A 288,358-nucleotide genomic window follows, 5' to 3' on the forward strand; every position below is an offset into this window, starting at 1 on the left:
GAATTACTAACAACCAGTTGTTATAGTTATTAATGGAAATATCATAATTCATAGGTATACTGGAAAAGAAAAATGGTTGAGACCCACCGCCTGACACTGAACACTTGTTCTCCAAAATGTTAAAAATTGCAAAAAGATTTTAAGTAGTACTAAGGGTGTAGTTCAGTAATAGATGACTTGCCTAGCATGTCAGAGGCCCTGGGTTCAATCCCTAGTACTTAAAAAAAAAAAAGTAACTATTTCTCATTATCCCATTTATCTTCCCTTCCTTGGTTCTGGTTCTTTATTTTCTCTTTTCAGGTATACCCTGTCTTACAAGAATATTATTTCAACTATGATTGAATCCATAACATGAAGCCATTATCATATTTAGTGTTTGAGTATAAGTATTTATTCTGAATTTTAAAATTAATCTAAAGGATTAGGGGTGTAGCTTAGGGGTAGAGCACCTGTCTAGTATGCATGCAGTCCTACATTCAATCCCCAGCAGCACCAAAAAAAAAAAAAGATGGCCTTCTGATCCTTGGCCAAAAGAATATATTTTAAAAACCTGATAAACCTACTTACTTCCTTGCTAGTTATAAAAACATATATGAAATGCAAACTTAGTAAAGACCTGAAGTTGAGGTAAAACTCCTGGCTTTGGGAATAAATGCATACAAAAAAACACTTTACTTTCCTATTATGCACATATTAAATCCTGCTCATCTTCCAACTCAGCCTTAATACCACTATAAATCTCTTTATAGGTCTCCACAATGCTTTACATTTCAAAATATTCATCACATTTTTAATTACTTTTTCAATGTAAATGTCCCAGAAACAGATTGGAAACCACAGGAGGGCAAGACCCTCTGTACTTTGTTTCAAACGAAGGATCACCAAAAAGAGAGTAACTGATATTTAGGGGGACCTCTATAAATGTCTGTTGAATTAATGAATGAATAGGAATCATATTTTCAGACATTTTTCTTCAGCTCTGATAGAGCTAATGTGTGCCTAGAAAACAGAAATTATGGAGATAATTTCTCAGTTGTCTTCAACATTCTAAAGACTTAAATTCTCTTAATCATCAACCAGAAATCTACAAAGATGTTTCAACTAGGTATAATGGAATATTGATCAAAATGAGAGCTTTAGAAAAGCAAATTGTGTTTGTTTAAAAACTGTGCAAGGAAGAAGCACACACCTGTAATCCCAGCTACCTGGAAGGCTAAGGCAGGAGAATCTTGAGTTTGAGGCCACCTGGGCAACATGGGAAGACCATGTCTCAAAATAAAATATAGAAAAAGGTCTGGGGATGTACCTCAATGTTAGAGTCCCCCTGGGTTAAATTTCTATTACAGGGGTGAGGGTTTGGGTGGTCTGGCCTACAGCACACCAGGGATGCCCTAGTAATGATGCCAATTTATTATTTTTTCCACTTTCAGATATACAGATATAATTGAGAGAATAATTATGTTTTTAGTTTCCCATCTCTGCCCAAAACGCCAGGATACTGTGATACTGTGATGGTGATTTTGGTCATAAAAGCAGCTGACCCAAAAACTCTTTTGTTTTCCAGAAATAAAGAAACCAACTTTTACTATCTTTTTTCTTCTAAAAGTTACAATATATCTGTTCCCCTATTGCACTTTCAGGTTGCTATGCTGTTATGGTCATAAAAGTTGAATGTGACTGTCTGAATAATAATGCCCATAGCATTTATCAGTTTATATTGAAATGTTAGCCTCAGAGGAATTCAAATAAAAGATGAATCCTTTCCTTTTTACTTAATAGGTAAATTAATTCTAAAAGAAGGCAAAGGAATTATGCTTCCTTCAAAATCCTCACTGGATCCATCCTGAGGATCCAATGTGGACTTAAGATAAAACATAATTCCAGTGCAGCACAGAAAAAATTAAAGAGCTAAATTACAGAGTTACAAATTTGTACTACTCTTGGAGCCATCCCAAAGGAAAGGGATTAAGAATAGAGCCATAGGCACACCTGTGAATGTATGCCAAAAATAAACTACAGAACCATAATAAAAACTGACTTCCTTGGGTCTAAGGATTTATCTCCTTTCCTGAAATGTAGAAAAATGAATTTAACAATTTAGCCCCTATGGCCTTTAAGAGGATTTTGTACCTTCTGTACTTGAAAATTGTGCTCAGGCATAACATGCTCTCTTCTATTTATGTAGCTTATGTATGCCAGGGTTAAGGTTTGCCTCAGGCTGTTTGGTTTATGTTACTATTTTAATTACATTTGAATGCATTTATTTTTTAAAAGCATACTCAGAGATGAACATGAGATAAAATGTATCTATGTGTGCATATATAAAAACATATATGTGTGTGTATATATACATATACATATATATATATATAGAGAGAGAGAGAGAGAGAGAGAATATAGATACAGATAGATCCCTGAACTCAGAAAGCTTTCTCCGTTTTTTTGATCATTGGACATGATTCCCAAATCTACTCAACTAGACAAAATAAGGCCCTTACGATAGTCACAAACTTGTAAATCTGGAGGGGACCTTTTGGATTATTTCACACAACCCCCTCAATTTACATGCGAAAACTGAGATCCAAAGTGATAAGAAATAAGGAAGCCCACCCAAAGTCAGGCAGTTGGTTAAGAATACAGCTAGAACTGATGATTCACACTTTTCTGACTCTCAATCAAGCACTAAGATTTGAAAATAAAATTTTCAAAATGATTTCAAATGAAGATTGTTATATGTGCATTGGCTCTAACACCTAAATTTACCTCATGCATATCTACTTTACTTCTCAGTGCAGTATGAAAACTTTCAGAGGCATTTTCATTAAAAGAAAAAGCACACATTTAAATTTGTCAGTTTATCACTCAAGAACTCAAAGATAGACTTTATCAATCCTATTACTAAAAAGGATGCTTCCATACAAGAACCTAAAATAGAGAAAAACTTATCTGAAAAATTAAAATAGCATATCAAATATAAATTTTGACAGCTCCTGCTGTCAAAAAAGGGAGTAGTATTTATTCACTGGATTTTTAAAAACTACACAACTTAAGTTTATTTAAGCTTTCAGAATTTACTTACACAATCTTTAAAGCCAATGCTTCTATTCTAACAGTCTACCTGCTGGTCATTCCAAACATTTTGCTCTTATTTCCTTCCAAAGTGTTTTAGCTAAGATGTTCCTTCTTGATGACATAAGCATTCACCTCAGTCAGATTTAAATAAAATCTACAATTAACTTGCTTGCTTGCTTTTTGCAGGGCTGGGGATTGAACCCAGAGCCTTAAGCAGCTAGGCAAGCTCTCAACCACTGAACTACATCCCCAGCCCTACAGCTTGATTTTAAGTCCACAGTTTCCAATAGAAAAGTGATTTCTACATAGTTTATCTAAACTGAAAAATTCTGACTTAATCTTTAGTGCTGCCCTGAAAATAACAACTGGGGTTAAAATTCCTGTCCATTTTTCAAATGTGACACTTTAAATCAAATATGACTTAAAGATCTATATGTGTGAAACAATGGTCATAAAAAAGAGAAAGAGGGAACACAGTATCAAGACGAGAAAATTATGCTCAATTTGAGATAAATCTCAGCTGTTCTTGGAATATACAAAGGCTTTTTACAAGAACTAAACCCTATCTGAAAACACTTCCATCAGATTTCTCTCAACTCTTCTCCTTTTACCATAAAGCCTCTTACCCCTGTGAGCTGTCCAATAATCCCCATCCCATTCCCCCATGCCATTCCCTTGTTCAATTCCCACTTCCAAATCTTCCTCAATTCATTCCTCATCCTCAGATTCTCCAGATAATAGCAATAATACTAAACTGTCCCCAAAGCACAATACAGCCTTAAGTATACAATGTCGCTTATAAGTCTTTGCGACAGCCTAAGTACTCAAAACAAAGTCAGGAGCTTTGAAGGAACCTGAGTTATCATATAAACGCTTTGATTTTATACTTGGGAGAAACGATCTCAAGAGAAATATAAAGGCCCTAAAAGATTTTCTAATTCAATTTCTAATTCAATCCTTTAATCTGAAACAATCGTAAATTCAGCCTAAAGAAGAGATTTCTAGTCAGTGGTGGAACCATGGCTAGAACCCAGGCCTGCTGCCAGAGTTTTTCCGATGCACCAGAAGCTTTTCCCTAAAGTTTAAAGCAACTATTGACGAGCAAGATGCGGGGGATAAGAGGAATCTTTGGGAATATAATTCAAGTCTCCTTGTTTTACACGAGGGAAAGGTTTCAGCTCCCCCCAATTTTCTGGTCCCGTAGCTGCAGCTTCTGACAGTAGAGGCTAGAGTCAGCCCGGGATTGATCGGTCCTCAAAGGCCGCATTCGGCCTCGGCGCAGCAGGACCTGCGCGTTTAACTGACGGACCGGCTTCCCAGAACAGGGGAACCTTGTGGGGCGTCAGGTGAAATAGGCAGAAAAGCCACCCCTTCGCAGACCATCAACGCCCAGTTCTTGTTGAACCACGGCCTCAGGCCATGGAGGAGCAGGGAGTCGCGCACAACCCAGCCTGTTGGCCGAGCCGCCCGGAGCAGCACACGGATGAGAAGCCATGAACTGCGCCCTGACACGAGTGAAGAGGGACCCGGGTGCGGAGGCCGACGAGGGAGCACAAGCTAGTGCCACAGCCTGGCGGGCGAGGCGGAAGGCGGGCAAGGGTTCCCGGTCGCGGAAGACATGGGGTCCGTCACACACATACTCACTGCCGCGGCTGCGACCAGGAAGCACCAACCAGGAACCAAAACGCGTAGAGGGACGGGGAGGGGCGAGGACAAATGAGGTAAGGAAGCCGCGTCCGCGCGGACCCGGGAGGAGGGAAGGCACTTCCGGGAAAACAGAGCTCTCGACAGTCGTTCTTCCGTCCCCGCCCACCACCTGGACCTCTGTACGCATGCGTAACGACTGTTAACCCTTTCTCTTCCTCGCCGATAATTTTTTTGGTTTGCTTTATTTGCTTTGCTCCTTCCTCTTCACGCCTTCTTTTGAAACTACCTAGATCCATCTATTGTGGAGAATATTTTGTTTAGATGAGTTGCACGAGAGAGTTGTTACTTGAAGGGCAGGAGCTCCCGCCCTCTGTGCACACGAGAAAACTACGACTCCCATGGTGCCTTTGGGAGATTTAGAACAGTCTCCACCTCCTCCTCTCGAGCCGAGGGAACGCCCTCTCTGCGCCACGTGGCGCGGAGCAGATCCAAAGCCCGGCAGCGACGGGGCCTACCACCGCCGGCAACGTGCTCTGGCAGAGGACCCGAGGATCCTCAGCGAGGGAAAAGACTGTGGAGATTGCCTGGCTTCAAATTACTTCGCCCATTCTCTGAGGAACCCTGACTGGTTACCTGCCCCTTGTAGGTTGCAGTTGAACATAGTTCACACTGGGGGGCTTCCGCGTTTTAATGAAATACCAGGCAATAAATTAACCCATTGTGAACCTTGAGTGCTGGAAAAGATTGGAATTAATGCTGGTCTGTTGGAAGCCTCTGGAGACTTACAAGATTGTGCTAGGCGCGTTTAGCTCTAGTTCTGCTTCTCACACCCCTTTAAACACTTTAAACCCATCAGTGCACACTTACAAATAACACTTAACCAATTCCTTGGCCCCTAGCAACAGACCTCCAAGAAAAGCTTGACTTCTATTCTTTTGTCAACATCTATTGAACATCTGTTAAGAGCCAACCTGTGCTAGAAAGTAAGGATAAGTGGTAAAATTTTTTAAATCTCTGGTCTCATGGAGCCAAGAGTTAAGCTGGAAAAACAGAATATAGATAGTTTGACTATAATCTTAAAGAGTTTAACAAGGAAAATAATTAGAAGTTTTGATTAAAACGTTGGTAAAATGCTAGAAAGAAAAGGAAATACCATAAACAGGTGAAATTGGAAAGCCCATTTTGCAAACAAGCAAACAGGCATAGAAATGAGGTCACAGATTTCTGAATTGTTTGTGCTTAGGTAATAGGTAAAATAAATGCCATCTTTATGAATTTTTTTGAATTTTTGTCAAGTGCCAGGCCAGGCTTACTCCATCTAAAAGATAAAATACAACAATCTCTCTCTCTCTCTCTCTCCTTTTCCCTCCCTCCCTCCCTTCCTTCCTTCCTTCTTCCTTCTTCCTTCTTCCTTCCTTCCTTTCGATTGAATCCAAGGGCGCTTAATCATTCAGTCGCATCCCCAGCCTTATTTGTTTTTTATTTTTGAGACAGTTATCACTAGGTTGCTTACAGCCTTGCTAAATTGCTAAGGCTTGCTTTGAACTTGTGCTCCTTCACCTCAGCCTCCAAAGCCACTGGAATTACAGGGGTGTACCACCACACCCATGCACCACAACACCAGGCAGATATAATTTCTTTAAAATATGAACAACCTTTTGAGGTTGTTTTCTTTCTTTTTCTTTTTTAAAGCTCTCATTTCACAGAAGAAAAAAAAGGAAACAGACTTGAGAGGTTAAATAATTTGCTAACTGCCACAAATTTAGGAAATACATCCAATTACTATACTCCATTTTCTCATTATTCCTCATGCATTCAACAAAGATGTACTTCTCTCCCACCTCAAAACTTCCTTACATTATGAGTCAAAACAGATAGACTTTTAGATAGCATAAATGGCACTTCATAAGATGACATCTGCCTACCTGTTCACTGTCATGCTGAATCCTGAGCAGATGCCAGCATACTGATTCCCCACATCCATGCCTTTACAGACAACACTCCCATAGCCAGCAACCTTCTTTTTCCTGACTTTCTAAGGTACCCCTATTCACCCTACTCAGCTGAAGTCTTGGGTCTTAAGGGAAACCTTCCAATTCAGTCAGACAAGACAAACATTCCTTCCCTATGACCCCCCATACTTTGGACAAACCTCCGTCAAGGTAATGGTCTTAAAGTTGGGTCCCAGCTAAACTGTGGAACTCCTTAAAGGCAGAAGTTCTAATTTTGTTTTTGTTTGTTTACTAGCTGATACAGTGCCTAGAAGACACCAGGGCATTCAATAAAAGTATATAGGCTTTAAGAAACTAAGAACCAGAATTGGATCCACCACTGTCAGTTCAGTGGGAAAACTATGTCATGACCCCAAATAACTAGAATGCAAGTATGGTGCTCCATGACATTAAGATGGTTATAAAAAACTGCAGGAGTCCAAGGATACAGAGATTTCTGACTAAGGACAGTGGTGTATATTCACACATCCCATGTCTTTATATAGTGAACTCTCCATTTACAAGACTCTTTAGAAATTGAGATCTAATCTTTTATTGCAGAGTAAATGAAGCCAAGAAGGGAAAGACTGACTTGCCGTTAGTAACTTAAGAAAGGCAGAGTTGTGTCTTTAATCCTGGTCCGATTAGTGTAAGTCTCTCCCCAAGTACACATGGATGCGTACACACACACACACACACACACAGAGCATTTCTCTTTCCACTTCAAGTTGTCTCTGGTCTCCACTTTTTCAAATCATGAGCAGCATGTACTGTTACAGAAAATATTCTGAAGAGATTATTTGAGGAAGGAAGCACTTGTTTTCCTCTGGGGTAGTAATAGCCCTATGTCAACAATAGCGAGCTGAATTGGGATAATGGTCCAGGACAAAGCAGAAACCTGCTGAAGAGGACAGACAAGATGGAAGATAGACTGTAGTAGGATGGGGAGAGTAGGAGTGGGGCATATCACGACTCATTCTTATCCTTCCCAGTGCAAAGAGGAAAAACTACCTTTTTTCTGTTTTTCTTTTTTCCAGTTTCTTAATAGGTCCTAAAACTAATCCTTTCAATCTCTTAACAGTTGCCTTTCAATTATGATTAATTTACTTAGAGCCTACTATGGAACAGGCCCTTGCTAGCCACCTCAGATACCTTGCCTCTCACCTACCTTAAAAATAACGCTGTAAAAGAAGTATTAGCTTGTTTCTTCAGGGTGGAAATTGAAATTTAGAGAGGTCAAGTAACTTTTTCTGTCCCACAACTGAGAAGTGGTGGATCTGGGATTCAAATCCAAGTTTTGTCTGAATCCAAACTTATGTTCTTCTCTGTACTCTGACACGTTCATTTCAAACTCCTTGATGGAGAAAAGGAAAATTGGGGAACTGTGCCTTATTAAAGCAGATCAGAGAGATATGATACATAATAAACCCAATGCATGACCTGATCTCTACCTAGCACTTTGCCTAAGGCCAAAAACATAAGGTGAACACTTACAGAATAAGTGAATTTAATATGGAATGGTTGGTAACTGAAAGCCTGGTGCAATGTGAACAGTATTATGAGATAGCAAAGAAGAGAATAGTTGGCTGCCCAGAGGAAAGAGAAACCTTTCTATAGGATGTCAGCTGACAGGACCTGGACAATAAATAGTAAGACTGAAAAAAGACCAATAATCCAGAACTCTAACAACAAAGAACACTAACTGGCATTTTACAAAACAATATATTCAAAAGGCAATGAACTGGGTCTGGGGACATAGCTCAGTTGGTAGAGTGCTTGCCTCACATGCACAAGGCCCTGGGTTCAATCCCTAGCACCACAAACAAACAATAAAAGAATCAAAAGGCAATGAACTATGATAAGCGGTGCTCAATATCACCAATAATCAGAAAATAGAAAATTGTCTCACATGTGGTGGATGGAAACACAAGTTGTCGCAGTGTTTTAGGAAAGCTATTTGATAGTATCAAAATTGTAAGTTAGCTGTGTTCTTATATGTATGTTTGTGATTTATCACAAAAGATTGTGATAGAAAAATGGAAAATAAGTATTCATCAATAGGGGACAAAATAAACAAGGATATATACTATTTTAAAAAATGCTTCTTTTAAAGAATGAGATGAATCTGCACTGGATAGATCATGAAATGCTCTCTAAGACATACAGTTAAATGAAAAAAAGGCAAATTGCATAGCAGTAGGAAAATGAGCATTATGTACTCTTTTTGTTAGATTTTTTTAAAGGTTACTTGTGTGTGCCTGAATACAGATGTGAGTGTATGTAAATACATAGAGAGTACTGAATAGATGCTAATGGATGACAATGATTATTTTAAAACTTTTTAGAGGAGTAGGAGTGGAGAAGGATGAAGAGCTTTCAGTTTAAAAAAAAAAAAAAAGGTGTGATTCATTGAGAGTCTTACATCACTTCTATGATACTCCTACCAAAAGTGCATAATCTGAATAACAACGAGAAGATGATCTGACAAACATAAATTGAAAGGTATTCTACAAGATATCCAATTTACCTCTTCAAAAGTGTCAGTGTCACGAAGCAAAAAGGAAAATTGGGGAACTGTGTGTCATTAAAGCAGATCAAAGAGACATGATACATAATAAACCCAATGCATGATCTAGGATTTTCTCTTACCATACAAGTTACTGGAACAGTCTGTCTACTTCCTGGTTATCATGAACTGAACAGCTCTCCTCTTGCGTGCCCCCCCCCCACCATGATGTTTTGCCTCCCCTCAAGCCCAGAGCTTTGGAGTTGGCTGACCATGGATTGAACTTCCAGAACCACCTATCTTTGATCTCCTGAACTCAAAAACTACACAGAACTCTCTTTTGCACACTTCAAAGACACTCAAATGAATTCACCTGGTATAGGAAGACTTCATCTCCAGTCTTGAGTTTTTGGATACCACTCACAATGAAGAATGGAGTATCATGACATCTCTGAGTATTTGTGATTCACAGATTTAGTTTTTTTTATGTTGCCTATAATAATATCATTTCAGGTGATGAGCCAAAGGGAATAAAAGGTAAAAAGAAGAGCCACAGATTAAAAAAAAATCAGCATAGTGTGATGGTGAGTCCAGGTGATAGTTTGGAAATAAGGATATCTAGGGTGGGGTGGAGATCAAAATGAAGCATTTAGACAAACTGGAAAATAAGAAATCTGCCACAGATCAGGAAAGGTATACCTTTGGAAGAATCAGATACCTGCAAACAGTATCACCATATATGCTCATGAAATGCGTGCTATAGAAAGACAGAAGGACAGTCTGTTATTCTGTAGTAAATGTGAAGAACGTCTAAACTAAAAGCCCCCAGAAATTTTAATAAAGGCTATTTGTTAAAAAAAAAAATCACTGAAACAGTAAGATTCGAGTCTAGATTAGATGACAGTACTGAAACAATGTTACAGTACTAATGCTACCTAATATTGATAATTAAGATTTTATGCCTTCCTTATACCCAACCTCAAACCCTACAAAAAATAATTTGAATTATTTTAGTGACTCAGTTATTCCATTGGCTATTTTATCCAGGGACTCTATAATAAACAATAAGAAACCCTTTATTAGCTGAAAGGGACAGCTAATACAACTCGCTTATTTTGCAAAAAGATTAAGACCCAAAACAAAGAAAGGAATTGCAAACTCCTAGCTAGAGCTAATGTAAAAACGGTCTCCAGTTCATCATCCATCATTCTTTTTGCTGTATCAAAATCTGAAGGATAAGGCAGAAATAGAAGGCTAGCAAGTGGAATGACTGAATGTTACCCTTTAAAGTTTGGGTGTTTTTATTTGCCCAAAATACAGACTTACTGGTTGTATGGTTTTAAAAGTAAATGCAGGAACCAATGTGATTACAGAAACAGTTATCACAGCCAATACATGCAACTGGTAAGGGATATTCAATTTAGGCTCCTAGGTCTGAAGCAGCAATCAAGGTGATTCTCAGGAATTCTCAATGACATTGGTACCCATCTGGATTTGCTGAAAAGTTTAACGTCCTTTTTTATTATTCATGATTTTGCAGTTCTTCAAATTGCAAGGTGATGGAGAGAGCACGCAATTTCAAGCAGACTATGAAATCATTCTTGAAAATTTGGACATTCATATAGATGGCTTTTAATTTTTCTTGGAGACTGCCTTTCCTTATAAAATCATGAAATGTTTAAAAAAACACGTATACTATAAATTAAACTATATAAATGATAATATTCTCATTACAATAAAATCCTAGGGATAAGAAACTAGTATTTCAAGGACCCATTCCCATTTGTTATTATTCCTAGTTGGAATTGTATTGCTGGAAACTTAGATCTAAATGACTATAAAATGAACATTGACTAGGATAACTATTGACATTCTAATTTATGTAAAAATCATTAAGGCTGGGGATGTAGTTCAGTGGTGGCACATTTGTTTAGCATGCATGAGGGGGAAAAAAAAAGAAAAGAAAAAAAGGAAGAAACATCAGATTCCATACAAGAAACCTTGAAGCATGTCATCAGTAATGTCTTGTGAAGCTGTACACTCCAAAAGGTGTGTCTCTGTTTTAAATGTCCATGTGCCTTCGCTCTATAGATTCTAAGACGTAAAGAAAGATGCAGTAGCCAAGTATGGTGGTATGTGCCTGTAATCCCAGAAGCTTGGGAGACTGAGGCAGGAGGATCACAAGACCGAGGCCAGCCTCAGCAACTTAGTGAGGCCCTAAGCAACTTGGTGAGACCCTGTCTCAAAACAAAAAATAGAAAGATGCAGGCTCAGAGACACACCTTACTTATGTCTCATTCTGTATGGGACACTTTTCTTTACTGCCTATCCTGAACCACAGAATCATGCCTACAATTTTTAGTCCTAAAATGTTTTTATAATAATACTAGCATTATTTATTTCAGTCAGGACTTTAGATTGACAACAGAAAAAAGATAATTCAGAATAATGGAATTCACACTACCCAACAAGCCATATACATCTTAATGTGGTCAACTTGAGCATAATTTTATGGAGTAAACTATAGACTTTGTGTTTTGTGTTTCAACCATTAATATCTATTGCTGCTTCTTAACTTGGAGAAACCATTAGCAGTGTAGCACGTTAAATGGATTGTCTTTATTCTGTTATAGTCTATTTCTTCTTCCTCTGTCTCCATTCTGAATTGATTCTCTTCTATAACTGATACCAGTCTGCATTTGGAAGGGATACGATTTCCCCCCTTTATCCTTGGGGGATTCATTCCAAGATTCCCCCAAGGATGCTTGGTACCAAACTCTATATACTGTTTTTTAATTTGTAAATTAGGCTTAGTAAGAGAATAAGAATAACTAATAATAAAAGAACAATTATAATCATATGCTATAAGTTATTTAAAACTTATGAATTTTTACTTCCATAATTTCCCATTTAATATTTTCACACTGTGGTTGATTGTGCATTACTAAAACTGCAGCAAAGAAACTGCAGATAAAGGAGGACTACTGTAGTTCTTTTATCGAACTTACTAATTGCAGAAGATTCTGTCTCACTATCTGCAATATCTCATACTTCATACTTCCTGTTATGTCTTCATCAACCGTAATACCTGACTTCAGCTACCTCTGTTCTTGTTTTTTTACTTGATAAATCTGTTAAAATCCTGGAACTACCATACATTTTCTTCAGAATGCTCAACGTCTTTCAATAATGGCTTCTTTCTTTCTGTGTTGTGTTGTTGCTCTCAGAACTTACTTTCTCTCCTCTGTGCCTATGCTCAGTTGTGTAGGAAGAATGAGAGAGGTTTTGTCTATCTTGTTTTTTTGGCGCAGACAGGGGTCTACATATTTAAATGAATATTATCCAATGAAAGCTCAAGGCTTGCTTAGAGTATACTAATACTGATTCTGCTCATGTAGCATTAGGGCTACATGAGGGCTACATTAGGGCTTCCATTTGCTGTCTTCAAAGCACATCTGAGCAAACATTGACCAGATTAGAACAGGATAGAATTGTATGAAGTCAGTCCAGTAAAGCAATAGGTAGGCATCACTAGCAGTTGTACTGGGCAGTGAAAGGCAAATGGCCTGAATCTGTGAGAACAGGAAAGAGGCCATAGTGAGCATCACAATGGCATGACAATCAGCAGATATATATATATATATATATCTCATAGACATATATAGATATAGAGAGATACTTATTATAATGCATTAGTTAACACAATTCTGGAGACTGAGAATTACCAAAATCTAGAGTTGGCAAGTTGGAGACTCAGAAAAGCCAATGGTGTATTTCTTGTCCAAAAGCCTCTCAAGACCAAAGAAGAGCTAATGTTTCACTTTGTGTCCAAAGACTGGAATAGATGAATGTCCCATATCAAGCTATCAGTAAAAGGAATCCCTTCTTCTTTGCAGAATGGTCAGCATTTTTGTTTTATTCAGGCTTTCTTTCACCTGATTGGAAGAGCACCACTACATCAGGAAGTGTAATCTGGTTTACTTAGTCTTCCAATTTGAATGCTAACCTCATTCCAAAACACCCTGTCAGACATACCTAGAATAATGTTTGACCAAATATCTAGGCACCCCATAGCATGATTGTTGACATATAAAATTAACCATCACAGTGGGATGTTGAAGAACTATTGTTGTAGAACTACTTCTTCCTTCAAATCCGTCAGTTTGCTTCATTTATTTTGGGGCTCTGTTGTTTAATGCATATGTGTTTATAATTGCTGTATCTTCTGACTCCCTTAACAATGTATAAAGTTCTTTCTTATCTCTTATAACATTTTTAACTTGAAAATTTATTTTGTCTGATATTAGTACAGCTCTCTTTTGGTTACTCTTTGCAAAGAATATATTTTTCCATCCTTTCACTTTCAACTTCTGTCTATGAATAAAAAATGAGTCTCTTGTGAGCAGCATATATTTGTATCATGTATTTTCTTCTCCCTTCTGCCAGTCTTTCCTTTAATTGGTGCATTATTTAGAGTGATTGCTGATAATACAATACCTTTTCTGTCATTTTGCTGTTTATTTTCTGTATGACTGATATCTTTCTTGTTTCTCAATTCCTCCCAAACTGACCTCTTTTGTTTCTTTTTTTTCTAGTGTACTATTTTAATTCTCTGTTCATTTCATTTTCTCTATATAATTTAGTTATTTTCTTGGTGATTACTACAGGTATTACAGCAAATTTATACCAATCTAGTTGGACTTGATACCAATTTAACCCCCATAGTGTATCTTAATTCTGCTTCCATCCAGCTCTGTTCTCTTACCCCTATTTATGTTGTTATTGTCACAAATTACATCTTTTTGTTTTGTTTTATTTTTGCAGTATTAAGGATTAAACCTAGTTACACTCTACTATTAAGCTACATCTCCACTTCTTTTTATTTCTTGTTTTAAGTCAGGGTCTCACTAAGTTGCCCAGGCAGACCTTGAATTATAATTCTCCTGCCACAGCATTCCAAGTCACTAGGATTATAGGCATGCACCACCGTGCCAGCAACAAATTACATCTTTATACATTGTGTGCCCATTACCATAGATTTATAACTATTGTTTTATGAAATTTCTAAGTCATATATAAAACAAAAAGAGGAGTTATAAGCCAAAACTAAAGTGATACTAGCTTTTATATTTACTTACTTAGTTACTTTTGCCAGAAATATTTATTTCTTTTTTGGTTTTGAGTTACCATTTAGTGTCATTTCATATAGGCCAAAAGAATTTCCTTCATATTTCTTGAGGAACAATTCTACTAGGAACAAATTCTCTTACCTTTTATTTGTGTATGAATGTCTTAATTTCACCTTTATTTTTGAAGGATAGTTTTGCTGGGTATAGGATTCTTGGATAATTTTTTTTATTTATCACTTTATATTGTTTTCCTTTAAAATATATAATTCTCTTTAGGTTTCCAATGAGTAACTGGCTTTTTATCACACCAGGAATCCTTTATGTATAGGATCCTTTGTGTAAAGCACCCTCTTGTTGCTTCTCTTTGCTTCCAAGATTCTTTTTGGTTCTTGACAATGTTTTTACATTAAAAACTACCTTAGTGTAGATCTCTTTTAATTTACTTTGCTAAGTTCCTTGGATATGTAAGTTCATGTCTTTCAAAAGTTTAGGCAATTATTTCTACAAATATTCTTTCTGCCCCTCTTTCTCATCTCTTTTGAAACACTAGTAATGTAAACACTGATTGATATGCTTGATGATATCCCTTTTCCCTTTTGTCCCAGTGACTCTGGTTTTTTTTTTTTGTTTGTTTGTTTGTTTTTTTCTCTCATCAGACTGGATAATTTCAATCAACTGATCTCCAAGTTCACTAGTTCTTTCTTTTCTTGCTAAAATCTGCTCTTGGACCCCCTTTACTGAGTTTTTAATTTCAGCTCCATATTTTCATTTTGGCTTCTTTTTATAATTTCTGTCTATTGATAGTCCCTGATTGTCTTTAGTAAATTGTGATGATTTTGTGTAGCTTTTTGAGCATATTTAAGACAGTTAACATCTTCATCTAATGTTATATGTTTAATTGTGCTTTCCCATACATATATTGAAGTCCTAAACCCAGTACTCAAAATGTGACCTTATTAGGAAATAGGGTTTTGGGAAGTGTCATTAGTTCCTTAGGATAGGCCATAATCCAACATGACTAGTGTCCTTATAAGAGGAGGAAATTTGGACAAAGAAACACATACACAGAGAAAACACCTTGTAAAGATGAAGGCAGATATTGGGATGATGCTTCTATGCCACAGGTTTACAGCAACCACAGAAGCTAGGTGAAAGGCATGCAAGAGATTTCAAATTTTCTCTTATAGCCCTCAGAAGGAACCATCTTGCTGGCACTTGTATTTGATATGTACATTATAGTGACAGAAAATATCTAGAAGTGTACTTTATCTAGGAAGTTAGTTGAAGGAGAGAGAAAGGTTGGACTTTCATATTTTAATTAATACAATTTTGATTGCTAGACCTTGTTACAGGGGTAACTTTTTTAAAAAAGTAAATATTCTTTAATTTAAAAACATCCCTCTTTATACAGAGCAAAAAAAAAATCTACTTAACTTATTGACCCATTCGCTACTATTTCTGTGCTCAGGAGCCTCATAATGCATGTTAAGATACCAGAAAATTTCTATTTGAATCCTGGACTGTGTATCTTCTCTATCATTCTGAATCCACTCTTCTCTACTTTGCTCTAATACCCTAGAAGTACTTATCTCTACAGTCTACCTCAGGAACTTCCTTGTCCTTTGGCTTTTGATTGGAGTTAGACATTAGGAGGCATGAGCTGGATTTTGGAGAGAAAGAGGGACTTAGTTCACTGGCTCCCTCTCTGCTGGGTCACCATGAGTTGATTGTATTTTACAACCATAGCTTGCAGATACCCTTCTCCGTATAGCCACTCCTTCTCTTTTTATTTTAAGTGTACAGCATCCCTGTTGGATTCCCTAAACCCTACCCATCCCTTTAATCCTTTACTAAACTTTCCTCAATTACTCCTTTAAAACATGCCATCTCTTTCCTTCTGTGACTCTAGTTCAAATATCTAACAGTAAACATATCTCTCTAGACTGAAGTCAGCCTTCAGCAGGCAAGTAAGACTCCAGAATGAGGGAAGTTTTAGCAATAATTTCTCAGTCCTTTCTGGCCTTTGAACATGCATAAGTCCTTGATTGGCTGTAGGGGTTGGAGAAGTTTGGCAAGTGCAAAGAAGAGTTTTTAGCAACACACACCTGAGAGATGTAACTTGGCCAAACTATAAGGCTCTGTAGCCTTGTTGAATTGAAGATTTTTGACTGGAGTTTCTTCAAATAGGACAAAAATATCCTTCCTGCCTTCTTCTGATTCTGTTCATCATCTATTGCCAATTTCAGGATGTATTAATTTTTTATTACCAAAACAAAATATATGAGAGAGACTACTCATGAAGAACAGAGGTTTATTAGCTCACAGTTCTGGAAATTTAGGGGTTTGAATCTGGTGATGGCCTTCTTGCTGGCAGAATCTAACAGTGGCATACAGCATCACATGAAAAGAAACAGAGATCTTGTGCATATCTGTGTCTATGTGGTCTCTCTCTCTCTTTTTACAAAACTACCTGGATACAATCATGGGGGCTCCATCCTAATGATTTTATCGAATCCTCATCCCTTCCCAAAGACTTCACTTCCAAACACAATAGTCAGATTAAATTTCCACCCTCTTAATACTAGTAACATATGACTGTGGGAATTAAGTTTCCAACACGTGAATTTAGGAGGCACACTCAAAATATACCTAGCTTAGCCCCTGACCATAGCAAGCTAGATACTTGAACTTTGGGAATTAAGGCTACCAAGAGTTTGAGCCTGCCCAACTATTTGTTCATAACTACCTCCATTCCAAGACTTTAATGGAATCCATCTCTCTTGGCCCAGGGAAATATATGTGCTAGCAATATTTATGTATCTATTTCCAAGGACTGCTGAAATAAATTGCCAACAACTAGGTTCCTTTAAACAACATAAATTTATTTTCCACAGTTCTGGAGGCTAGTAGTCTAAGATCACATGTTGGCAGGTCCATGCTCTCTCTGATGGCTATAAGGAAGAATCTTTTCTTGCTTCTTCCTAGCTTCTGAAGGCTGTCAGTAATCCTGGGCATTCCTTGGCTAGTAAATGCATCACTCCAGTCTCTACTTGTATTCTTACATGGCTATCTTCTCCCTGTGTGTCTCTTTCCTATTCTTATAAGACTACCAGTCACAATGGATAAAGAGTCTATTGTATCATAAGTAATTTTATCTGTATTGTGCCTATTTTCAAATAAGGTCACGTTCTGAGATAGGGGGTTTGGATTTCAACATAGTTTTTGGGGAAACACAGTTTGACCCATAACAAAATTACTTATCATTTGCAAGGATATCTCTACCTTCCTGATTCTTGTAGTCCTGGAAGAAAAAAAATAATCTATAAAAAGACTTTAGAACATTTTTTCCAAGGAAAGCAATAGGTGAACAGAAATGAAAAGCTGTGAACCAGAATTCAAAAGATAGAACTCTGGTACCAGGTATGGCATAATTTTTCTGTGTTCACTTCCAACCCACCTTATCTCTTCAAACTTTAATTTCATCAACTATAAAATGAGAATTTATACTTAACAGTTGCCAAAGCAGGTCCCACTGAGCTCCCAAATTCTAAGATTCTTGAACATATGCATCCAGTGCTAATAAATATTTTGAAAGTGATACAATGCCTTGCTTAAACTGTGTCCTCAGACTGCTTATACTCAGGGTCTCTCTGGGCTTATTTCCAATTACTCTCCTATTGCCTATGAGATAGTTTGATTTATTTGAAAACATCAGGAGGATTCACTAGCCTTAATTTCAAGTGTCAAATGTAAAAGCTGCATTTAAAGCTCCATAATTGGTGCCAGATGTTTCTCCTAATGCTATTAAATGCTCATCTATCCTTGATTCAAGGAATATTGTGGGTTTTCCTCTCTGGGAAACTCAAATAGAAGCATGTCACAGAGGTCTGAGGGGGAAAGTGGAGACTGCAAAGATTTAGAGCCATGCTGTATGATCTCCCTCATCATCCTACCTGTGAACTTCACTCCTATGTCCCCCTAACCCAACTGATTTGTAGCAGTGACTCCCCTAGGGCAGTACTCTTCTTATGCATCTGAGTGCACATACATAGGTGTAGTAACCCTCAAAACAGAACCTGTCCCAGAGCCAATGTTGGAGGGAGGAATGAGGGGTAGGAAGATAGATCAATCATAAGACAAATTTCATCATTCTGACCCACCTCCTTTGACTCATAAATTCAGAACTAGGAATTGATTTGCCTTTACTAAACTGTGCTAAAATACACATAACCTAAAAATTTACCATTAACTCTTTTTTAAGTGTATAGTTCAGTGACAACATTCACATTACTTTGTAGCCATCACTACCATCCATCTCTAAAACTTTTTCATCTTTCCAAATTCAAACTCCGTGTCCATTAAACAACTCCCCATCCCCAACACCCTAGTTCTTGGCAACTCCCATTCTATTTTTGACTTCTATGAATCTGTTCTAGGTATCTCATATAAATAGCATTATACAATATGTAGTGCTGTGGTTTGGTAAGTGTTCTCCAAAGGTCCATGTGTTAAAGTTTTGGTCACCAGCCTGGAGTACTACTGGGAGATAGTATAATCTTTAGGAGGTGGGGCCTACTAGAAGAAAGTTAGGTAATTGGGAGTATGTCCTTGAAGGGAATATTGGTATCTGACCTTTCTTCTTTCTCTTGTTTCCTGGCCACCATGAGGTGAATAGGACTCCTCTACCACATGCTCCCACCATGATGTACTATGTTCCCACAGATCCAAAGCAACATGCACAAGTGACCATCAACTAGAATCTCTGAAACCATGAGCCAAAATAAACATTTCCCCTAACAAGTTAATTATCTCATGTATTTTGTTACAGTGACAGAAAGCTGACTAATATATATACAGCATTTTGTATCTGACCTGTTTCAATTGGCATATGTCTCAAGATTCATTCTTATTGTAGAATATGTCAGAATTAGAAACAGACTCTTCTTGAGACTGTAGAACTTTTCAGTTCCCTTCTAACACTGAGATCCTCTGCCTCTATAGGAAGACATCTCTTCTTTTGTTAACCAAGAGCAAGAACAGAATTTTCTAGCCCCTGGTCCTCACCACACTGTCTTTGCCACAGGATCCTAGGGACCTCAGCTGTAGAGCTTTCTTGGTCCTTATTCATTTACCTATTTGTCCTGCTCTGTCCTAATCCTATACTGTGTGTTCATAATCTTATAGGAAAAAAAACAGATTTATAAACAAATGTGAAATAAGATGCTCACAGAATTATGGAGCTCCCAGGAACACAAGAGTGAGTAGTTCATGTATAACCAAGAGAATGAAGAAAGTCTCCAAAAGAAGTAAATCTCTGAATTTAATAGAAAACTAAGTGTTCTCTGTGGTAAAAATAAAAGAATGTATTGATGAAAATGTATAAAGTAAGAAGAAAATCAAGGACAGAATCCTTAGGATTAATCCCAAGGTTTAAGAGACAGACCAAGGAGCTACAGCAAAGGATAAGAGACAAAAGTGACATAAAAGAAAACCAGAAGGGAGTATTAGAAGAGAGAATCTATTGTAGTGTCAAATAATACCAAGAAGTAAAGTCAAATGAAAACTAGAGTCCACTGGTCCACTGACTGACTGCCTGGGCATCCAGGGGCCCCCCAGAGCCTGTCATCAGAGCAGTCTGAGAGAAGTGGTGAGAAATAAGGAGTAAGTTGGAGATGAGATTATAGAGGAACATTTAGAAAGTTTTACAAAACACCATGCAATAGAAAAATATGCGCCAAGGGAGGTTTGTGGGAGTTTTTTAGTGGCGTGTTTAAGACGGGTGAGACTTATGCAAGTTTGTGGCTGTGGAAATGTAGAGAAGTTGGAAAAACAGGAAAGACTGGGATTTATCAATCAAGTTACCTACCAAGGTATACAGGAGGGGATTGGAATTGGCAGTTTCTCAAGTTTTCTTTTTTTTTTTTGTGCATGTGTGTGTGTGTGTGTATGTGTGTGTGTGTGAGATACTAAGGATTGAACATTTACCACTTTACACTTTACCACTGAACCACATCCCAGCCTTTTTTGTCTTTTATTTTGAGGTAGGATCTTGTTAAGTTACTTAGGGCCTAAATTGCTAAGCCTGTCTCTGGACTTGTGATCCTTCTGCCTCAGCCTCCCAAACTGCCAGGATTGCAGGCATGTACTACTGTGCATGATTCAAACTTATAATGTACATACAAATCACCTAGGGGTCTTGGATTCTGATTCAATAGGTCTAGCTGGGGATACAGCTCAGTTGATAGAGTGCTTGCCTCATATGAACAAGGCTCTGGGTTCAATCCCTAGCAACACACACACACACACACATACACACACACACACGCCAACATTGATTCAATAGGTCCAATAGGTCTAAAGTGGGGCCCACTATTCCTGATTCTAACAAGTGCCTGAGTGGTACTGATGCAGTACTTTGGGGAGCAAGGCAACAGACCTATGAATTGCAATGTGTGTTCATTTGTCTATCTCCTTGGACCCTGAAGCAAAATCCTTCTTGATAATCCCTATTGTCTGCAACAGTACCTGCCATATAAAAATTTTTTAAATGCATTGAGTATATGAAGATACTTATCATGTTTTATCTAGAACTATGGACAAGTAGGGAGGAACTCTAAAAGTACCATAACACAAGAATGGGTAAGTAAATTCTAGTACAAATATACCTGGGAATATTCTTAAGTAATTAGAATGGTCTTTAATGGTCCATGTGATGCTATAGGAAAATTTCTAGGATAAAATTTTAGAAAGGGCTGGGTGCAGTGGCTCATACCTGTAATTCCAGCAACTCAAGAGGCTGAGAGAGAAGGATCACAAGTTTGAGGCCAGCCTCGGCAAGCTAGCAAGGTCCTAAGTAACTTAGCAAGATCCTGTCTCAAAATAAAAATATAAAGGGCTGGGGATGTAGCTCAGTGGTAAAGTGTCCCTGGATTTAATCCCTAATACCAAAAAATATTTTTTTAGAAAGGATGTCAATTTTTACTTACAGTATGATAATCACTGTGTGATATTATACATTTAGACAAAAATAATAATATGGAACAGAAAAATTAAGCTACTTAGATTTCTGTTGATGTTGTAAAATTCAGACAAAATAGCACTGCTAGAAATATGAAAGAAAAGAAATCAAACATGGAGCTTCCAATGTGGAAAATGAAATAGGTAAATAACCCCCACACATGGTGGCTTAGACTTGGGATTTTATGTATTGTTTAAAAATATATACATTAACTTCTATACACAGTCACTCTCCTGTTCTGATTTGATAGCTTCTCTCCTATCCCTTCTTTCTTTCCTTCCTTTCTTTTCTTATGCGTTCCCTCTTCACTCCTCTTTTAAGACATCTCTCCTTTAAGGAATTCCCATTCCCAGAGATATCTCATCAAAGGAGCACATGAATAGCTGACATTATGTAATGCTTTGACATTTGGTGTTCCCAAGGCATTACCCCACCCCTGATGCAGAATAAGCTGTCAGAGCATGAAATTGGTATTTTTACATATTCTTAATGTACAGATGTCAGTCTGAAAACCATTCACTAGTGTTATGATTACATTCTTTGTCTCATTTTCTTTCTTTGCCAAGATCTGTTCTTGTGATTTCTTTTCTTTTGGGAGTTTCAAAGAAGGAAGACAAAACTTTAATGATCCAGTTTGCTGATTCTGCCAAAAGGCAAAAGTAAACTTTTAAGTCTCTGACCATTTTTGGCAATGATATCGCTTGGCACAAGAGCAAAGATGTAACAAGAAGGACCAGATGCAAGCTGGAAATACAATCAGTAGCCCACTTGATAGTGCCAGATTCCTCAGTGGGTTCCAAATCAAACATGCTTGCAGTTTACACATTTGTTATTCTGTGCTAATCACATAAATGAATAGCTTAGGCTTACAGGAAAAACAGCATGTCTGAAAAATAGAAACACTATAGAAAATCTACTAGGTAAAAGCAAGAAGGGATTTAAAGATATTGGTCCTTCCTCTCTGTACTCAGCAATATCCCTGTTGGATCCCTGACAGGTGGGTATTCAGTCTTTGTTGAGCTCCTCCAGTAATGGACATCTCTCTACCTTATGAAGTGACCTATTTCACATTAGGACAATTGGCATATACCGCCCAAGATCCTTACCCCTTGTAATAACAGCACCAACTTCCTTGGAGGAACTGCTATTTCTTCGTTGCTTGTGATTGTTCATTTCATGACAGGACAGCCAGTCACAGGGGTATTGCCTCTCCCTGGTCACAGAGGTACCAGGCTGCTCCCCAGCCTGTGTGCCCTCCTATCCATTATTTGTCTTTCCTCTTGTCTTCTCTGTACTGCAAGGAGTGGAGACTGACCCACTCAGCCTCTAAGTCTCAGGCTCCCTAATGGCTGGGTTTAGGTGGGTGTGACATATAGAAGGCATCAGCAGACTGGAGGGTGAGAAAGGGAGAAGCTTTCTTCCCCTTCTTTCTTACTGCAGCTGTGTTTCTTCTATGATTTGGCTCCAGCTCCTGCTGGACAGACCCACTATGGTTCCAACTTCTGCTAGGTAACCCCAGAAATACCACTTTCTCCCACTATTTCTCCAACCTATGGTCAGCAGTGGCATCTAGCTGTTGGTGATAATTGGTTTTTTTCACTATTTCCCCCATAGGCTTCTGAAGCTCTTCCATCACTTGTTTTAAAAAAAAATTTGTAGCTGTATATGGACAGAATGCCTTTATTTTATTTGTTTATTTTTATGTGGTGCTGAGGATAGAACCCAGGGCCTCATGCATACTAGCCTCAGCCCCCTGTCACTTGTTTTTAATCAATAAATTCCCTCTGCTAAATATTGTACTCAAAGTGACTTCTATTTCCCAGGTCACATGGATATATTTCAACATGTGACCCAGGTCTGACAATCATAGGGCCTATTTCTGGCCTCAGTAATTGGCTCAGGGATGAACATATGTCCCAAGCTGGATGTATCAAAGTGCTCAGGAACTATCTACTCTCTTGCTGATGGGGGTCACTGAGCCTGGGAGTGTATGGCCATGACTATAGTGTTCATCTGCAAAGTGAGAGAATGAAGCTAACACACACACACACACACACACACAGAGAGAGAGAGAGAGAGAGAGAGAGAGAGAGAGAGAGAGAGAGAGAGAGAGACCCCACAAGGGGATGGGGAGATAGCCAGTGACAGTTTTCAAGTTCTCAGTTTCTGAAACTCTACCCTGAAGTACCCACATACATGAACCAATTTAATCTTTTTTCCCCCTTAAACTCCCTTGATTTGGGTTTTTGTCAGTTCCAACTCCAAAATAAGGCTGACTAATAGAGATAGTAGAAAACTATCCTCAGGAGGAAGCCCAAATCTGCTTCTCTGTAATCTCCCCCAGTCAACTCTGGGGTCCACAGCAGTAGCAGCTGCTCCCCACCCTGCAACCCATCTCATTTTTAGCAGGGAACCAGGACATGCTCTTTGCCCTCCTTCTCCCCTCCCCTACTGTCCCTTGTATCCACTGGCTGTCTTGCTCCTTTCAGGGTCTCTTCAGACCTGACTCCTCTGTAACTCTCCCCTCCCAGATGTGATGTTGGCAACAGTGGTCCCAGGAACTGGCCAGAGGCATTCCCAACCCTCCCTGTCATAGAGATTTGGATGGCACTCTTTCCGTGATCCTTAATATGCTGAAGCCAGTCCTTGTGTTCTCCTCACTTTCCTGTTCTTTTCACGACCTTAGAACCCTATGGCCTTCAACCTTTCCTCACATTTTTTTTTGACAACTCACATCTATATTTTGTTATACTCTAAAATATACAGGAATGTTGAGGTACTAAAAAAATGCAAGTAAATACAGTATTCAAGTAGTCACTATTTCTATGTATATGCTCATTCATTTTTTTAAAAAAAACTACAAAATTATCAAATAGATCAAAATACTGTTCTGTGTTTTCACACTTTATATTCAGAAAACCAACTGATAATTTACAATGTCATAAATTTTCCAGTTTCACAATACAAAAGGATAAAATAAAATTGGATATCATTTTGCTACAATTTATGAACTTTACCCAGACCTCTAAGACCCCCTACATAGGTGAAATCATTTTTACTGGGAAAGTGACAGTTACAGTAAAATCAGAACCACATAAAGTATTAGCCCACATGTCAGCCTTTTCTCTCTCTCTCTCTTTTTTTTTTTTTTTGTTGTTGTTGTTACTTGAAAGGTAGCCTTCAATTTGGCAGGCAAGTGCTTCTCCCTCCAAAGAGTAACAAGTTACAAACATGCTACTCTAAATCTGAACCTTGCCTAATACAGAAATACCTTCCAAGAAACTTGGTGATGTTTAATTTATGAATAACAAGGGAATATTTTTTTCCTCACATTTTGAGGTCTCTGGTGCCAGACATCAGCCTGGTGCTGTTCACTGAATGATCTCCAGAGATTCTCTGTCTTCAAGTGTTGGGTTCTTACCATTTGGGATTCAGGGCAGAGGATATAGAGATGTTCCTCAAGGATGGAAGCCCAGGAGATCAAAAATTCACTAAAATATGGGCATTTTTATTTTTAATCTTCATAACATACCTGACAAAGTGAATATTGGTGGGGCATGGTGGCATATGCCTGTATTTCTTAAGGTGATGTAGAAGGGTATAGGTAGCCAGGGTAAGTTGGCGAGTGAGGAGGTCAGAGGCAGGATCAGATCAAAGGAGATGGAGCGGATCTTCCAATGAGGTCAACTTCCTGGTTGATGGAAGTGCTCGTGAACACAAGCAGCGTACTCAAACAGACACTTCCATACTTGTGCCCCAAGTGGGTATCCAATAGAAAAACTAAAATAGACATGGACATAGGGGGCACCAAAGAATAATAGTAGAGCATGGACAGGGGAGGAGATAAGGAAAGAAGGAAATTCCAGAGTCCATAAAAAGAACAAGCCAAATTTTCCCACCAGACCCTGGCTCTAGGGACCCTTCTCTTCAGAGAAGTCTGTTACTGTGACTTTTGCAATAAACTGCTGCTTGCTCTCTCTGTATCCTGTTCTTCAACTCTTTACTGAATGGAGACAATGAACCCAACACCCGTAGACTGTGGTGAGCCGCTTCTGCCGTTTCTGCAGACTATGGTCGCCATTACAAGATGGCACTGGCTCCGCTGTGGTCTGTGACAAACAACTCCTTATTTGGGAGAGTTGGCGCATGGTTTTTCACCACCCTATGAGAAAGCTCCACGTGGCAGCTTCGCATTGGGGCTTGAGATGCTTTATTAAGGCTGGGAGGGGCATCCGAGGGAGAGAAGAAGAAATATCAAGGGCCTGAATAAACTGCTGAAAGAAGATTCCTGAGTTGCGTCTTCCTTGCGGGCAAGGGGTCGCGACAAGTGGTGCTGAGACCCGGGAACCAGAACTTTCAGCAGTCAGGGGTGGTGCACCGGTTAGTCCCAGGTAAGTGGGATCCGCGACCAAAGCGGGGTTAGTCCCAATAAGTGGGATCCGCGACCAAAGAGGGGCAGCTCCTCTGTAAAGAAAGAGAGAGCATTACATTTTATTGCAGCTGCACTGTGTACTTTCGCTTTTGTTTTCTGTGTTTCTTTTGTTGTGTCATTTCGCTTTTGTTTTTTGTGCTTCTTTTGTTGTTGTGTCATGGGTGCCGCATCTTCAAGTCCGCTTCTCCTGGCCCTAGATGGCCTGTTACGTTCCAAGGGCCTGGAAGTGAAACATAGTACTTTACAGAGATTTTTACAGAAGATAGATATCGCTGCACTGTGGTTTGCATTTTCGGGCAGCCTTACTGTACCTAGTTGGGATAAATTAGGCAAAAATCTTGACTTTGCTTCTGAGCAGGGCATATTAGAGGGTGGGGTGATACCCCTTTGGAAAATGGTCCGTAGTTGCCTTACAGATGGCAGATGTCAGGAAGCACTTACTAAAGGACAGGAAGTTCTAGAGCAATTACATGAGGAGAAATCGGAGACGGCAGGAAGTGAGGTGCCTCAGGAGGATAGGAGTGTGTGGAGCGTGAAACAGGGGAGGAGACGATTGTATCCAGATCTCAGTACGCTGTGCACACCCCCATGTGAAAGTGGGTCAGAGGAAGAGGAGGATGAGGAGGAAGAGCTCCGGAGGCTGTCTCGTCAGCTAGAGAGTTTAGCTATAGGAGAAGGGAACAGAAATAAACAGGGGCTCAAGAAAAGCGATCCCCCGGATCCACCGCTGTATGGTGGGGGTGTTTCGGGGAGAGCTTTCCATGCCCAAACATGGAGGGCTGTTAACGCTGAGATGGGTCTTGCTTATCCAGTTTTTCAGGATGACAATAGGGGAAGATTCCATGAACCCTTAGATTTTAAAATTGTGAAGACCCTGGCGGAGTCTGTGCGCACTTATGGGGTGGATGCCGCCTTCACACTAACTCAGGTGGAGAGTCTGTCTAGATACTGCATGACTCCCTCTGATTGGGCTAGCCTTGTTCGGGCTTGTGTTTCCCCGGGTAAATATTTGGACTGGAGAGCATTTGTGCTAGAGGGCGCAATAGAGCAGGCCGCCCAAAAATGCGGTGGGACACCCCCATTGGGACAAGGATATGCTTTTGGGGCAGGGATTTTGGAATTACGGCAGCTATAGTGACAGCTGTGGCAGTGTCTGCTCCTGCAGCGGTTACGGCCGGAGTGGCCATGGCCAGTCAAGTACAAACTGCTGCCACCATTAATCAAGTTGTTCAACAAACTTCCACCATACTTGAATCCCAAAATACAATTAATCAACATATTTTGTCAGGGATTTTAGCTGCCAACCAAAGAATAGATTTACTCCAAGCTCAGGTAGAAGAATTGGCTGACTTGGTGCTTTTGGGTTGTGTTGACCAACGTGCACATTTATACATAACGTCTGTCAGATTTAATGATTCCAGGAATGCCTCCCGCATCATTGGTGAATATTTGGCTGGAAATTGGTCCATGGCAGCGGAAGACATGATCCAGTCTCAACTAACCCAGATAGCTGTCTTGAACAGTACCCGTGTCGATCCCGTGACTTTGGGTCAATTCACCGACTGGATATCTTCTGCTTTTTCCTTCTTCAAAGAGTGGGTGGGGGTAGGCATTTTTGGTGCAATGTGTTGCTTCGGTATGTTCCTCTGTTTGTGGTTTCTCTGTCGCCTTAAGGCCCGCAGTGCTCATGATAAGGCTATGATCATACAAGCTCTTGCAGCTTTAGAAAATGGCAACTCACCTCAAGTCTGGCTTGCGCATCTTAAACAGTAACATTGCACTGGGATCGACATGACTTTCCTTGTTATTCTCTTAGTGTTGGAAAGCCCTTGCACTCTGCCGGTCTTACTGCCATTGCACGCAGATGGGTTTCCACACTAGTGCTTTTCTATCACCTTAAAGTCCGTGCCTTTCTTTCAGGGTGCTGTCAAATTGTTTGTCGTTATAAACAGCCACAGTTCAGCCTCAGCTATCCCCCTTCGTCCACCATCGTCACCATACAGGATGCGAGGCAAGGCACTGCACTTGAGTGATCCTTGACGTGGACCTCAAGGAGAGCATGTCCTATTGCATGCGGGTTAGACGCGTCCACGCCCCGCCCCACGAAAAAAGGCGTCGGCTGATATGGCCTCAGATCTGGGGAAGGGCCCTCCTTGGGACTGAGCCATACTATGCAGCCACTTCTGCACAGTGGGATAGGACCTCTACTCTCGCCTGTATTGTTTTAAGAAAACAGAAAGGGGGAACTGTGGTGAGCCGCTTCTGCCGTTTCTGCAGACTATGGTCACCATTACAAGATGGCGCTGGCTCCACTGTGGTCTGTGACAAACAACTCCTTATTTGGGAGAGTTGGCGCATGGTTTTTCACCACCCTATGAGAAAGTTCCACGTGGCAGCTTCGCATTGGGGCTTGAGATGCTTTATTAAGGCTGGGAGGGGCATCCGAGGGAGAGAAGAAGAAATATCAAGGGCCTGAATAAACTGCTGAAAGAAGATTCCTGAGTTGCGTCTTCCTTGCGGGCAAGGGGTCGCGACAGTAGACAGTAACAATTCCAGAGACTTGGAAGTCTAAGGCAGGAGGATTGCAAGTTTAAAGCCAGCCTCAGCAACATAGGGAGGCCCTAAGCAATTTAGCAAGACCCTGTCTCTAAATAAAGTACAAAATAGGGCAGGGGCTGTGGCTCAGTGGTTGAGTGCCCAAGTTCAATCCCCGGTAACCCCCACCAAAAAAAAAAAAATACTGGGGATGTGGTTCAGTGATTACATACCCCTGGGTTCAATCCCCAATACAAAGAAAAAAAAGTTGATGTTTTTATTTTCATTTTTCAGGTGAAGAAATGGAGACTTGAGGAAGTTTAGCAACTTGCTTTAGATGCATAACCAGTAAGGGGTGAAGCTGAGACTTGAACAAGTCTTGAAGGGCCATCCCTGATCCCATTCTCTCCTACTGCCTATGCTTTTAAAAACCAATAGTTCAAAGAGAGAGGGAGTTTCCTTCCCTGCTACAGAGCTCTGATGTGTCCTTCTGGATGGAGATGTAGGGTGACTGAGGTGTTCATATTTGATTTCTGCAAAAAGCAAGGTTTTAAAAAATGGAGCAAGGCTGGGGATGTGACTCAAGCGGTAGCGCGCTCTCCTGGCATGCGTGCGGCCTGGGTTCGATCCTCAGCACCACATACAAACAAAGATGTTGTGTCCGCCGAAAACTAAAAAATAAATATTAAAAAAAAAAGTGTAAAACCCAAATCCATGGTCCACTTGATTTTAACCTTGACTTACACAGTGTACCTACCTCAGGGCATTTTGAGAAATCCTCTCAATCCATGAGTGAAGCCCAGAGGATAAAGTGTTTGCCCAAGTTCACACAACAAGGCACAGGACAAACAATGGTGTATCCACTGAGCTGAAAGGAGAAGGGCTGAAGCCAGGCATGGTGGCCCATACCTGGAATCCTAGCTACTCAAAAGAAAATAAAAAATGTTTAAAAAGGACTGGGCTTATAGCTCAGTGGGAGAGTGGTCGCCTAGCATGCATGAGGCCCTGGGTTCCATCTCTAATAATTAGGGATGTTTGGGCAGGGAGGAGAGGGACTGAGTCCTGTCCTGGGCATGCCAACAACTTCATCTAAGGTCAGTTTCAGATACTGATGTGACATTTCCAGTTTCCACTCCACCCCACTCTTACTCACATAACCAGGCTCCCTTAAAAACCTTGTCTCCAAACATGCTGATCTTGGAGTCTAAAAATCCTAGAAGCCCAGAGCTTGGACTCTTCAAATCTACTGATGGAGACCACAAGACCAGAGCGAGGATGAAGCATCACATAGTCAGATGGTGAATAGTTCATTTGTTTGATCAACAGGCACCTACAATCTCCTAGGCTGGGTGAAACCCATCTGCCTGCAGGGAGCTTTTAGTCTGGAGGAAGGAAAGAGGCAACAATTAAACGAGTCAACTAATCAATTCCAAATTATGTTGAGGGCTATGAATAAAACCACAAGCCCTTGTTCAGTATAACTGGGGTGGGGGAGAGCCTATTCTAGGTCAAGTCAAGGAAGCAATGTTTGAGAAGATGACATTTAACTGGAGAATTGCAGGATAAGAAGGTGTTAGATATAGAGATCAAAAAGCCAGAGTGAAGGGCTGGGGTTGGGGCTCAGTGGTAGAGCGCTTGTCTAGCATGTGTGAGGCACTGGGTTCTAACCTCAGCACCATATACAAATAAATAAATAAAATAAAGGTATTGTATTCATCAACAACTTAAAAAAAAAGCCAGAGTGAAGACTGTTCCAGGTAGAAGGACTGACATGAACTAAGGTTCTGAGATAAAAGTAATTCTAAATATTTAACACTTACTATGTGCCTGGCACTATTCTAAGCAAATTACATATATTACTTTCTTTATTCTTCACAAAAGCCCTAGGAGGCAGGCAATATTATTATCTCCATTTTACAGATGGGGAAATAAATGCATAAAGCTGAACAGGTAGTAAGCGATGGAGGTGATGCAGGATTCAAACCCAGTTGTATGATGCCAGAGCCCATATGCTTGACCATTCTCCTATGCTGACAAAGTTGGTACCTACACCAAGGTGCCTCACTTTTATTTCAATCCTTACTCCTTGAGCATATACACATAGATAGGTACTTACACAAAATTACTCCCAAATTTTCCTTTCAGGGATCTGTATACAAACAAGGGATGTCCAAAGATAACTTCTTCAATCAGGAGTTGCTAGAAATGAGGTACCCATAGTGAATTGGTGTTGACACCTAACAGTAAGGGGCTCTGTCACCTAGTCTAGGAGTCTGGCTTCAGGTCTCATGTGGCAGTTTCCTAGATGTGCCTCCTAGTGCAGGCAGCTCAGGGGAATTGGTGGCAGTTGGTGGCAGGAAAGGAAGTGACAGCTCACTGCAGGTCTATTTGGAGTCTGAGCAGAGAGTCCAAGGCTATGGTAGATTCATCCCAATGATATGTGCTCAGAAACGCACCCTCCCAAAGTGGAGGGTCATGGTAGCAACAGAAACTGTCTAGAAAAGGCAGACCCTAGTCCTCCACAAGGAGGGATAGGACCTAACATAGTCAAGTTGTCAAGAACTCAGTTGCTTAAAACAATGCTGCCTTCTACCCACCTCTGACTTCTTCATTCATTTATGTGTGCATTAATTGCTGGTTAATTTTTTCATCTGGTCATTTATTCATTTACTCTGGCCAGGCATGGTGGCACATGCCTATAATCCCAGTGACTCAGGAGGCTGAAGCAGGAGGATTCCAAGTTTGAGGCCAACCTCCAAAACTGAATGAGCCTCTAAGCAATTAGTGAGACCCTATCTCAAAAAGTTGGTGGGGAATCTGATGATGTAGCTCAGTGGTAAAGCACCCCTGAGTTCAATCCCTAATGCCCAAACAATAAAAAATAAATTAAAACAAACAAATCAACAAACAAAAAGTTTACAAATAAGAAGTGGTCCCTACACTAGCTTGCAGTCTAGTGGGGTTGGAGTGACCATGATTCAGAGAAGAATTCCTGGGGGAGGTGACACTGAGCAAAGTCCTTCTAGAAGGAGTAATGAGGGAAGAGCAATTTGGACAGGAAACAGCAATTACAAAGCTACACTGATTTAAGGGAGCCTAGCTCAGCTGGTTAAGGGCAAAACTTGCTCATGTGCCCACAAAACCTAAATATGGAGGGATGTAGGGCAAAACCTACATAAAGGGATGTCACTATAAAGGGATGTAGGGCAAAACCGAAATAAAATGACAATTAATTAATACTACTAATAATAATGTAACTGTTACCTCACCTTTGTTCCAAGGCAAAATAATGTAATTCGTGACAGAGTGGCAAGGACACAGGCCTGGAGATCGGGAGGGCTCCAATCTGAGCTCTGCCACTGTCAGTAGGTGACCTTGGGCACGTCCCTTCTACTCTCCAGACTTCAGTTTAACCCTGTGTAAAATGACGGGGGAGGATTATGATGATGTCTTAGGGCTCTCTTCCAGCTCTATCATTCTGTGATTCTAAATCCCTTTATAACAAACTCTAGGAGAGGAGCTTTACTCTTGCAAATGGAGTGTAAAGTTAATCCTGCCTGTGCCAAGGCTAACTAATGTGTGAGTGTGGTTTATCCTACTTCATTAGACCCTGACTCCCCACAGAGCAAGGCGGAAGGCAGCCTGGGCAGGTAATGCTCAAGTGTTGCTGAACTGGGTCTCCTAATGGAAAATGATTTTTCCCCACTTTTTCTCAGCTTTATCAACCCAAACCCTATAACCTCCATTTGCCATGCTGTCACCTTTCCACAGGTGCAGATTCAGATCCAAACAGATGTATAGTAATTTTGTCCTGATACCTTATTTATAAGTGTGCCCCACCCACCCACCCGCATTGTGCTGCAGGTGAAGTCATCATTTTATATGGGAGGAAACTGAGCCCAGAGAGGTTAGATCACTTGTTAGGGGAGGCACAGCCTTGTGTGCTGTATGAAGTGTGGACATGGCTGGGCAATGCTTACTAAGAGGAGGGGAAAAGGGAAGGTATTTGGGAAGCTCTGGGGTAATGTTCCCAGGTGAAAAACTTCCCCAAGGATCTTAACTTTGGTAAAAATTCTTGCAGCTTCCCAAGTCACTTTTTTTCCTTTTCATTTTTCAGAGTAACAGGCATGAGTTTATTAGAAGGGATACAGAAGAGGAAAAGGGGACATTCTCAAGGAAGGGAGTGGGTCCTTTCAGAAAGAAGGATCCCAAGTCACATTTTTAAGACTAAAGAAGAGCCCTCTTTGTAGGTTGTCTCCTTTGAAGACAAAATTGAACAGTCACCATCTTGGAGTCCCTCAGTTTTTCTTCTTTTATTGTGAGGTATTGCACAGATGCTAAAAAATGCATATTAAAAGGGAATACTGGTGACCCCCCCCCCATCTAATCAGGAAATAGAATACAATGTTGAGTGAAAGAAGCAAGACACAAAATACTTCCAGTATGATCCCATTCTTCAGAAGTTAGGAAAACTGACAAGCAGAAGAGGGGAAGAAAAGGGAAAATACTGGGGAATGATATTAGCTAAATTATATTGCTATATTGTGAAGAATATGTAACAACAAACCGTACCTCTATGTATAACTACAATGCACCAATAAAAAATATGAGATTACAAAAGAGTACATAAGAGCTGGAAATTATCTTAGTAGTAATCTAGTCCTGGCTAGAAGCAAATTACCTGATGAACTTGTTTTCAAAAGTACAAAAGATTCTGGAACCTCATGCCCTAGAAATGGGGTTTTGGAGTCTAGTAAGACTGGGATTTAGTAGGTCAACTTAACCATGTGTATTTCTTTTTCAGGAATGGGGACTGAACTCAGAGGTGCTCTACCACAAAACTACATCCCCCCGCCAGCCCTTTAAATTTTTTTGAAAATTATTTTTGAGACAAGGTGTTGCAAAGTTGCAGAGATTGTCCTCTAACTTGTGATACTCCTGTTTCAGTCTCCCAAGTGGCTGGGATTATAGCTATACTCCACCACACCTGGCCATGAATATTTCTTTTTTTTTAATATTTTATTTTTTATTTGTAGTTGGACACAATACCTTTATTTTATTTGTTTATTTATTTTTATGTAGTGCTGAGGATCGAACCCAGGACATATGCTAGACAAGTGCTCTACCACTGAGCTCCAGCCCCAGTCCCCATGAGTATTTCTTAAAGCCTTCACTTCCTGCTTTCTACCCCCAGCTGATTCTGATGATTGACAGGCAGGGCATTCACAGTCCTAGACAGCTCCGGTTGACAAAGGGAGAGACTGAGGCCAGATTAGGGGAGGTAGAGGGTCTGTGGAAAGCCACATCTCATTTCACTCCAAACTCTTCAGTTGCCCAGGATAGAACTGAACCAAGCTGCATATCTAAGAGTCTTGATCTATTAATAGTGTTTTCCCCCAATATTGTTTTTGTGGTTAACACGTTTCATTTTTTGAAGCAGCTTAAAAGATTCCCAGCCACGCTGCAAGGCTCTCAGATTTGTGCAGTGTTTACAATGACTTTGTTGTTCATTAAACAAATTTACCCAGACTAACCCAACATGAAAGAAATCATCTTGTTTACAATGAGATCCTGACAAAAATACGTGTAGCAAAGACAGACAAACACACATAAACCTGGATTGCCGGGTGGGACATGATTTACTGCCGTATTCAATTTTTCTCATTAGAACTTGTTTTATTTGAACATGACTCAGTACCCCGTGTAAATGTGAGGTTGTTAATCTTATTACTATATGGAAAACAAATTAATTAGTATGCATGCTATTGGAGATGAGTTGTTAGGTTGGTGTTGGAAAGATTAGGAAAACGCACTCATTACTCCAAATGATATCTGATATACACGTCTGACTTCCACTTTAAGATTGGTTCCAATATATGGGCAACAAATATAGCTAATAAAAATCAAATTGTTGTGCTCAGCATCTAGATGTTGGTGTTGGCCAGAGTCACATTTGCTGGTTTTCTTTGTTTTAAAACAAAGGTCATTTGTGGTGTGGTGAACAATTGCTTGTCACTTTTCACCTGCTGAAAACTCACCTGTGGCAAATGCCTTCTCAGATGCCAGCTCCCGGCCAATTCTCAGACCCAGCTAGCAGTGATCTCTTTCCTCTGCTTGGTTACCACATGTTATATGCCACCCCACCCAGAACTTTCTGCCTTCTTTAAATAGTCATAACGACACACTTCCTATTTCCAGGGAACTGTGTGGATTAAACAAATTTTTAAAAATAAACGTATAAAAGCCTCTTGCAAAGTGATTTGCCCATATATATTAAGAATCATGCAAAAATTCAGGCTCTTTGACCCAGCAAATCTTAAAGTGTTGGCTATATTCCAATGTTGCAGGAGGAAAACAACATAAAGATTGAGGAAGTTCTTCATGTACTAACGTAGACCACTCACCAAGATGGATTGCTGGATGTACATGTGCACTATCTCTATAAGTATTCTGGTGACACTGATTACCAGGTTACAGGAGGTAGACTGAAGAGACTCCTTCAGGTTCCTTCTGTATGTTCTGAATTTGAGCAATATGTATGCAGTTCCTAGTTTTAAAAAAGGAAAAAAAAATAGAACTCTAAATCAAAAAATAAAATCTAGTAGAAAGGAAATATTTGTTCAAGTAAAAATTCAATCAACAAAACCAAGAATCATTTGTGGTATTGGACTCCAGTGCTTCTCAAATATTTTTTGACTCTGATATTCTGATATTTTTTTTCCTTTTCTTTTCTCCCCCCCACCCCCCCACCTTTTTTTTTTTTTTTTTTTGGTGGTGGTGGTGGTACTGAAAATGGAATCCAGGGGGCACTCTACCACCACTGAGCTACCCCCCAACCCAAGCCTTATATTATTTTGAGACAAAGCCTCACTAAGTTGCTGAGGGTCTTCTAAATTTTCAGAGGCTGGTCTTGAACTTGTTATCCTCCTGCCTCAGTCTCTCAGGTAGCTGAAATTACAAGTATGCACTCTTACACCTGCTCTAAGTAACATTTCAAACCAGAGCATGGATGATGACTACCACCAACCCTTAAAAGAACCTGGGCAAGTCTTCTTTTTTCTGGACCTCAAGGTCTTCATCTCCAAAATCAGCCAATTGTATGAGATTTTCTCAATGTTCTCCCTGGCTCTGAAGGTCAAGGATTCTCTGATAAAAACATGTCAAATCTCCTCCAACGTGAGCCTGCACTTGGGGTAGCAATTGGAGGAAAGGAGGTCCATGATACTTGTAAAATAAGTTACAAATGTACCTGTGGACACATGCCTCAGCACCCCCCCCCCGCCTCCTTCCTTAAGAACTGTATGGGGTAGGGAATAGGAGATGTCCCTGAGTTCAATCCCCAGGACACACACAAAACAAACAAACAAACAAACAAAAAACATCCAGAAGATATTCTGGGAGGTTATAAGAAACCAATGCAATCATCTTTGATTCACAACTGTCACTTGTAATTTTGCCCAAGTCTTGGTACTTCAACTTTCTTACTGGATAACCTTGGGCAAAACCCTGAGTCAAGATTCAGTTTACTCAGCTATAAAGTGGGTATGATAATTGCTTTGCTGCTTCCACAAATTCTGGGTATAGGCATCTAATTCATGACAGAAATAGAGCTAAGGAAAGAGAGCCTACAATGAGTTTGTCAAACCGTTGTTTGGTTAGTTAAAAGCACTGCTTATCAAGTTACATTTCATTTGTTGATAGATGTCCTGGGTTGTGGCAAGAACATGGTGTGTAGTTATGATACTCATTCATCACTGGAAGCTAAATAAATTTATAAAAGCCTTTTGCAAGACGATCTGCCCATATATATTAAGAATCATGCAGGAATTCAGGCCCTTTGACCCAGCAAATCTAGATCTGGGGATTTTAAAGAAATGACAAAAATAGGAGAAAGTGATATGTATGAAGACATGCACTTTGGGATTATCTGTGATAGTGAAAAATTGGAGTCCTTCTAAACATGCAATACCAGGGAATGATATATCCACTTAAAAGGGTATTAAGCAGCCATTAAAATAATTATTAAAACATTTATTTTTAAATGGTAATTATGAAGACCATGTGGCATTGTAATGATAAACTGTTACACAAGAAAGCTGAATACAAATCTGTAACTACACTAATAAATCACCTATGTAAATTTTGCCTGCCTATAAGAAAGGACAGAAAAGGAACACTGTACAGTTCATTTGTTAGGATGGTAGGATTAGGGATAATATTCATTCCTTTTAATTTCCTTTATTGTTATAACATTATAAACTAAATAAAAATCTGGGGGAAAATACCATGAAAGCAACAGATAGATACATTCTGTTGTATCCTTCCTAAATCCTTTCACTGAAAAAGGGATTAAAAGTGGCTTACCATAGCAAATCATGAAATAAAACCCACATACTGCACTTGCTCCAGACCCTCCTACCCCTCTGAGAATAAATTAAAATACAAACACCAGAGCTGAGTTTTTAAAATCCAGGATTAGCAGCCGGGCGTGGTGGTGCATGCCTGTAATCCCAGCTACAGGGGAGGCTGAGGCAGGAGGATCAAAAGTTTGAGGCCAGAGTTGGGACGTAGCTCATTGGCAAAGCACTTGCCTCAAATATGCAAAGCCTTGGGTTTGATTCCCAATTCCAAAAAGAAAAAAGAAAAGAAAAATCCATCAACAAATAAGAAAAACTTCGAGGCCAGCCTCAGCAACTTAGTGAAACTCTGTCTCAAAAAATAAAAAAGGGCTGGGGATATAGCTCAATGATACAGTGTCCTGGGTTCAATCCCTTCAATCCCTAGTACTGAAAAAATTCCAGGGTTATCTCATTGTATTCCAAACATATAAAGGAAAAATAATTCCTTCCCCCCACCCTTCTCTCTCTTTAATTAAAAGTTATCTCAGCCAAGTCCCAATTCTTTTGTTGTAGTGGTGATGGTGGTGCTCAGGGACCAAAGCCCGGCTTCATGCATGCCAGGCAAGCACTCTACCATTGAGCCACATTCCTAGACCCCAGGCTAGTTCCATATGTCTGTTCTTCCCTATTGGCAGGGCCTGGCTCACCATTTTGACCACACACATTTCTCAACCTGTTAACTTCCACTCAGATTTGTAGATTTTGCTGGAGAAGGTCCAGTCAAGACCAAAGGGACCTCAATAGTCTTGCTTTATGAAATGAGTGTGCTAACTTCTGCCCAACTGCAACCTGGGTCTGGTGTCAGGATTCTCTGAGATAATGTGCAGGAAGACACAAAACTGCTTTGCGAATCCTCTAAGACTGTGTCCAATTGGATCTTATTTTCTATCAGAATCAGTGTGGATCGAGCCACAAAAAGACATGGAAGAAACAAATGAATATTGCTAAGTGAAAGAAGTCAGTCTTAAAAGACTGTCCATAGTGCATGATTTCAATAATATGGCATTCTAGAAAATGCAAAGCTATATAGAGATAGTAAGAGGATCAGGAATTGGCAGAGTTGATGGCTAAAGAAAGAAGGGGTAAATAAGTGGAGCACAGGGCATTTTTAGGACAATGAAACTACTGTGGATGGATGTAGTGGCACACACCTCTCATCCCAGTCACTTGAGAAGCTGAGGATCAGGAGTCCAAGGTTGACTTCAGCAACTTAGCAAACCTCTCAGCTATTTATTGAGAATCTGTCTCAAAATAGAAAATAAAAAGGCTGTGGTAAAGTGCCCCTGGGTTCAATAACCAGTACAAAACAAACAAACAAACAAACAAACAATGTAGGCTGAGTGGGCTGGGGGCTGGTAGAGTTGTCTAGTAGTAGAGTTGTCTGCCTATCATTCTCAAGGCCAAGGGTTTGATCTCCAGGATTGCCAAAAAGAAGAATTAGTGTGATATAATGAAGGACACACAGAGGTAGAAACAGGGTGGATGGGAAGAGGGGGTTATTAAGCTTTAAAGAAGCAATATAATGTTAATGGTTCAAACATTTGTCTGTGAAATCAGAACTGCCTTTCAAATTTGGCTCTGCCATCTCCTATGTGATCTTGAGCAACTTTTGTTATCTCTGAGCCTCAGTTGAAATTTTATCTGTGAAACAAGAGCTTTAGTAAAACCTGCTGCACACATTTGTTTTGAGGATGAAATTTAATAACATATGTGAAGTACAGTGCCCAGTGAATGTTCAAGAAATGTGAGCTAAAAAAAAAAAATGTGGTAGGTAATCCCAGCTACTCAGAAGGCTGAGGTGGGAGGATGATCTGAGTCTAGGAATTCAAGACCAGACCAGTCTGGGTGACATAGTGAGACCTCAGTCTTGTCTCCCCTCCAAAAAGCAGTCAGAACTGGTCATGCATACCTGTAATCCTAGCAACTTGGGAGGCTGAGGCAGGAGGATTCCAAGTTCAAAGCCAGCCTCAGCAACTTAGGGAGGCCCTAAACAATTTAGTGAGACACAGTCTCAAAAGAAAAAAATAAAATAAAGGCTGGGGATGCAGCTCAGTGGTATGGCACCCCTGGGTTCAATCCCCTTTACCAGAAAAAAAAAAAGTTTGAAAATAAGATTTAAAAAAGAAAGAAAAAATATAACAAACGAAAATGTCAGTTGCTCTCATTAGTTCTGCCCTTTCCTCTAAATTGCTATGGAAACTCTGGCAATTCTATTTCTCTCTCTGGGTTTCTTAGTGTCTCCATCTGTTAAATAAGAGAAGAGATGTGAGTGTGTGTATAGATTTGTGTATACACGGTAGAGGACCTCTCATTAATGCACTATTGACTGCCATTATTTCTTGCTGTTTTCTCTCCAGGATCTAAGATTTTCTTCCTCCTTTAACTCTGCCCAACTGTGTTTTAACCCAGCAACTCAACATCCAACACTGTCTTTTCAGAATTTTAGCAGCAGTATCATGACAGCTGTTAACCTTACAGCCCTCAGATGTGCTTGAGTTGAATTTCTTTGCTTTCTTTCTTTCAGTGCTAGAAAAGGATGCTGTAAAAAGAAACACACAATTTTTCGACACATGAGTTCTGCCAGCCTCTTTCTATACAAACCTTCACTCCTGTCAGAAATGTGGGGCCCTCAGCTCTTCTACCAAAAGATAAATATATTTAGTCAACCAAAAATGATTTTCTTTAAACAGCCTTGAGGAATCTAAACCCATCCTAACAATATTTTGTGGAGCAAGTAGCCAGCTGTTATATCATTTGGTTCTCACACCACCATGGGAAGAAAGTTGACGGGGCTGCAAACACACTCCCCATTATACAGGTGAGCAAACTGAGGGAGCAGAGAGGTGAAGTCATACTTACAGGATGTGGAAGCAGGAGCTAGAGACCAAAAGAGGGCTCAAGAGGCCCAGTCTAGGGAAGATTTTTCCCTTCAGTACATTTGTCCTTCTGACTCTCACATGAACATCTTTTATGTGCAAGTTCTGTGCTGATTCTGGAGTTGATGAAATGGATCACACATTGTGAAGACAAGAGGACAAGGAGATATGACAAAGTGACGAAGGCACCAACAGAAGTGTAGGCCCTAGAGGGAGCTGATAAACTCATTCATGGAGTGGCCCCAGGCACAAAAAATATAAAAAAGCAGTCAGCAGTGACTCCTACTCAGCAAGGGCTCAGTCAGAGAGGCTTGGCAAGGAGGTCTTGCAAAGCTCCCAAAGAATCCAGATGATCCCATGAATGCCACCGGGGAGTTGTGGGCAAGAGTGCTCTAATGCAGTTCTTCCTGTATCTTCTTGGGTACTTATTTCCTCAGCTGGTCCCAGTTTCAACACTATAAAGTTTTCTCTCTCCTCCTGTCTTGCCAGTTCTTAAACAGGCTATGATTTTCTACCTCCAAGTTATTGTTCACGCTGAACCCTTAGTCTATATCATCCTTGTCCCCATCTTTTCCAACTCAATTTTCCAAACCCAGATGAAATGCTGAAGATGAAGAAATCTTCATAGATGCCCCCTAGAAGGAAGGAAGGACTCCTCCTTCAATTCCCCAATTATATTTGATTAAAATCCTGATCAAGTTCTACCTTGTGTTATAGGTTTATTTCTCCAACCTGATTGCAAGCAACTTGAGGACAGAAAGCGTTCATCTCCCTTCAGGACTAAGAGCTATATCAAGTTCTCTTTGATGGATGGGATTGAATTCAGAAGTGTCTTTGGTACTTCTAAGGCAAATTGGGAATAGTTTGCAAATCTGGCTGCTGGAACTTTTGCAGTCTGGATGCTGCTACCCTGATAAGTTCCAAGTTCTCAACATCTGGACAGCTGCAGACTTGATGAGGAGGGTAGGGATTGGTGAATCACAGTGGTTTAGTCCTGGAAAAGTTTCTAAGTCACTGTTTCTCACAGATGATCAGATATTTCCTGCAGTGGACTGACATGGGGAAATTAAACATTCAGGTTCCAAGTGTCTCATAGCACTAAATCAAGCTCTCCAGGGCCAGCCCACGGGTCTATATGGGAGTCCCCTCACGCTGAAGTTTAGAAGCTCCAGTATAAGGGAGCAGAAAGACCCCAGGGAGAATTCCTGCTAAGGGAGTTCACAGACTGGAAGTGATGAGGACAGAGACACAAATACTTCATCCCAAACCCCCAGGGTAACAGGAAGGGCAAGCTCGGGACTGCAGGGCCTGAGTGGGGAATAGTAGTGTTCCCCCACAGCCTAGGATTTAGTAAGGTGTATTTAGTAAGGAGGAACTTTTCAGGCCAAGATCTGTTTGTTTTCCCAGGCTGAAGTTTTTGAGGAACTTTGTAAACTTCCCAAGGGAGAAGGTAGAAAATCATTGAAATTAAGCTTATTAAGAGTCTCTCCTTTGGTTCTAGTATCTTTCCCTTATCTTGTTTTACTCCACCTGGTGAGAGGAGCAGGTAGCTGCTGCTCTGGTGAGCTGGGCAGAGATGTGGCAGGGGCCTGCCCATCCCATCCATCCTCCTTTAGCTCCTTTTCCGGATCCCCCCAGACCACTGTCAATTCCTTCCCTCAGAAGCGCTTGCCATTCTTACCACCCTACAAGCCCTTGAATTTTATCTGTTCATAGAATTTTATCTGTACATTGATATCCAGTAGCCTCGTCTACAAAAATGGGATATTAACTATGCCTTCTGTGTCCTTATTTACAAAATCCTACTCATCATAGGTCACTCTTCCAGGAAGGTCTCCTCTATGACACTTTTCCCAAGTCTGACTTGTCCTTCTTGCCTGGTTCTCCCATCTTCATACTCTCCTACATGCATCCTCATACTTTTCTGACAGAACCTGCAGCTCAAGGGACATTGCATCCTGGTTTCTGACTCCAGGCTGTGCATTCCTTCCCAGGATGACTGTGAGGTTCAAAGGATGCTATTTGGAAGCTGAGGGCTTCTCACCAATGTTCCTTTGTCCTGGCTCTCCTGACAGTGGAGTGTGCCAGGCTGGCCTATTAGGCCAAGGGGACAGGGAACCCTAGTAAGCCACCCTCTCCTTCTAGGTCTGGAGAAAGAGTGGAGAGCTAGCCACTGGAGTATGGTCTTTTAGGGCTGAGAAACAAATCACCTTGGCCTGGGTGGCTAAAAGGACTTTATCTTGGGAGCTGTGCTGTCTGATCTGAACCAGGCATCCAGCCTACACAGAGGAACTCAGAAGAAATGAAGGAACCAGACACTCTTGCTAACCCGGGCTTTGGTGTAAACAGCCAGTACAAAACATAGCACTGAGCTTAATTAAAAAGAGTGCTTAATCCCTCCCCCAACAAATGCAGATTGCCCACAAAGGAGAACAGGAACCCCAGTGGCCAGGAAGACCCACAGCCTTAAAAACAAGCACTTCGGGCTGTGCAGGGCAGCTCCACTATGATCTGATACAATGACTATTGTCAGGGAGGGCTGTTTTTCCATGTTTTTGTATCCTTTTCTTCGAATTTTCTTTTGCTACCTAATTTCATGCATCAGAGGTCAAAAGACAAAAGGTCAGTCCCGGTTTAGAGGCAGCAACCTCCCCACCACCAGGAACGTGTGTCCAAGGGAGCGCTTTGAGGCACCGCCTGCAGATACCGGCAGGTTTTCATCCCCGCCTAATTCTCTTTTGTCACTTCATGGGGTACATGAGTCTATGTTCAAATTGTATGATAAATGAGACACCAACTGCTGTACCAAAGTAGAAAAAAATTGTTCCCCTTTCAGTTCACCAAACTGTTTCCATCTTATATCTTGTTTATAAGAATTTGTGCCTAACAAGGAAAACCCATCTGTGACCTCTCAGCCTGCCAGGGTTGATGTGTGAGTGTGTGTATGTATACAGACATAAATATATAAACACAAACATATACAGTAAATATAAAACCTGAATACACATTCTTTGTTTTTCTGGACAAATTTATAAAGATCTCTCCAGGAAATTCTTAATACTTATTGTAAAAATAAAAATTGTTTTAATTGAAAATTGTACAGCATTTTAGTTTGAGACTTTGATTTGGTTATTTTAGTATGAATTTAGTTTGAAAATTTTATCCTTGGACTTTAAATCTCTTCATTTCCCCCTTTTGGATTCTTCTTTAACAGTGGGTTGCTTCCTTCTGTGATATGTAGATATTATGTGTTTTTAAACAAGATAGAATGCCACCATTTCCCATTAAACATATTTTCGTGAATTGGGGGGAAACAACTTTCTTGTCCTGTGTTTGTAAGCTCCTCATACTAAACTGATATCCCCAAAGACTTTCATCTCACTGAAAGTATATGTATATATATATTAATTTTTCTCTTTGTAGGCACTTTTTAGATTTGCATCCACGCTGGAAGGTCTAGCCCATGCCTCCAGTACCAAATAAAGAAGTTAAGCACTTTGAGAAGTATCTCTGGTGATTGTTAGACACTGGGATTGGGTTCAGGGCTCATCTCAAAGGTTCTCTGGACACCAGCTTAGCTCTTTCTTTTCTTACTCTGGGCTGAGTTCTGGAAGAAGTTCCTAAAAATAGGTAGCCAGCAATAAATCTGAAAGACTTTTAGAGCAGTTTTATTTCAGGTATGTCCTTAAATCCAGACTTAACATATTGCAGTCTCCTGACCACCCTATAAGACTTCCTCCCCCAAAGAAAAAATAGCAATCAGCCCACAACCTCCCTGAGACTGTGGTATTCACTTGTCGATTTACAGGTTCACACTGTATGCTCCTAGAAAAGTGTCCCAATCCTGCTGTGATCCTCTGCCACAGCTCTGAAGTTATTACAGAAAAATGGAGAATACAGTAATTGAGAACATTAAGGGCCTACTTAGAGGCTTGCTTCACTTCGGTTCAGTATTCTGATCTGCATCAAAAACTAAAAGAATTGTTTAGCCTGTGCATTCACCCTCACTCAAAATCGTATATGAACTAGGTTTCTTTAGGTTCCAATACTTTGCGGAATCACATTAGCTCACATTAAAGTGTTATTAGTTTAAAACAAATTAAATAAATGTAAGTCCGGGCTTGCAAGAATATTTAAAGCTCAAATCACATGGAGAACCAGAAGAAAAAGAAATGGGGAGAGTTAACAGTTCATTGTATAAACACTGATAGGAAAAAAATCCTACATATCAACTTTCTTTAGCAAAATGTGATTTTATTACTTACGTTTTCTGGTATTATTAAATGTAAAAGAAAATATTTAAAAATAAACTAATTTACACTTGTTTTCATTCAGAATGCCAGTAACTCTTCAATGCCTCATTTTGGATTCTTGGGTAATAGTGAATTGCTGGAACATGTTTGGCAGATTTTAAATACAACCGACTGTCTGGTTTCCATATTCATGTATTTCGAGTGTGTAACTCCAGGAGAGTAAATTTTGTCTCAAAATTCTCTAAGAGTTGCCTTTAAATCACGTCTCTGTGCATATGTATACCGCATACACTTGACGTCTGCCATGTGTATCTGAGCACTGGAAACCAGTCGTGGAACTGAATTGAATTACTGGATTTGAGTTGAAATGAACCCATCTAAATGACCCAGGTCTGCGCTCTTTGAGGATTCTCTCAATAACACTTTTAATTAAAGCAAGAAAAGCAATAAAGTTAAAAAAAATAGCAAAAATCCAACATGAACATCAGGTTCCCCCAACACCCAGCCCCATTGTGTATCCCAGAACTACCCGAGTATTTCCGGGCGGCGAGTCGCTGGCACATGGTGCCCCAGCGAGCCAGCAGCCAGAGCTCGAAGCCCTGTTAGGCGTAGGAGACCTCACGGACAGCAAAGTATCTTTTCACCCAAACCAATCCACAGCCCCTTTCTGCTGAGGGCACCGCCTCAAACCTCGCGGCAGCAACAGACCAGAGCTGTGCGCTGTTTTTGCGCCCTGCGCTCGGGGAGTTGAGGGCGGAGAGGCGCCCCTGTCCACACCGGTACCGCCCCTGGGTAAACTCTAAACTCATATCGCCAAGGGACCTACTCGCCGCGACTCGGCGTCCACTCTCACACTGAGGTCCAGGCCGGGCAAACCAGGCAGGGCGGGGCTGAGAATTAGGGGCGCCGCCTGCTGAAGGTGCGGTACCACGTGCGCTCTGCGCGGACCCGGAATCCTGCGAGTCCATCTCGGGCTAGGCTACTGCAGAACTGGTGCCCCGGCTCTAGGGCGGGGCCTCTTTCTTGCCTCCTGCCAGGACGCCTGCTCCCACCCATCCCCTGCGCGGACTCCTGCGGGAAGCCCCAGGGCCAGACTTGTTCCCTTCGGCTCCTCCCGAGGCTAGCACAGACGAGGGCCCATCGGCGGACATTGATGGCCCAATCCTTTCTAGAATTCGGGCTGGGGGTCCGGGAAGGGGAATCGCCGGGCGGAACTGACCCCCAACCCCGCTCCTCTAGCTTTGGAACCCACTAGTGTTTCCTGGCCGAGTTGAAGAGCCAATGTTGGTCCTTGCTTCCCAACGTCGGCCTCCCCTCCCTTGAATGCAGCGCCTTAGCTGGAGGAAAGCTCGCAGCGTGCCTAGGCCAAACCCTTCTGCGTCTTTTTTCTTTTCCTGTCACTCTCTCACTCTCTGTTCGGGATTTCTGCTTTCTCTTACAGAATGCCAGAGCGCGGGGGGGGGGGGGGGCTGGAGGAGCCTCCACACTAGTCCCTTTCCTAGGTCCCAAATTTGCCTTTCCCCACAGTTTTGTCTCTGTCATTTCTTATTTCTCTTTAGATTGTCCTCGTTTTCCTTGCCGGCTTAGTTAACATGTCTCTCTGCCTCTAAATTATCTTTCGCTCTCTCTCTCTCTTTCTTTTTTTCTTTTTTCTCCCTGCTGTAGCATTAAACAATCCGAGGTGTGTTGAGGTTGGTATGTTGTCCCGGCAACGCAGACAGAAAGAATGCCTTATTGCGTCCCTGGAACATTTCCGGTCACTACAGTTTGGTTTCCCTTGAGGCAGTGCCATCACTGGTTTCGCCATGCAGGCCGCTGCTACCACGACTCCGGCTGGCGTGTGTTCTCTCTCTCTCTCTCTCTCTCTCTCTCTCTCTCTCTCTCTCTCTCTCTCTCTCTCTCTCTCTCTCTCGTTTTCTACCTATGTTCGGTGAGGATACCATTATCTATGATTGTAAACCAGGCGGGCTAACCAAACCGAAAGCTGAGCACGGTTGGATTTCTGGGCTGCGGGCAAGGGAGATGGGAAATTTTCAGGGATCCAGATGCCCATCTGTTCCTAGACTCCACGCGTCTGCCCCCTTGCCCCGTAACTGTAGGGCCGCAACATCAATTCCGTGTCCCCCGAAGTGGCTTGGTTTATCACCCTCTGCGGCGGGGAGTCGCCTCTCAGCCCTACACAGTGGGAATCGGAGAAGTTAGAAGCACGCTGATCAAGCTTAAGGAGGCACCGACCCACAGCTGACTGGATGGGCAAAAGGGTGGCGGCTAGGCCTGGGTACCGCGCGAAGGGGGCTCTGTGAAGTCTGAACCGAGCACCAGCACTGCAGGACCCGCGGGTCCCTAGCTAGCAGTGGGCGCCCCCTCGGGAACGCATGTTTATTTTGCGCTCGTTTAGAGCTCAGAGAGCAAAGCTGGTGTTCTGGGGTCAGGTATTCTGGAGCATGGCAAACCCACGGTTCATGATGTTTGGCCTAATCCTCTGCACTTCATGGGTGTTGGCAGGAACGAAGGAGAGGTCGGTGTCCCCTCCCTTAATCCACACCCCCAAAGCCAAAACACACACGCGAGATTCACCGAAGCATCCCACAAATACGAAAACTAAAATCAACTCTCCCACAAAAAAAAAAAAAAAAACAAAAAAAACAAAACCAACCCGAAGCATCCATCCAAAAGCGCAGCTCACAAAAACAAAATCAAAATCGAAGAAAACAAAATAAACACACAATTTACCCGTGTAACACCCACTAACGACACCCACTAACCCCCAATTAGAACACATCAAAACACCGCGAAGAAAAAAGCCTTGCAAAGGACAAACAAAAGGACAATCTGCAAGGAGAAAGTACAAAAAACACACGAAATCAAAATACACAAGACAGAAAATAAAGCCTAACAAAAAGACATAGACAAAACTAAAACCACTAAAATCAATTCCACGAAAAAACAACACACAAAACACCCGAATCAAAAGATTCTCATAGGTAATGAAAAGAAAACTCAACAGAAAATAAAAACAAAACAAAACCCTCTAAATGGGGAGGGGGGAAAACCCCAACAACCCCCGCCCCCATCCCGGGGTGAAATGTCAATTCCGGGAGGGCTTTTGATCTCCAGGCGCGGACAGGCCGCTCCTCCCTGACGCTGCCTCCCGGTGCGGGCGAGGCGGGAGAGCGGGAAGCCGGAGCTGGGGCCGGGCTTCGGAGGGAGAGTCCAACGCTCCAAGATGGTCAAAAATCAAACCGCTGAGTAGGGACCCCGGACCCGCAGGCTGCAGAGAGGAGGAGGCGCAGGGGGACTGCGCAGACCACTTGGTGGGGCGGTCGTTTGGGAATCCACCGCCACGTTTCCGATTGTGGAGAAATCTGTTTAGTGGATACGCGATGTCCGGTTCCCGCTGCCCGCCCCCCTCTCCTTGAACTCTAGGCTCGTCCCCCTAGGTTGCGGCCCAGCCTCGTGACCACCCCCTCCAAAAAACAAACACTCGCTGAGGACGATTCACTCTCCGAAACTGCCATTGTCCGGCGGGCCAAGAGTTCTCCTGCGGAGCACACCCCCGCCCTGGAGAACCTTTCCTCAGCGACCACCCCGCATCAGGGCCCCACAGGCTTCCAGTGACCAAGTTGAGCAGCTGGACTGGGGAGGGGGAATGGGGAGGGGATCCTCGAGCCTGGGCGGAAGAGAGCGGGCTGGACATGCCACACCTCTGCCCATCTGATTTCCCCCCTGGAATCAAGTCCCGGGGCCTCAGGGATGCCGCAACGTCTCCCGGCCTGCGGGCAGTGGGATTCCATTTATAAGCCGGGGTAAGGTGTCCAGAACTCCGCCAGTCTCCAGAGATGCTCTGCTCCGCCCGGGTGCTCCAAAGAGGGGACTCGGAATTTATCTCCAGCATTTCACAGATTAACCTCTGTACTCTGGGCCAGAACGGGACGTGCTGTGGGAAGGAGATCTGGGACCTGAAGACTGAGTGGGACCTGGAGGCTTTAGGAATCTGGCCCTGTCCTAGAGTTACGGGCCCAGCAATAGTATTGGTTCTGCAAATGGGGGTGGGGTGCGGTGATTGGGAACCCTGGGGGCGGGCGCCGCCCTAGGGGTGAATCTGAGGATGCTGAAACTTCCCATTAATACCTGGCAACACTGCTAGCCTTTGCACCCCCTTAAAAAGCACCTGCTTGGCAGAGTGGCTAATTTCTTTTAAAAACAAAAACACGGCCTGGGCCAACAAATACAGTAGGTTCTGCACATGGTGGGATCACCAGCTCCGACCATAGCACAGAGAGCCACGACCCCCAGACGCAGGTTTCATAGAGAGTTCGGGGTTCGGCTTCATTCTGCCGGTTCCCGAAGGCGCGCGGACCAGAGCCCCGCGCAGTCTGAAGCCTTCCTTCCCTCCCCCCCATCCCCTATAAAAGTCCGGGGCGGCGCGGCGGCAGTACTGCTGCTCTCCGGGTTTCTCGCTGCTCTGGCCCGGCCCCGTCCGCCCCGTCTGGCACGCTGAGCAGGCCCGGCTGCACAGCGCGGTCACCCTTTCCCGGCTCCGGGCCCGCAGTGCGGGGCGGCGCGCTGGGGGCGCGGCGTGTCTGGGGACATCTTGTGATGTTGGCGAGAACAGGACATGATCTCACATGGCGAGAAGCTCTTTAGTTCCTTAATCATTTCACGGTGCCTTCGGACGCTTTTTTTCCACCTAAAACGTTTAGTTTCAGCTCAGTGATCAGCTACCCCAGCTCGGCGGGGGAGCGGAAGGCTTGAATTATTCCAACCTGTGAGCGGCCCCGGGCATCAAAAAAAAAAAAAAAAAAAAAAAGTCACAAAAAAAAAAAAAAGTGGAAACTTTTTTCCCTGTCCATTCCATCAAGTCCTGAAATATCAAAATGGATTTAGAGAAAAATTACCCGACTCCTCGGACCGGCAGGACAGGTAGGACCGCGATATGGGCTCCAGACATGCTAGCTCTGGGACACCACCCGGCACTGGTCCTCATGCCTGGTGACCCTGGAGGAGGGTGGGGGGCGGTGCGCCGTATTTTCTCAGGGATTGTATGTCTATCTGCAGCGTGTTTGTATATCTTTTAACCAGTCTGTTCACACATTTCTGCATCAGTCCGAGTGTCTTTGAGTTTGCCTGTTTCTCTGTGTCTGAATGTTTGTATTGGTGTCTATTTGGAGGTTAGTAAGTTTGGGTCTGTGTGTTTACATAAGGAGCTCAGCGTGTGCATGAGTGACAATGCGTTCAGTGTGTCCCTGTACATGTATTTTTTAAATGCCTGAGTATGTGTCCAAGAGTTTGCATGTCTGTGCATCTTTATACCTTTGTATGGATTAGTGTGTGTTTATGAGTTGGTGTTTGTATATGTGTTCTTTTAAGTATTCAAAATGTGTGTCTGTGAGTGTTTTATATATAGTTTAGATAAGTGTCTGAGTGAACTTCTGTTGCTTTGAGGAGACTCTGTGTTCAGTTGTATATTCCATATTATTTTGAAAGTGAGAAAGGGGTAACTACTTTGACCCTTCCATTTTGGGATGTCTAACAACTGTCCAATGTGTACATCAATCCTGTAGAATGCCTGCCTGTAGGCACAGACATGGATCTGGGGCCTATGTGGGGTCTACTGTTCTAAGCATGTATAGTCAAGCCAAAGTCCCATATTGTTAGGGGATGGAATTGTATTGGAGGTGTAAATTCAGGGTCTGGGCCCTTGGTGTGCAGTGTGTACAACTGTACTCTTTGGGCACTGTGTTAAGCCTACCATTTGTACATGAGGGTCTCTTGTGGCAGGTACATACTTGGCAGGTGAGAGTGGGCTACTTTTGCCTGTCTTTACTTTCACCTAGACTAGCCTCAGGCTCTAGTTGCATGTGTGCATGCACGTGCACACATGCACTGTATGCTCAGGTTCTATCCTGTGGGTGCCGCTCCAATGGAGGAGAGCACAAGTGGGTGGATGTGTGTGCCTAGCTAAGGCATTTAGCTCTGGTGACTATACTCACACACGCTTTCTTGGCACAGGCTCATATGTCTCCTACAGGGCCAGGCACTGGGTAGCAGTGTGTGTTTATGTCTGAGAGGAGGTGGCAGGGGGAGTAGGCCTCTGTCTGTTCTGAGGCATATGCTGATGAAGGCCTCTTTTTTTTAGGTGGGGGTTATCATGCCAAATCCCACACAAACACACTCTCAGCCCTAGCAAGAAATTCCCTTCCCCCATCCTAGGGCATCTGTGAACCCTCACTTCTACTCCAGCTCCAACCAAAGGTCAAAGAACAGAAAGGGGTAAACTTAGACCCCAAACCCAGGACAACTTCTTGGGCATAGATGTGTTTCTGAAACAGCAACTGAAAAGAAGTGAAGGCAAAAATCTAAGAGGCAGGGGAACCAGAAGAGCCTTCCTGAGATGAGGGTGCAGAAAAGGGAAACTGGAAACCTCCTCTTCCTCACGTTCAATCCCCAGCCTTTCTTTCCCTAGGTGGTGAGGCCTTCTCTAGATGGGACACCTAGAGGTGCCTGCTCCTGGTACTAGAGGTTGTACATGCATTGGAAATGGGTTGGAGGTACACCAGGGTCAGGGAGAGGGTCTCTGTGCCCCACCAGCTGGGCTGCCTCTCCCAACAAGCTGTCTACAAAGAATGTAATTCATGGCGGTCGATGGGCTCTTTGATTAGTTCAATCGCCTGAATAATCGTTTAATCAATAAAGCATTTTATTCCTCTGTGGAGCTGGACTGGGTGGGGTTTGTATAAGAGGGAATCCTAGTAGGATTGGACCTTAAAATCCTGAGAACCACACCCTTTCCTCACCTGTTGGGTTGGGGTAAGGGCTGCTTTCCCTGGAAAGGGTGACAGCTAGATGATACTGCACTTCTGCCTGTCTGTATAGACCTTCCTCCTGTCTGGAAATATGGAGGGCCGGGCTAGCAGGGGTCCAGGCTGGTACTCAGGACATCCAGGTTTGGTTTCTGGAAAGGTTTCTCCTCTTTCCCAACCTCTACAACTTTCATAGACCACTAGGCTTCCCTTTCCTTCCTTCAGAACCTATTCATATTTTATTCCTTCCCCAACCTCAGTATCTCTACCTGTACAGTGGTGAGGAAGTATGTCCTTGTTCTAAGCCCAAGGTTTGGCAAGGTCATAGCTTAGCAGAAATTCCCTTAAGGATCTTCTTTTCTGGCCTTTTCATTGTAGTGTGGAAAAAAGAAAAGAAGAGGTACAGAGAGCAGGGACTTCTGGAGATCACAAAACAGGAGTTATGATGAGAATAGGAAGCAAAAACTCCTTGCCCTTAGACAATAAGATATTCCCACTAAGAGAAGAGATCGATTTCTACCCTCCCACCCCCCACACACCCTTGGAAAACTACTATTGGGTAAGCCACCTGCAGTGGGAGACCCTGAGTCCCTAGGCCAGGGAGACCTGTATAGATTGAACACTTCCACTGGGCACTGGCATTCAGTCTCAGAGCTCTGGAATGATCCCAGAATGGAATGATAATAATACTCTTCATCTATGGAACTTTATCTCACAGAGCCTCCAGAAGTGGCATTTCAGAGGTTGCTCTCTGCATTAGGTGCAGAGGAAGCTGAGGCTCTAGAAGAAAGGGCTGCCCCCAGTCTCAAGTCTTTGAGAAAGAGTTTGTTTTAGTGATCCTGGTCTCTCTGGGGTGCGGGGGCTGGGGGGGATCCAGGCTGATAAAGATAACTAGCTCCAATACAGGTGGTGTACTTGGTTCTTGAAAAACCTGGCTAAACTCTCCCTTCTCTCCCATATCCTTCAAGATTCCTGCAAACAGACTTGGGTCAAGTAGGGCAGACTTCTGATTCAGGTGTAGAAACGATGCAGGATTTTTTGTACCAGAGATTGCTTTGTAATTTCAAGCCACTTGCTTTCTTTCTTTTGATTTTTTTTTTTTTTTAAGGAAGGTTAGAGAGAACCTACCAGGTTAAGACACAGATGCCCATAGCATCTCTGATCTTCCTAAACTGAGAACTGGTCTGAGTCCCCTAAGTCCTCGCTTTCCCAGGCAAGAGCTGGGAAATGGGTTGGACTCCCGCTGAGGGAATAGATCTCAGCTTTACAGGGCTCTAAACAGCCCCAGCTTTCTGACCTACAGTTTTGCTGTGCGCTAGAGGGAGTCATTCAGAGGCGAAAAAGGGGAACCCGGAGGGGTGTGTGACCGAGTGAAGTGAGGTCTCTGGCTGCATACCGAGGTGGACGCTCTCTCCAAAGATGTTTTAGCTCTTCAAACATTATTCTCAATGGGCTTTCCTCCAATAGCAAAACTTTTGAAAGGCGATTCGATTTACATAAATTAAGTTTCTACCTGGATGATTTCCTTTCCCGGTCTCTGTCCCCTGCGCTTCTTATAGGGTGGATCCCAAAGCCCCGCTGCTGAAAGAAGCCATGAGAGACTTTAAAGCACAACCACGATCAGCGCGTTGGCGAGATTAGCTCGTTGCTAGTCTCTTTCTTTTGGACATAGCCTGCGGGTTTCTGGGAGCAGGGAGACAGGACTGAGGCGCAAAAGTTGGGTTCAGCATTGGAATCGCTGTGTAATCTCGGGCTAGGAATGTAACTTCTCTGAGCCGCCATTTGGTGGCCTGTAAGGCTGGGCTAAGTGGCCACGATACCAGTTCTGGTAGCGCCTTGGGTTCCGAAGTTCTTTTAGGCTGTCCAGCTCAGGTGGCGATGAATAATCCTCTCTCACATGGGAACTTCCTTTCCGAGGCGCATCACAACGTGGCTACTTTCTGCGCACAGGTTAGAGTGGTCCTATGTGAGCACACATCCAAACGCCCCAAAGAAGTGGAACACCTACTGTGTGAAAGGGAATCTGTGCTACTCCTGTTGGAATAATATCTCTGGTTTCATCCCATTCCCAAATGCCCCTGGGATTCTGTTCAAGCTTTACAAAGAAAGCCGGTTCTTTGATTTGGCAGCATCCCTCCTCCTCCATTGACACCCAGCTATGTCTAGCCAGAGGGGTCTGGAGAAGAAGTTTGAAGAAAAGTTTACAGCCTTTCTTCTGCCCCAGCTTGCTGTGTGTGTGACCTTGGACAAGTCACATCCACCTCCTGGCCTCAGGTTCCACATCTGTAAAATGGGGGAAGCATAGCCTCAGAGCACTTTAAGTTCTAAGATTCTAGATCTGGATTTGTAGGCCCAATCTCAAGGAGCAGAGCCACATGTAGGGTTGTCACTGGCTGCGACTCTTAGGGTGTCTCCACACTCCCTCAGAGGATTTTCAACCCATTGGGCACCATGGGATGAAGCCAACTCTATTCCATCCTAGTTCCTCTCCTGTGGTGACCTTCCTGCTCCAAGGTGGGGGTTGGGATTGGTAACTAAGATGTAGATCTGCAGAGTTCCAGGCAATGGGGAGATACATCACTTCCCCTGCACACCACCGCCTCCTGGGTCCCTAGAGGCCTGCGTGGGGGCTGTTTTCCACAGCTGTGCCCCGGCTGGGGTGGGGTTGGGTATCAGCACCGGAAACTTGTCTACCGGTCAGGGACAGCTGGGTCTGAGACAGATACAGAAAGTGGATCCAAGGGCAAACCCAGCTTAGAGGTATGAAAAGTGAAGCAGGGGTAGAGAGAGGGGAAAGGAGAGAAAACAGGCTGACAATGAAGCCAGGGATCCTCCCAGGATCAGCCTGTGCTCTGTTCTCTGGAACAGGCATCAGAATACTGTTTTGTTGGGTTTATGCTTAATATTAAAAAATCATCACTTATGAATTTGACCATTCCTAGAAGCTGCCAGGGCAGAAGAATGCTCAGTGTCTCTGTGGGGGGTGAGGCTGGCACACTGTAGGGCTCACAAAACTATAGCCTTCTAGGTGAAGAAGGGCTGACAAATGCTTCCTTTAAAAGGTCCAGTTATTTTGATTGTGTTCCTAGAGTCTTAAAACCCTGAGAAACTGAGACTTTCTGGCCAAAGACCACTTCTGTATCAAGAAAGTTCAGCTAGAAATCAATCCTTTTTTTTTTCTTCCCCACAAACACTACAGGAACTTTTGGCTAGGTGAGGTGAGGTTTTTCTGACAGCTGGAAGGTACAATATTGTTTGCTGGACCCTTGCAAATATAATGGGTGCTTAGCCGCTTGCTTCAGAGACTATCACTAGCACTGGAGAAGAGTGGGCTCACTCAGTTCCAAGATACCTTTTGGTGGTGGTGGTGAGGGAATTGCTCCTGCTGACAGAAGTATTCAGCTGAAGCATCACCAGCCCCCACAGCTGCTAGCAGCATCTAGTCTGAAGTTGGAAGGAGGTCCTACTGCTCTGTGCTTGGGCAATTTGGCCCACAGCCTCAGATGGCCTCTTTTCCCAGAAATGCTCTGGATATTAATTTTAAAGGATTATTACATATCTTTCTCCCCAATGTCTCTGTCTTTGGTTAATGCAGAACTGTAAGTTCTGCAGCTAGAGGAAGGGGTAAGACAAAGAGGAGGTAGTTGTGGCTTTGCAAATGCTTGATAAAATTCTGAAGTGTTTTTCCTGGAAGGAGCGTTAATCACAAAGGAGTTTACACAACTCTGCCCATTTTACAGATGAAGAAAACGAGGTCAGAACTGGCAGTTATGTGCATACTAGGTGTCCATCACCTAGATTGAAAGCAGGATCTTACTGCACTTCGTGGCTTCCTCTAACACTCTTGGGTGGGCTTTTTGTTTTGTTTGTTTTTCCCTTCTGGAGACTATTCCCTCATTTCCCCCCCTCACCCCGCTTCAGCCGGCCGCTAATGCCTCAGGGCGTTTCAGGATCCTAACAGCAGCGGGGAAGTGCGGGCCCGGGTAGGAGCAGCAACTAGACACTCTAGGCACTGCGTGGGCCCTCTTCTCCCTTTCCCCTCCCCCATCCACAATCCACTAGGCCTTGGCCCCGCGCGTTTGTCAATGAACGTGGCGCCGCCGCTCGGGCCCCGCCCCCCATTCTCTCCCATTGCCCAGGTATCGGCTAATCAGGCGGAGCTCGTGGGTTGCTTAGCCAATAGAGCGGTGTTTCGGACCAGGGCTGGATGCCTTCTTTCTGATTGGCTTGATGGAACATGATTGGCAGGTTAGCCCCCGCCCCGCCCCCGCCCGGAGGGAGGCTGAGCCCCGGGCGGCGCTGTCCACACGCAGCGGGTCCTGAAAGCGGCTCCGGGGCGGCGCGGTGGCGCACTGTGCGCGCCGAGCAGGCGAAAGGCTAGCGCCCGCGGCGGCAGCAGAAGCACCGGCAGTCAAAGCCGGCAGTGGCTTCATCTTAGCACCGACAGTCTTGGCGGCCTTGGTGGCGGGAACCCTCTGCTCTCTCTTCGGTCCCTCGCTCCACGCTTGGGGCAGGCGCGGCGGCTGTCCCGGAAGAGGCATCTGGAAGACAGTCCAAATAGAACCCCCAAAAGAGGGCAGCGGGGTTCGAAGAGTTGGTAGGCGTGAGGCAGATAGCCAGGCGAGAAGGAGCCGGTCGCTGTTGTCCCCCTTCCTGTTCCCAGCGATGGGGAAGCAGCTGAGGCCGCGGGAACTTTGAAGGCAGCGGGTCCCTGGGTTTGAGGGTTGCAAGCTCCTGGGGACTCCGAAGTCTCTCCGCCCCAACATCAGTGGCGGAAGCATCTCCGAACCCACCCGGGCCCCTGCGCAGCCAGAGAGGAAGTTCTCCGCAACTTCGTCTGAGACGTCGGAGAGGCAGTTGTAGAGAGGCGGAGGGGGCAAGTCCGAGCCCCAGAGACTCAGAGAAACAGAGAAAAAGGATCTGGCGGAGACCGAGGGGTCGAGGTGGGACCCTAGAGGCAGCGAGGCCGCGGAACCAGCCTGGCAGCCGGCGGGCCTCGCTGCTTCCTGAGTGAACCTAAGGGCCGTGTGTTCCGGCGGCCTCCTGAAAACTGCTCCTGCAGGGGACCGGGGGCTCCTAGCGGTGCTGGAGGTGGGCCCCTACGCTATGTCCCCGAAGTCGCGGGCGCCTTGGCCGCAGCTACCCCGGGGGGGGCCGGGAACCGCCGCCTGAACCAGCCGGGGAACGAAGCCAGTCAGAGTTGGGCGCCCGCTCCCAGACCGACTGCGCTAACGCCGTTTCCCGCCTCTCCGCGGAGCTTTCGACAATCTTCAGCAGGGAGGCTCTGGGAGAGACCCTAAGGTTCCAGCAGTGTTTTCTGAGCCTGGCTCGCAAGGTGCCCGGCCTGGTGGCACGGTTCCCTAGCCGCCCTGGGCAGCCCCTTGGCGCCGGGAGGCGGCGGCGTGGGCCGGCCTGCAGTCTGGAGCGCCCCGATGGAAATACACTGTAAGCACGACCCGTTTGCATCCATGCATAGTAAGTAGGCGGCGAACTCGCTTCTCTCACTCTCCGGCCGGGACCGGGTTGGGGGTGCCGGACCGCGGGGCAGGTCCTAAAGCTGGGAGGACCCTGGACCTCTGTAGCTGTGTAGCCAACTTTACAAAGTGCCAGGGCTTCCAGGCAGGGGACGTGGAACAACGCACTCGGCCGCCCAGGCCAGAGTACCTGGTCCTGGAATCCCGCCTCCAGCAACGCGTAGTGTAGGCAGCGAGCTGCAGCCTTTCTGGGGCTCCAGCAGGGACATTTCAGAGCATCCGGAGAACCCTGGCTGGGCCAGTTGGAGGGCACGAAGTTGTTGCGAAAGGTCAGTCTTAGTCTCAGACGGTGCCCCAACCCTGATGGCGCCTTTTTCAGCCTTGGTGGGTGATCAAGACTGCCGTTTGGAGGGAAAGCGGGGCCCTGACCAATCTCTGTATTTGTAGAGGAAGAGGTTGAGAGCTAAGAAAGGACACCGGGTCCAGGGCTCCAAGGGCGTCCTGGAGTTGAGGAGGGGGATTTGAAAAATCAACGAAGTCGTGCTCCCTGAGCTAAGCTTCTGCTTAGGAGACGGCCAGTCCATACAGAGACCCTTAAAGACCCCATTGGGTCCTTCCCTGCAGGACGCCTGCCTCGTGGTGGCTTCTCCCCTAAAAAGAAAGAAAGAAAAAAGAAATAAAGAAGCCAATTAGTCGTCATACAGGCGCCCCCACCTTCTGAAAGTCGCTTCGTGTGTAGGAGACGGGAAGGGTCGTTTTGGGCGCGGGTAAGGTCCGCCTGATTGATCCGGGATCCTGCCAGTTCACCCATTAGCACAGCCTCCTGTGAGATGAGCGCTCCTCTCACGGTGAGTTAACGCTGGATTAGATTCGGAGATTTCAAGGAAATTCCAAGTGGAACGAATCGCGTTTCCTTTCTGTTGGCTGTGGAGCCGGCGGAGGAGGCTTTGGCAACAACCAGTCTGGTGCCCAGCTCGGTCTCTGCAGGTTGCAGGTCAAGGAGTTACTCAGTGGCCAGGAGCCCTCTCCAACCTCTGTTAGCCCAGGATTCGGTTTCCCTAGCCGTGGGTCCCCCATTTAACAAAGGCAGCAGAGACCCGGCTGGAGAGAAGGCAAGCTTCCGGGGCGAGAATGTCCGTGGCTGCCAAGGAGTGACGAGTGGCCTGGCAAGCAGGGGAAGGCTTGTCTAGGCAGCTGGGCTGGCTGCAGGCAGGTCAGTTTCTCTTTGTGTGAAAATTCAGAGTCGAAGGTAATCCTCCAAAGCGGTGGGTTTGCACACAGAAGCCTCTTGTTCTGGTACCAGCCCAAACGATCCCTCACCATTTGGGGCCTGTGCTCAAACGGTTTCCAGTCCGTAGTGACCCTAATGCTCTCTGCAGTCTTTTTCCTGCACATACTTGAGCCTGGCTCTGGAAAAGCTGTGATCTTACAGAAGGAGCCTGAAAACAAATGAGTTGGGAGCAATACTCTGAGAGGTGAGCAAGCCCTTGGCTCAGCCAAGAAGTAAATGGGGGACAAGATAGGGAGAGCTACCCCCAGTGCTTCTCTCTTTGCTGGCTGGAATCCACAGGCCCCTGCTGCCTTCTTCTGCCCAGAGCTCGGCTGCTCTGAGGTCGTTCCCAGCCCTTGGGGAGATAGTATCAGACTAGGTGGTCTCTTGGCTGTGGATCAGCATGGAGAAAGCAGCTTCTTCCAGGTGCAGATTAGCCAACGGCTAATGTCTGCCTGTGCCTCCTTGCCCTGGCCTTTAGTCTGCCCCCTCCTCCCATTTTCAATCTCCCTGGCAGCACTGTGGGGGTTGGGCCCCAGCCAGCCTAGCTTCCAGAGCTGGTGCAAGCCCTTGGCTTTTTTGGAAGAACCTTTGGTTCTGGCATCCAAAGCTGTTTGCTTGAGCAATATAGGCCAGCTCTGGAGCCCAATTTGCAGGCAGTGGGGATTGGGGAGAAAAATTGATTCTGGGTGGTGGTTGTAATAAATAGGGGCTCAAAATCCCACTTCCTCATCTTCCTTGCTGGCCCTGGTTGATTTTTTCCTGCCCCAATTCTTCAACCACCACTTTTGAGCAAAACAGCTTCTAAAAGGAGGGGCAGGCACTGCTAGGAAATAGGCTTCATAGTTCAAAAGTGTCCCACTCCCCATTTCAGGCTAATCATTCACATCAACACAATGGACTCCCCTCTAAGACATTTTCTTCCCCAAGCATCTTTACCAGTTATAAGGCACTTTTATAGCCAGTGTCCTTCCTGAGTATCACCCAAAACTTCAGTTAGATCCATTTTATAGAATATGACACTAAGGTCCGAAAGACAGAAAGACTAACAGAAGTTCACATGAGCAAAGCTGAAGTAGCTTCTTGGGTATCTTTGACAGAAGCATAAACATGAAGCTTTGAAGGGGAGAGGGAGGGACTCAGATTCCAGATAGAGCCAGCAGACTGTGTGGGTGAATTCACATGTGCAAGACTCTCACTTTGTGTTGTTCAACCATATCTGTGTCCACAGCCCGACTGTTCATGTGTGTCACTGACTATCTACCTGTTGGAGAGTCCATTGGGGGGATTTCATGCCTAATCTTTCCATGTGCTCTTGTTCACATGTCTGTGTGCCCCTTCATTTTTCCTCTCTGGTATCTAGGAGAAATTTCAACGACCCTGTGTGTCCTGTAGTTCAATCCACAGCTGAATCAGCAAAGACCTTCCCAAGACCCTATGCCCAGCCATGGTCTTTGGGGTGTGGTCAGGGCCTCCAGTGGGTTGCATGTCCTAATCAGAACTTGAGGAGCATCTATGGAAGCCAGTGCCTTCCAGACCAGAGCCACAAAGGCCCCAGGGGCATCTATAATTCAACTTTTCTTTACCCACCCACCTCTAAACCCTGTTTACTCTGCCCTGTAGAGGCCGATCTGTTTCCCTTGTATCTGTGTCTGTTTCCCAGTCTTTACCTGATCTGCTCGCACCTGTCTCTGTTGCAGTCCCTCTGTAAATTCTACTTCCCCTGGAAAGTGAAGATTTTCTTGGCCCAGCACCCTTCCAGGGGATAAGCCCTCAACTACCTGGAGTCCACAGAATTAGAAGCGGGGACTTGGTTCTTCAAGGAGATGCTGTGCTTATGCGGAGGGCACCAGAAAACAAAAGTCTGACTCTATAGAAGTCTCCTGTTTTCCAGATACTTTCTCCTTGCACTTCTCCATTTTCTCTTCTCTTTCCTTTCTTGGTCTGTTCTGGCTTTTCCATTCCTTTCTTTCCTCCTTTTCTGCCTGCCTGATCTGCTGCTTCCTTTTCAGATTCTCTCTCTGCTTGCTATCTCTCTCATTTAGTTCTCACTCTGCTCCTTTCCCAAATACTTTCCTTTTTTTCTCTTTTCTTTCCCTGTCCCCCATTTCTTCTCTCAGACTTCCCTTTTTTTTCCAGTCTCAGGATAAATGGCTTTCCTTAGGCCACAGCTATGAATTTTTTTTCACTGCCATCCTTGAAGAACTCTGTTGGGTAAAACTGAGGCAAGAGGTCCAAGTGGGTTTGGGGCATTTCCAAGTTGCTGAGGGAAGTCAAAGTCTCTAGGTCTCTCTGGGTCTAGTCAGCTGTGGAGATGTACATCAGATTCTGCAAGATCCTTAGCAGCTTTGCCTTTGTGGTCAAGGGTATAGAGTATGGGGATTTGCTCTGTCCAAAACCAGATTATACATTCCTTGGTGCTTTTGTCTTTGTATTGTTTTTTCCATAATATAATACAACCCTCCAAACTCACAAATGACTATTCTTGGCATGAAAGTCCTTTGAAGGTGGTTGCTGTGTTTGGGGCAAAAAGTCTCAACTGGTTAGTAGTGTAGCGAACAGGCTTTTGCAGATGGGCCACGAGGCCAGGACTTCCAGGTCCTTCCAAAAGTGTGCTGGTGTTTTAGCTTCCTCGCCCCCCCTCGCAGTCCTTTGACCTCTCAGAGCTCATACCAATTTTGAATTTACTTTCTTTTACTTAAATTCATCCTGTCTTGAAAAATATATATAATCCATTTTTCTTAGATGTTCCCAGCCCCAGAACCAAGCGTTCCTAAGGCTGTTGGCCAGGGTGACTTCAGTCTTTCTGTTTAGGTAAACTGTACAATTGTGTTCCTAACTGCAAAATCCTGTTAGAGATGTTTTCCCTTTTATCTTATATCTGGAATGTTTCAGAACAATTAACATTGATTAAAGCTCATTTTGAAAATTCAGAAAAATTCAGCATAAAACTGGAACTAAGTACTGCAATTATCTATGGATCATCTTTTTCTTTGAAATAAGCCTGGACTTGGTCATTTTAGGAAATATTGATGGGAAACTTCAGTGGATTGCTTGGATAGTTTTAAGGATATAGGATATATTAAGAGTGTTTTTGTCCCCTCCATTGCAAATATTATTCATGAACCTAGGTAGTAGATGAAAATTGGGGAAATAACTGAGATGAGGTAGCTATTTTATAGAGTTTTAGATTTGGAGAATGTATATGTATGTGACCTCAGAGGTGCCTTGGCTTCCCTTGTACACTCCAGTCCCGGCCCAGCCAGTACCAGTTAAGGAGGTTCCCCTGCCTTTGCCTCTGAGCTGCCAAGCAACAGTATATGCTCTGGGCTTGGCTCTTTGCCCCAATCCTCAGCAATGTCAGTTAGTGGCTGATTAACAGCTACAAGGTCAATGATGTTGCTACATTGGATTGCTCTGTGTTTACTGGGTTAGCTCTTCAATTTACTTAGGTACTCCAGATGGACCTTGATGTAAGAGAAGGGAGCATATGGATAGCACTCCCCAACTGCTTTTACTTCAAATCCGCCTCAGAGCTCTTATAAAACCTGGGACTCAGAAGCTTTCTTTGGCTTCTTTATTTCCCCCTAACCAACTTAAAGCTGCTTGTCAATTGCAAACATATTCCAAAAATTCCAGGGAAATGCTTTTATAACAAATCATGATACAGTGAAGTGGAATGTGTTGTATATAGAAGATCCTATGACCCATTTCTTTTGTGTGCTCCGAGAGGGTGTAGTGGTCAAGTCCACATGCCAGGCTTACCTTTACAGAAGGGTTTAAAATTTAAAAAAAAAAAATTTCTTTATGAAGGCAGTGGTTGGATTTTGTCTCAGTACTCTGCAAATGTTGTTTATATATATATATATATATATATATATATATATATATATATATATATATATAATTTAAGTCCTTAGCCTTTAAATTAGATGGCTGATTTAAAAACATTTTCCCCCTGAGATTTAGGGTTTGTTGGAGTAGTCTTTTTCACTTTTAAAGACATTCGTTAGAAGGAAAAGAGTTCTGTTGTTTTTTCTTTCCTCTTTAAAATTGATGTATTTTAAAGCATAATTTTGTCCCCAGGATCTTCCTTAGACCTAAGTATCATGTAATAAGTCATGCCCCTATTGTTAGTATAGATTAAATATTTTTCAAAGTCCATTGTTTTAAAATTGCAAGGGAAATGCTAATAACTAAAGGAAACAGTATGGCAATCCTGACTGTCATTGGCCCAAATGACTGCTTGAAGATGGACAAAGGCTAAGCTTAATTTTAAAAAGCAACCCAGTGTGGTCTGTGGGATTGGACTCCAGGAGCAAGACATCCAGCCTCTGGGTGCTCACAATGGTGCTTCTACTATGTGACTGGTTCTAACCACCCTTCCCCTTGCCTTTTGTTTCTGATCTGTTTCAGGACATGGAGGAGTGAATCAGCTTGGGGGGGTTTTTGTGAACGGACGGCCACTTCCAGATGTAGTCCGCCAAAGGATAGTGGAACTTGCTCATCAAGGTGTCAGGCCCTGCGACATCTCCAGGCAGCTTCGGGTCAGCCATGGTTGTGTCAGCAAAATTCTTGGCAGGTAAAGGCAGGAGCTCCAGGCTTCCATGAACTTTCAAATAAAGATCTTAAAGACGATTCAGCAGCTGTCTAATGTACCAGTGTCATAGTGAGGACCATAGTGGCATTTCACTTTACATGCACAGCACTTTAGAGTTTGCAAAGCTCCTCTGAGGCCATCCAACTCAGAGTGACCCTGGGTAACTCCATCTCAAGTGATAAGTGGAATAGGAAGATTTAGGAGGGACATGTTTCTAGAAAGCCTGGTGAATTATCCTAAAGAACCCAGGAGTAAGAGGTTCTTAGGAAATTCCCCTATCCACTTAGGTGAGCTCACGGCCCTGGGCAGAGCTGGGTAGAGACTCTGTAAGGTATAATATAATACACCAGAGTTTAATCAACCTTCCTTCCTTCCTTTTTTTATTTATTTATTTTTTTGTGTGTATGTGTGTGTTGAACCCAAGGCCTTGCAAATGCTAAGCAGGTGTTCTACCACTGAGCTATATGCCTAGCCCTCAATGTTTCATTTTAATGTTTTCAAAAAGCATATTCCACTTTTAAAAGTTAGCCACCATTTTCAGTTTGGGTTATCATCAACCGCATTATGTTGGTCTGTTGTATTTTCCTTCTATGTGTTGTGTTTCCTTTGTAGTGACAGGCATCCTAAGTATATATTAAATGGGGGTGGGGGATAGACAGCAAAAGCTGACTCTCAAATCTGACATTTGAAAGTTGCCACTTGACCCGGCGATTTGCTGCAAGCAAAATACTAACAATGACGATTCTCCCAGAGGGCTGTATAGCCTTTTAGCGCTCCCGTTTATTTTCTCAGTAGCCTCAGCATGATCCAGTGAAGCATATTTTAAGACCAGGAAACAAACCTAGTGAGGCAAAGTGACTAACCCAGGTTTATACATCCAGTTAGCACTTGGGTTGGGATGGAGTCTAAAGGACTCCTGGGCCACCTGTGTCTCCCCACACCCGCAAACAAAGCTGTAGGCTTGTTTCTGGGCATGTGGTGGTGTTGTAGGTCTTTCCTGGCAGGCAGGAACGTTCTTGGGTTTAGCCGTTCACTGCTTTCCATTTCTTTTCCGTTGTCAGAAAACAACCTTTGTCTTGTAGCCTGCATTATGGTTTGAGAACAGATGCCTGAATAAAAAATAAATATTCTGAAGTATGTCAGTGACATCATGACTTTCTGCTTGCTCTTTTTCTTCCGTCTGCTGGAATTCAAGAAATTTCTCAGCTGGAGGAAGCAAATGTATCAAACAGCCTTGCAGTTTTGCTTGAGGCCAAAGGAAGATATTTCAGGGCCAAGGGCCTGGCAGCTCCTTTAGGGTCCTGGATTCCTGTATTTATGTCTCATCTACCTGCCCAGAGCAGGTACCTCAGCTATGGAGGTTGGGGGATCCACTCCCATTTAGTGATCTGCAAGCAAATAAGTCTCTGCCAGAGTTCAGAGATTTCAGGAAATCAGTCTTGTATTCTTGCTAGAGGGTGGTTTTAGACAGGAAGGTGAGAGTGAGAGTAGCAGAAGAAAGTAGCACAGAGGGAAGGAAAAGAGAAAGAGAAAAAGGGAACAAAGAGGAAATAGAATGGTTTTTAAAAGAGAAATAGAAAGAAACAACAAGACAAAAGGAGAGAGAAAAAGAAAGAGAGGAGAAATATTTTAGACAGTCTCAGAATTGGACTTTTAGAGTTGAATGAGTCTCAGATATCTTCTTGTGAAGCTTCTTTGTACCGAGGGAGAGAGAGAGAGAAAGAAGGCCCTTCCTTTGTTTTTGCTGAGACATCCTTGCTGAGCCGACATTTTGCTTGCTGTTTGAAATCTTTAAGATACTGAGCCTTTTCTCAGAGCAGACGTCCAAATGCTGGGTCCTCATGTTGTGCTGCCCTAGAGCCCTCCAAATCTCCCATGGAGACTAAGGCAGACAGGGATCCTTCCAAACCCAGCCGGCAGCCTCCCTCGGTCCGGAATAGATTTGTCACTAGGTAGAGTGGCAGTAGGAAGTTACGCGTCGCTCTGGTGCCTGGCCGTTTAAGTTGTCAACAATAAATTGGAATTTCATAGCTCATTATTTTCATAACTAAGAACCACAGTGGACAAAATGTCACTGTAATTAGAACTGCCTTTTAAGAAACAAGTTCAGCCCTAAAACAGTGTGACTGGGAATTTCTGAACTGGGGCTGTTCAATTGACAGTTGTTTTTTTTTCTTTCCTTTTTTTTGGGGGGGGTGGTGGTGGTGGTCACTGAAGAGCTGGACAGGCACTCCGAGGTGAAGGTTGTAGAGAGTGCCTGGTGTGTGGTAGCTGTGCTCTTCAGAGGTTGCATGGAAAAGTAGGCAAAGTAACTAGGGCAGGCAGAGACCCCTTTCCCCCCAGGAAGGCGGGCAGTCTTCCAGAAGTGTGGGCGGTCAGTCTAGATCTCAAGATTGCTAAAGGCTGGAGAGGCACAGCCCAGTGGCATGTGAGGCCAAGTTTAAATCTACCCTGAGCTCAGCTGTTGTCCTTTCCCACTGGAGCTTGGTTGGGAGGTTCAGGCTATTTGGAATTGGGTGATGTGTTGTTATACAGCAAAAAATAAACATTTTATACAGGACTTTAATCCTCAGCCCATGCTTTTTATTTTATTTTGCAAAGATGTCTTATAACCATTCTGTATTTCTATTTTCACAACAACCCTGCAAGTCAAGTAGGGTAAACATCCTCCATCTATTTTACAAAAGGGATAACTGAAGCCTAGAGAGGCTAAGTGAGTTGGCCAAGATCACACAGCGAGTTAGTGTCAGAGCAGCTGACAGGCACCTACACCTCTTGACTCCCAGAGTAACACTCTCTGCACGGAAGGACACTGTGTGTTGGTGACTGCCGTTCATCTTTTGTCTGTAAGCCAAAGGGCTGCACGGCTGTTTTGCTGAGATGAAAGGATGGTTATTAAGTCTGAATCCTCACTTGACACAGTTGCGAGTTGGGGTTTCAACAATGTCAGTGTTGCCTTCTAAGTGCCTGGCCCATGTGTCAGTCAAAAGGAAGACAGAGACCTCTTGTGTCAAGACCACAGCCTCCCACAGTTGGCACCGCTCAGGTGGGATGGCGGCGGAGTCCTGAGTGCTGCCACCCACCAGCCAAGTAAGTGGGGGACTTTATCCTGCTGCCTTCTGAGTTGCTATGTGAATGGTGTAGACCCATTCAACTAACATGTTTTGAAGATGCAGCACAGGGTTGGTAACCCTTGCCCTGAGACCATCCCTGTCCTAACAGATGCTAGACAAGCAGCGAGTGAATGAAAGATGTATGTGAAAATGCTTGGTAAATAGTAAAGCTGTCTACGATTGCAAAGAATCATTGTTATTATTATTTTAAAAAATTTTAACCAAAGCAGCAGTTTGCTCTAGCAGAAGAGCACTGGATTCAAAGTAAGGTTTGAAGGCTGCAGCTGCCTCTAACTTCCAGATGGATTTGGGCTGGTTGCTTAGTCTTCTGATCATTTATTTTCCCTTCTTTAAACCCCACTGGCTTCAAAGATTGGCATGATAAATTGAAGAAGAGCCCTGTAAACTTTAGAGTGTTGTGCCTAAATAATAAGTGTCATAAGTAAAAATTCACTTTTTATGGTGAAATTGAGGGGACAATTGGACATTTTAGGGTTGTTATGTGCCTAGATTTAGGTACTTTCCTAGACTCGTGGAAAAAAAGAAAAAAAAAACTAAGATTTTTAAAAACGCTGTTGTGAATAATAAAAATATTTTAGCAAATTATATAGAAAATTGCTTTCAGCAATTTCTCAGAAAGAGGGAGGATAGGTTGAGTTTTTCCTTATGGTCAAAATTTGTAAATACTCTTCTCAGTGAAAAATAGAGTTTGTACTTCTACATTATTGCTCTCAAATTATTTCTTCTAATATAGAATTATTCACTAACTTAGCCCTAAAGAGACTTACCCAGGCTGAGAATGTCAGCATCTCTATAAATGTTGCCTTTGTTCCTGGATAACATTTTTACCTATCCCAGAATCATCTGGTTCCCTTACCTCTTATAAATTCTGGTTAGGTTTAAAAATTAGTAGTTGTTTCTAAAATGTCTTTTGGTTAAAAAAAAAATTCAACTGCAAGATAATCTCCTTCAGAAGAGGAAGTCAAAAATTCCTCTGTAAATATTGAGAGAGACATCCAGTGACGGCTCAGATTCAGAAAAAGAATCAAGTCATTTTTTCCCTGAAATGATCTTTCATGGCACTCTTCTCCCTGGTCTCGGTTTTACTGTAAAACCCTGACATCCTATTTGCGTTAACGAGGAAAAGCTGATAGCATGGAAATGTCCTTAGAAACAGCCATTTACCTCAGCGGAGGCCCCTAGAAGAGCTGCCGTGACTCGTGGTTGGTTTTTCTGATTGCTTGGGTTTTGATTTCCAACACACATTTCCAGTTAATTCTGGAATCCAACACTCCTTTTAATTTTACACCAGGGCTATTGTTTTTCTCTTATGGAAAAATAGGTTGCATTTTAGGGGACAGTTTTACAGCATGCTGGAGATTCTGCTGGTGGATGGGAGAAATGGAAAATCAAAGGTATAAACCACTTTTCTGGGAAAATGTTTAGCTCAAGAGGCTTGGCCACTTGATCTTCAGTGGCCTCAAGGAAGCCATTTAAATTCTTTGAATTTCCATTTTATACCATAGAGGGCACCTTTTCATTTATTTATTCATTTACTCATTCATTCATTCAAAATGAATGATGTGCTTAGAACTGTTGAGAATCAATTGGGAAAACTGACTTGAAAGAATTTTTGAAAACTGTAAATTGAAAGATGAATGCCAAATGATTTTGTTAATCTTTAGCATCCTGCTAGCACTGTCCAATAGAATATCATGTGAGAAAGTTAAAAGTTTTAAATTGCAATTTAAAAATTTTCTAATAGCACATTAAGAGAAGTAAAAAGAAATGAGTATAACTAATTTTAATTACATATTTTATTTATCCTAACATTAAAATTATTGCTTCAATATATAACCAATATAAACGTTACTAGTAAGATAGTTTGCTTTTTTTTGGCACTAAATTTAAAAAAATCTGATTTGTAGTTTACATTCACAGCACATCTGGGGTTCAGAACATTTCCAGTGTTCATCCAGTTTACTGGTTCCTCATGACTAAGCTCCTTTCTCCTTGGGTCCTAGGTATTATGAGACAGGAAGCATCAAGCCTGGGGTGATTGGAGGATCCAAACCAAAGGTTGCCACGCCCAAAGTGGTAGAAAAAATCGCTGAGTACAAACGCCAAAATCCCACCATGTTTGCCTGGGAGATCAGGGACCGGCTGCTGGCGGAGCGAGTGTGTGACAATGACACGGTGCCCAGTGTCAGTTCCATCAACAGGTGAGGGGGCTGCTACTGGTGGGGGGCTGGGATCTGGACGCATGGGTCCTGGAGTTTCAATGTATATCTTCTCTGAAGATCTTGTCTCTCTTTTTATCAAGGACCCTTAGGGGTTAGTGGACAAGAGGTCCAAGTTGGGGGCTGCTGGTCTTTGTTCCTTCTCTTCAAAGTCGACAGGAATGCTTGGCCAATAGCTTGAGTGCTTGAGAATTTTCTGAGTCCAGAGTAACTTTTATAATTCTCTTTATCATTTATCTGTGTGGAGTACTTTGCAGTGAATTGTCCTGATGAGGGCTCCACAAGTGTCCCTGTCCTTGCCAGCAAAGGCCCAAGGTCTTTGCACTTGTCCATCTCGGAAGTTCCCAGAAAGAAAATCCTGCCTTCGGTAAGGGCAGAGGTTGGGCAAGTGAGTATGGGAAGCAGGGCTCTCACTTGGAGTTGGGAGACTTGGCTTGTCATTGCTTCTCTGCCAGCAACTCAAGTGGGATCTCAACAGACTCTTGCTCTCTCTGGAGCCCAGGGCCCTCATGGCTCTGAGGTATGTCTTTCATCTGCAAGGATGAGGTCCAGGATGCTAGGATGTTCTGGTGTGAGAGGACTGCCCTCTCCTAAACTCCCCCATCTCTCACCTGTGGAGACAGGGAACCACACACCAAGGTGCCAGACCCAACATTGTCCTGGGAACCACAATGGCTCCCTCATTTCCCTAGGCTGATCCAAACAATGTTGAATGATGCTGTCGGAACACCAGTTAAGAATAAAATTGCTTATTTATTTTGCATTTCTGGGAATCCAACCCGAGGCCTCGTGCATGCTAGGAAAGTGCTCCACTCTTGAGCTATATCCCCAGCCCTAAAAATTAATTTCTGGAAGAAAGTCTTCTATCATAGAGGGTGCAGTCTCAACTCCATATGAACCAATTAGCATTAGGGATGAAGTTGTGAGGTAAACATAAATGATTGTTCTCTAAGCTCCATGAAGAAAAAGGAAACCAGCAGACCGAACTTGAACAGTTTTCATTTCTCCAAGATCAGACTGTCTGGACATAGAGGACCCCCTCACCCCTTTCAGAAAGAGGTGGACTGGAATGTCTCTTGAGGTCCCCTCTGCTCCTGACAGCCATTCCTCTGTGATGACTCAAATGCACAGAATCACTGTGTTGACATTTCAAGTCCCACTGGTTCATAAACTCTTAGCCTCTTTTCCTTCTCTCTGCAAACCTTTGCCAAGACCCTGACATCCTGTATGGTGCGGAGAGAGAGGGGAGTGGGGCACTTAGCTTCTCTGTCTCTGTTCTAGAAGGCCACCTCATCCAGGCCAGAGTTCTGATGTCCTCTTACAAGTCTGGATGGCCTAGACAAAGTCACTATGGAAGTAGCAGTGACTGGGCGGGTTGTGGGTGGGGAGAACGCCTGTTCGTCTCCTGTATTATGAGGGGCTCAAATGTGTTTTGTGAGTTCCTTACTTCTGGCTTGTTGCAGGATTTCCATGACACAGAAAGCATCATTTTATTCTGGGCCTCCAAAAGCACAGATGTGGTGGCACATGCACTTAAAGCAATGTTGGAGCAGGTGGCCTGCTCTGGAAAGGGACATGAGCCACATCTGCCATCAGGTTCCAGAGGCCACAGGTTTCTCAGCACAGGGTATATGTATGATTAGGTGGTTCATGAGATGACTTTAGGTGGACCATGGGGGTCACAAACTCTAATGCTTTATGTGGGGTCAGGCAGATAGTGTATTGAGGGAAGCGGGTCAGACAGCAGGCTGTAGGGAGTAGTAGGGCCTGTGGCAATCAAGATAGCTCAAGCCTTATTAGAGGAGCAGTTGCTTCTCAGCTCCAGATAAATGCTGCCAGAAATGTTTGCCAGATTTTTTCCATTCTTCAAGAAAAGTCAGAAACTAGGACCTGCGTATATTTGTGTCCATGTATGTATTCCTGTGTGTGAAACCTCTGTTTTTAAACAGTAGCAACTCATTTCAAGCATAACCCACTTATAAGGCTCTGGTTTAGATCCTCTGTAATGCAAGGATAAAAACTGACTTGTGCCTGGCGCGGTGGCACATGCCTGTAATCGCAGCGGCTCGGGAGACTGAGACAGGAGGATGGCAGTTCAAAGCCAGTTTCAGCAATGGCGAGGTGCTTAGCAACTCAGTGAGACCCTGCCTAAATGAAATACAAAATAGGGCTGGGGATGTGGCTCAGTGGTTGAGTGCCCTTGAGTTCAATCCCCAGTACCAGGAAAAACAAAAACAAAAACAAAAAACCTGACTTGTGATGAATTTAGCTTTATGTATTTTAGAAAAATATAACTGGCCTACCAAACCAGTGATCTTGTGAACTTTGAACTTCTTCCGACCAATGGATGTATTAAAAGTTAAGTTAAAAAATAAGTTATTTGAAAGAAACTTGTGGAGCAAAGAGAGCAATGGTTATAGATGTGGCAGAGGAAAGGGGTACCTATCAGCTGATGCTTTGTGTCTGGAGCTGGGCTAGAAGAGGTCTAATGCTGGTTGCTGAAGCCATGCCACACCTTAGGGGCCTCCTGGTATTCTGGTCCATAGCTTTGGCCAGCTGGTGGTGCCTCTACGCTGCTGTTACATCTGCAGCAGGTAGAGAAACTGAGTCCTAGGTGTGGGTGGCAGGGAAAGGTGACCCTGAGATAGAGATGGATAGTAAAAGGAGGGCAGGTCTCTTTCTGTTACTGTCCTGTAGGACTCTGCAAGTGACAGAACTGAGGATCCATAAGAGGCAAGGAGGGGTCACAGTCACTCCTACTCCATTTCTAGCCTTGCAGCCAGCTGTTTGGCTGACTGTCTTCCAGATCCCTCCATTCATAACCTTTTCTGGTGCTCCCTTCGGAGAGCATTCTAGGTCCTTACTACACTCTTTAGTGGGAACTCACTAAATGTGGGACAATCTCATGCTGACGTACCCACACCCCCCTTCCCTCACAGGAAAACCTGTCAGCAGCATCACTTTTATTTTCCATACAAAGGAAAACTCCCTTTACATTCAAATGGGTGCAACTTCTAAATATCTGCTTCACAAATGTCACATGTCACCCTATAAGAGGGTCCCCAGTTCTTTCACTGCCCCTGCCTCCCTGGGGGCAACTTCTCATCATTGTCTCTTTCAAGCGGCTGGGGGAGAGAGTGGTGGCCTCATTTATAGCTACTTTGACGGCCAGAGGGTCCTCTCCACTGTAAACCCATTGAAGTGTGTGCCTTTCTGCTGTCTTTGGGACCAACTCCAGGAAACATGACTGACATGGGGTTCGGCAGCACTGAACAAATTCTGCTAGGCTTCTGGGAAATTTCCAGGGACACAAATCACCTTGTTCATTTGACTTCTTATGGATCATTGTGTGCTGGGATGCTGCACAGCCTGCCTGGAGATTCTTGGAATCCAGCCTGAGTTCATCTGAAGGTGGCTGTCCCAGAGCTGACCCGAATAGTGGGTGGAATGGGGTCTTCCTTCTTCTGTTTCAATCCCGTGGCTCTAAATCAGAGGCCAAGTAGTGAGAACAACTAGTGACATTCCCAGTTAAGAGGGATAACCAATGTGAGAATGGGGGAGGTTCCCATTGCCGGGTGCTCTAATTTTTCAAGAGAAACTTGAAATCAGGGATTTATGGCAAAGCTCACAACTTAGTCGTATCAGCAACTAATTAAAATAAAAACAAAAATACCATGTAAGGGGCGGAGGCAGCCCGGGGTGACACTTGGTTCATTCCACTTTTCATCCTACCTGTGGAAACAAGTCTTCTGAGATTGTTCTCCTAGTGTCCCTTTCTTCTTCACATCAGCTGCAGGCAAAGGTGCCACCAATGGGCCCCTTCCCGCTTGGCCAGCTGGACTGAGGTTTCTGGTTGCTCTACACAGCCGATGGCCCAGGCTTCTTTCTGTACTGAGGACAGTTCCATTAGGGCCATGGATGGGGGTGTTTCTGCAGCCCCATCTCCTTTCCAAGGCACCTTGATTTTTTTTCAGTGTAATTTTGTAAGCTTTTCAAAGTAAGGGGACCGATGTAGAAAGGGGATCCTAAAGTGCCTATAAGATGTAAGCTCTCTTGAAGTTTTAGTCTTCAAATTCTAAATCGATTTTGAATTCAAATAGGCTTTATGCCTCGTATAGGAGGTATTTGACAGTAGGACTACTTCCTTCAACTGTGGCTCAAAGAAAAGTGTTCAGGCCTGAGGGATGGAAGCCTGAGCTGACTTACTGTGTGACACTGGGCAAGTCACTTGAGCACTCTGGACTTTAGTTTCTTCATCTAGGAAGAGATTGATTGCTGAGCTGTCTTCTCTGTTGGACCAAAGGACATTCCTACAGATCCAGGGTCACAGTCACACAGTCGAATGCTCTGCAGCAGCATAAGGATATGCTCTCCTTTTTAACCAAGGGCCTTGTGCATGCTAGGCAAGTTCTCTGCCACTGAATCATACCCCAGTCCAAGGATATTCCTTTTAGTGTTGGCTGCCAATTAGTCCCAACTGTCTTGGGTTCAGAAAAAGTCCTAGTGAACTCCCATTGGGACAGGTCTTGATGACAGCATATAATTTTAAAAATTTTAATTATTTTTAGAATAGCTTGGATACATTTGGTATTTTTCTTCCCACTATCATTTCTTTCCAAGGGAAGAAGACGATCTTCACTTTTACTTGGTGGCTACTACAAGCAGATGGGCAAAATCTCTCATCCCTGGGAGCAGCTTTGGAGAGTGTCCTGTAATTGTAGAATTCCTTATAAAGCACCATTACAGCCTTAAAAATAGTATAGAAAGGCTCTTCTCCCTGCTCCTTCTCAAGGGGATCCCATGTGCTTTTTAAGGCAAGTGTGAAACATGGACATTTTAAGGTTAAACCTTCTTTTTAATCTTCATGAAGACACCACTGAGAATAATAACCCCTAATGTTTATTGAGCATTTGCTATGGAGCAGCCACTTCTAAGTAGTTAATTAATTCAATCCTAACCCTAACCCTAGGAGGTAGGAATGATTCTTAGTCCCATTTTGCGATGAAGAAACTGAGGCATAGAAGTGAAGTAATTTACCCAAAGTCATGTGGCTGGTAAATTGCAAGGCTGGGATTCAAACTCTAGTAATTTGGTTCTGGAGCTGGATACTTGATCACTATGCTGCAGCTGCCTATCAACAATTTATGAAAATTGATGAGGCATTACCAGTGATCTAGAACTATTTGAAAAGAAAAAGGAGGAAAATGTGATTTTTCTTTGTTTTACTTATGTGGAATTAGTTATGAAATATTTTACCACATATTTACTATGTAGACAGATTATATTCATATCTGGAGTATCCACATATTCACCAGTATAGCTGTATCTCTGTAGAAACATACACACAGAGAAGGTGACATACACAAAATGTAAAAATTAGATCAGATGCCAGCATAATTCCAGGTGGTCAAAAAGACTGCCTTCCTCCCCGGTCTTTGGACCAGTCACTCTGTTTGCTTAGAGTAAGTGATTTGAATATTATAGAAAAAAAAAAAAAAACAAACAAACAAGCACATACTCTGAATATATTTGAGGCAGAGCTTAAGCTGACCCATCAGAAAAGGGCAGAGGGAGCCATGGTGCATGCCTGAGATGCCAGCTGCTCAGGAGGCTGAGGTAGAAGGACCACAAGTTCAAGGGATAGCCTGGGTAACTTAGTGAGACTCTATCTCCAAATAAAATAAAAGGGAATGGGTGGGTAGCTTAGTGGTGGAGTGCTTGCCTACCATATGCAAGGCCTTTGGTTCCATCCATCCCTGGTGCCTACAAAAAAGAATTAAAAAAAAAAAAAAAAGCCCAGAAGGCTCTTTGCTGCACTCCCGTGGCCATGGTGGCAGAGGACCTGAGGCTAGGCTGTAGGCTGTAGGGTGAATGGAAAAGTCCAGTCCAGGTTACCACCTGAAGATAATGCATGCCCTGGTGACCCTGAAAGGCAGAGCCTACTGTGGGGGGTGTGGCTAAGGAGAGACAGGGGAGGCACCTGCTGTTCTTCAGTCCTTCATTTACATAAGCTGGGGACCCAGCACAGCATTGAAATGAATCCAGATATAATGGTCAGGCATGTGGGAGAACTTCTCATAGAATGTGGCTTAAAAAGAACAGGATATAAAACTGTGTATGTACGTGGTTTAAACCTGATAAAGATAAAATGGTTATTTTTAAATATGCACAGAAAAGTCGTCATAAAGGAAATACACCGAAATGTGATTTGGGATGTCTTCTTTACACTTTTCCAAGCTGACCAAATAGCCTGCAATGAACACATATGATTACTTTTATAACAAGGCAAACCTCTAATAAATGTCCTTTTTAAAGGGAATAGTTTACAGGGTGTGATGGTACATGTCTGGAATCCCAGCTAACTCAGGAGGCTGAGGCAGGAGGATCACATTGAAAAAAAAAAAAAAAAAAGACAGGAATAGCTTGAGGTGGAAATAGAACTTTTCCCAAGAAGTTGAACATTTTATTATGGTGCACCTTTCTGCCAAATGCCAGGAAGAAAGTTTCTTATAGATCCCAAAGGGACTTTTTGTTTGGCTCTGTTCTGTGCTCAAAGATGTTTTGGGCTTGTTTATCTTCTGGGGGCCCTATGTGTTGTCCCAGCGGGAGGCTTATCATCTAGGCTCCCTGGAGCCCAAGGTTCTGTAGAAGAACATCAGAACTTCCAGGGGGCAAAGGGCAGTCAGTACTGCTTTTGTACACTGGGTTTTGGGTAAATTTTATTTTACATTTCTTTCCAAAAAAGGATTTGACTACTTAAAATAAGCAAAGAATGGTCTGTTCCAATTCCTTCATCATATTGAGGCTCAAGATGGAATGGACTTGATCAAGGTCACCATCAAGTTCATATGAGAACTAGAGCAAGCTCTCTGGAAAGACAGGGCAGGACGCCCCTGACTCCCAGCCCTGTGGATCCTTTCAATGAGGCTTTGTACCAGGCTGCTTTCCTTGTAGCAAAACTAAACCCAAGTGCTGTCTCTTGGTAGCACTTTAACCTTCTTTCATTTCTGAGCAACACATATGTCTCCTCCCTTGGAAGTTTCCAGTTGGTAGGGGTATTAATCTTGCTTATGGGCTCTCTAGGGAAGAGAAACCAGCCAAGAGAGCTCCTTGAGGACAGTGAGGCTGCGTGGTTTGGTTCCTTCATTCCCTGGATAGAAGGCTGAGGTCCATGGGATGAAGAAAACTCCCTAAAGTCATTCGGGGAGTCCCTTATGGGGCTGGAGCAGGAGAGAGGAATGCCTACCTGTAATGTGAACACAGTGTCCCCATTCTTCAGAAGAAGTACTCAGGGCTCAGAGAGTGGGTGCAGGTTATCTAAAGACAACCAGTAATATAGGAGCTGAGTTAGGCATAGTCCATAATTCTTCCAACTCCTAACTCCCAACCTGGGTTCTTAATATCCCCCCACCTCTGTCCCTATGTCCCAGTTTGAGTCTGGGTTTTCTGTTTGTCTGTGCATAGATGGTTGAAGCCTTTTCCCTTCCTGATGGTAAATAGCCATTTGTTTTTTCCCAACTGCCACAGGATCATCCGGACAAAAGTTCAGCAGCCCCCCAACCAGCCTGTCCCGGCTTCCAGTCACAGCATAGGTAAGAACTTTAAAAAATTTTTTTTTTTTTTTTTTTTTTGAAAATCTAATGGGCTCCAAATATTCTAAAGAACTTTTAATCATTCTTATGGACAGATAATTCTGCATAAAACACTTCGGCACACGTACTAATGCGCCTTCTTTGTCATTCTCCAAGGGCTGAACCTGGTAAATGAATTTTATAAATACTGCTAAAAGGTTTTGAATTTTACTGATTATTATGATAAATAGCTTTCACCATGAGACAGAAAATTGAAATCTAAGCCAAAAAAAAAAAAATCCACTAATGGGGGTCTATAGAATGTCAGATAATTAAAGTAATAAATCAAGAAAGGGATACTTATTCATAACATTTTCTGCATCATTAGTCAGTAAGTAGTTTTGAATGTGTTTTTTTTCTTCTATCAACCAGCCCTTCTACAATTCTTTGTGCACTTGCAGTCTTGAGTGAAGATGTAGCAAAACTTCCCAAACTTTCTTTCTCTCGCTCTTGCTCTTGCTTCGATCTCATGTACTCTGTGAACTGTCCAGGCCTGAGGATGGGGCTTCGGGTGCTCACGGGTGAAGTCTGAGAGTGACCATGACCTTCTGAGGGCAGAGTTCTATTCCTACTACTCAAGAGTTCACACATTCCCTGGCTTTTGATTCACGGACAAGTTGAAAGTGACTTGTCCCTTTAAGGTATTATTTCTCCACTCGGGACAAAAGAAACACCTCTCTCTAGCTGGAGGAAGGTTGCTTTACTGTAAGAAAGTGGGTGACCATCCAGCAAGCCCTGAGAGTTCACAGTCCCTGTGAGTTCTGCATAGTCACATCCAAACTGAGCAACCTTTCTATGCCCTCATCACTGTCAGTCCTTCTTTACCTGAAAATCTGGACTTCCCCGTGGTGATGGGGAACCACAGAGTCCTGGCTTATAGTTCCAATTCTGTCATTAACTCACCCAGTGAGCTGTGAAAGTCCCTTCACCTCTCTGAGCCTCAGTTTCCTCACTGGAGGACATAAACCAGGTGTTCTCCAAAGTCTCTGATCCTCCTAGGTTGCCTTTTTGGATAAAGGTAAGAAAGAATTCCTCCCTGCCTTGAGATAATTCTTCTCTTAGTAATACCTCCAGAAAGTGTTTGTCACCACTAATGCTACACATGAGGCAGGATAAAACCCCCTATTTTTGAGGGCTTCTCAATGGGAGAATGTAATGGAGAGAAGTTTGCAAAACACTGAGATGAAGCCCAATAAAAAGGTATGGGTGTCAGGAGAGCAGAATTAAGGGAACTGCAACTCTTCTGGGCTATCCTGAGAGGGTTGAGGGAGGCTTCTGGGGTGGAGGGACGTTGGTGGCTGAGATTTCCCTTGTGGCTGGGTGTGATGGCACATGACTATAATCCCACTGGCTTGGGAGGCTGAGGCAGGAGGATCATGAGTTCAAAGTCAGCCTCAGCAACTTGGAGAGTCCCGAAGCAACTCAGAGACCCTGTCTCTAGTTAAATTATTTTTTAAAAGGCTGGGGATGTGGCTCAGTGATTAAGCATCCCTGGGTTCAATCCTCAGTACCACAAAAATAAAAAAAAAACAAGAAAAGGTTTCACTTGTGGCTTTAACGGTTTCAGGTTGCGAAGCAATGCAAATCAAACAAGTTGTAACTGATAATATTCTTTCAATAGGTTTAGAGGAATAATTTTGCTGTAGGTCAGCAGAATGGTTTGTCCCAGACATTTTTATAAAACTGCATCTCATGTGCATACAGCCCTTTATGGTTTAGAAAGTTACTGAGCAGGGAGGAAACTGAAGCTTAGAGAGATTGAATAATTAGCCAGAGATCTTGTTGCCAGGAAGGGGTGGAGGCAGAACTGGAATCTGGATCTTTTTTTTTTTTTTTTTCCGTAGTCACCTCTTTAATAATTTCATAACAGTTTGTAATTGTTTGGAATCTGGATCTTTTATACCTCCTGCAGTCACAAAATCCTGAATCAAATGTCATCTACTCTGTCACCTAGTGAGAGTGGCTTATAAGTATCAAGTGACCTGTGATCCTCTTTCCTTCTCTGTTCTTTGCACCTTAATACAGAAAAGGTTGTGAGATTTGCATAAATCTGTTTTGAGGAGTTTTTTTGGTGAAGGAAAAGAGAAGTTAACAATTTCTACTTCTGGGTCTCTTAAGGAAGATCTAAAATCAAACGCAAACATGGGAAGAAAGGCACTGTCCCTCTGGGTCTGAAGGAGCAAGGAGCTGGAGCCCCTCCAAAGAAAGGGACGGCTCTTTGTGGGGTCACCACTACTTCTGGTCATTTTCTACACTTCAGAGCCAGAGGCAGCTCCTCCTTCCTCCAGCTGGTTATAGCCCAACGAAATGCCTGAGATTGGTCTGTAGGTTGTAGGGAGCCAGGCGGAAATGGAAACTCAGCTGTGGAGTTGGAGAGGGCCCACGGGAGGACAGGTCTCTCCCTGGGCTCTGGGAGGGCCTGGAGTCCATGAGAAATTTGCACAGAAGTCTCCTCTCCCCTCATTCTCATCCTTTGGGTCTTTGAGACCTGGTCTCAGTCACAAATGACAGACCTCTGCCTCCCGTTTCTGGGCAGGAGAAATCTAGACTCTAAATGAATAGACCTGAGGCTATGATGGGGCCAGGGGCTGCAGCTTATCAGCTAGAGGACTTTGAATCCCTTCACTTTGTGAAGCCTTGGTGTCCTCATTGGATAATTGGGATAAACAGGGCTGTCACAGTCATCAAATGAAAAGCGTTGCATCAATGAGAGGCATATTGTTGGTTCTTCATTATTAATGACTGAGGAGCAGGGCTGGGGATGTGGCTCAAGCGATAGCATGCTCTCCTGACATGCGTGCGGCCTGGGTTCGATCCTCAGCACCACATACAAACAAAGATGTTATGTCCGCCGAAAAACTAAAAAATAAATATTAAAATTCTCTCTCTTTCACTCTCTCTCTCTCTCTCTCTCTTTTAAAAAAAATGACTGAGGAGCAGATTAGTTTCAGGGGTTAAGACTTTAGTCTCCAGGTTCCTGTCGACACTCTGGCTCTTGTTTTCTGTGTGACCTTGCATGAGTCACTTGTCTTCTCTGAGTCTTGGTTGCCTTACCTTTCCAATGGGGTAAATAACATCACTTAGCTTATAAGATTGTTCTCCAAATTAAATGTGATAATGCCTTCAGTTCTCAGAAGACATAAGTGATTGTTATTGTCATAATTATTGTTAAAAATAAGATCTAGGTAAACTGGAAGAAGGAAATGCCGCAGGGAACTATAAAAAGACCTAGAGGCCTGCTGTTCAGTTGGCTGTGTATGTGTGTGTGTTTATGTCACCGTGCATGGGTGGCTATGTGAACGGGGAGTTAACACACCCAAGAGGACTAGCTTGAGGTCTTTTTTTAGCACTGCCTGTGGTGGGCCCCACCTGCCCTCTTTCTCTTCTCCATCCTTAAACTTCCCTTTCTACTCTGTCCCTTTGTTCTTTTTTGTGTGGACAGTCCTCTTTGCTGCCCATATACCCCCTCAGCTCCCCAGCAGAGAGAATCTGGGCAAAACAGCCAAAGCCTGTATGGTGGTACCACGGGGCAAGTGTCCTCTGCCTAAAACTCTTGCTCCCCTGCCGTTGCACCCAGCCTAGTGTATGGTGAGTGCCTTTGTGACAGGCCAGCACTGGTGCCCTCTGCCCCTTAGCCTTCTGCTGGCCCTGACTACTCCTCTTCCTCTGTGCAGTGTCCACGGGCTCTGTGACACAAGTGTCCTCAGTGAGCACGGACTCAGCCGGCTCGTCGTACTCCATCAGTGGCATCCTGGGCATCACGTCCCCCAGCGCTGACACCAACAAGCGCAAGAGAGATGAAGGTAAGAGGCAGCAGCACAGCCCTGTCGGGGAGGGACGGAGGGGTCCGCTTGGTGTGCTCAGAGAGGGTGGGAGCAAAGGTGCCTGCTCAGCACCCCCTTAACTGCAGAGGGCTGTAGTTCCTAGGGCCCTGTCCTTAATGCAGGGACAAGGAGGGGCAGACAGGCACCCTGCTAGAACTGTGGGTTCCTTGCTGATCTCTTCCCATCTTCACACCTTGGGTGGAGTAAATGGGCCTGATAGAGCCCTGATGGCCTGAGCTTTGTGGCCTTTAGGAAGACCCTGCATGTGCAGACATGATACCTGAGGGACCCTGTGTGTGGAGGGTCTGAGCTTAATACCAGTGACCCCTGTGTGGGGGAGCCTTGGAGAGAGCAGGGGGCTGGGCAAAGCAGCCATCACTCTGTCTTACAGTGAGAAGGGGACTAGGGGTGGAGGGGGCAGGGGTAGGTCCTCTGAGGGCCTGGGCACACTTTTCAGAGGAGAAGGCCTTCAGCCTGGTGAAGATGGGGTGTGGAGGGAATAAATAACTATGTCGTCTTTGCCCTTGGGCCTGGAAGGAAGGAGTGCAGGGGCCTCACAGGGATTACAAAGATGACAATCTTCCCAGTTGGTTTTTCCTCAAACCCTCAGTGTTCTTGGGTCTCTGGAACCGGCCGTCTCCGTGCTGGACACAGGCCCACCTTAACCCTCATCTCCTTCCACTGGATGGGCTGCCAGCACTGGCTGACATTAATCGGTTTGAAACGACCCCCTGGGAATTTGTAAAACCTTAGTCAGGAAAGAAAAAAAAAAAAAAAAAAAAAAAAAGGCTATGGTGGTCTAGGGCCTGAGAGCAGCGTGACAGAAATCTTGATTCAATTATTCTGTTCCTCCACACAATTCCCCTTTCTCAGCGCCATGTAAGGGATGTATGTTCTCGGGAGCACATGCCTAAGTACTTAAGATCTGTAACTAGAAAATTGAGTCGGCCCAGCGGTGGATTGGCTTGTGGTCTGCGTGCCCCAGGCAGTGTAGAGCCGGGCCTGTGGCCTCTGTCTGCAGCTGTGGGGCATGTGGGGATGATTCATGGCCTGTGGCACCTGCCTCACCTCTTTCTCCTGCTCCAGACACTCCCAAGCAGATGTCAGAAGTCTTTAACTCGGCGGGTTGCTGTGCTGGCTGCTGCGGGAGGCAGTGGGGCTGCCATCTCTGTTGGTTTATGGGGTTGATGGTATCATCTTTTCTTCCACTGTCACCCAGACTCGCAGCAGCTGGGGCCTGGCTGTGTTTGATCATGGTGAAGGGTTGGAGGGTAGGAGACTTCCTTGAAGTTGGGGGTCCAGGCAGAGATTTTAGGAGAAGGAAAAAAATCCAGTTTACCAACAGACAGGTCCTGATTTGGGGAGATTGCTTTACTGAGTTTGTGGATTATGTTGGCTAACGGTCTCTAATCGGGTCTCTGTTTGGCCTCTCAAGCTGCTTAAAATAGTGTAGAGTGGTCAGAAAGTGGGTAGTATTAGTCTCGACTACTCTGTACTGGTCAGATTATTCTCAGAGGACTGTGGCCCATTTGTGACATTGATCTTTAGAGGGGTAATGACAGATGAGCATAGCCTGGGCGGAGAGGGATCTGGGTATGGCACCCAAGGAATACCTCAAGGCCCTAGAGATGTTTGGCACAAAAAAGAACAGAACAAGCAGGACTGGATTATTGCCTTGAAACATTTAAAGGGCTGATGTGGAAAGAGAGAGGAAAGAGACTTTGTTTTGTGGCCTCACAGGCCAGTGTGTGGCAGATGCAGAGGCAATTCCAGCTCAGTGTAAGAAAGAACTTTGTACATATGAAAGCGGTCTAGGGATTACAGGGAATAACAGGGAGCTAGTGAGTACTCGTATGCAAACAGACTTAGTGGTCCTTGCTGGCTGCTGTACAAGAATATCAAGAATCAGATTCAAGATTGGATGGTCTTTGTAGTCCTTACAGTTCTGAAATTTATTGTAGAGTCCTGATCCCCAGGAAGATTTTAAAGGAAGGCCAGCCTGTGGTCTATGAGCTAAGAGAGAATAACTTGAGGGTCCTGGAAGCTTAGAGAATTGGGAAAAGTGAGGAACCCAAGCAGTAACGAAAACCTTCCCTTCACTCTTGCTGTGCCTCACTGAGAAGGTAGATGGTTGAGCAGAGAGGTGGGCAGAAATGCTCTGCTTCACATCAGGAAAGTGTCTGGGGGGAGTGCTGTAGGGCATCTCCCCCTGTCCTTTCCCATCTTTCACTTGTACCTCCCAGGATCCCTGCATTGGTTCCAGGGGAGGATGAAAAGGCAGAAATCCCCCATTTTATTATAAGAGGTAACTAGGGCCCCAGGGAGCTCCCTCACAGAGTCAAAGCCACATAGCTGGTGTGGACTGGGGAGTTGGGTGGAGCCTGGGAGCTGTAGACATCCTCTGGAATTGTCTGGCAAAAAGTTGTTCCTTGGCCTGGGCCAGACAGAGCCTAGGAATGGTGTGTGTGTGTGTGTGGGGGGGTTAAAGCAGAAGCGGGAGGCCAGGTGCAGTGGTGCAATGATGCAGCCTGTAACCCTAGCTCCTCAGGAGGCTGAGGCAGAGGATTGCAAGTGTTAGGCCAGCCTGGGACTCTGTCTCAAAAAAAAAAAAAAAAAAAAGGCTGGGGATGTTGATGGTAGAGCACTCTTGGATTTAATCCCCAGTACCAAAAAAAAAAAAAAAAAAAAAAAAAGACAAAAGGATACCATTGGCAGGTTGAATGCCACCAAGAGTGTAGCAAGGTGAGACCCAGAGGTGGGGAGTTTGAAGAGAGCAGAGAAAGTAAGAACCAGCCACTGGGGAAACAGGGAAGTAGCCAGGCACCCCAGGTGCTGTCCTAGGTAGGGTGCAGGCTATGGCTTTGTGAGTATGGCTTCCAGGATGGGTCCATGTTTTCTCAGGAGCCCTCAGCAGCTTGAGAGAAGAGTGATAGGGGAGACAGAGAGGCAGTAGAGAGCCAGGAGGAAGATAGCACAGTGCTTCCCCATTTCTCAGACTGAGATGACTGAGGCTTTGCAAGGTGGAGTCACTTACTCAGCCCCTGGTGCATAGTCACCTCCAACCAGATTTGGGTTTTACTCTGTGGTCATATCCTGGGGCTGTGATCCTGCCCAGATCTCAGGGTTGGGGTGGGAGGGAATAGGGTTCAACCACAGAAGGTGAGCTGGCAGTCATGACTGAAAATCCAAAGTCTCTCTAATGGACAAACCACAGAAGGTGAGCTGGCAGTCATGACTGAAAATCCAAATTCTCTCTAATGTGTGTGAGGTGACACCAGAGAGGCAGAGCAAGGCAGAGAGGGGCCGATTTTGATCACAAGGATCTAGAAAGACTCCTCTTAGGAGGTGTCATCAGAGGGCTGGGTAGAGGGAGGAGAGAGTATTCCAATCTGTGCCAAGACGGGGACTCCAGTAAAAGGACCAGTGGGGCAGGACTTGGAAAGGGAGGGAGGGGGCAAGAGAGCTTGGGGCTCAGGTATGACCTCAGTCCCTGAACTTTTAGTCTGGAAGCAGTGGAGAGATTGTTTTGATGGTTTAGAGACTCAAGGAACATGCACTGTGCTGGATGTTTTGGATATCAGGGTAGAAATGAAAGTGATTAGCTCAGCATCAACTACTAGAAATAGAGAGCAAGCCATATATGTAATTTAAAAATATCTAGGGACCACATAAAAACAGTAAAAACAAATGAGTGGAATTAATTTTAATAATATATTTTATCTAGTCCAATATATCTCAAATATTATCATTTTAACTTGTAATGAGATTAAAAATAATACGACAGGGTTTCCCTTTTATTTTGTGCTAGGTCTTTGGAATAGGGTATGTATTTTACATTTAAAACACATCACGATTTAGATGCTAAACACTTGACAGTGAAAGTTAAATATAGTAAGTCCTTTCAAAACACTAAAGTTGTGTTCGGTGGGGAAAATATTTTACATGTCTTCTGTTTTCAATTGAAAAGTAATTAAAATTAAATAATATAAAAGAATTTAGTCCCTCAGTTGTACTGGACACATTTCAAGTGCTCAAATAGCTAATGGCTACTGTACTGGACAACACTGAACACATAATAGGTACTCAGTAAATGCTCCTTGGTGGAATGGAGTAGTCACATGCCTTTAGAGGGCTCAGAATTAGCGAGGAGGGTGAATGGGAGCTCCAGCCTCCTCAATCATGGGGAATCCACAGAGAGCCCTGCTTGAGTGAAGAGTTCTGTAGTGCAAACAAGTTAGAACATCATTAGGTTAGCAGATTGACAGGGGTCAGTTCAGACTAGAAGTTCTAGGTTTTTTTCCCAGGATGCCTCCAAGACCAGAGTTGGGGATGTGGCCCAGTATCTGTCTCATACAAATTGTTCGGTGACTGAGGAAACATATTATTAGGTCCCTGTGACTTCTGAAGGCAGAGCGGGATGGTTAGAGGAAACTAAGGGAGGTAGAAGACGGCTGAGAGCCACTTAGAGCTTTTGGACCACAGCCAGGCTGAGCCAAGGATGGGAGTGTTATCGTGGAAAGGTGGTGAGTTCCCTGTCACTGGTTGTGTGAGCAAGGGCTGGCCACATGAGAGGCCAAAGAGTCAAAGAAGGCCTCCTGGTTTGGACGCTGTGACATTTGGGGCCTGCGACAGCCTGCTTCTGCCAACTGTGCTTGTGTCTGAGTGGTTTTTCCCATTTGTTTCCCTTCTGACTCTGGCTTTGAGTCTTCTGTGCCTGTGGATGTGACTCAGCAGGGGCCCATGTCACGCATTTCTGTGCCCACCCCAGTCCCCAGGATAGGCCTGGCTCACAGAGATGCTCAGGAGGCGTGTAGGAAGTGCTGAGGGTCAGGCTGGTGTTCTACCCAGGGGAGAGGGGGTGTCCTCATCTCTTGGTTGGTCTGAGCTGAGAGCTTTCATGGAGGCGGTGGGGGCACTGGCCTCAGGAATCCTGCCTGGCTGGGGCTTAGGCCCGAGGAGGAGATCCCTCCCTCTCCGGAAGGCCAGAGAAGTGGTAGTGGGGCTGGGCTTGGCAGAGCAGGCAGGCCTGTGAATAGCGGCCAAGGGTGAAAGGGCAGCCTCAGACCCTCTGCTGCTTCCTGGGCCTTTGATCTCTGATGAGGCCTCCTTCCGCCTGTCTCAGGGCCCCCCTTCAGGTCCTCTGGACCTCCCTTCTCCTCCTCCCCCAGAACTTGAAAGGCTCTGAACACACCAAGGTCAGTGGAGTGAGAATCCCTTTCACCAGCTCAGAGAGCTGACCCATCCAGCACCAGCGTGGATCGTGGGGGCCAGAAGCTTCTGTGGGGTGGTAGGGGTATGTTGCAAGTGGGATTTCCAGCCTTCTGGACAGAGACTGGCCTCTGTCTCAGGAGGGCACAGAAGGGCAGCCAGAACTCAGAAGTAACCAATTCTCTAGAAAGAAGCCAAGTCCAATGAGATCACCATGGGGGAAGTTTGGGGGCATTTGGCTGGGGGCTCCCGTCAGTCCTTTCTACGTCCCTCTTTCTAGGGCTACCTGTCTCCTCTGTTCTTGTGTTTCTCCCATGACTTTTGTTGGGGTGCATCTCATTCTGTTATCTGACTGTATTCTGTTTATCGAACCCCACTGCCCACACCCTCACTGCCACCCCCCCCCACCATGTGCACATTCCTCCTCTTCTCTCTTATTCTCTCTCTTCATATTTCCTCTTGTTTTGTCTCTTTCTTACCAACTCCCTTCTCTCTGTCTTTCAGGCTGGGGGACCCCAGCTTAGCCCTGCCCAGCAGACCTCCAAGGGAGCCATCATGTGGAGGGACAGTGTTTGGGGTGCTCAGTCTGACCATGGGCAGGCTCTTGTCTTTTCTCCATCCTAAGACCCTTTCCCTCTCCTGGACATACAGACCTCGTTGGCTACCTCTGTGCTGGGGGTGAGAGTGGGGGAGGGGCGGAAGACTAGAGTTGATAGTGGCCAAACCCTTCTCAGATTTCCCAGAGGGAACGGGTGTGAGGCAAAGCTCCAGATTCTGGAGACAGGAGTTACAAGCAGCTTTTGTGTCCCCAAGATTCCACACCTCTGTCCTCTTCAGAGAGTCACCCAAAAGATGTTGAGATGAGGACACAGGCTCAGGGATGGAATGGCCTGAGGACTTCATCTCTCAGAGTTCCATTTTGGCATCTGGAAGAGAGAGGTGACACAAGCCTTGGGGATTATCTTGAGGATAAAAGCAAGTGGCTGCCACAGAGGGTTTAATTCAGGGCCTGGTGGCAATAAGGGCTTAGTAAATGGCTACTGGGGGCTTGAAGATGGGAGGGCATATTTGGCTGAGGATAGCAGGCTCTGGCCACAATTCTGTTTGGCAGCTGAAACTAACTGATTTGCCCGCCACCAACTTCCTGTTTATAACAGTCTGGACCTGGGCACTGAAGGAACTGGGTGTGCAGAAGCTGGGGAGCCCTGGGGACATCTAAGCTGAGCAACAGTGCCCCCAGGTGTCAGCTACAAAACCAAGGGCCCCATCACTTTCCTTTTGCTTCAGGCTTCCTAGTCTTCCAGCCCCCTTCCAGAGGAATAAAAGGGACAAGTCTCTGTTTTACATGAAAAGAGGCACTGGATGCACAAAATGGTGGAGGGCTCCAGGGTGCAGGGGGAAGGAGGGCCACTGGGCCTAGGCAGGCTGGGCATCTGGGCAGTTCTTGGGATCGCTGGCTTGGACCTTGGAGAGCGTGTAGGACATCTTCCTCCTGTTATTATTCAGATGGGAAAATACACTGGGAAAGAGGAGGGTCTCCGGGTCAGACAGTAAGGCCAAGAAAACCCAGAGGGAGAATCGCCTCCTCAGAGACTCCTTGGTATTTTCCGCCTTTCAATGTGACAAACCTCAGCTCTCTTCTTCCTTCCTTTTGTCTGTTCCTTTTGCCATCTGCCATCCCCACTTTTGAAAAACACCGTGCCCATCCCCATGAGTGTATCACCTTGGGTGGGGGCAGGGGGCCTGGCCCACTGATCCCAGGGCTCTTGGCCATGAGCCCTGACCTTGCCACTGTGGCCTCCCATTCCTCCTCTCATCCCTCTGTACTTGCAGTCCCTGTGTGTTCTTGGTGGCATTGCCCATGCAGGACCCTCCACCTGGAATGCCCTCCTTGAGGGTGGGCTGTTGGTTGTCCACTCCCCTGGGGAGATGGTCAGGGTCTGGCCTTCAGTCCTTCATACCCTGCTAGGCCCACTCATTCATCAAGCCAGTGAGTTCGGCAGACACAGGGGTATCCCCTTTTTTATAGTGGCTTTTGGGGGTAGGAAAGAGGTTATCACCGTTTTGTCTTTGTCTCTGTTGGGGCTTCCTAGGGTAGGTCCCCACTCTAGTCCTGTATGAAGAGTCTCCTGGATGTACCCTCATGTGGGGGGACCTTTCCCCAATTTCTCTGTCAAGGCTGGGGCCTGGACCAAGGTCTTTGCTAGGAGGGTATTGCTCAGAATCAGGTGGCAATGGCCAGGCTGGTTGTTAGACTTTAGTTGGCTTGCTCTAGATTTACAGTTTTGAATTTGTCACTGACATTTCAAAATCAGGAGGTTTCATGTGTGCATGTTGGCCGTTGGTAGGGGGATCAATCTGGCTCCACTGGGTGGCAACTGCCCTCTGGGGCTGGTGGGCCTGCAGCCCTCAGACTGCTCCATGCCACCTGCTCATAGCACTTGTGTTGCTTCTCTGTGCTGGAAGGCCGTTGAAATTCTGGAATCCTAGCACAGACCCTGAAGAAAAGGTTTCTAAGTGTGGTGTTGTGGGACATGCCTCTAATCCCAGCAGCTCAGGAGGCTGAGGCAGGAGAATGGCAAGTTCATAGCTTCATACTCTCTAGAGAGGATAGTTCAGGGGTAGAGGGCTTGGGCTTCACCTAAGGGCATGTAGGTAGCAGTTAGTGGCAAGGATGCAAAGGACCTGGGTTTCTGGCTCCCAGCCTAGCCGGCCACTCTCCCTTGTCTTGTCTTGAGCTGTGAGTACCTCAGCTGGGATCTAGGTAGACAAGTGCCAGAGGCCTCCTGGATGAAGGAAGAGTTTAGGGGGTTAATTGAGGGGCTTTGTGGGCCTTTCCCTAGTGCTCTAGGGCCTGTCCTATGGGTGAGGGACAGGTTTCGGTTCCTCCTAGCTCCTGGGTCCCTGAGTTTCACTTTGATTCAGTGAGTGAGAGTCTGCCGTGAGAGCCAAGGCCACTGAACCCCCTGCCCCCACCCCTGTTTACACACCTGCTTTGCCCTGGCCCCTCCCCCACCCTAGCCCAACAGGCATGGGTGTTCTGGACAGCCCTGGGGGCATGGGACCAGCAATTCTCAAACTTTTGGTCTTGGGACATCTTTAAACTTTTAAAAATTGAGGACTGAACCCAAGAAGCTATAGTGTATGTGGGTTCATTAAAATGGATACCATTTTGATATATTTACTTATTAATTTGTTAAAACAAGTATCTATTAATACAAGTAGCATAAATAGTATTCTTGAAATAAGAACTTTTTCAAACCAAATATTTAGTAAGAGTCATGCAGGTTTACAAGTGTGCAGATTTCTTTGCTGTCTGGCTTAACAGAAGGCAGCAGGATTCTCAAGCTGTATATATATAATAAAAGGTCTGTCAACAACTATATGTATGTATGTATGTATATATATATATATATATATATATATATATATATATATATATATATATATATATATAGTTGTTGACAGACCTTTTATTTTTAGGTGGTACCGAGAATCAAACTCAGTGCCTCGCACATGCTAGGCAAGCGCTCTACCATTGAGCCATAACCCCAGCCTCTCAAGCTGCTTTTATTTCCCCAGTCATAATGCCACACATCTTAGACTCAGGACAACACCACTTTGGATTTGTGAAATAACTAGAATGAAGGCAGATAACATGGTGTCATTATGATGAAAAGATCTGACCTCACAACCCTCCTGAAGGGTCTTGGCAACCTCCTGAGGGTCCCTGGATACACTTTGAGAACTTCTGCTCCAAGGTGCTGCAAACTCTGAACTTGCTGGTCATCACTGTACAGATAGGGAGAGCAGTTAAGTGGTTTCCATGATAAGAAAGGTGCCATCTACTCCTCCCATTCTGAGCTCCTGAGGCAGTGGGAACCATGGCAGATCTTTGATTTGTGGAGGGAGTGGAAAGACACATTGGGCTTTGGAAAACCCCTTCTAGCAGAGTGGGATATGTGATGTTTCTTGCTCCTGTCTCAGGTTGAGATCCTACAGGAAGGCACAACTGCTGAGGGTCCTTGCAGAATTCGAGGTCTGATCTCCCCCCAGCATGCTTTCTTCTGCATCAACAGCAGCTATCTAGTGCTCCCTCAGAGCTGGGCACTGGGTGCTTTTGAACCCAACCTCATCTCCCTACTCGTCTCTGCATTTACCTGCAGACCCCACTGGGGCATATTTTCAGTGGCACAGGCATGGCGGGGGGACAGCAATGATATTCATTGTGAATAAAATAAGATAAAACAAAAAATAAGTGGATTTGGTATTTATCTCCATGCCTGGCCTTTGAGGAAAAGCAGGTCTGAAGGGCAGACAAGAAGGGAAGATTTTGTTTTGATTGCACAGGGCTTCTGGGTATTTCTGGAACACTGGTGGTTGGTGACTCATATGCATGTGTGTGTAGGCTATGTGTGTGTGTGAGCATGTGTCTGAATTCACTTTGAAATTTCCAGTTTTCATTTACATTAGTCCTTTCTTGGGTCATTTTATCGTGGATGGAATAAAATGGGGGAGAGGGAGAAAAAGAGAATGTCCTGATGTAGTTGAGAAGAATTAAGAGGGAGAAGGATATAAGAAAGATAAAGGGGATGGTGTGTGTTAGAAAGAGTGCTGGCAGTGAAACCAGCTGAGCTGTGAGCAGACAAAGAGAAAGGCGGGCCCCTGGAGGGATGAGAAAGGATTAAAAGCAAGGCAGGGGTAAGGTACTTCCCAGAACCTGCCACCAGGTGGCACCATTGACCCAGGACAGCTTAGTTGCTGCCCAGGGTTAGGGACAAGAGGGGTAAGAGGGCAGTGTGAACTGGCCATTTGTGAGGTCTGAATTCTTTAACTGAGCTGGAGCCAGGATGCCCAGGCAGGCTGACCATTTGCCTGAGTCTCACTTCTCTACCAGCATTCAGTTGGGGAGGGGGAGGCTGGACCATCACTGTTGGGGATTAATCTGGTCCTTTACCTCCATGGCCCCCATGTCCTAACAAGAACTTCTGGGAGTCCTTGGTTCTACTGTAAGCCTTTACTTTGTAAAAGGTGTGACCTTGGGCAAGTCACTTCTCTTCGGGCCTTATTTTCTTCATGCTTAATCATGGAGATTTGAAGAAATGATTTGTAAGGGTCTCTTGGGCTCTGACATTCTGTGGTGTACCAGAGAGGGTCCTGGAGTTGGAGTTAGAGTCTGGATCTTTCTTTTTAGCTGTGTGACCTTGGGCAGGTCATTTCCCAGCTGTGTGGATTTTAGTAGTATCTCCTTCTCAGAATTTTATATAAAATCAAAATTGAAGTGTTTTTTTGGTGCCATAGGAGGGGAAGGAGTAGTTATTTCCCCTGTAATTTAAGGAAGTCAGAGGCAGGGGTTCCACCATCCTCACCACTTAGAAAGTTTGTGCCTCTGCCTGTGACCACAGAAAAAAGCCTTTTGGCAGGTGTCTGCTTGAGTCTGTCCTCCACGTGTACAGTGGCCTCAGTGGCTCTTCTTGTGTCCAGTACTGGGGATTGCACCCAGGGGCATTCTATCACTGAGCTACATTCCCAGTCCTTTAATTTTTTTTTTCTTTTTAGACAGGATTGCACTAAGTTGCCTAAGATGGCCTTGAACTTTCAAATCTCTTGTCCCAGCCTCCCTAGTAGCTTGGATTATAGTTGTGCACCAGCAGACGGAATAAGGTTCAGATCAATGACTTGCCTGAAGAATTTTAGCCCTTCGTATCTGCCCAGTGTTCTCAGAAGCCATCTTTTTAACAGGCCTTCTGTGATCAGGCATCTGCCGGTCTCCTGAGACCCACCTTCTCCACTCTCTTCTTTTCATGCTCACTCCTGTCAAGCTGAACTTCTTTCCTTCAGCACCACATGCTCCATCCTGCTTCCATCCCATGAGTTACATATGTGGGTTGTAGAGTCAGACAACCAGAGTTCTAGTTGATTCCACCAATCATCACGCCTGTGACTCTGGGCAAGTTATTTTCACCTCTGATCCTCAGTTTCTCCATATGTATAAAAAGGCACCAATTATGCCTATGATTGAATTGTTAGTGAAACTGAATGAAGTCGTGAACATAAAGTACTCAGAGAGTCCCCTGAGGTGTGAGAAGAGCCCAGAAAAGGTTGCCTTCTTCTTCTTCTTCTTCTTTTTTTTTTTTAAGGGTTGCCTTTTATTACAAAGCTGTTTGTATAGCCTGGAAAACTGTCCTCCCCATGCCCTGCTCCCCATGTACCCAGAAGACATTCCAGAACCTCAGGATCTAGCTTAAATGTCATTTCCAAAGTAAAGGCTTCCTGAAGTGCCTTCCTAACCATTGGTAGGTGCCCATCCCCCATCTGTTAGCCCTCACTGGGGAAAGGATGTTAGCTCCCCTGCCATCCTGTCCCAGTCACATGGGACCTGCTAATCAAAACATTGGTCACTCTTCCATTTCTCCTGAAGAATCTACAAGACCCTTGTCACCTTAGTGCCCAAATGAGGGCCTGGGGCAAGTTATAAAATATGTACTGAATGTGGGGAGGGGGGAGGGCAGATATCACAGAAACCATGTGCACATCTGGTTAGTGGGTGCAGCCTACAGAGCAATACCCAGAGTCCTACACAACAAGCATGCTCCCTCTCCTGCCTGACCCCAAATCCTCCATCTTCCAGTCATTGCTATCAGATCTCATAAGAAGGACCTTGTGATGTTCATTTTAGAGGGAGGGAGTTCTGTCAGGTCTAATGCACACATGTATGTACATGCACATACAGACATATGAATGTGCACAGGTAAAAATGTGGCACCTGTGGTCCTCTTCTGGCCTGCCTTACTTGAGCATATGCTCCATGTGTGTGTAATCATGGCACCGAAAAGGAACTGCAACACAATGTAACTATAATGACTAGTACTTACTGAGTGTTGAGTATATATATTTAAATTATTAACAGTTAATACAACCACTGTACCAAGTGGATACTCTATTATCCCCATTTTGTAGAGATTCACAGAGATCAAGGAAATTGCCCAACGTCAAACAGCTCAGCAGTGTCAGTGTTGGGATTGGTACCTGGATAGTTGGCTCCAGAGTATCCTTACCTGCCACTCTGGTCTGCCTTTCACAAGAGTGTCACACAGGATTGTGCTGCTGTGTTGCTGAGTGTCCCTGGGAGTGTCCTAAGCTCTCTCTAGCATGTGCCTTCAATTCCACTTTTTTCAGTTCTGTGCTGAGCGGTTGAACACAGGAGGACTTGGCTCAGATCTGTTTTATTATTCAGGTAGCCCATTTCTGAAGTTCCCTCAATGCTGCTGTGTACACTCCCCTGCCACACCCTCAAGCTGATGATAGCCTGGTAGGCACAGTGGGCAGCGGGTGTTCAAGCCCAGCTGGTCCTCTTAGGAGCTGTGTGCACTATGGCAGTGAAGTGCCTTAACTTCTATGACCTTTGTTTTCCTTACCTGTCAAAAAAGGATAATAATTTCTACTTTTTCTGATAACTAAAAAGTATTACCTATGATATTTTGACCAGCACAGCAAGTTTTGGAAATATCAACTAGTATTTTTTCTATTATCAGAGTAAAGTGTTTTTATACTGAATAAAGATTCTTCAAGACGACCTAGTCAAGAAACTTCTAAATCCTCAGCTTTTTCATTTTTTCTCTCTTTTTAAAAAAAATAGTTATTTTATTTATTTTGCTTTGTAACATAGCAATATTATATATAATTAGTAATAATTAATTAATAATTTATATAAAACCCAATGATAGGCTAGGATCAGAAGGGGAATAAAAAGTAACAACCAGATTTTCTACTGACAGAATTTTAGCCTTATGCCTCAGACACTCAAATAATTGAAGCTCAAGGAGGTAGGTAAGAAGTCTGGGTTTCTCCTCCCCTTTCAGTTTTGCTTTGCTGTGTGATCTCAGTTGAGTTTCTGCCTTTTCTGAGCCTTGGTTTGGATGCACTGAGCCTGGACAACCCTTCCAGCTCCCTGTCCTCTCTCCTCCCTCCCTGCTGCTGCTCCCCCGCCCTCCTCCTCCATCTTCTCTCTCTTTGCTTCCTTTCTGTCTGAGACACAAACGCCATTCTGCACTTTTGAATGGTACTTTTGTTCAGCGAACATCTCTTTTCTGAAAAGGACGATTGGTCAGGTTTGTATCTTTTAAAAGCTGGCACATTTTATCAGTTAAGAACCTGCGTACCTCTTTCTCCAGAGACAACCTTAAGGAGGCAGACAGAAGAGGCAGAGGGGAAGGTTTATGGGAGACAATGGAGGAAACCTCTCTGGAGTCCTAATGCATGATCCCTCTAGCAAATGCTCTTCCCCTCCGCTCTGAGCATCTTCCAGCTTGAATCCATTTATAACCTGTGTCTTCCTCTTAGCTTCCTGCAGAAGAGAGGCCTAAGAGCAGAGTCTGTGCCTGACTCTGTTCAAGGCCTCTTTGAGATGGGGCTTGGAGCACTGGACTTGGAGGGGCAAGGTCCTTCAGTCCTGGCCCACCTCTCCTTTGCTGGTGATCTTGGGCAACCCATTTTAGGCCTCAGCATTCTTACTGGCAAAAGAGAGCAGAATGACTTCCTCAAAGTCTTGTCTCAAACTGTAAAGCTCTGAGTGTCCAGGAGAATATCCCTGTAGTTCATCTCATGTACCTGCCCTGTGACCTTGGACAAATTCCCTAACTTTTCCAAGGGTCAGCTGTCAGGTGTGTGAAGCCAGCACGATGATCTTCCACATCAGATGTAATATACCTGGCTCAGCTCTATTCGGTGGCAAGTGTCTAAGTCTAGGTTGGGGACTTTTCCCTCCCCTGTTCTTATTTCCTCACAGCTGTTTTCCTGAGTATGCATAATTAAACCACAAGCTTCTGAAAAAGGGCTGCCCAGTCTGAAACCTAACTGGCCATCATCCTCTGTGAGCTCTTGGGCAACTCGCCTAACTTGTGCCCCAAGTCTCTGTAAATGCAGGTGGTCCTAGTCTGCTTCAGAGGGTCGTGGAGATCAGATCATGCCATACATGACTCTGCACCAGGAGAAAATTGTAAATTCTGCCAGTCCTTGCCCCCCAGTACACCCAGACTCGGGACTCGGGTGGACAGAGCCCCAGCCACCACCTTCTTTAAGTCCCTCCTTGGCAGGTGAGGAAAGCCCGGCGGAGCTGAGCGGGAAGGGAATCATTCAAGGTCACAAGGGTCACATCTCAAAACCTTTGAGGAATGTCGGGGATTCCGCAGTTCTGCTTTGCACGGAGAAGCGGCGGCCCGGGGGGAGATGAGATGCTCCTCCACGGCCCTCCGTCCGGGTGCTCTGGGGCGCCGCCTCCCCCGGGAAGAGGGCAAACGCCTCCTAGGAGGGATCTGGATTTTCCGGTGCGATGTGGAAGGAAAATCAATTCAACCGCTGCCGAACCGGGCGCAAAAGAAGGCAGCGCGCGGCGCCCTCGGGAAGGAGGCCGCCCGCCCGCGCCGGGCCTCCGCCGAGCATTTGCAATTTAATTGACATTTGGCGGCAGGAAGCCAATCAGTATAAGTCAATTGACGTTCCGAGATAAAACTAATCGGCGGCCGGGCGCTCCCCCCGCCAGCGCGGCCGCGGCTGGGCCTCGGGGCGCAGCGTGGCGGCCGCGGCGCCGCGGGCCGGCCCCGGCAGGTAATGGCGCTGGCGCGTGTCTCGGCCCGCGAGGGGGCAGCCCGCGGCCCGCTGATTGCCGCGCAGCCCACGGCGGCCGGGAGAGGCCCGTAATGAATGACTTTATTTGCCGGGGCCCTGCTGAGAACAATTGAGTTTGTTATGGTAACAACGGATGCCAGCTTTCCGGGGCCCCGGGGGGCGCGGGCGCGGCAGCAGCCAGGAGCTGGGCAGCCGAGCAGATGATACGCACCGAGGCCAGGGGCGCAGGGGGCGGGGGCTGGGACAGAGCAAGTGTCAGACCCGAGCCTGGCTGGCGAGAAGAGGGCCTGTTTGGCCGCCTTGGTCCGAGGTGCGGGATGAGTGATGGGCACACCGTGCAGAATTGCGATGGGAATTCGTTGAATTCCTTGCTTGCTGTTGGACTGGCCAGTGTGCGCCTGCCACCCCTTCTTTCCTCTGCTCTCCAGCCAGGGTTGATTTCTGATGTTGTTGAAGGATGACCTGACATCAGCTTTTTATCTTGCACCATGGAAAATTAGCAAAAAGTACAAAGCACCCCTTCTTTGAATGCTGTGGCTTGGGGAGTTGGGGACTGGACTTCAGCCCTGCCATATGTGCCCCTGTGCCCCGGAGAGATAGCCTTCCTTCCTCTATCCCATCCAAATCACCATGCTCTGTGCCGTGGCTCTTCCCTCCATACCCCCACAGAGAAGGCTGCCCTCAGAATGGCTGCCTCTGAGCCCCTACAAGCTCCTATTGAATCCTCCTCTATCAGACCATGGGTTCCTACCTCCCATTCATTCCAGCCTGGGTCTTGGAGCAGATGTGGAAGGAGCTAGTGTGGGTGTGGACTTCTTCTTTGTGGTCTTGTTTTCCCCTGGTTACAGATAGTTTTGTTTTGTTTTTTGGTGCTGGGGATTGAACTCAGGGGCGCTTAACCACTGAACCACATCCCCAGCCCTTTTTTGTATTTTATTTACAGATAGGGTCTTGCTGAGTTGTTTAGGGCCTGGCTAAATTCCTGAGGCTGGCTTTGAACTCATAAGCCTCCTGCCTCAGCCTCCAGAGCTACTGGGATTACAGGTGTGCACCTCCACACCCGACTCCTTTCCTCTTTTTTCTTTTTTCTTTTATCCTTTTCCAGTTCTGTTTTCAGGTTCATTATAACTCACTGCTAACTCCACAAACTTCAACTGAGAGCCAACCATATGTTAGGTACTTTGGCGTAACAGGTCCCTGCCCTTGCTGAACTTCCTGGCTCATGAGAGATGATAATGTGGTGTATGAGATAAATATGTCAGGCTCCACTATGGGCTGAGCATTGACCGAAATTCCCTGAGTTGGCAGACTTTAATACGGGTTTACTGAGATCTTTTACCTTTGTTGTTGTACTCAGTGATCCCTGGTGCCATCCAGTGACAGTCACCCCCATTTACAGTTATACAAACTGATGTACAGTAGCATGTTTAAGAAGCAGCAAGAAATTGTGGAAAGGGTCTATACTGGGAATCCAACACAAGTTTTCTGTGTGAACCTCGTCCATTTCCTTCCCCTCCTTGGGCCTCAGCATCCCTGTCTATAAGATAAGGGAGTTAGAATTGACAGTCTCCAAGGGCCAGTTGAGTGTGAGTGGTCAACAGCGAAGATGGAGCCAGGACTGAGGTCTCTGTGCCCAGCTCCCTGCTCTCTGGTCTTGCAGTGTGACCAATGGAAAAAATTGTCCCCCTTCTCAGCTTTCCAAGGCTGACAGTGAGATTGAAGTGCCCATGATGTGACAGGCACTGTGCTCACAGCAGCTTCAAAAAGTGTAAGTACTGTTACTGTTTCCCTTTTGCAGATGGGAAAGATGATGGGTTTAATATCCAGTCCAAGGTCACAGAGCCAGTAAGTTAAAGGCTGGGATTGAAACCCAAGCAGTCCGTTTGCAGAACCTCTGCACTGAACTGCTCTGCTAGTTGGCTGAAATAGGATAAACCCCAACACCCTCCCCTGTTCTCACACCTTAACCTGGGTCTTATCCCCCCATGCCCCACCCTTGCTCTGAGAGCTCCAAAACTCACTGTGTGCAGAGCAGCAGGTGCGTTGATTTTTTAAAGGTGTCTTTTCTTCCCTTGCCTTTTCCTCTTTGCCTTGGATGAGTGAATGCTCCAGCAGGAAGGGGAAGTTGCTGTGGAAATTGGGGTCCCTTCTTGGCTTAGTTCTAGATAATTCTAGTATTTGGGAAATGGTTTTCTAAAAAGGGTAGGGCGGGTGCTCCAGGTCTTTTAGGAACAAGTTCTTACCATCCATGGTCAAGGAAGTTTGTTTTACAGTTGCTTTTGGAGACTGTCCTCAAAAGGTAGTCTGGAAAACTCTCTCCCCAGAGATAGTCCTTTTTCAGACAGATTAGGAAGATGGTCTTAATCTGGGATGATTCTAAGTGGCAGCACTGGAGAGGGCTTGGAAATCATACACAGTGACCTTATGCTTTCCTTTTTCTCCTTCCTTTCTCGGTGCTGGGGCTTGAATTCCAGGCCTCTCACATGCCAGCTGAGTGCCCTACCACCAAGCTACATCCACCACTATAGTGATTTTAAATATTGTCAACCTAACAACTGGGGATGTTTATGTGTGAGGTCCTGGGTTTGATCCTAGCACCACCAAAAACCAAAACCACCACCACCAGCAAGAACAAACCCAATGAGCCCCCACCCCAAACCAAAAGATTCTTTTTAAAAAATCCTGTTAACCCAGTGTCCCTCCCCTCTTTAAAACAAATATTTTATAGTGCTTCCTTTGCTATCCTAAAATAAAATTTAGAGCAAATATAACCTACCTGCACACATAATCTTAAAAAATCAATATAACGCCCCAACTGCAACAAAAAGGGGAAAGAAAAATAAAATCATAATGAAACGATGTATTTCATTATGTAAACGCTCAGGCGTGACTACACCAGGAGACGTAATAAAGTAGTTAGTTGCTTGCACTTATGAGTTGAATCACCATGAGTTCAGCAGCTACAAATGTGGACAGCTGTGTTTTTTGGCAATATAAATACCTCTGGTGGTGTTGCCACCAGCAAACTGATTTTCTGAAATTGTGAACACGTCCTGATAAAATTCCAGCCAAAGCAAAGCATAATCTTCCCTCAAATGATGTGGTGGTTGTGTTCTGGGAAAGTCAATGTAAATAAAAACATGAAGTTTCCGTGGATATAAGTAAAACAGAATTAGGTTCATGGCTCCAATATGTATAAAGTTTTTGCCAATCTGAATTGACAAAGATGTGTGGGGTACAGGGTAGTTCTTGACCATGCTGGACTGTGCTGGGTAGCATCCCTTGTCCCTCCCTCTAAATGTTCTAACTCCCCTTGCTGGGGAGACACAGAGGATGGCTGATTTACATGTGGGGTCTGAAAGCTATAAGACCCTACAGCATGGGTTCTGGGCTCCCAGGCAGCCTCAGGCAGTGAGTGCAGCCCCACCTACATCTGATCCCTGTTTGGAATCCCTTCTGCCTGCTGCCTCATGCCCCTAAATTCAAATTCTGACCATTCGTCACACCATCTCCTTCCTCCAGGAAGCCTTCTCTAACCTCTTCCCTCCCATACTGGACAGGTCCTCTCAGACTCTTGGTTCTCACTGCAGGCTGCTGGGGGCTCTCTGAAGTACCTTCCCAAGCTTGGACTATACCTCCATCTCTAGGCCTTGTCTTTGGGCCACAGACTGAGGTCTCCGAGGCCCGAGACTGGCTTGCCTCACAGGGCTATGGCTTAGGTCACAGCACCTGCAAAAGACAAATGCATGCTTGAACCAAGGGATTCGGGTTAGCTGGGCATGTAGCTTCATACATCTTGTCCTTTATAATTAGGCAAATGTTTTTCTCTTGTCCTCAGCCACTGATGTGAGATGCCTGCTGTGCACTGGGTACTGCCTTGCTTGGAGCCCACCAGCTTGCTTGCTCTGACTAGTGCTGCAGATCTGGAGTGATTTATTGACCCCATTGCACAGATGAGATGAGGGAAGTGCAAGGCCACACAGCTGGCAAGTGGCAGAGCCAGAGCTTGCACCCTGGACTTTACCACCTTTGTCACTTAAATGCTTCCAGGGCAGAGCCTCATTTGCCTATCTACAGGCTCCCAACTTGGTGTCTAGCACTGTGATCTCAGTGGTGAGTAGGGCTTCCCAAGCCAGGCCAGGGAGGTGAGCATCAGGTGTCCCTAGGAAAGGATTGGTCATTGTTTCTTAGGAGGTTACCAAGGAGCAGCTGTTACCTGTGTTTCTGTTTTTTGTTTGTTTCAATAAAATTTCTACTTTTCCCTCCATTCATCTACAAGTATTTACAATGCCCCTGCTGGGTGCCAGGCATTGTTTTGGATACTGAGGATGAATAGGCAATGAATAAGACAGAAAAAAATGTCCACATGAGTGACATTCCAGTGAGTGACATTCCTTAGAGGGAAGAGAGGAGGGAAAAGAGAATAAATATATAAGGAAAAGGAAGAGCAGACCCTTAATGCTCTTAAAGATAACAAAGCTGGGAGGAGATGGGGAGTGCGCTGGGGTGGGGTTCATGGAGTGAACTGTGATGGGACAAGGGGCCAGCTGTTTGGAATAGAGACTGGGGAATCTGGGAGGTGGGAAGCAAGGCTGCTGGAAGGTGGGCTTTCACTTTGTGAGGAAAGGTAGGTTGGGTAGCCCAAAGCCCCCTCCCTGCCCTCCGGCTGGCTTCAGCACTGGCTCCTCCCAGAGGGCTTGGTTATTTATGGCTTCTCCCCAGCTCTCTGTGGCCAGAGGACAGTCTGTTAGCATGTTTGCAGACTCCACCAGCTCTGAGCAGAGCAAGGCTTATTTGCAAACTGTCATTGCTGCGTTCTTCTCCAGGGACCCTCATGCTGGGCTCAGCATTGCAACGCCAAGAGCCTCCTCCCCCAGGCAGCCAGCCGGGGGATTTCCCGAAGCATAGTCTTGGCTCGGAGTTGAGAAATTAAAATAAATGCCATAGCAGCGTGTTGGGCCTTGCTGACAGTGGGGAATGAAGTTCTCTCTGTTGACAGGAGCTCATTGGTTTGTCATAAATTAGGGAGGCTTCAAGAAAAAGGGGAAACATCCTGAGTTGAGGGCCCCAGATCCTGTTAGACTTGTTAGTGTTCAGGTGACTTTGAGCAACTGCTTGTTGCACTCTGGGCCTCAGTTTCCAAGCTACGCAAGAAGCCACAGATGCTTTCGGAATCTATCCCAAGAATACAGTGATATGAATTGCATTTCAGAGATGTTTCTTTCATCCAAGTATTCAGGGACAAAATGGTTTACCTAGAATGGCTCAGCAAATATGAAATTGCTTTAAAGTTTGGCTTCAGGTGGGGTAAGAGGTACTGAGTCGAGACTCCTGGGCTCTCAGTCCCTCCAGGCCTGATAACTGCCCTGTGACCTTGGGCAAGCTATTTCCACCTCTCTGAACCCTTTTTCTCATCTGTAAAATGGAAACTCTAATCTTTTGCCCATCACCTGAGGTTATCATGGGAATCAGAAGAACAGGTGAACCGCTTCATGTTCAGCGTGGATATGTATATCGGAGGGGTGGAGATTGTTCTTATGATTGTGGTTGTCATTTTCTGATGTGCCTTTTCCTATCTAGGCTTACAGTCTTGCCAGTAGAATACAAGAATATGCCCCTACCATGTACAGATACCCAAACAAGTCAACTTGACTATAGAAATGGGAACTAACGGTGCTTCCATGCAGAATGAAGAGCCACTATTGTCGTTTGTGCTAGCTCAATTCCTCTCCATCATAAATCCACCCCTCATGTGCGTATGTTTGTTGGAAAAATCACCGCGGATATACACAAAAGCCTCTTGAGTTCTTTTCAGCTGGGACAGGAGATGACATACGTTGGCAGGCAGAGGCTGATCTCTGTGTATCCAAGAGGAGTCGAGCCAGTCCGAGTATATCTAACAGGTCAAGCTCTGAAATGAAGAAGCAATAAGCCAGTGAAATGGTACTATCACCGAAACATGATTGATCAATTGAATTCTATCAGAGACAGTGGACAGTGAGATTAACTCAGGCCTGATAGGTTCAATGAGTTAAAGCATGATGTTCATTTCAGCTTCATTTCACCAGTCTTTGCTTGTGAAATTGGTCAATCAATAGAGGTTGAAGATCATATATATATATATATATATCGGGGACCATCTTATGGGGAATATAATCTTGGTAGTTGGCTCCTGGCTGGGGCTGCCTGCTGCAGGTAATGGAGACGGAGCAGGGACTCCATCAGCCCCATCGAAATGGCCTGATATCTTCTCCAAATGAAAAGTATTTTTGGATCTCTGATGATTTATCTTTTTTTCCTCTCTCTCACTTTGATCTATGACAAAACCCATACCCATCTTGGAGAAATATAGTGATTTCTCCTGAAAACATTTGTGCAGTGATCAGATAGATACACTTCAGAATATGAATCTTCTTAGTTATAATGTCCTTGGGAGTAGGGGGAGAAATGAAGACAGTCATTTCAAAACTCAAATGGGGGTAATGCAAAGATATCAGAGTAAATATGATTTTTAAACCCTTATTTATTTATTTATTTCAGTGCAGCGGGGGATGGGAGACACAGGGCTGTGTGCAGGAGAGCCGAGAAAGGGCTGCATGCGAAAGTCCTTCCAGGTATAATTAAAACGAAGCCTTTAGCATTCTTTGATCTCATTTAAAAGCACAATTCTCAGGGAAAAAAAATCACCCTTTTGCTCCTAGTAATATTTCATTTGCTTTGGAATATTTTCACTGTGGTGGTTAACATCCCTCCTAATTAGCGTGCACATCTCTCTGTAAGGTGGAGTAATTAGATGCTACAGGACGAGGTAATGGACTTGGACAGTATGGATTATAGAGAACAGACTTGTCCTGTGTCAAGGCACAAGGTACTGCTTCCTTTTTGCCTATTCTTTAAGGTCGTTTTGATTCTTTTTTTATTTTGGGGGGTACCAGGGTGCTGAGCCCCAGCCCGTTTTATATTTTATTTTGAGACAGGGTCTTTCTAAGTTGCTTAGAGCCTTGCTAAATTGCTAAGGCTGGCTTTGAACTTGAGATCCTCCTGCCTCAGCCTCCAAAGATGCTGGGATTATAGGTGGCACTGGGCTCGTTTTCATTCTTTTACACACGAGGAAATCCCATTGCTTCACACCAACACCCTGCGAGTTTCGATAATCTTTGTGCTGTTTGTACTTTGGAGTCTGTTAGGTTCTGGATACTGAGCAATGGTGCCAACCAGCTAAACATCGAGGCTTTCCCCAACTCCTGCATTCCTATCATGCCAAATAATGGCCATTCCCCAGCACCATGCTTTCCAGGGCCACCAGGCTTTGCATATGCTGTTCCCTCTGCTTGGAATGCACCTCTCTCTGCCCCTTTCTGGGGCTAACTTCTTCCTACTCATTCTTAAGATTCAGGCTGTATCTTTCCCAGGGTATCCTTTCTGGACCACCCTTGTCCCTGTCTGTATTAAGCAGAGTGGTTTAGTGTAAGAGTTAAAAGCAGATTTTGGAATCAGTCTGCCTGATGTAGGATCCCAGCTCCTCCCCTTCTTAGCTATGTAGTCTGGCAAATGACTTAACCTCTCTGTGCCTCAGTTTTATCATCTATAAAATGGGAAGGGGCAACAGTGGACCAGGCACCCTAGGGCTTTTGTAAGGATTCAGTAGGTCAGGTGCTCAGAGTAGTAGTACCTCACCTCATAAGCTCTGAATACCATTTCGCTACTACCATTTGGATTAGGGCCGTCTGTGCTTCTTAAGCTCCCAGCACTCACTCCTAGCACTATGCTGTGATTATTTTCTCTTCCCCGTCCTCCACCCCAGGGCAGGACGTGCTAAGCTCTAGTTCCAGGGCAGGGCCAGACACCCGGAACATTGCTCAGGAATGAATGGCTCTGTGAGTCTTGGAACAGGGTTCAGAGACCTCACCACGTAGGCCCAGCTGGGCTCGGATCTGCGGTCTCGTCCTGGACTGTCTGGCTGTCTGGCTTCATCTTTGATGTCCCTGAGTGTGGAGTCATCAGTCCCTGGGGGTCCTTCCTTCTCCCACAGCCTGTGACTCATTGGGTAACACGCAGCACAATCAGATTCCCTCGAGTTGAACCTGAACTTATCTGGCAATTCTGCAATTTCGCGTTATCCTTCTCCGAGAAGAAAGATTGAGTGAAACTAATGGCTGAATAATGGTAGCTCCACTAGAATTTTCCTCCATGCCACTTTGATTTTTCTCAGTCTGCCTCTAGTTTAGGACAGGACTTACAAAGTCACCAGGAGTGCTGATTTGGGGCTGCCATGGGACATTTCCAGCCTTGCCACCCTGGTCCCCAGCAAAGGGTACTGCTTATAGTGGGTGCCCTATAAAAGTCTGCCAACTGGATGCGGCTCCCCTTGGCCTTACCTCACTTGGCACCTTGTCGCTGTTCATCCATGCTTGGCTCAGCTGGCCTCTCTTCCAGGTCCCCTTCTTGCTTATCAGTCCTCTCTGGCATACCCTCAGCCCCCAAAACAGGACCATGCAGAGAACAGAAGCTCTGATCAGTTTCAGGAGAAGGATGAATGGCGTTTTTTTTGGTTGTCGTCATTAGTCTGAACAACATACGACTTGCTGAGGTTTGGTTTTGGTGTGAACTCCCGGAAGCTTGGAGCTCAGCTGAGCTCTGGTCATTTATCGTCCTCTCTGGTACAACATTTTACAAACTGCTTCAAATCTTAGAAGTAGGTAGAACATAAACCCTTGGTTGTTCCACTCTTTCCTCCTCTGAGATCACTGAAAGGGCAATTCATTCAGCCTTGGACTTGGATGCAGGTGGTTTTTAGGCTGAGACTTGATGGGCAGGGATGAAGGACACATCCAAAGAGGGAACAGAATGAATGGTGGCATTGGAGAGCATGATGAAGGGACACTCAAGGATTGACAAGTCACTTCCTGGGGTGGCACTGTGGGATGAATGGAGGGGTGACTCTGCCTAAGTGGGACAGATCATGGAGGCCTGGGGGACTTGGACTTTGTCCTAGGGGTCTTGGAACAGTTTTCCTCATGAGAATGATGATGATAGCAGCTAACATTGCTCCAGGAAGCACAATAAGCCTGTTACAGAAGATGATCTCATTTAGTCCTTACAGAAGTCCTTGCAAAATGCAGATGAGGACACTGAGGGCTTTGGTCCTGGTAGGAGGCATGAAGATCAAGAGGAGTATAATGAGCAATGGATCTGCAGACTAGAGGCCAAGGTACAAACCCCAGCCACGAGCTGAGTGGGCTCAGTGAATCAAACTCTTTTGAGCTTCAGTTTGCTCATCTGTAAAGGTGGTATCAGAGTCTGGGCGTGGTGGTACATGCCTGTAATCTCAGCAACTCAGGAGGCTGAGGCAGGAGGATCACAAACTCACAGCCAGCCTCAGCAACTGAGCAAGGTCCTAAGGAACTCAGTGAGACCCTGTCTCTAAATAAAATATAAAAAAGGGTGGGGATGTGGCTCAGTGGTTAAGCACACCTGGGCTCAATCCTGGTACCACCCCCACACACAAAAAAATGATGTTAGAATGCACACCTCACACAGATGCTCTGAGGATCTAAGAAATGAAAGGATACCAATAATAATAATAATAATAATAATAATAATAATAATAATAATAATAACTTAATACCTGGCACTTAATGGTGCTCCATCCAGGGGCCCAGAGACCTTTGTGTTCCCATTGTCTCTGTCAGCCGCCTTCATTATTTCTAGGGAAAGATGAAACTCTCCCAATCTTTTTTTTTCCCCCTGTGTGTGTGTGTGTGTGTGTGAGTGTGTTTGTGTGTGTTTTACTGGGAATTCAACCCAGTACCCTGCGTCTGCTAGCAAGGACTCTACCATGGAGCTACATCTCTAGTCCCACTCTCAATCTTAAATTTTGCTAATGTGGCCTCTGAACAAGTTCCCTGGCCCTTTCCCCTTTTGTCACCAATGGTCATACCTAGCCCCTCCCATGCAGATAGTCTACAGCTACTTGCCCTCAGCAAACTTCTTAAAAGTTGCATCTAAAATAATTTCTTGAAGTTGCAAATTAGCATGGTTCAATCTTGGTTGGATTTGCTTTTAGAATTAGCCACTGTAGTCACAGGAGGAGACTGACTCCAAGCTCCCTGGGCTTACTTGACCCAAGCTGGAAATGCCCTAGGTCTTAGCTGTGTACTCTTCCCGGTCACCATGGCTCTGAGCTGCTGGGGCAGATGCTCTGCCAGGATCTGGCTCTCTCTGTCATTCTCCCCATGGGCAGTAGGCCCGGGAGCCCAGTGAGTGCCAGAGCTGTGGTTGGAAGTGGCAAAATGGCCTAACCTGGGGAGGCCTTGGGACCCTGGGCTAAGCTGGGAGGATAGTATTGCCTAAAAACAGTAATGGGATTTGGGAGTTATCATCACAATTTCAAAAAATGTCAGGATGAATTATAACAGTGAAGAAAAAGAGATTTCCTCCTGTCTCCAACTTTTTGTGAGATGCCCCCACAACAAGCCTCTCCTTAAATACATATCCATTTCTAAACCAGGTATTGGCAAGGAGAATGGGATGCCTCAGTGGACTAAGGCAATCATTTAGGGGGTGTAATGGATCATTTAGGGGTGAGGTCACCTACAAAGACTGCACAATCAAAATGGGAAAAGAAGTTAATGTAATTCCAGCAGCTCGGGAGGCGGAGGCAGAAGGATCATGAGTTCAAAGCCAGCCTCAGCAATTTAGTGAGGCGCTAAGCAACTCAGTGAGACCCTGTCTCTAAATAAAATATACAATAGGGCTGTGGCTGTGGCTCAGTGGTAGAGTGCCCCTGAGTTAATCCCCAGTATCTATCCCCCACCAAAAAAAAAAAAAAAAAAAATATATATATATATATATATATATATATATATATATATATATATCTAGTAGGCAAAATCTAGGTTGATTTTGAAGGAGGAAAGGGTCAGAGATAACTCACTCAGCTTCCTTAGTTTACTGATGGGGCCTCTGAGGTCCAGAGAGGGAGAGTAACTTGCCAGGGCTCACACAGCAAATAAGAGCTGGGGCTAGAAGTCAGACTTGCTGGCTCCCAACACTTTTCCCCCTGAGCCCTGCCGCCGCCCTGCCATGCTGAGGAGAAGCTGTGAGGATGAAGGAGGCTCTGTGAGCACTCTGGATTTTGCCTGGGCCCTAAGGAGAAATGGGACTTGGAGTAAAGCTGGAGGCTGACCCAGGGGCTCTAGTCTCCTTTCTGGACTTCCAGTGAGGTTGCATCCCAAAGGCCATGATGCCAGAAGGGATTTTGGAGACTCCTGTTTGTTTTTATCTTTTTCCTCCCAGTGAGCATCTGCAGACATAAAGTGCATGATGATTTTTAAAGAAACAAACCAGAACCCTCCAAGAAAAATGCAAAACCCCCGAATCTGCTGCGCTCTGAAGAAAACGCAATGGGTTTATGATCTTTTAAGACACACAAGAGACAGCTTTCTCCTGACAGATGGGAATCTGAGGCTATTTTGCTTCCTCCCTCTTTGCGTGACCAGACCCGATTGTGTAAAGCTTTTAGCTTCAAAGCCGGGCTGTGAATAACATTGGTTTAACCTGAAATTTAAAGCCAGCATTTCTTTGCTCCCTGAGACGGGGCTTCCTGCCCCTTGCACCCCTGAAGCTAGCTTCCAGAATGTTAATTCTACGAGCCATGGTTGACTAAGCCCAGCACTGGGTCTATTACATATTATTTGATTTGGAGTAGGAAAAAAAAAAAGATTTAAAGATACCTTGCCCCTGTATACCTTTGTACTTTCGCCCGGGTCTATCCGTATATTTAAACATACCATTCACATTGTGAGTTTAGATTTTTCTCCCCGGAATAAAATGGGTCCGAGCATTTCTGTAGCGATTCTGCCTCCAAGACCACATTCTCCAATTAAATCAGACAGCATCTTTGCAGTGCAGCAGGAGAATGCAAGGGAAGCTTATATCAGGGTCCTGGAGGTTCAGACCTGCCTGGTGCAGGGGATGATTTTTGGTGTCCATTTCTGTAGCTGCCTCTGAGCATATAATCTATGTGATTCAGACTCACTGCACCTACTATGTGGGCATCCAGAAGCAGGTCATGTGTCCCTGCAATCTCAGACCCACGGACCTTTTCGTCAGAGAGCCTGTCTTGGTTGATACTTGCACCTGCACTTCCAATGATGTGATGATGTGATGATGATGATGATGATTTTTTTTTTAAACCAGGGATTGAACCCCGGGATACTTAACCACTGAGCCACATCCCCAGCCTTTGTTTATATTTTGTTTAGAGGCAGGGTTTTGTCGAGTTGCTTAGGGCTTCACTAAGTTGCTGAGTCTGGCCTCGAACTTGCATTCCTTCTGCCTCAGCCTCCTAAGTGGCTGGGATTACAGGCAAGCACCACTACACCTGGCTCCAGTTATTTTTCAGTTAACATTCCTTCTTCACGAGGACAAAGGCTGCATTGGCTTTTGCCTATTGCTGTGTCCCTCACATCAACATGTATTGAGCTTGGTTCAGGGAGGAGTGAATGAACAAGTGCGGTCAGGTGGAGGAGTCCTGACATTTGCAGACCAGACGTGCAGAGAGAAGGTGGTTGTCCCAGGTATTACAAGTCGTTCATTTATTTATTATCAAGTCATTCATGATTTTCTCCTGGAGGAGACACAGATGAATTGCCTGTAGTGTTTTCCCTGAAAGTAGCTAATAGCCCAACGTGGGCTTCAAGGATCAGGGGATTTGGCTTCTAAAATAAGGAAGAAATTGGTCAGAGCCCTAAGAAAGGGAGATGGAGAACAGGCTGGGGCAGGAAGGAGGGTGAGCTGGAAGAAGAGGCTGCCTGCAGGCTATGTCTGTCCTGGCAAACAGGACACAGGTCAGTGAAGAGTGGTTTATGTTCCTTCTGAGCATGTCACCTCTCCTGCAGGAGACGGGCTGACTCCAGCACCAAACACCCACAAAATGCAAAGCCTCGTCTTTGCTGGGTCCTGCTATCTACCAAAAGATGAGGCTTAGGAGCAAAGTTTGGAAAGGAGTGAGCAATTCAGTTCTGGGACTGAGAAATGAGAGTGTGGCTGTTTCTTCAGCCCCTAACCCCGTCCCCGGGCTCCCCATGGTTCTTTCAACAAGGCTCAGATCTTTGGTGCCCTCTGAGCTGTCCAGCTCCACCCTCCAGCCTCCCCACATTCTCCCTCAGTTCCTTTCCTGTCCTTATCTCAGGGCCTGTAGAGCAGTCTCCACCCCACCCTCGTCCTCTACTTCTAGTTGGAGCCTGACTTTCCTGGCTTCTGCCCAGGTGAGGCCATACCCCTCCTGGGTCGCAGGAGCACAGGAGTACATGCAGTATCCTCAGGGGAGGGTCCCCAAGGATTCCCTGTGCATACACTTAAGCCTGCCCTGTGTCCTGAACCTTTACTCTGTTGGCCCTACTCTGTGACCAGACAGGGACCCTGCCTGCAGGAATCCTGAGTGCCACCTTCCCTGAGCCTCCTCCATGGAGGTGAAGCTCTGCCCTTCTGGGCTCTAAACTAAGAGCCCAGCCTATGAAGCCACTGGAGAGAGACGGAGCCTGGCCTGCTGGGAGAGGCCTCCCTCCAGAGGCAGGTTTGGCAGATCTGGTGGGGAAGGACGAGTGGGAGGCAGGAGTGGGGCCTGGCCCACCTGGAGCAGAGTGAGGCCTTGGTGGCAGTTGGGTAGCAAGTTGACAGGAAGGAGGCTGCGTTAGGAGTTTGGGGTCTGGCTGGCAGGGTGCAGGCTGAGAGGTTAATTGAAGTAGGTGGACAGGGAAAAAGTCTCTTAAAAACACATGTGGGCTCTGGCGGAGAGAAAGTCAGCAGGGCTCTGGGGACTGACGTTGAGGTCAGACTGTGGCAGAAGTAACTGGGGCCAGGATGACTGGGTGGAGCAGTAGCTGTGTAGAAGCAGGCTGGTCCATCTTCCTGTGTATGTGTGTGTGTGTGTGTGTGCGTACATGTGCACATATGTGTACACATAGGTGCATAGGACTTTGAGAATACGGCCATTTGTTGAGTGCTGACCAACAGAAGAATACTTCTGGCCAGACAGCCTGGGCTGGAGCTCCCACATCCTGCTAATCTTGGTGAAATTGTGGGGGAGTGGTCCTCATGGGGATGGGCCATGATGGAAGAAGGACTCTGGAGATGGTATCCTGTGGCTGGAGCAGGCGCCAGTCTTGCAGAAGACCAGCGTCACAGGCTGCCAGAAGAGGCCTAGGTTTATGTTGGGGATTTTGATCAGAGAGACCAGCTTCTCCCTTGGCCCACATGTTGGGGTATTTGGTCATTCAGGCTGTGGCCCAGCCTATGACATCCTCTTGGGTCCAAATGGATGTGGGAGGCTGGGGAAACGGCTCAGTAGCAGAGCACTCACCTGTGTGCCTGAGGCTCTGGGTTTAATTCCCAATACTGAAAAAAAAAAAAATCCATATGGGATCTGTGTTCTCAGGGGGTTTGTGAGCCACTTCTGAAGACCCTTCTGTAGAGGGTCAGTATGCATAGAAAGGCCAGTATGCATAGGAACACCCCAAAATGGTGTCTTTGTTCAAATGTCAGACCCTGCACTGCAAATGGGCAGGGGAAGAAGCACCAGGTTCTGGCTGAGCCTGGGCCAGAGTGGAGTGACATCCTGCTGCCTTGGTTTGGCCTTATCCCCCACCTGGTGGGGATTTGAGAGGCTGGAGGAAGCAGAGGGCAGCACTGTGCTGGCAGGGGAGGGCTGGACAAGGCCTGCGGAAGGGCACCTTTCAGTAGCAGCCGAGCCATGCTGGTGCCCCTGCAGCTTCCCACCAGTGGAGGCGGATGCCCTGCCTCTGGGCCTGCGTTTCCATAGCCCTCTGGTCAGCTCTGCAGGGGCAGCATGGTCCCAGAGAGCCCAAGGGGATGATGTGGCCCCCTGAGGCCACGTCCTTGCAGGGCACCTTTGCCCTCCCTGCTTGCTTTCATTGTGAACAGGTCAAGTCCAAGATTCACAAAAGATATTTCATCCCATTTTTTAAAAAATGTAAAATAATTATTTCTGTAGACTAAAACAGGTAGATGGTAACTTTTAGGCTCACAGCAGTTTTAAACTTTGTTACTAGATCTTATTGAATACAAGGGACATGACTTGGCAACTTTGGTCCAGGACTTTTCTTTCTTTCTTTCTTAAATATTTATTTATGTTTTTTAGGTATAGATGGGCACAGTGCCTTTTTTATTTTATTTATTTATTTTTATGTGGTGCTGAGGATCGAACCCAGGGCCTTGCATGTGCTAGGCGAGTGCTGTACCACTGAGCCACAACCCCAGCCCACTGGACTTTTCTTTCTTGGTAGGCTTTTGATGGCATCTTCAATTTTATTACTTGAAATTGATCTGTTTAAATTTTCTATGTCCCGATTCCATTTGGGTAGGTCATATATCTCTGGAAATCTGTGGATGTCTTTGAGATTTTTCTATTAGAGTATAAATATTCAAAATAGTTTCTGATTATCATTTGTATTTCAGTAGCATCCATTGTGATATTTCCTTTTTTATCACAAATTTTAGTAATTTGAGTTTTCTCTCTCTTTCTCTTTGTTAGCTTGGCTAAAGGTTTATCAATTTTATTTATTTTTTCAAAGAACCAACTTTTTGTTCCATTGATTTTTTGAAATTTTTTTTTTTGTGGTTGTTTCAATTTCATTGATTTCAGCTCTGATTTTAATTATTTCCTGTCTTCTACTTCTTTGGGTGTTGATTTGTTCTTCTTTTTCTAGGGCTTTGAAATGTAATGTTAGGTTATTATTATTTTTTTTTTTTGGTGACTTTCTATTGTTTTAATGAACCATTTGCTTTTTAATTGATAACTTATAATATTTTCTTTGAAATGTAAGCATAATCACCAGAGACTTGCAGTGTGAACAGCTAACACAACAGGACCCAGGGAATTTAAACATATACTTTTAAAAATTACATTTTAGGCAATCCAGATTCACAAATTCAAGTAAAAAAGCAGCTGTGAACTCTCTCTCCACTCCACCTCCTCCGACCACTCAGTTCCAACCTCTGAATGGATAACCACTATATATGTTTCTTCCGCATCATTCATATCTGTATCTTTTATTTTATAAATATTTTTCATAAAATATCATATTTTGTATAATAGAAAATTAGACAATATAGCATAAGTATATATTAATAATATAAATATGATATGAAGTCATATGTTTTTCCTTTTTACATAAACATTGTGTACTTTACACACTGTGCTGTGCTTTGCTTTGCTTATTTGTTACATAGCAAAGTACATTAAAGATCTTTCTGTACCAGTTCCTAGAGGGAGTTCTTATTCATCTCGGCTTCTGTACCCTTTTTCTTTATGCAGGTATGCCACAGCTTATTTAACCAATCTCTTGTCAATAAAGTTTGGTTTATTGCTCCAAGTTTTTTGTTCCAAGAACCCTGTACATGTATCACTTGTTATATATGTAAGTCTAGCTATAATATAAATTCTCAGAAGTGCAGCCACTCCATCAAAGGGAACATGTACTTGTGATTTTGATAGCTTTTGTCAAATTGTCTAGCACAGGTGTGTGACCACCCCCACCAGAATTGTATGATTGCCCATTTCTCTACAGCCTTCGCAGCACAGGGTGAGGACATCAACTCCAAGGAGGGTCTTCAGTATAGGAGAGACATTAGCATCTGGTGTCTAAGCCACTAAGCAAACCTGAGCTCTAATCCTCAGGCAAAATCTCATTTGATCTCTCTAGGTCTTGATTTTCTTGTCATTTCAGTAGCATCCATCCCCAAAATGGAGAAAATAATAATTTAGTGGATGAGTCCATTTTTTGTTAGCACATAATGAAATACCTGAGGATGGGTAACTTTATAAAGAAAAGAGTTTTATTTAGCTTATAGTTTTTGAAGTTCAAGGACATTGTTCCAAGCCAATTGGCTTGGCTCTAGTAAAGGCCTCATGGCAGATGGTACCATAGATGAGAACACATCTGAGGGGAAGAGATCACATAACATCACCAGATGGGAAGCTAAAGAGGGGAGAGGCCCTCCCAATTAGGCCCCACCTCTTCTGTACCATCACACTGAGGACCAAGCTTCCAACACATGATCCCATAGGGGTCAAACTCAAGCCTCAGCCTAATCATAGAAATACGTTGGGGGTCACTGAGTGGATAGATGGGGTGACATATATATAAAGGGGGTTTGCATGGTGCCTGGCTTGTGCCTATGGGAGGTTGGCTCTGTGGTCACCAGCAGGTGACCTAGGACCAGGTGGCTCCTTTCTCGTTAGGGAGGGAGCTGGGCTCGAGGCTCTCTTGGGCCCTTTTCCCAGTCTCAGGGTCTGACCTGTCTTCCTTTAGCACCTTGTGTCACCTCTACTCACCTTTCCTCTTTCGTGCCATCCAAGGTATTCAGGACTCTCCGGTGCCGAATGGTCACTCACTTCCAGGCAGAGATTTCCTCCGGAAGCAGATGCGGGGAGACCTGTTCACGCAGCAGCAGCTGGAGGTCCTGGACCGCGTGTTTGAGCGGCAGCACTACTCAGACATCTTCACCACCACGGAGCCCATCAAGCCCGAGCAGGTATGCCCCTCGCTCAGCTGGCCAACCCTGCCACCGAAGTGCAGGTCACTCTCCCAGAAGCAGAGGCATCTGGCAGGGTGTGGAGAAGAGCCCGGTGGGTTCTACTGCGAGTACACTTTTCACTGTTTTGGCCAAGCTTGGCCAGTCACAACACCCCCACGAGGTCAGAGGGGCGTGTTTGGGGCTCTGAGGCTTCTTGCCCTGGTGCCAGTGTCTCTGACCAGCCAGGGGCACATGACTTGTCTGGCTGCTCTGCTGTTGCTGATGGGTGTCCTTTCCCAGGGCTCTTTGGATAGGAGTGTATGATGACCTTCTGGGCCAGTCGAGGTAATCTTGGGTCTTTATCCTCTCAATCATGGTGATGGTCAAAATATGTAACCACCCTAGGGCCTGGGGGCTCTCCAGTCAGTAGCACAGGTGGGCAGGTACTAGAGAGGACCCCACTGCCAGCCTCTCGTCAGGTCACCTGTCATGTTTTAGAGATGGAATCCAGGAGACTGGAAGGGAAGGAGTCTCTCACTGGACAAGCTCCCACCTGGATACTGGAGGAGAGGGAAGGAAGCAGGAGGACTTCCTGACTGGACAGCAGCCCGCTGTGCCTGGGCAGAAGGGCAGTCACTGCCTGTGGCTGCAGAGGAGGCGTTCAGGGCCTAAGTAAGGTCCCTGCAGGACCAGATTCAACTCAGGACAATATTTCCTGATGCCCCGTCTGAGCCAGGATCTCGACTGGTTCCTTGAGGCCTGGGCAACCCAGACTTGCTTCCAGCTGTTGAGAGGACCCCTTTAGTGGACCCCGTGGACCTAGTCAGGGAGACCCTGTGAGCAGTAACTTTCCTAGCTGGTTCTGGGGGTAGACATTGGTCTTGCTGAGCTTCCTCTAGATGCTATTGGATGCTGCTTCTGAAGTTTTCCCAAGGAGCCCTTCAAAACATGGCAGGCCATGTGTGCAAAGTCCCATGGAGAAGCAAGGTCCTAGAGATCTTGGGCACCCAGGAGAGAGCAAGGCCTACAGAGCTACCATTTTATGACACTCTGGCTTCCTCTGGGCAGTTCCTACAAGGGTTTTTATAGCCCATTTAGCCACCTAGTTTTCAGATGGGGAAACTGAGGCTCAGAGAGGCAAAGCGGCTTGCTCAAGGCCACCCTTATGAATTCACTTAAACACCGATGAGTGTCTATTATGTGCAAGGCACAGATTCAGGCACTAGGGGTCCATCAGGGAACAAAACAGGCCTGGGCCTGCCCTCTCAGAGCCTACAGACTTGTAGGAGAATCACAAAACATGAGAATTACTCAAAGGGCCATGGACCGTGGGTGGGCTTGGTGCTGAGGAGATATCTGAGGTTTTCCAAGAGCCTAAAGCAGAGGCCAAGCCAGCCTGGAGGCCACCGTGGGAAATGCCCTTACACTGAATCTTGAGACGTTTGGGCAGAACAAAGAGAAGAGATATGGGGTGGGGGGAACTGCCTGGCAGAGTGAATGGAAGTGCAAAGGCCCTGAGGTGAGAGGGAGTATGGCAGGGGTGGGAGATGGAAAGAGAGCAGTGTGTCTGGGACTCAGGGGACAGGGTAGCAGGTGATATTGGAGAGAGGGGCTGGGCTTGTAGACTACAGTGAGGATGTTAGCCTTTCTCCTGCAAGCCGAGCCACGCCTCCCTTGGGAATGATATGGACGTGTGTGGGGACAGAGCTGACCCCATGCTCTAGAGCCTGGGCTTTAGGGAGAAGAATCTGCTTCCATCACAGACAGCCTCGCTCCATTGCTCCAAGCCATTCTGAGAGGTGGTGGAAACCACATTTCACCTGTCACAGGAGGAGAGGGAGGGAGGACTTTATCAGGAAAACTTTCCAGATGAGACCACCTTTGCCTTCAGAGTCCAGGAGAGAATGATCTTCTAACCATTGACAGGATCACATAATTTTAGGGGTAGCAGGGACAAAGGAGGCAAGCTTTCAACTCCCTTATTTTTAGAGATCCAGAGAGAGAACAGAGCTTCCTGAAGTTGCCAAGCAAGTTCATGGTCAAGGGCAAGGGTCCAGAGCTCGGCACAGCCTGACCTTCCAGCATGCCGCTGCTGGCCCTTCAGTGAGGCCCGTATTTACTAACTGCAGACATTGAGTGTCAGAGTCTCCCTCTGCCTTTCCCATGATTCTCGTGGACACCCAGAATCTGTGTCCTATTTCATTTAGCTTAGGGTGTCCAGGAGGACTGGGCAGAGGCTGCAGGGCTCTGCAATCAGAGGAGCCCAGAAGCCACCCCAGTGCTCATTCACCTACTTGCACAGGTGTTCATTGACACCACCCATTTCTTACGTGAGGTCTGTTGGGACAGAGGTGACAGTCAGGCATCAGCTCTGTCCGGTCTCAGAGCTTCTGAGCCATAGACTCAGCTTCTGTGTCATGGACTGAGAAGCCACAGGACAAGGAAGAAGGTTCTGTGGGTCCTGAAGTGTTGAAAGAGAGGGAGAAGCCGCCTCAGTTGGGAGTGTCCAGGACAATGGCGTGGTGGAGGTGGCACCTTGTGGGGTTCCTGGAGGACAGGCCTGATGGGTTCATGCTGAGATGGGGGACATTACAGGGAGGAGACCTGAAGCACAAACTTCAGGACCTGAAGGACTTCACTTCTAGCAGTGTCCTTCAGAATGGCACAGGCACGTCTGCGGGCCTGTCTCTGTGCGGGCTTTGAGGCAGGGCCTGCGGGCAGACCCGGTGGCAGGATAATGACTGACTCAGTGTTTTCTAGTTAATCTGCTTCACCTCCCTGTAATGTGCTGTAATGAGGAGAGATGGAAGGTGAGGCCGCTGGGCTGCCCTCACACACAGGCACTGGACTATGAATGACATACCCTCGCGCCCGATTCTCAGTAGCTTTGGACAAATGACAGCTTGAGCAAGGGCTGCAGATGGGGAAGGGATGCTTGTCAAGGGTACAGGTTCCCTGAGCCCCCTCTTGCTCGCTCCACAGGCTTTGCCTTGTGGGGCCTGGAGTGGCACCAGAAGGGGGCCCTGAGCTGCTGCCCTTGGAGGCCGGTCACCTCTTCCATTTGCCAGCAGATCTAGCTGTCTCAGTCTGTGTCTCTGTGGCCTAGTGGCCTAGATGGTGGCTTGCTGTCACCTTCATTGAGCAGTGTGGCAAAGAAGAAAGAGTACCTACTAGCCGTGGAACTGGGGGAGATGATTCGAGTCTTGGCTCTGCTCTGTCGAGCAAATCACTCTTTTTCTGAGCCTCAGTTTCCTTATCTGTGCTGAGGTCATCACGATTTTGGTGAGGGATAGAGCAGCAGCAGCAATACCTTGCTACAGAGACCTTCCTCACACAGGCAGGAGAGCCTTCAGTCTTCCAAGGTCTTTCATTGGATCTTCAATTTAAATCCCTGCTGAACAGGTTGGGTAAGATTTGTGTGTCCCATGGTACAGATTAGAATTTTCCCCAGATTGTTCACCTCATTTTCAGGATTGTTGAGGCCACAGGGTTGGACTCTGACCTCAGAATCTTCTGACCTTATGTTGTGTAAGATGGTTCCTTGGGCCTCCATGCCCCTGGGGGGTGTCTAGGGATGGTTCTCTGACTGACCTGCTGCAGCCAGAGTCTACTTGCTATTCTGGGACCCCCAGAGACTTGCACTAGCTTGAAGAGGTCTCATCCTGCCAAATCACCCACCCCACCAGCTGGGAGGAACTGTTCCTGTTCAAGGCCGGGCTGGGGTCCTGCCTGTCACTGTCATGTGCTCAGGGCCCTCCATGCTATCTTGCTGCTTTTCCCACCGAGTTCTGCCCTAGGTGGGTGGACCAGGCTCAGGCTTTCATAGGGAAACTTGGTAAACCCTTTGCCCTGGCTGAGGGGTTAACAGAAACCAACTCCTGGGGCAATGAAATGCTTCCTTTTCAAAATGGTTATTGAAAAAGCAATTGTTTTCCCTACATGTGCAGTGAGTAAAATTCACCTTGGAGGAGAAGAGGGAAAAAAAGAGAGAGTGAAGCAGTTGTTGGTAGAGAGAGAGAGAAAGGGAGAGATGGAGATGTGTGGTGTGTGTGTGTGTGTGTGTGTGTGTGTGTGTCCAGCAGTGGAATCTGTCTCAGTAAAACTTGCACTGATGCTGTCGTGGTCACCCGCCGGCTCTGGCGGAGCAGGTCCCTCCTCCGGCCACCACAGGAAGGCGGCTGAGCGCACGCAGCCTGCCGTATTTACTCTCGGCAGACTATTAACCAACACCAGGCTATTAATCTGGCTTTTGAGCCTTCACTAAAGCCCATAAAAGCTCACAGTTGTCAAATGGAGTTCATTTTAATTTCCTTTCAATCACAGTAAATTATTCAGGTGATAAATCAGCTGGAGCAGCCTCCTGGCTGTAATAGAAACCCTAATTCCTGGCTAATTATCCAGCCCATTGCTGCCAACAGATCAATACCGGCGCAAAATGGAACGGGCCGTGGGCCCTCCCTCCCATCGGGCCAGAGACGAGAGACAGCTGGGGAAGGGGGACGTGCTGCTGACCTCTTAGGAAGTTCAAAGGTCATAGGGGGTTAACCCGGGAGAAGCCTGTCCCCTGTCTAACAGAGAAAGCCACCAGAAGTGCCTCCTGCTCTCGTGAGCCACTTTGCCCTCTGAACGGTGGCATTTCTCCAGGTTGGTGGGCCAAGCCAGGTTCTAGCATTGCCCACTCCCGTGGGCTTCCTATTCCTAAGAGGGGCTTGTTTGCCTTTCCCAGCGTGACCGAGTGTGGTCATCAGGAATGGCCTCAAACTGACCATGAGTCAGAAAAGGGGAAAAAGATGAGGCTCCGGACACAGTTCCCTCCAGGGAGCACATTTTCCTCTCGGGTGGGTCCTGGTCCTACCAGGAGGAGATAGAAGAGGGAGCGGAGGGGTGGGGCCAGGATGGAAGAGGAGAAGGCTTCCTGGAGGAAGTGCCGTTAGTGTCTTGAGGGGAGGGTGGAATCCAGATCAGCCGGAGCCCTGGAGAGAGCATTCTAGGCCAGAGGAATGGCGGGAAAGAGGAATGGTGGGGGCAAAGGTCTGGAGGTGAGAGTATGGGAGAATGTGCACCCAGTGAAAGGGAGTCAGGGACGATGGGCTGGAGAAGCAGAGGGGACCCAAACCCCAGAGGGCCGTCTGGCCTGGACTGTTCCACCTGCCTTGGAAGCATCCTTCCCTGGGGCCTCTTGCCTCTTATCCTGTCCCTGATGCTACAGTTGGATCTTTCTTCCTGAAGTCTCTCCCCACACAGGAGACCCTGGTGGTTTCCCCCACACTTGAAACCCAGCTCCAGACCTCCCTCCCCCTGGTGACCCTTCACTGCCCCATGTCCCTTTGCTTGCCCACAGAAGCTTCAGCTCTGGTCATGCCTGAGCCCTCACTGCCCTACATGGGCTGGGCTGCTCCGTGTTGGAGGGCACTGCTGACCATGGCCTCACCTCTCCTGGGACTGGCATGTGTGTGCATGTGCATGAGCTGTGAGCACCAGGGTGACTCTGCCGTGCTCTGGCAGGAACTGCAGCTGTTATTACTTTCTTAATGTTCACATTCTAAGCTCCTGCTCACTGTTTCCCTGCGTGGAACATTCCTTCAGCTTGTTTCTAAATCCTATCTGCCTGCCCTCAAAGGTCTGTATTGACTCATTAGCCTGCACCAATGTGCTCCTTGTCTAAGCTCATAAATGCATTTAAAACAAAAATGTTTCATGCACTTTATTTTTCTTGTATAAAACCCTTATGGTGAAGCCACAGCTGGAGCCTGGGTCCTCTGTACAGAGAACCTGGGCTGGTAGCACTGGGCTATAGCACAGCTAAGTTGTCCACTGATTCCTAGAGGGGGCAGTTGCCTGGAGATATGATCTTGGGATCTTGGGGTTCAGTCTACTCATTCTGGGAGCTGAGCATGAGTTAGAAGGGCTGGGGCTGCCACTCAAACCAGTCAGTGTGGGTTTTCACAAGATGGTCAGCGAATTATTGATAGGGAGGCTTGGTGAACACAGTCGCTTTGCAGAGATCGGGGGTCAAGTAGCTGTATGTCTTAGAGATGGCATCAAAGGTGGCCTTGGCCAAATTGCCCAAGATGGCAGTGCAGTCCTTGGCAGGAGTGTAGCAGTCATCAATACCTGCCATCAGCAGCAGCTTCTTGGGCACGGGGGTCGAAACAGTGCCATTGTCTCTGGGGGCAGGGATGAGGTGCGCCAGCACAGAACCACAGCGTCCTGTCACCTTGCAAGGGACAGTGTGGAGCCTGCCAGTCTTGTTCCCCCAGTCTCCTCTTTGCACAGGAACAATGAAGAACTTGGCCAGGATGATGGCCTCTTGGACAACAGTGGCTAACTCCTTGGAGCACTTAACTCCCAGGCCAATATGACCATTGTAGCCCCCGATAGCAACAAATGCCTTGAACCTCACCTGCTGGCCAGCACAAGTCTGCTTCTGTACAGGCATGATCTTAAAAAACCTTTTCCTCCAGGAAAAAGCCAATGATCTCAGACTCGTTGATGGGCAGAGAGAAGAGAAATATTTCCTCCAGGGCCTTGATCTCAAGTCCTTGACCAGCATCCCCACTTGGTGATGGGGATCCTTTCCTTATCTTCAGCCTTGCCTCCACGAACCCCTCAGCCACCACTGATGCCTTCCCACCCTCATCAATGATTGGGACCTTGTTCTCCTTGGAAGCCACCCATTCCAGGGTCACCAGGGCTTCTAGGTTCTTCCATTGGACCAGCCTCATCCACCGTTTGGTATTTCCCAGAGAAGATGCCATAAATGCATTGTTTTAGTCCCTGCATGGGATTGCTGTGATTAATGTGTATTCATCGCTTACCACGTGCCTGGCCCTATTTTTAGGAGAACCACAGTGGCCCCAGCTCCTTATCAAGTTGCAACAGTTCCTGCCATCCCATTGTGCAGTCAGAACAGCTGAGGTCAGGTGAGGTTAGTGCAGTGGCTTAGCTAAGGGCACACAGTAAAGTGGAGCCAAGATTGGAAGCCAGGTGCCTGGCTCCAGAACCAAGCTGTCCACTGATTCCTAGAGGGGGCAGTTGCCTGGAGATACGATCTTGGGATCTTGGGGTTCAGTTTACTCATCCTGGGAGCTGAGCATGAATTAGAAGGGCCGGGGCTGCCACTCAAATCAGTGTGGTCTCTGGAGGGATAAGGAGAGGTCTAGGGTGGTGACAGTCCTATTCGTCTGTTCCTTTCACCCTGCCCTTCCTGTCACAGGTTATGCTCAGAGTGAGTTCCTTGCTTGCAGATAAAATGAGAAGCACTGAAAATTCTTTCCTAGGAGAGATAACTGAATTGAGGAATTGGGCTTTTTGATCTAAAGAAGGGAAGACTTGGAGATAGGAGCAGGAAAGGAGATAGACTAAGAGAACTCTAATAGTGCAAGCTTTCAAACAAGGGAATAGGCTTCTTTGTGAAGTAGTGAACTTCCTGTCATTGCAGGCTTGCAGGTAGAATATATCCTTTGTCATATATTCAGTGTGGGAGGAGGGAATAGGGAAGAGGAGGCAACAAAACGAGAAGACCTTTGACTCTGCAGCTTCAGGGACTGAGAGGCTGTTTCTCCCACTGGAATCCTCACTAGGGTGGGCAGAGAGCATCAGCCAGGGCTGCAGGGGCCACCACTTTGACCAGCAAAGCTGCAGGCTCCGAGGTCTTGGGGGCCAGTGAGTAACACCAGCTCCTCCAGTGTACAGGGCAGGGCTTCGGTTTCAGGCAAAGATGCCAGGGCCAGAGGTCTGGATATTGGTGGCTGCTGTCAGCCCCACTGCCTGCAGACAGTTTCCTGCATCCTCTGCCTGTGAGTTCAGTACCAAGTCCCTCTGGGAAGCATGAAGAAGGAGGTGATTAAACAGACCTGTGTCCTGCCGACAGGGGCCACAGCTTGGGGTGTATGGGGCTGGCAGAGTGTGATGAGTAACTGAAGATCACTAATGATCTCCAAGGACCTCTGACACAGTCCCTGACTCACATAACCCTGAAAGGCAGAGTTTATCTTAATTGTTACCGACATGTAGCAGATGTGGAAACTGAGGCAGGGAGAGATTCATCAGCATGCCCCAAATGATATGCTCAGTAAGATGGCCACATTCTCCATTCCTTGCCTTCTGTGAGTGTAGACATGCCTCTGGTGTCAGCTCCCTGTCCCTGCAGGTAGAGACACCTCCTGATTGATTCTCGCAACTATTCATTGAGGACCTCCTTTATGCCAGTACTATGCTAAGTCCTGGGGAATTGGCAGCAAGAAAAGAAAAAGAAAAAAGAAAGAAAAAAGACATGGTTCCCAGCACTGACCTGAGAGTGATGGAGACAGATATCAACACACAGATATCAACACAACACCACCAGTCACAGTGGTGGGGGAACAGAGGGGAAAGGAAGAGTTAGGTGGAAGGAGGTGGTCATTACTGATAGTTACAGTGTGATGGAGCTCTGAGGAGAGGACCAGAGTGTGATGAGAATGGAGAGTGGGACCTTGGCTAGGTGGGGGTTCCAGAGCATGTTTCTGAGGAAAGCCAAAAGTGGTAAGGTGGTAAAGTGTGTTGGGAACAGTGTCCCAGGCCGAGGGAACAGCCTGCACAAAGACCTGAGGCTGCAAAGTCCTTGATCCAGTAACCACAAGATGTCCCACGGGGCTGGTAGGCTTGAGAGGTGGGAAGTGGTATGTGGGACAGTTATCGAGGTGGGGCATGAACATGAAGGGTCAGGATCAGGGCCTTGGGTGGTGTCTTGAGAGGAAGAAGGCTGCACAAAATTTTAAACTAAGGGAATCAGGATCTAATCCAATAGAGATTAGTAGATTATTCTGATTGCTGTAAAGAGACTCGGATGGTTGGGGGACTAGGAGACTGTTGCTAAAGTACATGCAATGTCACTGTACCCTTGGAGTCGGTTACCTGCCTGTCTGGGGCTGGCCTGTTTCGTTGGTCCATGGTATTGCCCAGGAATCATGGTCCCATGATGCACTGCTTCTCCCCTTTCTGTCTGTTCTCCCACCTATCCCTGCACCCAACTCTAAAAAAGCCCCTGGGGTTACGAGAGTGGAGCTCAAATTTGATCCTGAACTTTCTGATGGCTAAAGTAAGATGGGAAACACAATCATTTGTGTGCTTATTGTCCACTGAGTGAAATAGGCCAATTCTTCAAAGGAAGCCATTTTTTAATGTTTTATTTTTAAATTTGTTCTGATTAGTTATACTGACAGCAGAATGTGTCTTGACACATTGTACACAAATGGAGCACAACTTCTCATTCCTCTGGCTGTACAGGGTGCAGAGTCACACCAATAGTATATTTATACATGTATATAATGTCCATCTCATTCCACTGTCCTTCCCACCCCCACACCTACACCCTCCCCTCCCTCCCCTCTGAATAATCCAAATTTCCTTCATTCTTCCCTATCCCCACCCCCCATTACAGATCAGCATCCACATTTGGCCTTTGGTGTTTTGGGTTTGGCTTATTTCTCTTAGCATGATATTCTTTAGCTCCATCCATTTACCTGCAAATGCCATAATTTCATTCTTCTTTAAGGCTGAGTAGTATTTCATTATGTATGTGTACTACATTTTCTTTATCCATTCATCTGTTGAAGGGCACCTGGTTTGGTTCCATAGTTTAGCTATTGTGAATTGAGCTGCTATAAACAGTGATAAATGACTGAGTCACTGTAGTATGCTGATTTTAAGTCATTTGGGTATAAACTGAGGAGTGGGGTAGCTGAGTCAAAAGGGAAGCCATATCTTTTTCTGACAGAATGGAAGGAAATTTTTACATGGGTTTCCAGTGGAGGCCCTGCAAGGCAATGGCCACAGTCCTCCATGATACACTTAGAGGTCCTGCAACAGATTTTGCCGGGCTCTGTCTTATAGGTGAAAAGAATGATCACATGCCAATCCGTGCATTTCTGTAGGGGCTGTGACCATGGGGCTCAAGAATGCAGCCTTTTGGGGCTGGGATGTGGCTCAAGCGGTAACGCGCTCGCCTGGCATGCGTGGGGCACTGGGTTCGATCCTCAGACCACATAAAAATAAAGATGTTGTGTCCACCAAAAACTAAAAAATAAATATTAAAAAGTTCTCTCTCTTTCTCTCAAAAAAAAAAAAAAAAAAGAATGCAGCCTTTGTAATAGCTCAAACTTAAACTAAGAAAACGCCAGACACTCAGAGGCAGCTCTTCCTAGATTCTCCCATTTGATGCTCCAGGAAGATGGGCTTGTGGCTTTGAGATTTATCTCTATTATTCAGAGGCTACCCTGGGAACTCCCTCTCCCAACTGGAGAAGTTTCCAGTGATAGGAAGGTGTCTCAGGCGCCCAGCTCCATTGCACAGCCCTTGATGACGAGAATCTGGTTGACTTCTCTGATGAGGGCTTGGTGCATGAGGACAGGGGGATGTTGATGGCAGGAAGAGTCCTGTGTTTTGGAGATTAAAGGAGCAGATGGTAGGCAGGACGTGCTTTTGTTCTGACTTCCCAGTTTTCTCCATACCGTGGTACAACATGGAAGATGCTGGTATTTATGTGACACAGTTTACCAAGGATGCTCATGATGGAGATTGCTGTCCTTCAGGCTTTTGCTTTTCCAAGTCCCACTGGTCACTCGAAGGCCAAGAGTTTCTAATATCTCAGCACACTATTTGAGAGACCCTGATTTTGAGAGCAGTAGGAGTTGGACATGGGTGGGGCTTTGACTTTTCTCCCTCATTCCTCCTGTCTAGGGTGGCCAACCTCAGGAAAATAGACAAGGGACTACTTTGGGTATCTGAGCAAGTTCCCAAAGACTCACCCCACGTCTTCCCAACTGTTTCTGGGATTCTTTGAAAACCTGAGCCAGGAAGCATTTTATAGACCAGAAGAGACCTAAGTGAAACTTCTGGTATGTTCCCTCTATATATGAGAGCTCTGTCTAGCACTGGTTTACCCACCTAGGGATAGGTGGAAAAGACGGACAGAGAGAGGACATGGCTGGACCTGCCCATGAAGTAGGCCTGGCTTGGCCTAGTTGATACCTGAAAGCTTGAAGTTCCAGAGGAAAACAGCTGACCTTCAAAGCACAGCGACTTGGCTCCCAGTGAACATGGCTCAGGGAATGTCCTAAACTCTGACCTGGAGGATGATGGCTCCTCCATGACAGGGAGCCACAAGAGGGTGGAGGGAAGGGCAGAACCAGGAGGAGAGGGCAGGAGTTCTTGTCCCAGTTCTTCCCAGCATGAAGAGAGGGGGTGGGGGGTAAAAATAGCTTCCTGAACACTGAGATGCTACAGCACAATTTAACTCGTGTGTAATCTTCTCTTTGAAATGAGACAGTGACATGGAGAATTCTGGAATTCTTGCTTCCTAGATCTCTAGAGGTTCCAGGCACCTCTACACTAGCCCCGCTCTCCCTTATCCTTCCATCGCCATCATCTAAAGTGACCCAAAGGTGAAAATTACATGAACTCTCTGTGGCCTCAGCCTTCTTTGCTTTGCTGCCCACACTTGCTCTGGAATACCCATTTGTTCCTAAGTGACTTAAAATATATGCTAAACACTGAGTATTCTTTGTCTCCTTGAGGATCAAGCACAGGAGTGGCTTCCCAAGGAAACTCACTGTGCCTGTTCCATAAGACTTTGGAGGACACTGAGCAATGTGACATGGTATAAAAGCATGGGGCGCCTAGGCTGTCATGATGGCTCTTGGGTCAGTCTCTCTGGGCCGTGGTTTTTGTACTCGGGGTGGCAGATGGGACTGGGTAATCCCTGAGACCCGTTCAGGCTCTAACATTCTGTGAGGGATAAAACCAGTTGGAAACCCATCTCTTACTTTTATTTTGACTTGTTTACAGTTTTTCCTCCTGTCTGTTTTACTCTTTCTGATGACAGGCAAATTCTGTGTATGTGGGGTTTAAAGATTACAAGTGAATTGTCAAAGAGCTGCCTGCATCTTGCTGGGATGTTCTTTCATTCATTTATTCATTCATTCATCCAAGAAATTTTTACAGATATGCCATGTCAGTGACATTGACCACCTGTGCTGTGCTGTGTGGCATACAGTAATAGCAATTGATGCTGCCAGAGGCACCGCATGAGAATTGACTTTGGGTAGAGATGCTTCCCTCAAGCAAGGCTAAGCAACACTTGCAATTAAAAAAAGGACAAAAGAATAGATAATTCCAGTCTGACAGCTTGTTTGGTTTTAAGGGCGCACTGGAAATTTGGCTCAAGGAGTTTGGTAATTCACAAAGCTCCTAAAAATAACAACAAACCTTATTGGTTTTTAAATTATTTTTTTTAAAGAACGCACATTTCTGATTCTGTTCACAAGGTTGGAGCTACTACAGGCTCTCCTCCCATTTCAAATAATAGAAATATTGAATCAAGTATAACAATAATATATTACACATTCATATACATATACATTTATATGGTTGGAAGAAAGAGGGACATTCATAGCGGATGGAAATTAAGAGGGCTCTCAAACTGGGTGTGGTGGTACACTCCTATAATACCAGCTATTAGAGGCAGAGATAGGAGGGTCACAAGTTCAAGGCCAGCCTTGGCAACTTAGTGAGACCCTGTCTCAATATAAAATAAAAAGGCCTGGGGATGTAGCTCAGTGGTAAAGCATCTCTGGGTTCAATCTCCAGTACTAGGGGTGGGGCAGTGGGGAGGGAGTTCAGAGTCTGAGCTTTAATTGCATGAACTAATGTCCTGGTGGGCCAGAGAACTAGTCCTAGATACAGTCCTAGTGAATAGGGGTGGGGTTTTGATGCTGAAGTTGGGGCAGAAGATGTGGCCTTAGACCTATGTGATATGAGAGTTAGAAGTGAAACCCCTGGGAACAACTGGATACCTGGATAGCCAGCACTGTCTGTGAAGTAGGCACAAGGTCATTTTTACCTTCTGGCCCAGGGAAGCAGTAAGGAAATTTGAGTTCCCAAGGGATTCAGAATAGAATAAAAGTTTCCTATGAGAAGTTGAAATCTTAAGCCTCTGACACCTACATACAGGTGTGGCATCTCACTTTATATTTTGTATAATAAACCCACGAATAGAAATTAATATAAAAACTGGACTCATCAGTGATATTCCTGAGGTGCACCTAGATACCTATGAAAAATTCTCACCTTGATCCTTCTACAATTTGTTGTGCACAACATGCAGACAGAATAAGTGATAACTACTAAATATGAGCTCACAATTAAAAAGATGCAGATGTCTTGAGGAAATGATGACAAGTCAGAGGACGCAACTAGGATGATTAATACTCCAGAAGCCTAAAATAACAGACAATTTAAAAGAGATAAAAAATGATTAAAGAGATTAAAGGAGGACTGGAAACCATTACAAAAGAGAAAACATCATAAAAAAAGAAGCTGAAATAAACCTTATAGCCATTGGAATTAAAAGTTCAATCAACAAGTTAAGTACTAGAAAAGAAACTACTGAATAGAAAATTAGTGATTTGAGAGACAGAGTTGAGGAAATTGCCGGAAACATGGGAAAAAAAAAACCTGAAGAGTTTGGCAATATGAAAGAGATGTTAAGAGATAAAACAAAATAACTTGACAAACTTCAACATGCATGTAATAGTTGGACTAGAAAATAAAATAGAAGAAAGGGAGGAGAGGCAATATTTGAAAAAATAATGGTAAGGATTTTACAAAACAGAACAGTTGCATGACATGTATCAGTAGATTGAAAGGCATATTAAATCCCAAGCAAGTTAAATAAAAATAAATAAACATGTAGGCAAAATCATAGTGAAATTAAAGAACATCAAAGACAAAGAGAAAATGATGAAAGCAACTAGAGGGTAAGTGTAATGTTTAAACTGATGAGACACTTTTCTCATCATCATTAGGAGTCAGATGATATTAGAAAATATCCTCAAGAGTTAAGAGATAGTAATAATTAACTTAGTTGATCATTTAATAGTGAAGGCAAATAAGGACATTTTCAGACAAAGCCATAGTTTATCACTCACGGACTCTTGCTGAACTGCTAAGTAATGTAAGAAAGATATGAGAGATGTCATTTCTGCTCCAACAAGTGAGGAGCTTAGAAGTTGTCTCTCCCATCTTTACAATAAGAAATAAAGCTGGAAAATCGTTGGGGAAAAAATGGAAAATCAACATATTTTCTTGACCCATCATTTAATTGAGGTTGCAGGGCAAACAGCTGCTCCAAAATCTGGAGAGGGACAAGAATACAGAGTTATGGCTGAAATCTGCAAGATCAACATAACTCTCCCACTGAAGGCTTGCCTACTTCAAATAGTGGCTACTTGACTGATCACAAACAGTTTTTAATGGGAAGTTAGGTAAGAAAAACACAATGTAAGAAGAGACAAAGTAAGCATCAGACCCAGACCTGGATAGGACACAGACTTTAGAATTATTAGGGGATTAAAAAAAAAGCTTGAATACTATGTTAATGGATGTAAAGGAGAAAGTATACAACAACAGTATACAAGAACAGATGGGTGACAGAGCCGAGAGATGAACACTCTAGGAAAGGATCAAAAGGAAATGCTGGAAATAACACAGGAACAGAAATGAGGAATGTCTTTGAGCTCATCAGTAGACTGGACACAGCCACAGACAAAATAAATAAGCTTATGTCAAGAAAAAGCTCCAAAACTGAGCTGCAAAGAGAAAAAAAAGATGAAGAAATAATCCACCTTCACCCCAAACAAAAAACAATCACAGGACAGCCAAGACCATGGGATAATTTTAAGAGGAATTTCATATGAATACTTAGAATGCAAGGGGAAGAGAAAATGAAGACATTTTTTAAAAGAAGTAATGGTTGGGAATTTTCCAAAATTAATGACAGAGATGGAACCACAGATGAAGGAAACTCCGAGAATTTCAAGGAGGATAAATACCTACATATCTATGTGGAGGCATATCATAGCTGAATGTCAGAAAATCAAAGACAAAGCGAAAATCTTGGAAAAAGTCAGAGGTAAAAACAAAAACAGAGAAAACCCATCTTATTTACATTCTTATTCTTCAGAGTAATTTCTTGTCAGAAACCATGCAAGCAAGAAGAGAGTGGAACAAAATGTCTAAAGGGTTGAAAGCTGAGACCACCAGTTTAGAATTCTGTATCTTAGAAAACTATTCTTCAACAGCAAAGGATAAAATAAAGACTTTCTTAGTCAAAACAGAAATGGAGAGGATTCATCACTAGCAAACCTGACCTTCAAGAAATGCTAGAAGTACTTTAGGAAGAAGAAAAATGAGATGGGTCAGAAGTTTGGATCTACACCAAGAAAAGAAGAGAGCTGGGTGCAGTGGTTCACACCTGTAATCCCAGAGACTCAGGAGGCTGAGACAGGAAGATCACAAGGTTGAGGCCAGCCTCGGCAACTTAGTGAGGCTCTAAGCATCTTTGTGAGACTCTGTCTCAAAAAATAACAAAATGGGCTGGGGTTACAGCTCAGTGGTAGAACACACCTGGGTCCAATCCCCAGTATCCCCCCCCCCCAAAAAAAAAAAAAAAACTCCCAAAAAACCCCAAAACAAAAACAGGAGTCTGAGAAGGAATGGATGAAGGTACAATGAAATTTTGTATTTTTTCTTAATTAATTTGAAAGGTTCACTGTGTAAAGTTCTAAAAGTAACATTGTAAGGGGTGATTAATATACATAGATAAGTGAAATGAATTGCAATGATGCTATAAGGGGTGGGGAAGAGGAAAAGGAATATTCTATTGGAAAGTACCTGTACCACCATTGAAGAGGAGTAATGTTATTTGAAGGTGAACTTAGATTAGTTACAAATATATGTTGTGAATTCCAGAGAAAGTAATTAAAAAACCTTAAAAAAAAAAGAAGTATAGCCAGGCACGATGGTGCACTGCACAACTGTAATTCCAGCAGCTCAGGGGTTGATATAAGTAAAAACATGAGGCAGGAGGATAACAAGTTCAAAGCCAACCTCAGCAACTTAGTGAGATCCTGTCTCAAAATAAAATAAATACATAAATAAAAAAGGATGTGGCTCAGTTGTTGGCACCCCTGGGTTCAATCCTTGGTTCAAAAAAAAAAAAAAAACCAGAAGCATAAATGAAATGTTAACAGGAGAGACAATATGGAATAATATGATGCTCATTTAAAACTAGAAGAGGAAGAAAGAGAGGCGGAAAAAAAGGAGCAAAGAACATTAACAGTAGACATTAATCCAATTATATCAATAATCACTTTGATTGTAAATGGTAATTCATATTTATACCCTTTTATACAAGACAGATTGTCAGAGTTATTAAAGAAACATGGAACTCAACTATATGTTGGCTACAAAAAAGACATGAGGACTGGGATAGAGCTCAGTGGTGGAGTGCTTGCTTAGCACGTCCAAGCCCTGAGTTCCCTCCCTGGCACTGGAAAAAAGGAGGAAGGTATAAAATACAGAAGGAGAGGATGAGATTTAAGAAGCAATGATAACCAGATACATTGATAAATAAAGGATAATATAAATAGGATTATACAGTAGGGATAATTGGCTGTCAGAATAATGACTAGTGTTGTGGGTATAAAAACAAAGTAGAAAAAGAGACAAGAAAGGGGTTGATGGAAGTAAAAACATTCTACGATTCTCATATTTCTAAGGAGGAGGAGGGTAGATATATTGATAAACTTTTGATAAGGTAGGTCAAGGAACAAATTAAGAGTACCCACTAATGCTCATTACTATACATAATAACAGAATGTATAAATAAAATTAAAAATTGATAAGTAAAAGCAAAATATGGTTTCAAAATCTGTGTTTAAACCCTAAAAACAAACCTTCTTCCAAACTAGAAGAAGCTAAAAGAGGGTACTCCAGTGGAAGACAGAGAAGAAGGAAAAAAATGAGGAAAAAGAATGGTCAACGAAAAATGAAAAAATAGGTAGTAGAGGGTAGACATAAATACGAGCATTTGAGCAGTTTCAGTAAGTAGATTAAAAATTTTACATAATATAGAAGAGATATAAAATAACCAAAACCTATAAATACGCTGTTTATAGGAAAATAGCCTAAAAACAAAATGGTACTGAGCCAGGCGTGGTGGTGCATGCCTGTAATACTAGTGACTTGGGCGCTGAGGCAGGAGGATCACAAGTTCAAGATTAGCCTTGGCCACTTAGTGACTCCTTGTCTTGGAATAGAAAAATAAAAATAAAAAGGGCTGGGAATGTAGCTCAGTGGTAGAGTTCAATCGCTTGTACTGGGGGGAAAATGGTACTGAAAAGTTACAGGCAACAAAATAGAAAAGTATAGACCAGGTGATAATTACCAAAAAATGTGATTGAGCAATGTCACTATCAGTGGAAATAAGCTCTAAGGCCCATAGCACCCTCAAAGACAAAGGGATTATTACTTAATAATAACAAGAACAATTCATAGGAAGATGTGGCAATCCTTAACTTGTATATACTTAGCAACAGAGCCTCAAAATACTTAGAGCAAAAATTATCAGTGGTCGGGCATGGTGACACATGCCCATAATCCCTGAGACTCAGGGGCAGAGGCAGGAGGATTTCCAGTTTGAGGCCAGCCTTAGCATGTTAGTGAGACCCTCAGCAAGTATTGAGACCCTATCTCAAAATAAAAATAAAAAGGACTGGGGATGTAGCTCAGTGATAATGTGTCCTTGGAGTCAATCTGCAGTACAAAAAAAAAAGAAAGAAAATCAATGAATAAATCCCATGAAATTTTGAGGAATTTTTTTTAACATTTATTTTTTAGTTGTAGTTGGACACAATACCTTTATTTCAGTTATTTATTTTTATGTGGTGCTGAGGATAGAAGCCAGAGTCTTGCACATGCTAGGTGATCGCTCTACCGCTGAGCCATAACCCCAGCCCCTTGAGGAACTTTAATACACCCCTCCTATTAATAACTAGCTCAAGCTGACAAAAATTGGCAAGGATATTTGTTAAGATTTGCATAACATACTGAACAAGCTTAACAAAACACATATAAAAAGGGCAACAATTGGTGAATACCTATGCTTTTTGACCACACATGGGACACTTAAAATATACTAGGTGCTAGCTGTGAAAGCAAGTCTTGACAATACCAAAAATCCATGTCACAGACTATGTTCTTTGATCATGATGCAATAAAATTAAAAATTGATAATTAAAAGCAAAATATGGTTTCAAAATCTGTGTTTAAACCCTAAAAACAAAACGGGTCAAAATAAGAAATCCTAATGGAAATTATAAAGTACTAGAGCTCAACAACCAAAAAAATCACCCTAGTGCATATCAAAATTTGGTTGATGAAGCTCAAGTGGTACTTAAGAGAGATGCATAACCTTAAATGCATTTTTTTAGAAATAAAAGATTAATAGCTAAGCAACAACTCAAGAAGTTAGAAAAAGAGCTTCAGAGTAAATTTCAGTAGTACAATGATTTGCAAAAAATTCACATAATAAATAAATACTAAATAAAAACAAAAGACTATCTTACCTAGTCTGTCTCTGCTACTAATGTTAAGGGCTAATTAATGAAAGAAGAATGTCTAGACTGTGTTCTTTAAAATAGCAGTGGGTAAATATTTATAGCTAGAACATTTGGGGGCAGACATAGAAATCAAAATGGATTGGTCATTTCATAAATCATACCTTCATAGTTATAAAAGTGATAGCTCAGGAAACTGAGGCAAAGGGACATGAAGATCAACAGGAGCATTAATAAGAAAGATCTAGGTGTTTTATCTGGCTGTGCACCCAACCATGTGGCTGTCAGTGAAGGCAAACTCTGAACTGTTCTCCTTTGGGTTGGCCACCCTACTCCCTAGAGGGATTCAGGTGGCCATCTCACCTTAAGAATGATGTTGACTAATTGGAGCATGACCAGAGGAGGTAACCAGGGACTAGACCAGTAGCTAACATTTTCTAAGTACTTAGTCTGTGCTGGGAACTGTGCCGAGCTCTTTCTGTACCTTCCCCCCAGCCATGCTCTGGGGATAGGCAGTGTAAAGATATTCCCATTTACAGGTGAGAAAACTAAGAGAAGAGAAGACAGCAACTTGTCCAAAGACACACAGATAGAAGCCAGATCTGAAGCAAGGCAGAGTCCAGGGCCTGTACCTTGGTCCCCTTTTTATCCTGCTGGCCATTTATACCACTCCACTTCCCCAACTCCAAACCCGTCTTGTAAGGAACTTGTGGATGAGCTGAGCTGTCTGGTCTGGAGAACAGAAAACTCAGTGGACACCAAGAGTGAGGTCTGATCTTGAGGGGGCACCAGGGGAAGCTAAGCAGAGGTGGGCTCCTTTTCGATCCATGGAGCAGAACCAGGACCTGGTGGAAATTAGAGGTAGCTTTTCTCTCTTCTATTTTGGAGAAAAGATGGATTTGTTGATTCTCTCCTGAGGTCCTGACTATGAAACAGAGGAAATGAATTCACTGAAGACCATCACTGAGTCCAGCTCAATGTTTGTGTGTCTAAGAAGGTCCAGGTAGTTTTAGGGTCAGGCAGGGGATTGGCATTGCTCATTTTTGGCTCACTGGAAGGCTGGACAGCGTTAACCATCTGTTGGTTATAGCAGTCCTGAGGCTCCTGGAAAGACCTGGCTCTTTAAGACAAGAGTATAAAAGACGATGAGATGGGAGTTTCAGAAGGGAGCTTATGGTTTTGAGATCTCAGAGGTCGATCAGCTCTAAATGAGAGGATAAAGCATTATCTTTGGCCATCCATAGGGCTGAGGCTGGGGCATGGATATCAAGGCCAAGGGGCTCATTGAGGTCAAGGGCAGGTGAAGTGGGAGGTCTGGAGGAAGGGGGAATCTTTCAGGAGGGAAGTGGGAATTTCACTAACAGTATGTGGAGCTGGTTGGCCTGGGCAGATGGTGTGGAGATCTGAGGAGGAGATGCTGTGGCAGAGAGCTAGGGTGGCCTAGAGATGGCACTGGGGAACAGTGAGCTTGCAGAGTGTCCTGAGGACAGGGGGAGGTGTGCTTCCCATTGGAGATACCCATGTCAGAGACCCATGTCTGGAGGACTGCTTAAGGCAGTGCAGGCTTTGGAAGCAGCTGCTTGTGACTTTGCAACCTGTTGTGTTGGTTCTGAGCCTCTTGGGAGACGCTGGCAATGACAGTGATTGCAGGCATACCTCTGGGGTTCCTGTGGTTCTCCCTGTAGTCCTGAGTTTGAGCTCGCTGGTTACCATCGCCTCCCCAACAGGCATTAGCTTCCTTTGTGTATGAAGTTTTTATATTAAACCTACAGTGTTACCAATGCTTGAACTTTGATTTTCTTGCATGTAAAATAGGGATTATAACAGTGCCTGTGTTACAGGAGGCCATACTGATTAAATGATGGGCACAGAGAGCTTAGCAGAGGGTTCAGCACATCAGAGGCACTCCATAATGTTATTTTTATTGTTGTTATTATTATTATTGTTATTATTATTAAGGAGCATTTTGTCACATGGGAGGTTCCCAGGGCACAGAGACAAGGTTATGGGAGAAACACAGGAAAGCCCATGTAGGTAGGCCTGGGTGGGGCAGGTAGGAAGTTGGAGAGGGGCTGGAGGGGGTTTTCATCAGGGAGGCCTGGTAGCCAGGAATTGTCTGGTGGGGTCAGGGAGGCGAGAGATTAGAGGCTCTGTTTGCCTGCAGCGGCAGAACCTTTGTGCTGTAGAGTGGCTGGGAACTTTCTCCTCCCCAGGTTTCCTCTGATTTCTGGCTACAGATTACACAGGCAAATGAGCTCAGGCTTCAAGGGGGAAATCCCATTAAAGCAATCAAAATAACAATTTGTATCACTTTTAGAACTTCTGCCTGAGGAGCTAAGACGTCTTTGTAATAAATTATTAATTCCAGTTGTACTATAAGAATTTTCCCCTGAAAACAAACACATTCATGTTTTCTTTTTTTGTGTAACAGAGGACAGGAGTTTTCCAGCCTCCTCTATCTGCCTCAAAGGGGGAAATGAGGGATGAAATTCCAGACTCTGGTATACCTGATGGACCATCCCTGCAGAACCTGGCATCTCCTTCCTGGAGGAAGGGATGGGGCCATGTTCTCAGGGACACTTTGGTTCAGGATGCACTGTGTCGCCTGGTCCTGGAATCTGATGCTGCTCATGAGAAGCACTCAGTGGATGTTATTGATCATTATAATTTATGTCTTTAAGAAATGTCTGAATGATAGAGATGAGGTTCCCACACACACAGAGCTTATAATCTGGGGGTTGCACATGAAATGGGAGGGCAGAGGGTGAGAGGTTGCTAAGTGGAGTGGTAGAAAGGGAGGAGGATGAGCAGAAGTGTGAAGATATGTGTATCTGTGTTCTGCCTGGGAAGGGGATAGGTTCAGGTGGCCAGAGGGTGAAGTATGGTAGGGATATGGGGGATGACTCTGGAGAGCCCAACACATACATAACATGCATATGTAGGCTTTACTTATTTTATATATATATATAAATACACATGATTTAATGAAATTAGATATATAAACCTGGAAAGTGCATATAGTTAAATATTTCTGTTATCTCATTTAATCCTCATAACAAACCCTTTCAGGTAAGTAGCTGAGGGGATGATACTTGACGCACAGCAAAGTTTAAAGTTTTTGCATCACATTTGCCTGGCCAGACATATATGGTAGGTTTGGATACACGGTTATCACTTATCACTTTTAATAATAATATTTATAATCTTATCACCTTTAAACTTCAGCACTCATCATTCTGTGTCTGAGTATGAGGATTGGTGGCCTGGTGGGGCCACATCTGAAGCTGCTGGGAAAGGGGGCAAGCTTCCCCATGGAGCACCCTTTTAGGAACAGATGTGTTAATTTATGTCAGTTTTTCTCAACAAATTCATTTACGAACAGAATCTGGGTGCCAAATTATGGCACATGGAATAAATCTAGAGAAGTCCCATAATAACTGTGCAGGGGCAGCACTGTCCTTTATCTCTGGGCTTCTGACCCTCTTTCAAATGGATATTTGGGATTCAAAAAAAAAAAAAAAAATCATTTCCCTCCTTTTTTGGCTCTGGGCATGGCAGACACATCATTATACCAAAACGATGGTTAGCAGGTAAGGAGCAGAAAGTGGGCACCAAGTTTTCAAATCTGTGGCAGTCCAGGCTGTTGGTAAAGTTGCCTAAAATGGACTTAACCCACAAGGGGTTCCCGGAGTCCCTGTGACCTGTCTTCAGTACCTGGTTTTCTTTTTCATTACCTGGTTAGTCAGAAAACTGTGCCTATACTCTGGGGGCAAATGTAACCTTGAAAGGAGATCCCCTCATTGCCCAAGCTCAGCCACAGGGAAACATTCTGGGAGGACCCGACGTTGGCCATTAGATCCCTACTGGGGCAGGTTTGGGGTCACCATCTTTAGAGGTTTCAAGCTGGTGATGTGGGGCAGGTGCGGGCTGGTTCTAGGGAAGCTTCTTGTCTCATTGCTACAAACTGAGGTCAGCTGCTTGGATTTCTTTAGATTTCTGGCTGGTTCTCAGTAACAGCTTTCTGGCTTAAAATTCAAGCTGTCTATCTGTGCCCTGAGAGACACACATAACCATGCTCAGAGCAGCACGGCTTGCTATTGTGGAGTTCCTGTGGTTTGGGAAGCCACACCATGGCAGTTATGAGCCTTGGGGTGGAGGGAACTGCTCCCTGATGGAGCAGTGCAGTTTCCTGCATGCTCCTCTTTTAGGATGCAGTGTAGGTACAGAACCTCTCTCTAGTCCCTGACTGTATGGCTTTGTGCTAAACATTGGTCTAAGCATCTAAACACTTTGCATATATTAACTTATTTAATATTTTCAACAGCCCTGTTAAGTGGGGACTTTTATTATCTTAGTTTCACAGAAAAGGAAACTGAGGAACAGAATAGCTAAGTCACCTACCCAAGGCGATGCACTGGGAGATTGTGGTGCTGGAATTCCAAGACCGGCCCCTCTGTCTCATTCCAGGAATGGCTCAGACAACTGGACCAGCTGATAAAATTTGCTGGAAAAAAATAGCTGTGACTTAAATATTCTATATTTTTAGGATCTATTTCTTGTTTTTAAACAGATTTATAAATAACAATCCCTCATGACAGTCTACTTGATTTGGGTCTCTTGGCATAGATTTCATCTTAGAAGTTACTGGAATAAGCATTGGTCAAAGCTAGTTGTCCAGTGAGTTTTATTTCCTTTGTTTTTTTATGACAGAGATGGGACACCTGCCCCAAATATCTTCTAGTTCATAACCCTCAAGACTGAGCTCAATGGAGAACTTCTGAGTCTCTCATCTATAGTTCTCTGTGTTGGAAAAGACCCAAAACAATCTTCTGAAGAGATTCCTGTCCCTGTATGTAATTGTTCAGCACACTCTGGGAGGCTCCAGCTTGGGACCCTGTCAGGCCACTGACTTAAGAGACATAAGAGTGTCATTGCCACTCCCAGCTGGGACTGTATCTGATTGATGACGCAGAGTAGCTTCTCTCCTATTGTCATTAATTTGCCTCAGAGATACAATATTTAGAGAGAATTGCTTGGAAAAAATATAATCTATGTGTCTTCTATTTATTCTAAAATTATTTTAGATCAAACTACTTTGGTAACTGGACCACCTGGATGATCTCCTTTGTGTTACTTTCACCAAGTTGCATTTTGGGGTCTGATACCTGAACCTATATAAGGGACATCCTAAAAGAGCATCTGTGGAAATCACCCCTGTATCTGGAGGGTATTCAGTGAGGTCTCTTTTTGTGGGTTTTTTTCCCCCCAGTACTGGGGATTGAACCCAGGGCTTTACACGTGGGAGGAAAGTGCTCTATTACTGAGCTAATTCCCAGACCTTTATTTTTCAATTTTGAGACAGGGTCTCACTAAATTGCTAAGGCTGGCCTGGAGCTTGCAGTCCTCCTGCCTCAGCCTCCTGAGTAGCTGGGATTATAGGTGTGCACCATTATGCCCTGCTCGGTTTGAGTTGTCAGGGGCCTGGGGAGACATCCTGCTTGGACTGAGAGTCAGTTAGACAACCTGAGTGATGGACAGTTTGCTTCTCATGAACTCTATTAAGTCACTTAGCAGGTTTCTCTTCTCCAGTTGGTAGGTAGGAGGACCAAATGCTATCCCTCCTGATGCAAGTTTGTAAACCTCTAGCTTTGATCTTGGCTTTGGAGGCTGTGGGAAGCAGGGTCGTTGAGACTGTGGGCTCTGAAGCCAGACTGCCTGAGTTCCATCCCCACTCTATTGCATATCAGCCTCATGGTCATGGGGAGGCTACTTGGCCTCACTGAGTCTTAGTTTTTATGTTCATTGTTGGAAGCATTTTATTATCTTTGGTCCTATTTATTTATTTTATACTGGGAATTGATCCCAGGGGTGCTTTACCACTGAACTATATCCCCAGTCCTTTTAACTTTTTATTTTGAAACAGGGTCTCGATAAACAGCTTAAAGCCTCACTAAGTTGCTGAGGCTGGCCTCAAACTCGTGATCCTCCTGCCTCAGCCTCTGAGTCATTGGGATTGCAGGCATGTGCCACTGCACCCAGCTTGTTCCCATTTTACGTTTGCCTTTTTTCTATTCTTCCCTCTGTGCTTCTCTCTCTATTTTTTTGCATCCTTGTGATCTGCCTTCAGTCTTTCCTGGAAAGTATTAGGGTATGGAAGAATGAGTGACTGGACAAAGAGAATTTATGAATTTACCAATGGCTAATTGGCACAAGCAAGTTTGGGAACACATTTGTTCCTCTCAAAGTCTTTTCTGATTTTACTATGAAAATTATCTTGCAATATTATTTTATCCTGAATCCTTACATAGTAATCCTTAGCCTTTTTTCTAGTATTAAGTAGTTTGTGAAGGTGTGGCTTGTGTGTGTGTGTGTGTGTGTGTTGGGGGTTGTGCCCTTGAGAATGTTAAGCTAATCCACAAACCTGGCAATGTCTTCAGTAGAGCTGAAGTAAGCAAGCAAGATCAGCTTCATTGTACCACAAAGCTCTGATTTTGGAAAGTAGCTTGGGTGTGTAAAACTCCAGGCTCATGTTCTCAGGTGCCAGATGTGGCAATTTGAAAAAAAGGGTGGGAAGTGGATTTGGAACCTGTGGGATCCTAGGAGCCAGCCAGGTGGGCACTGGGGATCATCTGGGGACCCTGGTGCCCCCTGAATCCCTGTAGGCTTACACTCACCTCAAGGCCTCTGAGAAGGTAAACTTGGTCCTTCTATAGACAGACCAGAGACCCACACAGCAAGAGGATCCTGGCCATGTGACAGGGAATGGGGAGAAAAGAATGTGAAGAGGTTGGGTTGGGGGCAGGTAGAACTGAGATGGAGAAGAATAAATGGGATTGGCAGGGCTCGGGGCAAGCCTGACTTGGAGAAGGCCCTGGGAGCTGGGGGCTGAGAGCTGGGAGCCAGGGGACGATGGGTATTGTGCTCCCTAGTGAGTGGCTGAGGCCCTTGCGGCCTCCTAGAGTAGAGTTGGCTGTGCTGAAGGCACCCAACTGGCCGCCTAGGCCTGCTGGGTTGGCCATGACCTCTCATGGCAACTGGTCTTCCTGTGCTCACCCATTCTGGGGAAAAGGCTCCACTGTGTCCAGCCACTTTTCTGCTGAAAACTTCACCTTCAACATGGGCCCTTGTAGCCACCACCTAGGTAAGATTGTACTCATGGAAAACCCACTTAAACTTTAAACTCTCTGTGCCTCAGTTCCTGTATCTAGGAAAGAGGAAGAAGAACAATACCTTTCTGATCAAGTGGAATAAAGCCTAACAAAAGCTGTGGCAGCAGCTGAGCACAGCTCTTGCAGAGGAGCAGGACCCTGCATGTGTAGCCACCCCTGGATCTTCCTCAAGCCCTGCCCGGCACACCTGAGGGACTTTGGCTTTCCGTTCCTGAAAAGTTCTGTGAAGTGCCCTTTTGTATCTGTGATCTTACTTGATCCCTATTAATCCATTTGTGACTTGAGGGCTGACAGAAGCTCTTACTCCCCTTTGGCTGATGAAACAAAGTGAGAACCAGAGAGATGCTGAAACATCTTCCTCCTAACAGCAAGTGGTGCTTTTCCTGGAACCCAAGTTCTGATTTGGGGCCCCATGTCTTTCTACAGTGTCTCAAGCAAATTTCTCCTCCTTAGCTCCCATCTGAAAATGGTAGGAAAGGAGTGGGGATACCCCAAATACCTTCCAGCCCAGACACTGCCTGGAGCTATGAATCTGACCAAGAGGGCCTGAGCTCTTGTCCTGGGCTGGGCCATGGGACAGGCTGCTGGACACAGGTGGGCATGTGGATCAACACATCAGCTGCCTGCTGCTGGACACATTCCCCCAGAGGCTCATAACAGCCACGCTGAGTGGTGCAGGGGTATACAGGGCACCTCTCAAGACAGATGGGGCCTGAGGGGCCCATGGACACAAGCATGGCCCTGTTCAAGTCAGACCCTGCTCATTAGCACCTGCCTGAGCAACACTTTTATTTTCTCATTCAAAAAATTTTAATAGGTAGTACATGCAAAATGGTAAAAGTTTCAGAGAAATTCTGTTATATGCATGGAAAAGTCAGTCTCCTCCCATCTCTTTTCTCCCAGCCATCCTGTTCCCCTTCCAGGTGACAGTTGCTTCTGTAATTTTTAGAGATTTGCCTATAAGTATTTATAAATATAGATGTCCCCCCAACTTGGAATGGTTTAACTCAGGAATTTTTGAGTCCATTTTGGGTACAAAAAGCATAGCTGTACAGCCATTCTGTTTTTTACTTTCTGTATAGTATATACAGTATTGTACATGAGCTATTCCACTCTATGTTATAAAATGGGCTTGGGTTGCTGATTTTGTCCAAGGGTAGGCTCATGTGAATGTTCTAAATACATTTATGGTAGGCTAGGCTATGATATTTGGTAGGTTAGGTACATTTTTTACTTTCAATATTTTCAATTTACAATTGTTTTATCAGGACTTAACTCCATTGCGAGTTGAGGAGCATTTATATGCAAAATCGAGTGAGGGCTAGGCATATGTTTAAATATGTATATTTAAATATAATTCTCCCCATTTGAAGACAAATAGCAACATACTATTTACATGCTTCTAGTTTTGCTATTTTTTTTAGAAACAAGCATTTCTTGCAGATTGTTCTACATCAGTAGAATACTGCTTCATTCTTTTTAACAACTACAATGGTATTTCTCTATATGGGGTATCATAATTTATTTTAAAAACTCTTCCCAATAATTTGATTTTAATATTTTTTTCTTTGTCAAAAAAGCCTGCAATGAGCATCCTTGCATACATTTATTTGTGTACAAGTGGGCCTACACCTGCAGGATAAATCCCCAGAAGTGGAATGGTTGGCTCTATGCATGCAGATTATGAATTTTAAAAGAGGGAGTCAAATTGCTCTCCAAAAGAGGTTCATATCCCTAAGTGAGGAAACCCGCTTCCCCACAGTCTGCCAGAGTGGAATATCAACCTTTAAAATATGATAGATGAAAAATTGTACATTGTGGTTTTAACTTGCTTTTTTTCTAAAATGTGCCACTTGAGTTGGTTTGTGTGTATCCTGCCACAACTTTTTGGAAAGCATAAGCTTTTCAGGGTACTTCCAGGGCCCGGGAGTGGCTGGAGAGGACATTGGGCAGGTGTAGGAAAGCTCCCCTTCTTTCTTTCTTTGCACTCATGCGGGGTGTTAGAGTCCATGTCTCAGGCAGGCAGCACTTTACTCTAACAGAGCTTCAGCACCGTGCACCTCAGTTGTCTCACAGCAGCTCTGGGAGATAGGTGGGGACCATCTTATTATGGAAGAAGCTGAGGCCCAGAGGAGTGGAGTAGCTTGTCCTAAATCACACAGCTAGTATCAGCAGAGCTTGAACCTGAACTTGGTTCAGCTGCTTCCTGAAAAGGATATCAGTAGCACAAATTGATCAGCAACTGGTCGCTTTACACAGTCTCTCCTTTGCTGCTCAGAACAACTCTGTGAGTGAGCATTGTTATTAGGCTTGTTCCACAGGTGGAGAAGTTGAGGCATGGAGGGCCAAGGGCTGGGTCTAAGGTGGCGGAGTAGGATCCTCATCCAGGGCATCTGCCATCAAGCCTGCAGACCCACCTGCTTTGATGACCAGCACCCCACCCCTGTGCATTTCCTCTTTTCTGGGGGTGGGAGGGGGGTGTCCTGGGAATTGAACTCAGGGCCACTCCACCACTAAGCCCTATTTTGTATTTGATTTAGAGACAGGGTATCACTGAGTTGCTTAGCACCTTGCTTTTGCTGAGACTGGCTTTGAACTTGTGATCCTCCTGCCTCAGTTTCCAGAGCTGCTGGGATTACAGGCATGTGCCACCGCGTACAGGTGTGCATTTCCTCTTACCCCACAGGTGCCTCCAGTGTGTTTGGGAGATTCTGAGCATTTTGCTCCATTTATTCACCAGATCAGTGGTACCGACACCTTTGTGCCAGGTCCCACTTCTGTTCCTCCAGTCTGTGCCTCTGCTATTCACGCCATCCTCCCGCCACCTGGGCCCAGGATCTTCCTCTTTCATTGTATATCCTACGAAAGCTGCTGCCCTCAGGGAGCTTCTGTTCTCCTGGAGCAAAGAGTTTCTGATTCCAGGGCCTGGGCACCTCTCCAGGTCCAAGTCCAGTTCTCGCTCTGTGTCTTTCCCTCTCCTGCCCTGTTCCCTGGGACAATGGTACATTCTAATGGCTGTTCTAGAGTTCCTGGACTTGTCTCCTGGAGACCTGCTTTCTTTCTCCAGATGCCCCCAGGGGTGTTGCTGTGGGCTCAGGGCAGGTCCCCGGGCTGCTCCTGGGGGCTTGTGTGTGCATGCACGTGATTCACCGCGCCTCACCACGCCACATGTCTTTAAAATTACGGTGCCCATTTCCTGCTGAAATAATTTCCACAAAGAGTGGCTCCTATTACCGCGAGAGGCGTGCAGACGTCATGATTTATTATTATTTATGGTCCCAGGGCCTTGTTTATGCAAGACGGGTTAGGTGCGTGCGATAGAAATGCCATTATGCAAATGACATTGAATGTCCTTACTGCGCCTAAATAATTTTTGTGTTGGACGATTAAACCTCATCTGTTATTGATATGGGCTGCAGTCGGGCTATTACAGAGTCCCAACAGTACTTACTCCCAGTAATGGGAAAATTGAGAGAGAGAGACCAACACAATGGCCTCAAGTGGGCTGTGATGGTCTGGAAGGAGTAGAACATCTCAGAGGCCCGAGCAGAGGGAGCCACCGACTCCTCAGGATAAATAAGGAAGGCAATAAATTAAGTCCGGGTTTGAGTGGGTGCCTTGGAGGATTTGCGGCCTTCTAGTCTCGTGATTTAGCTATTTGATTTAGTCGGGGGACTAGGCCTCATGCTGAGGGAGCTGCCAGCGTGGAGAGGAGGGGACAGAGGACGAGGGTGGTCACAATGATGCTGGGCATCCAATCTGCTGCACCCACACGATGCCGGCTCCTGCGAGCACTTGCCCGCACACTCTCTTGCTTGCTCTCTCGCTCTCTCTCTCTCTCTCTCTCTCTCTCTTTTGACACAGCTGTGAAGTCCCATTTTGATCAGTGTTGATAGCTTATGAATTCCAAAATTGACAAAATTTACAGAAAAATGAGGATAATCCATCTTCCTTAGCAGCCTGTCAGGAGCTGGCCATACTTCATAATCTCCAATTACAGATGCTGTTTTCCGACATTTACATGCAGATATTAGAACCAAATGAAAATGAGAAACAAAGAGAGAATGGAAATGCAGCTATTTATATGTATAAAAGACAAACAGGTAAATTTGAGACATTTAGATTGGATTTGGGGGTCCCTCTAGGAGGCTGGAAAGAGACAGCCTTGGCAAGTGGGGTTCGAGAACAAAATGGGAAGACACGTGGCCTCAGTAGGGCTGCCTGTGGTCCGGCAGTTTGGGTTAAAGATGAATCAAGCCTGTCCCAACAACTGGGGATGCTTGCCTGGGAGTGGGGGGCTACATATAAGGACTCCCCCAGGACTCTAAGGGGCCCCTGGGGACCACCATGGCTCACTGCACCATCAAGTTCACATATACTTCACAAAAGGGTGAGTTTAGATTCTTTCACATTTAACGATAATGATTTTTTTAAATGGTGGTGATGGAATCTGCCTTTGGAGTCAGCTTTTCCTCCAAGGCAAATTTCAAAAAAGCTGGCATATTCTGGTGACAAATTGCATAAACTCCCCCTGACATGGGGATTCAGGAAGGTGCCCCTGCTTGTTGTCAGAAGGACTCTGGCCAGGTGCACAGGGAGTTGCACCAATAAACTTTTAAAATGGGATATAAATAATAAAATTAATGGGGGGAGAAGGAGCCCTGATAGATGGATCATCCCGGCTTCCTTCTCGAGGCTAGTCTGGCTGAGAGAGGAGGGCCTGGGAGGAGGCTCTGTAATGAAAATGTTCTTCCCATAAAATTGAAGGAAGAACAGGCTTGTTGCCCTCGCAGCTGTATGTGGCACTGGCTTCTGGAAAGCCAGGGATATTAATTAGCACTGCTTTGGATTAAACTCTCCCAACCATGTCGGATGGTACGATTTTTCTCTTTGTGAGCTTGACACGGGGTGGCAAGGAGAAGCCTGCCTGGATTTTCCCAGCTTCTTGTTTCACTGAATTTGTCTTTTATTTGGGGGCTCAAACCTCTTCCCCTCCTGGAAGTGAAAATGAGATACTTTGGGGTTTTTCCAGGACAGTTGGGCAGAGGGAGGCTGTTTTGTTGGTCCAGCACACACGACGGAGATGGTTGGACAGGGAGATGTGAGCATCTCGGTTGCCTTTGGCTTGATGGCTTTTGTTTGTGTGTAAAGCCTTTTCTAGCCATCAGTTTTATGTTGTTTGAGGTTTGATTTGTGGGAGAGAGGTGAAGGAAATAAAATCAGGAGGCTGAATTAATATATGTGTGTATAGGAGGGAGAAAAATGAATAGTTAAAAATCAAACTCAAATAGAGCCTTCAGGAGAAGTATGTTTGTTTACATGTATAGTCTCAAGGCAAATGGCTTGCTTGTTTAGGTAAATTATAGGTATTAGCACAAAAAAATGATTATCATGCTTTGTTTCCTGGTCTGAAGTGCAAGCTTCATGGAATTAACACTGCAAAATGCAAACACATTTCCATAATGAAAAGCAGAGGTTCTTAAACAAAGTTAACCTTGATTAAAAGGCATATAAGCAGTGAACTGTTTCCACTTGCTAGTTTTCTCTCTTTTATGAACATTCTCTAAAATCCGGGCTTACCCAGAAGAGCTAAAACCTGAGACTAGCATTGACTTCCTTTTAATTTCTCATCTTTCTAAAAGCCAGAATGTCACCTTCGGTAAAGAACAGAGAGGGCTTGAACCAAGCCATGAGTCAGAAGCTTGATTTTTCCAATGGTTCGAACAATGCCACATGTCACCCTTTATTTCTTTATTGTTTCCCACTAATGTTAATGCTGGCATTCAATCTGGGGATGGCTGTCCTCTGAGTTTATCATATAGGAGCTCTCTGCATAAAATGAGAAGAATAAAGGATAAAAATCAACACCATCCATGGCTGAACCAATCTGGAAGCTTTTTCTAGAATATTGGTTCTTGAGCCAGGATCTAATTAATGGATAGATAAGATAGGGACCAAGAGAGGGAGAGAGTACTCATCAGGGTGGGCGTGGGGAATGACTTTAAGCAAGGATTCAGAGTTAGGAACAGGCAGGTTATCTGAAGATTAAGATGTGGGAAGATGCACCTGGTACAGCAACTGGGTCCCCCTCTGGGCTCTATCACTTAGGAGACAATTTAGAATCAAGACAAAGAGCTCAGACTTTGGCAGAACTTGAGCTTCACCCTGCTTTGTGACTTACCCAAACCTCAGTGACCTGTCTCTAAACCTCGGTGTTCTCACCTTCTAACTTGATGGGGCAAGTCATAGTGGCAGAGAGAGGTGGTTCAGAGTGCCATCCATGACCTTGGACTTTGGGGTCATACTGCTGGGGAGTTATTTGAACACATTCACATTATTTTGGTTCTTTGTGCCTCATTTTCATTGTCTGTAAATGTGAGTTAGTAACACCCCATAGGGTTGTTGTCAAGATTAAATGAATAGTGGGCTGGGGTTGTGGCTCAGTGGTGGAGCGCTTGCCTCACACGTATGAAACACTGCATTTGATCTTCAGCATCACATAAAAATAAATTTAAAAATATAAAAAGGTATTGTGTTCATCTACAACTAAAAATATATAAAAAGATTAAATAAATTTATGTACCTAGGACTGTCCCCAGAATTTAGGACACATCCAGTAAATGCAAGCTTTTTCATTGTGATTAAGGTGTGAGAAGGTTTATTTGAGGGCTGTTGGAGTCTTCCAAATTGCAGATGGAAGAGTCTGAATTCATCACGAAGGCCTGCCCCAGCCTTCTTTTTTTGGAGGTTTCTGGGAATCTTCAGTGACAAAGAAGGTACTCCTTCCCCAGGGGGTCTTTTCAGAGAGCACCCCCTTTACAAAGTTTGTTCTGACAAGGAGCAGAAGAGACAGAGAGGTGGCCTTTGGCCTGAGGGGAGAGATAGAGATAGAAATAGAGTAGCTGTTTCGAGAAGCAATGAGCTCCCCATCATAGCGACACACATTTGGTGGGTTTTAAGCATCAGGTAAAGATTAGCCTGTATGATCCCTGAACTCCTTTGGGTCCCTGAGATTTGAGGCTTACCAAATTTTTATAAGAGGCCAGGGCAAGAAAATGGCCTCCTGATTAGTCATTGCTGGAAAAGTTTCTCCTCAACAGAAACCACAGTATTTGACTCCACTTCCCTCCCTGAAGGCTTCTCCTGCTTTCCCACACTGTTGGGGAACCTTCTGGGGTATGCTATAAGGGGACCTGCAGGCCGTACACAGAACAGGTGTTGGGGAGATGAGTCATTTAAACTTTGCACATCTCTTCCTGGAGACCCCTCGATTCTACTGCAAACCCTTTTGATTCAAGCCTGGTCACAGGTCTGGAGAACCAAAAGAATAGAGAACATGACTCATCCATGCCCAGGGTACTTGCGGATGAGTAAAAACACCTTGACATCATCTATCCTCTCAGTGATCCCAGGAAGCACCTCTGATACCAGGCCATAGTACCTGTCCCAGTCACTTAGTTCCACAGGCATTGATCGAAGCAGGCATTGCTGTCGCAAGGATGAGGGAAACACAGCTTCTCCTTATAAAGCTCACACTCTTTAGGGGACCCTAAACAGTATGCAATGTAGAGTGACAGGTGTTTAGTAGACATCTGCAAACCCAGTTGTTTTAGGAAAACAGAGGAGAGGAAATCATGGAGGACTTCCTGACAGAGCGAGGCCTTTCAGAACCCTTGGCAATTCTTCCCCTTTGTTAATGTGAACAGTAATGCTTTGAGGATGATGGAGTACTTTTGCAAGAGATAGTCATCATCCTTCCATGCTAAATCTGTGTTTTTGCTTTGTTACTTTTTTATTTTTTGGTACTGGGGATTGAACTCAGGGGCTCTCTACCACGGCTGGGCTACATCCCTAGCTCTTTTTATTTTTATTTTATTTTGAGACAGGGTCTCGCTAGATTGCCCAGGCTGGCCTTGAATGAATGGGTGATCTTTCTGCCTTAACCTCCAGAGTAGCCAGGATTTTGGGTACTTTGTCACTTTTTAAAAAATAAATATAACTTTTTATTCTGAGATAATTGTAGATTCACATGTAGTTGTAAGACGACATACAAAGAGATCCCATGTACCCTTTGCCCCGTGTCCCCCAATGACATAATCTGGTGAAACTGTACTCAGTAGTACAATTGGACTGTTGACAGTGATAGACTCAGGACTCAAAGCAGTGCCATCACAAGGCTCCCTCCTGTCATCCTTTGCAGTGGACTTTTTAAAAGTGCCTTTCTTTTTTTTTCTTTTTCTTTCTTTCTTTCTTTTAATCTATCTGGCCCTGGGAACTCAAAAAATGGAAAGAAAAAGCCCTGCCCTCCAGACTTGACATTCTCATCACTCCCTATTTGCCTTCTCTTGACCTTTTGAGGCCGATTGTATGTCCCCAGGTTACAAATGAGAAAAGGAACCTAGAACAGGAAGGAGCCTGCCTACTATCACCTACCACGAACTTGGCAGAGTCAGACTTGACCTCTGTCCTGCTTGCCTTAGTGGGCTCCCTGCCTCCCCTGATGGCTGCCAGATCTCTGGATTTGGGGGCTTGGGATAGAGAGCAAAACCTTCACCAACCCACAGGGTGAAGCCTAATCCTGGACTGAGGCTGCACCAAAGAGAGCCCAGTGCTCAGGGTGGGGACCCTACTCTGACTTTAGTGAGGTGTCGGAGTCAAGAGGGCCCTGGCAGTTCTGAGCCATGAGTTAATGTCAAGTGGAGTCACTGAGGCCTGGGCGGGGAGGGGTCTATCCAGGTTGCCCCGGAGACCTAGGCAGAGCCGGGTCTCCAGGCTCCCTGTCAACCCATCTAATCCTGTGATCAAGACAGGGCTACTCCCTCACGTACTTTTCCAGGTGTAGTGTCTGTATATCCAGGGTTAAAAATGTGGACCATGGCTCCTTCTGGCCTCCGCCTAGCAGGAGCAGTAGAGTTGGGTCTGCGGCTAGCCTGCTTCCCTGAAGGAGGACGTCTCACTGAAAGTGTGTGAGCTTTACCCTTAGGGCCTGTGGTGTAGTCATCTCTGATTCTAGCTCTGCCTCTGGGGCTGGGGACTGGCGCTGAGCTTGGCATCCGCACACCTGGGCTCCCCTCTCTGAGCTCTGTTTCTGCATCTGCTCCCACCCCAGGATTCCCAAGGACGTCAGGTACCTGCAAGGACGTTGCCAACTGGAAAGTGCTAGGCAGACAAGAATCTGACGCGTGCTGTGTTTGAAACTTTGGAGTCCCTGAAGATGCAGGGGGCCTGGCGCTGGAGGAGCAGGGCAGGGGCACAAGGAAGAGAAGGTCAAGAGCAAACTCCTGGCTGACCTTGACCTCTTGGATTCTCTCATTATCCCACAAGTATTTGTGGACCACCTATGAGTGCCAGCAAGAGCGGCCGCGAGTCAAACATGGGCTGGCTGGGTTTTTTTTTTCTTTTTTTTTACTTTAATTATGGAAACTCTGAAAGGAGATGAAATACTAGTCTAATCCCCTCACCCGGATGCAATAGTTACCAACTCCAGTCTTGTTTCACCCATACCCCAGATCTCTCTGTACTCCACTTTACTTTTGAATGAATTTATTGAAGTATAATTTTATACCATAATGTTCACTCATTGTTAGTGTGCAAGTCAGTGGCTTTTAGTAAATTTAAGGCGTTGTGCAACTATCACCACAGTCCAGGGTTAGAACAGTTCCTTCTCGCTAGAAAGATATTTTGTTCTAGTTTATAAGTTAATCCCTGCTGCCACCCCCAGATTCTACCCGCCATTGCTCTACTCTCTATATCTGGAGATTGGCCATGTCTGGACCATCCATATAAGTGGATGTCATTGCTGCCTGGCTTCTTTCACTTATCAGAGTGTTTCTGAGGCCCATCCATGTTGAGGCCTGTTGACGTTGTGATGTGTATCCTTTGCACTTTTGATTAGAATTCCGTTGCATAGCTACACCACATTATGTTAATTGCACTGTATTTTGAAGCAAACTCCAGACATTGTGTCACTTCATCTGTAAATATTTTGGAATGAATTTTTAAAAGACAAGACCATTTAAAATACATAATTGTTGCTGGGTACAGTGGGGCACACCTGTAATCCCAGTGGCTTGGGAGGCTGAGGTAAGAGGATTGCAAGTACAAAGCCAACCTCAGCAACTTTGCAAGGCCCTAAGCAACTTAGCAAGATCCTGTCTCAAAAAAAAAAATATATATATATATATATATATATATATATATATATATATATATATATTTTTTTTTTTTTTTTTTAAAGGGCCGGGAATGTGGCCCAGGGGTTAAGCACCCCTGGATTCAATCCCCAGTACCAACAATAAATAAATAAATAAGTGCAATATCATTATCACACCTAAAAAGTTAGCAGATCCCTTAATGTCATAAAATACTCCATCAGTATTCACATTTCCAATTGTTCCATTTTATGTCGTGATGGTTTTTACAGTCTGTTTGCCTGAATCGGGGTCCATGTTGTGACAGATTGATGTGTCCAGTCTCCTTTAACCTATGGACTCCCCTCTGACTCTCTTACCTTTCATTTCATTTGTTGAAAATGGAATCCACATCTTATATGGCCATTGATAGTGGCAAAGGGGATCAGCAGTAGAAGGGACTTACAGATCATTGAATGGAAGTCCCCACGCAGGTGGGAAGCAGTGAGGGGAGGGGCCTGGGGACAGATCCTTCTGCTTCCTCAATCTTGGTCCCCAGGCCCGAGGACCCTCCACCTTACTCCAGCCTCTACCTCCTCTGGGTAGGTGTGCAGGGGGCTGGTGTCTGGTCCTCAGGATGGGAGTGGTTGGCCTGGCTCTGGACAGGTTCCTAAGGGCCACCCACGGCTGGGCGTTGTGTCTGGAGGAGCCCAGCAGGTGATGGGGAGGCCTCCAGGCCAGGAGGCCATCTGAGTCGATGGCCCCACTGTCCCGATGCCGGTCCCGATGCCATGCACTCCTTCTGTGGTCCTCCTTCTCACGTGTCTGTTTCTTCTCTCCTCCATGCTGTGGCAGTGGTGCCCCGTGCTGATGGGACAATACTTGGTGCAGCCCCAGGCAGCCCTTTTCCAGGTAATTTCCTAGGGACCCAAATGATGCCCAGTGTGCACTTTCCTGGGGCACGTGCCTCCCAAGTCCTTTCTGAGGATTCTTGAACATCTCACGTTGCATAGTTTGCAAACAGCGCTGAGCTTCTCTGAGCTCCCACTCATAGGAGGAGGCAGCTAGGAATTAGGATTAAAATACCATTTTACTCTTTCTTCCCTGTGTGGCTTTCTCACTGGAGCTGGCCTTGCTTGCTTCACACAGGTGAGAAAGGGGCTAAGCCCTGGCTGTGACCACTCCTATCCCAGTGTTCTTTCTAATGCTGGGTATAGATTATACATGACATGAATAAAAGTTAACTAAGGAAGTCCATCCCATCTCCATTTTTTCACATTGGGAAAGAGACCCTGAGTATCCTCTTGACTGATGTTCGAGAGAATAAAGCTTTCCATTAACTGGAACATGGTATCTATGAGGGGGCTGGTGATCTTGACCTTGACCTTGAGGCCTTATTGGAGTCTGTGGTGGTAGGCAGAAGAAGTTGTATCCCAATTGGTAGCATTGAAAGGGGTGGTCTGTGAATTGCTGACCTCAGTTCATTTCTCTTCCTGAGTCAGGAGCAAGGACAGCCACAGGGGTCCCTAATGAGAAGAGAGCAGAAGCCCCAAGATGATATTCTAAGAAAGAGCCCCAAGGACTCAGAGCACTAGGACACAGCTACTGTGGGATACAGCTACTGCCTGTAACTGTTAGTTGCTGGGGTGGTGGTGGGTGGGATGGGACAATGCTCCCAAGGGTATAGGCATACTGACACCTTTTGCAGGGTGACTATGCATTACTCTGCCCCACATTGGCCAGCCCGTGGCTTCCCAAGTAGCTATGAGGAATGCAAGTAGATTGCTACTGTTAGCAGGAGAAGAGGCACCCACAACGCCTTCTCTACTCTCTTCTCTATTTTTTTCTCTTTCTTCCTTCTTGCCCATCTTTCTTTTTCTATCATTCGGTCTCACCCAGCTTCCACTTTCCCAAAGGCCTTGAGGTGGCCTGCAAAATAAGCTATTAAGTGTATTTAAATGAGTTAAGTGTGAAAAGAAGTTCAGAAATTATGTAAAGAGGAAGATCACTGTACCAGGAGTCAGCAGTGATATGATCATGGTGGTTGAATTTGACGGAGTTTCCTGGCAGCAAAGCAAAAAGGGATATGCAGTGGTTTCTAAAGTTCTTGTTGTTCAGTCAGAAGCAAATTAACAATTCATCAAGGGGAAAAACCCCCCTTTTTTTCTGGTACTGAAATGCAGAAGTGATTGATGAAGAATCTGAATATTCTAGTGGGCAGTGTCTGCAGAGGTTTTAAAACACATCCTTTGGCCAGGTGCAGTGGCGCATGCCTGTAATCCCAGTGGCTTGGGAGACTGAGGCAGGAGGATGACAAGTTCAAAGCTGGCCTCAGCAACTTAGTGAGACCCTATCTCAAAATGAAAAATGAAAAAGGGCTGAATGTGGCTCAGTGGTTAAGTACCCCTTGGTTCAATCCCTGGTACCCAAATACAAAACAAAACAAAAAGAACATAATCTTTGTATGGTCCTTTTCTTTTCTTTTCATAACAAATGTTGAATGCCTAATATTCCATCACATACCAGAGAAGACACTTCCCCAGAGTCTAATTTTGGACAGGGACATTGTTTTCCAGTCACCTGACTTGATGAGGGGTAGAGGTGAGAGGGGGGCAGAAGATGTTGGCATATCACTCAGAACTATTGTCCAAATACCTGCCAATTAATTCTTGAGAGCTGTGACTTATACAGTGCTACTGGGTCATTCATTCAACAAACACGTTGGGACCAGTATGTTCCATGTTCTCAAGGCAACCTGGAGGGAGACAGACAAACAGCCATTATGCGTGATGGGAAGTATGATAAAGGAGGTCTTTCTGGAAAATATCACCAAGTGTGGAAGCAGAGTGAGAGGGTAGTTACTTATTTTTAGGGCTATAGGGCCAGGAATGTCTTGGAGGAGGTGACATTTGTGCTGGGTTTTGCAGACAGTATAAGAGTTCTCTCAGTGACTGAGGTGGGTTTCCAGGCCGAGGCAGGACAGGTCCTGGCGTGCCTGAGAAGCCTCTGGTGCAGTAATGCTCTGGGGAGCTCCCGACATTGGAAAGATGCAGTTGCCTTTAAAAAAAAAATCACTGGCAGCTCCAAGGGTTAGACAGTGATGAGGATTTGGGGAATAATTGGGCAAAATGAAATGACAGCATCCCCTGGCTCATGCAGGTGTAGAGCTGTAGAATCCCATCAATGAGGAGGGGCTGGGCTTCAGGCAGGACTGGCCAGGTGGTGAAGTGGGAGGACAATGACAAGAGGCATCTGAGGCCTCATTCCAAGTCCCCCAAGCCACAGCTCTTAGGGAGGTTTGCTTTACCTGCTGGGAGCTGGTGGTGATTGAGTCTGGAGTTTTTGGACCTCCCCAGGTGTGTGTCGCACAGTTGAAGATGTCCTGTCTTGAAGAGATGATCCAAACCCAGCCGCTGGAGTGACTGGATGAACTTGGATACTGAACTTATTGACTAAAGCAAAATCAAATAGCAATTTCCATCTGGAAAGTAAAGACACTCTGAGGTGGGGTAGACGGTCTCTTCTGCGGTTCTCCATGGCGTTGGTGCCACGTCTTTGGGGGAAGCAGACTTTCCCTTGAAGATCATACCAGAGAGGGGAGGCTGGAGGCCGGGAAGGGAGCAGACCTGGGATGGGTGGGGAGGGCGCAGGTGCGCTGACTTGAGGCTGAGGGAGCACTCACTCACTGCGCATCCACGTGTTCATGTGCACTCCTTGCGGCCAGATCCCAGTTGTCTACCTTTCCACTTTGACCCTTTATACTTCCGCCCTCTCCAGCTAGTGCATGTGTCCTGTCTGTGGGTCACTCCTGTCCCATCACCTCGGAGCCTTCTTCTAGTTGTTCTCAGCCTGGTTAGGGATTGCTCATCCCAGGGTAAAAACAGCCTGCCCCAAGACCTTTCATGACCACTCCCTGCCCTGTGAGAATGGCTCTGTGCGTTTATTTTTCTTGGCTGGAATTTCTGGGGGCCATGTGTCTTTTCTCTTGGGATTTGTCCAAGAACAGGTCTGGTCTCACAGCCCATGTAGAACACAAGAGGGTTGAATACTGGAAGGAGTGCAAATCCACTATGCTCAGGCCTCCAGCAGGGTATCTGGGAACCCATCCTCAGGGACCCAGAAACTCTAGAAGATGCCACCTGAGAGCCTTGCAGAGGTGTTTTGACCTCCATCTTTGCAGTGCACTAAAGGAGCTGCTTCCGGTGAGCTTCACTTCCAAATTAATTGTTAGCAAATTAGGAGGCTAATGCCATGACCAAGTTCCATCCTACAGGAACCAAGTCTAGACAGTGACCTTTCCCCAACGGCTCCCTGCTGCATGCAATGAAGGCAGTGTTTTTCCAACACCGCTGGCCATAACTTAGAGCAAGAAATGGAGTTTTATCTCCATCTAACACACATACAGCCACTGATATGTGCAACAAAGATTCATAAACCAGGTCTTGCCTTTTCTGCGTCTGAGAACCTTGGATATTTTCTGTTCTATTCAATTTTCTTTTCCCTTAAAAAAATAGGTGGGACCACCATATTGATCTTCACTATCTCTTAATGAGTCAGGACCAATAGTAGTAAAATCATTAGGGTCATTGTCAAGACTATGGAGTTTGATGGACCCGGGTCGAATCCTGGCTCTGGGACCTAGAAACTGTGTGACCTCAGGCAAGTCACTTCCTTCTTATAATAAGAGTCTCAATTTCTCCATCAGTAAGATGGGGACAACGTAGGCTATTTCATGGGGCAACTGTGAGGATGAGATGGAGGACACAGGTAACGCTTCTGGTGTAGATAGAGTAAGTGGCTGATAAGCTACTGATGTACTGGTAAGGTTGCTGTCTCCGGTGCCAATGGGCAGGGCCAGCAGGTTGGGACTCGTGCCTCCCAAGTAATTGTAGTCAGGAAAGGCTGCTGGAGGAGGAGCCCTATATGAGCACCTGGGGACAAAAAAGGCCCTCAGTCCCTCTTCTATGAAGGACAGGCTTGTGCCCAAGGACTTTTGGCTGGACCTAGAGTGGCCACATTAGATGCCTTTCTTTTTGCATTTAGGTCTCTAATCCACCTGGGATTGATTTTTGTGTCTGGTGTAAAGATCCAATTTCTTTTTTCTCCTTGTTTCTGAATGGATAACCAGTTACCCCACACTGTTTATTAAAGAGTCCATCCTTTCCCTCTGATTTGTACGTCTCCTCTCTCATAGATCAAGGTTCCATATGTGCACAGATCAGTTTCTGGCCTCGGTTCTGTTTCATTGGTCTATTTATCTGTCTCTGTGCCAATACTGCACTGTCTTAATTACTGCAGCTTCATAGTGATTCCTGATGTAGGTAGGCCCGCCCTCCGGCCTTGTTCTTCTCCCTTAGAAGTCCCTGGGCTCACTTTGGGCCTGGGCTCTTCTCTACGTGTTTTTGGAATCAGCCTCTACTGGAAGATGATGGATGAGCCCAGGGCATTCTGGATCAGCTGTCCTCAGGAAGCATCATCTCAGGGCTCCGGGGCCTGCAGCACCTTCTGGACACATGGCTGCCATCAACCCTGGTTGGCATTGAAGCTGCCTGGGAAGTGCTTTCTAACTGATTTACAGAGAAAAGTGCCAGGATTATGCCTGACCTGAATCCCTTCCACTTGCCCCTTGCCCAGTGTCTGCTTTGGTTTCCCTCTGGTGGCTTAGTCCTTAGTTGCAGGACCCCGGGGCCCTGCAACCCCTTACAGAAAACTGCTTGCTTCTCTGTCCCTGTGTGCCAAGGACATAACCTTGGACACACAAGGATGTGTCCCCCATGGTAATGCCAAGGTCCTGGGAAGCTCCCTACACCAAAGTCTTTGGCTTAAGTGTTTGCAAATGCTTTCTTTTACCAAAAATAGGCATGGGGTTTGGTGAGAGGAAGGGATGTGTGGCTCATGCTTGTAATTTGATCTTCCTTGAATGGGAAGATGCAGTTTGGTATCTTCCCTGCTTCCTCTGGAGGCCATTCTGACACGACTTGGATGGCAAAGAAATGACTCTTGGCAAGCACCAATTTCATGAAATGGCCTAAAGAAAGGAGCATGGCCACTGCACGGGGTTGGCATGGACTTGATGAGTGGGACTGTGCACCCCAAGGTTTCCAGCATCCAGATGATTACATGCTTCTAGAATTTAAAACCATTTGCCAAACTGACTCAGAGAGCTTGATGTATGGGATTTATGGTGACAGTTTATGGTAACTCATCCCCTGAGCTGAGATTCTGCCTGTTCTAACATGCACGAAGCCCTTCACCCCTTGGGCCTCAGTTTACCTGTCTGTGAAAGAGGGTCTAGCCCGGATGAGCTCCCAGTTTCTTTTAAACCCTTGTTTTTACAGTTCTATCCTGTGGAATAGAGAGCACAGAAATCAGACACACTGTTCTGACTGCTATTTATACCTGGCTTTGGTTACTGATATCTCCTTCTTGGCATTGAGGGGGACAGATGTCTCTGGCTATTTAGGTCTGGGCCAGGGGAACCTGGAGGCCACAGGGTCTAACTTCTTGAGAAGTTGCCCTGACCCCCGCTCCCCTCTTCACCTGGGGACCGTTGTTACTTCTGGACAACTCTCCTTCTGTCGAGCCGAATCCATCCTTTCAACGCCAGAGGAATCATGAGCCCCTGTGGGCCTCAGCACAAGCATGGACTAGCCCAGCTGAGTGGCTCAGCCCAGAACATGGCAGTGGCATCTGATTAGGGGGCTTCAGAACGGGGGTGCTAAGGTGTCTCTGCTTCCTCTTTCAGACCACCGAGTATTCAGCCATGGCCTCACTGGCCGGAGGACTGGACGACATGAAGGCCAACCTGACCAGCCCCACCCCCGCGGACATCGGGAGCAGCGTGCCGGGCCCACAGTCCTACCCCATTGTGACAGGTGAGGGTAACTGGGGTGAGGGGAAGAATGGCTTCTTGGTGCTTTTAGACATGACTGGCCATTTACTTTAATGAGGTTATGAGGTCCTGAAACAGGTCAGGGGGAGACTGCTGGGGCCGAAGTTTTGGCTGTGATGAGACATAATTGTACATTGTTCTCAAAGAGAACAAAAAAAAAAATGGGGTGGGGAGTGCCTGTGAGTGGGGTCAAGTGTTCAGAAGTCTGGGATTTATCCCTCTCCTAAGCCAGGCAGCCCTGCTTGGTGCCAGCTTCAGGGAGGGGTGGAACCCTTCACAGGCGGCATTTTGATTTTCTAGACAGGGGATGAGTCAAGGAGGCCAGAGGCTTAGGCTGGAAGATGCTGGGTAGGTGCCAAGCAACTGCCTTCTTGGAAGGCCCAAGGTAGCCAGGATGTTCACTGTCCGTGTGAGGATTGAGTCTGGGGCTGGGGTATAGCTCAGTGGTTGAGCACTTGCTTAGCATGAGCCAAGTTCTTGGGCTCCATCCCCAGAAGGCAAAGCAAAAGAGTTTGGCCCTTCCACTCATAACTGGGCTTGTGCCTGCCTCTTTCTAGCTGTGCAATCTCAGGTGAGTCATGTAAGAATTCTGGGCTGTGGTTTTCTGATCTGTATGATGGGAATAGCAAAATCCTGCTGCCCAGGGCTGCTGCTAGGATGAACACGTTCCTGTGTATAAGGTGCTTTGACTCTTGCCTGGCACACAGTAGGTACCCAAGAAATGGAGCTAGTGTTACCCCTCTCTGAACCCTTTTATGTGGCCTGTCACTGTTGGGCTTGTTGCTGCAGAGGACCCCTCTCCATAACTCTATCGCTCTGCCCCGTGGAACCCCAGGAACAGGCTCAGTGGCCATCTCCAGGGGGTTGCCCAACCTGGCAGGCAGGAAATACAAGTGGACAGTGGGGGACTGATGGGCTGCTCTTGGGCTTGAGCACTGGGTGGGGGTTTGGCCGGATCTCCCCACAGGCTGGTGTGCAGAACACAGTGAGTAGTGACAGAGATGAGGAGTTCTCAGATGTGCAGGTGGGCTGTGCGTGCATCAGGGATGCTGAGAACTAGATCTGGGTTGGAATTTTAGGACTAGGGATGGGCGAGACAGGAACTTAGTCCCAGGCATGCCTTAGGCCAGAGCAGCAAGGCAGGGAGGGCCAGCTGAGGCCTGAACCTGAAGGCCAGTACTGGGGCTCAGGCTGAAATAGTTAGAGCTCTGTTTGCAGGTCTGGGTACCAGATGGTAGTCAGATGGGCTGGCAAGAGTGACTTGATCCCAGTGCACCTGAGGTGGGGTGGAGCCTGCAGTGCAGCTGAGCTGTGGGTTGGGAGAGGTGAGCAAAGGGGTAGGGAGCCAGGGAGCTTCAGTCCAAGTGAACTTTTACACAGACGTTGAATGAGGTCTTCTCTGCTGGTGTCAGCAGGGTCCATGACAGGACTTTTCACAGCATCCCATTTTGCCCAATTTAAGGGGTAATTAGAAGAGTGAGAGCCGGCTCCCAGTCCCCCAAAACCTGATCCTTATTCTTTTCAAGGAAGCACAATTAGGGAGGTGGGGGTGGGAGAGTGGAAAGAAGACTGGACCAACTCGTAATAATCGTCACTGTCACTTCCTTGAGTGCTTACTGAGAGCTAGTCACTCTGCTAAGTGAGTTTGTTTTACCCTCAGGAGAACCCTGGGAGGTGGGTCCTGTTAGAAGAATGTCTGTTTCTTGCCTAAAGAACCAGGACAATTGAATATTTTGGCTAAGGTCTCAGGTAGTGATCAGTGGCACTGCAGTGGACACCAGGGATTGTGCAGCTGTCCCCTCTACCACACAGGGGTAATCTAGGGGCCCATCCTAGGGCTGCCACTTCCTTGCTGTCTGCCTTTGGAAAACTGAGCCTCAGTTTTCCATCTGTGAAATGGTCCTGGTCTCTCAGGGTCCTTCTGATGATGAAATGAGATCCCAGGGTGACCGCACTGCAGAGAGAAGGCTTATGATTAGAACTGGGGTTCAACAAAAAAAAAGAGAACTGGGGATCATGGGGAACTTGGGCTTAGGCAAGTCACAAGAAGACTTTACATCTGTATGTGCACATCCTTGTGGATAATAATCCACTGAACCGAGGCCGAGGACTCCTTTCTGAGGTGCTTGTCTATAGAAGTGGCCAGCTAGTGAAAAGAATCATCTATCACATAGATATGTCTAATTGCCTCACATAGGGCTTTAAGAAAATTTGAGCCACACTTAAAAAATAATATGAATTTCTGGCTTCCCTTAAAAAATTAGAAGAGCAGTTCCACTGGGCCACCTCCCACATGGCCATGGGATATTAGTGTCAGCAGCAGCAGCCTCTCAGGACAGGCCTGCACAGCCCTCAGCCAGCAGCTCCCACTTTATCCTGCAATCCCAACCTGGAGAAGCACTGGAGTTGAACAGCCCTGACCTAGAAGGTTGGCGCTGAGGGCAACGGGTGGGTTAAGTGTCCTGGCGCCTGCAGAGGGTGCAGCAGGCCTAGGCAGCAAGTCTGGGTGTGGATTGTATTTTCAGGTAAACCGATGACCAAAGAGCCTTCATATCTTAAAGTCACATAATCGAGTAGGAAAAGACTGTAAGTATCCCAAAGTCATAAATATGCTTAATTTTGAAGAATTAAGAATAATCTATTATCAATATAATCACTAGGTTTCTTATAAGCAAACAATAGCATAATAGGGAAAAAGAGCTCATCAACAACAACAAAAAATAGAGAATACTTAGGAATAAACTTAAACTCCACTGAAGGACATAAATGGAGAGATGTTGTTTGTTCTTAGACTGAAAATCATGAAGATGTCCATTTCCCCTAAGTAGTCTTTTAGTTCAAAGCAATCTCAAACAAAATATTAACGGATTTGGGGTAGGAGGCTTTGTCCAAATGATGTTAAATATTGGATACATAATTACTCTAGGATAGTTAGAAAAATTCTGCAATTAAAAAAATGGGTATAAGCCCTAGAACAGTTAAAAATATACAATAAAGCTCCAATAACTGAAATTGTTCTTGAAAGTAAAATTTCAGACAAATAATGGACCTGAGTAGAGAGTCCAGAAACAGATCCAAATATATGTAGGTGTTTATAAATGCAGCCTATTGGACCCCTACCTCACTTTTGTTTGGAGGAGTACTGGGGATTGAACTCAGAAGCACTCAATCACTGAGCCACATACCAGCTCTGTTCTGTATTTTATTTAGAGACAGAGTCTCACTGAGTTGCTTAGCACCTCATTTTTGCAGAGGCTGGCTTTGAATTCATGATCTATTGCCTTAGCCTCCCAAGCTGCTGGGATTACAGGTATGTCCCATGGTACCTGGCTACTTCATTCTTTATATCAAAATAAATGGTTGTTGAGGTGATGGATATCCTACTTACCTTGATTGGATCATTACACATTGTACATGTGTATCAAAATACCACAGTGCATCCCGTAAGTATGCATAATTATATTAATTAAAACAAAAAACTTCAAGTTGATCAAAACTTTAAATGGAAAAAATAAACTAGGGAAAAACATAAGGGAAAATATTTATAATCTTAGGAAAGGCCTTTTAAAAATATGTTATAAATAGGGGCTGGGGTTGTGGCTCAGTGGTAACTCGCTTGCCTAGCATTCGTGACGCACTGGGTTCGATTCTCAGCACCACATACAAATAAATAAAATAAAGGTCCATCAACAACTAAAAAATATTTAAAAAAAGATAAAGAAAAAATATAAATAACTGTTAAAATGGTGAATCTTTTGTATGTAGGTAAAAACACCAAAAGAAGTTGAGTAAAGTGGCGCACATCTGCAATTTCAGTGATTTGGGAGACTGAGGCAGGAGTTGAAATTGCAAATTCAAGGACAGTCTGGGCAAATTAGCAAGACCGTGTCTCAATATAAAATAAAAAGGACTGGGGTTGTGTAGCTCAGTGGTGGAGAGGCCCTGGGTTCAATCCTCAGTACTGCACAAAACCAAACCAAACCAAAACAAAACATCCAAAAGACAACAAACAAAATTGGGGGGCAAAAAGTAGAACACAGGTAAGAAAGAATTTCCTTAATATGCAAAGAACTTTTAAGAATGATTAAGAAAAAAAAAGCCAGTAGAAAAGCCAGGCAAAGTGTATGTATAGGTAATTCAGTGGGAAAAAATGCAGATGCCCCAATAGTATATAAAAATGATGTGGATCTGATTCATAATTTTAATGCTGCAAATTAAAATAATCATGAGACACTTAAAAACAATACCATTAGCTTTTTAAAGATTAAGGTTTGGTGTTGGAAAAGGTATGAGAAACATATTTTTTTGTATATACTGTAATAGGAGTATAAATTGATGTAGTTTCTTATGGGAGGGAAACTTGTAATAACTACCAAATTTTTCAATATACATACCTATTCTCTGACCTAGAACTTTTATATGCATTTTAAGGAATTCTTCTCACAGATATATTCACACAGGTGCACAATGATATCTACATATGTATAGTAGTCATGAAATAATCACAATAACAAATAAATAGAAACAATATAACCTCTATCAATAGGAGCTGGCTAACTAAATTATGACTTTTTTATACAATAAAGTACTATGAAACCATCAAAAATAAGTAGAGCTATCTGTACAGACATGAATAAATGTCTGAGATACATATTTGAGTAGAAGTGAGCATATGCTAAGTATGCTCCCATTTATATAAAAGTATAATACAATATTATAATATAGAGACAGTGCAAAATATAATACAAAAATTATATTTTGGTTAATGGAACCATTATATGAACCCACAACACATATGCACACACACATGCACACACACACACACACTATATCAAGACACTTGTACGTGATATTCGGTAGAAGATCTCTACACCCCTTCCTCTGCTTTATGGAGCATTGATCACATACTAAGGATAAATCAAGTTGGCATTCTCTACCCAGTCCCACCCAGAGTCCCCTTGGGATAGTGAATATTTACAATGTCTCTTTACTCTCCTGAAATTAAATTCATAAAGAATGTAGACTGTTTTCACATCTAATTTCAGATAAAGCCAAAACAATGCCCGATGAGGTAAAGAAGAAATAAAAGCAACATTATTTATTATTAAGTAATATGTGTTTGATATGCATACCTTCTGAATGTCTAAACCCCGTGACATCATGGAGGGGCCTAGGGCTTTCCACAAACACAGAAACACCACTGTGAATGCAGCCCCCTGACCAGACATAGGCAGGGGTGAGGATCAGGGGTTCGTGCCTGCCCATCCTGAGCAGGATTTCACAAATAGGAGAGGAACTCTTGGCAAAGTTCCTTGTAAGACAAAGGTTTGCTTGATTTACATGGTATAGTTGGTAGTTGCCTTCCTAGAAAAGTCAGAGTATATGAAGGCCATGGAAATTGCAAGTTCACACTTATATGTAAATGAAGTTCAGTTCTAGATTCGAATATTTGTAAATAGGTTTTTGTTGTTGTTTTACGCATCTGAATATTTGGCGGGACATGAGAACAGTGTAGGATGAAGGAAAAATTTTTATTGTATGGGACAGTTCCACTGCAGGCCAGCAAATGCCCCTCCATCATATAAAATTTCAAAGCACCCTCTAGGAAGCAGTTAGGTCCCATTGTGAATTGTTAAGACACCTTGAAGGACATCCCCTAAGAACTGTCGGGGGCTCCATGTTGCTACAGGGCACTTATTTAACCACCTGTGTTGGTGGCTGTGCTGAAGACGTTCTTGCTGACGAGATTCTGAATCTATGAGGGGGACTATTCTAGCCCACTTCTGCCCTTCTACCCACAAGACCCAGAGCATAGTGGCCACTTCTCCCCATAAGACCACAAGCTCAGCCCACAGCTCTACCTGGGGTCTGGGGTGGCAGGGTGGGAGGTAGGTATTCCCTGAGCTGCTCCATCCCAGTCCTCACACTCCACGCTGTCCAAGAAAGATGTCATTAGAGAGCAAGTCCATTTCTTACTACCATTTACATGACACATTCGATATTAAGTTCAACCCCTGCTCTACCAACTGGGGCCACGGTTCAGAAACTGCTCACCATTTGTGAACCGGTTCCTGTCCTGTCAGCAGTTTGGGCCTATCCTGATTGGGACTAATTATCTGCAGGTGTGACCTTGGGCCATAGGCCTGCTGATGGGGCATCCACTGTGCCTACCTGCCAGAGAGGACAGCAAGTGAGGCACCAGACTTCCTGCTTCTACCCACCTCCCCGATGGTCAAGGAGCTGGCAGTCTTGCCCCAAGCTGGGCTCATGTGATCTTTTCTTCAGAAGAACAAAGGACTGGTTTCAAGCCTGTGTCCTTATTGTTCTCTTCCCCTGGGAACCACATTTTTGCATTAGTAGATTGGAATGGCAGGAAGAGGCAGAGAGGCTTCCTTTGGTGCAACAAGACTAGAAGGCACTGGCCTAGTAGGTGACCCAGGCCCTGGAATCTGAGGCTTCCCATGGACACTGCCCACTTTAAGCAACAGAAACCATGCTATAGAGCAGCAGATGAGCACCTGCCAAGAAAGAGTGGTTACCAAATTCCCGAATCCTCCAGCTCTGATTTGCTCCTTTTCTTGGCTCAGTATTTGGAGCCTCAATTTCCCAAATTTGAAAATCCAAGAAAGCACGCCTCTTTTGCCTTTTTTAATCTGAGCAGTAGCTGAGGGCTGGAGGAAAGATCACCAGACTAGGAGTCCGAGGAATAGGTTTAAGTCTGGACTTTACCATCTAATAGGTCCTGTCTTTGGGTAAATTGATTGTTCTCTCTAAGTCTCATTGTTTCCCTACTCATGAAATGGGGATGGCAATGTCTGCCCCACCTGCCTCCCTTGGCTGTATTTGGGGATAAAGTAAGTCGTAGTGGGAGAAGGCTTGAGACCTGCGAAGTGGGTATCTGAGTGTGTGGGGGCAGCTGTAGGGGAGGACGGAGGGCTCAGAACTCAGTATAAGCACTTGCCACCCTTCCTTCAAGCTAATGTCCAGGGCCGGGGTGGGATGATCATGGGATCTGACTCTTCTTCATACCTGGGAAGTCTGAGGCCCAGAGAGGGGAGGTGGCCTGCTTAAGGCCACATTCGGTGAATTAGAGCTGGAACTGGAGTTCACCCAGGGCCCTGCCCCACCTCCCAGCCTGCTGCCATAAAAAGGTCAGAGGGACTTATAAGAAATCCCATTCAAATTTCAGAAGGCATTTCTTTAAGCATGTCTCTGGAGCGGGAAGGCCACCCTGCCTGAACTTGAAGCCCAGCATGACCATATTCTATCTGGGTAATCTTGGATGAGTTATTAACTTCAGCCCAAGTTCCCCACCTGGGAAAGAGGACTCACACTCAAGTTGTCACAGCACCCTGTGAGGATTACGTGAGTGGTCCCTGAGAGGCTTAGGACAGTGGTGGTGTGGCGGGGAGGCACATGGTAAACACTCAATAGATAGTAGCAATTAGTACATTTCAGGCCCTGGTACCAAAAAGTTCTTTACTGCTGTCTTGGGGGCATAAGACAAAGAGAAATTTACCTAGTGACAAATCTCTGTATGGGGATGTAGTCTCTTAGGGAGTCTTAAAGGGCCTGACCTTGCCAAGGTCCACAGAAAGTGTTCAGTCTTGAAGATTGTCAGGCCATCTGGCTGAGAGGAGGGGGAATGGAGGTCTGGGTGTGGTCCAGGGACTCTTTCCCACATGTCCTAGTGTCTGTCATCAAGGGCAGGACACACAGCTGTGTGTTTGGGGATTTCTGAGAAACACTCCAAACCTGTGCAGGTTTGGCCTGGGAACCCATGAACTCCAGGCCTTGGGGTAGTCTTCAGGACCAGCAAGGCAAGTTGGGCTGCACAGTGGGAGACCCTCAATCTGGCTGAGTGGCCTTGGGGCTCTCCTAGGAGGCTTCCCACCCCTATGTGCTCGGCCTCCTCCATCCCGCTCTCCTCGGCCGGATGCCAGGCAGCTCTGAAGGGCCGTTTGTTCATCTTTCCTGTGAGGAGTGCCCCCTTTGACCCATTTTTATGAGCCTTTTTGAGGTGCATCAGATGCAACTAAATATCTTTTCCCTCTGAGTGAAGTCATAATAAATAATGAAAAGCAAGAGTAGGAGAAATGTCTACGTATCTAGGCTGCCACAAGGTGCGGCAAAAATTACAGTAAAAGCTCTAATACAGCTTGATAGCTGGAACCCAGTGGTTAACCTTGGAGCTTCCGCTGGAAGATGCTGGGGCACCTGAGCTGCTCCATGCATCAGAAAGGGAAGGTAATATCACTGGTGACTGTTATTCGGCTTTCACTCTGTGCTTGGCTGGGACTACGATGGTGACCCAGGGAATAGCCCCTGTCCTTACTGGCCTTGACTGTTGGGGAAAGCCAGGCCACCAAAGTAAACACACAACAAACGTGTAGAGTGACTTTATTTTGGCATGTGCTCTCAAGAAAATAAACTGGGGGAAAGAATTGCAAGAGGCTGGGGTTGAGGGGTGGTGGTGAATGGGGTGCAGTGGGGGATGAAGTGGCAATTGATCTGAGATCTGAATAATGAGAGGCTTTGAGAAGATGTGGGGGAAAGGGATTCCTGGCAGAAGATACAGCCTCAGAAAATGCCTTTTAAATGTGTAAAGGAATGAATGAATGAGGTGCCTAGAGCTGCTGCCAGTTGGGCCCAGTCTGTAAATCAGGCTGTGGGGGCTCTTGGAGGCAGGAGACACCATAGAGGTTGGGTAGCCTCTTCACCCTGTCTGGAGTTCATTTCATATCAGGGCTTGGTTACCTCTAGTGATGGGGATCTCACTGCCTCAAAGGCAAAGAATCTGCAAGCAGTATTTACATGAAGCTGTTCTCAGTTTGATTTCCTTTCAACTGTGAGAGCAGAAACAGGTTCTTCAGTTAGCTCAACATCTATACTATGAATTCATGGACCCAGGCGCTGCCTAATATGACCCTCCTCCTGGCATGTGTCCCTAAGGCCCAGTCCAGAGGTTGTTTGGTCAGTGTAGCACTTTTAAAACATAAAAAAAATTAGACCTATTTCTTTAAAGATCAAAGAAATATCCAAATGTCCATCAGTAGGGGACTTATTAAGTAAAGAGTAGCTGATACATACCCTGGAGTAGCCTTGGACTAGAGAAAAGAATGAAGAAGCTCTATATGACCTGAGTGGATTTTTTGATATACATAATTCATGAAAAAAGCAAAGTACAGAGTAGTATCTACAGAAGGCTACCTTTTGTGTAATATAATATACTTTCAGACATTGCAAATACATATCTGTATTTGTGCAAGTTAAAGAAACTCTAGAAGAATCCTCAGGAATTAAGACCATGCTTAAGCAGACAGTGTGAAAGAGCACTTTTCATGGAATATCATTTACATTTTAAATTTCTGAACCATGTCAATGTGTCAACTACCAAAAAGTTATATTTAAATGTGCCTTAAAAAACAGATGATTTAACAAAAGATTGAAATGTCTAGTGTCTCTGGAAAACACGGAGGACTTGTCCCTCTTGGGTCTCCATGCCCATGTAACCCTACCAGGGGGAGACTGACAAGTGGCTGCCTCCTTCAGATGCCCCATACAACATCCAGCCAGGCTCTTGCTTATTGACCAGCTAGCACCCTGGGCCATTTGCGATTTTTGACCCAGCACAGTCCCATCGCCCCATCCTGTCTTGTCTCCTCTTACTCTCACTCCTGCCTGGCAGAAACCCTCTGTGTCAAGACGGGAAGGACTACCCAGCTGGCCCTGCCAGTCCCCGACTCCAGGCCTGTGTCAGGCTGTTCCGCCTGCTTGGAGTGGGTCTCCCTAGGATCAGCTCAGTGCATAAACTGTCAGAGCAGAACGCCTGGGACACCACGAGCAGAGTTCTCGGGATGTACAACAGCACAGCCTCTCCTCCCAGTGAGGTATCAACTCTCTCCAAAGTAAATGTCATGGGCCCTTTGCAACAGCAGTGGTCTGCTTCAGGGCATGCACTGGGCTGCCGCTAGAAAACATGATATCCAAGATTGGAACTCTCCCCTGAGACACAGGGTACTTGCATTCCAGAACAATCCAGGGTGAATTCTATTGGCATTTGTTTTTCAAATGTTAAATAGATTCATAATGATAGAGTCTTAGATTCCTAGGAACCTGGATTTTGGAATGTTAGTGTTTGGGAGGGTACTCAGGGGTTCAGAAGTGCCAGAAGTCTGATCATTCTAAAGTCAAAATGGAATTCAAGCATCTCCATAATTAAAATGTACATCAAAGAAAATGATGATTTGCTTTCAGGTTAGCACAGTGTTCCCAAGAACTATTTGTTGAATAAATGAATTAATATTTGTGTGAAGTGCAGTGTCAATTAAAAAATATAATTTCAGCAGAAAGTACTCTACTCATTTCTGACCTTGTATTTTGTAGGATAAAAATAAACAAAACTGGATGGAGCTCCTCCTAATGCACTCATAGATTTTTTTACACTTGCAGGCAGCTTGGAGCCGACCTTTCCAAATAGCCTTCAAGCAGATCTCTGGGCCTCCAGCTTTCCCAGCCCCCCTGCTGTGATCCATCTTCCTAAAATAGTGATTTCATTAGCTTGTTCTCCTGGTCAGAGATCTCCAATGCCTTGTCATTGTCTGGAGGAAGAAGCGCCAAACAGTAGCGCCTGGGTAGTTTGCAGAGCTGTTGCCATTCATCTTTTTTTTTTTTTTTTTTAATACCAGGAATTGAACCCAGGGGCACTTAACCACTGAGCCACATTCCCAGCCCTTTTTATGTTTTATTCTGAGACAGGGTTTCACTAAATTGCTGAGGGCCTCGCTAAGTTGCTGAGGCTAGCTTTGAACTCGCAATCCTCCTGCCTCAGCTTCCTGAGCTGCTGGGATTACAGTTGTGGGCCACCACGTCCAGCCTTCATTCAGTCTTCCACTCAACTCACCACCCAAACTGAACTTCTCCTTCTTATTTGTTGAGACCAGGTCTTGAGGGGGGTGGAGTGTCTGCCCTCAACAAAATCAGTCTGACGGGGGCTGCGATGTGGATACATGTACAATCCAGAACAAAACAAAGCCAAAAAGAAAACCAGATATGCCCTGGAAGAGGCCAAGTGCTTCTTCCCACAGTGGAGGGAACCATGGCTCCCTCCATGGCTCTACCTTGGCTCTGAGGTTTGGGGAGGTTTGGGGAGGTTTGGGAGGAGGTAATGTCTAAGCTGCTCCAGGGAAAGCTATGCATTCTTGGCTTCTTTGCTTTGAAGTTTGGTTTGATCTCTCATCATTCCTCTTTATTTAAAATAATTGTTTTTTTAACCAAAAAAACCCCACATGGTCATTATAAAATAAGTTCCAGTTTTACAGAAGAGCATTAATGACCTGCGACTATACCCCTCATTCAATTCCTACCCATGCTGCAGATGTTGTCAGAGTTGACAGTTTGGTGAATGTCCCCCAGAGCCTTTCCTATGCAGAAGGTTCCATGCACCAGGTTATACACAGATAATTTATTTCCCACACATGGGTTCAAACTCTGATGTTTTTTAATTTTTAAAACATGTGCTTCATAGTTTACAGACACTCTAAACTGTCAGGCAGGATCTTTGTTCTCTCTAAAGATGTGGATGAACCACCAGGGACTTTTCTTTAGTAATACATTGGGCTTGACCCATATCCTCAGAGCTACAGGGTGAGTCCCTCTTAGCATTTGATCCACAAAGCTGCAGACAGAGGAGGACAGGCCCAGGAAGGAAAGAGGGCAGGGAACTTTGTAATCCAAGGGAGGTCTAAGGCTGCTGACTTGGAGCCACTTGGGGTCTGGCTGCTGCCTCCTTGGTGCTCAGGGCTGTGTGGGGAGAGATAAGGAGAAGCCATGGGGAGGCCAGCTTCAGTTTAGTGCAAAGGAGAAATTCTAAACAGTGGGAGCTTTCTGAGAGCTAAATGGGCTGCTTCCAGAGATAATAATGATGATAGCTAATGTTTATTGAGCATTTGTTATGTGTTTTGGGTCATTTAATTCTTTACTCTTGGAAACATAGGTACTATTTTTGTCCAACTAACAGGTAAAGGAAAATGCTTGAGTTCACCAGCCAGTAAGGGGAAGGTATGGTTTTCTCCAAATTCCAGCACCGACCTGTTAGTAGTGAGCTCTGCATCATGGCAGGAACCCAAGCACAGCTCTCTCACATTCCCTTGAAGCACAGCTAGGCTGGTCTGGGTGTGGAGGGGGTCCTGTGGAAGCTGATTGGACTGCCTAATCTCTGTATGGACTCCGGATCAGACTGTCTGACTTTGAACCCCTGCTCTGCCACTTAGGAATGGGTGACCTCTGTTTCTCAACTGTTAGTGTCTGAGCCTCCAGTTCCTTATCCATAAAATGGGGATAGAACTTTGTTATGTGGATTAAATGAGTTGATACTAAGGGCACTAAGCATCTTCCTGGGCTACTTAAAAATCTGGAGCTCAGGAAAACAGCCTGAGGCAGAGCCAGGCTTGGGTCCTCACATCTCAGGGTGAGGGACAGCTGGCAGGGGCCGGGGCTCTTCCACTGTTCTGGATTCTCCGCTGGCCTCCTGTCATAGTTTCTAGCTGCTGCTGTAGCAGATGACCACTGTAAAACTACACGGATTGATTATCTGACAGCGTGGGAGGTCAGAAGTCCTCAAATCAGGATGTCCATAGGACTGCGTTCCTTTCAGAGGCTCAAGGGAGACCCTGCTGTGTGCCTTTGCCAGCTTCTAGAGGCTTCCACAGTCCTTGGCTCGTGGCACCTTTTCTCTGTCTTCAGTGTCAGTAGAGAGCATCTTCCCTCAGCTTTGACCTCTGCTTCTGTTGTCACCTTTCTGTGACTCTGGCCCTCCCACCACTGACACCAATGCCACCTCTTCCTCCTCCTCCTTTTTTTTTTTTTTTTGGTACCAGGGATTGAACTCAAGGGCACTTAACCACTGAGCCACACCCCCACCCTTTTTTTTTTAATTTTTTATTTTGAAATAGGACTTCACAAGTTGCTGAGGCTGACTTTGAACTTGTGATCTTCCTGCCTCAGTCCCCTGAGGTGCCAGGATTACAGGTCGCACCACCATGCCTGGCTCCTGCCACCTTCTTACAAGGACCTTTATGATCCCATTGTCCTACCAGATATTCCAATGATCTCTGCCTCTCTAAAGCTTTAATTCAACCAGCCTACAAAATGCCATTTTCCACGTGGGGTAACCTATGCACAGGTTTGGGGAATTAAGATGTAGATTCTTTGAGGAACCACTTTTCTTTCTACCACACTCCCAAGGGCCTAGAAAAGTCTCCTGCCTCCCTTACCCTGGGGGACCCATCATCTGTGAGGGGACGGGGACCTCTGTATCTCTTGGGCTCTGTTTCCTGCTGTCTCTGCAGCAGTGGCTGGTCCTTACCCTGTCTCCGACTGTGTGACAAGTTGGAGCCTCCAAGGTACCTAAGGTTAAGAGAGTTTGGAATTTTGATGCCCTTAGCAATCACCTCCTGCAGCTCTGTCACTGAACAGATGGGGACACTGAGAACTGAGAACTCAAGTTCCCCAAAGTGAGACAGCCCTGGAACCCCCATCACTTGCCTTCTATTCCAGGGCTATTTCCTCTATGCCAGACTCCGCCTTCCTCCTTACAGAAGGGAACACCTCCCTTCCCCCTCCTCCTCCCCAGTCTGACCCCCCACTGCCATCTGTCTACCTCTTCCAGGAAGCCCTCCCCTGGAACCCTCCATCCAGTCCCGTCTTCTTACCACCTTCTGACTCAGCCACGCCCCTTCCCGACTCCAAGCCTTTGTTCCTGCTGGTGTCTCTACTCAGGATGCTGCTGTCATTTGCCTAGAGGTGGTGGCATCTGTTGTGACAGGAAGAGCACTGGACTGACTGACTAGGCATCATCCCAACTCCTCTGAGGATCCCCTTGCCCTCCGTGAGCCTCGGTGTTCACATCTGCCCTGTGGGAATTGTAATCCCAGATCATCCTCTCCTTGCAGGACTGTGGGGGCGCAAACTGGACAGAAAGTATGTGAAATTGACCCCCTCAGTGTAAGGACCTGTGCCCTTTCTATGAGTTCACGGAGAGCCCCCATCTTGATTCTGCTAGGGTCCCACCTCACCAGGCATGTGCACAGGAGCTGGTCCAAGCTTGGCTTGTAAAAGGCTCTCATGTCCTTCTGAGGGACTGAGCAACCAGCAGACTTGCCAGTTTCTGCCCATGTGCCTTCAGTGCATGTCTCCTGGGAGCAGTCCCCAGGTGCTCCCCCCTCCTCCAGGAAACCCTCTTCATACCCCATGCAGACTCCCTACATGGGTCCTCGATCAGCCTTCCATTATGCCCAGTACCCCCTTGTGCCTTGATTTATGATTCTTTCTGTGTATACTATGAGATTCTGAATTATCTCTGCCTCCTCCAGCCCAGCCGAGTGTAGGGCTGAGAATATAGCAGAACTCAGGAAGTGCTGGCTGGCTGGATGAGCTGTCATGATTGGCTGTTACTAATCACCCTGCACCCCACCCTTCTAGGTCACTGTCAAGGTTATTGACATGATTCACACACTTGCACACACATATCTTTGGTGAGCAAAAAAGGCACATTTGATTTTAAGATATTATCCTAATTATTTCTCCCCCAATGCATTAGCTTCTAGTGCCTTCCTGTCCTTTCCCCCTACAATGTTCACATCTCCAGGAAAAAAAAAAAAACTCTCTCTAATTTATCTCTATTAGCTTTTATTTTCATTATCAGAGAGGCCATAGAACTTCTACTCCCACTCTGAGATGGTCTATAAATGTTTGGTGAGGCTGTGTTCAGCCTGGATCCTTAGGGACGCTTGCTGCCTATCTGGATGAGCCTGTCCAGAGAAGTGTTTGTCTTTCCATACCTGTTAGTCATTTTTGTACCCCTCTGTTGCCCCAGGTCTAGGATGGTGTCACCTGTCCACCTCAAGGAGGAGTTGGTATATAGGGTAGGGTTTCAGAGTGAGGCCTCTCCCCAGTCTCCATCCTGCGCAGCCTAAGCTAGGATACAATAAGAGTCACCGACAAGAGTAGTAGCTATTGCATCCAGCTGGCTCTGTGCCAGGCATTGGTCTTAGCACTTGACTTTCTGTTAACTTATCTAATCTACATAACAACCCTAGGAGGGAGTTATTCTTGTCTCCATTGTCCTGGTGCAATAACTGAGGCACAGAGAAACATAGAAACTGGCAGAAGCTCACACAGCTTATGAGTGATGGAGCCAGAATCAAATACTGGCAGACTGAAGAGGCCACACGCTTGGCCAAGGAGCCACAGTGCTCTCACCAAGCCTGGCTTACTAGTGCCAGGCAAGAAGTCTGACAGAGGAGGTCTGAGTGGGTCAGGCCCTGATCTGGGGAACAGAGTACAAACCAAGCCAATGTGTTGATCTGGGGATGCCTGTGGGGACCTCAATCTTCGTTGGTCCTTATCTTGGCTGAAGGGCATTGTGACAACTCACCCTCCAAAAGCTGGCACCTCCATAAATCCATCTTCCTCTCTGTGTGGAGCAGGCCCTCTGAGAAGTTTGGCACAGTGTGTGGGTAGACAGCAGCTGGAAGAAGTTCCTTCTTCCTTGGGACACTAAGGCAGTGCCCATTCAGAACACCCGAAGGTATCCCAGCCTCTGCGGACTCTCAGCCCCTGCAGTGCACACCCACTGCCCAGGCTGTGTGGCCCAGTGTGGGGAGACCAGCATGGCCAGCCACTCCCCACCTACCCCCAAGCTTTCTTCTTTTGTTTTCAGAGGGGAAAAGAAAAACAAGAGAAAAATGATTGTCACTGCTTTCCTTCAGTAGGTTTTCTTCCTCCTTCTCTGGTCTTCGAGAGGGAAGGCCAAAGACCTGGAGATGGCTGTGCCCCCTGCACCTGGTCCTCTTCAGGAACAAGCCCATTAAAGTCCCCAGCTCTTTGTCCCCGTGCCATGGGCTTTCAGCTTTCTGGTCACTATTCCTTACTTACTCAAGAGGAAATCAGATGCCACACACTAGTGCAGGAGGTGCAGGGTGGGGGACCTTGGCCAGGCACAGGGAAGGGAAGGATAAGGGAGTGGGGTGCTCACCTCCACAGACTGTCACATCCTCAAGCTGAGAGTAGGGCTGCGGTGGGAGGACTGGCCATGTCAACTGGAGCTTGTCTTGGGGTTTGCCTCCTCCTCCCCAGGATCCCTGACTTCTATGCATGATCAAGATGGCTAGATTTGGGGACAGGAGGGTTGAGAGCCCAGGGAAGATGTAGAAATGGCTGATGGTACACTTAGAGCTCTGGGCAGTGAGTCTTTCTTCACCAGCTGGATGGACCGGTGATGTTAGGGTCTGCATCCTTCCAACCAGTAATGTCAACCCTGCAAAACTGCTCAAAAAGTATTGTCCAGAAGAGGACCACAGTTGGCCTGCATAGTCCTCTGTGCTAATATAGAGTGAGGTTATGAAAAGCTATCTGTGCTTTTCTTATTTTAAAATCTCCTTTGTGCTAATGTGGCTGATGGAGTAAGAGGTTCCCATGGTGCAGCCCAAGGCCCAGGACCCAAGGTGGCTCCATCCCTCCACTACTCCCTCCTCTGGTCCCCCAGCACCATTTTGGCTCTATTCCTGGCTCCCAGGGGCCTGTCCCAAGCAGGCCCATCAACTGCTCAGCTTCTCTGTGTCCTGAGCACACCTCCAGCAGGGACCAGCACTGCCCCTGGCACCCTCTCAGATGAATCCCTTCTTTGACCTTTGTAATTATTCCTGCTCAGTCTCCCTCCATGTTTTCTCCCTCCCCCTCTGGAGGTGCTCACTCCTGCACCCTCTCCAGTGTATTAAGGATGTGAGTGAAATTGATGACTGGGATGTCTCAGGTCTTTATGATGATGAATGACTTTCACTGCCAAAGCTTTTATTGTCTGTGATTTGGGAAGAGGGGGGAACTGATATATCAAGGCTGCCTGTCACACCATTTAATACAGTTATAAATCCTGACGTCACTAACTGGTGGTCAGGAGCTGGAGAATTCCACTGGCCTCTGCTTTGCTGAGCCTTTATGGATTTTTTTCCCTCTCTTGCCTTTCATTGCTCAGCTGTCACAATTGTGTTTCGGGAGGGGTGGATGGGAACAGCTAGGTGGGGACTTTAAATATCCCAGGGACATCCCAGTCTAAGGAAGAAATGGGAACCCTCCCCTCACCCTCACCCTAAAAGAAGGTGCAGATGGAAGGCCTTTGGTTCTTAGGTGAAGGTCCCAAGATGCTTCAGGGGAACAAATCCTAAAAGTCTGCTCATATCTTCTTGTGTATGCACCATCCTTTACAGTTTACAAAGTGACTTAGCATCTGTTACTTTTGAGATCCTCCTTCCATCCTTGGGAGGGCAGCAGGGAGAGACTTGATCCTCACTTTACCAAAGGGGAAACTGAGGCCTCATCAAGATGAAGTGGCTTGGCCAGGGCCACCCCAGATGGACGCAGAGGGAGCACCCTGGGAGAGCACCCTGGGAGGGTTTGGCAGAGCATGACCATGGGGGAGCAGAGGACACCTGCCAGGCAGGCTTGGGCTCCAATCCTTGACCCCCTGTTAGTGACTGACCCTGATTTCCTCACCTGGAAAGGAGAATAACTCTCCTCATCGGTTGTTATGAGGACTAGATGGGCTCACGCATGTCCATTTCTTAGCAAGTTTCCTGCCCAGATAAAGTGCTCAGTGAACCTTTTTTGAAGGCGGAACTGCCATGAGAGAGACATGGGGCAGATGAGGCAGAAGTGAGAGGAGGGCCACTTATACCTTCCTGAGGTTGCATGGTGGGTGGCCAGGGAAGGCTTCCCGTAGGAGGTGATACTCGAGTACTGAAATGGGCAGGAATTAGCCAGGCTGAGGAGAGAGGCAAAGAAGAGTGTCCAGCCAGAGAGAGCATGGTAAGCAGCTGAGGTGATGGAGGGCAGGCCCACGAGGCTCCCAAGTGCCTGGGGTCAGAAGGAGGGTAGCAACTTTGAAGGGACCCTTTTGAGGGTCTTGACCAAGGATGTGAGGAGGAAGAGACCCAGTGAGGAGCCTGGGCCCCTGGATGGGGGTGAAAACCCAGGGAAAAGGTGGGGCCTGATCGCAGGTGTGGAGATGTGACTGGAGGAAACGTGCTGGGGGCAGACCTGGCAGTAGTCCCGTGTGTGGGGTGGTGGGAAGCTGCCATCTGGGGGGGACCCTGGTTGGAGTTGGGAAACTGGGTGAATAATGGAGCCACTGGCTGAGACAAGTACCACAGGAAGAGGAGTGGGACAGATGCGTTGGCTCACTGGTAGAAACGTCCAGAAGGCAGTGGGGGAGGAGTCAGGCTGGGGGTGTGGACTTGGAAGTTGTGGGTTAGAGATGGTGGGAGGAGCAGGGCCGGGCTGCTCAGTGAAGATATTCAGGTGACAGAGGTCAAGAGCAGAGAAGCCTGGGAAGGGACTCTGAGAAACAAGTGTGGCTGAAGAAAAAGCAAAAATAGGGAAATCTGGGAAGAGGTGATAGGTGAGGGACGAAGCAGATCACAACGTCTTCCCATCTCGGAGGCTGCAGCAACTAAGAATTGTCTCTCTGGCTGGTTAAGCAGAAAAGGGAATTTTCTAAGGATATGAGAACATTCAGGTTCCCTAGGAACATTCAGGTTCTCCATAGCCAGGAATGACCCGAGCCGTACTGTAGGAGATGTCACACCATCACCCGAGGACTCAGACCCTTCAACTCACACGACCGTCACTGGACGCTGGATGTCGCCACGGGACCTCTGCCTCAGCAGATGGACTCCATGTGGTGCCTGCTTCTTGTGGCTTCTGAATTAAAGACTCGCACGCGTGTATCTGCTTGGTGGGCCCAGAGATGTGCTGTGCCCTAGCTGCAAAGGAGGCTGGGAAATCACATTTCTGATTTCTGTCTCGACAAGCCTGAGCTCTTGAAGAACAAAATTTCCCAAAGCAAAGAGGGGTGTGTGATGGTGTCAGGTAGCTAAAAACATTTGGAAGAATTAGAGAGTGGGCAGAGAGATCTGAGAAAACAAGGACTGGGAACCCTCCCTTGGGCTTTGGCTGTTAGGAGGACCTTGTTCTTTAAGTCATTTAGCTACTCTAGTCCACCTCTTGCTACAGGGTTTGAGACAGCATTAAATTAAAATCCAAGGACATCTACACATCTGCCAGAAACCACCCAAAGAAAATGGGGTGATTACCCTGGATTCTGGGATGGAGGTTGTGACAGTTGAACCCTGAAGCCCAAGGACAGCCGTGGACCGGGTTGTCTTTGAGGGTCTGAGTTAGAGTAAGCTCCTTGGACTGGCGGGAAGAGAAAGGGAGAGGGAAGAAGCAAGAACCCGTGGCCTGGTCCCAACCCTGTGAGTCAGGAGGGTAGCTGAGAGGCATTTCTCTTTAGCTAGAACTTGAGTGGCTTCTGAGCTTTGGTTGGTTGCTTTTCTTCCATGGGGTGGAGGCATAGAAAGTAACTCCCATTGGGAAAAAGCTTCCTGTCCTTGTGGGCACAAAACCTCAGCACTTAACAGAAGCAGAGCCCTGAACAGTGTCTCAAAAATGTCCTCTGAGTTGATGAGCATTTGCTTTTAGCTCTGTGCCAAGCATCATGCTGAGCACCATGGGGAGATGGGGGTGCACAGGAACTAGTCTCTGTGCTAGAAGGGTCGGGTTCGTGTCTTCTACTGGACAGCTGTCCCAGGCAGTTTGAAGAGTGCTAGGACACAGAATAGCATCCAGGGCACCTGAGAACACTAAGGAGGGAAAGTGGGACTGTGAGTGGGTGGGGCAAGGGTATCGCGGGTGGCGGGTTCTGTTACAGGGGGTGACAACATTGGAGAGGGCCAAGTGCCTGTCAGGGCGCAGCAGCAGCGTTTGCTAAAGCACAGAGCCGAGCTGGAGGAGAATGACTTGCTGTTTAGTGTCAGGTTGGGGTGGGGGCTGGAGCCTATACAATTCCAGGCAAAATGATCAGAAAAGGGCAGAGAGGGGTTCTGCACTTGACCTACAGCAGAGGGGAGGCAAGGAGTGCAGGGTCCAATTGGAGATGGCTGGAGCCAGGCAAGGGGACAGTTCAGGGTGGGTGGAGTGGGGCTCCAGTGTCTGAAGTTGGCTAAGGGCAACGCTCCCTAATTAAAAGCTGATTCAAAGGTGAGAGAAGTGGAGCCATTGGGTGCCAGGGTGTCAGGACTGGGCCTTCTTGCCCTGGGGTCCCCCAGAGCCTGCTGGGTGCCCTCATTATGCCTCTCACGTGGCAGGGAGAGACATGAGCAGCCATCGAGACGCCGGGTGCCTCCTGCTGGTGTGTGGAGCGCTGGGCAAACCACATGAGATCCCATCTCGCACATAATGTGCATCCGAGGACAAAATTAGATTGAGGAGTAAATGGAGCCGAAAATTTCCAAAGCGTTTCCCGTCAAGAAGCTGCTCGATTGCATGTTTTAATTCTCTGAGTCCTCCTGCCCGGCGAGGTTCATTTTGGTGGGGATGGCTGAAGCAGAAGGGGCTTGGGATGGGAGGGCACTGCTGGGGACCTGGGACGCAGAGACCAGAGAGGGAAAGAGGCCTTTCACATGTGTGAATCCGGACTTCACGTGTCTTGTCTCCAGGGAGATGTGGCTTGGACCTCAATGACCCAGTGAAATGGGTACTATTTGCCCCATTTTGGAGACAAGAAAATTGAGGTGTGAAAATTAAGCAACCTGCCTGAGGTGGCATAAGTAGAATGCAAGTGGCTGGGATGGCAAGCCCTGGCCTGTAAGGCCTCAAAACTTAAGCCGATGTCACACTGGGTTGCAGGTTTGAATATTTCTATTTTATTTTATTTAATTTTTGTCAGAGGCTCTGCCTTCTTTCTCCTTCTCCCTCTCTTCCCCTGCCTCTTTCTTTTTCCTGTTTCCAAAGCCCAGGAACCTCAGGAGGGAGAGCAAGGGTTATTATTCCCATTTCTCAGTTGTATAAAGCAGAGCTCAGGGAGGTGCAGTCATTTGCTGGTAGCAGAGGGAGAGGTCAGTGGCAAATTCAGTGACATCAGGATTCTACGTGTGTCCCCCTTCCTGGCCCTGCCTCGCAGATTCAGAGGCCTGGCTGACGTGGGCCAGGTCTGTGGGGCCCCAAAAGATACTGGCATTCCTGAATCTGCTCGCAAAAGCATCCCTGGTTCACTTCAGGGACATTAGAAGATCGTGGGACACTGGAAGAAAAGAACTTAGAGTCAGTTTGTTTGTTTGTTTTAACATATGGGATGTTCTGTGCAGAGAGAAGGGAGAGGCAGAAAAGGAGAAAAGAAGAGAAAGGACATTTGGACCAGAAGTGTGGGAGTTTCTGGACGTAGGCCTGGCTGTGCCTGGCTCTCTGGCAAGGCCTGCTCCTGCTGGGTTCTCCCCTACCTACAGAATAGGCAATGGATTCTTTTCCAACAATTGTCAAGGTCCTTTTTGATGTGTGTTTGTGTGTGTGATTGTGTGTGTGTTTTTCCAAGAAAACTTTCATTCAGCTAGAACCTTCCTGCTAAACTTTATATAAAACAGACCTAGGGCTCACTGGTGGGGGAGTGGGAGTCCAGAGGCCCAAGGTCCCCTGGAGGCTCAGAGGCACAGACTGAACCCTGTGGCCTCCTTGGTGTTTAGCGTCCGTCAGGCTGTGGTGCCACCTGACTGCAGAAGTCAGGTAAAGGCAGTCAGGTTTTTAGTCCCCACAGCTGGGACCTCAGCTTTCATACCTTACACATCAGCTGCTGCTGCAGCTCAGCCCCACCTCTGCCTGAGCCTGAGGAAGCTCAGACTCAGTGCCTGGCTTGTCTTTCCTTTGAGGTTTATCCCCTGGAACGAGGGGAGGCAAGCAGTTCAGACCCACACCTCATCCCCAGCCCTGCCAGCTCCTCCAGAACAACACTACCCACGGAGTCCCAGCCCCCATGCCTCTTCCTCCAGGAAGGCTGCCGTCCAGCTGCAGGACTAAAATCTCAGCTCTGCTCTTTGCTGTGTGTGAGAACCTTGGACGTGACCCTTTGCCTCTCTGAGCCTCGGTTTCCCCAACTGAGATGGTGCGTAGCTGGTAACTTGAACCCGGTCGGGCTGACTGATATTCTTGCCCCCACGTGACGACACGAAGCTCCCTATTCAGTAGGGCCCCTGCCCCTGCATTGTACGAGCACTTTTACTTCTGTGATCCCCTGTGGGGCTCCTGGTGGCCCACAGGGGATGCAGGGCAGGGCTGACGGAGACCCAGAACTGGCGGTGGCGTGCAAGCAGGAGCCTGAGCTGCACCAGAGCTCGCAGAAGCAGCCAGGAACTCTGTGAGCCGCTACCTGAGCCAGCATCTCTGGGAGAGGAGGGCTGGGCCGGGCTGGCTGGCGCTCTGGCAGCCCGCGGCGCCAGCCCAGCAGTGCGATTTAATGCGTGTTCTCTACAGCACATGAATTTGCTGTGCTCCCTGGGAGGTGCCTCTGCGGGGTGGGCTTGGTTTTCCCTGGCCAGCCGCACACCGGCCCAGCCCTGCTCCCTCACAGGGGCCTCCTCAGCAGTGGGTTCCCAGCATCAGCCTCACTGTTAGATCTGGGAACGCCCCTGAGGAGTGGGAGCCCATGTCACAAAGCATCCGTGTTTTCTGGCTGGGCTTTCTCGGTTCTGAGCCTTGCTTGTGACATCTACACCTGGCCTCTGGACCAGAATTCGACTGGCTGTGGCCCTGCTTTAGGATTGTGACAGGCCTGAGTCCCTTTAAGAGAGATCATAAGCCTATCAGAGGCTTAGACCTTCACCTATTGACTTTTTCTTGAACCGGATGGGTGGTTTGTCCTCAGATCTTGGTAGTGTTGTGCCATCTTCCCCCAGGTGGAGGGATTGGGCTCCCAGATCACAGGCAAGATGTTCAGGGAGGGGAGGGATGTGCCTGAGGCATAGTGAGGAAGTGGAGGGTTTTCTAACTTTTGGTCTGGGGCTGCCTGCGCCTTAAGGAGCTTACACCAGATTCTCTGCCCTGACTTAAACCATGCTGGTCAGAGGAACCTGGTGGCAGGGCACAGCTGCTGGCGTTTCCAGTCCTGCCCCAGGTCTGGCTTCTTTGTGCCTGTGCAAGCTTGGGCAACTCACTTAATGTCTCTTAGCCTTGGTTGCCTCCTCTGTACATTTGAAGTCAAAACAGGCATGACTAACATTTGGGAGCATTTGCATGGGCCAGGCAACCTTTCTTAGTGCTTTACACGTACTAAGTCTTCAGTCCTTTTAAACAGTCTAAGGAGGTGGCACTGCTTCCCTATTCTATCCATGAGGAAACCAAGATTTGCCCCAAAATGCAAAACAGCTGATAAGCCATCCGGGCAGCTGCTGCCAGTACTTGCCCTCTTAACCCCTAGGCTCAATCTCCCATCACAACGACATGAACAATTTCTATTTCCTAGGGTCGTTTTGGTGACTAAGCGATACAATACCTGAAGCTCTTAGAAGGGAGCCTGGCAAATAGGATAAGTTTGATCGTGCCTCTCCTGCACTCCATCCATCCAGTGTGCGCTCAGCAGATACTGTGGCACAGCAGGTGGGGTTGGGGGGGGGCAGTGGCCAGCTCCAGAAGCTTCCACTGTGGGCAAAGTGTCACTTCCTTCTGCACTTGTCAGTGCTCCTATTTCCATCTTCACATGACTTATGTGTGTCCTGAGCTGGTGGCCTGGGACAGGCCTGGTGGGACCTTGAGACTTGGCTAAGGTGCACCTGGCATCATGATGTTGTCCTGGAAAGCAAGAAGTTCCTTCCCTGACACCTCTGTCCCAGAGCAGGGGCAGGGAGGAGCCCACACTTCATGCATCTTAGATTCATTATTATCTCCCCTTCTAGACAGTGAGAGCCCCTTGGGGCACAGACTGTGTCTGGTTCTTAAAGTTAATTTTAAATCGAATGTTAATTTTGAATAGAAAGTAATACATGCATGTGGTTAAATATTCAAACCATACAGAAAAAAAAAATAAAATGAAAAATAAGTCTCCTTCCCCCAACCTCAGCCCTCCCAACCATAATCCTTGTCCCCAAAGTTAACCGTGTCTTGTGAATGCTATCAGTTTGTTAATCAATTGGAATATAGATCTTTTCCGTTTTTTACTAGCACAGGTGGAATCATATCTTACACAAGGTTCTCTTGCACTTTGCTTGATTCATTTAATAATATACCTTGGAGATCTTTCCATAATCCCCACATTCAAATCTTCCTCATGGTTTTTTCAGAACTGTAATATCCCATCATAAGGAAGTATCCTAATTGATTTATTCTAGCTATTATGATAGACAGCTGGATTTCTTCCTCCCTCCCCTCTTCCCCTTCCCTTCCTTCCTTCCTTCCCTTTCATTGTAAATCTTGATGTATTTTTCTGTATATTTCCACAGGTAAAGTACTAGAAGCAGAACTGCTGGTCAAAGGGGAGTTCATTTGTATTTTATGACTTTCTTACTGAAACAGAATCTTTGGGACATGTGGGGCGAGCATAGGTTCCTGAAGTCAGAACCTCAGTTGGCATCTTTCTTACTGGGTGCCTTATCTGCAAATTGAGGATTGTAAAGAATTGTATCTCCCAGGGTGGCTGTGATAGTTAAACGAGATGTACACACAGTGTATTTAGAACAGCACTGGCACATGGTTGAGAGCTATGTAAGCCATGGTTATTGTTGTAGTTGTTATCACTATTATCATCATCTCTGGGTCCTCTGAAACACTCAGCCTGGTACTTAAAACCTAGCTGGAGTCAGATGATATCTGAATGAGTGAATGATGAATGAGTGAACTCTCGAACTAGCCACAGCTGCCCTGGATCCTTCTGCTGTAAATACTGCCTTCTCCCTGTGCCTGGAGGAGGCTGCAAGCCATCAGCATGGTGGGGTGGCCCTTCATCTTCACTGATTAGAACACTGCCTTTGTTGTTCTACTGTGTTGGGTCAACAGTAACTAGTTCAAGGAAGATCGTGCCACAAATGTACATGGAAATATTGACTGAACCCCAGGGTCGGCTCTGAAAGGCCAGGCAGTCGAAATTCAAACATGCTCTCAAATCTGAAACACAGGACTTGAGTCTGATAACTTCCTGTGATTGCTGGGCAGTGGACTACGTCTGCGGAATGAAGGAATGGGAAGGGCTGATAATAGCAATGTACACTGCACCTCAATTCCTGGGTTCTCAGATTTGTCTTCCTGGCTCTACAAGTCCAGATTAGATGTTTAGCCAGGACAAGGAGGCCAGTCGGAATTAGCTAAACTTGAGGGTTAAGTAATTTGGGGAAAAGAAATTTAGGGTTATTGTTTCTAAGTAAGTAACATCACCTAAGCTGATGGCTAATAAGGCTGTTGTTAGGAGCCCACCAGATCTGCTGTCCTGACGGGCATCTTGTCAGCATTAGTGCTCTGAAGTCCACAAGCTGAGGTGGGATGTTATGGGATCCACCTTTCCCCTCTAGTGAAGTATCCCCCCAGCAAATCCCTCGATCTGCACACCCTTTACCAGGAGCAGGTCCAACCAAGGGGACCTCAGAGCAGCCTGTTTGAACCAGCACACATCCTCAGCACCAGCCGAGCAGTGAGCCTAGAGATGCGCCCTAGGTGTTCACATCCAGCCAGGTTTGCGGAGAAGGATCAGGTCCCTCCCCAAGTCCCCAGCATTGGCCATTTCTCTTAGTCTCTAGGTGACAGTTGTCAGTTGTCCACTGCCTTCTGCTCTAGTATTTATTGAAAATCTTCAGCTCAGGTCACCGTCTCAGGCATGGTTCCCACAATAGATGTCAAAATGTACTTTTAAGAAGTTAAAAATATAGTGTGTGTCAGATTTCCATGACTGTAACAAGATACCTGAGATAATTAACTTATAAAGAGAAACAGCTTATTTAGTTCTGAAGGTTCCAGTCCAAGATTAGGTGGAGCCATTTCTTTGGGCTTCTGGTGGGGGCACTGGTGGCACTGGTAGGTAATACATGAGATGCAAAACACTTACTTCATGAGCCAGGAAGCAAAATAAATAAATAGGCCAGGGTCCCACAATCCTCCTTAAGGGCACACTCCCTAATGACCTAGGGACCTCCTCTTAGGCCCCCCCCTCCTAAAAGTCCTACCATCTCCCAATAATGCCACCCTGGGGACCAAGCCTTTAATACAGGGACCTTTGGGGGGAACTTATTCAAACAATAACAATTTTTGTACAAATGCAAAATGGCCAATATGTAAAATGAAGATTTAATTCCATTTGTTATTGAGGGAACCTATACAGAGGTAAAACTGGTTTCAAGAGCATTTAAGGAAGAGGGTTTATATCATGCATCAGGAAAAGCATTTTTTAAAAATGTTAGAATAAGAGACTGGGAGCATAGTGGTGTAGCACGTGTGAGTCCCTGGGTTCAATCCAGGTCTGCAAAAAAAAGGAAGCTGGAATAAGATTACTAGATTAGAAACAAGATCGGTTAAGGTCCTAACAAAGCATTATAGCCCAAATCTTCAGGGTTATTTTTCATACCTAATATTTGCCTGTAACTTCACAGCATCTGAGCTCTAATCAAACTGCAAAGAGTTCATTAAACACTGGGACATTCTCTCAGACGTGAGCCCTGGGTTGCCCCATAGCATAAAGAAGCTGTGCACATTGCCCACCTTTAAGACCTCATTTTTAAAGTTGTAAATAATGTTTCTTAACTTGCAGGAAGGTTTCTCCTGTTTCTATGACTGTGAGAGCGGTCTTCTGAGAAGATGTTGTACAAATCCTAGCAGTAGAAGGGTCTGCGTGTCTGGTGAAATCATGGGGCCAAGACTCAACACGCTGGCTTTGGAGCCCTCACTGAGTCCAGATGGGCCTTGAGCAGTGCAGGTCTGGGAGGAATTGCCAGAGGACAGGGAAAGAGAACAGGCTGACACAGAGCAGGTCAGCCCATGCAGGAGAGGAGCCAGGGGGCTGGGGAATGATTGGACACGATGAGGAATAGGTGTCTTTGAAGCCAGTGTGATCAGAAGGCTAAGGCTGTCACCCACAGAAACGAGAAAGATGGTAGGATGTGTGGGGCTAGCTGTGCTCAGGCCCCCGTTTCCTAGAACCCACTTTCCTCCGTGTTTTGACTCCAGGCTATGGCCTGTGCACCCTGCAGGGTAGGTACCGCTTTAGCAGACACCTGGACACCCAGGCAGGGCTCTTGTCCTTAGCCAGACCTGACAGTGGGTAAAACTGCTGGTGGTGAGGTGGTTCCACTGGGGACCAGGGTTCAATTTTGAATATGAGTAAAGGTGGAAAATTGATTGTTTGAGGGCTAAACATGGCCTTGGACACATTTTCTTTATTCTTCAGTCTACATATTAAAAAACTGCGTTAGTTATTAGCATCTACATAGTCAAGAGAGTCCCCAGTGAAGTGACTCTAAATGAAAACCAGAAATCCAGCTTCTTTTAAAAACTAACCTTCACCAATAGGGACTGCTGTCCAGGGCCAGGTGTTTGTTCACCCATGCCCATTTTTGGTGAGAAGGCCCATGGCAGTGTTGTACAGGTCAACAGCCCCATCTCCTTCTAGAAGTTTCTTTCCTAGAGACATGAAAGCCAGCCTGATGCTTAGCCTCCTTTTACTAGGGTATGATCCAAGGTCTCCAGGAAGTCTGGTGCTGTGGGCAGGAGGGCAGACACCAAGACAGGTGGGCACTGCTGTCTCTATAGCCACCCGCTCTGCCTCCTTGCCACCCACACAGAGGAACAATGATGTCACTCATGGAATGTTGGAGCAGGAAGAAGCTCAGGCCATCTGTTCCCACTGCTTGAATGTTCGGATGGGAAAACCAACACCCAGAGAGCAGTGGGTTTAGTGGAGGTCACTACTGCCCGGGGTATGCAGGCTTCCTGGGAATGAAGTGTCCCCAGCAGATATGATCACAAAGGACCTTGCCAACCAGCTCCACCATATTCCTTTATAGTGTGGTCCTTGTGTGCAGAGACCTCCCTCCGCTGGGAAGAACATCTCACCCCAGGGTTGTCAAGCTGACAACCACCAAGCCACCAGGCCATCCCCAGCTTCCTGCCCCCACCTACCTCATTCACAATAATTAAGGACTCCCTGAGTGGCCTGCTCTATCCTCTCACTCACACTCACAGTCAGGTGGGCAGAGGGGGAGCTGGATTGGTGCCCTGTGGTATTCAAAGTGAAGGGTTTGCACGTCAGGGTAATGAATTCTGCAAGGGTTTGAAGCGAGGGGCTAGAGGATCTCTGTGTCATGTGTCTGGGAGTGACAACCCCCAGTGGTTAATTACTGCCACACGATGAGAACCGAGCTGGTAGAAAAATGAGATAAGTTCATTATGAGCTAAATTTGAAGTTAATTGGATTCATATCAACCCCCCCCACCCCTGCATTAGTGTACACAGAGAGCACTACCTAGAAATGGGATGTACTGGAAAATAAAGTTGCATCTTAGCAGAAACTGATAAGTTAGGCCCAGTTGTTTTGAAGAGTTCATGACGAAAGGCTTTCTGAGATGTTGGCGAGATGGCAGTCGGTTCATGTCATCTTGGTAGGCATTTTCTGCACCCCTACTGTGTGCCAGGCCAGGACAGTGGAGGGAGGGACAAGAGCAGCTCTTGATGTCTGGGGACCTCTAGTCCAAAAGCAGGAAGAGGAAAAGTGCTGAGTGTTCTGGGGGAACATGGAGGAATCAGGTGCCAGAAGGCCTGGGTTTGAATATGGCTGCATCTCTTACTAACTGCGGGGACCAGGTCAGGTGCCTCATCTCTCTGTGTTTGAGTTTCCACTTTTGTGAAATGGGGATAATAGTTTGCCTTACAGATATTTTGAGAATAAAAATCTGTAAAATAGGTATAATAAAAAACTCATGATGGGGTTGCTGTGAGTATGGAAGGAGGTAAGACATCTAAAGAGCCTGGCCTAGACTCCAAGGACCCTCCTGGAAGGCTGTAGCTCTGTTGACGAGTCCCAGAGGTGGGCCCAGAGTTCAGGTGAAAGGACACAGACCCACCCCTCCATAAGGTTTCAACTCAGTTCTGACTCCTAGCTCCACCTGACCCTGCCAGGTTCCAGGGTCCAGATGTGCTCTGGAGGCAACTGGGGAGCCTGTGTGAAAGGGTGGGCGAGGCGGCGGAGGTGGGGGTGGGGTGGGGGGGCTTCATGTCTGACACCTGATGCTCTCAGAGCTGGCTGGAGCGTCTCCTGGGGATGCGTCTGCCCTCTGGAGGCCAGGTCCTCTACCACCATCAGCTATGGCTTGCCTTTGCCCAGCCCTGCCCTCTCTCCCAGAAGCATCCAGAGAGCTTACACCTTCCCTCTGTTGAGCATTCCAAACTCACACACATCCAGGGGACAGTAGGCTACTTTTGCCCCTTCTCTACACTGTCCCTTCAAGGCTTCCTATTAGTCATTTGGAACCTGACCTTGGACTTTCCCAAGGGTTCTGACCTGGCATTATGTGGGGAATGACAACCTTCTGTAAAGGGATTGGAGAGGCCAGCGGTTAGCTCCTGGATTTTATGCACTCCACTCAGAGGCCCATCCATTACTCATCCTCTTGTACAGCTGCGTGGTACTCTGCGGCAAGTACATATCACAGTCCGTTCAACCGGTTTCAGATGTTTGGGCATTTAGATAGTTTCTAATCATTTTATAGTTACATATAATACTGCAATGAATGACCTCATACATGTACATTTTTGTATTGCTGAAGTTGCACTTATCTTTAGGGTAAATTCCTACAAGAATCATTTCCTATTCAAAGGGTAAATGCATGTATAGTTTTATTAGATGTTGCTAAATTCTCCTCCACGTGGGATTGTACCATTTTGAATTTAATTTGCTTTTCTAGTATATGAATGAAATTGAATATCTTTTAATTCATCTTAAGGGTCATTTTATAGATACATATTTTTGCTATGGATTTTTTTCTTTTTTTGGTAACAGGGACTGAACTCAGGGGCACTCGACCACTAAGCCACATCCCCAGCCCTATTTTGTATTTTATTTAGAGAGAGGGTCTCAGTTGCTTACCTCCTCACTTTTGCTGAGGCTGACTTTGAACTCACGATCCTCCTGCCTTAGCCTCCTGAGCTGCTGGGATTACAGGATGTTATGGAATTTTTGATCTTTTCAATTTTTACATGTTTTGATGCATAGGGATAGCAGCTCTTTGTCTGCAGTATATGCTCCAAATGATTTCTCCCAACTTGTCATTTATCATTGGACTTCATGTTGATTTTGTCAGCCAAGAGTTTTTGTTGGTTTTGCATAATTCGATTGTTTTCAGTCTTTTCATTTATTGCCTCTTTTTCCCCTATATAATAAATTTATTTGGTTTAAAAACAGTTTATTTAATATTATATCCTTCCAACATTTTTGGTGCCAAATGACCATTTAGATGATAATTTCAAGAACAGTAACAATTAGTCCAAAATAATTTTAAAAAAAGAAGAGAAAATTCACTCAAAATAGAAAAAAAATCAGTGGAGCAGAGAAAGGGGATAAAGGGGGAGGGAGGAGGGATGGAATAAGGGAAGAAGAGTGGAATCAATCTGACCTAACTTTCCTATGTACATATATTAACATACCATAGTGAATCTCACCATTATGTATATCCACAAGACAGTAATTATTAAAAAAAAACTATAATAGCAGAAATGTCAGTAATAGAGGAAAGGGAACAGGAGGGAGGGGGGAGGGGAAAGGGAAATACTGGGACTGAATTAGAGCAAACATACTCCATGCTTTTATAATTATGTCAAAATGAATCCTAATATTATGTATAACTGAAAAGAACTAGTAAAATAAGAAATAAAAAAATGGCAGCATTACTGAGATATAATTCACACACCGTACAATCCATGCATGTCACATGTACAATTCAACGGCTTTGGTATAACCATAGAGTGTATAACCATCACCACAATCAACTTGAGACTTGCTCCATCAGAGCCCCCCAGGAAATCCCATCACCATCAGCATCCCCCCTTCCCCTCGGCCAGCCCCTGGCAATCACTACCTGTTTGCTTCTGTAGATCTGCCTATTTTGGACATTTTGTATGAATAGACTCATATGTTGTCTTTGGTGACTGGCTTCTTTAACTTAACAATGATTTCAAGTTCATCTGTGTGGCTGCGTGTTGGTATTTCATTCTTTTTTTATTGCCAAATATTCTATGGTAAGGATACACCACATTTTCTTTATCCGCTCACCCGTTGACCAACGTTTGAGTTGTCTCCACTTTTTGGCTGTTATGAACAATGCCGCTAAGAATGTGCAGGTACAAGTTTTCTTGGAGACATTCATTCCCGTTTCTCTTGGGGGTACACATAGGAGTGGCCATGCTGGGTCCTGTGGTGATTCTACTCTTCACCTTTCCAGGGACTGCCAGGCTTTCTTCCAAAGTGGCTGCAGCATTTTCTATTTCCTCCAGCAGCGTATTGAGGTTCGGTTTTCCTCATCTTTTGCCAAAGATTGTTGTAATTTGTCTTTTTGATCTGACCACTCTAGTGGGCCTGAAGTGGTGTTTCTTTGTGCTTTTGATTTGTATTTCCAGAATGACTAATGATGTCGAACATCTTTTCATGGGCTTGTTGGCCATTTTATTTATTCTTCTTTAGACAAATGCCTATTCAGATGCTTTGCTCATTTTTTAATTGGTTTATTTGTCTTTTTATTATTAAGCTGCAGGAGTTCTTTGTATAGCCTGGATACAAGTCCTTTATCAGATACATGATTTGCAAATATTTTCTCCCATTCTGTGGGCTTCCTTAATGGTGTCCTTTGAAGCACAAATATTTTTAATTTTGATGAAGTTCAGTTTTTCTATTTTTTTCTTTGGTTGCCTGTGTCATGTCTAAGAAACCATTGCCTAATCCCCAAGGTCATGAATATTTATGCCTGTTTTCTTTGAAGAGTTTTATAGTTTTAATGCTTACATTTAGGTATTTGCTCCATTTGGAGTTAATTTTTGTATGTAGTGTGTGCATCTGGTTTTGAGTGATTGTTAGGAAGCCTTTTCCTGAAGCTAGCTTAAAGAAGAATGCACCTGTTTTCTTCTAATACTTGTATAGTTTCATTTTTTTTACATTTGTCTTTCAGGTATGTTTTGAGTTTATTCTTGTGTATGGTGTGGAGAATCAATCTACTTAATCTTTTTTTTCCAAATGGCTCTCCAGTTTTCCTAACCTCATCTTTAAAAAGTCCCTATTTGCCTCTGTAGTTTGAGATGGCTTCAGCATCTGCTAAATTTCCTGTATAATTGAGTCTGTTTCTCAACTTTCTATTCTATTCTATTCCATTTGTCTCCCAAACAGATTTACATTTTTAATTATAAAATTTATGGCTCTGTAGAATGTTTAACATCTGGGAGAGCCAGTTCTCTTGAGGGAACTGAATAACCCTGTAAGAACAGCCTGTAACTAGAAGTCATGACATCTGAGATGAAGTCACATACTCTGTGATTTTGAGCCTGGCAAAACTCATCTCTGGGCTTCAGTTTCCCCAACTGTACAACAGGGGTAGGTGCCAATTCTTTCCCTCTCTCCCAGAATTAAGAGTGAGTTATTTTAAATCACGTATTTTTGACTTGAGTTCCAAAGTTCCATAAGGACTACTTGCTAATAGTAAGCAAGGCCAAGTCTTGATGATTTTCTCTAAAAAGACAATGCAAGTTGGGCAAGATGTATTTACATGCTCTGGTGTCATATCAGGTTTAGAAGCATCAATTTGGATTTAGCATCCTGGTCCAGAGGTCTGAATCTGACCTAAGAATGAGCCGTAGTATCTCCCCAGCCTGGGGACATACCTGAGATGCTGAAAATACCCAGACTCTCTGAGGTCACAGAATACACAGCTCAGTGCCAGGAGAGTCCTTAGAGGATATCAAAGCAGATTTCAGGCTTAAATTCTCTCTGTGAGTGTCCCACGAGGAGGTGTCCAGCTTCTGCTTGGATTCAGATAGATGTCCTTAGAAGGCCCCAGAAAGTGTGTTTGGAAGTAAAGAATAAGTTCAGCAGTGGCCACAATAGTGCTGCTTAGCAAACCACACTGAAACTCAGGGCTACAACAGCAATCACTTATTCTTGCTCATGCCTCCAGAGGGCGGCTGGGGACTGACTGATCTAGGCTGGGCTTGGCTCCAGGATAGGTTGGGTCCATCTCTGCTTCACATGTGGGCCCTTCTCTTTGGACCAGAGCATATTCTCATTCATGGTGGCTGATGGGGAAGCACAGAGGGGCTCCCCCACCACACACTGGGTTTCAAGCTTCTGCTTGGCCAGAGAGAGGCACGTGCCTGAGCCCAGAAAAACTCCTGGAGCAGAGCAGACTCCTCGGCTCTGGTGGGAGGAGCTGCAAAGTGTTCCTTCCGGGTTTTCATAAAGGTTTACTTGGCTTAAAAAGTGTCATTCTGCAGCTCAGGAGGCTGAGGCAAGAGGATCACAAGTTCAAAGCCAAACTCAGCAACTTAGGGAGGCCCTAAGGACTTAATGAGACCCTGTCTCAAAATAAGAAAAAATTTTAAAAGGGCTGGGGATGTGGCTAAGTGCCTCTGAGTTTAATTCCTGGTATCTATGTGTGTTGTGTGTGTGTGTGTGTGTGAGAGAGAGAGAGAGAGAGAGAGAGAGAGAGAGAGAGATTGATTCCGAATTTTTGAAGTCTAATTACCATCTTTCCCAAGTTGATGGAGTGCCAGTGGGGTGCTTGGGGCCTAGCACCCCATCTTCTACACTGTGTCACACGAGTCTTGCTCACATCTTCCCATAATCCTCACAGCAGCCCAGTGAGAGGGGTGGAGGTGGAGAGCGCAGGCTTACAAGTAAGGCTGACTGGGTTTGAGACCTCACCTTTCACTTACCAGCTATGAGACCATAAGCAGGTTGCTTACGCTCTCCATGCCTCAGTTTCCCCTCTCAACAAAACTGGTGAATTGTAGTCCTCTAATAGGGTCATGGTGAGGAATAAAGGAGTACATGTGCACCTGGCTCACAGTCTGAGTACTGGCTATTACTATCCCATTTCATAAATTAGAAAACTGAGGCTCAGAATGACTAAGGAACTCCCTCAAGGTCACACAGCTGGAAAGTGGTAGGAAGAATCTGCGCCTGGTGGTCCTGACACTCCTAGTCACTGTGCTGTGCTGCCTTGCTTTGTATGTGGACCTGCAGTCAGTCCCCTGTCACTTCCCATGTGGAATTTTGCAAGCTGGGGATGAAATGGATAATGTCCATCAACAGCCTCCCCCCACCATGACTGACAGCAGGAGCGATTCAGGAACTCAGATGACACAGACAGCTGTCAGTCCCTCACTTCCTTGCTCACCGTGGTGACAACCTGGGCCCTTGGTGCCCCTGACTAGACCATGGAAAGTAAATGCAGCCACAGGATGAAGCTTCTGGTTCTAGCGACATTCTCTGGATAAAAATGCAGCCAATACAAAGAAGCCCCTTGGTAATGGGGGGCTCAGGGACAGAGTTATTTGGGGAATATGTGTGGCTGTTTGTTAGCTCTTCACAATGCAGTGTCATCCAGTGGCTGGGAGGAGGGATTGGACAGGAATGAGCCCCTGGCATGATGGCAAACCCTGGGCAAGGCTGGAGCTGGCACAAAGCCCCTGTGGGGCTGAAGCTGGAGAGCTGGCTGCCAGTGCGGGAGGTCTCCAACCCTCTGGGCGGCAGGCAGAGGCACCAAAGGGATGCGTAGAGAGTCCAGAGCTGCGGAGGGCCACGACGGCAGGAAGATGCATGTGGGGCTCCCTTGCCCTTTGCGTGTGTGCTCACTCGGGACACTAGGACTATCGGGCCCTGGGACACGTTGGCCTCAGACCTCTTTTTAAAATTGGGGAGACTGAGGCTGGCGGGGGAGGGGAGTGTGACTTGTCCAGAGTCCCACAAAAGTTCAGAAGCCAGCATGGGACTGGAATCAGCCAAAGGGCTCTGGGTGGCCTTGTCCTGCCTCCTACAGACAGTTATTGGGCGCTTGCTGTGTGCCAGGCACCTGGCAACCCTGCCCTTGTGAGCTCAGTGTGGCAGACAATGCTGGCGAGTTTCTTCCCAAATGAGCACAGATACCCAGCCTGGGTCTGGCTTCCCACAGCCCGTGTTTGACTCCACTCTCCCCTTCCTGCTTTCCCCTGCTCTTCCCTTCCCGTTCCTCAACTGACTAATCCATCCCCCTCCTCAGCCTTCCTTCTCTGTCCATTTTCTCCTACCTGCCAGCCCCTCTCCCCACCAACAGAGGCTCAGGCTGGGGCCAGGCCACTTGGTTCTGAGTCGGGGACCACCCTAGGGACAAAGGGAAAATGCACTCATGGGCTGTGGCTCATGGCCCGAGAGCAGACAGACCCAGGAGGCTTGGCATGTGCCACCCTCAACAATGTGAGCTTGCGTTGCGGAGGCCCCCTCCCTGCGTGCCTTCTCTTGAACAGCTGCAGTAACTTACCTTTAGTACAGGGCCAAATGCCTGAGCTGAGCACATCTCGTCAGCCACCATTCCCACGCCTGCTGTAACCAATAAAACGAGCTCCCTTCATTCTTCTAGGGGGCCAGCCTGATGTCTTCTTGCTGGAGTTGTGTCTTCCTTCCTAAATGGAAGCCCCAATAAAAGCCTCAACTGTATGTTTTCTCACCCAGTTCTATTTTGTTTCTATTATCATCAGCTCAAAAGATCCCAGTGTCCAGCATCAGTTCAAAGCCTCGCTGTTTCCTATTAGTAATGTCCCCATAGACAGGTTCCTTAAACTCTTCATTCTTTCTTTTATTATTATTGATTAAAAAAATGACAGTGGAATGCATTGCAATATAACCTTAATTTTTCATATCACTGTTTATATATAAAGTATGTTGACACCCAATTCGTGTCTTTATACATGTCAAACTTCATTCTTCAGTTTTTCTCTTTTGTAGGGTGCATATGATAACTGTTGACACCTCATAGAGTCACTAGGAATTAATGCATGTAAAAAAGGAAGAGTGTACATAATAAGAGCTGTTTGGTAATCACCAGTATCTTCACCTCCAGCTTGTGGGTTCCCCTGCTCCATGCCTCTCTTGCACTGGGGACAGGGTGGGGAGCAGGGGCATCTTTGGAAGAGGCAGTTACTTCAAAGACTTGAAGGGCTTAGAAAGGCTCCACAGAGGATCAGACACTCAAGGGTAGGATTTGGAAATTTATATATTAACCTGAGAGCCTGACCAATATTTTAATATTGAACCATCCTTTCATACCTGGAATAAACCTCATTTGGTTGTGGCTTTCTGTTGTGTTTCTAATATCGCTCTATCAGTGATTACACCCAATCAGTGTAATAAGTTAATAGTAGCAAGAATGAAGAGCCCAAGTAACTTGTGACTGTATTAGTACATAGTGAAACTGGCCTTCACTTTTTATTGTTTGTGCTACCTTTCTTAAGTTTTTATATCAGCATAATGTTAGCTTAGTGAAATGGATTCAGAGGTGTTGATTTTTATATCTGGGGAAAGTTTAATAACAGAAGGATATGTACCTTGAGGATTTAAAAGAACTTTCCAAAATAAGAACTAACTAAAATTTGCCCCGTAAAAAGCAAAATGGGGTCTGGGGCTGTAGCTCAGTGGAGAGCGCTTGCCTAGCATGCGTAAGGCACTGGGTTCGATCCTCAGCACCACATAAAAATGAACAAATAAAATAAAGGCATTCTGTCTATCTACAAGTACAAAAAAAAATTTAAAACAAGCAAAATGGATGAAGCCCTAGCATTTTATTTTTTATTTATTTTTTGTACTAGGGATTGAACCCAGGGACACTCAACCACTGAGTCACATCCCCAACCCTTTTTAAAATTTTGTTTAAAATAAAATAAAATAAAATAAAATTTTGTTTAGATATAGGATCTCACTGAGTTACTTAGGGCCTCACTAAGTTGTTAAGGCTTTGAACTTGCAATCCTCCTGCCTCAGCCTCCCCAGCTGCTGAAATTATAGGAGTGCACCACCACACCTGAATTAAGGTCTTACTTTTTAAAAGGACATTTTTATTCTATTTCTTCCAAGGTTATTGAGCTTCTGGCATTTTCTACCTGTTATTAGGTTACTTTGGGTAATTTGTGTTTTCCAAAAAGTTACACATTTTGTTGAGAGTTCCACATTTATTAGTGTGAAGTGTATTCTCTTCTTCTTCTTCTTCTTCTTCTTCATATCATCTCTTTTGTGTCTCTGGTCATATCTTCTCCTCATTCCTTATCTTGATGTTTGTGTCTTTAAAAAAAAAAAAATCTTGGCCTAGTTGTTCTATTTTATTGGTCTTTTCAAATAGCCATTCTTGGTTGTGCTTATTGTTGGGTCTGCTTTTCTGTTTCCTAATTCATTATTTTCTGCTTTTTCTTTATCGATTCCTTCTTCCTCTTTTCCCTTGATTCTTTTTATTGCTTTTTTATCTGGCTTTCTGAGTTGAGTGCTTCAGTGAGGCTCTGATTTTCTGAACCTTTGCTAGAGGGATCAAGGTTTTAGAGCGTATATAACAGTGGCAGAAACCGTTGACCAAACATGACCAAAAGGGCAGCCAGCTATTGAAGGGAGAATCCAGTCCCAGGAGGCAGGAGAGCTGGACTCCAGGCCCAGCTTGCCTCGGATCCACTGTGCTTCCCTCCCAGCATCCTCTCATCCATCCTAAGCAGCTTTGGGAAGCGTGGGCTTCTGCACCAGGCAGGCTCCTATCAGGACAAGGCTCTCCACCCTTTAGGAGGCAGATGTGGAGTCCCCCTCTTATGTCCCAGCCTCCACCGCAACCGTTTACCCATAAAAACTGTGCAGTTGAGTTTTCTTCTGCAAACTGGAGCCAGTAAGTAATGGTGTCAGTGTCCCAGCTGGGAGGCAGTGGAGCTTCTGCACTGGAGCAGACAGGGCCACGCACAGGGCAGTGGAGTGGAGTTTGACACTGGATTGCTTGGCTTCAAATCTTGGCCAGTAGTGCACCGCCTTGGACAAGTCTCTTTTTCCTATATATGGGGATGGTATTAGTACCTTTCCTCATGGGGTTGTTGAGGGTTAAAGGAGTTAACCATTTAAAATACTTAGGACACAGGCTCTTCTTTTATAATTTCTGTGTAAGTGTTGGTAGTTTTCATCATCGGGGTGTGAGCCTGGGGGCGGGGCCAGGATGGGAGATGCTCCTCTGATTGGTGGGGGAGCCTGCTCATCATGCCAGCCCCTGCCATTGGCTGTCCTCTCTACCTGTCTTCCATTCTGGCCACTGACATCTCAATCTTTGGCTGAGGCGTGTGACTTGCGATCACTCCGCTTCCTTGGGTGCCTTTCCAGCAGCCTTCAGGCCTCTGAATTTCTGACAGCTGTGGGTGGGGAAGACTGCACACGAGTGCTCCCCACCCCACCGTGGCACTGCTTGAGTAGAAGAGGTCTGGGCTGTTAGGAAATTTGAGCTGAGGTACCTACTCTGCCACCTGTTCCTGTGGGACCGGAGTCAGTTGCTCCCCTCCCCCGACACGAGGACTCAATTTTTCCCTGCAAAATGGTCACAGGGGTTGGTCAAGATGACCCTCCCAGATCCCTTCTTGCATTTATTCCTGAGCACGAATGAGGGGACTGTTATGGACTCCCGAAAGCTCCTGCTCCTCTAGCAGAGCCGCTTCTTTCTTTCACTTAGAAAACATTTTGGGCCCATGCCATTCCTGTAGAAATGGGAGCTGCCACCCAGTGCTGTGGGGGTTGGATTGGAGGAGAGGCACAGCAGGACTGGTCAGGGCAAACCTCCTTCCTCCACATTGTCAGCATGACTGGTTCTGCCAGCTTCCCTTTCTGTTTAACATGGGCACTCCCGGGGAGTCACGATAGCTGTGATGGATGCGTTCTTGTGGGAGACCTCGTCAGCCCTAGGTGTTTGCTCCCCACTAACAATGCCTCATGTGAATAGACTCAGCCAGGATGCCTAGTCCAAAGCCAGGCAGGCAGTGAGCAGAAGGAGGGGGAGCCTCCTGTCTGCTGCTGCCTAGTATTCTGGAAAGTTCTGGACAGTAGGCAGCATCCTGTGGCATGCGGCAGCCTCCAGGAGTTGCTGGATGGTTTTGAATAACGGCACTGGAGGACTATTGATTTATTCAAGGCTTATCCCACACGCTGGCTGTTCCTTGGGGGGGGCATCTGTCAGAGGTGGCCCTTCTCCTATGCCCATCTATCTACTTGTGGGGCTCGGTTCAGCGTCATCAACCTGTGTGTTCCTGGACCCTAGGGGAGGCTGTAGAGGCACTCCAGGGCCTAGTCCGGCTGTGTGTGGCCAGCGGTTGCTCATGCACAATCTCAGGGTCTCTTCTACTCTCACCACCCCCACCCCCATCCCCGTCCTCAGTGTCCACACCCAGAAGAGGCTGGCCTAGTCCCCAGGCCACCTCATTTCCTGCCTACTAAACAGGATGGATGGAAGTGAGTATATCCCTTATTTTTAGGAAAAACTGCAAATTCCCTCTTCAAAGATGGTGTCTTGCCCTCAAGGCCAACGGTAATCACAGAACAGTGTGACCTCCACATCTAGGTTATTGTTCTTACCCGTGGTCACCTTGGGACATATAACTGGCCATAGGAGTTTGAAGGGCTGCAGGCCCTACTCTCACCCTAAGAGACGACGGACCCCGGCAGTGCCTCCCTCACAGTGCTCAGCTGCCTCAGGGTTTCTCCAGCCTCATCTGGAAGCAAGTGCTCTTGGATCCTTGGATGAAGCACAGGGTTATTCTCTTAGTGCCATGTCTTATGACAAGGCAGGCTTCCTAGTGTGGAATATGGGTCATCACTATGCAAGGGGTGGCTGCCTGTAAAGAGCTGGACTCTCATGGCTGGAGTGGCCACCCCTTGAAGACAGAGGCCTTCACTCCGAGTCGCAGTCCCAGAGCGGTGTTTGGAGTCGGGAGGTGCTTCCTGAATCAGCACTGAGTGAAGGAGCGGCTCAGGGCCAAGGGCTAGACGTGGGGCTGGAGGGACTGAGGCAGAAATGCCACTGCCCACCGTGGGGCCATCAAAGAAGAGGAGGAGGGAGGCGTTTGGAGAGTCTTTGAAGGTGGTGGTGTCAGATGGTACGGCTGGAGGAAGGAGACTGTGCAGAAGGCCCCTCAGAAGCACCAGTGAGAAGTTGGGGCTGTCCAAGTCACTTGGGGAGGAGGTGGCCCCAGTAGGCTGGCACCTTTGCCGGTCCACCTCCCCGAGGCGTTCTGGTTTCCCAGGGCCAGGCCAGAGCCCTGACTGGGTTCTTGCTGAGTGAAGCCAGGGTGGCTGGAGGTGTGTGTGTGTGTGTGTGTGTGTGAGTGAACACGAGCACGCATGAGTGGAGGGGGAAACCGGGGGCACGTTGGCATTCAGCGTCCGGATGTGACAAATGTGCAGACGTGTCCGGGGAGCTGTGGACACGAGCAGCTGGCCGCGGAGATGCTCACCCTGTGATTTGTTGCTTTGATTCCTCAGGCCGCGACTTGGCAAGCACGACCCTCCCCGGGTACCCTCCACACGTCCCCCCCGCCGGACAGGGCAGCTACTCGGCGCCGACGCTGACAGGGATGGTGCCTGGTGAGTTTGCACTGTCCACATCTCCACAGCAGGACGCGGACGGGGTTTCGAGGGGGGGCATCCCCCCAAACAGCCCGAGTGACCTCGGCGCTCGGCGCTTCTGAGAAGCAGACCTGAATAAATCAGGCGGAGGTCTGGCTCAGCCTCTTCCCTGCGGCTGGGTCTGGGACAGAGGCAGCGGCAGCAAGGGGAGGCCATCAGAGAGAGGCAGTCCTCGACTGTCACTCAAACAGCCCCTTGTCGGCTACATGGGGAGTCTGAACACAGAGGGGTGTGGGGCCAGCAGTCGGGGGCTTCTCCCCAGCCTCCTCTCCCTCTTCCCTCTCTCTCCCACCCAATTCATGTGGCAGAAACCCCTGAGCTGCTCTTAGCCATCGTATTCCTTGGGTGGAGGATGGTGTATTCAAGATTGGCATGTTGGCTGCTGGGTTTGGGTCACCAGATTATAAACTAAACACCACTGAAACCTAATCTCCTCTGGCCAGCAATGTGTTGGTTTCAAGAAATTTGTAAAGGAGACCACTACATCACACCCCCTTGCATCATGGAGCTGGGGCACACGTAGGTGTGGGGTGGCCGGGTGTTCAGGGCATTAGCATAGCAGGGATACCCAAGTACCCTTTTATAAAAGGTGTCAAAAATTGGGGAGAAATCAGGTCTTGGTTACATGTCACTGTACTTCCTTTAAGGGGCAGCATTTTCTCATTTGGCCATTTGCAGGGGTCACACCTCTTTTCAGTGCCTGGACCTAATACACCACTGACTCTCTAGGAAACTAGAAAAGCCAGAGGACTTATCCCCACCCCCTATACCACTTTCTCTTTGGAGTTTCACAATAGCCCTGAGAAGCTGGCAGGGCGCCCTTCCTCCTGCTTTATTAGTGGTTATTTATTAGTGATTATTAATTGTTTGCTAATAATTAATAATAATTATTATTATTTTTAAAACTTGAGTCCAGAAAGGGGCTGGGAGTGCCTGGGTCACCCAGAAAGGAGGAAGCAGGGCTACCACTAGAAGCTGGGTAGACCCACCCTAGACCCAGGCAAAAAGGACACCTGCTCTGAGAACTGCTGCAGCCCTGCCGGGGACAGAGCCCCCACCGCATCCCACAGACCAGGGGAGTCTGCAGGACCAGGGGAGGCGCCTGCACCCCACCTTCCAGCACACACTAGAGACTGCCTCAAGTAGGACCGAGTGCCTTCATGCCTCTTCCCCAGGGCTGTCCCCTAAAGATCGCCCATGTCACCCATGGTGAGCCCCTAGGCTTGAGGACTGACTCATAATGGGAATGTGGACAGGGCTTGGATGTAAGGACCAGTATCCCACAGGTGTGTAGGAAGCCCTGTGTGGTGATGGGGTAGAGCCAGCAGCAGGTGAGATCACGGCAGGGTGGGCTTCCCCCAGGCGGCACATCCTGGCACAGAATACCAAGTCGTTCCAGGAATCTAAATTCCACCCTGGACTTCCAGGTTGTGCTGAAGATGTATTTAACAAGGTAGGAGGATGGAGCATATTTCATTTAACGGTTTGTTAGCTTGATTTATGACTTTTAAATATGAGACATATGGGAAATGGCCTCCGTGTGTGCTCTTGCCCTGGGCCTTGCCAATGCCAGGAAGATCTGCCAGGTTCCACCTGCAAAACCTTCGCCTTTTCTGCTACAAGGATGGGCCCGTGGCAGATCCCAGGGAAATGTTGCAATCAGAGGTGGTGGGGCCCACGACATCCTTTCCCATCCAGCTTCTCATTGCCCAGTCTTCAGCAAGTAGGACAGATCCCAAGAAATACCCGGGAATGGCCCTTCATATTCATGCAGCATTTTATAGAATGTGAAGTCCTTTCTCTAGAACCCTTTGACGTAACAACCCTGCAAGGTGGGCAGGCTCAAGGGTGTGAGACCCAGAGAAGTCAGGGAGCTGCCCATGGCCACACAGCTTGCAGGTAAGAAATTGATCCCCTGCAGCCTCCCCCTCTCATGTGCCCACTGCTGCCTCTGTGCTCTCTATCAACTCTTGATTCTCAGTGATGGCAGAAGGGGAGGCAGCAGCAGCACCATGCCCCATCCTGAGGGCATGTTAGTAGGTTGAAACCGAGGCCACCCAGCTGGGCCTCCCAGCTCCTGCTGCAGACCCCTAAGAGGCCTAGTTCAGAGAAGCGTCTGAACTTTCTCGAGTTTATCCAAACAGAGCCTACCCTCTGGCCCTTGATTCCTCCAGCCCTAATTACCAGGTTCCACACACAAATGGCTGTGGGCCTGGCAGAGCCCCCGCAGGAATGGGTGAAGGCTTCTCATCCATTAGTGGTGGCAGCCAGACTCACAGGACCAAGCAAGGGCACGGCCTGACCTACTCTGCTGGCAGAGCAGGATGGGGTGACCACAGGGCCCCCTGGCGCTCTGTCCTCTGGTACAGAGGGAGGCTGTGCAGTATGGAGGGAGGAAAATAAGAATTTTGGCCAGGGAGCTGCTGCCCCAGTATCCCGACTCCTCCCTCTTCTGTATTTCTATTCCCTTCCCTTCTCCTATTCCTCTCCCTGCCTGGCTTCCTTGCTTTCTCTTCTGCACCTCCCAGTACTTGGTGCCAGTTCAGCACCAGGGCTGGGACGCTGAGCTCAGTGGGCACAACCCTTAGCTCCTGTTACTCAGTCATGTATTTGGGTCTCTGGTTTCCACGGTAGTTTCCACACCTGTTTTTTGGGCAGCCTGTGCATATTGTCTTTGTGAGCACTGTCCCCAGCTCAGAGAAGGCCCCTCTTTTGGCAGAGCCGAGGTTCTGCCCTTTGGGCATAGCAGGATACGGCCCCAGCTGGCTTTCCTGGCCTCTTCTCTCAGCTCTCCACCCCTGACCATTTGCTGATTCCCAGCATGCCTTGGACTCTTACTGGTCACTGGCTTTCCTCATTTTGTGCCTTGGATTGGATTACTTCCTGCTCAACCTGTCAGGATCCAGCTTCATCCTTCAGAGCCAAGTGCAAACATCACTGGCTTCAGGAAACTTCCTGGTGTAGCCTCCACTGGGGGCTAAAGTTTACTCCCCATCAGCTCTGCCCATGTCCACCACTCTCATAGGGACCTTCTTACCTTCTGCACCCTTCACAGTCCCCAGCTCCTTCTAGGTCCTTTCGTGAGTGCAGGCTAAGGAGGAGATGCAGGGAAAATTACATGGGCCTGTGTATCAGTTTCCTGTGGCAGCTGTAACAAATCACCACAAATGTGGTGCTCACAACTTAGAAACTTATTTTCTGACAGTTATAGAGGCCAGAATTTTGCAATTGGTATGACTTGTCCCAAAATCAAGGTGTTGGCAGGGCTGCAGACATTCTAGGAAAAGACCTAGGTCTTTCTTCTGTGGCTGTCCATGCCTCCTGGCAGCCCTTGTCTGGTACTTGACTCCAAGTCTAGGGTCTTGACCTCTCCCTACTCCATAATTTTTTTTTTAAGTACCAGGGATTGAACTCAGGGGCACTTAACCACTGAGCCACATCCCCAGCCCTTTTTTGTATTTTATTTAGCTTAGCTTTGCTAAGTTTCTGAGTCTGGTTTTGAACTCGTGATCCCCCTGCCTCAGCCTTCTGAGGATTACAGGCAATCTGGGATTACAGGCATTACAGGGTGGCCCCCCCTACTCCATCTTTACATCGCCTTTGTGTGCCAGTCTCCCCCATCTCCTCTCTTATAAGGGTATTTGTGCATTTGGGACCCCCTTGAATAATCTAGGATAATCTCCCCATCACAAGATCCTAACTTAATCACATTTGCAAAGACCCTCATCCCCCTTTGTGCCCCATCATATAAGATGACATTCACATATTAGGTTCCAGGGATCAGGAATTTCCACTTTGTATTTGTTTGGATTTCTGATTCTTTACCTCTCTGGCTTCTGAGCCCAGGAGGCACTTACTTCATAGTGACTGTGCTGAAGGTGATGATCCCATTTTGCAGACCCAACAGGCCTGTTGGCCCTTTGGAGAAAGCTTTTGAGCTTTCTGGGGAGCTATTTCTCCGACTCCCCTTTCTTTGAGATTGCTCAGCTGCAGTGGTCAGTTTCAGGTATGGAATGGCCTTCCCTCCTCACCTCCAGCAGGCTCGGCAGTGCAATCTACAGAGAAACTGGAAACCTTCCGGGTTGGCTTTCCCATGTAGGCTCTGAAAAACATCAGCTGACACTGCTTCTCTTTATACACAAAGGCAGCCAGGCGCAGTGGCTCATGCCTATAATTCCTGCGGCTCAGGAGGCTGAGGCAGGAGGATCACGAGTTCAAAGCCAGCCTCAGCAAAAAAAAGTGAGGTGCTAAGCAACTCAGTGAGACCCCGTCTCTAAATTAAAGAATACAAAAAAGGCTGGGGTTGTGGCTCTGTGGTTGAATGCCCCTGAGTTCAATCCCTAGTACCCACCCACCCCCAAAAAAAGATTATAAATGAAGGCTTCCATTTATCCTGTTTGCTTTTAGGACACACAATGGAGGGGCTATCTCCAGGGTGCATTTGGGCAGTTGAACTTTGGGACCTGAAAAAATAGACATAACATTGTTCTGTATTTAATGTTAGCTTGGGTTCATGCTTTCTTTGAATTGGATTTGGTCATCAGGGTGTTGTCCGTCCTGTGGCTCCAGGGCATCCCCACGTCTGCAAAACGTGGCTTCTAGTTGTTCTGTAATGTTTGTAGATTCTGTTTCTGCAACTCTGCAAACTCTGTAGATAGTCCTTTGCTGATCAGGTATGTTGAAGAAAGCATATCCGATTTATTGTATCAGCTTAGAATGGAGACAGTTTTCAGATTTTATTTTCATCAAGTCTCAGCAAATGCCAAAAGTTTTGCACCAAAGATTCCATAGTGTCTTGATGGGTGTAACTGCTTGATTCCTGCCTGAAGGTATTTGTGTAACATAACAGATATTGACATGGCATTTGAAACTCTTAAAAATTCTGGGCTGGAGAGGAAATAGAAAGGGAGTTCACTGCCTTTGGCTTCAGTGAGTCTAAGAAACAAGGTAAGCGTCTTTAAAAACAGTTGTGTGCCCTGTCCCATGACCCCCTTACTTGACTCCTGTTTTGGGGCCTTAGGCCACAGTGCCAGGAAGTCCAGACAGTATCATGGTCTTTCTTCCCTGGGTTGCAGCAGATGCAGAAGCTGATTGATGGGAGGCCTGTTGGAGCAACATGCATGGAGGGACATGGCCAGGTCCCTGTGGTCCTGGGCACTCTGCTTGCCATGGACTGGTGGACTTCATTGCAGGATGCCTTGCAGTTAAGTTGCCCAGTGAACTAACAGCTTTTATTCTCTCAAACAAGTAGGAGGAGAGGATGAGGATGGAGCAGAGCTTGAGGGCAGAGTCGGGGTCTGGAACAGCTGCAGGACAGGGCAGGCACAGGGTCTACTGCACTCTGGCAGGAGGAATGAGGCACCTGCTCTTCCCCCTCCACACTTGTGGCTTCTGTGCTTAAAGGACCTCAACCCAGGGGCTGGACTGGGTGGCGCAGCCTGTAATCCCTCGGGAGGTTGAGACAGGAGTATCACAGGGTCAAGCCAGCTTCAGCAACCAGGAGGCGCTAAGCAACTCAGTGAGACCCTGTTTCTCAATAAAATACAGAATAGGGCTGGGTGTTTGAGTGTCCCTGAGTTCAATCCCCAGTACCTCCACCCCCCCCCCCCCCAAAAAAAAAGGACTCAAGGTGTAGTGGTGGTGCATGCTTGTAATCCTAGCAACTCAGGAGGCTGAGGGAGGAAGATTGCAAGTTCAAAGCCAGCCTCAGAAACTTAGCTGGACTCTAAGGAATTTAGTGAGACCCTGTCTCAAAAAATAAAAAGGGCTGGGGATGCACTCAGTGGTTAAGTGCCCCTGAATTTAATCCCCAGTGCAAAAAACAAAAGGCTGGTCCCTTGTACCCTTTTGGGTTTCGTCTATTCAGAGAGGCCTCCCCCATTACCTAAATGTGTCAATTTTCTGTTGCTGCCATAAAGAACTGCCACAAATTTGTGACTTAAAACAATAAAAAAGTGTTATCTTCCAATTCTTATGGCCAGAAGTCCATAATGGGCCTCCCTTGGCTATAGTCCAGTGTCCACAGACTGAGTCCCTTCTGGAGGCCCTCGGGGAGAATCATTTTCTTTCTTTCTCCAGCTCATAGATGCTGCCTACCTTCCTTGGTTTGTGGCCCAGTCCTTCTTCTTCAAAGCTGGCAACATGGAGAGAGGAGCCTGCCTCCCTCTTCACTCAGGAGGACTTTTGTAATGGCACTGGGCACACTTGGATAACCAAACCTAACCCCTTATCTTCAGGGCAGCCAATTAGCAGCCTTAATTCTTTCTACCTACAACCTTAATTCCACTTTGCCATGTAGCATAACATTCACAACTTCCAGGAATTGGGATATTAGGCATTTTTGGCCAGGGGGCATTGTTCTGTCCACCATGTGCCACCTAAACCAGGACCCCCAACCGTCCCTCTCCCAGAGCATTTTGGTGTTTTGCATTCACAGTACTAAGCACTATTGGAGTACTTTAGTGAGTGGCTTCCCTTCAGGCCTGTGTGGGTGTGTAAGGGTTGGACACTAAGCAAGGCTGTGTGTGTTGATGGCTGCATCCTTGCTTCCTGGCAGAGTGCCTAGCACCTAGGAGCACTCAGGACTCAGTGGTTGAAATAAAAATGGGGAATTTTCCAATGAGAGCTTGGCTCAATCTGCTGTGTCCATAATGCGTTTGGGGGTAGAGCAATGTAGCTAAGGATGCCAGGGCTGACCAGGGGCTAGAAGCGGCAGGTTGCTAGCTTGGCAGGCGTGTAGTGAAGTATGGGAGGGTGAGTGATTAAGAACATATACTTGGAGCTTGACTGCCTGGTTCTGAATCAATATGCTGCTTCTCAGTAGCTGTGTGACCTGTGGCAAGTTATATAACTTCTCTACTAGATGAGGCCCTAGTTTCCTCCTCATCTAAAATGGGAATGATGATAATAAACGTGAATTAAATGATATCATACAAGTAAAAATTCTTAGAACTTTTCCTGGCATACATTAAGCTTCATATGTGTCAACTAATAGTAGTAGCATTGCTTATTTCAGAGTCTGAGCCTGGTGTGGTATGGAGGCAGCAGCCTAGCAGGCACACCTATGTGGGCCTGGCCTGGAAGGCATAAAACCAAGAGCTCTCCAGTGGAGCCCAGACCAGTGGAGTGTGTGGACCTATGGGAGAGCCAATTAGAGAGGAGCATAGTCACGGGAGAGCATGGCCCAGCAGAGTGGGGGGTACAGACCCTGAATGCCTTGGCCTGGAGGAAACAGAGAGGTACTTACAGTTGGTGCAGTTGAGAAAGGCATTCGGCAAAGGGAATGCCAAAAGCTGGGCCTCTGGGTCCTGGGTCTCTGAAGGGGAGCATGGGGACTGAGCCCAGCTGCTGGCATGAGTTCCTGTGGGAGGGAGTACAGCCTAGCTAGCCCAGGCAGGGAAAGGGGGTTGACCAGAAGGGGAGGTGGTTGGGGAGGAGGCTGATGAATAGGGTTTGTATTTGTTTTTGGACTTGAACAAGGTTAGGTTTTAGACTTGGCAACTTTGGGAGACCAGCAGACTTCCAGGCAAAGCCCTCTGTGGACAGGTGGGGAAGCAGGCCAGGAGCACTGGGGTGGAGCCTAGCAAGACATGGAGGTGTGCCCCAAGAGAGGTGAGGGGTACTGTGGAAAGTGTGTGCAGCTGCGTGACATGCACAGTTCTGAGACCTCTCTGACCCTGCCTCGGCTGCTATTTGTGAGGGTCCTTGGAAATGAGGGTTGTGCAATTCCCTAGGCACCAACTGAGTGAGTGGGGAAGAGTTTCTGGAGGGAAAGGAGGAAGGGCTTTTTCTGTGCCCTTGGCAAGATCACCCTAGGTTCTGAGTCCCGCCTGTCCCACAAGCTTCTCAGTGGAAGACATGCAGACCAGAGGGGGATAGGGTTCAGCACCAGGCAGGATGGTGGCTTGGCTCAGTCAGGGATGCCTGTGTGAGTTGACATGTCACTTCCCTTCTGTGGGTCTCATTTGGTATGTGAACCAGGGGTGAATATATTCCTCACAAGTCCATAGGTGATGCTGGAACAAGCCAACGGGAGTCAGGGAGACACTTTTTCGGCCTTTTTTATAAAGAACCTTCCCAGCAACTAGAAGGGAAACCAGTGGAATGGGCAGGCTTGGGAGGGGCCAGCTGCAGCCAAAGACAGCTTGTTGGGGGACTCAGGCATCAGATGGGAAACTGGACCAGTGCCCTCCGAGGGCCTCTCTAGCCCAAGCATTGGGTTTGTTCAAGGGGCGAAAGGCCTTCATTCTTAGTTCTGCTTCCTCCCACCTCTAAATTTCTTCCTAAGCTCTCCCTGGGGCTCCTGGTGGCTCCCAGGCTCCTTCCATGCCTTTGCCCACCCTGTCCTGGTCTCCAGGGCTCACACCTGTTGCTCGTTCCTGACTCTTTGCTGCCCTCTAGTGGCCTCTAGTCACTCTGCCACACCAGGAATGTGGAATTGACCCCAGACACAGCAAGGATGAAACTTCACATTCGTTCATTTGTTCATTCTCCAAACATTTCCTCAGACACTGAGCACCAGTTCTGGACTAGGTGGGGTGTCTCAGACACAGCTAACTGCTGCCCTCAGGTAGCTCACAGTCTACTTGAAAAGTAAGAAAAACGTTTCTACATGCTATGCTAAGAGCTAAAACCCAAGAACGTACAAAGTGCCCAGGAGATCAGGAGAGGGGGGCCGCTGAGTCTGCTGGAGGAAATTGGGGTGGATGGGAGGAATCGGGAAGGCTTCCTGGGGGAGAAAGTCATTGGAGCTGGAACTTGAAGTGTGGGTTAGCCAGTTCAAGAAGACACTGCGGGTAAGGGACCCATGCATGAGAAGCCCCAGAGAGGCCAGAGAGCACAGGCATCCAGCAGGAGCTGTGTGGCCAAAGCCTTAGGGGTGGTGGAGGAGAAGAGCTGGGAGGGCAGGCTGGGCCTGATGGAAAAGGGCCTGTGCCCGCACCAGGCCTCACCCCCTGCAAAACTCTGGGTGCCAAGCAGCACATCTGGTAGCCTTGACAGAGGGCAGGCTCTGCCAAGGCAGATCTGGACATGAGACCGAGAGGTGAGACCACCTGTGCCCTCACAGGTAGGGAACAAGAGTCTGGAGTGACCTGATCTGGACACTGTATTTAAACTGAAGCTCCAAGGAACCCCAAAGTGACCCTGGAGTTGGGGAGAATCCAACACACCCATGCAGGCTTTCTGAGCTCTTGACTGCACTTGTGAAGGAAAAAAAAAAAAAAAAAAGCAAAATCAAAGATTCTGGGATGCAAAGGACATGGAAGGCCCGAAGGTCCTGCTCAAATTGAGATCTGGTTTTGATTCCAGCTGCCATACAGAGCGACTTTGAAACATGGCCTTAGGACTTCTACTGTCTCTTAAAATAGGAGGCAGGGGTAGGGATGCTAGACAGAATGCTCCCGAGGGGTCTTCCTGGTCCTGCCACTCCAGGGCTGCTAAGGCAGTGGTGTCCATCCTACTGATGTTACCTCCTGGCTCGACTGAAGGGCCTGAGCCCTGTCACCTCTGTTCTAAGTGGGCAGTTCCCTTCAGATTTGGTCTCTGAAGTGATGAGGCCACAGCCCTGGGCTGTCCTGTGTGGACAAGGAATTGAAGGAAGGAGCCTGAGAATGTGCTGATCTCATGTCCCAATCTGGAAGCCCCAACCACTGCTGTGCAGACCAGGATAGACCTTCAGAGCCTTCGCACCTGGCATGGGGATTCAGAGACTTAGGAATCTGGAGCCTTGGAGCAAGCGAGGTAGCACAGATGACCAGAATCCATTCCATCCTGGTAAGCAGTGTGTCCCCTGGGGGAGTGTAGAGGTAGGGAAGGGGACATCATGGGCCCAGGCAGGTGCTGGGAAATGTTGTTTTTTCACACATGTCACACAGAAACAGGGTCCTACCTGGGAAAGAGGGCCCTGCCCAAAGTCACGGGCTCCCTGGCCTGACCAGGAAGTGGGACGTCAGAACTGGCAGAGGACACCTTCACCTTCAGTGCTACTCCAGGTGGGGATCACATTGTAGTAGCGTCCAGCTCCATCTGATGGTGCTTGGCAGGACTCAAACCCAAGGCTGAATGTGAGGTCGCGGGGTTCCGACTGCAGCCTCCTCCTGCTGTTCCTCTACTGCTGCTTTACTTAAAAATACAAAATAAAACAACTGGCTTGTGATGGCTTTTAGGAGATTTTAAAGGATTTGCTTTAGAAGAAACTGGAATATTTGTGGAAGGTCTGAGCTTTGGGCAGATGAAGTGGGGACAGGTTGGGCTTGTTGTTCTTTCAGGGCCCCCCAAAAGGTTGGTGTACCCGGTTAGTATAGGCGGAGCACGGGAGGTACATGGTGTCCCATGGGGAATGGATGGCCTTGCTGGTCCTTGGACCTAGTCCTGAAGTCCTGATGGTCAAGTCAGATTCTGACCAGAGGTGGAGTGGACATGAATCCAAGAGATAAACCCAAAGGCTTGGACAGGGACTGCAGCTCGGTCCTCAGCTCCTGACCACCCCCCACCGCAAGTAGAAGAGACACATGACTGAGAGTTAAGTGCTGAGATTTAAACCACTCTGCTGTAAATGCTTCCAGTGCCACTTCTTGCTGAAAGACCTGCCAAGAGGGCCTCATGGCCACCCTCTCTGGGAGGAGCCAGGCCTGGCCGTGCTCTCCGGGCAGGAGTGTCCAGGCTCCGAAAAGCCTTTCGTCCTTGGACAGCAGCAGGCGGTCTGCCCGCTTGAGGCGTCCCGCCCAGCTCCCTTGTCCTGCTCTTCTTTCCTTCTACTTTTTCTCACATTATTTGTGAGTGCGTCTTAGTCCCTGGCAGACTGGAGCTCTCGGATGATGAGGTTGGTGTTCCACATGGAGCCCTGAACCAGGACGCAGGGGCCCAGAGAAGTCCCCAGCTAAAGGTCTAGGAGGTTTTCGGGAATTTACACTTTGAGGCCTGAAATTTTATTTTTTGCCTTTTGCCTGTACAATTCAAAAAGGAATCTGGAACGCTGGCATTAATTAATGTTATATGAAATGTCTACACATTGTGACATTAACTTCATTAACTACTAAATTTAAGGCTCATCAAACTTTTATTATGTTTTAAAACAATTTTTAGGTTAGATTTTTCTCCCTCTGCAAGAGTTCTAAGTCTATGCCTTGATTGCAGAAAAATCATAATTAGTCATTGATTAAATGACTTATGGCCAAATAATTTCAAAAGCAAGATTATAAAAAAATAAGTTTTTTTTTTTTCATTTTTAGAACAGAAATTATTATTGTGGCACATTTAATGTGCTGTAAGTTGGGGTGGCACCTCCTATAAAATGGTTCCTGGGTGGCTGGGAAGGAGGGGCTTGGGAGAGACCTGTTGACCATAATAATTAAAGCCAGGGCCTTGAGCTGATGAGGTCGGTAGCCCTCCCCCCTCCCCCCTCCCTTCCTCCCCTTTCCTCCCCTCCCCTTCCCTCCCCCTCGGCATAGCCTAAGGATACCTTGTCAGGCTCCTGGTGAGGGCCTACAGGGGGACAGGGGTAGTAACAAGTAAGCCCAGGGACTCTGAGAACACAGAGAGGAGAATCAGGCCTAGAAAGGGGATGTCAGAATTTCTGTAGAGGGCTGGGTGCTGGCATGTTTGAGGAGCTTTTTCAGAGAGGTTTGCTAATAGTGAAAGTGAGAAAGTGCCATTGTCCACATCAAAGAATGGGGAGGCCTGCTGCCCAGCAAAGCCTCTGAGTCATCTGTGATGCTTCCCCCGAGCAGGGGAGAGATCTGGGAGGAGACAATCCTCAGGTTTGTTGTCCACTGGGAGGTGGAGTGAGGGGAGGGAGGTGGGAGGTTGGGTGAGGAGGGCCAGGGTCCCTAAGGTTCCGAGGCTATTGCTCCTTCCAGACCCCAGCTTCAGTCTGCTGGGGCTGCTTCACTCCCTTTGGCTTAGTGGGATCTGCAGCCCCCTGTCTCTAAGACTTCATGAGCTGCAGGCCCTCAGCTGGACCAGCCACCACCTCTACCCTGAAGGTCACCCCATCTGGAATACTTCTCTCCGGTGCCTAAAGCCCTCAGGGGCAGTGAGAGCCAAGGGGAGTGTCCTGAAATGAGGCCCAGCCGCCCCTGCTTATGACCTAATTCTACAACAAGCAGCCCCCACAGCCCCCACCTGCATGGAGCTGTCTATCTGAAGAGGGAGCACAGGCCTGTTATCCCTGCTGCCATCTGAAGTCCCTTGTCAGGTTGGAGCATTTCTGTCTCCTTCAGAGGCTAACTGAGCCCAGAGAGCTCAATCTCTTTACGTTTTCCTAGTTGACTGGAGGATATTTTTAAGGATAGTTTCTAATCTTCTTGATTTCAGTAGCAATGGCTTCTGTTTTATCTCTAATTTTGTTGACTGGGTCTTCTGCTTTTTGTCGTCTTTAGTTTGTCAAGGGCTTTTCAGTCTTCTTTATGTTTTCTGGAGAGGCGCTGTGCCTTTTCAGGACACATGGCCTGCCTGCAGCAGCTGGGCCAAGACCCTGGAACTTGTGTCTCAAGTTCACCGAGCCCTGGTGCCTGGGATTGGATCCGATTGGAAGGACTCTGGGCTCAGGGAAATCGCTTGGCTTCCCTAGGCTCCCTCAGGGCTAAGGATGGCTGTCCTGACCCAGAGTCCCTCATGGCTCAGGAGAAGCCCTTCCTGCAGGGGCACCAGGGAACTCACACTTGGTTCCAGTCTATTCCTTTCTCCCTCCGCCTCATCCTCCTAGGCCCAAATTAAATACTATTGCAGGGAGCCTGCTCCCCCACCAGGGTCCTCGCCTCCCCTCAAGTGCACCCCCATGGCACCCCCGTGCTCTGCATCAGCAGGGCTGTGGTGGCCAAGTGTGCCCGTCTCCTGGTTGCTTCTGAGTCTGCCTGGAACTCCTCTCAGAATCTTCCATTGACCAGTCCCTGCATACAGTAGGTGCTCAATGGATGTGGGTGGGCTTATTTGAATACAGCGCTCACCCCCTCCTCTTGTCTGGTCCAGAGTCAAGAGTTTAGGGTGCAGTCTGTAATTAAACAGGGCTTGAGCTCCATTTAAATGCACCCCCCCCCCATATTTGCTCCGGTTTCTTGCTGGAAGATGCTGAGACAATGGCCCTTGTTACCCTCTGTTTGAGTTATTTATTTTTTTCACTTTTCCCTCCTTCCCCTCTCAGGGGACTCGCCTCTCGCCCTCATCCCTCATGTTTTCCCTTTCACTTGACTGTCACTCTCATTGTCCTCCTGGGGCCGGGAACGCGGGGTGACAGGCAAGGGGAGCCCAACCGGGCCAGGGAGGCTGGAAATATAGTCATTAATGGGACCCGCGAAGCCCAGATGTCCTCCCTGAATGCGGGTAATTTGTTTTTAATGAAAAACCACGCGGTGACCCTGAACAAATGAATTTTCTTTATAAGGAGTCTATGTGCAGAGGCTCCGAATAAAGGACCCAAAACGCAGAGGCTTAAATGGAGGGTTGAAAGAAAGAGAGGAAGAAAGAGGGAAGGAGGAGGGAAGAGCAAGAAAGAGAAAAGAGGATGGGAAGAAAATTTTTTAAATAGATAACTGTGTTATTATGTCCTTTTGGGGGGGTTGTGAGGGATTGAACTCAGGGGCACTCAACCCCTGAGCCACATCCCCAGCCCTATTTTGTGTTTTAGTAGAGGCAGAGTCTCATTGAGTTGCTTAGTGCCTCACCATTGCTGAGGCTGGCTTTGAACTCGCCATCTTCGTGTCTCAGCCTCCTGAGCTGCTGGGATTTCAGGCGTGTGCCACCGCACCCAGCTTATTATATCCTTTTGTCTCAAGAGCAATCCCAGGTCAAAAATTCCTCAGGCATTATCCTGCCAGAGCAGGATACAGGATGACAGTGGCCATTCTGAGGTCTCGTTCACGATAATGGTGAGAATATGAGCACCACTTGGCCAGAGCTGTGCCATTGCTGTGTTGCTGCATGCATCACCTCAGCGTATCCTCGCTGTGGCCTGAGGCAGGACAGGGGTTAGGAAGAGGGGTTTGCTCCAGGTCACACAACTAGTGAATAGTTGAGGCTGGATGACTTTGCCAACTTGGAGTTGGACACGGGTTAAAGTTTAGAAATTGCTTTCTCCGTGGGGCACTAGAGAAGGGTGTGGTTTGAGCAGATCTGAGAAAAGGAGAGGGTTCTTGGGTTGAAGCAAACACCATGTCACCTAGAATTAGGCACTGGGCTTTGGGAGTAGGCAGCCTTTGCAAAAGTGCTTTGGGTGGGAGATTCCTGCAGGGGGGACTCCCGGGAATGAACCAGTGGAAAAATGGATGCAAAGAAATTGGCATTTGCCTTTCGTGGCCCTGCCCTTGGCTTTGGGTGAGTCCACCCTGTAGGAGACACATGGCAGGCAGTCAGCAGAGGCCAAGATTGGGGGTGATTGTGCAGGGTGAGGCAGGGCCACACCTCACAGAGGTCTGGAGATGGCCCCTGTACATGCCACAGCTACCTCGCCCTCCACGGTAGATGGGCAGGGACTTTGCCACTGAGGACATGGCAAAGGCTAGTGCAGCGACACGGGACAAGTCAAAGCAGGAGCCAGGCTGGCCCTCTTTCTGGGCAGTAGCCTGCTCTCTGGTCCCCGCTCACCCCCAGTTCCTTCCTGAAGCAAGTAAGAGAAGCATTTTTGTCTTTCTTCCTTCTATAGACTTGGTAATAATGGGATGGTCTCAACCAAGTCAGGACTCCTCATCCCACCCTGCTCTGTATCCCTGAGTCCAGATCCCTTCCCCAGGCCTGGGACCTGGCCTCCTCAGGGACTTCAGCTACCCTGCTCCAGGGGATGCAGACAGTGGCCTCCCTGGCCCAGGCCTGGCAGAGGGTCAGCCTGAGCCCCACATCATGCCCAGGTGCTAGCTCCCTCCCCGCTCTTCCCCCACAGTCAGGTAGCTGGACAAAAAGGAATGATTGTTTTCTTTTCCTGGGTTCAGCTTCCCTCTGGAAGTTGTGACCCAGTTAGAAAATCAAACAAATAGAAAAATCTGACCAGGACCCCAGCTAAGGTCACAGAGCTTGGGCTTCTATCTAGGCCTTTGCCTCACAGCCCCTGAGTGAGTCCCGGCTCCCTCAGACACCAGGAGCGGACCTTCTTCCCTCTGTAATTGGTGATTTATTCCCCACTGACTTCCAAAATGGATTTGAGGCAGCTTCTTGACCTTTCAATAACATCGGCCCGACCTGAAATCCCCATCATAAAATAGGAGTGCTGCCGGTGTTCTACGCGGAGGCCCAGGAGTGGACACTCGCCCACCCCCAGCTCCACAAGTGGACTGACTGGCCTTTGACGGCGTGGCACCACGGAGCTGTCCTGCCCAGCCCTGCCCTGGAGTGGCCACTCGTCCCTGCTGGGAACTGGGAGTGACTTGGAAGCAGTTTCCCTCTGGATGCACTCCAAGAGCATGCTTCCCAAATTACCTTCAATCAAAAGGAAGATCACCAGGAAAACTGGGGCAAATTGTGATTTCTACTGTGGATAATTATAAATACCGGGATGGGTTGCCAATTGGCAAATAAACTCCTCTGGTGGAGTCTTGGATTAATCGCACCACCAGCGAGCCGACTGGCCCAGATCTCTCTCGATTGTCCTCATTTTTGGATCCCTTCTAGTCTCCTTCTCCCTCCCTCTTCCCTTTCTTCTTCCCTCCTCTCCTCCTCCACTCATTCTGTCATTCATTCATTCATTCACCAGACGATCCGATCCCTCAGCTTCTCCTCAGTGCCGAGCCCAGTCCATAGTCTAGGCACAGACATGATGGAATGGATTTCTCAAAACCCAGGCACAGCGATGAGGAGGACCGTCTGTGTTACCTGCTCCGAATGGAGAGAGACAGCTTGATTGTGGCAGTTTTACTAGACCCCAGGCCCAGGGACGAGACAGAGACTTCTGGGGACATAAACAGGGAGAGGTTTTGGGGAAGCAGCAGGGATCTGTGGCCTAACCCAGAGCCAGCTCCAGCCAGCTCACCCAGGGCCTCCCTGGGAGGCCTCTGAGGGAAGCCTGGCCCCTGGGAATCTCTATCCCAGAAGCTGGGGCCAGACTCTTGTGTACAAACAGGGGGCTCGGTATTTAGGAGCGGGGAGGGGCAGGGAGCTGCCCTAAATGGCTGCCTGCTTTGGAAATTTCTATGCATTTGTAATAACAAAATTACCATAATTTGCTCGTTAACGCAGCTAGATCAGTCAAGCATTGTTCCATCTCAGGCGGGCGGGGAGGCCTAGCGCCTCTCTCTGCACACTCCACACACCCCAGCCAGCCTGCCAGCCCTTAGAGCGCTAGAAATTAGCATGCAAATGGTCCTAATTCGGTGGGCGAGCTGTCAGGCAGCGCCTCTCCGGCCTCGTCTCTGTGAAGGCCCTGACAGCCCGGCTCCGGCGCTGGCCCACCCTCCTTGCTCCAGCCAGGAGGGGCTCCGAGGGGCACCTCCAGACTGACAGCTTGGCGGCCTCCCTCCCTCCGTCAGCGCCATCAGGCCTGGCGGCGGGCTCCCGGGGGAGCAGGCAGGGCCTGCCACCATGCCAGTGGAGGAGGTGGGCAGGCGGTGGGCTGTGGGGGAGGCTGGCCCATGCTTGGGGCCACCAGCCTTGGCTGGCCTGGGGCAGGGGGCCAGCGTGAGGGTGGCGTGGTGGCCCCCTGGCTCAGGGACTCTCCCAGCTGGTGGGTTCTGGGTGGCCCGGGGGACTTGGGGGCACCTTCTCCTACCTGCACATCCGCAAGGACCAGGTTCAAGTCCTGCTAAGCTCTCCCCCTTCTTTGTCTCCCAGGCCTGACTTAGCATACCCTGCCCTGCACCCAGAACCTCTGTGCACGGAATTCCTCAGGGTGGAGGGTGGGGGACTGGGTGGCGGGGGTGGCATGTGCAGGACACCGCAGCCCAGCACTCAGTACTCTTGGGCAGTGGAACTGTCCCCGGGTTTGCCAGGCTCTGAGGGAAGGCGGTTTCCTAAACATCCCTGGCCCTCGGTCTGTACCTTTGTGGGGGAGGGTGCACCGTGGCTTCTTCCAGGGATGTGGAGAGGGGCAGTGAGGGGGCTCTGCTTCACAACTGTGATGACATTTACTTGGAACTTCCCGGCTAACTCTCCATTCTCCCACCTGTGACGTCCACTGCTGCCCCACAAGGTCAGGTTGGGTTGGTGTTGTCCCAAGCCACAGAGGAGGGAGCTGAGGAGGCTGGCTTCCTCTTTGTAACTTGCCTGAGCAGCAGCATCAGGATAAAGGCCCCTAGTCTTGATGAGCCTTTTGTTTGTTGAGTTGGAGTCTCTATGTTGCTCAGGCTGACCTTGAACTCCCATGAGTGTGTGTGTGTGTGTGTGTGTGTGTGAGAGTTTGGGGGTGGGGGAGGCGGTGCTGGGGATCGGACCCAAGCACACACACCACCCCCACATATGCTAGGCAAGTGCTCTGCCACTGAGCCACACCCCAGGCCTCAGAGCCCTGCGAACAGGAGACAGTGCAGGCCCGGAGAGCCAGATCAGGCCTCTGCCTGGAGTGCAACCCAGGCCTCACTCCTGAACTGTGCCAGCCTCCCTCAGTTCCTGCGAAGGGCGTGACCGTCCCACCTTGTGATGATTTATGCCTCCTGCTGTGCCTGACACATCCTTGGTACCAAATAAATGCAGGTTGAAAGGACAGAACTCAGGTGGGAGCAGGTATGGCTGTCTTTGAAGGTCTGCTGTATCTGTCTGTATGCTCTCCTCCTCGTCTGTGCCAGCAGAAAGCAGCAGCTACTGTGAGAGTGAGAGTTGATACCATAGAGCTTATCTTGAACCTTCCCTGAGGCTGTTCCCAGGCCACTTCTCAGGACCTTGTTCCTTCCTTCTCATAAGTGGATACAGCCTCCTGCTAAGATTCAGAGTTTGGTGAGTAAAGAGCGGGCTAGATCTCAATCTTCATTTGCCCAATTGGCTGGCTGCAATTGTGCAGTGAACAACCCAGCCATCCCTACATGGCTGTCCTGCCCGACCCCCATCTGTTTTTAGGGCATCTTATTGGGTCTTTTAGACCTTCAGCTAAGTGGAGAGGTAAAAACCCTGAGAAATTCAGAACCTCAGCTGCTTCTGGCTCCCTAGGGGAAAAGAGGAGGCCTCACAGCCTGAGTTTCTGCTGTGTGGCAGAATCACTCACCATGCAGCATGGAGCCTGGCTCGGGGCAGATGCTGGGACTGTTTGAGGAGTTGCTCGGAGTAACCTGCGGCCTGAGCTAGGAAACAAGCCCACGAATGTGCAGGTGTGAACCCGCAGCCATTCAGCCTGCTGGACACCAAACACCTTGAGCCAGGGCTGGCTTTTCCTTCCCATGTGACCTTTTCCCCAGCTACCCTTTTGGTTTGTGTATTTAGGGTCATGGGAAGAGACAGACAGAACCTCAGGGTTCCAGGGAACCAACTTCTTAAATAGCTGCTGTTGGGCTGTCCAGAATGTCTTTTGAAGAGGAAAAGTTCTGCCAATCACAGGATCCCTGGCACTATGGGAACTTCTCAGAGGCACATCTGTTCCCACCCCAGGGAGCCCTGCTGGGGACTTCTGAAATTCCCCTGATGAGGCAAACTCCATTTCTGCTGGAGGAAGCATTGCCACAGCTCCCCCTAGTGGACAAGCAGGATGCCTCGCCCTGCCTTCCTGAGTGCGGCAGGACAGGTGCCAGCTTCCCCATCCATGCTCTCAGAATCCTACCACATCAAGGCGACCCTGCTACGGCTTTTGTGATAGGCTCAGTGAGAGGAAGGGGCTGGCCCAAGGTCATGCAGAGCCAGGAATAGAATCCAAGGTGCTTTTCCTTCTACTCAACAGCCCCACCCTGTGAGCATCCTTGACTTTGGTCAGTTGATCTCTGCTTACATGGCCACATCCCCTTCCCAGTCCAGCGGTTTCCACTCTGTGGACAGGTCGATCTTTAAATCTCTATTTACAGTGGCCTTCCTCCCACCCTTGCCCCCTTCAGTCCTTCCCAACATGACAGCCTAGGTAGGCTGAGTCAGGCCATGTCCTTTGCTCACTCAGAGTACAAGCCACTGTCCTTCCATGATCGCCTGACCACTTCCCTCCCTAATCTCACCTCTCTCCCTCCCTCTCACTTCTCTTCTCCAGCCACACAGTCCTCCTTGCTGTTCTACCAACATACCACCCACACACCTGCCTCAGGGCCTTTGCACTTGCTGTTCTCTCTGCTTGGAGTGCTCTTCCCACAGATATTCACATTGCTAACTCTCGCTTCCTTTTGCTTTTTATTCAAAAGTCACCTTCTCAGAAAAGTCATCCGTACCCACTCTAGAATTTTACCTCCTCCCCAATGTTTCTTATCCTGTCTCCTGCTTTATGTCTTCTCCTTAACACACCATCTAGCATACTGTATGCTTTGTTTTAACTTAATTGTCTTGTTCATTGTCTGTAGCACTAGAACATAAGCTGACAGAGGGTGGGCCTGTTGTCTGTTTTTATTGGGGACTGTGTCCTCAGTGTTGAGCAGTAGGCACTCAGACAGTATCTGGGGAATGGACAGGTAAAGTGGACACACAATGGGTCTCCCCAGCACACATGTGGGGCTCTCCCACTGCTCTGCATGTGTTCCCATGGGTGGTGTCTCCACTCCTCCTTCCTTGTCCTCCCCAAGACATCTTCCTTTCCCAAAGCTGCCTTTTTGCCAGGTCTGTGGACTGGCTGACACAGAGGAAAGTGTCAGTTGAACAGATTTCCTTCAGCACAGCCAACTTGAGGGCAACCTCCTCACTGTGCTCCTGGGGAAACTGAGGCTTGGACAGGGAAGGCCTTGCTCCAGTAAGTTGGTGGTAGAGATAGGACTGCATCAGGGCTCCAGCCTTGGAAGTTGTGTGGACCGTGCTGAGGGTTGGTCCTATTTCAGCTCCCTCCACAGAACCCATGTCTGGTCAAGCTCTCTGGCAATGGTGGCACCTGCCCCAATGTCCTGACTGGAGTCCACCCACATGAGCCAGCCTTTCTTGGTGGTTAGCCTGCAGTGGCCAGCACTCTTGGAGCTTTGCTTTCCTAGGGGCTCTACTTCAGGAGACTGACACCAGTGTGCCCCTGAGGATGCTGGGAAACTCTTCAGCGTGGATCAGTGCTCCTCAAACTTTGTCACTCATGTCACTGGGGATCATCTCACAGAGCAGATTGTGGCTCAGTAAGTCTAGACCAGCCCAGGATGCTGCGTTTCTAAGCATTCTCAGGTGAGGGTGATGCCACACAGCCTGAGGACCAGTCCCTGTCCACTGGCTCTCAAACTCACTGTGCACTGGAATTGCCTCCAAGTCTAGACCAGTAATACCTGTGAACTCCAGTCCCCGTGAACCATCTGGGGTGTGGCCTGGTATTCTGGAGTTTTCCAGGCTCCCAGATGGTTCCAAGGTTTGAGACCCACTGGCTGGGAACACTGCACATGGCTCCTGCCCCTGGGCAGCTCTGCAGTGGGGGACAGTAAAACTTAAAGAGGAAGAGATGTGTTGGCAGGGGAGGAAGGGTAAGGAGGGGTGGCACTCCCAGTCAGCTTTGGGAAGGAGAGCCCCAAAGAACGGCACAGGTGTAAAGACACTGAAAGAGGCTGCTGAAGCCGAGGCCAGCATAAGGGAGGGATGGAGAGCCCCAGAAGCCTAAGACAGGAGTGACCAAGAAAACCAAAGCAAGTGGCCACCCTGAGAGTCCCTGATCTTTGACCTCCCTCTTGATCTGGACTCTGATGGAAGAAATAACTCCCCTCCGTCCTGCCTCTAGTACTTGTCTCAGTGCCGGTCCCCAGCCACCCAGGGCGCAGGTAATTTATGTGTGTGTGGCTCCCTCCTGCAGACCGCGGGCTCTCCGTGGGCAGGGACCGTGTCTGATTCATCTCCCCCTCCCCAGCCCGGGCCCTGCTTGCTGGGGGCAGGAAAGGTGTACAGAATGAAGTGTGTTCCTGGGGCACAGTGGGGCTTGGAGCCTCGGTGCGGCCGAGTTGCCAGCGCGCCATGAAGCCGGCACAATGTGGGAGTAATTGTGGAGGTAAATCTTGTCTGGTCTCCTCGCAAACACTTGGTGAGGCATTCCATAAATATGTCAGCAGCAGCATTAAAATTTGATGGCAGGCGGTGCAGGTCGGGACTAGCACTGTGACTTCCCAGCAAGGTATGACACCTTCACCTCCGTCTCATTAGTCAGCCACGGGCGTTCAGGCCAGCAGAGCTGGGGGAGGCAGTTTCTTCAGAAGAGGACCCCTGGCTGCTCTGAGGAACAGGCCAAGGTCAAGGCCGCGGAAAAGTAAGTCAGCTCTGGGCCAGCCTTGAGCTGGGGGAAGGAGTCCCTATAGGCTTTGGGGCTATGTGGGGACATTACTGGGTCCCTGTACTGGAGAGTCCTGGTCTGGTGACAGGGGCTGGGGACTTGTTTCATCTTTGTAGTCGACCTGGTGGAAATTGTCTATTTGCCCACAAAAAAGACCTCACAGAACACTCTGAAAAGGTGGGTGGTTGGACTCTTGATTTAAACAGAGGGTCATCTGCATAGGAGTGGCGGGGGTGGTGGGGGCTGCAGAGCACAGTGTTCCTCAGCACAGAAAGAGCAGACACCAACCAATCTTGTCTTCCTACCATGTCACCATTGTCCACTTGGGGAAACTGAAGCTAAGTGAACCTGGAAGGGATGTGCCCAAAGCCACACTGTGATTGAGACGCAGTGAGATCAAGGGCCCTGACGCTCTCCTAGTGTGAGGCTTTCTTTCCTCAGTCAAGAATTTTAGACACTTCCCAGCTTGGGAGGCTGAGGCAGGAGGATTGCAAGTTCCAGGACAGCATCAGCAATTCAGTGAGGCCCTAAGCAACTTAGTGAGACCCTGTATCAAAATTAAAAAAAAAAAAAAATTTAAAGGGCTGGGGATGTGGCTCAGTGGTTAAGCACCCCTGGGTTCAATCCCTGGTACCAGAAAAAGAAAATTAGATACTTGTTGAAATATAAGAAATACATCTAGAACTATAATTTTTGTTTAAAAAGAAAAGCCCCAGTGTACCCATTTTTTCCAACAGTCACACAAAGGATGGAGGTAAATATGGAATATCCCCTTCACATTTGTATGACACTTTTTAATTCACAAAGGGCTTTGAAATGCATCAATATTTCTTATTCCTGTGAGTGTCCTAATAGCCACTGCAGATGAGGAGCTTATGTTCAGAGAGTTAAAGTGACTTCGCCCTACCACGAGGTGCTGGTGGGCTTTGACCAGGACCGACTGGCTCCGTGTCCAGGAGTCTTCCACTGCCTCTCAGGTACCAAGCCCTCACATGGGAAGCCAGGGAGCACAGAGGACAGGAGGGGGGTCCCACAATCCTCAATGACCTGAGGACCTCCCCGTAACCCCACCTCTTGAAATTCCAGAGCACCTCCAGCAGCTCCATTGCAGGGACCAAGCCTTGAACAGGGGCCTTCAGAGGAGCCTTCGATATCCAGCTCTAGCACCAGGACACACTGCAGCCTGCTGGACTGGCTTTTTGCTTGGGATGAGCTGGGGACTCCCTTCTGTGCACTTCAACACTTCAGAAAATAGCTTGGGCTGGTGTGTAGAACCCTCTAAATGTTTCTAGTGACCCTCTAAATGTTGAAGTTTGAATATCCTTTGAGGCCCAGATTGCAATGACTTCCTACAGGAAGCCTTCCTGGATACCTTAGCTGAATGAATGAATGTATCACAACTTTCACTCTGTTTCTGAATCCACTTGCCCTTTACTGCCACCCCCATGTCTTGTCTGGATCTAAGAATCACTTTCAATACAGGGAGTCCCCAGAGCATGGAGGCCTGGGTTTGTCTACTGTGTATCCCCCTGGAGTCCCAGCACAGAGCTCTGAATGGAGTCAAGCCACCCTGAATGCCAAATGGAATGCATTGACTAAAATCAAGCCCATTGGGGCTGGGGTTGTGGCTCAGTGGTAGAGCGCTTGCCTAGCATGTGTGAGGCACTGGGTTTGATTCTCAGCATCACATATAAATAAGTGAAATAAAGATCCATCAACAACTAAAAAAAAAAAAAGCATTAAAAAAAAGCCCATCACCAATAAAAGTAAAAAGATCCCCAAGTCAGAAATGTAATATAAGTTTTCTCCAAATGCAGTGTGTGTGGTCCGTGAGGAATCTTAGAACTTTGCGGAGTGGGGAGACAGTGTTACTTTCTACCACAACCAACTTTTTAATCATGCATTCCAACTCTAATGCTGCTCTGAGTAGCTCCAAGAAAAGTGTGTTCTGACAGTTGGTTGGAATGAATCCAGCTTAGGCCGGATGCACAAGAACCTCGTGAGTTTATTAAGCATCCATCACGGATACGTGAGCTGGATTTTCTTGGGAATACAATTCAATGTTATCCCACCTGAATGTGGAACCTGGAGTCTAGAGGGTGAGGCTATGAGACAGGGGCTTCTGGTACCTCAAAGAAACTCTTCAGGTTTCCAGGATGAGCATCTTCCAGTGGTAAAATGGGTGCAGAGAAAAGGCTCTAAGAAAAACCTAGAACTTTCTTATCTTTCCAAGCCAGCTTTAGCCTGGTCTGGGTTATAACTACCAGTAATGTTTTTGCTCCTTCCTTTTTAAAGTTTTTACTCCTGTGCTCTTTTGAAGTGATCCAAAATTAGTGCTTTATTATGTGTCAGGGGAGGTCTGTCAAGGTCTGGGGTAGGCGGTGTGCCGAGCCCTTTGGAGACCATCCGTCCTGAGCCCCTCTTCACAAGTGGCACCTGCACTGTGGTTCCTGCAGCAGACTTAGCCCCTTTGCCTCTCTGTATTGTACTGGCTTCCTCTGCAGGGATCAAGGACTCCTCACACAGATTCCAGCACAATTCTTCCAGCATGAAATTCATGACCTGTTTCCATTCTGATTCTGACTGGGGCTGGCTCAAGGGACTATTGGGCACTCCTAGTGCTTACTCGGTCAGCATGTGTATTGGAGGCAGGGCCCTATGTTGGGGCTGGAAGAGGCTATCAGGGTCCATCTGTCACAGACGGTCAGCCTTGCTTCCTGCCCTTGAGGAGGATACAGACTCAACAGCAAGGGAGGCTAGATGGGGTCACAAATGACCCAGAGCCTGGCTAGAGAATGTAGTGATAGCCCAGGGTTGGGCAATCAGGGAAAAATGGGGAATGCCCTTAGCAGGACAGTTGATCCAGAAAGGCTTCCTGGAGGAGGTAGTATTGACAAATTGGAGGTCTTGACAAATTGGAAACTGAACATGAGGAGGGAAAGAAGGTGGCATTTCAGATGAAAGGAACAACAGATGAAGAGGACCATGTGGCACACGCATGGGGAACACAGGTCGTGTGGAGCCCTGGGACCTGGCACAAGGCAGGAGATAGTGACTGGGAAGGTCCATGGTAGCAGACCTGAAAGGCCTTCAATCGTGAGCCTTCTTGGGTGTTGGTCCTAATGAGTGTGCCACTTATGGGCACTCCAGCCTGGGTGTACCAATGCTCTAGGAGCTGGCATGCCAGATGCTGAGGTCTCTCTTGTCTGCCCCCCACACAAAAATCAGGTGTTACCCAGCACCCTGTGAGTCTGCAGGGATCATTTGCCTATTTTCCTGCCCACTGTTTGCTTAGATACTGACAGGAGGGGACAGAATTTTGGAATAAGACCACAGCAAAACAGTGTATGAACAGTGGACCAGAACTGATTAAAATATGCCACAGATAGCCACAGTCTCTGGTGGAGATGCCTACAATGGCCAGGCAGGCCACAGGATAAAAGAAGTCAGCCTTGTGGCCAGGACAAGATAGAAATTGCCTGGTCTGTGACTAATGACACACTGTTCCTTCAAAACACTGGACAGCCATCAATCTGTGTCGATGGACATCATGTGGCCCAAAAGCTCCAGTTCTTGCCTCTGATAGACTGTCAGCTGGTAGATGTGGGGGTACCCTGTGGCCTAGGGCAGGGGCACTGTCAGGCAGCAGGGAATCACCAGAGGTTCCCTACATTGGAGTTTTCATAGGTGGAGACAAAAGGAAATGGGCATAGCAGCTTCTTCTTTACAGAGGACAAAACTGAGGCCCAGAAAGGTCACTAAGCTGCCTCACAGCTGGCCAGTGACAGAGTCTCACGTGGGTTGGCCCTGGTCTCTACCCAGTGTCCCTGTGACCTACCCAGTGCTACTCTTCAGCCACAAAGTCTGTGGCTCTCCCCGAGAAACAGAAACGAGAAGCATTGTGTATTCTCCCCCTCATGCTCGCCCTCTCTCTTGGTTTTTCTCTTCCCTGTTTTTCTGAAGGCCTTCATGGCTGGCCTGAGCTGGTGGGAGAAGAGGTTTTTCCCAGCGATGGATCGATGTGCAGTGTGCTGGGCTGTCGGGGTTGACAGGGCTGACCTTTACTGAGCTCAGGTTTTCATCTCCCTTTTGGGAGCTCAGGAAGGTCTTGTTGTGTAGAGAGGGAGGGTGAACAGCCTCGGCCTTCATGGGCCCAGGCTGTGGGCCTTCCTGTCTATAGTGAAGACAGGAGGGGAAGCCTCCTGCAGGTCGTTTATATGAATCTTTTCCATGCACACCATTTTCACAGATGAGAAAACTGAGGCTTGGTGAGAATTGGCTTGCTCAAGCTCATTCAGAGGGCCCCAGAATCCAGAGTGTATGTATATATACATTATGCATATTATGTATACCCATATATGTATGTATCCTGCCTATATGTACATTATAGATAATAGTTTAAACTATTAAATATAGTGCTGTGTGGATGTATAGATCTATTTGTTAAATAGACATGTTGTGAAAGGCCATGGTTTTGATCACACAAGTCATAGACAGTTTTGTGCAGCAATGCCCGGTACCCACTGACCCCCGATCTGCTGCACGTGACACTTCTACAAAGCCTCAGAGAGAAGCTGAAGAAATTTCATGGCCCTGTTGAACTCTTTCCATCCTCCTCCTCCTCCTCCACAAAGATTTTCTCTCCAAGCCCAGTTTGACTCCTTCAGAAATAGAACTTGGCTGCGAAGTCACTTTGAAAGACTTTCTGTATGTTAATTACAGCCGGCCAAGGTCTCGAGCAGAGGTGGGAGCCCACCATCTGCAGATGGGGTCGGCCCCCAGTGCGCTCTGCAAATCCCCATCATCTGGCAGGTGTCGTTTTGGGTTAATTAAGAGCTACACTGAGCCCGTTTACCTGTCACTTCTGAGAATTTTAGAAAACTTTGACTTTCTTGCCATCTCAGAGCTTTGAGCGAAGGGGAAACTGAAAACACCTCTGATTCTGGTGAAGCTCCTGTTCCTGGAATCTCCAGGGTAGTTGCATTCAGCACAGCTTATCACAGCCCCCCGAAACTTTTTATTTTCATGTTATCACATTGGTCTTTATAGTCAGCTCTTCTGTATTGAGAATACAGTGCTGTTTGGGAGAAATCCTTGGTTTCTTAAGCCTCTGCTTTCCTTCTTAGTCTTTGAGAAAAGAACATACATTCCTCCAACTTCTTTGTTTAGTGGCTCTGTGGCAGAGGTTTGAGGAGGGACTCAGTTGGCCGGTCAGGAGTCTCAGCAAGTCAGGGTCTGGGCAGAAGTGCTGACCTCAGAGCTCTGCATGCATGAGAAGATGACTCAGATCCCCAGAGTCGGGTTCTCATTTGGTCAGATGTCTCTCTTCTTCATCACAAGACAACTTTCTCTCTTGGGAGTGAGTTAATGTTCTGTAACTTGGTAGGGGTTTGCTTTACCTGGGTATCATGCATTTTTCAAAACACCATAGTACCCTGAAGATTTGTGCATTTCATTATGTGTAAATTTTATATCCAAAGAGAAAAATTTGTTCATTAAACAAATAATGAACTTCAGATAATAATATGCATGCTGAAGTACTTAAGGGAAAATGTACTGATACTTGCAATTTACTTGGAAATGCAAAAAATGGAGACATATGACAAGCACAAACAAAAATTTATGGCAGAACCAGGTGGTGGCCTTACAGATGTCCCTCTAACATCCCTTCAGCTTTTCTGTCTTGAGAAGGAGTATGGGGAGCACTCCCTCTGCTGAGCTTGATATCTCCACCATCAGTGAAGAGAAGGTTCATATTGCTCCTCACACAGGTTTACAAAGATCATCTGTAACCACAAAGTCACTTGGTCTTCTCCACAAGCTTAAAAAATAGGGACTTCCCTTTCCTCCATTTTACAGATGAGGAAACTGAGGCTTAAGAGGTAAATCCACAATCCCAAAGCCACACAACCTATAAGCAGCAGAGCCTGGTCTACAGCCTGAGTCTGTGTGACTCCAGAGGCCATTTTCTGTCTTCTCCTCCAGGATGAGCAGCTCTGAACAAGAGTGGGGGCTGGAGCACATCCTGAATGTGACCCTGGACAGCCCTCTATTCTCAGTCCTGATGACAGTAGCCAAGGACTCCCATTATGAACCATTTGCTGGTCCCTCCTCCCTGCCTTTGCACATGCAGTGGCCTCTTCTGGCCTCACCACACCTTTCCCTTCTTCAAACAATACCAAGAGCTGCTGCCACCCCATGTCTTGAACTCAGATAAGATTGATTCAAACCCTCGTTTGCCATCTCATGGAAAAGTCTGATGTCTTCCCCGAGAATTTTGCAACATCTCCAGGTGGAGACTCATTTTCCCATGCTCACCTCTGGCTCAGGCTTCTTGGGCTCCATGATCTATACTGTTCTCTAATTAAATTCTTTCATCCCACCCAACCACTTCCTCTGATTTTCATGTGGGGAGAAAACAGCAATGCCAGCCTTGGAGTGTTGTGTTAGTCCGTTTTCTGTTGCTATAACAAAATACCTAAGAATGAATAGTTTGCGAAGAAGAGAAGTGTATTTTGGCCCACAGTCTGGAGGTTGGAAAGTCCTAGGCCATAGCAGTGATGTCCAGCCAGGACATCATAATGTGGCAGAAGGCGAATGGGCACTTTATAATAGCCCATTCTCCTAAGAAAGGTGTTAACCCCTCTTAATGACCTGATCACCTCTTAAAGACCTCCGTCTTTCACAGAGCTACAATGACAATCACATTTTGACATGAGTTTTGGAGGGGACAAACTATTAGCAAGTGTGTAGCAGGCTTTGTGAATCTATGGGAGGTGGGCAGGGGCTAGGTTAAACTCCCAACAGACAATTTAAGATGGGAACTTTCTTTGAACTTTCTCTTCTTAAACATCCCCCCTGCCCACCATGGGTTGTGTGCATCTTTAGTTCCCACAGTTCAGTTCCTTCCATTTTCTTAGTACAGCACTTAACTCTTTCCAACTTTACTCCTGTACCCAGAGTTTGGCTTCCCTTTGCATATCCAAGAATGCAGTGAAAGCTCAAAAATTCCTTTTAGAGCTTGATCCAGTTGTTAGAGGAGGGTATTTCTTTTTCCCACCTTCTCCAGTCTCTTTGGCATGGGGAGAAGATAGGTTTGTTCTTCCAGGAACATTATATCATTTGTCTCTCACCATCCTGTGATGTAGGTGCTTGTCTTAGTTCACTTCCTGCTGCTATGACTGAATACTTATAAACAATAAAGTCTGATTTAGCTCATATTTCTCAAGGTTAGGAATTTTGAGGTTGGGTGGTGGCATCTGGTGAAGTCCTTCTTACAAATGGGGACTCTACCAAGTCCTAAGATGACAAAGAATATCATATAACAAGATAGAACTTCATCATCTTATAAAGATATAGACCCATTGAATTAGGGTTTCACCCTTATGATCCCACCCTCATGACCTCCTTTAACCTTCCTTATATCCCAAAAAGTCTGAAATACCTACAAATACCATATTTTGATTAAATTTGCACCCTCTTAATACCTCATAATGAAGATTCAAGTTTCAACTTGAGTTTAGTGGGGACATTCAGACCAGAGGCTCATATTCAAGATGAGGACACTCAGCCCAGAGAGGTTCAATCATTTGCCCAGGCCCACACAGCCAGTGAGTAGAGGGACTTCTGTGTCAGTCAGTGTCTGTCCTATGTGTACCCACTTTCTTTCTGAGGAGGGCCCATGTGCTGTGTACCTCCCACTGAGTGACAGCCACCTAGGCACAAGCTGGCACCCCAAGCAGGCCTCATAGAATCTTTTCTATAAATGCAATAAGAATATGTTTCCAATTTACAAGGTAGGCATTTTTGAGAAATGCCCAAAGCATGGATCAGTTGGTGGAAAGAGGTGACGAATGCTGGGCAATATCTTTGTTCTTTGTGCTGGGAAAAATCTTTAGAAAAGGCATTTATTGTATGATCTTTGTCTTGGGCCTTCTGGCTGCACCTCTGGAGGCCCCAGCAAAAGCCAGAACCAGGGATTTGCATTTTTTGCCCTGTGAATATCATTCCTGCTCTTGAGGAAGATTTTGTGCCTATTGATTGTATGGCTATGTCACCACCCAAGCTGTGTCCCCTCTCGCCTGTGCTGTGGCAGCAGGACCACAGGTGGATCTCCGGGACCCCAAGCTTACTCTTCCAGCCTATCCACCAGCTGCTACCACTCCCTGGCCTGTAGCGTTGGCTGTCCCAGCCACAACAGGAGGAAATGCTAACATCCTGTCCCATCCTGGCTCTGCTCTACAGCAGCCACACAGGAGGTCTGGCTACTCGGGTCACACCCTGACCACCTAGCCCCAGACCTCTGTTTGGCCTGGGGTGCCTAGCTCCCGGTGCTCTCAAAGTCCTACCCATCCTTTAAAGCTAGGCTCATAGCTCCCCTTCTCCCCAGAGGTACTCCCAGGCCTCTGGCTAGACAAACCTCACTTTTCCAAAAAGCTTTTATGAGGTTTCAGCAAAGAAGGTGAGTGCCCCTCAGAGGATGGCAGTGAGTTCAGACAGGGAAAATGAAGCAAAGGACTAGACCCCCCCTAGAGCTCAGGGACCCAGGATCAGGTGGGGCCCAGAGCAGCTGTGAGGGCCAGGAGGAACAACCCTGTGGCAGCAGAGTACAATCAGGCTCAGCAGACAAGAAGGACCTTTAGACAGGACTTGGACTATTCTGTCCTTTTACAAATGGGGAAAAAGGGGCCCAGGTGGGAAAGTAGTGTCACTGAGGCAAGAGAGCCCTGTGCTGGGAGACAGGAGCCTGGATCCCCCAACCTGGGCAAGTCTCCCCACCCTCTGAAGGCTCCATTTTCTCACATATGAAGTGCAGTCAGTTGTACCCATCTTGTGAGCTTCACAGAATAGTCAAGAGCATTACATGAGATTCTGGATGCAAGGAGGTCTTGGGGACTGATACAGGGTCATTGTCATCGTGGGGTGGCATTTGCTGAGCCTTCACTGTGTGCCAGGTACTCTGTTCATGTGGCCTCTACAAAAACCACATGGTCTTTACAACAAGATTTCAATTGCCCTATTTAATAGAGGAGGAAATTGTAGCACAGGAAGATTGAGTGGCCTGTTGGGGGTCACAAAGCTGGGAAGAGACAGACCCAGGATTTGAATCCACACTGGCTCCAGGACCCTTGTTTCCAGCTTCTGTGCCAAACTGACTGAGGCCCATGGGATCCAGTGGTAGCTTGTGGGTTTGAACCTCCTGTGATCTACTGCTTCCCAGTAAGCTTTGTGGCTTGGATAGAATAGTAATGTAGATAGCTTCCTTGGTGATTGAAGACCTGGCCTCCCCATATCTCATGGGGTGAGGGCTCCCTATACTTAGCCAGCTTCCTATCTAGCACTTCAGATACTCTGGCACCATACATATCAGGTCCTCAATAGGAGGTTGGACCAGCCCCTGGGTAAGCCTCATGCCCTGGAGATGGTCAAGCTCCCCTTATCTAGAGTGCACCAGTCTTCTAGGACATCTCATAGAGCAGGGGCCCCAGGCTGAGGTTGCCTATCATATCACAACTCTTAGCACACCATGGCGGGGGCAGTAGGTTCATTTGCTCCATTGAGGGGCAGGATGGTATGGTAGGCAATGAAGTCAGAGAAATTGGTTTGAATTCTGGCACACAGCAGGATATACCCCTGACTATGGGGACAAATAATGGAAGTAATACTAGCCATCACCTGAGTTAGAGAAGTCTGCTCTGGTAGTATATCTCTGGTTGACCTAGAAGCTCCCATTTTTTATCCATGCATTCATTCAACAAATAGTTTTCCATGCCTGCTTGATGCCAGGCCTTGTGCTGACGGGTGGGATAGAGACATGGACAAGTCTCTCTGCTCCCCAAGGAGCCTATAGCCTAGTGGAAGGGGCAGGTAATTAACAAGGTAAGCATGATAAACAGGACAGATTGGAGTGGGATGCTCTGTATAGAGAAAAATAGAGCAAGAGAGAGGAATGGGGTGGTCAGGGAAGGCCTCATAGTAGGGTCTTGCCTGAAAGAAAACTAGAAGGAGTAGAGGAGGGAACCATGGTGACATCTATAACAGAAGAAGCCAGGAAGCTACGAGAGGTCCATTGAGTACCCTCTGTCTGTGGGGGCTGGCATACAGATAGAGGAGTCACAGAGGCCAGACACCCATGCCCCAGGATGTTCATCCAGGGCAGGGAAAATCTGGTGCTTGGGGCTGATACAGCAAACTAGGTCTGCCTAGGGAGAAGCAGGAGAGGGACTTCCAGGGGAAGAGGTATCCCAGAGCCTTGTCACTAATACTATAAGGCCAGGCAAGTGGGGATGGGGTGGAGGGTAGTGATCCTGAGTTAGATGCATCCTCTAGAGGAGTCGGGAGCTGTTTTTGTGGCCCCCTGTAGGCCTCTAGGAGCCAGTGCCAATTTGGGGATGGACAACATGTACAAAATGAACACAGTCCCCGCCCACCCCAGTGGACCTGAGACTTGCACTTTTGGGGGCTGGAGATCAGGGAGGCTTCCTGGAAGAAGCAGCAGCGGACTGGGCCTGGCAGTAGGAAAGATGTTGCTAAATATAGATGGCCTTTGCCACGGTAGCCTGATGCCCCAGGTCCAGGCATGGTGCTGTCAGGAAGTGCCTCTGAAAGAGCAGCTCCACAGGCACCCAGAGCCAGAGGGGAGAGCGGTGTCCCTTCTCTATGTCTCTGCTCCCCCCACCCTGCCCCTGAGGAGGAGGAGGAGGCGGCTCTGTGGTGTGATGGATATGCTGAGGCTGGGCTGCTGCGGCCCAGCACTGTCACCATGCTCTCCCTCCGTATGCCAGAACCTGACACCCTGACCACTGAGGCATAAAAAACAGAGAATTGGAAGGCTCAGCCTGTCAGGCTGGGAGTGGCCCCCAGAGAGGCCTGAGGAGGAGCGCACGTGTGTGTGTGTGTCTGTGTGTGTGTGTGTGTGTGTGTATGCACGCACTCTGCCTGTGTGCCTTGGAGGTGGGAAGAGGCTGACTGGTCCCAGTAGCAGGGAGGGCTGGCCCCTCGGCTTAGCCTCACTGTTGGGCCCCTACCTGGCCAAGCCCCATGGGCCACACATTTGGGCTTAGGCCACAGGAGAGAGCATTGCTCTTGGTTCTGAGTTCTGGTTGGCCCCTTCTGGAGACTCTTGCCCTTTGGCCTCTATAGATATCTATGGGGGTGTTGTGGAGTCATGCTCATGGAGCTGTGTAAAGCCTGTCATCTCCAACAGAGGAGAACCCTGTGCTCTGCACCCAGTAGCTGAAGAAAACCACTCAACAACTGACTTTCCATGCCCTGCCCCAGGGCCTTTACTGGACACACCCTCTGCCAGGCACAGGGGCACCCAATGAAGGGTCAGGGCCCAAGCCTGACCCCTGGGGACCCTGGCCACAGAGTGAGACAGGCAGGCCATGGTGGTTGCGACAGCAAGACAGCAAGGGTGTGGAGGACAGGATTCAGGCTCCTGCCTCTGACCTGGCTGCTGGTAGGATACCCTCCTGGGGCTGTTGTGTACCCAGGAAAGAGCCAGATGCAGTACACTGTTCTTTAAGCTGGTGGGCCAATCCTCGGGGTATCCCATGCTACCTCCCATCCTGGCACACCTCATAGTACCTGCCTGAGCATACCAAGAGCCACTGACAGCTGCCCCAGAGTGCCTAGAAGACTCCATCTGCATCTACAATGAGAGGGTCTGGGTTTATGTCTCATCCCTGACTACAGGAGGCTCTACAGGCAGCCACCCCAGCACTCACAGGCCAGACTGGAATTGAGGTTATGGGCCGTGAAGCTGAAGCACTCCAGGTTCTGGAGTGGCCTCAGCCAGGACTGAGAGCATGGTGATCTAGGGCTTTGTGCTTGGGCAGGTGTATCAAGGCCATTTTGTGAGTCCCTCAGACTTATAAAATGGGCCAATGACCCCTAGAACACCTGGAACTTGGTGGCTCCATGGTGCCAACATAAGAATGCTTTTCACTCCCAGGATACAAAGGGCTTTAGAGGGAAATAAACAGTGACAAGGTTGGCTGCTCACTTAATAAGGATGTGGCCCCAACCTGCCTTTATTGGTTATAAAACGTACCTGAAGCTTATATCGAAGGCAAATGGCACCAGCACTCAGGCTGGCTGGGACTCAGGGCTTTTTCCAAACTTGATTTGATATTTAGTTCCTGTTTCTCTCTCCTCCACCTACAGGGAGTGAGTTTTCCGGGAGTCCCTATAGCCATCCTCAGTATTCCTCGTACAACGACTCCTGGAGGTTCCCCAACCCGGGGCTGCTTGGTGAGTACTGGCAGAGGTCTGCCAGGGCCCTGGGCCATGGGCTGCTGCATCTGAACCTTCTCATTGGGCCAGGGTCCCTCGACATCTTGAGCTTTAGTCACCAAGGTAGGGTGGGTAGCTTGCCCCACACAATGGAATACAGGGGTTGCATGAGGCCCTTAGGGCAGTAACGCCACTCTTCTCATGCTCCCATTCCTCCCCAGGATTCTTGGGGGGTTGGGGGAAAATGTCATAGAAGGTGAAGAGAATAAAAAAACACTGAGGGAGAAAGAAGGTAGGAAAATTCCCTGCCCATGAGGAACTTGTATTTCTTAAGAGCCATTAAAATATGGTGAGAACTCTCTAAATAAGAGGTAGTAAAGATATAAAGTTGGATAGATCAGTGGTGGCTTCCTGGAAAACTGTCTTGCTAAGGCCCACTGATGGATTGGTGATGTCTGCCATGAATGGCAGCAGTGCCAGTTCCTTTGGAAGCTTGCTGCTTTATGGCTGAAGGCCTGCCAGGCAGAGCTCAGCTAGTACTCAACTCCTGCCCAAACTTCAAATTGGCAGATTGTCCAAGACTGGTGCCAGTCTGATTGTGAACATCATCAATGTTTTAGGGTTCCTCTAAGATCAAGCAGGACTAACTCAGCCCTCAAAAGTCTAAGAGTCTTTTGTTTTGCTGACATAAACTTACATAAAACCAGCTGGTGAGTGCCAACTGGAACTTGAGGAACTCTAAAGCGGAGACCCTGGGTTATAGATGTCACTTTCCACCTGTGGTTGGAGCCTGCAGGCAGCAACACTGATCCCTCCCCAAGGTCAGCTGAGAATTTTCCACTTGAAGGAGCAAAAGGTCAGACATGGGCCCTCTGAGACCACTCTGGTCTGTCTGTCCAGCTTAACAAGGCCTTTTTAAGTGAGAGCCTGTTAATTCCCTGGATCCTTAATTATTTCAGGACTGAGAAACATAGACTTCATCAGAAAAGCAATAACCTGAGGTCTTCAAACTCAAGTTGATAAAGCATAGGTCTGTGAAGGAAGTCCTGAAGTCTTAGCCTTGATCCCCTCCCAAACCTGGTTTAGTGATTAGGACAGACAGACAGCACAGACACTACCTCGCTCTTGCTACCAGCATTCCATGTCCTTGGGGCCTTGGGCTGCCCAAAGCATTTTGGCATGTCATGCATAACTGTGGATGAAATGAGGCACATTGCCAATTAGTGCTGCGGGTCTCTGTGCAGGGGAGAATCCCAATCTCAGAGAAGCCTGTGAGCTTCTTACTAACTATAGTTTCCCTGAGGACCTGAATCTGCAGATTGATCTCAGACTTCTTTTTTGATTTGGTCAAAATCATTTCTAAGTATTGAACAAGGGTCTCACTTACCTGATGGTTTTCTCTGGGCTGACCAGTTGTCCATCTCAAGGACCAGAAGGTATGGGCCAGCTCTGGTCTCCCTGACCCAGTGTCTTCTAGCAAGGGTGGAGGCAAGTGGGTGAGTCCTGTGCCAAGAAGTCCCTCCCTAGAAATCTCCCTCAGACAGAGCCCTGGTCCCAGTTCTAAGAGACAACAGGGAATGGCTCAAAGGAGGCCTGGGCAACAGTATGGAGCAGTGGCTCCTTCTGATGAGGCTTTGACTCCAAGGAGGTCACATTGACCCAGGGCTTCCATTTTTGACTGCCTATGGGGACACATGGAGGCTGAGATCCAACCCACATAGGACACAAAGTCCTGCCCAGAAGGGGCACCTTTTTCTGATTTTGCATCCTGTAGGTTGGCAGTGGACTTTATTTTTTTGCCTGGAAATTCAAGAGGTAGAGAAGTGAGGACAAAACTGCTGAGGCAGGTGTGACAAAAGGATGGGGTTGCAGGTGGGGTGGTCTGTGGAGTGTGCACAAATGGGGGACCTTGAATGCCAGGCTGAGAAGCTGGCAACTGACTACATGGGCTGCTGGCTAGGTGTCCAAGGAACCAAAGCGGGTGGCTGCACCATTTCTGAGGCTTTTGCTGTTCAAACTGGGGAGAAATCGAGGTCACAGCCCTAGTTGTTAGTCCCTGATTTGGGGAAGATGAAGGCTCTGTCCCAGAGAGTTCACTGGGGGAATGAGGGAGCTTTTGGCAGGCGTGTCTGTGCTGGGAGGTGCTCAGGGCCGTTCGGGGGGCTGGAGATAGCGCGAGGAAGAGGAAGAGGAATCAAAACCCCATTTATTGCGCTGGGCTTGTAGCTCAGTGGCAGAGCATTTGCCTATCATGTATGAGGCACTGGCTTCAATCCTCAGTACCACAAAAAAATAAATAAAATGAAGGTATTATATCCATCTACAACTACAAAAATATTTTTAAAAAACCCTCCATTCATCTAAATGAGAACTTGCTAATTGTATCCAGCACTGGGCAAAACCCGTCATTTGGGTTATCTCATTTGGTTCTTTCAACAATGCTATGGAAAACATATCAGATGAGGAGAGTGAGGCTCAGAAGAGTTAATTCACATGAGGTCACAGCATGCAAGTGGCAGAATGAGGACTCCACTGACTCCAGAGCCTGTATTCAGAGGCAATATATGATGCAGTTTTCCGATTGTCCCTAATTCAGTCAGAATATTACAGCTTGGAAATAGACCTCATTCCTATGTAGAAACAGGCCTGAGAGTTTTCAGCACTCAAAGATTGTATGTGATGAGGGGAATGGTCTATTTTAGTATCTGTATCTGTCAGACTTGTGTTACAAATTCTGGTTTAAGGGGAAAAAACAGATTAAGGAACATTAGGGGCTTCAAGAATCATGGGGGGTAGGCATGGGACTCACAACCAGGAACACACCCAGCCACCCTACCAGGGCTTTTCTATTGCAAACATTCCCATGCTGCTGGTTGGTACCCCCATAGCCACTTGCTCTCTGCTGCAGCTTTCTCAGGGTGCCCCATCTTAAGCATCACAAGCTCTGCCCTGCTCGCACCCAAAGCTGGGGCTCTTTGCCATCCACTCCCAACCAATGGAGTTTCTAGTCCACTTCCTCAAGTTGCTCCCTTTCCATTAAAAGTCACATTCAAGAAGCTCATGGGCAGAGCCCACATAACGCACAGCCTGGAAAGGCCTCTTTCCAGTTTGCAATGCTGTGCCCAGGCAGCAAGGGAAGCTGGGAGGATGCACTCAATGAGGCAGGTCTTCTGCAAAGGAAACTGCAAACACAGGAGGAGTTCAAAGCTTGTGGGGCAGCTCCAGGCATAAACATGGCCCCAGGATTGACCTGAGTCAGGCCATCAACCAGTCTGGGAGTTGGTTGGCTTAGGTGTAAAATGAGGAGAGTCACCGTGGTGACCTTTTCAGGAAGGCACTGAACATGATGCTCTTCTGGCATGTGCCCTGAAGCTAGACTGATGGCTTCTTTGACAGGAGGGTGGGGGATGTGCCAGGGGCCAAGGGTATGGAAACCTGTCCTGTGGTCCATGGTGCTCCTGCAGAATCAACAGGAGTTGTGGGCATAGGTGAGCCCCTGCATGCATGCGTGTGCGGGCACACACAAGTATGCTCACAACCATCCACCATTTGCTCTCAGAACCTGGCACATGCTGCCTACACTTTGGCTAGCCTGGTTGAGTGAGGCCTCTTCACTGAGTGAGGACCTTCAACGCCATCAAATGAAGGCAGAAGACACATTGCACCACCTTCTTAAGAGAACTTTCCTCCCTGTGTGCATGCCCAGTGGGGGAAGCTGTGACTCAGCATCCCATCCTGTGGGTCCCCCCAGGCTGATAAGGACCAGGGGGCAGCCAGGGCTGGCGGAGAGAAAGGGCGGCTGCGGTCAATTAGGATTAGAATAGGAGTGCCTTGGCTGCTGTAAAGGGATTAGAGAGGGAGCCAGCCCGGAATGACTGTGTCAGGAAGTAAATTGATGATAATGTGAATTAGAGAGGAAAAATGACAGAAGAAAGGACAAGTTTATTCTAGATGGAGGTCTAATGGGCACCAGGAAGACAGAGCGCTTTGTGAGGTGATGTTTTCATTTTTCACCGTAAATGCAAACTCTCATACAAGGTGCTCTAGACAGTTAGTCTGGCCAATACTGGGCTCTGGGAGCGGGTGAGCCAGTGCAGGGGGCCAGAGGTGGCTGGCTGGGGAGCTGGAATACAGGCCAGGAATCTGCTGGGAACCTTATCATCCACTTCCTATCCCTTGCCACCCCCTTCGTGAGGCAGCCTCTATGTTGCTGTTGTTGTTTCTTTTGATACATTATTAGTTGTTGATGTGCATTTATTTATTTATATGTGGTGCTGAGAATCGAACCCAGTGCCTCACACATGCTAGGCAAGCGCTCCACCACTGAGCCACAACCCTAGCCCCTCTGTGGTTTTTCTGCCCTTGTACCATGCCAGGCCTACAGGGGAGACTCTGTTCACACACATACCCCTGTCCCCTAGGCTTGTCCTCAAGCAGAGATGCAGGGCTGGCACTGCAGCTACTCTGTAAGAGGCTGTCCTGACGCTGTCTCTATCCCACAGAAGGAGGAGCAGAGGAAGGCAGATAGGTATCTGAGTCAGGTCTCCAGGTGGCTGGGCAGGCAAGAGAAATATGTCTCTGGGAATTCTTAGGCATGGGATTGGTGTGCATGCCTCCCAGGCTGTTTCCACTGTTGTCCTGCCCCTAAAGGCCATGCTGCCTCCTTGAATGGCAGGAGGAGAGAAAAGTGTATCTGCTAGGGGGAGCTGAGTTTAGAGTGGAGGCGATGCATGCTAAACTGCTCTCTCAAGCCACCTCCTTTGGTTACATACTAGCTCTATGACTTTCTTAAAATCTCTCTGAACCTTCTTTTTCTCATCTATAAAATGAGTATGATAATAGTTCTTACTTGATAGGATTGCTGTGGAAATTAAGAGTTAACAGACATGGCCGGGCACAGTGGCACACCTGTAATCCCAGGAGCTCAGAAGGCTGAGGCAGGAGCATCACGAGTTCAAAGCCAGCCTCAGCAATTTAGTAGGCCCTAAACAATTTAGTGCGACCCTGTCTGTCTCTAAATAAAATATAAAAAGGGCTGGGGATGTAGCTCAGTGGTTAAGCGCCCAAGTTCAATCCCTGGTACCAAAAAAAAAAAAAAAAAAAGTTAATAGACATGAAGGGCTTAGAAAAGTGACAATCCACAGTACTCTCATATCCTTATTTTATGGTCACAATAGCCCCACTGTGACCCCCTATTACAGATGAAGAACAAAGTCACATGTTCAAGGTTTTACAGCCAAGATACGGTAGAGAGCCTCACTGGCAAACCCCAGATCTCAGCCCCCAGTTATGGTATCTAGGAGAATCACCAGATTGGTTTGGATTGGAGTGGGTGAGTTTCAGAATAAATAAGAGTTGTCTCATCTGGGAAATTAAGAGGCTTGCTAGGGCTGGGGTTGTGGCTCAGTGGTAAAGTGCTTGCCTAGCACATGTGAGGCACTGGGTTCGGTCCTCTGCACCACATAAAAATATTTAAAATAAAGGTAGGGTTAGGATTAGGGTTATTGAATTATGTAAAGAATCCCGAGATAGGGGAAGACAGACTGAATCCCAGGCCAGGAACTGGCACTTATGAGGCTCTGTGGCTTTGGGCATGTGATTTTGTTTAGTGACTGTCAATTTCCTCACCTATAAAAAGAGGAGACTGGCCTAGTTGCTCTAACTTTGTGGTTATGAGACCAGCTGATGCCCTATTCCCCCAGCTCCTCTCACCCCTGGGGAGGAGTTTTAGATCAGAGCAGATCTTATGGAAGCCATACACAGACTGCAGAACTGAAGAAAGCAGACCAGAGGCAGTGGGAAGAACCTAGCATGATGTGAAGGCCCCCATGGCTCTGTCCTGATGTCACAGGAAGGGCCTGCACCTGCACTTTTACATACACACATTCCCAGTCACTCTGTCTTCCAAGCCCAGCCCAACTCCACTTCCTCCAGGAGGCTGACTTGCCAGAACAGGTTGTGTTTCCCTAGAGCTTTTTTCTTAGAGCTCAAATCCTCTTCCTGACTCAACATCAGACTGGGTCAGGCTGATGATTAACATTTTTTCCGCAGCCCTGCACCCAACAGGGTCAGGAAAGGAGCAGTAAATAAGTTAGTGAGTTCCTGAATGGATGAATGGATGGCAAGGAAGCTGAGGGGGTTCTTCACTACTGTTTGCTCACTCAGTGCTACTGTTCATTTATACCAAAACCCCAGCTAAACTGGCCAGGCTCCAGGCTGGGAACTGGGGACAGACGCCAAAAAGATCAGAACCCAGCTCCGGCCTTTACAGAACTCTCCACCCTGGAATGGGGGAAGTACAGAAAAAAGTAGTTGTAGTGTGTGGCCCAGGCTTTTGGGGAGTGTTAGTGCAGGGCAGGGGGCTTCCCAGAAGAGAGAGTGGGATACTGGGATTTGAAGGAGGCATAGAAGTTAGACAGACAGGAAAGGGCACAGGCTGGGTATTCCAAGCAGGAGGCCACCATGGGAAAAGGAACAGAGGCCTGAGTCTGATCAGTGGGTTAACTACCTGCCCCTGGATTTAAATGAGATAATACATGCAAAGAACGGAGGAAATGCTCAGCCAGCTACAGTTGCCATTCACATTATGGTATACTTGAGACCACTGCAGACAGTTCTTTTCTGCTGGAGTGTGGTATGTGAATGTGAGTGGCAGGGGCAGTCCTTGTGGGAGGTTAAGTCCAGAGAAGCTGGCAAGAGTTAGACCACAAAGCATTGGATAAAGCCTGAATGCTTTTCTAGATCAGGGGCCAGCAAACTTTTTCTACAATGAAACAGATAATACATATTGTCAGCTTTGTGGGCCACAGTCTCCGTTGCAACTACTCAGTTCTTCCACAGTAGCAGGAAAGCCACCATAGATAGTGGTAAAACAAACGGGCAAGACTGTTCCAGTAGCATATCAGTTACTACAGCAGGCAATTGAGGCCCAGGTTTAGAGCCCAGGGCCCCTGTTGGCTGAGCCCAGCCCTTGGTGGCAAGGAGCCTTGAGATCTTGGGTGTAGTTATTGCCCTCATCAGACTTGCTTTTCAGGAAACAGATCAAGATGAAGATCTTGGTGAGAGGGGACAGTGACTTCAGCTGGGTGAGGGGACAGAAGGGAGAGAGATGGGCAGACTATAAACAGGGGACCCCAGGTCCAACTTCAGTGCTCTCTCTCATCTCTTCCAGGCTCCCCCTACTATTACAGTGCTGCTGCCCGAGGAGCCGCTCCGCCTGCCGCTGCCACTGCCTATGACCGTCACTGACCCTCGGAGCCAGGCAGGCGCCAAGCACTTATGACACATATCATTGAGAGAGCGAGCCTCCCAGCCTCCCTACCAAGACAACCAGAGGGGCCCCAACAAGACCATCCCCCAACCAACCCCTACTCATCTGAAACTCCTTCCCTCCCCTTTTCCTGCCAAGTTCTATGGTAGGCCTGTTGGACTTCTGAACCTTTGTCTGTTTCAAGTGTCAATCAGTGAGCTTCTCCCAGTGGTGACCAGATCTCTGACAACCAATAGACTGTTTGCCAGACAACTGCAGCCCAGCCCAACCTGCCAGTCCCCCAGCTGTCTGACCTCTGTGAATCTTATCCACCATAGGTCTGGGAAGGGAAGATAGCTTGTTGCTTCAATAGCACCCGTGTATACACACCTTTTTGCTTTTCTGTGGACCTAAAGGTCCACATGAGCAGACTTCCCATCCCATGATGAGCTCACAGTGTCACAGGACATCTTTAATCTGACTCTGCAGAGTATCCCCTCTGCCTTGAGTGCTCCTATCAGGTGGGCTTGAAGCTGTCCTTAGGACTGAGAATGTCCACCACAGGGCTCCAGTCCCCTGCTCATTCCTACTTCTCTAGTGTCTTGACTAGGAGTCTTACTGGGCTGGTTGGGCTGCAAGCTCCTACCTGAAGTCTCCCAAGAGGAATACACTTTGGGGAGATGTCCTGGTTTCCCGCCTCCATTTCCCTGGGGCCACTGCAGTATGAGCAACTCTTTTCCAGATCTAAGGACTCCAAGAGAACTGACTGAGAGAGCCTTCAGCTGTTGTTCTAAAGTAAGAGTTCATCTGAGTATTGATCATGTCATGGACTTTGAATGTCAGGGCTGGGTGGGTCTGGAGACCCCAGGGAGGGGCCTGAGGCTTTCCTGACCCCTCAGACACTGGAACTGCTGAGTGGAATTGGAATGTTTTCTGAGGCACACCCAGGCTTGAATCACTTGGGACACCTGCTGTGGCCACTTTACCCACCCATCCTCCAGGAACCTAGCAAGTGGATTCTGGGCAAGCCTGCCAGTGACAGACAACAGTTAGCAACAAGGACTTTCCCAGCACCATGGACCACAGAATCTACAGCAGTCAGCCAGAACTTCTGATCCTCCTCTCTGGGTAGCACCTCCCCATCCTCATGGAGCTGAGCATATAGCTGGGCCCAAAGGCATGGGGTTGGCAACAGATACCTAACTTCATAAAGTATAGGCCTACCTGTTGATATAAGGGCTGGGATGGTCAGAGCTGTGGCCAAGGCCATGAGAGCTCAGAGAGGGAGCTTGAGGAACTTACTGTGGGCCAGGCTGGTAAGAGGAAGTCAGCTGGGAAAACTTGGGAGACAGAGAAAGGCCTCCTGGGTGAGGGACAGAACAAGCAGTGATGAACTTGTGTGTGACTTGGGAGTGGTTTTGAGATGAGGGTGCCAGGTGCCACCATCTCTTCACCTGGAACCTCAATTCCTTGTACAGTCTCTCTTGCCAACTCAGAATGGCCAGGTAGAGCCTCCATCTAAAACCAGGCTGAATTATAGCCATGATGGCAGGCTTAGTCATCTTATATGACAGTCTCTCATGTCTATATGTCACCAGGTTAGCAGAGAGCTGGGGTAGAAAGAGCCTGGACTTGGGATCATCAGGCCTAGCAGGTCTTATCCTGGCTACACCTCTGCTTTACCGTGAGTCCTCTGGCCCCAGCTGCCTTTTCCTTCCTGAGCCTTGGCTAACTTGTTACAGCAGGGTCGCCTGATTGCTTTCTTCTTCTCATCCTCCCTCCTGGGGAGCTGGGGCTGTGACAGGGTCATCTGGGGGCATGTCCTCCATTTTTGAGCAAGCATATGGGGATGGATACCTGAGTCCTGCTAATGTTTGGATCCAATGGGAAACAAGAACACTCTGAGGGGTGGGAATTATAAGGGCCCTGAAAAAGACCTAGTCTGGCTACCCTAGGGGAAACTGAAGCCCAGCTTGGGGAAACCCAGGACCATGCAGAGAGTTAGAGAAGACTTCCTCTGGCCATCCCCAAGTGTTTCGTTCCCCCATACTCCAACAGGCTTGTAGAATACAAGAGACCCAGACTCAGTAAAGTGGATTCCCTAGCAGTGACTGGTGGAAATAGGCTGGGACTTGGACCCTGGACCCCTAACACATGGTGATCTGTTACCCCCTTCTGTCATCTCATATTCCTGGGAGAGGAGTTGACAGTGAGGATGGCAAGAGAGGTTTCTGCTCTAGACTGGTGTCTGGGGCTGTTAGAACTACCAAGGAAACCCAGTACCTGGCCAGAGGTGGAGACCAGAGAGTCACAGCAGGTGTACCCACCCCTGTGGAAACTGTTTGGCAGAGAAGGAAGGTAGCTGGAGCCAAAGCCCCCTCCAGGAGCTGAGGCAAACTGGCCCCAACCTCCACCTGCCAGGTAAGGGTGGAGCAGGATGTTACTTGGCTCCTCCCTTTCTCCCTCCTACTCCCTCACAGGAAGTGGTGTTGGGTCCTTGGCATAGGCCTCTTGGGCTTCTGCCCCTAGCCACTCCTCTCTTGGAATGATATGCACCCATATCTTTGGGTCCTGGTCCTTTCTTGTGGTTTCAGTCTTTAGGAAGAAGTCAGCCCCCACTGAACTAGCTGCTAAAGACACGTACCATCATTCCTCTGCAGAGCCCACGTGGCACCACAGCAGCCCCTGCCCCTGTCCCATTCCTGATCTTGCCCTTGTAAGGGGCTCCCTCCAAGCTTTTCCTCTCTCACCTGAGGCCTTGATAGTCCTCAGATGGATTTGTATTAATTAGACAACCACATGATTCCTGGGCTGCCAGGCAGAAGCACAAGAGCACACAGATGCACACGGAAGTTCACATACACACCTGCTCTCATGGATTCAGAGCTCCCAGGCTGCCCAGCAGAACTGCCTGGGAGCTTGGAGAGTATAGTTTCAAAGGACACAAGTTATTAAGTAGATGCCAGAGAATTCTGAATGGAAATCCTGAGACTGGGGCTTCACCAGCATCCCGGTAGGAGGCCTGGGGCATTCCTCCATGGGCCTTCAGCTGTGTGTTCCAGCTCTGACTTTTTGAAAAAGGACATTTTCATACCATTCATTTAACTCCAACCTAGAGAAATCTGAAAACATATCAAATTCATCATCCCTTTCCCAAAGTGTGCTGGTTAGGGTTAGTGCTTTCATATCTGATGTTGTATGGTGCTTTGCAATCCTTGACTAATGCCCATTTCACAGATGGGAAGATTGACATTTGGGGCTCATCAGGTAAGACAGAGATGAAATAAACTCTGATATCTGGGCCCCATTCTCTCCCTACAGAGTTGTGCTCCTGTTGTGGGACTATAGGATTCGAAAACATCTGTCTCTCAATCCTCCAGAAACACCCCCAGACCCACAATGAGGGAAGAACAGAACCTGGAGGCTGGCCTCCGGAAAGGCCCTGGGGTTAGTGGACTTGTCAGTCTCACTGATTCCCATTAACACTGAAACTTGTAGTCTTTCCTCAAATTCACACCAATGCTTCTGAGATTTCATCCAGGCTCCTTCCCTACTGCACCTTGAGCTCAGAGGTAGTCAGACCTTGTCCAAGGATACACCATGATGCCTGGCAGGCCCAGATCCCATTCTCAAGGTGCAGGGTACCAGTATTATAAGCTGTCCCCTTACTTCACTTTTCTCTGCTCTTTCTGATTTGGAGCAGACTGTGACGATATGCAGGAGTGCCTGAGCTAGGATTTAGGATTCCCACAGGCTCCCAAAACACAGATGGCAATCTCAAGGGCCCTCAACTAACTGCTTTCCCAGCCAGGCAGGCAATGTCATCCCATTCCCCAGGCAAGGCAAGAGGCAGCATGGCATGGTGGGGCCATGATGCCTAGGAGTGTGGAAACTTGTAAATCACTGTCAACCAAGAGAAAAATATATCTGTGGTCCAAATCTGACCCATTGGCCCTCAACTTGCCTCCCAATCTTTGTCAAATGCCCCCTTTCTTCCTCACCTCCCTGACCTTCATCGTACATTTGGAGAAGGTGGGAGCCCAGAGAAGTGAGAGATGTGCTTCAGGTCATCTAGCAAGTTGGTGGCAGAAATAGGCAAACTCACCCTTCTGGTCACATCCTTGGCTCTGGCTTTGAAGGCAGGGTGAGGTGAATGGGAGTGGTGGTGGTTTAGCTCTTAAAGAGAGCTAAATGCTGCTGAAGCCTTTCACGCATACAACAAAGAACCCAACTGTGGCCACAGAGCACTGATGGATGAAATACCTTCATGAGGAGTCATACCCCAGAATATTGCCCTGCCTCTGGCAGCCTTGGCTCTAGCCACCCCCTTGTGGACAACATTTCTGCTGGAGGATAGCTCTAAGCCATGGGGAGCAAATCTGAAAAACAAAGCAAGCACTCCCTACAGATAGCTGGAAATGAGCTATGTTTCAGATATATCATCCCAAGAATGTAGAGAAAAATCCAGGCCCTTGGATAGGCCAGGCCCAGGTAGAGAGGGCTGATCCTGCAGGACTCTGGGCTAGATCAGCTCCACAGCAGCCCTGTGGAGAGGCTGACTCTGCAGCCCTGGCCTTGTCACCCATCTGGAGCCTTCCTCTGATGGTTTCCAGGCACGCACACTGGTGTTCCTGGTGAATATATTCTTTTAGTTCTTTTGGCCTTGGAGAGGTCTGAGGCAAGTGCATTTCTTAAAAGGTAACAAAATACATGATTGGAAAGTTAGACAGTCAGGCCGTGACTCCTAGCCTGCAGTCTGCCCCACCTCTGGTGGCCCCTTCAGCCCCTTGTCCCCTGTTGTCCCCGGGCCTCAGGATTCCCTCTTGCATATTCATGGGGGGAGCCACAGTGTTGATATGCCCTTCCCCACTGTCAACTCAGGCAGCCAGGTCCCTAGAGGTTGGCTGCAGAGGAGGGCAGTGAGTCCCTTATGTACATGCACCTGATGAGGCTGTGAAACTGCTGCTCACTGGAAGCAGCAGATTCTGGTTTTCCTTTCATTCTTTGGTAGCTCCTCAGCACCAAGGGAGGGCCCATTACTGGACTCCCTGAGTACTGAAGGGGATCTCAGTATCATGTCACTGCCATTTGAGACATTCAGTCCAGGGGATCCAGTTTAGTTCATCCCCAAGTTGGGTGTATGTCTATATATTCTTTTGCCCACATCTTAGACACCTGAACAGCACAAGAAGAAAACATAGCTATACTCTTTACCAGGAGTATCTCAATGGTTTCTCAAATGCAGTTGGCTCGGGATGGGCACTTGGTCTGTGGCAGGAGAGACAGAGGGCCAGCACTGCCCTTTAGCTTTTTGCAGCTCTGAGCAGAACCAGGGAGGGAAGCAGATAAAACAGCAGAATGGGGGGGGGGATTGGCAGTTCTATGTCTCCCTCTGTGACTCAGCCATTTTGGAGACTCACCTGCTGAGGTCCACCAACCCTGTGGCTATGGCTGTTGGGCCACTCTTGTCCACCAAATTACCATGCTTATGGCCACATTTCTCATCTCCAATAGCACCATTAAGAACAAGTGATTTTGGATGATGGATTTTTGATTTACAAACGGTGCATTTTCCTTGGAGTGGAACAGAAAGGAAACCATTTAATGGCTCCCTTATTTTCAAGCATGAATACATTTTAATGAAACTATTTTATTGTATTTGAGGAAATGGAGAGTTGAACATTCCAACCAATCAATAGCCAATTAATTGCTATCAAGCTAAAAAGAAAATAAATAAATCCCAAGTCTATTTTAAACACCCTGCCAAGTTCAGAGCCTCGGAATCTGGCCTTCCGTCCATGGTGTGCATACCAGAGCACATACACGGACACAAACACGCACATACCCCAAGACCTCACATGTACTTGAAACTCAGAAAAAGTGCTGAGTCTCCTTGTGCCAATTCTTGCCTGCTCTCCTTGCCTTTGGTCACAGAAGGTGAGCAGACCTGGCAGCAGCCAGTCCTGGGGCTCAGGAAGAGACAAACCTTTTCCCTGGCCCCAAGTTACCAGCACAGTATGGGGGAGCAGGCAGTGAAGGCCTGGCATTGCCAGGGCCACACTTCTTGTTCCTAACTGCTGGGCCTCCCACATAGGGTAAGGATGGAATTCCGACTCTAGTTTGGCCCTGATTCCTGCTGGAAGATGCTGCCCTGGTTATTCCACCCTCTAGTGGCCTTTGGACATTTGAGTATTTGTAGAAATGCAGATTACATTGCAAATGGAACTCTCTGCCAGGAAGACACATGGATTTTGCTTTTCATTCTTTGAGACAGATGACTTTATCTTAGGGACCAACTTTCCAGCATCAAAGAAATACATATCTACTGTATCCGCCAAAGTTTGTGATGCCTGCATAGACGCTTACTTATTAAAAAAAAAAAAAGTACAAAAAAAAACCCAACAAAAAAATTGAATTGCCTTTGAAAGTCGGAGATGATCTTTCTCCAACAGATTGAAAAAAAAAAATGCTTCCTAAAATGTGTTATGTTTTGTATTCTTTTTTTCTAGTAGAAAATAACTGACTTGAAATATTGGTGGTTTTTTCTTTCTTAGTGACGTGTGTTGCTTTTGTGTGTAATGATATTTGAATGTAATTACAGCAGTGCCAATTTGCCAAAGATGTTGGACATATTTTTCTTTTGTTGGGAGGAGGGCAGGGGTTGGGGTGGGACTTGGGAGGCAACTGGGGTGGGGTATTGTTTTAATTTTTTAACTTTTTTTTTCTTGTCAAACCTGGAATTTGTGCTTTTATTTTAAGTTAAATGGTTGACTGCAACACCTTTATTTTAGATTAGTTGGAAAAACATGCAATAAGATTGGCGTAGTTTCAATATCTGTGTGTCTTTTCATGAGTGACTGTTACTTGTGAAGAATTGATTTTATGTAACCTTTATGTGAAATAATTATTTGTAAATATTTGCCATAATTTTATTGGTTCCTAAAATAAAAGTAATTTTTTAAGTTCAGAAAGAGAATTTTATCTCATTCATTTTTAGAAAATTTGCAGATGCTCTTTGACAACTTCAACCAAAGCACGTGGGATTGTGAGGAATTTGATGGCTCCTGATTAAATCCCAGTCAAAACAAATTCATGGGTCCAGAATGATGTGCCATATCACTCAACTCTTCTATGTGCAGTGGGCAGAGGGGTAGGGCCTGCCCTTGGCAAGCTGCCAGCTAGGTTGGCAGGGCGCTGCAATGGATGAGCACTGTCCCCTGCCCTCCCAGACTTGTCTTTGCTGTTCCACTAGCTGTAGAACTTTAGCCAAAGTCTTTAAACTCAAAGTCTTTAGCTCTAGAATGGTCAGTGATACATACTTCATTCATTCATTCAACATCTACTCTGTCCCAGGCAATGGGGATAAGAGCAGCGAATGAAGCAAAAGAGAAACTCTGCTTATATCAGACATATAATACAGTGGGTTATTGTGAGGATAAGTTAACAGGTAAAATGCCTGCATCCATGCTTTTAACCTTAATCCAGCCTGAATCTCCAGGAACCTAAAATGTCTGGGAACAGACAGAGCTCAGAAACCACCTGTGCCAGGCGACCTGGTTTTTAGGCGCTAAAGCACAAACTGTACCTAGCCAGAACTCAGAGCCCAAGATCCACATTCCTTCTGAGGGAGGTGCCTGTTCCAGCAGCCTTCAGAAGTGAGCATTTTGGCCACATGGGAGCCCAGAAGTGGCTTTTCATCAGAGGGCAGGGCAGCTGCAGACCTGAACCCTGCCCCTGCCAGGCGATGTCAGTCTGCAAGGGCAGGCAGGGACCGCTGTGCCCCTTGGCACAGTGTGTGCAACTCAGTAATTGCCAGAGATGGAGTGGGCGAGTGACCACGTGGGGGCCGTGGACTGCGACTCATTCATATTTAATAAAGCAGGCTGCACAGCCTCCATTCATTTCTGCAATGAATGGTGACGAAGATGATTCCTGGGGGAGAGACAGTGAGAGAGCGCTGGCAGAGCTCTGGCCCTTCTTACTTCCCAAGGCATTTACAGCACAAACTTCAAACAGAAGCAGCTGTGTTTGGAAGCTGAAATTGGACCCCAAACCTGTGGGAACTGGTGAAGCGGGGCAGGCACTTCAGGCCCTGGTTCCATGGCTCTGGTTCCTAGTTTTCTGGGGGCAGAAACCTCATACCTGCCCTCAGAAATGGGGCACCAGTATCTCTAGTAATCAGTGCAAGTGCAGCCCCCACATGATAGCTGCATAGAGGTAACAGATGAGGCCTCCAGGGAAGGAGGATGGAAATGCCAACCCTGAGCATGCTCAGGCAGCCTCCAGGGACAGTCACAAAGGGCAAGAAGGCCAGGCCTGAGGCCTGTGTGGGAGGCCTCAGACCCATTCATTCTTCAAACTCCCTCTGGAGCCAAGCCCTCAGATGCTGAATACAGGGATATCCAGCACCAAGATATCCCCATATGGCAGAGGGCAGAGCCTCCTAAGGGCCTTGACTGGTAGCCTCAGATCCAGCTTTTAATGGTCAGTTTGCTGATGTAAGCAATGGCTTGACTTCTAGAAGCCTTGATTTCTTCACCTATATAATGGGCACAAACTTCATAACATTTACCTCAGTATTATGAGGAAAAGTGCTATGTACTGTGGGAAAGTTTTTCCAAATGACAAATGTGAGTTTTGTCAAAATGTCTTCTATAGTGAAAAGAAATAAAAAACCTTATACCCAAAGGCAAAAGTCTATCAGAACTTCCTCAGTGCTAAGTGCAGGAGGAAAGTAGAATGCAAAAATGAACCAACCAGAAGTTTGCTGTCTGGGGATGGAGATGGGCATATTTTAATCCTAGGCATCATGTGACTAGTGCCACCTACTCATGGGGCAGGCAGGGAAGTGTGGGCTGAGGAAGGATTCCATTCAGCTGGGCAAGAGGTAGTCAGAGAAGGCTTCCTGGAAGAGATGGTTTTGAACTGAGCTGTTAAGGGTGAGCAGGATGTCAACAGGAAATTTCAGAGAAAGTAGGAGGGAGGTAACAGCAGGCACAAAGCCCCAAGGTTAGGGATATGCATGTGTTGTGAGGATACACTAGACTCTTGACCTCTGAGCTCACCAGGTATTATGGCCCTTTCCTCAAGCCCACCCTGTGAGGTCCTGTGGTGGCCCTGTGTCAAATGAGGGCTAACCTGGGTCCTAGATGGAAGGGGAGGGCCATCCTGGGTCATGTCAGTTCCTAGCAGGTAGAGTTGTTCAAGGCGGGTAGGGAAGTGGTAGGTGCAGGCAGATACTTAAGACCTCCTTAGGAGGCTGTTGAGGGGTGGGAGCAGATGCATTTCCAGCCCCATAGACTTAACCGCTTTGGAATCTCTAGTCAGCTGTGTGGTGATATGGGGAGGGGACTCTTCTGACTGACTTAGTGCTGCTGAGGTCCCATTGAACACTGCCTCCTGAGCTGTCTCTAGGAGAAACACATAGTCTTCAAAGCCCAGGGGGAAGGTGGTGGCCATCAGCAAGAGGTTTTGTCTACAGGAGACCCAGCCACTGTGATCTTGGACAACTGGGAGCATTAACTCCCAGGTGATCTTGACTTTTTGCTTATTCATATGTCCTGATTTTTCAATGAATATGATTTTTACACAACTTTTAAAACATTTTTAAAAATTAGCATAGCTATCTTGGCTTGATTTTATTGGCAGATGGTGACAAGAGTCTTGGTGACCCCACTTGAGATCAGCCTTGAGAGTATTTATCCTGTATTCGTTTTGAGTACCGCACAATACAGTACCACAACTGGGTGATTTAAACAGAGCCTTGTTTTCTCACAGTTGTAGGGGCAAAGAATCCAAGAGCAAGGTGTTAGCAGGCCTCCCTCTTTAACTTGCCAATGGATGGCTTAGCTCTATGTCTTCAAATAGTCTTCCCATCTACATGTCTGTGTCCTGGTCTCTTTTTAAGAGGACACCAGTTGTTCTGAATTAGGGACCACCCTAATGAACTCACATTTTACCTTATAGACCTGTTATAGACCATATCTTCAAACATGGTCATATTCTGAAGTACTGAAGGTCAGGACTTCAATTTATGGATTGGGTATGACACCATTCAGTCCACAACACACCTGAAAATAAAGAGACCCTCTTGGATAAGCCGACCCTGCCTTGGCCAGTCTAACACTGTCTCTACCCAGGAACATCTGTCCCTCTCTGTCCACACCAGAGACTCTGCCCCCTCAATTCTCAACTCTCCAGTGTAGCCCCAGAAAGATTCTCCTTCCTTACATTCAAATAAATTCCTTGTAGATTAAGAAGTTGCTTTAAAATTTTAAAAAAATTAATAATCCCAGTTACTCAAGAGGATCATTCAGAAGGATTGAAAGTTCAAGGCCAGCTTCAGCAACACCCTATCACAAAATTTTTTAAAAATAAAATAAAATGGTCTAGGGATTTAGCTCAGTGGTAGAGCACTTGCATAGTATGTGCAAGACCCTGGGCTGAATCTCCAGTACTGTTCAGAAAAAGAAAATTTTTACAAAACTGATAAGAATTATACATATTTCAAAACTCCATATAAAAGTGATTTCATAATTTTAAAAAAGATGTAAAGTCTCAAAGGAAAAGAGTGACTTTTTTTGAACTTTTATTTCTCTAAGAAAAATTAACAAAATTCAAAGGTAAATAACTTGGGAAAATAAACCTAAGAAATGTGAAAAGAGGCAATGTCCTTCAAACGTGAAAATTTTGTATGCAAGTATTTGAAAAAGTACTACCATCCTCAATAGAGAAATGGATAAAAGACATGTGAAGATTATTCATAAATGAACACATACTAATATCACAGCATGTTTACTACAGAATTTAAAACATGGTTTGACTTCATTTAAAAAAAAAAAAAAAAAAAAAACACCCATTGCTGGTAATTGTGCAGAGAATGGGTACTTCTTCCTGCTTCCACTGAGTTGTCTGACAATAAGACCAAAGCTGCCTGTTAACCTCTGGACCTGGCATGAGCCCCACTTGGAGGAGTGGGATTCGAAAGGGGCAGGGTGAGGATCTCACAATCAGGTCTGACCACACCTGGCCTGTGGTTTTTCCACAAGGCTGTCTGCCTGCAGTTACAGGATGACGTTTACAGCCCAGGTCAAGTGGGAAACATGACACGTCAAACCCAACGGTGTCAACTGATAGGCCATGCAAGCAGCAGAGATGCCCACATTATCCACAAACATGTGTAAATATCACGACGGCTGTAATGTAACCAAGAAAATCACTTCCTGATGTTTCCCCTTCAATGATATTTTCTGCTTGGCTGAGTTTGCTTAGCACACTGGAAAGGCCAACTCATCAGTTCTTGTTGTTAATCAAGAGCAGTAATTGTCCGAGTTCAAAGCCTCCTGACTTAGACTCTGCTGACTAGGATAACAAGTTCCAAAAATGCTAAGTGGTAGTTTCTATAAATGGGCATTTTTTTTTAATAGGGAAGGCCCCTGAAGAGGGTTTAGAATGAAAACCTTTCTGCAAAGAGGAATTAAAACATTGTGCGTACTTTACAGAGCATGGAAGATAAACTTTTAAAACTCTCAGAAATTCTTAAAGCATGCCCTATGTGGCTGTGCAATCATTTCCTCCCCCACTGTGTGAACTTGTGTGTTAGTTTAAAAGGATGCCAACTAACGTAATGAGCATGTCCTGTAACTTCAAAGTTGACACAGCAGAAATCTGATTTTCCCGTATATAATACATTCCTGGAGGGTGACAGCCTTCCACAAGGGGACTCAGGCTCCTTTCTTCTCTTTTCTTTTTTTTTAAAATACAAAATGTGCTAATTTTACTAACTACTTGGTCATACACTGGCAACCTCTTTAATTTCTAGAGACTAGATATTGCAAATTTGGGACTCATTTGTCCATTATAGACACTATATACACAGCAGAACAAAATGCATAAAACATACAGAAAACTGATATGTGAAAATGTACAAATATGAACACACTAACATCTTACCTTTTGAAATTGCTTCTTTCTCACCTCCTCCACATCACTGAACATGTACAGATAGTACTACACTGCTCACAGAGGTGGTTTAACATTTCTAATCCCAAAAGATTAAAACATAATTTCAAATTTCATATGAAATTTATCAAAAAGATATTTACAAAGTAATATTTTACTACCTCTACATTTAACATATATCTGGGCACTTCTAAACATCTAGACAGACTAGATGTTTCAAGTAAAGACTCAATTTGTCCACTATGTACATGACAGTTTTGAATAAACTGCACACATGTAACAATAGTTCTAATTTGCAAATGTCTTAATAACATAAGCATTCTGGCCCTTCACCAAGGCAGTGAGCTAAAATGCCCAAATTTTCAGATGACAATCCTTCCTAGGAATTTTTAACACAAAACATACAAAATTTGTTTACTAATTCTACTTTTGTCATACACTGGCAACCTCTTTAACACCTAGAAAGACTAGATGTAGATCAGGACTCATTTGTCCTTTATATACACTATATACACAGCAAAGTAAAACAAAATCCATAGACCTAAGGAACAACTCTTGCCTCAATGTAAGCACACTGGCATGGGCTCCCAAGAACCAGCACACAACTTTTAAAAGGATGCCAACTGACATAATGAGCATGTCATTATGTACTACTCAACAGGGGGTTGGCTGTTGCCCCCACACACAAAAAAAAATTTCCTAAGGATTTTAAAAGAAATTTACAAAATGTGTTATATTTTACCACTTCTACTTTTTACCTGTTTCCAGCACTTTAGAACATCTAGAAAGTCTAGATATTTTTTTAAAGTACTTAGCATTTTCAACTATATATACAGTAATGAGGAATAAAATGCACACACAAAATAATGATTATAATAGGAAAATGTCTTTTACATAAAACCTATTTAGCACAGGCCCTCCCTCTTCTGACGGTCAAAGTCTTCCCCATGTCCTCTATTCTAACCCGCTTAACCAACGGGGACAAGTGCTACTCCTAGAGGTGGTCTAACACATCCATTTGAAAGGTCACTTCCAAAAAGACACTTCTGATTTTTTAAAAACAAATGGGCATTTATAAGACGTTATTTTCTATCATACGTCGGCAAACTCTTTACATTTTACATTAGTAAAAAATTATAAAAGGTTGGTGGGGGGGGGGCAAGTTGAGAGCAGCTTTTTCATATTCTGTACACAGGCCTTCTCCAAGCTACCAGTAAACCTCCCCAAAGGGTGGTGGGCATTTCCAATTGGTCAAACAGGATATGTTCCTCTACCCTTTCTCTCTGGAAGAAGGAACGCCAACTGCCTGAGGGCCGTTAACAGTTCCACCCGTGGTCGTGAGGCCTTTGCTCACCTTCCAGGAGGGTTAAGCCTTTCTTTGCCTTGGTGCTGATCTTCCAGGCTGAGAGGCCGTCTCAGGGGTGAAAGTGCCGGTCTCGTGGGCTGAAGTAGGGTCTCACGTGAAAAGGTGCAGGTCTCGCGTGAAGAGGTGCGGTCTCGCGGGTACTCGGGAATCAAGGTGCGGTCTCGCGGGCGGAAGTGCCGATCTTGTGGGCTGAAGTGCCGATGAGGTGTGGTCCCTCCTGGCAGGCTGAGGTGCCAGTCTTCGGGGAGCAAGTGCTATGCCGGCTTGCTGGACTCTTGGAAAGGACTCAGAGGGTCCTACAATGCACTGCTTCTCTGTCTCTCTATTTTTGGCTCATCCATTTTACATGTAGCCTCAGGGTTCACCTTGTCTGTCTGCATCAGGCCTATAAAAAAAGAAAGCCTGGGGATCGTACCTGGGGAGGTTATCGTGGGCAAGGCTGGAAGGACTACACATTCTAGCTCACATTCTATTGCCCAGAACCTGGTCCTCAGGCCACATCCGACAGGAAGGGAGACTGAGAAGCAGTCTCCCAGTGTAGTGAGAGAGAAGCGAAACCGTCTAGAGACAGCTGGCCAAAGCTATGTTTTCAGACACTTGCGAATTCTAGACACCTCCAACCTCAGCTGAACACAGGTCTTTTCTACCAACTCTGGGGGCAGTGAAAAGCAGAATAACTGAAGCAAAAGAACTGCATGAAGATGCAAGGCCCAGCTCGTTGCGCCTCACTCTGCCCTATCCTTTGGCTGAACTCAGGCCAGTGTCAGAGAGCAATTGTATTCCTGTCCTGGAAGAGTTAAAGGAGTTTCGGGGTTTGTCTTCAGCTCCTGGTCCATCTGACCTTGTGCCCTGCTTCTAAATATAGACCTCTGGATGAGTTGTAAGAATGCCTATTAGCATTTATTGAGCACTAACTGTCTCCCAGGCAATGGATATTTAGTGGAATGTCTCCTGTTGTCCCAGAATTGAACGGCCAAGATCCCAAGTTGAAGCCAACGGTTCATAAAACCTCCAAAAGTTGGGTACAGTCATCTCCTGAAGTGCTGAGAAGTGACAATTCAGAAAATGGATCTGACGACCCAATAACACACTTCTAATCAGCCCCCCAACCACAGTTATCACCACAAATACAAGATTGGGTGGGGAGAGGCAGTCAGCTCTGGGAACATGCATGTCCAGGAAATATGCAGGTCCAGGACACAGGCTAGACCCTCCCTTTCTGTGGGCAGGACTGCTACTGCTTCTCTCTAAAGCTGAGGGATGATGGCTTTAAGAGAATCCCTTGAAAGTCTAGAGGTATTTTCAAGAAGGGGAGACTTGAATTCACACCCCTCCTGGTATGGGCATCTTCTTCACCAGCAGATTTGGGGACCTGCCACTGAGAAAGGAGAATGGACAAAGATATGCATGTGCCTGTGGGCAGTAGGGACACCATTGATAATAGCCACCTTTGCACTGTCTTGTGGAACTTGCCCCCCACAAAGAACCACCCCCTGGCAAGCTGAAGGCTGTGGGATGGACAGTCTGGTGGGGGGTTGGGGGAAGGAGCAAAGGAAACAGAGCCCCATGGCCCATCCCCCAAGAACTGGGTTCAGGAGTGAGAATGGGAGGCATATGGGATCACCATGTGATGGGAAGGTGAGGAGATTTTGCAGAGCTAATTAAAGTCCCTAACCAATTGGCTTCAAGTTAATCAAAATGGATATTATCTGGGCGGAATGATCTAATCAGGCCATTTCTTTCAAAGAGAGTCTAGAGGTCAGAGAAATAGTTGCCCTCCTTTTGGCTTTGAAGATGCAGAGTGTAATACTGTGGAGAGGGCTATGTGGCAGGGAACAGTGAGCAGCCTCCAGGAGCCGAGGACAAGTCTAGACCTGTAGGAATCAAATACAGTCCTCAAACAGTGAATCAACATTCTATTGGCAACCCAGGAACATGGAAGAGCACCAGAGCACTAACTATCTCCCAGGCATTGGCAGTAACAGCCCCAGCCAGCACCTTGATTTCAGCCTGGAGAGGACCCAGCTAAGTCATAGCCACAGAAACTCCTGTCCCACAGAAGCCATGAGACAGTTCATGTTGTCTTTAGACAGTGAGTTTGTGGTGACTTGTGTAGCAGTAGAAGATTGCTATAGCTTCTCTGTGGGCTGCTGGAGCCACAGAAAAGTCCAGTCTTCTCTGAGGGAGGAAGAGAAAATACCAGCTTTGAATGTTTGGGATTGAAGTTTCAAAAAGAACATGACTGTGGAATTATGGTGTAACTCAGTGGTAAGGGAGCATGCTTAGCATGTTTGAGGCCCTGAGTTCAATCCCCAACACCTACCACCCCAAGAAAAACAAAAACAGGATTTCATGTTAAATACCAAAACCAAACAGTTCTAGTAACTGGAAATTCCTAGGAAGTTCTGGGATCCAACCGCTACGTCAAAGCTCCTGCAACCTTTCCAGGAAGAAGAAGGGGATATTTTTACATAGTACACCTAGGGGAGCTGAGGGATTAACTCATCATGTTTATACCCCAAGAGTTATGTCTCCTTGATATGTTGGTTTCACATGTCATCTCATTTAAACCTTACTCTAACACTGCAAGATAAAGACAAATATTATCATCCTCACTTTTACAGATGCAGACATAAAACCTGGAGAATGACCGTACCCCCATCAAATAACTGGTAGGGAGTATGGTCAAGACTTGAAGCCAGGTAGTGTGACCCCAGAACAGAGGTCCCTGAGAGACACTATCCCAGGCTGGCTGGGCAGTCATCTTAAATGCTCTCAGAAGCTGGTTGGCCAAGCAACAGGCAGCAGAAGACTGGTGAGATGCCTAGGAGCCAGGCAGAGCGCCCAGGGCCCTGTTCCTCCAGCCCCCAGCCTCACAATGGAAGTCCCTGATGCAGCTTGAATCTAGGAAAAACTAAAATTACAGCAAAAATCATTAATCTACTGGGGTGGCTTGGAAGAGCTGCCAGGATGTGCATTTTAAAAGCATGGCCAGCAGATACTCCTTGATGGCTACTCCATGCCAGGATCTCAGCTAGGCACAGGGACCTGGTCTCTGCCTACAGGGAGCATCTATTCTGGGGATTGGGGAGGCAAGTTGTAGGAGGATGGTGGTTCACAAGCAGAGTCCCTCAGGTGCTGTGGGAAGGGAGGAGAACCCTGCAAAAAGGGTGTACTCCTATAGCCAGTGCCTTGACAGAGCATCTGGGATGTGCCACACCTGCCAAGCACACTTGCTGCTGCTCCATGAGGAGGCCCTATATTTTCCCCAGGGAGGTTCAGGAGGGGTTGGCCTCATTTTTTTTTCTTGTTTTCCAAATAAAGGTATCTAGGGAGAAGGTGAGAACCCTGTCACTGAGGTGTCCAAGTAGGAGCTGGATATCCATTTAGCAGCACTGAAAAGGCTCATCGGATAGTACCTGGACTGGGGGCCTCTAAGATGTAAAATGAACTTTTATTTGTTTTTACAATTGTGCTTATAAAAAATGGTAACACATACACATGTGGCTAAAAATTTCAAACAATAAAAATTTAGGCAGGTGGGTCTCACTGCCTCCCTTCCCAATCCCCAGACACTCATGACTCCCATTTCTTTCCCATGATGATAATCTCTGTGAACTCTCCCAGAGATAATCTATGCTTATGTAAAGCATATGTATAAAGGGGTCGATGCACATGTACACAAATCATTTTAGTTTAAATATTTTCAAACGTAGTCTGGTTTCTTAGTAAAAGTTCCTTTTGAAAAAGTCCAGTTTTGTTCTTGGCAAAGCTAGAAAGAATAGGACTTTCTTTTCCCCAAATCCTTGTTAAATATTTATTTTACTGCCTGTAATAGTTAGAATCATATCAGCTGTGAATGACTGACAAATTCAGAATAATAGTGGCTTAAACAAGACAGATTATCTTCTTTCACATATGGAGTCCAGGGGTTGGTGATCCATGGCTGATATGGCAGCTTGCCTGGGGAGGCCTACAGGACACAAACTCAGGCATCTTTGGTCCTCTTGAGACTGTGTCCCTCAGCCCCAGAGCCCAAAATGGAATGTCAGGATTCTAGAAGCAGGCAGAGGACACACACACACACACACACACACACACACACACACACAAACTCTCAGCTGTTCCTTGAGTAAGTTTCCAGGAAACTGGTACCTGACACTTTTGCATGTGTCCCATTGACCAGAATTGAATCACATGGTGACATCTAGCTGTAAGGGATGCTAATAATGTGATCTGTGTCCTGGGTGGTCTTGTTTGTCCAGCTACAAGTTCCGTTTACTCTGGGAAAAGGAGCAAGGAGATGTTGGAACATGACTATCAGTCCTGCTATATCCACACTGCCTAGTTGGTTCAGACTAGAGACACATTTCTTTATTTATTCAGCCAATTGTTACCAGATATATTTGTGGAGTTGAATTGAAGTTCCCATGGGAGATAGGGTAGACTCATGTGGGGATGCTTCAGAAATTCAAAAGAGGCCAGCTGAGAATACTTCCTCCAGTGTACTGTATCTTCATGCCAGATTTCTCACACCCATATGAGAAGGTCCACACTAGGACTCAATTTCTCCATCTGTGCAATGGGGTATGGGACATGAGATTAACCCATGTGATCTCTAGTTTTTCCATCTCAAAAGCCCAATGAGTCTGGTTATAAATGAATCATACTCAAGGGACCACACATTCATCAGGAGGACTTAGAGTCAGATCTGAGTGATCAAAGAGAACTGATCATTTCTTGGGTCTGGATTTCCTTATAGTGACCCTTGTCCCCTCAAAGGCCCTATGAAGCTTCAGAAACTATCCTGCTGGGGCAGTGAGCTAGAGCACTAGTGAACATTAGCACCAAAAGTTTAGAAGGTAGGATAATGAAATTGCAGAAATGACCACAATAAGGCATCTGTCATTGGAAATAACCTCCAAGCCAAAGAAGTGTCAGGCTGCCAGTGGAGGCAGAATACTTATCAACAGTAGTTTTAAGGGCAATTATTAAATAAAATGATACTTGGGAGTTCATGAGGAGCAATCTTTGGGGACAGGGGAGTGTGGCTTCCACAAAGAGATGCCTGTCCAGTCCATGAGGCTCTTTTGAGGAAGAATAATGTCTAGCAAAACCAAAGAATATTCTTGTTCAGCTTTGAGAACATTTGTCAGGAAATACATGAAAACACTAAGCTTTGCTAGAAGTTACTGGAACATTTCCTTATGACTTAAGGAAAGGAAAACCAGATGCAGAGTTAAATAGACATTTCTCTGAATGGCACATAGTAGCATTATCTAATTCTCTTAGGGCTGGGATTAACTGATTTTAGTGGATATTTGACAGTTATTGGGGGACAGTTCCTTGTGAGGAACAAGTTAAGCCAATTGCAGTTAAAGCAGGCTACTTGGAGGTTTGAAATGACAGGTGAGCTTCAGTGGAGGGGAAAAAAATTAGCCATGGATTTGGAGGCATGGAAGACACAGCTCACAAGCCATGTGGAGATTAAGGCTGCTCAAGACTGCCCAGAAGCTGAACCTATGCTTAACCAAAGTATTTTTTAAATGAGGAATATGCTTGTGTAATGATTGGCCAATCACAGACCTGGGTACTGGACAAGGTCGAGGTCTGCCGCTGTCCGTGGTCCTGAAAGAGACCTTGGTCCCAACCGATATTTCTCCTTTTGCCAGGACAACTAGGGTTTCTATCCAACTTCTCCGACAATTCTGAACCTGGTAAGGACTTTAATTTTCTATCTTGATGAAAAATGTGTGGTTTATACACTGTCAGAGAACAAATAGAATTGGGATTTATGTTTCACAACTTACATGGTTGGTTTGGGGTTTTTCCATATGTCTTTGACAGTCCTATCGCATTTCTGACAGTTATAATTTTTTTTTCCCCTTTCTGGGAAGTTGGGAAGAGGCAGAGAACATGTTTTTCCCTTTTCTTCACTAAGTCTTTCTTGGGAGTATTCATGTACAATATGTGACCCATGTATGTGGATCTCTTGTGGAGAGAACATTTGCATATGTGTCTATATGTGGTGTCGTGTTTTGTGTGTGGTATGCTCTGTGTACCTGTCTATTTTAAATGCAGTCCTCTGTACTTGGATATGTGTTTGTGATGCAATCGTGGTAGTGGCATATATATGTGCGTGCATGTGTGAGTGTGTGTACCTATAATAAAAATGAGCCAACTAGATGATATTCCAATTCAGATGTCATTAATAACCAAATCTTTCTCCTCACAATGTCGTGAACTGATATGCGTTGGGTCTGCCAGCAGTTGGGAAGGGTCAAATTGTTCTCCATGCAAACTCCGTGTGTTTTCAATTAATTTCACATCTGTGTTTGCAAGTGTGGTGCTTTAATTATATAGGTGAAGAAAATGTCTCACTCCCAATTATTAATCGAGGTACATTCCTTCACTCTCTGCTGCAAAGTCTCCATCAGGAAGTGCCATTAAACATGACATCAATCCCAATAGTTTGACTAATTCCTTTTTCATTATAAGAGCAGATTTACAACTTTGGAGTCAGGGTGTTGACTTTTTTTTCCCACTAGAAAATTCATCTGTATCCCAGAATCAGCTTGTAGCTCAATGTAAATTCAGTGTACAATTTAGTCAGTTATTAAGTGGATTTAAGTGGCTGAACCCTGGTGTAATCTGACCAGCAATGCATGAAGGAAAGAGTTGGAGGTGTAAAAAATGTCAAATAGCTTTCTCAGATGCATTAAACTATTAATAAAGATAAAACGATCTTTATGTTTGGGGTTTAGAACATCTCTTTTGTGATAGCAAGAAGCCACTTTGATTCACGACTCGTTGGTTTCAAGGTCTGGTGTCATTATTCAGAAGGTGTCAAGAAGAAATAGAAACAAGCTTTCAGCAGGGAGAGAGGAGAAAAAAGAAACTCAGTTGAGGACCACTATGGGCGGCTGGGTTGAGCAGGGAGATGTAACAGTAGAGGGATGAATGTAGAAGGCAGGGGATGATAGTGTCCACTCCATGTGGAACCCTCCATTGGGCATCTTCATTTGGTCCTGAAATTTGTTTTTCTGTGGCTCTTCTGGGGTGAGCAAGGCTGCCCTGCAGAAAAGAGGTGTCTTGTGGGGCCACAGTATGCTAAGTACTCTCCACTTGCTCCCTACCACCCCCTACCCCAGTTCTATCTCCTTGCTGTGCCTTGCCCTGTATTCCAGGTTGATCCCCAGGGACTACATCATACAGAATGCCTATCCTCTAGCTTCTTATAGGATGGATCTAGCCAAGGGTGGACACTGACTGGCAGGAGACTGAAGGGAGAGAAGAGTAGAGGTCAGATGGCTTGTCCCTACTCCCTCTCCCCTCACCCCCAATTCTGGTAGTGGCTGCTTTCTAGAGTCACATCTTCCTTCAGTCTCCCTTCCAAGGCTCCAAGATTTCCAGATTCTGTCTACAACATTCCCTGCCCTTTGCTCTCATCCCTACAGACACCACCCCATCCCACATTGTCTCCTGACCCATGCTTGTACCTCTGCACATAGACTCAACATTAAACTCTTTTCAGCTACACTCTGTGAGGGGGCTGGCATTTTCTCTAGGAACTCTCACTGACTCAATGGAGCCTTTCCAGTGGAAACCAGACCCTAATCCTTCTGGAGCTGCATGTATAAGTGGAAGTCATGCACAGCCAGCAGGATGAGAAAGAGGGGAACCAGGAGAAAGGGGTCTTGACACAATACTTTTGTTACCTGGAGAACCCTGGTGCATGGCTGCCTCCCCATCGAGGTTTCTCAGGCACATCACTGGTTGTACCCAATTCTTTGAACAGACTTTTATAGGGGAGCATCCTGGGGCCAAGTTCCACTTATGCAGCCCCTGCCCTCATAGAGTTCACAGTCTAGTAAGGGATGGAAACCAATAGCAAGTTAGATCCTGTGTGTTCAGAGCTATGGTCTGGAGGCTGGGCCTCTGAGGAGCACATAGGAGAAGAGGCACTGGGTGGGGTAGGGGAGGAACAGTTTTCTTGGGGAAGAAACGTCCAAACTGAGAACCTGAAGGATGAGAAAGAGATGTCTGAGAAGAGGAGTTGGGGGAGGGGCACAGGGACAACGATGTTCCTGAAGAGGAAACAGCATGTACAAAACCCCAGAGAACTGGGCGTTTGACAGCTGCCAAGAGTGCAGGGAACTGAAGTGTGGAAACAATGAGGGGCAGCCAGAGAGAATACTGGGAGGGGGGCAGTGCCAGGCCCCCAGCCCTCCCCTACCCCTGCCCCAAGCCCTTCTAAGGGTTCTGCTTTTATCAAGGGCCAGGAAGATCACTGGACACAGCCAGGTTTACATTTGTAGGAGAGCCCTTGGTCTTCAGCGTACAGAATAGAAAGAAGCGGAAAGCGGATGGCTCCGTCAGGGAACAGGGTGAGATGGGTCTGGCAGGGGAATGGGGACAAGTGGGCTCACATGATCTAATCTAATCTCTTCATATTCCAGATGGGGATACAAAACCCAGAGAGGCTCAGATCTCACTCAGGTCACACAGGGAGATGAGTAGCCTAGGGTCCAGGCTACCAGAATCAGGGTGGGAGGGAACAGCCAGGGTCTATCTAGAAGCTACCTCATCTGCGGATGAGGACTCTTTGAAAGGTGCTTCAGGGGCAGACTCTGAGGCCCTGGCTACTGGTATGTATCTTTGCAGGGCTGGGTGATCTCTGATGGAGGGATGCGCCCTGGCAGAGCCTGGATCCTCACCTGGGTGCACCCTGGGCACCTCCGCCTATCGCCTGGGCTCAGCACAGGTGACTGGTGCTTCCCACTGAAATCATGTGAATATTAAGCTAATCAAAGCCTTGCTTGGGAAGGGATGGGGCTGGGAAGGCGGCCCTAACGAGCTGTGTGTCACTCCCTCCACCCCACGCGTCTTGTGCTGTCCCATTTGTCTGGCTGTAATCTACATTTCAAATGATTACATGGGAAGCTGAAGTGGTAGTGACAAGGATAAACGAAGCTTGTTAAACTAATAGCTGCACTAATGCCCAAATATGTGAACTTCCCGACGCAGGCCGCATCCCAGCCTAGCGGAGCTGTCAGCCAGGCTCCCCCGGGCTCCGCCGCCAGCCGCGGCCACATGATGAATGGCCCTGTCGACCAAACTCATCCGGGGCCCAATTAAACAGGCAGAAATGAACTGGAGCCGTCAGGCAGCCAGGGAGGGGGGAAGCAGCAGTGGGGGGAGGCTGAGCCAGACACAGAGAAAGGCTGGTAGGGGGAAGGGGGAGTCAAACCAGATACAGACAGGAAAAGCAGGGAGAGAGGGGTGGAGTGGGCCAGGCACTAAGGGGTGGGAGAGCCAGAGCAGCCAGGGAGAAGAGATCTGAGAGAAGAGATGTCAGGGCAAGAAGGGGAGGAGAGAGACATGCACACAGAGAGACTGAGACAGAGAGACTGGGAGTGCAAGGGGACAGAAACAGGCAGCCACATAGCTGTGCAGACACACAGAGAGATGGAAAGACAATCAGAGACACTCTCAGAGACAAAGAGACAGAGCACACAGAGAGTGCAGAGAGACAGCAAAAGACAGACACCAGGGACCTGCAGCCCAGCAGGGAGGGCAGATCAGATGAAGGGAGGGAGTGGAAGCGGGTGGGAGTGGGGTGGAGGATGGAGAAGTGGGGGTGAGAAGAGAAAATGCGTCCCCTGGCAAGTCGTGGCAGCTCGGCAGCGGCTGGGAAGTCGTTCTGTCAGAAAATGGTCATTTAATGGTTTGCCGAGCCTGCGACAGATATGTCATGTGAGGCAGCTCTGCAGCAGTCCCAGGGCATTTCATTTATTAATTACCAGCTTCCAGCCAGCTCCCTCCTTCCGGCCTCATGCTCATCATCAGCTCAGCCCCTGGCTGGAGGCCCCCCACCATCAGGGACCTCGTCCCATTTTCCGGAGAAGGTGGCCCAAGGCCACAGCGAGAGAGGGACAGACCCCTGCCTGATCGTTCACCTGCCAGTAAGCCAGCCTCCCTCCCTGCCCTACCCTGGCTGGCAATGAACCTCCAGGACAACGGGTGGGGATCCCAGTCCCTCCTCTACCCAAGGCTAAGGGAAGGGGAAGGTTTGGGCAACCCTTTCTCCTTTTCTTCAATACACCTCACACTTTCTAAATCCAGAATATAATCATGTAATGCTTGTGACACAATTTTGTGCCTTTTGCTTTTATGTAAACTCAATTCTACAAGGGTTCTGATCCATTCCTGACACCGCCTCAGTAGTTCCTAAGCCTTTAAAAGGGCCTAGACTCTAATTTCTTTTCTTTTAGATCCAGAGAGCTAGTCTCCATTTTTAAGCAGAAATAAGATTAATACCATCTCAGGGGCCCATGAGAAATGCTTCGATGGAATGTTTAATAAAACAAGAACATACGTAGACAGATGTGGCTATGATGAGCCCCGCCCACTGGGCAGTCCACAGGAAGGAAATGGTACCTACATGGCCACCTCTTTCCCTCTCAATCTCTACTTACTTTCCAGTTGTCCTGGAGCTGTCACTGATGAAGGAAAACTGCAAGGGCATCTCTCTGTCCCCAGAGAGTGATTATCCTAGGCCCCAGTTGGCCCCCTCCACAGGCCCTTCTGGATCTTCAAGACCTTGTAAATAAGAGCTCTCCCAGAGAAAGTCCCAGAAAGGAAGTGAAATCCCTGTTTTAAACATATGTCTGGGCTGGAGATGTAGTTCAGTGGTAGAGCTCTTGCCTAGCATCTCGAGACCCCAGGTTCCACAAGAATAAAAACAATAAACAAAATGCCACTCAGAAACACCAGGCACCAGGTGAGTTGAGCTAATGCTTTTAGAGGCCCAAGGGAGGTAAGATGTTCTGAGGCCTCTGTGGGGTAGACATGAATCTGGGGGAGGGTCTGAACCTCCCACCTCTACTGTCATCCCCCAAATCTCCAGATGGCTCCACATGCATTGCACATGCCCACGTACCCAGGTGAACTACTTCTTCTCCAAAGCCTCCCTAGATTCCCCATCCCAGTCAACGGCACCTGGCTCAGACTTGGGTCGTATCCTATATTTAGTGGGTCACCACAGGCTGCCAGCAAACTTTCAGTCCTCTTGTCTGTCTAACCCCATTGACTCCCCAGTGTAGACATCTGTCATCTCTCTCAGGTTTTCACGCTGCTCTCCTAGCCAGGCTCCCAGGCACCGGCTCAGTGCCACAGTCTTCCTCCACAACACAGCCAAGGGTTCTTGCAAAGGGCAAAGTTTCTCCCTTACTTGGCTTTCTTCAGAAAGACAGAATTCAGACTCTTCAGTCTTTAAGGTCCTCCCTATTTTTTCCTGCTCCTGGCATTTTGTCAATACTCCAGTTTCACTGAGCTTTCAGTTCCCTAAAAGAGAGGAGTATCTCTGACCACCCCACCCCTCTTTCTTTCTCTCTCCCTTTCCCCCTCTCCTCACCCCCCCTTCCTTCCCTCCTACCTAAGGGCCTTTGCACAGGATATCCCTCTTGGTAGGATATTCTTCTCTGACCTGTAGGGTGATGTCATAGCAAATTGGATGCCTGAGGAGTCCAAGAATGGATGGGTGGTGTTGACCAGCAGCACTCTTTTGGAGATAGGGAAGAGCCTCCAGCATAGGATGGTCATCTTCCTCAGGAACTCTCAGGACCTCTAGCCCAGCATCTCTGTGATCCTGTACATCTGCTTCTTAGAAATCATAGCCGGTAAAGGCTCTCTTTGTTGGTTCCCTCTTTGTGGTCAGTGGAACCAGGGGCCAGGAGCTTGGAGAACACAAAATAGTAGTTAATTCCTAACCTCATCACAAGTCATGTGCTCCAGACTCTTCAGTCCTGGAGGGGAGCTGGTGGGATAGAACGCACCTGTTTCCTGTGAGGACATCCAGTGCTTGAGGGGACCATAGGTCTCTCCTGTAAAGTGATTTAACTTAAAGAGCTGGTTCTGTGGAAATGGGCCATAGTTTGTGAGATCTACAGCAGACCTGAAACACCCCCTCACTGTAAAGTGGACAAACTGAAGGCTACAAAGAGGAAAGGACTTATCCAAGGTCACAGAGTGAGGCCGGTCTCCTGCCTACAGGGCTCCTCCTCCAACAGAAGAGAATTGCTTCCTTTGTGGCATCAAAACCCCACAGAAGAGCAACTAGATCCCTACTGAGTGCAGAAATCATCTTGCCATTCTGAAATTCTTGATCATGCCTATCTTCAAAAGCATATAAAGTATACACATATATATATATATATATATATATATATATACATATATATAATACATATAAATTATATATATATATAACCCATTCATATATATATATATATATATATATATATATATATATATAATGTTATGTTTGTTTATATTGTTAGTCTCTCCTTAAATAACCTGATCTCCCAGGCTTCTAGGATGAACAATTTGTAAGCACTCTCTCATGGATCATTTCCTCTACAGTGGACAGCCTGAGCAAAGGACCATATTAGCCCTTGGATTATTTTTATCAGCTTCCACTGGGGCTCTGTTCTCTTTCACTGTGTGTGATCTACTGAGGCTGCCAGTCAGTCTCGGGATGAGCCTGGCCAACAATAGTACCTCTTCTCTCTGGCAATAGTGATTGGTCCAAGAAGTGGACATGTGACCCACTAGGACCAATTAGAGCACTTCCTTGGGACTTGTATATACAGAAAGTCCTTTTTTCTGTAATACAGCTTTTAACAGTTCTTTTCTTTACCTGAATCTAGGATGCTCCATAGCAGTGGGAAATAATGAGGCCAATACACAAACAGAAGCAAACCCAAGAAATAGATAAAGGGAGGATCCTGAGGATAGATTTAAGCCCTGGATTCAGTCATGCCTAAAGCCAGTGCCTTACCCTGGATGTACCTGATCCCATAAGTCAATTAATTATTTTTGTTTCTACTATAGATTGCATTGGCATTATTTCCCTTGCACCTGAAAGAGTACCAAAACTAATACAAAGTCCTTTCTTGGGTCAGCTTGTTTCATGCAATAGTTGGTACTCAAATAGCCTTCTGCTCTGAGCCTTTTTGGGTACAGTGTTCATGCATATATTCTCTCATCAAAAGGGAAGAAGTCCCCAAATTTAGGACCCCGTGTCCCCTCCTGCTTCTTTTTCACTATTTCCTTGAGGCTTTGGGACAGAAGAAAGCTGACCACTAGAACCTCGCTCTGAGCTCAAGGGTGGCCAGAGACTCTGAGATCTTTTGGGTTATGTGCCAGGCTGTCTCGGAGGGGATAGGGAGAGTCTCTCACCCAAGCACTCTGATCACACCTTGCTCCTGTTTCATAACCCTCAGTGACTCCCTGCAGCCAATGGGACAAAGTGCACTGTCCTTAGCCTGGTATTCAAGCCTCTCCACAGTCTGCTGGAGCTAGATCCCCCAGCCTTCCTCTCCTGCCTCTGAGTCCTCATTTGTGCTATTCCTTCTTTCCCCTGTAGAACACCCACCTGTGAAAGTCCTTCCTGTCCTTCTAGGCCCAGCCCAACACCACCTCTCATAGGCAGCCCTCCCCGTCCCTCTAGTAATAATGCAGTTTCCTAGGACCACCCCCTGCATGTTATCTGCCCCTCTTTTGTTGCCCCTTCATATAGCCTGTCTTGTATTAATATACAGTTTCTTCTGTCTGACTTTATTCTCTCCGAACCCCTTCCCACCCAACATGGCCAGTTCTGAATCCATTCTTTAGGTCTCAACTTCAAGAAGCCTTCCTTGACTTCCCTGCTCTAACACAGTTTGTTTCCCTCAATTTCTTATGCTCACAGCACTCTAAATTCCTCTTCAACAGTGCTTATCACATTTTATGATAAAATATTTATTACCATAAATATTTGATTAATGCTTGTTTCCCTCTAACAGAACACAGGCTCCCTAGGGCTGAGACTTTTTGTAGCTAGAATAGTACCTGGAATATCAGTCAATATTAGTGGAATTGGTATTGGGAGAATCAATTACCAAATAGGTATATGAATGAGAATGAGTGAGTGAATGATTAAATGTCTCCCCCAGCTCCTTACTAACTAGGAGCTTGCTGGGGCAAAGGGCTATGTAAGTGATTTTTATACTCCTCATTGTTCCTAGAATATAGTCACAGTAAGTGGCTGGTGAACATGAGTTTAACCATCAGCAGGTGCATAGTTTCTGGGAGTTCCTGGCCTCCACCCATGGCTGAAACAGGAGCCAGGAATTTACAGCTTCAATCCAAGCTGAGCCAAGGATCAAAATATTTCCTAACCCAGGCACACTAGGACTGCAGAAATGAATGCAACAAGCCCCCTGCCCTTGGGGAGCACATAGTGTTCTTTTCCTGAGTGAGTTGTTCTGACCCATCACCTCTCCAATGGGCTATGACATCGTTCTCCAGTTTTATTGCTACAAGATGGGCTTACTCAAGTCCTCGGTAAACAAACAGCATTACACAGGCACCATGCACACACATGCAAATCCAGGGTGGACAATAACCCCAGGCATGTTGGAGTGTTTGATGGAATAACCGCAGGAAAGCAAGCCAGGAACCAGCTTTAAAAAACAATATTTATTTATTACAATTGGCATAGCAATGGAGAAAATTGCCACTTAGATAGGATTTTACATTTTGCAAAGCATTTTGCAATCAGCACAATTTCTCCCAACAATTCTTGAGGGCAAGTTGTTTTTGTCATTTCCATTTGCAGGCAAGAAGAAGGTAGTAGGGAAAAGGGAAGTGCTGTGCTTTTAATTATGAAGAGTATAAGCTGAAAGGAGAACTCTGGCTTAATTGAATGCCAGACATTTTTTTTAAATGTCTACTCTGTGTTGGGCACTAGGGAGCTGTTTATACACAAGACATGCATAATATTATAAGCTTTGGCTCACTGTTGGTTTCTCTGAGGGTATATTTCTTTTGCCTCACTCAGAGAAGAAAATAGTGTATTCTTTTACATTATCATTTTGCTTGGCCACCTCTCCTTTGAAACTTCATGCAAGTTTTCAGGACGGGTGAGGTGATGCTGATATAACAAATAATCTCCAAGTTTCAGTGCCTTTAAACAATAAAGTTTTATTTCTACCTCAAGCCATGCATCCATTTTGGTTTGGCAATGCGGGCTTTGCTAATTGTAGATACTCAGAGATCCAAATAGATGGAGTTGCTTTCACTTCAAGTATTGTTGATCAATGTACTATAGGAAAATAAAATTCTGGAAACTTTTTAGTACTTCAATGCCCTGGAATAGAAGCAACACATTATTTCAGAGCTCACTTCTTAGCCAAAGCCAATCTCAAAGCCTCACCCAGACAGAATAAATACAATGCTTCTGCCCAGAAATCAGAGAAACCTGGATATACTTGACAAATAGCACTAATAACTACTACATAAGTTAAATCTCATCCTATCCAAGAAAACTTAAATCCAAATGTTTTTAGCTTTTCTTTAAGTCTTGAAGACACCAATTCTGTGAGTAGAGGGATTTTGGCAACCTATTAGTTGTAATTTTTTAGGAAGACAAAAGGAGAAAAGAAAAGAAAGATGACATGAGGCCTTTGTAAAGACTGACTTGTACAAAAATTGTGATACATAAAAGGGGAAAAGACAAGCTAATGCAATATGACAAGAAAAATAAAAAGCATACAGATTGCAAAGGAACAAGTAGAATTGTCTCTATTTGTAATTAACATGGCTATGCACAAAGGAGAACATAAAGAATTTACAAAAATGTAATAAAACAAACCTACCCTAACTAATAAATGAATTTAGAATATCACAATATACAAAAAAATATAAAAATCAATTGAATTTCTAAAATTCAGAGCAAATAATTAGAAAATTGATATTAAAAATAAATACCATTTATAATAGTACTTAAAAATATCAAATGCTTAAGTATAAACTTAATAAAAGATGTATAAGTCTTCTACACTGAAATCATAAAATAATGTTGAAAGGAATTTAAAAGACCTAACTAAATTAAGTAAATTAAAAAACTGAATTAAAAGGTCATGTGGTTAGAACACTAAATATTATTATAATGTCAATTTCCCTTGAATTAACAAAAGATCCAATGTAGCCAGGTGCAGTGGTGCACTGTAATCCCAGTGGCTCAGGAGGCTGAGGCAGGAGGATGGCAAGTTTATAGCCAGCCTCAGCAATTTAGGGAGGCCCTAAGTGATTTAGTAAATCCTGTCTCAGAATAAAATATTAAAAGAGCTTGGGATGTGACTCAGTGGTTAAGCACCCCTGGGTTAAACTTCTGGTACCAAAAAAAAAATACAATTCTAATCAAAAAGTTTTAGAAACTTAGTTGGAAAGGTTGAAGACTAATATTAGATAAAAGAATCTTGAAATGGAATTTTAAAAATGAGGAGACTTACCCTAACCAATTTAAAAACTCACAAAAAAGCTATAGCAATCAAAACAATGTGATTTCAGTGATAGGATGGATGAATAAATCAATGGAACAGAATAAACAATCTAGCCATAGGCTCACGTATACATTCTCACTTCATTTTTAACAAGGAAGTCTAAGCTCTTAAATGAAGAAAGGAAAATGTCCGACCAAGGGGTTGGCGTGGTGAATATTCATATGAAAAACAGAGAACCTGGACCCCGACTCACACCATACACAAAGTCCAATTCAGGATGCATTGCAGATCTTAAAGTAAAAGTGAAAACAATAATGTTAATAAAAGAAAATGTAGAATACCTTTGTGATCTTGAAGTAAGCTAACATCTCTTAGAAAAGACATAGGAAGCATAAATCATAGAAGGAAAAAATTAAGAAAATGAACATTATCAGAGTGGAAAATGGAAATCAAAACCACAATGAGAGATCACTGCATAACATCTGGAATGGCTAAAATGATAAAAGCTGACAATACCAGCTGTTGAAAATGATGTAACTCACATGCGTTGCAGTTTGCAATGTAATACAGTACAACCACTTTTGAAAATTGTATAACAATTTCTTGAAAAGCTAAACATATATCTACCATGAGCCAGCATCTTCACCTGTAGGTATTCTTCCAAGAAAAATTAAAGCATGTGTCCATAAAAAGGCTGATATAACAATTGTCACAGAAATTTTATCCACAATTGTTTAAAAAACCTGAAAATAATTCATTCTTCTATCAAAAGAAGAATGAAGGAGCAAGCTGTGGTATAGTCATCCAATAGAACATGGCTCAGAGACATAAAGGAACAGACTACAGATATGTGACACCATGGATGAATCCCAAAAATATTATGACAAATGCAAGAAGCCAGGCACAAAATGTATAGTAAATAATTGCACTTATTCTAGATGGGCAAAACTGACCTACAGTAAAAGAATACAGATTAGTGATTGCTTTGAGGTCAGAGGAAAACTACCTGTAAAACTTTTATCTTAATCTGTATTCATAAAGTTGTTAGAATTTACACTTAAGATCTGACTTCTCTGTGTGCAGTTATACCCCATGGATCAACCCGTATCTGCAAGGAATACTGGGCAATAATGTCCTCCAGATGCACCAAATAAAATCATCACAAAGTAAAAGGGAAGAATGGATAATGGGCAGGCAGCTACACACATACTCAATAATGCCAGATCTTGTTCTTGGAGCATCATACATTAGCTCATTTAATCTCCATAGTGACCAATGTTACTCCACTTTGTAGATAATGGATGCTATACAGAGTATTAAATGCAGTGCTGTGGCAGACTGGTTGAAGTGACAAGAGGTATTTAATCCAAAGACGATAAACATGAGAAGACACAAGAGTTGATTAGAAATTCCTGAAACTCACATCAAATTTCCTCTGGGTGGAAATGGTGGAGCTAAGGTCAATGGAAAGAAGATATGTGGTTTCAGGGTCTAGTTCCACCCCCCTCTCAAAAGCCCCAAGAACCCAGTGAAGAAGATAGGACAGATCGGATCCCCATTTCACAGACAAGGAGACTGAAGCCAGCGGAGGTCACATGACTTGCCACACACTCAGTGATGGAGCCAGGATGAGAGCCTATTGCTCCTTCCCGCTCACTCAACTCGTCCCCATTTGAATGTCATGTGGGAGGTTGTATGGCTCAGTAGGTAAGTATGGAGACTGGAGTCACACAGACCTCGGTTTTGTCTCCACCACTAACAAGCAGGGGGAATTTGGGATAACGTCCTTCTTGAGATTTAGTTTTCCCATCCAAAAAATGGGAATGATAATAACAATGGTAGCTCTCTCTCAAGATTGATATGAGGACTAATTGAAATAATGTATGTTAAACAACAGCATCTGGCACGTAATAAGTGCTCAGGAAATACTGGTTGTTGTTTGCTCTAGAGATCCAGTTGGGTGGCATGGTACCAGTACCAATGACCTTGACACAGCCTAACATTCACCTTCTACAAAATAGAAGATATCTGGATCTTGTGCAATGTTTGCCATGCCAAAGAGGGCTAGAGGTCTAATTAAAATTGCTACTCTGTTTGCATTATCAAATGTCAGGATTTTTTTTTCTTCCCACAGAGCAAAGATTTTTCTTATCAAAAATCTATTCACTGAAATGCTAATGATCGTCAGTGATTAGAAACTGCTGCTCAAATTTTGAAAGTTCCCAGTGGGCCTCTCAGACATGGCTTGTAACTTGTCAGTTGAAGAAATGTTCCAACAAATCAAACTTTGCTGTATATGTTTTAAAAAAAAAAGATTTCATTTCCTTAACGCTTCACTGTGCGGGTCCAGGAGGGACTTCTGAGTTAAGTGACAGAGACCACATTATTAGTTGTGGAGTCAGTTCTAATAGAAGTCTCCCAAGGCAAGTTATTCTCAGATAGGTCCCAAAAACTGCTCACAAAAGTCTGTCAAGCTTATCTTAATTTCAATAAGATAAGTTTGCCAAAAAGAGGTACCATGAGCAATTTGCTTTTATTATCTTCTTTTTGTCCTTCTCCTTTTTCTTCTTCCTCTTCAGAAGGAAATAGCTATAAGACTGTGTCCCCAATATGCAGCCCCAAACCCCAAGGCCATCAGCTGCCCTCCACAGCCAGACCTGGGTAATTGGGGCCACCTGGGTCAAGTCCCCACAGCCCCCGCAGAACAAGATGGGCCTACACTTGGTAGGTCAGCTCATCCTGGCTCCTGGCTGTCCTGCCACACCTGAGCATGGTCAGAAGTTAGAAGCCTTACTCTTACCATACTTCACACACTGCTTGCCTGGTCTCTCTAGGTTCTGAGTAACTCCCAGCCTGGACTGGGGGGACAACTACTTTGGACACAATTGGAGATTAGCTGTCTCTTTCCCTAGCAACAATGGGCCACCCAAGCTGAAAGGCATAAAATCAGAGGGACATTGTGCTGAGTAATATTTAGAACACAGATTCCAAAGTCGGGCAGGCTGAGGTTTAGTCTCAGTTCCACTACCTTCCTTGTTCATTCAAGAAATACTATTGAACACCTATTATGTGCCTGGAACTGTGTTGGGAGCTGGTGATTGAGATCTGAACAAAACAGATTTGTCCTTTTCCTCCTGGAACTCACAGTCTAGTGGAAGTGGCAATAATCAATTAAGCAAATAAACAAATGACATAATTATACTTTGCCAAAAGGTAAGCTCTCCGTTAATAATTATTCTGATCATTTAAAGCATAATACCACCAAGTCCCCAATACTAAGACAGTGGCAAGAAAGCTTTGGAGGACACCCCATAACAGCCTGAGGCCCAGGCCACCAGGGGTTTGCACTGTGGTGCTGATGGAGTCAGGGCCCTCATCAGGAACAATGAAGCTTCCAGTGTCTCATTCCAGGGGATGGCTCAGCCACTTCCATTACCCACCCCACCCATGATTTTTTTTTCTATTTGCCAAGAACCCCAAAGTACCAGAACTTTTGTACATTTGTGTGCAGCACAAATTCTGGTACATCATCCCAACCAGATGATGTGGGACACTTTCATCTTCAGCAAGAAGACTTGGTTAAAAATCAGAGAAGTCCCAGGCAGCTGGCCAGTCAGCAGCCACACCACGAATCTTGCCCAAGAGCCTACCAGGTGCACAGTGGCTGACCTCAGGGGGCTTGTGAACTGTTGGGGGATATAAGACACAGAAGCAACTGCTTAAAAGACAAGGTAGAAAATACAATGAGGGAGATGTCGGGCATTCAGGGGACAGGGAGATTGATTCCTGCTGGGGGCCTGGGGATACCTGCCTGGATAGACCTTCCCTTGGGGACATCTATCATTTCTTGCAGGAGCTTCCAAGTCTAAAGAGCTTATTATTCCCTCTTGTACCACATGGCTCCTGGGACTGTAAATCAAAAAATCCAGTTCACAGAAATCCTCCATTCTTGAGCAGAGGTGAGAGAGACTCCAAGTTGGTTTAACTTCCCTGCCAGTCCTTTCTTTGTAAGGGAAAGGAGCTATTTGAGAACTGCCTCCACTGTGTTTCAGAACCAGGAGTTCCTTAGGAAATATCGATCCCAATTCCCCCGCTGGAAAGATGAGCCAGAGGAGGGAGGGATGCTACTGAGGCTTTATATCAGGAGCCAAGAGCAGTCCTAGGACTGGAATCCTGGCCCTGTGGCCTCCAGTGGGGGAAAGAGTTGGGGAGGCGGGACATTTGCCTGTGAACGCTCCTCTGGACTTGCTATCAGGAGTTCTGGGACCCCTGTTCTGGGCCTTTTTCTCTTCTGTGTTACTATTGATTTCTTGTCCCAGCATCCAGAACCAAAACCCACCCACCAAGAACTGTCTTCTGCCCCAGGGAAGCCATATAATAGCCCAGAAGCTGAGGCAGAGACCAAGTCTCTTCCAGTCACCTGTCACCAATTCCTCACTCCTTGCCGTGGGCTTTAGCCCCTAAGGGTCTGGGACACTTGGCAGGAGTGCTATGATTTCTGTTTTGACCCACTGCCATGGCTGCTCCCTCCAGACCCAGGCTTATCTGACTTGTGCTCCTGCAGGGTCTCCCTCACCCAGGTTCCTCCCCATCCTGCAGGTTCTTAGCTCTTGCCTGGCTGTACTAGCCCTGCAAGTGATGCCCCGGCTTCCACCCTCCTGAGGTTACACAGAGAAGCATAAAACTCCACATAGCATCAAGAAAAATGACTACAGTGAGCATTGCTTTAAAAGTCAGGTAAATTAATAAAGCTAGAAAAGAAAAACAAAGTTGTGAGTTTGACTAATGAAAATGATACTACTTAGAATCAATGAAGTGAACTAAGGTTAATTGATCGTCCAGGTAACAGCAATTATTTGCATCATTATCATGTGTCAGAATAGCTTTGCTATGAGTTTAATTTGATGATGCCACTGAGCTCTGGTGAAGTACCCTAGGCCTTCAGATGTTGCCATGTGGTTTCATCGTCTGCTCCCTATTTTCAATAGGAAGAGGATATATTAGTGTAAAACCATTCTGCACAATCAGATGTCATGACAGTTGTGTGCATAGAATTGTTACGTTAAAAGATAGCAGAGGCTGGAGTTGTGGCTCAGAGGTAGAGCACTTGCCTAGCATGTGTGAGGAACTGAGTTCAATTCTCAGCACCACGTATAAATAAATGAATAAAATAAAGGTCCATCAACATTTAAAAAATATATTTAAAAAAAGATAGCAAAGGCCACTTAAGTCAACTCAAGCCCAAAGAAAGAATCATACTCTCACCTCCCTGGGAGTGGCTACCCAACCCTTTATGTATTTATTATTTTTTCTGATGCTGGGATTGAACCCAGGGCCTCATTCATTCTAGCCAACCCAGACCATCCTTGAGGATTTTTGGTGACAGGGAGCTCATGTGTTTGATCTTACAGCAGCCCCAATACCAATTGAAGGGTAGTTCGTTTTAGGTGGAGTCAAAATTGCCTCTTTGCTTACACATGGAGCCTCATTCTGTTGATATAGAAGTTAGTAAAAAGTCTCCCTATCATTGTCTTCCCATAATGATTCCTCCAGTATTTTAAGACACTGAGATTGCTCGACTGCAAGATGCAGGGTGGTAGAGTGATAAGAACCCAACTAGCTGAGCATGGTGGTACATGCCTGTAACCCCCGCATCTCACCAGGCTGAGGCAGGAGGATTAGGAGTTCAAAGCCAGCCTCAACAACTTAGTGAGGCCCTGAGCAACTTAGAGAGATCCTGTCTCAAAATAAAAAATAAAACAGGATAGGAATGTGGCTCAGTGGTTAGGACCCCTGGGTTCAATCCCTGGTACAAAAAAAAAAAAATCCAACTACTTTGGTTCAAATCCGGGTTCTACCACATATTAGCTATTGTGATGTTGAAAGAAGTATATCATCTCTCTATGCTTTAGTTACCTTAACTGTAAAATGGTTACCTTAACTGTAAAATCATTCAGGGTTCTCAAGGGCATTAATGATCCAGTACACCCAAGTGCCTAGAACATTATGCATGTTAGTTACCATTATTTTCTCAGTTTCTCACACTAGACATTCTTCATGCATTTACCCTTAAAAATTAATAGACTCCTTCATATGGAAACAATCTGCAAGCTTCTCAGATCAGGTACAAGAAACGAAGTGTTGTTATGAAAATTAAATAAGCTATTTCAAGCAAAGTGCTGAGCACAGTTGCTTGATCCATAGTGAGCCTCAGTAAATACTTGGCATTATGGTTACTGGTGCTGACTTGACTGTTCTAAAATAGAGATGAGAAACAGTTTGATGATATACATGTCTCCAATCAAACTGACTTTTGAATAACTTGGATGTGTACCTAAGTGAAATGTCTTAAATAAAGATTAGGCATGTGTGTAGAAAACTGCTCTAATTACTCAGCTCATGCAGACACGGTCCCATCTTTGGAGACTCACGAAGTCTCAGTCACCATGTCCCCCCAGGTATTGTGCTTCACGGTGATGAATGGGAACTGATTCCTGGAATAGAAATGCTATTTCCATGGGGCTGTGGCAGCAGCAGGAAAGGCATTAGTTGGTATTTGAAATGTGCAGCCTTGGAGAGGAGGCCTGGAGCTGCTTCTGAGAACCCCCAGCTCAGCCCTGAGCCTCTTAGAGGGATAGGAAAGCCTTTCACTGGCAGGAGTTTCAGGGACACTGGGGACTGATCCTGGGTCATACACAAAGCAACAGCTCCCGCTACAGCTGCTGCAGGCACAGCGTGTTTTTCTGGACCAATCAACCATGCTGTCTAGGAAACCCCCGAAAGCAACCAGTGCCTGCCTTTTCCTGTTCCCCTGGCTGCCCATACCTTTTCTTGTTTGGGGCTGTCGTTGTTCAAGTGTGACCATATTTCATCTAAACCGTTACATGCCTTATCTCATTAGACTCACAGTGCCCAGTTGGGGCGGGTACGTTTATTTCCATTTTACAGATAAAGCAATTGAGACTTGAATCTCATTTGGATTGTTTACAGCTATGTCAATTCTCACTTTCCTATACCCTGAGAAAAATAGGCACAGCCAGGCTAGTTTGGGCCAATAAGATTTGAATAGAAAGAGGGTCACTTTAAGAGGCAGGAAATGAGTCACCTACCCAATCCACATTGCTTTGGTCATTGCAGAAGCAGTAACAAAAAAAAAAAAAAAAAGCTTCCACAAACTTGGGTTATGGAATTACTCATGAAAGGAACCTCTAGCAAACCCTTAAAGAGCAGGTAGCGAGAATGAATCAGACATATCTTCTCCATGTTCATATATGAATACACAACAAGTGTAACTCCACATCATGTACGACCACAAGAATGGGAAGTTATATACTCCATGTTTGTAAATATGTCAAAATACACTCTATTGTCATGTATAACTAAAAACAGCAAATTAAAAAAAAAGAATGAGCCAAGAGATCAACCCCTGTCATTTAAAGTTACTTAGAATTCAGAGCTTTTGGTTACTGGTACGTAATCTAGACTACCCTGATTGGTACAGAAGTGTTCAATGGTAGGTGTAAGGTTGTGGAGTTGGAATTTCAAGCCAGGTTTGTCTGGTTTCAAAGCTTGTGTTCCAACCACTATTTACCACACTGCCTCCCTTCTTCCTGATTCCCCAGTTCACTACCCCACAACCCTCTCCCCTAGAGCCTGCCATGGGTAATTATACTGCAAGGGTAAAATGATTGCACCCCACTCTGCCTAGTAGCAAGTACTTCCCAGCCCCTGGAAATGCTCCTGAGCAACTATGATTTTTACAAAATGCAACCTAAAACCCCAGGGCAGGGGAGGAAGGAAATGGAATCACCTCTTACACTGTTTCTATTTCTTATGCCTGTTCCTCTCCCTCCTATCCTGAGGCACCCTTCCCCCTGAAACTCCCATCTTACTGGGTCCCTTACTCTATTAAACTATTCCTGGTCTCCCAGTACCCTCAAGGCCCATCGCAAGCAGGTTCCCGCTTTCTCTCCAATTATTACTTCTGTCTTCCCTCTGCGTGAGCCCCTTGCAATGGCCATCACACATAGCAAAACTCACATTACCTAGACCTGCCAGGCACAAGTATAGAAATTGCCCCTCCCTGGCACATACACCACACACGCACAAGCTCATCAGTTGCTCCCTCCGTCTACACGCCCCCACCCCATGTCAGCTCTATCACAGCACGAGTCACTCCACATCATCCTTGTCTGTACACAATCCATCTCCCCCCAGATTGAGGCAACCCTTCAGGCCAGGGAGCACATCTGATTTCTTTCTGTGTTCCCAGAGACCTCACAAGGCCTGATCCAGAGTGGGGGCTTCTGACGTTGCAGCATAGGATGCTAAACACCAGCAGCCCTAAACCTGAGCTTCCACAGCAGACAAAAAGGACAATTTGCAACCTCCCCTCTGACTCCCTTGAACAAGATCTGGCTGAAACAAACAAAAACAAACAAAATGTGTTCTTTTCTCTGAGCCCCAGACTGGTTCTCCCCCAGCGCTGTGCTTTCAAACATCATCTGCTCTCCCACTCCAAGGTCTATCTATCATCTTCACCAGAATCTGTCCCTGAGGGGCTGTGGCATGAGCATACTCAACATTTAACACAATCAAAGCTTGTTCTATCATGGGGGGTGGCGGGGCTGGGGGGAGCTGAGCGCGGCTTGTCTTCTCAGAGGAGCGCAAATCCTACAGCTGGATTCTCTCATGAGACCATCTTCCTCCTTCCTCCTTTTCTATTTTCCTTTTATTGGGGAGGTTGAGCAGAACAAATGCAAAACTGGCTGTTTTCCAGTGCTCCCCTGTCCTACTAAGGCAGTGTCTCCTGATTCTGACATGTCTGGGCCCCATTCACCTACCCACCTCTGCCTGGCAGTTCATGGCCAGGGGTGGGGAGTGTAGTCATCCACACTTCTTCATGCCTTCAGTCACAACTGTTGTACCTGAACACTCAGTTCATAGAAATGCTGCTCCTAGTGCAAAGTCCTAGCCTAAAGAATCCAGTATAACTTCAGATGGGCCAGCAGGTGAGAGAAAGGAGACAGGAGAGCAAAATGGGATGGGTAAAGGCCTTGTAGATGGTGTATATGTTTAGAATCCACTCTCTTCAATCTCTGGTTTCTGATGTCAACACCTATACTTGCAGGTCCAGGAAGAATGGCCAGTTGGGTGCTGGAGATACAGTTCCTCCTCAGCAACATTCATGTCCAGAAAAATATTTTTTCCATACTTGACCATGGCCAGGAGAATGCTCAGGAGCAACTCAGGTTAAGTATAATGAAGTGGAGATAAGGAGGAAAGGTGATGAGAGACAGTAAATAGCCTTCCGGGATTCCCGTCCACCTGCTCTTGGCCTTTCCTGGTAGTAGTGCCCCATTTATGTGTCACTCCCATGGCATTGAGCAGTGGACACAGAGGTAGCCATAACATATCCTCCCCAATCCTCTCTAAATGCCCCCAAACATGAGGCTGAGACATTTTCTTAAAGCCGCTCTTTGCAGGAGCCTGACTTGGGAAAACAGAGAAAAAACAAGGCCAATTGAGGACACATGTACTGTCCCCAACTTACCACAGAAATAGTCAAGTACCAGTGGCCCTGCTCCAGACAAGGCTGAGCCCGGGCCTTTGAAAGAGGGTGGCTTTCCCCAAATCATCCAGGAACAGGCTGATTGATGGAGCTGAATTCATTTTTCCTCCTGAATACAGAGACAAACGCTTACAGATTGAATGAAATTGATGCAGTGTCTGCAAGTGAAGTTATTCAATTTTCAACGGCCTCATTCTGAGCCTTTCACATGCTCCTCACAGTCTTAAGTCAAATAATATTTGTTTTGACCCTGCACAAATATCAAAATACTTCCGGCATTTGAAAGCCCCTCTTTTGAGTAATTTCCCTGAATTCCATTTCTGTAAGCAGTTGCTGAGGCATTATTGGTCCATATATCCAGCAGTTGATTGGCATTGCTTGAGTTCCAGATACCAGGCATTCTTATATGTATGATCTCATTTAATTCCCCTGAGGAGGACATTGCTTCTGTTTCACAATGAGGGAACTGATTTGGAGAGATTAAATGACTTGTCCAAGAATACACAGCCAGTCGATGGAGGCTTATCTCCAAAGTCACAGCCACTTATAGGGCCCCTTACCCATGAGGCTGTGAAGGTCCATAGAAGGAAGTGAAGTCAATAGTGAATCATCAGAGCCTGGATCTGGCCCTGCAGAAAACATTTGTGAATGAATCAATGAGTAAGTAAACGAATGAGTAAATAAGTGAATGAATCTCTGCCACAAAGGACAAGGCCTCTATCTCCTTCCCTCCATATTCCAGTATTCTGATTCTTAGATACTGCACTGAGAGCTGTCGACCCAAGACATCCTCCCGGGTCACACTCCTCACCCCACAGGCCACCATGTAGTTATGCAGCACACAGGACCCAAGTGCCAACAACCCCCTGAGCAGAAAGCTATAAAGAGCTATCTTCATTCCTGGAGAGCTTGTTGCTGCTGGCTGAATGCCAGAGTCCAGGTACCATGATCTGAATATGGTTCGTCCCTTTAAACTCATGGTGAAATCCAATTGCCATTGTGGCCATGTTGGGAGGTGGAGCCTTCAAGAAGAAAGAATTGATATCTTTCTCAAGGGAATCCATTCTTGCCCTCACAGATCTGGATTAGTTATTGCAAGAGCAGGCTGTCACAAAGTGGGACTGCCCCTCATGCTTTGCCTTCTGCACAGGCTGCTACTTGCCCTTGCGTAGGCCACCATGCTAGGGCATCTCACTAGATGTGACATCAGGCTCTTGGACTTCCCACCCTTCAGCACCATGATCCTAAATAAACTTCTTTCATTTATAAATAGCTAGTCTTGGTTGTTATTTTATAGAAAAATATATATATAGAGAGAGACGAAGACACCAGGACTACCGTGACAGTGCGGCTGGTATGGCAGCACTCAGCAGCCCTGGCAAACTCCTCCAGCCAAACCCTGACAGACCTTCACAACAGCTACAGGCAGCAGCTAGGAAAGGTTTCCCATGTGGGCAAATGGGGCAACTGGCCTCTAAAAGGAAGGTCAGGCCACAGAGCTGGGACCTGGCTTTCTGATATCCAGCCCAGTGCTCATGTGTCTACCCCATGAGGCATCTTCTTTTCTGAGTACCAAAACTGCAGAAATCCACTTACCCTAGCCCTGGATTGCACGTGACTTTTGTTCTGAGTTAACAGGAAGGATTATATGATTGATTAGTAATGTCTGCCATGAGCGAAGGCCAGAGTGACACCAGAGGTGAAGTATATTTATGGACCCTTCTCCAAACCCTAAGCAATATGCTTTTTTTTTCCTCTTCAAAACAAAACAGTTTTGAAATTACCACCTCCTTCCTGTCTCCAGCTCAATAAAATTTTCTGACCTAATGGCCAGAAGGTGGGAAATTTCACCTTAATGCTACCTGAGAAGGAAGGGTTTGATAAACAATTTAACATTGACTTCAAGATTGCAAGGGGAGTGTTTAATTTGCTCAAGAGACCCACTGTCCTCAAGGACTCCAGTCCATTAGCTTTTGTCCAACTAATGACAAGTGAGTTTTCTATATTCATTAAAGCAGACTTGGGATTTGGCTTGAGGGGCAGTGAACTGGAGAGGAAATAGCACCGGACTCAGGAGGAATGTTCTTGATTGCTTGCTGTATGTTTGGAAAAAGAATAAAATGGTGTTTTCTAAAATCCTTGCAAGTCAGACGTTTCTGTGATATGGACAGGTATATCTTCCAGGGGAAACCTGGGTCCACCCAATAAGAGGTTTCCAGGTCATTTCAAACCAGCTGAGCCCAGCTCAGGTAACCTCACTAGGGACGACTTCCTGTGTCCTCCCACTGAGTGGTGCTGGCAGAGACAGAGATGAGAGGTCGAGCTTGCCCTAGAAAGCTCACAATCTAATGGGGAAACTGAGACAGCACCCACATCCTGAAGATGAGAGCAAGAGAGGCAAGCACCTGCTAGTCACTATCACTTGCACCCTGAGCCCCTGCCTGACTTGTCCTGGCTTGCAGAATTCAACTCATCTCAGCACACCAAACATTCACAGAGACCCTTAGTCAGTGCCTGAAATATCTAAATAAAGCACAAGATCTCATCATGCTGCCCCTACCCCATCTTCAGCCTCTTTTTTCCTTCATCCCATGTGTGGTAGAGTCTGAGTTGTTCCCTGACTCCCTCTGTTTAGAATAACTCCCCCAAGACCCACAGAATAAGGTCAGCAGGCTTTCAAAAGTGCTGCAAGTCCAAATAGCATCTTTGCATGGATTATGAAAGAGCCCCGTATTGTCAGGGTTTGGGCAAGGACAGATGGCTCAGCCAAAAGGGGTGATGGAAGGAGTTTAATGGAGACATTATTTATGAAACTGTTAGCATGTTTAAGGAAAACCAGCACAGGACAGTGGAACACCCTAGAAACAGGGAGTTATCACCACACTTAGGTCTGAGGGGAAATCAGGAGAAAAGCAGTTATGAAGTCCCACCACAATCACATCTGGAGGGGACGGTGACAGAGGGCACAGCCACTATTAGCCTGGGGAGTAAGTACCCTGGCTTCTCTAACCACCCTCTGGCTTCCGGCTGGTGCCTCCCATTGGCTGAACAGGAAGCCAGAGGCAGGAAAGTCGTTGATGCTGGGCATAGAGGTCAGCCTTCCCCAGGCATCAAGCAGTGGGGAGAAGGGTGGAGAGCAGATCTGGGGGCAGACAGGGATGGCCAGCCAGCACCCCTTCCTCCAGACATTTGCTGCCATCTGCCGGAGTGTCATGATAAACATTCCATTCTGTGCCATTTCTGGTAGGGATGGCAGGTCAGTGTTGATCCTACAACTGCAGACTGCAACACTGCCACATCAGGACTGACCCCAGCCACACAGGCCACACTCTGACTCCTCCAAACACTCTAAACAGAGGTCCACAGTTTCCTCCCACATCTCCATGTATAGACCAATGCCACCTCTTCCTTGAAGCCCACTGGATTCCACTGACTAGAAGCCATGTCTGCCTCCTCGGGGGTCACCCCAGACCTCCCCTTGAGGGCCCCTCTCTGCTCTTTCTGTCTCTGTCTCTGACTCTCTCTCTCTCTCTCTCTCTCTCTCTCTCTCTCTCTCTCTCTGTCTCTCTCTCTTGACATTCACACACATACACACACACACACACACACACACACACTCCTCTTGGGAGTAGAAACCGGTACTTGTTCTTTACTGAATTCACCCTTGAGTCCCCGCAAACAGCCAAGACTCAGTCCCTAAGGAAAGAGTCCAGGAAGCTGTTTGCCATCCTGTGTCCCTGTCTATGCCTCCTCTACAGGTGTGGGCAGGTGGGGGGCAATGGAGGAGCCCCACTGACTGTAGAATACGAGCCCTGGCCCCAATCCCAGTCAGCCTTTGGGTTTGACAAGCCGCTCCATCTTTTCTGAGCTGCTTCCCCATCTTACCCATGGGAGTACTAACCCCTACCTGAGGCTGCTGTGGTGACATCCTATACATGGCTCGGAGGGCTCCCCTTGTCCATCCTGGCCATGCTTGGCTCCCAGGAGCTGGGGTGGCATAGGCCACAATCTTTGCCAGTTCCTGCTCACCTGTATCACCTTGGGCAAGTTACTTGGCTTCTTGTGCTATTTCCTCATCTTCAAAGCAAACAATAGGAGCAGTCGTGGTGCTCCTAGCTAACACCCACGCAGGGCTCTCTGGTGCCAACTGCTTAAGTGCATGCAGTGTGAACTCATCGATCCAGGTGACACGGTTACCTTCCCATCCACCCCAAATTTCCAGTTTTTTCTGGAACCTGGGCTATATTTGCCACTCCCTTTGGAGCTAAATGTGGTCATGTAACTTGCCCTGGCCAATGACATGTGAGCATTAGTGCTGTCACTTCCAGGAGGAAGCCTTCGGAGTCCATGCATAAGCTGCCACTCTTTCTTGCTCACTTTGTCATAGTGACCAGCATTGTTCCACATAGTGGTTATCCTGTCAGCCTGGGCCTCACTGTTATTGATAATAACAGGGACAAATGCCTTTGGCTAACTCAGGAGAAACATTCAATGTGGTTGAGGCCACTTCAGGCCACTGAGACCTGGGAGGTGCTCGTTATGGCAGCACAACATAGCTGATCCTGACTAACGCCTGAAGGGCCTGTTACCATCCCTCTTTCATAGTGAGGAAACTGTAGTGTCCATTGCATAGATGTGACTGAATGTTATACAGGTTGGTCCACATAAACCAGAACACGATTAGCCCTTGATAAATGTTGGCCATGCAGATATCCATATCCTAGAGAGCTACAGATGTAAGCATAGATACCTGGATATGAATCTGGGCCAGAAAGACATGCTCAGGGCAGCCCTAGGCCCTAAAAGGAGAGCCAAGGTTTCCACAGGCCCCATGTGGTTCAGTTTTGCACATTTCCTGCTGGAGAATCAGCAAACTTTAGCAAATGCCAGCCCCTTGTTTGGTTCTTCCCATCTGTCTGGCCATCGACCTTGACTCACTAGCAATTGCTCCCGGCTACATGTGAGCTGGCAGCCATGGATTTTCTTTCCTTTTGGGTTAAGTTTCTGGCTGTCAGTGGGTGTCTATTACCTCCAACTCACCTGGCAGAGGCTTTAGGAGCTGGGAGACAAAGGGGGACGGTGACAGCCCCAGATTCAGGTGGTCCCGGTCAACTTTCCAGGCCCATATTCTCTAGGGCAGACTCTGATCATGTACATTAACCTTGATTGGCAAAAGGTGACATGTTTGAGCATTATATTTGTATCATGCTTCCAAGTTTATAATGAATCATTTTCCTTTTCTTCATATGCTCCACTCGCACTGGGCACTGTACTAGGCTGAGATTTCTGCCCCCACAAACTTACAGCTTTAGTGACAACCAAAGGAGTAATAATGGCTAACCTTTTGAAAGTTTAGTCTGTGCCAGACTTATGCTAAAGCATTCTACAGACATTACCTTGTTTCATCCTCCCAATAAGTGTAGGAGATACAGATCAGATATTATTTTTTGTATAATAAAAATATTCATCTCATTTTGTAGATGAAGAAAGAGAGGCACAGAGAGGTTGTAACAGGGCCAAGTATGGCAAGAAAATGGTGGAGTCAGGATTCAAACCCAGATTGGTCTGACTCCAGAACTCCAGCCCTCTCACAGTAGTGGACCTAAAGAGTTGCAAGGTGGAGAGAAGGAAGCTGGCCTCTAATTTATTCCTTACAACAGGCTTGTTATTATTCTCATGCTGCAGATGGAGGAATTGGCACAAAATCATACAGCAAGTAAGAGGAGGAAAAGGAGCCATTCTTGAATGTGCATGTTGTTAAAGCCTCCTCTATAGGAATTCACCAACCATCACAAGTGGCGACAGTCTTGTAATGCAGAAGAGCATCATAAGCTGGTAACACTTACTAGACAAACAGTCTTTGGGGAGCGTACAGGAGTGAGTAACTAATTCTGGGGTATTCAAGGAAGGTTTTCCAGTGAAGATGGCATTTGAGTAGAAAGGAGAAGAGAGAATCCCAGAAGGTACAAAGGCTATGTGCTATCACCCTGGGGCCCAACTTTTGGGGATCAAGGTAGCCTCTGGCGGGCACTATGTCTCTTAAAGGTTGCCATTTTGAAAAACCCTTTTGCTGAATTTCTTCTTTCTTTCACTCTGGATATTCAGAACAGTTCCATGCTAAGGGAATTTTAGACACTCTGATTTCCTATTCCCAGAGCATGTGGAGGATGGCCGGGCTGGGGGTGGGGATGGTGGTGACCTGTGAGATCTCAGGAACATACCTGGAAAAATTTCCCCACTGCATCCAGACCTTCTGGCAGGTATAATTCCAGCTTCATTTATTTTATCCCCATCTGGAGAGATAGTGGGCAGGAGTAAGAAGGAAATAAAATAATAAGAATTTTTAGTCTGGAGCAATCATTAAATGCTGTCTTTGCCCATCAGTCTGGTACTTAAATGGAAGAGGGGTCCAAGGTGGGCAAAGGGCATTGTTAACAACTGCCTCAGTGTGGCAGCAGGAGACAGGAATAATAGACTTGGAGAATGTTTTCCAGATTGTGCTGAAGTGATGAAAAACAATGGGTCCCAGTATGGAAGTAATGCAGACAGAGCCTCTCCGTGGATGCTGCCAGCAACAGCGGAAACTCTGCCATGCTCTTTCCTAACAGGACTGAATTAATTCAGGGACCATGTGAGCCTTGTACTCCCATTTCGATTACAGACAGACCTAGTTTTTGCAGAACTCATTAACTAGCAGGTCTTCAGGGACCTGGGCTTCCAAGCCTTGCTGGACAAGCCTCAGGAGCCAGCTTCTGAGGAATCCAGGCACCCAGAGTATGTGCAAGACCTGTGTGGAAGGCCAGGCCTCAGAGGGCCCCTCTGGCTGGTCTTGCATGTCTGAAGGAGGTCAGTGTGTGGAGGAGGCAGGAGGAGCCTGAATGGGCTGCTTCTCACCAGCGCACAGGGCTGCTGAACACTGAATGGCTCTGAGTTCCCTAATTCCTGTCAAAGGTCATCCTCCTACTAGTGACATAGATTGTGAGCCCAAGGCAGGAGGGTACTGAAAGCCAACAGGGACACCTGTGGTTACTTCAAACTTCAGCTCCAGGGTGCCCTCTCCTCCAGGAAGCTCCAGGAGACCCCAGCTGACCAGGATCCCTCCAGTCTTCTGTTTCTGTCCCTGTCCTAAAGTCCTATGCCCTTTACACTATATGGAGGGTATTTCCATCCATTTCACAGCTCCCTGCTGAGCTATATGTTCCCAAGGCCAGGCTCTTTGGGGGCTTGGTATTCCCAGCCTCAGCAACAGAACATCTTCCATGTTTGCTTGTTGAACACCTGAATGAATAAATGAATGAAAAGAGTGACTAGAGGGGGAAAAAATTAAAAGATTAAATCTTAAATATTTCACATAAAATTCCCCAACATCTTCACATTAAGGGGGACTTGAGTGCTGACAACCCAGTTGGGCAATGACATACTGACACATTCTAGGCAGGACTCTGGCACCAGGTAGGGATAGGATCCCCATGGGAGGAGCAGAGCAGAGTACTCATCCCAGACTCTGGAGTCCAAATCTGAACTTAGCAGACCCATGACTTTGTCCAAATTATCTATCCAATATCCACACCTTAGTTGCCCCATCTATAAAATGGGAGTGATTAAATAATACTTGCCTCATAGGGTTATTTTGAAACAGCCACTATCCTCCTCTTCTTTGACCCTTTTTTCTGACTCACCGGCTGCTGCTTCTCTGTGTCACATCCTCTGCCTCCCCAACACAAACACTGGCCACTCCTGCCTCAGAAACAAAGCTGCACTAGGTCAGTGGCGTCCCCCGGTGGCCAAACCACAAATGTGTCAGACCACTGTTCACCCTCCTTATTTAACCCCATAGGATACTGAGAGTATCAAGCACTCTTTCTCTTTGCCTCTCACAGCATCCTCTCTAAACAGGCAACTTCTCTAAAACTACTTCTGTCTGACCCTATCTCCCCCTAACTGACCCCAAGTCTGTGGCTGAGAACCTTGAGTAGTGGGTGCACTGCCTACCATGGTAGCCACTTGCCACAGTAGCTGTTTACACTTAAATTTAAATTCAATAATGTTTTGCTAAATTCTTTAAAATCAAAGACAGTTAAAAATTCAGTTTCCTCTGTTGCACTACCCACATTTTGAGGGCTCAAGAGCCACATGTGGTTATTGAATTGGACAGTGCAGTAGGGAATATTTCTCTCTCTGCGAAAGGCTCTACTTGACAATACTGCTCTATAGTCCTCTAACAGCAGAGAAACACAGAGGAATGCAGTTTTCAACTTCTAAAAGCAAAAAAAAAAAAAAAGAGAGAGATTCTTTCCTTACCTGTATTTGCGTGTGTGTTTAGTATAATATGATACAGACATACATTATATATATGTTATATAAAAGAGAGATTTTTCACATATTATAACCTTGAGTCTCTTTAAAGATATTTGGAAGCCCTTTCAAACTCCCTAAATGTATCTCACTATCATCTCTCATGTAATTCAACCTGCAATCAGTATTCAAAATAAACAACAACATAACAATGTCTTGTAGTTATTTTCTTTTGTTTTTGTGATACTAGAGACTGAACCTAGGTACACCCTACCACTGTGTTACAGCCCATCCACAGCCCTTTTTATTCTTTATTTTGAGACAAGTTCTTGCTATGTTATTGAGGCTGGCCTTGAACTTGTGATCTTCCTGCCTCAGCCTCCAGAGTAGCTGGGATTACAGGCGTGTACCCCCATGCCCAGTTTCAACAATCTAATTCTTATGCAGCTGTATGGACTGGGTATTTTGCATGCTTACTGCTTCTGTTAGTTCAGTTGTAATTCAGACCCTGAATAGCATGCAATTTTGAATATAGTCAAAACTCTCCCAGATCTCAGTAAGATGATTGCAGAGTTCCCTTTTAACCCTAAGAAAAATTTTGCTTCTAGTTTTATTTTTCATCACATGAATGTAGAGAAGTCTGCATTAAATGGCCATGAGGGATCACAAAGGATTTATTACCTAACCTTTATGTGCTGGTCTGGGAACCAAATGACCATTTCATTTCTATTTCTACAGGAAGATACCCTCTGAGGTCCAAGCATTGACTATGTCTCAGTTGGGGTTATCAGTATTTAGAGACCCCTACAATGACCCCAGGAACTTGGGAGTACCAATAAGGCCATTGAAACGCTTAGCCTGGAAGGGAGCAATGCCCCTCATCATTCCTACTTTCAACATAGAAAAAATTCCTTTAAAAGTGCCTGGTTTGCTCTAGAGAAAAGATACCAGGTAGACAAAGACAATTGCTCCTGCACTGGTTACGCTGTCTGTGGTCTGTTAATATTCATCACGCCGACAGTGGTGGAAACAGACCTAGGATGATATACCCTTCCCCGGGGGAGCTCAAGTTCTTAAACGGCAGGTGTGGAGACCCATACTACATGTCACAGTCCAGGAAATGGAAGCTCTTCCTGGTGGAGAAGCCCATCTTTTCTTCTCTATCTTTTCTTGAAAAAAATATCATGGAAAGAAACAATCTACAGCGTGTGAGGGCCTGAGCCCTCTGCCACTCCCAGCTGATTGGACCCAAGGCAGACATCTTACCCAGGCTCACCCCACCAGATTCTCTCCTGAGAATGTGGAATGTGGACACTGGGATACTGGCCAAAGGGAACGGAGCAGGAAGACCTGTCAAGATGAAGGCAGAAATTACCCTTCTGTAGAGGCCTTGAGGGGCCATGTGTGAACAAGCAGAAAAGCCAGTCTGAGAACACAAAGAGTGAAGTAGAAACTCAGAGAAGGTGCCTGAGGTCTTCCCAGGTCCCGTGAGGCCCATCTTTGATTTTTGTAACTGGGTGCCTGAGAGTTCCCAGTACCTTTGTAACTCCTGTTTTTCTTTAACTGGAGCTCCCCGTGGGTTTCTATGCCTTTCCTCAAAATGATTCCTGACCATACCGTCAGCGTCTCAGAACAGCTATGACAAGTGACAGACTGTGCTCATCTTTGCCATTGTGCTCCCATTCTGCAACACCCCATGAGGCCCGAAGAACCCTAAGGAGGAATTAGATATATAGGCAGGGGCTTAGCAGCTGGTTAGCCAGCATGTCCCATGTACCTCTGATGTGCCAGGCCCCCAGTAAAGGACAGAAAAGGGTCTTTCCCCTTTCTTTTCCAAATCCTAGCCAACCGCAGGACTATGCTCAAAGTCACTGCTTCCTTAAAGACTTCCTGGATCCACACATACTCCTTAGTAAGAGGGAGACTTGCTCTGTCCCCGCTCCTGGGGACAGTGTCTGCACCTCTCTTTGGTCATTCCTACTTTATGCCTTGTAATAGGCATCCTGGCCCCAACCCTTGCTAATGGGTGATGCCCTTGGAGACAAAAACCTGCCCTTACCTCACTTGCACTGAGCAGTGCCAGCTAGTTTTGTTTGGGTGGTCTGGTAAATACATACATTTGGTCTTCAATATGCCCATCCTGCTCCTGGTTGCTCATTCAAAACCATGGCATCAAAAACCAGGTCTCTGGAATGTTCCAGAGTTTAATTGGGCTCAACGCCCTCATTTTACAAATAAGGACATCAGGCTGAGATAAGTAACTGGTAGAGGTATGTGAACTCTCTGCCTTCCTAGTGTAACTACTCTTAGTTCTCTAGGCAACCTTCTCAGATACTCTTGATTGAAATAACATCTCCCATCCCACCCCACACCTAGTTTCTGAGGTGTTATTCTGTGCAGTGATGGTTAAGGGGAACCCCTGAATAAAGAAGCAAGGAGAAGTCCCAAATAGCTCTGCCTTGCTGGTCTCTTTGGACAATGCCTGAGCGCAGGTTTGGGCCAAGTTCACTGATTTGACTGCTTTACACACTGACATGATTGATGAAATATAATTACCCAACATTCATGTCTTTAATGTGGAGAATTCAAACATATATCTATTTACATTTTTCTCATGGCATTAAACAGCCAAGGGACCATTCAACATAACCTCCAGGAGGGTAGGTCATTGGCCAGCTCTTTAAGTTCATGCCATACTGATTAAACGTTGTACACAATGATCAAATGTTCACCAGGGAACATTATGAAACCCTGTCATAACAGGAGCAGGACTAATTTCTCTTTTTTCAATATTTATTTTTGGTTGTAGGCAGACATAATACCTTTATTTTATTTATTTATTTATTTTTAATGTGGTGCTGAGGATTGAACCCAGGGCCTCGCACGTGCTAGGCGAGCACTCTACCGCTGAGCCCCAGCCCCAGCAGAGGACTAACTTCTTATACCTACGGCACATAAACTAATCTCCAACATCACTAGACAACAATGCTGGTTAAATTTTGGTTGCCTCTTCCAGATCCGGGATGGTAAATAGGTTTCATCTCATTGCCAATGGCAGCTGCTACAGCCTATGTTCAGAAGGATTTTAAGGACCAAAGTAACCTGCCGAAGGATGACTTGGATTTCACAAGATCAGGACATTGAGTTAGGTCACTCCAGTCAAAGGGGCCAGGATAGGCGAAGCTTGGCCACACAGTCTGTCCATGGGAGCATACACACCAAGCATCCCAAAGGCACCTGGATCCTGATCCAAAAAAGCCCAGGAGCCTAGGTGTTGGTATGCAGTCCAATGAACAACAGCCGGGAAGTTTGGAGCGAGAGCATTTGGACGTGAGAGCATGCTTGGAGGGCTATGGTGGCCCAGAGGCCCCTGTCAGCAATGATGGCAGGGACCCCTGAGGAGAGCCAGCTGCAGTGCAGTTCTGCAAGGTCACTGTGACCCCTCCTGCCAGTGGCTCTCTCTTCTTACCCAGGGGAACAACCCTGTGCCTGCTTCATCAAGAAACTCAATGTTCATTAAGGCTACAATCCCCAGCCTGGCAGGCGATGCCAACGTGGTGGTCCCGGAAGCCCTTCACGCATCCATCTATTCATCCTGGAGACCATCTAGGTCCCCAGACCAAAGGAAGCTCAGGGATGTGGCACTGAGGCCCAAGCCCCAGAAGGCTCCCTAGCAGGGGTTACATCTCACCTCTGACCCACAGCACCATTCCCACCTGCCTCCCACCACTCCCATCTACAGGGGAACATTCACCTCCATGACTTGAATCAAATAAAAACTGACAGTGTGGAGCCATGTTTAGGGCTGAGCTATAAAGGATTCATGCAATTATCTTTGTCAGAATTCATTTTGTCAACGCCCCTCTGCTCTTCAGTTTGCCTGCTACTGATATCTTTGGGAAGTTTGAGTAGACTGAGAATAAGGTAAAGGAAACACCAGGAACATCTTCAGAGGAAGTGGCTCCAGAGTGGAACAAACTGGGCACAAGAAGGGACAAGGCCAGGAGTGAAGGGAGAGGAGGCTCCGGAGCCACACAAAATCCTAGACTCACTGTGGGAAGGGACCTTAGGGACCACTCATTCAACCCTTGACCCAAAATCAAGACTTCACTCTCAACATCCCCAATTCAGGCACAGAGACCTGTCAGAGCTCAGACCATCTGGAGGTGGGGGAAGCCCTAGATTGTTCCTCAAAATATGGCCTAAGACACTCCCTAGAGAGACCACTGCCACCAGCACTCAGTCCAAACCTAGAAGAGCTCATGAAGAAGCATCCCAGTGTCTGTCCAGAGGTTATAGCCACCATTTCCCCATATCGTTCACACATACAATCCACCAACAGACTCCAGATGTTCATAACCCCCCCCCAAATGATACACCCCACCTGTACTTGTGACCTGCACTCCAGACTACAGGCCGTGCCTCCTTGGATGGCTAATGGGCGCCCTAAACTGAGCATGCGTAACACTGCCCACTCCTCCCCAGCCTCCTCTAAACCTAAGCTTCCTCATCTGGGGTAGTCACAACCACCTTTGAGGTGCTCTTACTAAAATTCTGAGAAACATCCTTGCTTCCTCCATTTCTCTCAAATCTCACATCAAATTTATCAGCAAATTCTACCAGCTCTGCTTTCAAGATACGTCCAAAATCCAACCCCTTCTCACACCTCCACGGCTGCCACCCTCTCACCTGGATTGTGCACCATCGGTTCCCTACACATGTCCCTGCTTCCTCGCTTAGACCTGCAGTTTCTTCTCCACGCAGCAGCCTGGGGATCCTGTAGAAGCCCAGCTATCTCTCTTTTCCTCTCAGAACACTCCAGAGTCTCCCTGAGTAACAACAGGCTCCTCACATTGGTCTCTAAGTCTACAGTGGATACGAGACGTTACCCCTGGGGCTCCCCTTTGGGAGAACCAGCCCACAGCCATCGTCCCATCAGGGACTGCATCAACCCAAGAAAGTCCCCTTACTAAGGTCACACTCCCTTCTTGGGGCCCTCCCGCACCCAAAGCCTGATTATGAGTGTGAGGCTTGGTTGTCTCACCCGGACTCAGGACACCTGTAAGAGCTCAGCCCATCTCCAGAGCCCCCCATGGAGCCAGCACAAGCCTCCATTGAGACTGAGTCACTGCTCCGCACCTCCCTCTGCCTTGTCCAACTTCCTGCCCTCCCCTACACTTCTCCTCCTCCCCCCTTCCCTTTCTTTCCCTTTCCTAGGTGTTGATCGCAAGAACACTTCCTACTAATCTTCTGCCCACCGTCCTCCCAGGGTCTGCTTCCTGGAGAAGCCAACTCCCTCCATTTTCCAACAAAGACTCCAGGGAGTCCTGCCTCTCCTTTCCCTCTCAGCTCCACCCTCTCTTCTCCTAGTGGCAGATGTGTTCCTGGCCTTTGCCCTGCTCTCCCCTCTGCCTGGGAGGCGCTTCCCCAGGCGTCCACATGGCCTACTCCTCATCTCTTTCATGTCTTTACTCAAATGTTACCTTCTTAGAGAGGCTTTTCCTGGCCCTGCCATCTACAGCTGCAATTGCCCAGCGTTCCTTATCTCCTTCTCTGTTTTATTTTTCTCCTTAGCTTTCATTACACGCATTCAACAATACCAGGCTGAGAGGACAATACATGACTACCTGGGAGTGGACAAGGCAGGCTAGAAGAGGGGCTTTGTTGCTACCCAGGAGGATGAGAGAATTTAGAGAAGGGGAAATGGAGGGAGGACGTCCAAGCTGAGGGAAGGGTAGGATCCAACATGAGGATTGTAGAGTGGAGGAGGGGCAGCTTGAAGT

The 288,358-nt window shown here is 46.3% G+C and overlaps 2 protein-coding genes and 1 pseudogene across 11 annotated transcripts in view; 1 reads left to right on the forward strand and 2 right to left on the reverse strand.

Annotated features, from left to right (window-relative positions):
- Zcchc7 (zinc finger CCHC-type containing 7) overlaps nt 1-4,846 on the reverse strand; it is a 225,996-nt gene extending 221,150 nt beyond the window's left edge. For 2 of the 7 annotated variants that reach the window (XM_046457199.2, XM_046457194.2), the window contains exon 1: nt 4,717-4,846. The gene's annotated coding sequence lies outside the window, so the exon portion shown is untranslated. The other 5 variants (XM_046457195.2, XM_058578063.1, XM_046457196.2 and 2 more) reach the window with 5 other exon arrangements.
- A 43,456-nt stretch (nt 4,847-48,302) lies between these two features.
- Nucleotides 48,303-242,024, forward strand: Pax5 (paired box 5). Of its 4 annotated transcripts, none has more exons than XM_046457254.2 (10): nt 48,303-48,781; nt 61,822-61,987; nt 67,143-67,340; nt 74,886-74,950; nt 78,664-78,792; nt 111,032-111,207; nt 153,671-153,800; nt 194,166-194,267; nt 227,737-227,823; nt 234,977-242,024. In XM_046457254.2, exons 1-10 carry the CDS (start codon nt 48,736-48,738, stop codon nt 235,051-235,053), a joined length of 1,176 nt encoding a protein of 391 aa, XP_046313210.1. In that variant the 5' UTR covers nt 48,303-48,735; the 3' UTR covers nt 235,054-242,024. The 4 variants fall into 4 exon arrangements, with proteins under 4 accessions (XP_046313210.1, XP_046313212.1, XP_046313211.1 ...); XM_046457255.2 differs by lacking the exon at nt 48,303-48,781 and adding an exon at nt 54,976-56,136; XM_058578050.1 differs by lacking the exon at nt 48,303-48,781 and adding an exon at nt 56,815-56,983.
- Nucleotides 117,089-117,798, reverse strand: LOC124101281 (small ribosomal subunit protein uS5-like; annotated as a pseudogene).
- Nucleotides 242,025-288,358: the final 46,334 nt, after the last annotated feature.

Source organism: Marmota monax, unplaced genomic scaffold, assembly GCF_021218885.2.
Source record: "Marmota monax isolate L192 unplaced genomic scaffold, Marmota_monax_Labrador192_F-V1.1 WCK01_AAM20220418_F8-fsc00069, whole genome shotgun sequence".
Taxonomy (NCBI): domain Eukaryota; kingdom Metazoa; phylum Chordata; class Mammalia; order Rodentia; family Sciuridae; genus Marmota; species Marmota monax.

Bases quoted from the DNA above. Each gene is read 5' to 3' on its own strand.
- Pax5 (XM_046457254.2), top strand. From the start codon at position 48,736: ATGGATTTAGAGAAAAATTACCCGACTCCTCGGACCGGCAGGACAG. The intron at 153,801-194,165 runs GTGAGGGTAACT...TTGATTCCTCAG, and splicing joins GTCCTACCCCATTGTGACAG to GCCGCGACTTGGCAAGCACG. The intron at 194,268-227,736 runs GTGAGTTTGCAC...CTCCACCTACAG, and splicing joins GCTGACAGGGATGGTGCCTG to GGAGTGAGTTTTCCGGGAGT.